Source organism: Amia ocellicauda, chromosome 17 (genome assembly GCF_036373705.1).
Source record: "Amia ocellicauda isolate fAmiCal2 chromosome 17, fAmiCal2.hap1, whole genome shotgun sequence".
In the NCBI taxonomy this organism is placed as follows: Eukaryota; Metazoa; Chordata; class Actinopteri; order Amiiformes; family Amiidae; genus Amia; species Amia ocellicauda.
Window position 1 is genome coordinate 11,834,416 of NC_089866.1, and position 203,527 is coordinate 12,037,942.

The window sequence follows — 203,527 nt, forward strand, 5'->3', positions numbered from 1 at the left end:
TCTGGCCTCCCAAAGAAATCTCCCTGTAGTATAATTGGTGAAATTAGCACTATGTTGAATAAAAGCACTATATAACAGGGGTTAACTGTTTGGCATTATAGTATCATTAGGGATGGAAAGCGCTATATTAATGCAATTTATTATTATTATTATTATTATTATTATTATTATTATTATTATTATTATTATTGTTGTTGTTGTTGTTGTTTTTATTATTATAAAATGCCACTGCTTGTTGTTCACACATGGTAAGAAAGAAATTCCCACTTCGGAGCAGTACTTTTGTCGTCTTTGCAGGGGGCTCCCTCCAAATGCTGAGCTTTCTCTCTTTTTTTCTATCATCATCTTGAGAAGACCCAAGCTCTGTCTCTGCAGCTCTCCCCAACTGTTTTAATGGACAACCAGCCCATCAATTAGCCAATTGCAAATCTCCCATGGTGTCACACTTTTCACCACTGCCCTCCTTCCCCCTGCCCCCTCCTAGAGTTCACACATTCTGCTTTTACACATCTACAACTTTTTCTTCTGTTCTGGTTGCACTGGTTTAGAAGGTGTCCCTTCTTATCCAGCAGACTAGAACTCAGAATCGCAGGCCCAGTGGACGAAAAGACCAATGCACCATAATGAACATCACACTCCATAGTCTACCTCATGAATAGAGCTGCCCCAATCTCTTCTATGAATAAGGACAAGATAGCATCCAATGCCGTTCATGGGGATCATATACAGTGCTTGTTTTTGAAGTTTTGAAAATGGATACTTCCCTGCCTCCCTCTAAAAAACGGCATGCATGATGTTACACCAGATCTGGCTCTAAAAGCCGAGGTGGCACAAAGGTCCAGAAATAAATGGCGCTGTGGATTTGGGAGTCTTATTATCTGTGTACAATGTCTGCGTTTTAGCCTGACTGAACTGAGACTCCAAATCGTGTGTTTTGATGGGAATGTTATTACTTCCTACCGCCCACTCGCACCCCCCAGACATATGCAGAAAAACTTGTGCAGCGGAGATACAACAATCACACACACACACACACACACACACACACACACACACGTGACACACTTGCACACAGCTGCAACCCCGTGCGTTTAGTCATTTTGCAAAAGATAGCCCAGAATTTGTTTCCCTGAGCTTTTCAGCAGTAGCTGGATTTTGTACCATCGCAGCCAACATCTGAAGCGTGATTGTTTTTGTCTTCTCAGCTGAGACCGAGGCACAGGTGGAATCAGAGCAGCTGGGGCTGTGGAATAAACTGTAATCTGTCTTCACCAAACGCAAGCTAAACAAACAACCAGAAAGAGACTAAAATAACACCCAAGACGCTCCCTGATAAACAACATTGTGGTGTGAGGGAAAAATTGCTTCCTGTAGAGGTTAGGGGGAGGCACGGCTGGTCTCAATATTTTCTCCCACCTTGATCCTGGAAAAGTACAGGGTCTTTGGGTTTTCAATGCTTCCAAAGTTAACTTCACAGAATAGTGGGTCTGAACTTAACCTTTCTATTAAAGTCCCAAGCTATCTTTAGCTATTGGAGTTGTATGCCAACAGTAGCTTTTAACAGCCTAATTGCGGTTAATATTTACCCACGTTAATATTTCACACTAATATTTACTCACATTAACCACGAGCATCATGTTTTGTTGTCCATACCTCTATGGTCAATATTTGAATTCCACATCAATAGAACAGTAAGTTGATATTGTATATAAATACAGTGTATATACTAAATAAATATTGTTGATCTGGGTACGTTAATGGCTTCCAGTCCTCGATCTGGAGAACTAAAGGTGCTGCTGTTTTCTCTCTGACAAGTATATTGATTGCATTAAACCCAGTATGGATGTAATGAGTCAAGATTAACTGGAGCTTACGCCTCTGATTTGAAGAACATGATACATCCTGAAGGGCCGAGCTCGCCAGGACCACGGCTGGAGAAATACAGAGATGGGATTAAGGGATATTTAGCTGGCTGGCTGTGGCTGTTCAAATTCTTCAGGTAGGTTAGGTTTAGTAATGAGTGTATGCCTGTGCAGAAACAAATCGCTTAGTTAATCTCCTTATGGCCTCCTCTCAGGCTTGTTGAAACTTTCTCATGTCTTGACTTTCTTAATATATTAATAACAGGACCAATATACGGGGGCCGAGAGTTTTCTGCCCCACTGCAGTTGCCACAGTACCTGCTGGCGGGGCGCTGTGCCATTCGCTGTCATCGGATGATTACCCATAGCATCTCATCGATAGCTCTCCCTCAGCACTGATGCATTACTGAGTCACTGTCTGTGGGAGATAATTTTCCCTTCAGATTAATTTCAGAAAAGCTCCCCATTATAAGCAGCGAAGCAGGATTAGTTATGGAAGAATTAAGTCACAGAGTTTTTGAAGTCATCCTTGACCCTGGCATACTGAAATAGCACTGTTCTCCTGGTTTTTTATGTGCATCTCCTCTGGTTTGGGTATTTATTTGCAAATTCGCATTCTGACAGCCCCAGGATTGTGGCGTGCAGGGGGCAGTGTGCTTTATTTTCTTTATTCAGAGGATGGGGACACCTACAAGGTGATCATCACTGTGTAGGGGTGTTGTGTAGGGGATGCCTATGTGTGCCTGTGGAGGAGGGGAGGACGGGAGAACTGCACTAGCCTGGTCACTTTTCTGGATAACAATGAAAGGGCACTTCATAACAGCCAGGGAAGTGGAATTCTCCTCCAGCGCGCTGCCAGGCTATGAGCTGTCTTGCCAAGAGAGCTGACGGAGAGTCTGAAAGATTTTGAGAGCTGTCAGCGTTGCTCTCAGAGGGCTGTCTCTGAGTTTTTAATAAGCTCGTAGTACTAGTAAGGGATCAACTCAGAAAACTCAGGGTTTTAACTCAGGAGGCAACCATAATTGGTGTCTACCTTAGCCCACAGAAGCACCAGTTTTTTTTTTAGACATGAAAGAGAATTGGTTACATCCAAGTCCACTGATTCTTTGCAGCTTGGCCAACGCTAAACTCCAGCCTTTCCCAAGACATTATATCATTTCAGACTTACAGTGTTCACAAGTAACATCTTCAAAACAGTACAAAGTATAGTACAAAGCACAATCGGTACAAAATACATTCCACACACATCCTTGTACAAATGACTGAGCAAGTGCAAATGTTATGGAGTTCAGTCCCTTGGATGTGCTAGGGGTGGGGGAGGCATGGGAACAGGAGAGGTTACAGTAAAATGATAGTGCTATAAATACATCAGTAATCAGGAGTATGAGAGAGTAGAGTTTAATTAAAAAAGTGTATAAGAACGAGAGTGCTGAGCAGCCCAGGAGATTTGGCTGCGATATTACAGGTACAGTCTGAATAGGAGGGTCTTGAGCTGACACTGGAAGTTGGTCAGGGACTGTGTGGTCCTGACTTAGGTGGGAAGGTCATTCCACCACTTAGGGGCGTGAGTGGAAAAGAAACGGGGCTCTGGAGGAGGGGGAGCAGGGGTACAGTGAGTCTTCTGGCACAGGAGGACCCGAGAGGTCTACAGGGAGTGTAAAGAGAGGTGAGAGTCTGGAGGCAACGTGGTGCAGTCTGGTCGAGGCACCCATGATCTTAAGGCTCGAAGCAAAGACCAAAAATCTGAAGTAACTGATCCAAATAAAATGATACGGTTGCCAGCGTTTAACCGTTTGCTCCCCTCAATAATGAATCCTCTGGCAAGTTTTTTTCCGCTTCATTGACATGTTAATGTCTCTCGTTTTAAGGGCAACTTTAAAACTCTGTCTTGACTATGGAGCCGTGCAAATCCATTGTCTTTCATATCATGCAGAGCTTATTCCTCTGACCTGACCTGTTTGTAGCACCTGTGGGTTTGGCTACAGCACATGCCAGGGTGAAGAGCTGCATGGCAAAAGTAGAGTGAATCGCCGGCTGACCCCTTCTCACTGCATTGCCTGTAACAAGGGATCATTTTCTGCTTTCCCAGAGCTTTCGGTTCACAACAGATAGTGACCTAGTTTTCTTCGCAGCAGTACCATTCCCTGACCGCCTTGGCTTTCTGTATTTCTCTCGCTCTCTCATGCCTTGCCTTCATTCAGCTGTTTTTCACCGACCGAAATTGGGAATCAACAAGCAATCTGTGTCATTTACACCAGCCTGATTTGGAATCCCTAATTGACTCCAGCTTAAAGAGCCCTAGCTGCACTCATATACTTCCCCAGAAGCCCCTCGGGGAAGGGTAGATCCTCTCAGAAGGTTATTTTTTCCTTGATATCCAGATTGATCGAGAACCTTACAGGCTATGTAAAACCAGTTTGACCACAAAACCAAGACACTTTGCCTTTCCGCCTCCTTTCCGATAAATAACTGAACTTGGTACCTGTTAGTTCCTTTCTCTTCCCTGAAGGTCATATGATTCATATTTGAAATAATCCCACCTGGCATAGGTTGCTTGTAGCCCCAAGCTCCTCACTCTCTAACCATTTGTTTGAACAGTAAACCGAGCAGTATTGCATAACAAAATCGATATTCACACCATCTTCATACTGATGTGAAGATTATGCACAGTTTGATTACTGGAAGCAAGTGAATGAGAGCTATATACAGTACTGTGCAAAAGTTTTAGGCAGTTTAGGCAGTGAAAATATGCTGTAAAGTAAGAATGCTTTCAAAAATAGACATGTTAATAGATTATATTTATCAATTAACTAAATGCAAAGTGAGTGAACAGCAGAGAAATCTAAATCAAATCCATATTTGGTGTGACCACCCTTTGCCTTCAAAACAGCATCGATTCTTCTAGGTACACTTGTACAAAGTCAGGGATTTTGTAGGCATATAGTCAGGTGTATGATTAAACAATTATACCAAACAGGTGCTAATGATCATCAATTCAATATGTAGGTTGAAACACAATAATTAACTGAAACAGAAACAGCTGTGTAGGAGGAATAAAACTGGGTGAGGAACAGCCAAACTCCGCTAACAAGGTGAGGTTGCTGAAGACAGTTTACTGTCAAAAGTCATACGCCATGGCAAGACTGAGCACAGCAACAAGACACAAGGTAGTTATACTGCATCAGCAAGGTCTCTCCCAAGCAGACATGTCAAGGCAGACAGGGGTTTCCAGATGTGCTGTCCAAGCTCTTTTGAAGAAGCACAAAGAAACGGGCAACATTGAGGACTGTAGACGCAGTGGTCGGCCAAGGAAACTTAGTGCAGCAAATGAAAGACACATCATGCTTACTTCCCTTCACAATTGAAAGATGTCCAGCAGTGCCATCAGCTCAGAATTGGCAGAAAACAGTGGGACCCTGATACACCCATCTACTGTCCAGAGAAGTCTGGTCAGAAGTGGCCTTCATGGAAGACTTGCGGCCAAAAAGCTATACCTCCGACGTGGAAACGAGGCCAAGCAACTCAACTATGCACAACAACACAGGAGTGCAGAAAATGTGGTTTGATGTAGAATTTTCTTCTGTTCACTCACTTTGCATTTAGTTCATTGATAAATATAATCTATTAACATGTCTATTTTTGAAAGCATTCTTCCTTTACAGCATTTTTTCACACCTGCCTAAAACTTTTGTACAGTACTGTATATAGCTCTCATTCAAAGCTGAGCGCCAGGAGATCATAAAGCAAACCAACAATACCTCATCTGAATATACAAAAGAGTGGTCAGTGTAATGTCAGTGTGAAACTGCTGGGTAGAGTGGAAAACGTATGTTTTCTGATGGGATCCGTCTTTGCAAGCAGCCACGGTCAGCTAACGAAATCACCGGCGTTGCAGTCAAAAGTTTACATGTCTTGTGTTGCTCAGCCCACCACATTTCCCTGGGCTGATTCAGTGCTCAGCAAACTCTGAAAAGATATCATTGAAACCAAAGTGGAGTGTAATGAACAATATGTATTCTCCTCTTAATGAATCACTGATTAACTGAGGGGTGAGAATCCTTCTTGATTACAACTGCAGGCAATGTGTGTGGCCCGGGGCTGCTGACATAGCGTCCTGGTTTCTGCAAGGCAGGAAAAGAGGTGGGGAGTAGCAAATGGAAAGGGGGAGAGCATGTGTGTTTGCAGTTTACACTTGCTACTCTTATGCCCCCCCAATCTTCCAGTCCCCCCTCTCTGTATCTAAGCTACAGTGTAAGCCATGTTCAGCACTCATAAATGAGAAAATTGTCCATGCGTTCTGTGAATTCCTTTTTTTTTTTTTTTCCACAGGGAGATTTCCATGGTAACCACAAGAATCCCTTCCAAGCTCTCAGCATCTTGTAATACCCATTGTAACTGTGGTGAACCGAAGAGGGGAAATGTGTCCCAGGTAGTCTTTTTTAGGTCACTGATGGCTAATTTTATTTATTAATTAATTGATTTACTTTTCCTTATTAAATTCTTGAAGCAGACCCTTGGATTAGGATCAAAGTCCAGTCTTGCCTGATCATAAATATGGTATTTTGGATGTGCACAGTTGCAGTCATACGTATTGGTTTATCTGAAATGGTCAGAGCAAAGTTTAATGCTTAATGAAGCTGTTTCTTATTGGTTGAATCAATTCAGCCAGCTCCAAAAATCGATCCCTGATCAAAAGGCATAATACAATTAACAATTTATGATTGATGTATTATGATGTCATTCATTGATGATTACATTAAACGAATCACTGATTAAGATTGTTTCAAGCGAATGCTGCGACTGCTTTCATAAAGGAATCTAAAGAGGCTGGCTTGCGGCCTCATGACCTGAAACTGTCCAAATCTCTTCACCTTCACCAATTGTCAACATGAGAATCCTGCACAGATCCCGAGGGATGTTACTGCCGAGTGTTTAACACAGTGGTGGACAGCATTGGGGGATCATGGAGATTTGGGACATTGTATCTGGCACTTTGAGTCTGCCATTCCCAATCCACCGAGCCGATCAATAATCAACACTGAGGTAAAAAGCCTGAAACAATGGCTTGATATTGTTCCAGCCAACTTTCGTAGAATTGGTCCAGATCATCTTTATCCACCAGGTCTGTTGCAAATACGAATCTACCATTACCACAGGATGTGTAGGGCCCTACTAGTCAAACCAGTACCATTATTTAAAAAAGCATGGGTACATCAATCAATAAACCCCCAAAAAATGAAAACAGAAAAGAAAAACAGCAAACCTTTTTAATTGTATGAATGTTGCTGCCATGAACGAGAATGAAAACCGCATATGCTTACTATGAATTCTCTGGATCGGATTAAAAATTAAAATATGTTGGCAATCCTTTCAACTCCACTGAGAGCAAACCGGCTTAGAAAAAAAAAACTGTATTAATGATGATTGCAATTGAAGGCCATACATTAAGGATGCCCATAAAAGGAAGGCAGTGAACTGTGTTTACGTGCTTGTTATTGATGCTGTTTGGTGATAATAACAGAACCAGCACACCAATAACAACAACAATAATAATAACACCAATCAATCCTCCTTAGGGCCCCTTTAAACCCAAGGTGCATCCTTAAGCAGTGATAATCGGGGATCTGCCTCCAATCCACCTTGGTTTCACTGCAGGTCCGGTTCAGAGATGAAGCTCCACTTCAATAGGGAATTGGATCAGGTCTGGGAGCATCGAACTCCAGCTGCTATGATTCCCACGTAAAGTGTTTGAACTGTGTTGCTGTTCCCCTTATGTTTACTTTTCTCTGTTCATACCCCCCCTTGCTGGGAACTACCCTTGGGATCCGGCATTTATTTTGGTAATGGTTTACTACACTGTTTATCTGCATCTGGGGTGGACACAGAGTGCTATACTTTGCTCCTGGCTGGCTCTCCTATTGATCGCCATTCGCTGCATGAATGATCCTGATGGGAGCTCCAAGCCCCCCATAGCTCTGACACATTAGACACTTTGACTTTTTTAAGACACTCATAAATCAGAAATACGTTAATACTGTTAAAGCTCTCAATGTGACTGCAAGCCTTTCTTAATAGCACATTTTAACTGCTAACAGCGACCTCAGTGACTATGGGATTACTGCCATTACTTTATAACTGGCACTGCGGAAATAAACAGTCCTGCATGTCAATCTGTAAATGGATTACATGTTTATGTAATGCACGCCATCAGAGTCAGATCATTTACACGGCTCCTGTAAAGATAAGCAATCCTGAAAACAGCTCCACCATTTCCTGAACAGTCTATAAACTATTAACATATATTGAGTATCAATCAGTAAAGTAAAATAATGAATGCAGTTATTAAGCACCTTTTATGTCACATTATTAGAATATGTCTGTTTTAATAAATAGCTACTTTATATATGCTCTGTAGAAGAGAATGAGTGTCACAACCTCAGCTGTGTTGACCAATTACATCTTATCTCTTGATTGTAATAAGATTAAATGTATTGAACAGAATTCTGGTCATGAATTTATAAAGACATAACTACATTTATATTATTATTATTATTATTATTATTATTATTATTATTATTATTATTATTATTATTATTATTATTAATTTATTAGAAGACGCTCTTATCCAATGCTTTTAAAGGTTGTAATTTCTAATTTATTAACAGTATATAGAGTGTTTATCTCATGTGTGTTACCTTAGTTTGAAATGTTTCCAGGAAGCAAGTTGCAGTTTAAAGGATGTCCTGATTTTATGTTGTGTAAGGGGAGTGAGGACAGTAATCAGCTATAAATGGAACAATCTGTAATTGACTGCAGTGAGTCCTGAACTACGGCTAAATGCAATACGACTGCATATAGTAGTGTTAATGCAATTCAAATCCCTTAATCTGTCTGTTTCTGTCCTGATTTTTGAAAACCCCCAGTAAATTAAAAAACAACAACAACATTTATCTTCTGTATGGGCTGGGAAACTCAGAGTTTACTCATGCCCTCGTCAATCAGCTATAATCTGTATTGTTTTCTCTAGGCTGAACTGGTTTTCAATAAACTCTGAAAACATACAATGGGAAAGGCAGTATGTTTTTATAGAATGTATGGATGGAACTAAGGGAATCATTGTGTACAAATTTTTCAGTTGAAGCCTGTGTATACTTTCCACTACAACTGGGTGTGCACCAAGTATATACCAGGATAACAAGTTTTCAAAGGGTTTTGTATCGGCAGGGATTATAATTAGGGATTTGAGTGCCTCTCTCTCTCTCTCTCTCTCTCTCTCTCTCTCTCTCTCTCTCTCTCTCTCTCTCTCTCTCTCTCTCTCTCTCTCTCTCTCTCTCTCTCCTCTGGCCCAACCAGTGTTCCCCACAGTCAGTTGGAAGCGTCTGGAGCAGCGGCCGGCTCCAGGCTGAACTCTTGTGCAAAGTACCCTGTATCCTCAGCTCCTTCTGACTCCCCCACAGCAAAACCATGAATCCTGGGCCAACTGTATTACACCCATCATTTCTAAAGAGATGAAATCCAACCTCTATAAATGGAGAGAGAAAATAATTGAATAAAGCAGTCCACCGCAAGATTTAATTTTTCTGTGCACCCTATTCCTGTTTTCTTTCTTTTTCAAAATGACCATATTTGTGCCGAAGAAATGGTGCATAATACACATAAAGAACGCACACCTTTGCTTCTTGAAGGCATTGCATCACAATCATTTCCCATAGCCACATACAGCAAAATGAGGATTCTATGGTAATCAGTGACTAGTCACATTTGAAAGCTGGGGAATCTCTTTCATCTGTTTACAACCATTTTTTTTGGTTCGTTTTGTTGAAGCAGAAACATCAGCCCTGCAGGAAATTAAATGCGAATGTGCAAAAATAGTCTCCGTGTTACTTGACATGGTCTTTCACTGTACGTCAGAGGAGAAGCAGGAGAGAATTTGCAAACATACTCCCATGCAGTTCACTTATGCAACAAATTGACTTTCAAGAGGGTTTCCATGGAATCCACATTCAAAAACAAAAGAAAATTAGAAAGGAAAGAAAAACAAATCCGATTCCTCGCACAGTGGTGATGTTAGCAGCTGGAGTGATACTGATTTAATTCAGTTAAAGATCGGTGGGGCCAATGATTCCGGGGGCAGGTAAAGTATTCTGGGAATATTGCCAGTGTTAAGTCAAAACAAGTTTATTTGGTTTTGTTTGAGCAAAGAGTTTAACAGCCTGTCACCTTAAACAGTCACAGGGGAGCCCTGGTCCTGGAGAGTCACAGACCTGTAGGTTTTCTATGTTTTTTTCTATGCACACCTTCTCCCAACCAGGAAACCATGCTTAATTGGTTTAATTTAGCACACAAATGGTTCAAGGCAGTATCTCAACTGGAACAAAAAGCACCGCAAAATCCGAGGTCCCCTCCCACTGACTTAAAAATAATATATGTGCACTGAAGGGTCCAACCCTGCTCGTGGACAGAAAGAAGGCTGCAGGTTATATAAGTCAATCAAGTAATAAAGGGCTTGGATAAAAGACCAATCAGAAGACACTTTGGTTATCCAGGACCAGGGCTGGACACCACTGGTACACTGGGTATGTTACTGGGTAGCCATTTAGCTTTGATGATGAATACAATGGAAATAGTGGTCTCCAACCCAAGTATCGGAGAGCTCCACGCATCAGTTTTAAGTCCATGACCAAAGATCACGATACTATTCCCTGATTAGGTCACTATTAATCACATATAAGAAACCAGTCAATCACAGAGCAGCATTTCCATTAATTCCTATACCTCTTATCTTGTGTATAAATGTCATCCTGTGCAGAGCATTATCGGTATTTAAAAATCAAATATGCCTAGTAATTCCTTCAACAAATTAGAGCAACTGTTTCAACTCTTCAGTTGCCAACAACATTTCAAGATGCTCATGGTGCAAGTTCCACAGGATGTACATTTCTTTCTAATCAACAGTTTCGATACATTTTAATGAGCATGAAAACAGAACATAGAACAGCTACTATAGGTCAAAAACAGCAAATCCGGGACCAAACCATATTTAGACGGGGAGAAGGGGGGGTTGATTATACAGTACTGTGCAAAAGTTTTAGGCAGGTGTGAAAAAATGCTGTAAAGTAAGAATTCTTACAAAAATAGACATGTTCATAGATTATATTTATCAATTAACTAAATGCAAAGTGAGTGAACAGAAGAAAAATCTACATCAAATCAATATTTGGTGTGACCACCCTTTGCCTTCAAAACAGCATCGATTCTTCTAGTTACACTTGCACACAGTTTTTGAAGGAACTTGGCAGGTAGGTTGGCCCAAACATCTTGGAGAACTAACCACAGTTCTTCTGTGGATTTAGGCAGCCTCAGTTGCTTCTCTCTCTTCATGTAATCCCAGACAGACTCAATGATGTTGAGATCAGGGCTCTGTGGGGGCCATACCATCACTTCCAGGACTCCTTGTTCTTCTTTACGCTGAAGATAGTTCTTAATGACTGTCACTGTATGTTTGGGGTCGTTGTCATGCTGCAGAATAAATTTGGGTCCAATCGGATGGTTTCCTGATGGTATTGCATATTGTATAATATCTGCCTGTACTTTCCAGCATTGAGGAGACCATTAATTCTGACCAAATCCCCAACTCCATTTGCAGAAATGCAGCCCCAAACTTGCAAGGAACCTCCACCATGCTTCACTGTTGCCTGCAGACACTCATTTGTGTACCGCTCTCCAGCCCTTCGGCGAACAAACTGCCTTCTGCTACAGCCAAATATTTCAAATTTTGACTCATCAGTCTAGAGCACCTGCTGCTATCTCCTGCAGTAGGTTTCCTTGGCCGACCACTGTGTCTACGGTCCTCAACGTTGCCCGTTTCTTTGTGCTTCTTCAAAAGAGCTTGGACAGCACATCTGGAAACCCCTGTCTGCCTTGACATGTCTGCCTGGGAGAGACCTTGCTGATGCAGTATAACTACCTTGTGTCTTGTTGCTGTGCTCAGTCTTGCCATGGTGTATGACTTTTGACAGTAAACTGTCTTCAGCAACCTCACCTTGTTAGCGGAGTTTGGCTGTTCCTCACCCAGTTTTATTCCTCCTACACAGCTGTTTCTGTTTCAGTTAATGATTGTGTTTCAACCTACATATTGAATTGATGATCATTAGCACCTGTTTGGTATAATTGTTTAATCATACATCTGACTATATGCCTACAAAATCCCTGACTTTGTGCAAGTGTATCTAGAAGAATCGATGCTGTTTTGAAGGCAAAGGGTGGTCACACCAAATATGGATTTGATTTAGATTTTTCTTCTGTTCACTCACTTTGCATTTAGTTAATTGATAAATATAATCTATAAACTTGTCTATTTTTGAAAGCATTCTTACTTTACAGCATTTTTCTCACCTGCCTAAAACTTTTGCACAGTACTGTATGTAACGAAAATAATTGTTTTTGTCTGACGTGTAATTTATAATATGTTTATAAGTTTGGATGAAGGGTGTCTCTTATTATACAAGAGATGTAATTTTACGCTGTTTGTGCAGCCAGTACTCTTCACACTCTTCGTCTGTGTCAGCACTACCTTTAATAGTTAAGCAATGTTAAACCAAGGGAGGCCTCACGTCATGAACAGAACATGCTGGCCCACAATTGGGTCTGAACATGTTTTGGATCCGAAAAGGCAGCACTCAAGACTGCTGTCATCAACTGACACTTACAGATTTTACCAACACGTCCACAGATCTGGCCAATAAATTCTCGGCAAGTAAAAGAAAAAAAGACCACAGTGCTCAAGGATAGGCTACCCACACAAGAAACACACTTAGTGGAGCACTTAGTGACGCTGAGTGACTCACCCCAGGTTTACAGGAATTCTACACAAATGTGCGATGGAAAATGGAAAGTGGAAAACCAAAGTGAGGGGGTGGGGAAGTGAATTAACTAACCTGCAGCCCCTTGCACACTCCACAGCGATGCAAGGGCCACTGCCTCCATGATTCCACTGCCTGAGTTAGTGGCTCTGTATCTCCCCTTGTGAGCTGGCTAGTGAAATCCTCTTGCCATCTCGCTCCGTTCGCAACTGTCTCACCCAAGCTTGGCTCTGGCAGGTCACTGGTAGGTGTGCAAATGAGACTAGTGGAGCTTGGGTGGGTGGAAGAAGTGTGTGCGAGGCTGGGGGGCAGGCACACCGACGGGGGCTTGGAGCTGGTGGGTACAGCAGCCTACAACAGCAGCTCCTATTGCTCTATGGGTTCCAGCTTGTGCTGCTGCTGTTTCTGCTGCCGCCGCTGCTGCTGCTGCAGCTCGAGAGGCAAACAGCAATTTCACATGCGATTTAGCTGAGAGAATAATGATGTGAAACAACACTAGCTTATCTCCGTGTGAAGAGGCAGTTTTGGCACATTTCTGCTCTCTGTGATTGGTGGTCTAGACTCTTGCAAGGGGCTCAGCTAGCTTGGATGACAGCGAGGTCTTCATTATACTATACATTCCTGAGGTTTGTAGAGATTGTTACAAGGGATGTTACAGCAGAACATCTAACCGAGAAAGAAATCGTCCTGAAAAAAGACTTCAGAGGAAAAAATGTATTTTCTGCAAAAATACTACAATAAGATTCTCACTGGAAGCCTGTCCAAAATTGGTCTGTCCCTCTGCTACTGTCTCTTGCGCAAGACAAAACTGGTCATTCTGCAAAATTGGGAAACTACAACCAATACATATTATTGACACATTGACCAGGCAATGTTTACCACAGCCTGTAACCCCTGCCTTATATATTTCAGTTCAGTATACTGGATTCTCCATTCCAGCTTTTGCGTATATTAACTGGCATGGATATACAGTTAGGTCCATAAATATTTGGACAGTGACACAATTGTCATCATTTTGGCTCTGTACGCCACCACAATGCATTTGAAAGGAAACAATCAAGATGTGTTTTAAGTGTAGACTTTCATCTTTAATTTGAGGGTAGTTACATCCAAATTGGGTGAACGGTGTAGGAATTACACCAATTTTATATGTGGTCCCCCCAATTTTAGGGGCATAAAAGTATTTGGACAAACTAACATAATCATGAATTCAATTGTGAGTTTCAATACTTGGTTACAAATCCTTTGCAGTCAATGACTACCTGCTTGTTCTTGGGGTGTTTTGCCTTCAGTTTTGCCTTAGAAATGAAAACAAACCAATCAGAGAGATAGCAAAATATTAGGTGTGGCCAAATCAACTATTTGGTACATTATTAAAAAGAAAGAGCTCAGGAACACCAAAAGGCCCTGAAGACCATGGAAAACAACTGTGGTGGATGACAGAATAATTATTTCCCCATTGAAGAAAAACCACTTCACAACAGTTGGCCAGATCAAGAACACCCTCCAGGAGGTAGACGTATCTGTGTCAAAGTCAACAATCAATAAAATCACCAGAGTAAATATAGAGGTTTACCACAAGATGTAACCAGGAAACAGGAAGACCACATTAAAGTTTGCCAAAAAACATCTAAAGAACCCTGTACAGTTCTGGAATCATCCTATGGACAGATGAGACAAAGATCAACTTGTACCAGAATGATGCAAAGAGAAGAGTATGGAGAAGGGAAGGGACTGAATTCTGAAGTGTCTAGGGTTATATTATCTGTTCAGATTCAGCCAAATTCTTCAAACCTCATTGGACGGCACTTCACAGTGCAGATGGACAATGACCCGAAGCATACTGCGAATGCACCCCAAGACATTTTTAAGGTGAAGAAGTGGAATGTTCTGCAATGGCCAGGTCAGTCACCTGACCTGAATCCAATTGTGCATGTATTTCACTTGCTGAAGGCAAACCTAAAGACAGCTGCAGTGCAAGCCTGACAGAGCATCACCAGGGAAGAAACCCAGCATCTGGTGATGTCTATGGGTTCCAGACTTCAGGCAGTCATTGACTGCAAATGATTTGCAACCAAGTATTGAAACTCACAATTGAATTCATGATTATGTTAGTTTGTCCAAATACTTTTGAGCCCCTAAAATTGGGGGGACAACATATCAAAATGGGTGTAATTTACACTTAAAGCACATCTTGATTGTTTCCTTTCAAATCCATTATGGTGGTCTACAGAGCCAAAATGATGACAATTGTGTCACTGTCCAAATATTTATTTGTAGAATTTTAAAAAAGGGCAGTGATGTTAAGACTGTACAATGCACTAGTTAGAGCTCATCTGGATACTGTGTGCAGTTCTGGGCTCCACACTTCAAGAAAGATATCGCTGCTCTAGAGGCAGTTCAGAGGAGAGCAACCAGACTTATTCCAGGTCTGAAGGGAAAGTCCTACTGAGAGACTGAGGAACTGAACCTTTTCACCCTGGAACAGAGGAGAGTATTAGTATACTCAAACTCATTTGTAAACTTTCTTATGTTCTTCTTCTTATTATTTATTTATTAGCAGACGCCCTTATCCAGGGCGACTTAGAAAATATAAGTGCAATACAAAGTGCAGAAATACAGTTACCAATATACACAATACAGTGCAATTCCAAGCATAATACATTTTACAAATTCCAGTTTACACAAGTGTATACAATATACAGTAAGGGAAAAAAGTATTTGATCCCCTGCTGATTTTGTACGTTTGCCCACTGACAAAGAAATGATCAGTCTATAATTTTAATGGTAGGTGTATTTTAACAGTGAGAGACAGAATAACAACAAAAAAATCCAGAAAAACGCATTTCAAAAAAGTTATAAATTGATTTGCATGTTAATGAGGGAAATAAGTATTTGATCCCCTATCAATCAGCAAGATTTCTGGCTCCCAGGTGTCTTTTATACAGGTAACGAGCTGAGAGTAGGAACACTCTCTTAAAGGGAGAGCTCCTAATCTCAGCTCGTTACCTGTATAAAAGACACCTGTCCACAGAAGCAATCAATCAATCAGATTCCAAACTCTCCACCATGGCCAAGACCAAAGAGCTGTCCAAGGATGTCAGGGACAAGATTGTAGACCTACACAAGGCTGGAATGGGCTACAAGACCATCGCCAAGCAGCTTGGTGAGAAGGTGACAGTTGGTGCGATTATTCACAAATGGAAGAAACACAAAATAACTGTCAGTCTCTCTCGGTCTGGGGCTCCATGCAAGATCTCACCTCGTGGAGTTTCAATGATCATGAGAATGGTGAGGAATCAGCCCAGAACTACACGGGAGGATCTTGTTAGGGATCTCAAGGCAGCTGGGACCATAGTCACCAAGAAAACAATTGGTAACACACTACGCCGTGAAGGACTGAAATCCTGCAGCGCCCGCAAGGTTCCCCGCTCAAGAAAGCACATGTACAGGCCCGTCTGAAGTTTGCCAATGAACATCTGAATGATTCAGAGGAGAACTGGGTGAAAGTGTTGTGGTCAGATGAGACCAAAATCGAGCTCTTTGGCATCAACTCAACTCGCCGTGTTTAGAGGAGGAGGAATGACCTCAAGAACACCATCCCCACCGTCAAACATGGAGGTGGAAACATTATGCTTTGGGGGTGTTTTTCTGCTAAGGGGACAGGACAACTGCACCGCATCAAAGGGACGATGGACGGGGCCATGTACCGTCAAATCTTGGGTGAGAACCTCCATCCCTCAGCCAGGGCATTGAAAATGGGTCGTGGATGGGTATTCCAGCATGACAATGACCCAAAACACACAGCCAAAGCAACAAAGGAGTGGCTCAAGAAGAAGCACATTAAGGTCCTGGAGTGGCCTAGCCAGTCTCCAGACCTTAATCCCATAGCACATCTGTGGAGGGAGCTGAAGGTTCGAGTTGCCAAACGTCAGCCTCGAAACCTTAATGACTTGGAGAGGATCTGCAAAGAGGAGTGGGACAAAATCCCTCCTGAGATGTGTGCAAACCTGGTGGCCAACTACAAGAAACGTCTGACCTCTGTGATTGCCAACAAGGGTTTTGCCACCAAGTACTAAGTCGAAGGGGTCAAATACTTATTTCCCTCATTAACATGCAAATCAATTCATAACTTTTTTGAAATGCGTTTTTCTGGATTTGTTTGTTGTTATTCTGTCTCTCACTGTTAAAATAGACCTACCATTAAAATTATAGACTGATCATGTCTTTGTCAGTGGGCAAACGTACAAAATCAGCAGGGGATCAAATACTTTTTTCCCTCACTGTATGAGGTCTTACATCCTGGATTGTAAAAGCTGATGTTAGTTCCCGGACAAGGGCCAAGGGAAAGGGAGCATAGGGGAAATCAAAATAACAATACGAGTACTAGTAACGCAAGGCAAGAAGTATGATAAAACATTGTAAAGTGCTATCTTACAGGAGAGTACTGAAGTACTGTCTGAAAAGATGTGTTTTGAGTAAGCGCCGAAAGGAGGTCAATGATTCTGCTGTTTTGACTTCAGTGGGACGGTCGTTCCACCACTTAGGGGCCAGGGATGAGAAGGAGCGGGCTCTGGAGGAAGGGAAGTGGAGAGGAGGCAGAGTTAGTCTTCTGGCACTGCAAGACCGTAGTGGATGTATGGGGAGATGAGGGTCTGCAGGTAACTTGGTGCAGTGTGGTCGAGACAGCGGTAGGTGAGTGTGTCGGTATCGGGAGCCAGTGGAGGGAGCGGAGCAGTGGATTAGCGTGTGCGAATCGGGGCAGAGAGACACCAGACGAGCCACAGAGTTCTGGATGAGCTGGAGCGGCAGGTAGTAGTTGCAGGCAGGCCGGCCAGGAGGGAATTGCAGTAGTCCAGGCGGGAAAGGACCAGTGACTGGATGAGCAGCTGAGTCGAGTAGTCAGTGAGAAAGGGACGGATTCGGTGTATGTTGTCAGGAAGAATCTGCAGGTGCGTGTCAGCGTGGTGATGTGCTGGGTGTAGGAGAGCGCAGGATCGACTCCTGTTCTTAGCGGAAGACGAGGGAGAGAGTGTCATAGATTCCAAGGGGATTGAGATGGAAAGATCAGCAGAAGGTGAAGAAGAGGGGGGAGAAAAGAGGAGATCCGATTTGGAGAGGTTGAGCTTGAGGTGGTGCGAGTGCATCCAGGCAGAGATAGCAGCCAAACAGGAAAAATGCGAGGGGGGATGAAAGGGTCAGAAGAGGGAAAAGGAGATGAGAGGGAGGAGATGAAGGGGAGTAGATCAGGAGCAGTCACTTGGAAGAGGCGAGTGGGGAGAGGGCCCAGATAGACCTAACTGTAATTTCAATCTGTTTTAAAAACCTGGAAAACCTGAAGGACGGAAGAGCACCAGTGGAAACTAGTTGAATATATCTATCACCTCTTAATTTTTGCTCAGATAAAGGGTGTTTCAGATTATGGAAGCCATGGAAATAACTTTTCGTCACAGTATGCTGGAAGAGTCAGGACCACAGGTGGGACAGCAGATCCGAATGTATGAAATCAGTGTCAGGCAACGATTACAGTAATCTTGACGGGCTCGGAAGAACTGTCCCGGGGGGTCGGGCTGTAATGTTTTTAAATGTCATGAAATTGACTGTGAACTGCGACTGCTCGGCTTGCCCTTCTCAATGAGGCCTCCCACTCAGTGAAGTCTCACTCCTGGTTGTGGAAGAAGTGTACAATAACAATGCCCTACGAGCTTATCGAACAAATGCTAGTTGAACCACAAAGACGAACCCGTGTTGAATCATCACATTGTTTTGAGATGCACTTAGTGTGCACCACAGTCAATCCCTTCTACTGTGTTTTGTTTTATTTTCTGCCCGAAACAAGCTAATGCACTGTCAGGGCTGTCATGCGAGGCCAATGTGGGTGCTTTTCTCCCAGCTGGCTCCAGAGAGAGATACAGAAAGGCAATCTTAATGATGTTATCAGTCTGGGATTTAACTTCTGTCAGTCTCACGTTTCCTGTTAATCCATAAAGAGCTCCTCTTCTAAGACATTCAATGCCGCCCCCAGTTCTGAAATTGTATTTATTTATTTGGTTTAAGTGAGCATTTTTCCAAAAGGCTGATTAATGTAATAAGTCCAGGTTTTTCGGTCAGTCTTGTTTTCTTTCAGACTTCTCTTTCCCTGATAGTAAATAAAGGTAATTCCCCTCGGGCGCGGTGCTGACTGAATGTGGCAATTGTGGTACATGTGATCTGCCTTTTACTCAGAATCCAAACCACCCCCAAGCACCTGACGCACACTGCCTTGATTGAGGGACGCAGGGAGTTAGGATGCTTTACCGCATCTTGAGGGAGTGATGTCTCCATATCAGACTCATGTACAGAGCCAGTCTTGTTAGTTACACATACACCTGAAACCAGCTGTTAAAAGTCTCACCTCACAGTGCAGGTTGAGCCCCATAGTCCAGACAGCACTGGTTCCAGTCTGGGGAAGCTGACTGTGAATGGTATTCTCCGAAGGGGGTGCGGGGGGGGGTGGGGCTTGGGTTTCCATTGCCTGCTGCAGCAACAGCCTCCCCTGCTGTTTGCACTGAGGAGATGCAGTGTGGGAGGAAGTGGGTTTCCAGGATGCGTGGAAGCTGTTTACATCTCTCTAGTAGAGGAGCGGCGAATCCAAAATGAGACGTATTAAAGACAAGAAATTTGATATTTCCAAATGTAGAACATAAAAAAACAACAATTATAAAAATCCTATTCAGTTCCAGATAAACAATGGTATCCAAAAATTTAAGAATTCATTTCCATGTCTGGATCCCTGGTTTAAATTTAAATCATATTTTCTGTACTTTACAATACTAATAATAATAAGGAGAAGGAGAAATACGAAGATTAAATGCTCAATTGACCAAAGGAGGATCAATGTAATATAGCTTCTGACACACTGGGTTTATTGCAATATCCAGGACATAATTCCTAATATTTCAATCAGGCCATTTGTAATATACAGAAGCTTTGATTAGATTGTGCTTTATCGTCAGAAATTAATGTTTCTCAAGATGGTCACAACCGAAGGCAATGAAGATGCCAGTGTTTTATACAGACGTCTAAAGGTAGGTGTGATTCACATTAGACAATGAAATTCATATGTACATTTTTATTAGATTACACTTTAATGTATATTTATAGCATACAATACTATACCCTATACTAATACCCTGACACAAAAGTGAGTAATTATACATAATTATAATAATAATAACAATGAATGTCAGTAAGCAGGGATGTCATAATTAAGTGGCAGTATAGAGAGAGACTAGGTTAATGTGGAAATATGTGAGTGTATATATATATATGTGTGTGTGCGTGTGTGTGTGTGTGTGTTAAAAACTGCAAAGTTGGAACTGACTGCTCCCTTCTACATATTGTGAGCATTTTGAGCGGTTTGATTTCAGCATAGTGAGAAAATTACAGAAAATCACAACAAACAGGAACTAGCATCGAAAAGGTGACAACATTGGCAGCCAAAGCATGTGATTATATTGTATCGTATTCCCAGTGAAAAAAAAAAAAACTGAGAACCGTCACAACCATCCCCTGCTTTTTGCACTAACTGTCTACAGTCCATCTCCACAGAGAACCACTCTTGCACTGAACCGAATTTCTACCCAACTGGCTTCCACACTCCCCCCTTCCTGTTTGGATTCATGACCTGCCTATTGGAAGCACCCCTATGCTCTCTTAGCTTATGTGCAGTTTTGGTTAAAAAATGAAAGTGCTGATAGCTTTGAAATTCAAGTAAATTGGTTGATATTGGCTGAGAAAAAAAAAACAATATTTTCCAGTGAATTACCATTAAGAATACATGCAAGTACACAACCATGAAAGAATAATAATAAAAAAGAAATAGTTTCTACTACCACAAACAATGAAAGGATAAAAAAATGACGTTTCTACTGCCACAAAGACAGAAATGAGGTGGTATGAATGATCCCATTATAAGTGCTGAACACAGTGCTGGAGAAGTGGAATGGTACATGGTTATAAATAAATTAGTAAACAGGATTGCACCATCTCTCATCACCTTCCTGCGCCTCCTCAAAGCCCACAGGTAAACCTGCAAACCTACCGTGCCTATACATGCTGCCTTCTGAATCACTCTTGTTTAGGGACACCTTGTCACTCTGCTTTTTGATTTCGTTTGCACTTCCTACAGTTGTTGAAATCCAATATTGGACTTTGTATCCTTCACAGAAGCACTTGAGTTATATAGTGTAATGTGATAGATACAGCATTGTATATCGGTCATATTTCCTTCCTGTTAGCCCTATATGTCACCCTGGATAAAAGTGTCTGTACATTAATAGAGAATAAGCTAGAACGATTGATATATAGACAGATGAACACAAAGATAAATAAAATACAATGAATTCATTAATAAAGACATGAGAACAACATTTTTTGGCATGTCGTTTCAGAAGTGCAATTCCATGTTCTGTATCAGAATGGGTATTGTACTATTTTTAGCCAGCTACATACCGCAGTTTGGAATTATTAAGAACAAACAGGAAGGCCGAAGGGTACAGGCAAAGGACACAGGAATTTTCACAAGTCAAACAAAGGCAGTTTATTGTTTGTACATCCAGGGTTACATAATCCTACCTTCAGCCAGATCATAATGTTGTTCGGAGAGACCATCTTCCACAAGCCATAAAATTAGTAATTTGTTTTTTAACTCGTCATTCTATTTTATGACAAAATTAAATAATTGCGCCCTACAACCTGTATGAAACCCTGATTAGCAAGTGTTCTTCTGAATTGTCCGTGTATTTTTTATTTATTTGAAGTTTTTTAGCAGAGTTTATCTTTCTGGTGCAAAACCAAACAGACACAGGAGGAAACAAACTGAGCAGTACTTTTTTTTGGAGTGGCATGTCTCTCTGTTGAAATGTAAAATAAAAATAAACAACGGGGGGGGGGGAATTAAATGAAAAAACCTTCTTCATCACAAGTATACCTGTAGCCTAGCAACCTGGAACTCTATCACTGTACTGCAGATGACAGAATGAGAAAAGATAGGTAGATAACTAGATAGTTAGATAGATGGATAGATAGATAGATAATTAAATAACAGGTACGTACATACATACACACATTCATCTAAAGAGATGAGAGATAAGAAAATGTGATTGATGCTTAAATACATTTTATTATTATACATATATACAAGCAGGTGAGAAATCTATACATACATGCTTACATTTTAAAAGATAATTAAGAGAAAGAGATGGAAAGAGAGATGGACAGATCTATGCAAAAGACTTGCATGAGCATATGATTGATTGATAGAGACACAGATGCACAGGTAGCTGCAGGAGCTAGCTAAAGACTGCAGTGTTACATAAGGGTCTTTTTTACATTTACATTAATATGCATCTTTGTGCAAAGAGAGGGAGGGCGGGACAGGCTGGTGGAGGACTGGACACCCACTACTAGGCTTTGATATCAACACCTTCACTTTCTCCCATCGGCCCATGGAAGGGGGAGAAAACCAGAGAACTTCACATGCCACAGGCTCTGTACAAAACTGTCACAGAGCATCAAGAAGATTCTTTCTAAAAGGTCCACTATGACTTACCCAAGCTTATCTTAATACATAAAATAAAAAGACCAGGATACAAAGTCATGCTTGTTAGTTTGATTTGTAAGGCATAAGCCTCCGTGTAGACCATTAACAGCCTCCAGAGATACATCCAATTGCCAAAATCACCCACATCCCCATCCATCTACAGGAATGCTGTTTCCATGCACTCTTCCCCCATCATCAGAATAATTGATCCAAACCTGTAAAATCACAGGAAACAGAACAATAAGGCCCCACTTTACTGAAACCATTCACTTGATCTGGTCAAGTATGAGTCTGGATGAAAACCACTGAGTCTGAGCAACCCTTCCCTTCATTAGCTACAGGGCTGTGTTCAGGACCAGGTGGGGGACACTGTTGTTGTACCCTTGAGCAAGGTACTTTGTCTAGCTTTGTAAAAACACAGCTGTATAAATGGGTAATTGTATGGAAAAATAATGTGATCTATTGTAAATTGCCTTGGATAAGGGTGTCTGCTAAGAAATCTTATAATCTAATTCAAAGTGGTTTTCTGTATAATTCTCAAAATGATACATGTGTAGTAGAAGCTATCCAGACCCTTCATTAGGGGCAATGCTATTCATTGATTCATTTAGAGTAATAGATGATAATTAAACTCTGTGTTTCTTGAGTGCTGATTCAACCTATTAAAAAAATGTGTTTTGTGCTTGAGAAATCACATTAATTTTAGAACCTTTCTATGCTACTCCAAAACTGCTTTTAAGCTAAACACAATCACACATTTATTTTTACTTATGTGTGACAATGATGTCAAGTGGATTTTTTTATGGAATATGCAGGTGTATACCTTCTTTCAATTGTTTGATATTTGAAAAGAGAACAACATGGGGTTAAGTTTTCTTTTTGCTTCTCCCCAAAACTGCCTCGGTATCTCCCCTCATCCCTTTGCAATTAAGTCTGCCACAGTAGTGTATTGAAAAAAACTTCAAGCAAAGTCATAATTATGAGTTCGAAAACATTAGGCGAGGTTGAGTGGCTAGAGAAAAGGGCTTATTGAGCTATCTACTTCTGTGTTTTAATCTGGTCCTTGAGGGATGCGGGTTATCATAACGATGCACTCAAATTAACCAATTTATAGAATGCCTTGGTTCAAGTGCAGGTGATGATTCAAAGAGCTATTAAACCCGTTGGGATTGTGGCCCCTCTAGACTGCCCTAGTCTCTGTAAGTTCCACTATTGCATCACTCTGCAGTCGGGGCATCAGTCCACCAGGTGTTTAGTGCATCTTTGGATTGTCAGCACCTTAGCTATTAAATCTTGTTATAGTGATGCAGTTAAGCCAATTACCAACCACGTTAAGCAGTATAGAGCTCAGATTAAATTAAATCCTCCAGTCTCTGTGGTCCTCCGGGTGCAGAGTTGTAATGAACAGGGACAGTGAGGTCTAGCTTTTCCCACAAGCCTGAGCTCATGGACAAAACACATATCATGCAGTACTATGCTTTAATGACTGCACAAAACGATAGCACGGTACCCTGCCCTACTCTCACACTGCTCCAGAGACAGGTCTTGCCCTCCTTAAGAGCTTTCCCTCTCTCTCTTATTAAAACCAAGATGCAACAGCTACAAAAACATTTTTTTGTGTTATTGATGGTGTGGAGGTGGAACATAGGGAGAGCATAAAAAATTCACCCTTAATCTATAGCATAATCTTCATGTTATAAATGATTATTGCACTGTATGGTTAGATACTATGGATAAAATTCAATAGGCACAATATTGCTTTGGGCAATAGGAGGCTGTTATGAATGGCTTAACAATCTAAGTGGGTGTATAAAGCTTTTCTTTTTTAAATATATATATATATATATATATATATATATATATATATATATATATATATATATATATATATATATATATATAGCTCTGGAAAAAAGTAAGAGACCACTTCAAATTCAGAAATCAATGTTAAGTGGTCTCTTAAATTTTTTCAGAGCTGTTTATATATATATATATATATATATATATATATATATATATATATGGATATGGGCCAGAGGCCATGTACAGCTAAACCATACATAACTTTAGAACTTAAATATATCGGTAGTGCACTAACATGCATCACAGAAAAACAACATTGGCAAGAAAAGAAAGTGGAGAAAACAAAGGAAATAAATCTTATTTGGAAACAACAGATACAGTAGATGCTACTTTTCAATTTCTGGGTCAGGTTGTTGGCGAGACATTCTCCTCAGCACAGTTACACTGCACTGAACTAGAGCAATGCATCGTTTGAACTGGCTTGAGAAAACAAAGCGTGCACTGTAGCAAAGGTCTTTTACATCTCAGATTATGATGATGTTGATAATTATTAATATTGTTGTTGTTATAATAATTATTATTAAGTAGCTAGGAATATGTGTTTTTCCAAGGCAACTTAAATGGTTAAAGGTCCACTGAGCAGTGTTAATATAAACAATCTATTTCCTTATTAACATGAGCTTTATGTGTTTCATTTCTAATACTTCTTATCTCTTAAGAATCTGTGTGTTAGCTGTGGGTACCTGGGGTAACTGTGTAAAGTGTGTGCATTTTAACAATAGAGATACTGTGAAAGTATACTTTGTAGTATCTTCCCTGAAGGCCGATACATAAGTCTTTGGCTTTAGTCTGTGTCAGATGTTGGTTATAACCTGTGTGAGTAGCATGCATTTTGGCGTATGCAGTATTGTTGCAGGCTGGAAAGAATGATGATAGTTGCTTGTCTGAGAAGCCCCCGTGTGTGCTGACCTTTGTCTTGTGATCCGGTGACCTGTGCTTACCTTCAGTACAAATGAACAGGTATCGCCTTGTTTAGAAAAGAAACCTACTGTGTTTGAATATTTTCACCCCTGTAACTGTTTAGATGATCCTGCAAATTGCTAAAGTGACTTAATATTAACATAATGGTCCCTCATTCACTGCTTTTGGGGATCACAAACATTGGTGAGAAAAGTTACATAATTCAGAGTTCAATACTTCAGACAACCCCCTATAGAAGTAGGTGGAAGAAATAGTGATTGAAGTAATGGAAGTATTTTGGTCTTAACCTGCTCGGCTGAGGGATCAGCAGGCTGGTTATCAGGATGGGGCTATTGGAGCCCCCCCAAGGACCAAGGAGTGTTGTTCGTGAGGGTGTATCTCATTGGTTGTGCTCGGAGCAGAGGACAGTGTGATTGTGGGTGGTCCTCCTCCCAACTTGAGTTTTAAACTCCATAAACATTAGAAAGAGAACAGCCACAAAGTTTCTAATTTCAGGTTCTAACAAACTCAAACTGCAGAACTAGAAACACTATTTGTAAACTGAAGATATCATTGTGAATTTTAATCTTCCACACACAGAACAAATACATATTTTTAATATCTGGTAGGAATGTGTGATCCTTACAATTCTCGTGCCAAAACGCCCCCCTTTTTTTGTATATTTGAAATACATGGGATATATTTAAAATATGTTTTAGTCTATAATCCATGTATCTATTTTATACATTGAAAAAATATTGTAGTAATTAACCTCACCATGTATTTTCAATTTTGGATATTTGAATATTTTTGAATTTGTTTATTTTCCTGTGAAATTTAGGATTTAAAATATGTTCCATATTTTTTGAAATATACAAACAAGGTGCCAATTGTTGCAAATGAACAATATAAGAATCAATAGACACATGAGGTTAGGTGGGTTTCTAAAATACTGTATATTCTTCCATTTACATGCCTCTTTACATTTTGTCTTCCTTCATTTGTATTTACTTATTGTTCTTTTTCACAATATTGACAGATGGCACACATTTTCAGCCGATAATCGAAAGCGTGTGATGCGGCAGTCTTTGGCTTTGCTGTTATTATGATTTGACCAAAAAAAAAATGTTCCCCTGTGATAAATGTCAAATGTCCAAAAAGAAGAGCAAGTATAACCACTCTTTAAAATGTTACTCATCACAACAAATTACAGACAAGCATGTGGTTATTTATTTATGCATTTAATTGAATTTCAGGAGGAATGAGACAAAACGAGGGCCCATGAGTACTCACACTGTCAAAGCCATCTGCTGCTGTTCGCACTGCAAGCCTTTCTACACTCAGTTTTAACACCATTCTGAGATTTGGATTCAGATGGAACAGCTCAAACACTCGGCAGTCGACACCTGTTGGTTCACAGGAGACCTTTCTGTGGGAGAAGGAGCTCCCCCAACAGCCTCCAACCCAACCCCACTCTGGGTGGCACTCGGCTAATTGTTAATCACTCTGTGGCAACTCCTGGCCAGAGCTGGCAATGGCATATAGGCTGGATTCAAGAGCAGCTCATCCAGTCTATAGAACACACACTGCCACCAGATGTGCCAGTCAAGTGCGCTGCATTTGGTTATTTTTAAGTGATTAGTATGTGCGTGTTGGCTTTTGTGGAATGATGTTGTTTATGAAGTGGTCTGCGGAACTCCATCCCAGCATTCAAGTGGTCCGCAAACAGACACATTTCAGAGCCACTACACTATACCACAGATCGGGGGGGTCCAATGCTATTCCCAGACAGCTCCAGTCTAACAGGTTCTGTAGGTCACCCTACTAAATCGTCAATTTACAAAGACTTTGAAACACGACATTAGGATCAACTAAACAAGTATTTTGATGGATTCTGTTCACTGACAAATATATGGAACCAACACCTGAATACCCCTCAGGCTGCAAGACCAGATTTCCCTTAACTGAACATGTAACGTAATTAATTAATCAATAAATAAATGTGGTCCAAGTCTTTAGAATTGTTCAGAGTGATCTAAAAAAAACAAAACTGGATGGGGCTCTCATGGACAAGGGCAGCACACCCCCACTATCGATTATTATTATTATTGGAGTGGTAAATGAATTCAGGGGAGAGGGGTCAGACCCTAATCCTTCACTCTGCACATAGCACTACTTTCCCAGCATTCATTGCTTCATATCCCTCCAGCCTCCCCAAGCACTGCCATCACAGCAAACTCCCTGCCTATTCCACAGTGTGTGTGTTTTCTTTGATGCTGTGTCCACAGGGCATCAGCCAGGCCTTTGTTACCTTAGCCAAGCTTGTCCAAGCCACATCTAAATACATTATCACACACCATCCATCAAAATCTTATTGAGGGTCCGTCAATGATCCTGAATTATCATTATTATTTATCTTTTGCCATCTGGATTTTGGGCTGTCCACAGTCTCACTGGCAGTCTACGTGTGTTGGTACTGCCAGCACGTTGAAAGGAACAGTTTTATAGTCATGGTGATCAAGGTGACTGCCAGAGGGTTATGCCATGCCAGTTTCGGAGAGGGGATATTCTCGGTTTTGCTTTCACTTTATTGGCACCCACAGTCTTATCCGATACCTGGGTAAACAGATAGAGAGGGATGGACAGGAGCCAGGAACTAGGGCAATCGATAGGTGTCTGACTGTTTGGAGGAAACACCTGGGACACCAGCCTGAAACACCATTACCATCCGGATCATCAACAGTCATTTGGTGCCATTGTTGTGTCTCTGTAATTACACACAAGACTGTCACAGTATAGGCAGTTAATTCTAACTCACTATTCAAGCAGTATTGACTCCTGTGTGCTACTTTTACTTTTAACTTTTACTTCTTAATGTTCTTTTCTTGCTTCCAGGGATGATTTTATGACTCACAAATCTACATTCGTTAAATGCTGTGCATCCACAGCCTTTAAAATTAAGCATATCTACATTTAACGCTGGAGATTACACAGACACACACTTTGAGGCTGGGACTGGGCAAGTATAAAACTGGTGAGGTCAAAATGCTTTTTTATTCCCCAAAATATTCCACCAGGGCCCCCCTGTGAAAGTATACTTTGTAGTATCTTCCCTGAAACATTTCAATCAGATATTTGAAGGAATCCTGACCAATTTGGGCCCCACAATTCTGCTGACATTTCTTCAGGTCTTTAGGGATCAGGCAGAATTTGTATCATATGTGTGTGTCTCTGTGTGTGTGTGTACGTAGCATAATTTGATCCATGTTTTTCTAATTAATTTCTAATACAGGACTTTTTTCCCAAAAAGCTTTGTCTAACACCAAATTGTGGAGATAATGATGTTGTTAAAAATTCTTTTTTTTTTTGACCAGGGAAAAGAATTGTTACATAGAAAATATTTCTCTTTAACCTTTGACTGGATTTCTTTGTTAGATATTCATGCCAGATACAAAGTTAATCCCTTATGAAGTCAAAACAGACAAAAATGTATATGCAGGTTTAAAATATAACGTTGTTTATTGCAAAATTAATATATGGTATATAAATCACAGCCCTTGGTTTCTGATGTCTACATTATCAGTATTTAAAATAATCTCTTCTGACATCTGAAAATGTAGTTATCTTTAAGAGACTGGTGGAAAATGGAAATTATGATAATGGTGTTTTGAGAACAGTGACTCTGATGACTTACAATTAGGAAGCCGACCATCGGGGCAAAAACTGAGCATGGTGTGGATTTAATGCTGCAGGCCTATTTGTAATCAGAATTGACGAACAATACAGATTTGATTCTACCTCACAACACAGACAACAACAAAATACATACAGCCTGTACTCTTATGATGGCTGAACTACCTGTGATATATGTGTGATTTAAAAATCACATTTTTAATAATCAAAACAGTAATTTGGTAAGCTAAAATATACTGACACTTACAAAAACAACCACAAACACCCTGGTCGGTTCATAAGGGCTTATACATTATTTGGAAAAATCATTGTAATGTTTTGAACAGTCCTGTTGTACTGATGATTTGAAATGAAACATATGAGCAGGACCTTTTAACCCCCTTTTCATATCTCATATCTTCATACCTTCGCGTTGAAGGTGCAGTCTCTGCTGTCTAGTCCTTGGAATCATTTCTTTTTTGGAATGGGTCGCTAATAAGGGTGGTCATTATGAAATGAAATCATGAAAACAACTGCTTGCTGGATGAATGTATCTATGCATGTTTACTCAGTCCCAGTCCCTGCCTACACATTCTATAGACTGACATGTCTGCGTTAGTGGAATTTTCCATCTATTTTCAAGTAAAAACGAAGAAGAAAAAGCCTTCTTCCACATCCATAGAAGACTTTCTCTGCAGGCTCGAGTAGAAGGGGAGGCGGGGTTTCATGAGACCACATGCTAGATGGTGTGGGATAGAGCAGCCGAGCGCACAGTCTGGCGCTCAGTGTGCCGGTGTGCGGTGCGTTGCGCAGAGGGAAGCGGAGGCTCGCCGTCCACAGCGCAGTGCTGTCACTACAGTGGAGCCGCACAGACGGGCGTAAAGACACGCAGCACAACCCAAACTTCTCCACCGCACACTTCCGCGTTCAAAATGGCTGACCCCGTGCAAGTGAGCAGCGACGGCGAAGCGAGCGAGATCCTCCCGCGGTTCGCCCGGCAAGGTGCCCTGCGGCAGAAGAATGTGCATGAGGTGAAGAACCACAAGTTCATCGCCCGCTTCTTCAAGCAGCCGACCTTCTGCAGCCACTGCACCGACTTCATCTGGTGAGCGCCCCGCCGCCGCGCAGGGCAAGACGGGCGCAGTGCGATGGGCACGGAGGCAAGGAAAGAGGGGTCGTGTAGCGCAGATGTCCGCAGATCTGCAGGATTCCACCGATCCCATTGGTGGAGCAGCGCACACCTGCGCAGAACTGCGGACACCTGCGCTACACGAACCAGAGCAGGCAATTTGGGCTGCGCTAGTAGTGCACAAACCACTTCTCAGGACTTGCTGTAAGAACCACTTGTGGAGACGAAATGGAATAGGAAATGATAGGATCGTTAAATGACAAGGGTGCAAAATATTGCATGGCATATTGTGATGATTGGGGTCAGTGTATCCCTAGAGGAGCTGCTGTAATGTAGCAATATAGGTACTGACTGGAAACACATTTGCAATAATCAGTGATGTTTTTGTTTCCAGTCAGATTCATATTTCGATAAAATCATATAAGCCAGTACAAAGACACACAATCAACTTTTTTTGTTTTCCTAGGGAAAGGGGAAAAGAAACACAAACGGACACGGGTGCCTTATTTTGCCGGCTAAAGTTGATACTGAATCCTAGGCACTTAGGTAGTTAATTTTGCATTCCGTATCACAATACAACCGCTGTTTAAGAACCTGTTAAATAAATCATGGACATTACACTGCTAGTTCTTTTTGTTTTTTGAAGGGCGACACGATTTGTGGTAGAGAACACATTAGACATTTGCATCATTTTTGGCGTCTCGTCGTTGCATTTGTTTGAGTTGTCAACTTAATAATATGAGTCTAAAAGCCCCATCTTAACCTCCTTCTAACAAGTGTGTTTCTCTTTCTTGCAGGGGATTCGGGAAACAGGGCTTCCAGTGTCAAGGTAGGCGAGAGCAGACCCTCTCCAGGCGCTTTGATCCTGTGCATCTCGGAATGCGCTCGTCGCGTTATTGAAGCGCAGCTGTCCACAGTCCTGCGCTGCTCCACCAATGGGATCGGGGGGATTCTGCAGATCTGCGCAGAACTGCGGACATCTGCGCTACAAGAACGCGACCTGTATTGCCGTGGCAGGTTAGCATTAGCGCGGGTGACGCGGCCCAGCAGTCGCACCATTATTTGTATGAGCGACATGTTCGCGCTTCAGTGATGGTATTTGGCATCGTGTGAATACTCGTAAATGAACCCGCTGTCGCTGCATGTTTGGGTGAACTGTGCGCTGCATTGCACACCTTGAGCCCGCTGTTGAAGGGACCGTGCATACCTACCCTGGGCGGTCCGATCTGAATTACATGACCGCTCAAGATGCCTGCAGAAAGCAGCGTTTACACTGCCTGTGATTTCTTCTTCTGCTTTTTTCAGCAATGGCAGGTCAATGTACCATGACCATGCGCTGATCCAATGGACTATGTAACACAATCAAACCCGGGCTGAATTGCTGGCTATTAATCTAGGAATGGATTGCTCTGTAATAAATGACCTTGTGCACCCCGCATGCGAAGGCAGTGTATGGATCTGAAAGAAAGAAATACGAATAATGATACTAATATTTGATCTTTTTTAAACGGTGAACACAGAGAAAGATGCATTTTTATTATGGGACTATGTTTGCCTATATATATATATTTGACAAGGTGGTTATGCATTGCCTTTAGTATTCGTTTTATTTTTTGCACCTGCTATCGAACGGATCTCACTGCATTAAGTGGATTTAAACACTTTGTGGTCACTATTGATTGTTGTTGCTATTTATTTTATTATGAATCTATTTATTTAGTCAAATCAGAATGCACTATCAGGAATGAACGTCCAGTTCTAGAAATCGACCATTAAAAAATGTAGTGTTCAAACAGGGACAACACAATGTTATATATATATATATATATATATATATATATATATATATATATATATATATATTAAACATCACACAACCTGTATTGTTACAATAAATCAGTTTATATATTAAGAAAATGCATTAGAAGTCATGTTAATAGACATAGCCTATTGTGTTGTGCCCACTGCATAGCTGTAACCCTTTATTTTTTATTATGCTTCACCTGCTTGGTATGTGACAACAAAATGTAAAATCCACACAAGCTGAGTATTTATTTATGTATATTTATTTAGGAGGAAGTTGCTGCAGGCCAGCTTATTTACAGATCGGTTGGTCTATTGTTTTGCACTTTTTTTTTTCTTGCACTTTGCATCTTTCAAAATTGTTCTACATCACAGTTTGAAAAGGAGCCAGGGCTTGTTCTTGCAGTCTGGGTGGTAGTGCAGGTTAAAACCTCAGAGCAAACCTTGTTTCTCTGACTGCATTCAGAAGAAAGCTGGTATGTGCTTCATTCTTATGATGGATAAAATAAATGTGATCAATTGCATGCATTTTTAAGTAGTGTACAGATACAGATCACAGGCAGACATGGCTGATGTGATGTGCCAACTGTGTTACACCATTGATGTATCCCCCTGTATAGTGAGGGGACAATTGCATTTTACATAACTAGTAAGACAAAAATAGGATTCCGATTCAGAGTTTAAAATGTAAAAGAGGAAAGACGTCTGTAGCCATTGTTGAGGGCCCTGTCAGTAGTTGCAAATCGATAATCATAAAGTTGGTTAGTTTGCTTCCTAAAGTTGAGCGATTGCAAGAGAGCGTGTTATAGTTTCAGACTCGATGGCAACACAGGAAATGCTTCTCTTTTTTGGCTTTATCAGCACCCCCCCCTCCACACACATGCACACACACACAAACAACCCCCCCCCTCCCCCCAATCCTCAACCCCTCCTCCACAACCTGTATTTTGTAATATATAAACAGCCAGGTGAGATTGAGAAATATCCAGCTTCCTTTTACTTATACCATCACTTCATACACAGGCTAGGGAAAAAAGAAGGGATGGTTAGCAATCTAATGTCCAGCCTTTTTCACATTTTTGATCTGACACCTATGACCAGTGACGTGAAGTCTACGGCTGTGTTGAAATTTAATCTGTAATGTCAGAGCAGTGGCTGAAGAAACCCACCCTTTTCCTGTTTGTGAAGCAGAATCAAGATTGATACAGACAGGGAGGTTTGTGGAAAGAAACTATCTTTTTTTCTTCACCAGATTTGGAAATAGATCAGAAAGGATGGTGGGGGTCAATTTAAGATGCTACAGAGTTTCTGCCTCCGCCCCTCCCACTCTCCCTCCCCCGATGTCTCAGTCACCCTCATGCTAAACTCCTGGTCCCTTTTTCTGTATTTTCGGCTCGAAGCAGCTACATTTGAATGTCACACTTTTAATTGTGCAATGCTTGTGTGGTGGCTTGGTTGTGGTTGAACCTTCTCCCTCTGAAGGACATTGACAAACAGCTCCCGACTTCAGCAGGCAGATAGGACAGTATTAATATGCAATAATGCCACCACTTTTAAAATAAATTAGCAAGGAAATAGGAGTGCAATAAACAGAATGGAATGTCGGAAACTAAATGTGAACCTTGGACATTCTGGGATTGCAAATTGGCTACTATGATGCATCAACAGTGCTGCACAATATATACATTGTCCTTATCACTTCAATATATTATACATTGTACTTGAAATCAACGAAGAGAGCCCATATCACTTATACTCCTCAGCTATTTGCAGTCTCTCAAGTTTGGTTTCATCCAAAGAGACAACTAAATTATTACCTCTTCCATTTAATTTAGCCATTAGCTTTCTTTCCATGTCCCACAGGAGAGTATGAGGCTGTGCTCTACCAAAGCATTTATTTTTTAGCTTATTATTAGAGCGTTTGTAAATAAAGCAGTGATCTCTGACTCGAATGTTCCTGCAGAGCTTCAGGGTCTTCAGATGTAGCGTTTGGAAGGACCATTTTGTGATGTGATCAAACTTAAATGTGAAATGCAGCCATTGGGAGATTAGGTCTTGTACCACTATGATCTTCTCTACACATGCAACCTGCATTTGCTTCATCCCAGTCTCAATGTCACTTTAAAGTCTTAATAACTTTGTCTCTCGGATGAGCCTTGGGTTGCTTGGCATTTGTCTATCTTCACCAAACTACCCTGTGCCAGGCTGAGCAGTTGGACTGCAATCAGGGTGAAGGGTCCTGGTTATATTGTTTCTGTTTCTCCCTCTTGTAATCTCATCTGTCTGACCTTCTGACATACTGGGGATCATTTTAATCTCAGTTTTTGCAGCAGTAATCTTATCCTTCTGTATAAGAAAGAAACAAAGCCAAACAAATCTGCCTAGGTTAGCTAGCGTTTTCCCTTGTTTATATGTTCCCAATCAGTTAATCAGGGGCACCTGCTTTTTAAAAACTATTTGAATTATTCCACCATACTTTCCAAACTCTCTACAACCCACACCAGTGCTCAATGTCACAGATTTTACCGGACTAGTAAACCTAAGGGAACTCTTGCTATTGTGAAAATTCATGACATACATCACAAGGTTTGCCTGCCATTTTGCATTTAACATCTATTTTTAATAATTTAAAACAATCTTCCTCTCTGAAACTGCTTGTGGTATACATCTGACATTGCACGAAAGTTGCCTTGTGGCTTACATTTAGTTATTAAAGAGAAGTCAACTGGTCACATATTTTGGCGTCCAGGTTTCTTTATTCTGGAAAAAAAACCAAAAAAACATTTAAACGCAGAGTTCCCCGGTACTGTAAAGCCCACTTTGCTTAAGTTTGTTCCTCGGGAAAATTGTGGTCTTTAGGACCTTGTGAAAATTTGGTAGCCACAGCCATTCTGGCTTTAGGCCCCCCCCTTGTGTGAGAGAGCCAAAATGGCTGCCACAACTGGGATTCCCCAAGGTTCTAAGACCTTGTTTCCACACCATTTTTATTTTTTGCTTTAATGTGTATGATGCAAAGTAATACACTTCTGAAACCACACAATTTGCACACATTGCTATATATGTGTACAACACTATGTCATGCTTGCTAGGCCACTCACGATTACTGCTTGCAGCTGCATTTTTTTTAATCTTATTTCTTCAGTTTCCTTAAAAGTATTTCTCAACCCAGGTTTAGTTGATCCTGATCATGTTGTTTTTTTTTTAAACATGAACTTATCTGTATTTAGTTAAAATGTTGAAACCTTTTATTTTCTATGTAGTGTCGAGCAGTACTGGTTGTTTGACATGGTCTATTCCACCATGCTGGGTGAGAGAGCTCCTGAATAGACTGTTGTCTACAGATTTGAACAGGAGTCTGCAGTCACTTGCTGAAGAGTTCACATTAACCAATGCACTTGTAGAGCCTGCAAATGTTTTGCACTTGGCTGCTGATTCACTTTTTCATTTTAAATATTAGGACACTCTTGTCATTTCACTCTTTGCTCTGTTCCTTTGCACTTCATTATTTTGAATTCAGTGTATCCTTAGTGCACTTAGTGTGGCGTAGCGTTAGTAAATAAAGTATTGAATATTGATTTATACTGGACTCTTTTACGTTACCTTGGATATAGAACTTGTTTGATCGAAAAAACTTGGTTTGTGTTTGGGAAAACGCTGCCTTAAAGGAACAAACGTCAACCTCAAAATAGATGGAGGAAGTCCAGGTTTCCTGTTTTGTGTTCGAAGAGCCAGAATCCTAGCGACCTGCTGAGGACAGTGGGTTGGCCCTCTGATGGACTCGAATGTGAGATGTTAGAGTGTCTGCGATTAGCGAACTGCACATAGGAAAGGAAGATCATTGTGAGACTGTATTCTCCTTACCAGAAAATTGCCCCCTTTAAAACTTTTGTTTCCCAAATTAGTTATGTTAAAATGTTATATGTTAAAATGAAATTACAGGCCATGTGTTGATCTCATAGTTATTCAGCACAAGAATTTACATCATTGGTTCCAGCTGACCTGTGGACAGTATTGCAAAAGACCTTCTCGCATCACTAATTGCCCCAGAATTTCATTTGGATTTGAATACCTAGTTGATGCATCAGCAGTCTGCTCCAATGCAGTAGAGATGTCCATAAATCTACACTCTTTCAGGATTGTCACCGTGGCATCTGGTTTGTTTGCAGTATTTCAAGTTCCAGTGATCCACATTCATTCTCCGAGTGTTTAATGGTCTTCTGATAGATTCTAGAAGTACATTCATCCAGGCGGACCTTCAACAGATGTCGAAGCTTGGTTTTGCTGAAATGAAGAAATGCCAGGCCAGCAGGAGGTTCACTTTTTCAGTTCATCATTTTCTAATTTTTACTCAATTCTTTTTTTGCTGTTGTTCAAAGTATGTGGAAAGTCCCGTTGGGTGCGTTGTTAACTTCTGAAATCAAATGGAATAATTTAAAAGTGGAAGGAGGAAGGTTTGTTTTATAGAGGACTTTTTTGTTGTCTGTTATTGTTGTTGCTAAATTTCACTGTCAAATTCAGAACATCGAAAGTGAAAGGAACAGGATCTGGCCCTTGGCAGAACATGCATTGTAAGCCTGTTTCTGGCTCACTGGCTTGTTTTAGGAGGTCTTCCCTTGATCACTAACTCTAAAACCTAAAGGATGTTCAGACTTAAGCTTGTGGGTTATTAAATCGAAATGGTCCACTTATCCTTGTCAGGGAGCACGAAGCAGTTTATATACTCCAGGTTGCCATTTATACTAATTGCAGGAGTGGATTGAGTGTCTAATACTGTGGACGTGGCAACTACTGCCTGATTGACCAGATCCAAGGTAATGTCCCATTAGCTCTTGGGTCTAGCCATGGTAGATCTGTGAAGCTCTCCTCAAACTAAAATGTTCGAGTTAAAAATGAATTGTGAATTTGAACTTACTATTCTGACTGCAGTTGATTTATATAAAGCTTTTGGTCCTAAAAACTGCCCACCGCCACACTTATAATGTTCCAGATGAGTTTTTAAAGCACAGTCTGTAAAGTCTCAAATGGAGAGGATGTCAATTTAAGTCTGTGTACTACGTACTGCTTCTCTGTTGTCAAACCATCTGTGTGGAAACCAAGTAGGGGGTAAAATTGCTCTTAATAACATGGATTAATGGCACTGAGCTCCAATGGGAAAATTTTTTGCAAGTTACCAGCAGTACCTTCTTGGGTCGGTATGTTGAAGATATTGTTGTGGTCACGTATGCGAATTTGAGTCTGGTTGTGGTCTGCAAGCGAGCCCACAAGGACAATGACTGCTTCTCAGTGGCTGTCATTTCTGTCTGTCTGTGTGCTCAGCGTGATCGTTTTCTTTTGTGCAGGCATTGACAGGAGAGTTGACTGTGACTATCGAGCTTTTTGCACATACATGCACCACACCAGCTGCAATCTAGTAGGTTTCCTTTACACTGCACTTGGATTGTCTTCTGTTTTCAAAGACAGTCGCAGAAGTGTCTGCAAAATGGCAATCTAACCGTGTGTCCCTTGGGGACCCCTGCACCTGACAGAGCCACCCTGTTTGCTGTAAATATAGCAACAGAGGGTTTGATCACATGTAAAGCCTATGCGACCCCCACCAACACACTGAACTGAAACTGCTGCAGGTGAACAGCAGTTAGTATGCATGATTGTGTGTAAACGGTAAACATTAAACAACTCTGGAAATCCCCAGCATTAATCTCAACCCCCCACCTCACCCCACCACTATCGCTTCCAGCACCCCCTCCACCTTCCGCTCTCGTAATTCTCAGCCCCCAGAGTTCAAACTTCCTGTTTAACTCCTTCCCATTGCTCCCGTTCAACATTATTAATAATATTATTAATAATAATTAGAAGAACAATCTCAGATCCATTCACCTTTATTAAAGCACTACTGATCAGCATTTCACAAAATTAACATCGGCACTAACATCTCCATTTTGTTTCTTTGTATTTAAGTGAAGATCAGTTTCTTGATCACATTCTGGAGCTGTACTTTAATGATTTAAGAATTCTATAGTGTCCAATGTCTCTCTGAAACCATGCCCTGTTCATTTGCTTCAAGTTGTCTTATGTCAGGAGTCCATGTGACGTCAATCATTGACAATTCGACTCCACAGTTGCAAACCCTGGGTATTTGATCCTCTTTGTGGCCAAGGACAGTCATGGCTCTTTGTGCTGTCCTCGCGGCTAGCCAATTAGAAGTAAAGCTTCATGTTGCCTTGACAATGACATACGGCTTCCAGCTTTGCATGTCTTGACAAATACTTGACAGCTGATGTGACCAGACTTGTTTTAAATGCTGTATTTATTTATATAATCATTAATTCATTATTCATTTCAGCAATGTGGCGTAACGGTTAGGGCTCTGGACTCTGAAGTGGAGGGTTAGTGGGTTCAATCCCAGGTGGGGGACACTGCTGTTATACCCTTGCACAAAATACTTTCCCTAAATTGCTACAGTAAATATAATTGTGATATATTGTAACAATTTTAAGTTGCCCTGGATAAGGGCGTCTGCTAAAAAATATAATAATTTCAAGGCTTGCATATCATCTCAATAATACACCAAATTTTAAAGTTGTTAGCTAACATGCATGATCATACTTAATGCAAACGTAGTGGCAAAAAATGCTTAATTGATCATAACTATTGCTCGTCCTGGGTATGGCATCTTGGCACTGCATATGTGGATAAGTGTTGTTAATGGATATGAAGAATATTCATTTTGCAGGATGTGAGCAGGAGCAATACTAGCTTGGTGGTATCTGAAATCGCTTTGTAAAAGTGATACTGAAACTCAAATGGATAAAATCTTCATGGTCAAAGAGCATGTTCCAAGGTTTGGTTTATGAACTTGTAAAACTAGTAACCAAGGCAAGAAATGACTCCTGTTCTGGAAACGATCCCACACAGGTGTGTGTTCTGAGCCCTGAGTAATGACACGGGTGTCAGGCTTATGTATATGTTGGTTCCATCCAGTTTATTTTTCTTTCTTTTGTACTCTTATAAGGTGATTGCTCCTATCATTTTAATAGATGCATATTTGTTTTTTCAATGCTTTCATTGCACTTGTTCCTGAATTATAAGTAATTAATTATTTGATTGTTTATTTTCTCTAGATAGGTAGCATTGTTCAGTTTATAATTAACGAGATTATTCTAGTTTTACAATCTGAATAGGTAGTGGTTTGGTATGTTTCTGTTTAATGCAAAATTCCTGTTTTTATTTGAACTTGAATACTAATAGAGGAATCGAGTAGTTAGTGACAATCTTGATTGTGTTGTGAAATGCTGCTCTGTAGTTACATATTTACATACAGGTATTTATAGACCATGACTGAGAGCGAGTGGGAGGTCCATGCATACGTATTGCATTTGTTTGCCTGCATGACAAAGGCCATTTGTACAGGCTTGCTTACTTTTTCTTGCGCTCACCTACAGATAGCCATTTGCCCTTGGCAACCAGTTATTTATTGTGTGATCATGGCCCTTGACCAAAATCAAACATCATCTCCCTTTTATGTAAATCCTTTCCAAATCAAGAAGAACCGCAGTTTAGTTGAAGTAAGGAAAGTTGTCTTTGAACTAGAAACATGCCACTAAGAGGTGCAATAAGTTGAATATATTGATGTGGTCTATATATATATATATATATATATATATATACACACACACATGCAAGTTTTTCTCCTAGGGATACTGTAATTAGTGGTCAGATAAGTCACTTATTCTGTATGAGCTCTATTTCCCTCCTGCTCAATTACTTAGCTCCCAGGGATTTGTGTCATTATGACTGGTGTAATGTACCAGGTTTAGTCACAAGTCCACCTTGGAACATTGGGGTATCAGCCTGAGAGACTTAATTGGCCTCCAAAAACAAAATTGAACTGCTTATGTTAAGAGATGGGGCATAACATAAACACCTCCACATTACTGACTAATTACGCTGTTGATTTCCCTTTTGTCTCACAAGGAAAGCAAGAACGAGAGAGCGCTGTTGCTTTAGCCCTGCAAGTCTTCACACACGGGCTATTTTTAGCGTCCTAATTACTGAGCAAACTTTCGGGATCGCTAATGATCTGATTAGAAAACCTCAAACCTAATCAGATTTCCTTTCCTTGGTGTGATTGGCACAGCACAGAGCTGGGTGGATTTGCAAGACGAAGACCTCCACGTCTCCCATGAGAATTTGAAAGAAAAAGCAGTAATCTGATCTAATCATTTTGAAACTGGTAACACTCTTGTCAGTGTTTCCACAAGATTCGATGCAGCCAAACACCATCCGGTATCCAGCGTTGCAAGAAAGATGAGTGTCTGAAGTGCAGTCAAGTCGGAAGCCCGTATCTAAACAGTGATCCAAAAATTGCTTTGCCATCTTATGTCCCAATGGCACATGTGTACTGGCAATTAATGGTTTCTAGTTTTCCAAAGTTGAGAAATTAAGCATAGGGTTAACATACAGTTTGAATAAGCAAGTTTTTAGGAGATATTGGATGGTGGTCAGAGTTGGAACAGTCCTGATATGCTATGGTATGGTATGTTATTTTGCACAGGTCTTCACTTGTAAAGTTGTTCCAGCACAATCCCCCCCAGCTCACCCCACACTTCCTGTTACTGTATGAGACTTGTTATCTGAACTGATGAAAAATGCTCCCTTCATTGAGCAGTTCTGTACACAGGGACACAGGGAGGCCCAGCAAGATCTGTCTCCTCAGGACATTCCACCACCAGGGCTCCATTGAACTCTGGACAGAAAAACAAGAAAAATAAAAGCATTCTATGATCATACATGTTCTTACATGCTGTGCCGGAGGGAAGAGCAAAACTGAAACTTGTCTGTACAGGAATCTGAGTGTGACCTGCAGCCCCTAATCCAGATTCCTTGATGGTTGTTGTTGACAATATACAGTGAGGGAAAAAAGTATTTGATCCTCTGCTGATTTTGTACGTTTGCCCACTGACAAAGAAATGATCAGTCTATAATTTTAATGGTGGGTGTATTTTAACAGTGAGACACAGAATAACAACAAAACAATCCAGAAAAACGCATTTCAAAAAAGTTATCAATTGATTTGCATGTTAATGAGGGAAATAAGTATTTGACCCCTTCGACTTAGTACTTGGTGGCAAAACCCTTGTTGGCAATCACAGACGTTTCTTGTAGTTGGCCACCAGGTTTGCACACATCTCAGGAGGGATTTTGTCCCACTCCTCTTTGCAGATCCTCTCCAAGTCATTAAGGTTTCGAGGCTGACGTTTGGCAACTCGAACCTTCAGCTCCCTCCACAGATTTTCTATGGGATTAAGGTCTGGAGACTGGCTAGGCCACTCCAGGACCTTAATGTGCTTCTTCTTGAGCCACTCCTTTGTTGCCTTGGCTGTGTGTTTTGGGTCATTGTCATGCTGGAATACCCATCCACGACCCATTTTCAATGCCCTGGCTAAGGGATGGAGGTTCTCACCCAAGATTTGACGGTACATGGCCCCGTCCATCATCCCTTTGATGCGGTGCAGTTGTCCTGTCCCCTTAGCAGAAAAACACCCCCAAAGCATAATGTTTCCACCTCCATGTTTGACGGTGGGGATGGTGTTCTTGGGGTCATTCCTCCTCCTCCAAACACGGCGAGTTGAGGTGATGCCAAAGAGCTCGATTTTGGTCTCACCTGACCACAACACTTTCACCCAGTTCTCCTCTGAATCATTCAGATGTTCATTGGCAAACTTCAGACGGGCCTGTACATGTGCTTTTTTGAGCTGGGGGACCTTGCGGGCGCTGCAGGATTTCAGTCCTTCACGGCGTAGTGTGTTACCAATTGTTTTCTTGGTGACTATGGTCCCAGCTGCCTTGAGATCATTAACAAGATCCTCCCGTGTAGTTCTGGGCTGATTCCTCACCGTGATCATTGAAACTCCACGAGGTGAGATCTTGCATGGAGCCCCAGACTGAGGGAGACTGACAGTTATTTTGTGTTTCTTCCATTTGCGAATAATCGCACCAACTGTTGTCACCTTCTCACCAAGCTGCTTGGCGATGGTCTTGTAGCCCATTCCAGCCTTGTGTAGATCTACAATCTTGTCCCTGACATCCTTGGACAGCTCTTTGGTCTTGGCCATGGTGGAGAGTTTGGAATCTGATTGATTGATTGCTTCTGTGGACACGTGTCTTTTATACAGGTAACGAGCAGAGATTAGGAGCTCTCCCTTTAAGAGAGTGCTCCTACTCTCAGCTCGTTACCTGTATAAAAGACACCTGGGAGCCAGAAATCTTGCTGATTGATAGGGGATCAAATACTTATTTCCCTCATTAACATGCAAATCAATGTATAACTTTTTTGAAATGCGCTTTTCTGGATTTGTTTGTTGTTATTCTGTCTCTCACTGTTAAAATACACCTACCATTAAAATTATAGACTGATCATTTCTTTGTCAGTGGGCAAACGTACAAAATCAGCAGGGGATCAAATACTTTTTTCTCCTCACTGTACAGTACAAGCCTGGCAATCCAATCAGCTTGGGGCATCTAGAAATAGTTCATATGCAGGAGTATTGAGGCAGAGTGAGAGCTTGGCAAAAATTAACGTGTATAGGTGTGTACTAAGTGCTCCAAATGCTTAATTTCTCACAGCATATGCATTAACACGTTCCACACTTTCTAATTATTCCATATTTTTATTGTATCTTGTGATTTTATTTGAAAAGAGCACATTACTTTTCGCAGGTTCGCAGCTTTGAATCTGTAAAACTATACAACTCTGTTTTTAGTAAAGCAGTGCAGAGTAACGCCTGTACAGTAATGGGTCATTTTCCTGGCAAGCCGGCACAGAGAGCTCTGTAGGTATTTTGGCCACTTTTCCAAGAAACACTCTATACAATTGGCAATGGATGCTTTAGCTAAGGATGTTTTTAATTTTCACACACTGAACCTCAGTTTGTATAATCATAATAATACGAAAAATCTATTCTGTATTTGAAGTTACTTCGTGCATTAAGGACAGCGAAGAATGCAGTTGTGGTATGGAAGGCCCCATGTGTGTGTCTTCAGGGTGTCCTTTTTTTTTAGATTCACTGACTGTGTGGAATTGGTGCACATAATGTGAAGAACACAAATACATATTTATTTTTATCCTGCAAGGCTAACTGAGTGATTAGCATAGTACACCAAATGCTTTGCACATAGCAACCTTTCATTGTTCTATGTTCAGTCTCTCAAATTAATTATATATAAATATAAATGCACTGGCCACCAAATAATAATTTCCCTGAAACTGAAGCTGAAGTCCTTCACTGTCACTCTCAAGTGGTAGGCATCTGGAAATGTGGGGGACTTTTATTCAATAAATCATCCATCTATTGCTTCTTAATTTTCATTCTGCTTCACAGTGAGCTTAATGTCTCTTAAGGATATTGGGTAAATGATCATACTTTTTGCATAGATTAAAATTGAGCTTTTCTATGTTTTGTGAAAAGTGGTGCATTCTCCAGTCTTTCATTTTGACCTGTTCCGGGAGGGGCTGGTAAAAATATTAATAAAGAATTACTCATGGGACATGGATAGAGGACGTGGCATTATTGTAATTATTATAATTATTAATTAGCTGTCTGACTTCAGTATAATCAATTTACAATACAACGTTCACCCCATTTGCAGGGTCTCCAAGCTTTATACACCAAAAAGCATTGTTATTAATAGTCGAGAACTTGAGAAGGTGTTGGTGAGATTATTTTAATAGTTTGCAACTCCTCAGTTTCAGAACCATTGCCTTAGACACCCATAAAAGCTCCCCCCCAATTCATAAGGACTTACAGTCTGGACAGGCCATGTTCTGGACATGCTGCCCTGCAGGGAGAGCGCCACGGCTGTCAGCAGGAGAGATGAGAGCGCAGCCAGGGAGGGATGAGGGCACTGTCACAGCCGCCACTCTGAGTAAAGGCAGCTGTCTCCTCGCGCTCCCATCACAGTCCCACAGCCCAGTGCCTCCGAAGCACACTGCACAGACATGACTGGACAGCTAATACTGCACGGCCTGTATCTGCAGGCCACAAGCAGTGCGGAGGGGGGGCAAGACAATAAATCAATCGGAGTAGGGGAGCTGTCAAAAGTGTGGCCGATCAGCTTTCTAATACTGAAAAATTAAATCGCCTCCTAATACTGATTTATAGAGAGAATAAATAACTATGCCAATTCCACAAACCATGGTATTGATAGTCACTGTTTCCATTACTAAAACCGATACACTTACACACATTGTAATACTAGCCACTATATCACAACAGCATGTGGTAACTTCCTCTCAGCAGCTTGTGGTCAAGGCCCAGCATATGCAGACATTCTCCACTGCAGCTTGTAGGTCCTCCATATCCAGACCCTGTGCTTTTTCTCCCTTTTTCTTGGGTTTTTTCATTTCTCGAATGTGTCTTCCTCCAGCCTGGGCTCTCTAGCCACTGTAGCCACCATCCTGTTTCCCCCACAGCAGGCTAGAGGCAGATTAGATTCTGTGTCATATTCTAAATCTCTTCTAATTACAGTACAATACAATAAAAATAGAAAAGACAACCCTTCACCACCAGAAATAAACCCTAATCCTTAGCCGAGAGATTGGTTTTGAGGCAGTGCTCTTTCCTGCTACATGGTGGTTTGATAGAATCAAATCCATGTGTGCACAGCAGCTATAATAATATCCAGGCGTTTCATTGGCTGATACATTTTTCCCCAAATGGACCTGAATACTAGCTGCCCGTTTAACCCCAGTGGGGTTTTAACTTAAATTATCTGGGTGAAAGTGGGTCCAGCAGCAGTATCCCCACCTGGGATTTCAACGTGTGTCCCTCCCACTCTTATGTCTTGGGGGGCCCTGACCAACACAGCACAGTACCAGCGGATAGCCTGTGCCAGAGCGGTGAAGAGAGGCACTGATCCTGATAGCACACTGCTGTTCTTTTGCCTTTCTCCCTCTGCGCTGGGGCCCGGCTTGCTTGACAGAGAAATACAGTGGGATCCGCGTGGGATCTGTTTTCATTCCAACAAATGGTGTGAATCAGAGAGGCTTGTGAGCCAGCAGGGAGACAGGCAGTCTTCGGGTCTGGCGGGAATGGCAACCAATTTGACTATTGCTCTTCGTCTCGGTGGAAGCAATCCACTGATCATCGCGAATCAAAACAAAAGGACAGGTTCAGGAGTACCGTTGCAGACCTTCGTGGATAAACGCCGCCTTCTCCCTCTCACGTGTGTGACGACACAGATCCCAATTGGGGAGGGGTCCGCGGGTTCTGTCAGGGCTGCAGCAGGAAAGAGGGAAGGAGGGGGTAGAAGATTACGAGCCAGTCCGAGAGAAGGCCTGTCAGTCAAGACTTTGTTTGAGTTCCTCCTTCTCTGCCCCTGTTTTCCCCTTCCTTTCCTCAAGTGTTCGATTACTACATTCAAGAACTGTTTAGATTGAACAGTAAGATTTCTGTGCTGTGCATATCCACCACTTCGAGCTTAGGTTTGCCTCTTCCCCCACGGGGCCTGTTGGAGCAGGTATCTTCAGTTTTTCCTTTCGCAGGTAAAGCTAGTCTTGTCTCTGTTCAGCACTGGAATGTGCCGATATACCAAGCACTGGTTCCTGTGAAGAAGGGACTGCAGTAAGCCCCGTGGTCCTTCATACATTATATTGCCTCTGTGTTCAAAATTTCATTGCAATATTCAGTGCATCTTGTATCTATTGCAGCCTGATACCATTTGATGGTCCATCACATGGGTGGCGCTAGACCGTATTTAGGAGGGCTTCAGCCCCCCTGTATTTTCTCTCAGCCCCCCTCAAAATAATATGATTATGAAGTAACGGCACGGTCAAACAGTCTGCCAAAGCACTGTCCCCCCCCCCAGTTCTGTCCAAATGGATCTCTTACAGGGATTTAAAGGGGCCTGTTAATTGTCCAGTATTTCACTCCATTTATTGTCTTTAAATGAATTCTAATCATGTCACTGCATACCCAGTTGATAATGGTCTTTCTATTTGTTTAAACTCCTTTTAAGATATGCAGTGTAAAAATCCTGGAGAGGGTGTAAGCAATGGGGGGGAGGGGGGAGCAGACCAATAGAACAAGAATAGCAAGTTGGAGGTGACGCTGTGCTTCTGTACAGAGGGAAGCTCCTGCCACTGTACAAGATATCACTTCAATATCAAGCAGTTTTGCATATCTTATTCTATGTTAATGTGAGGAGGTTTTGGTTGCTTAGGTGTATGAATTTCATTTAAATCATTATTATTTAACTCCATGTGACAAGTGCTGATAGCCCAGAAGCCAGCAGTGCTTGTGCCTGTGGCCTGAGGGACTTGTTCCCCTCGTCAATGTTTTGCCAAGCTGTGTTGTCAGAGCACACGGCTCTTACCCACACTCCTCCCTTCTGGTACTCGGCTGACGTCAAACTTGCCTTTTTTAAATCTCTATCTGCTCTCAGATCAGTGTGCGAAACGCTCAAAATCAAGGCAGTTTTTCTTCCTGTAAAGGGGGCTGTTTCACAGAATGTCTTGTGGTCGTTCCCCATCCTCGAAAGATCAAGATACATGAAGATGGGGGCAAAATAAAATAGATTTTTACTTTCCTATATGGATGCACGTATACAAGAGGGTGGGGGGGGAAGCAAATGTGCTTACCCAGACTGATCAAAAGGCTTCTGACATAATTCTATGGTGTTATTATGCAGGGTGGGGGTAAAACAATCTCTAGTCCAGCCTGATGTACAGATTTTAAACCCTTGATTTTGAATGTACTATTGCTCTTGATTACCCCCCAGGCCCAGTTTGGAAGCGCTTACAATCATCTTCTAGACCTACTTTCCCTGTCCTACTAAGTACTAAATACCTACTTGGGCACACAGTCTTGCATGAATGACTGGCGAAATGGGACCGAAGGAAGTTTTGGTCCTCCTTTACCTGCTAGATTGGCTCTCTTTGAGTTAATGCAGGTTTTAGTACCTAAAGCAGAGAGGACTGGATGACGGAACAGGTCTTATGTAACCTGAACATGAACGTATAGAATTGATATCTGTGTGCTCTGAAGCACGGCTCCCGTAGCCCTGTGAAGCAGCAAGCAAAGGGTGCTTTTGAAATGGTGGGTTCTTTTGAAAAGTCTATAAATAGATGCTTCTGTTCCAAACGGCAGTAATAGAGGGTGGGGAGGTGGGGGGGTTGTCGATGTGGGGAGGGTGGGCTGTGTGGGTGTCAAACTGTGCAGCAGGTCTCCCGTTAGAAAGGTGGAAAATCTTTTTTTTTTTTTGAGAGCAAGAGAGATTTTTCTATTTTTATAAATTATACAGTGTAGCCCTTATGTAACAGAACTTGTATTGATCAAAAGGGAAAATTCCTCTGGTGACAATTGGCAAGTACAGCACTGATTTGAACACAAAAAGAAGGTTTTTAAAATAAAATCAGTTTGAAATCTATCTGTACATGTTTACAGCATGGAGAATTAACTCAACACTGATTAGGTCAAGACCCATCCCTGTAACAGTGTAGGCCATTTTAAACCATTCCTGTTGATTAACATCCTAATTAATATGCAGACGAGTCAAGTGGGCCACAGGGGACTGGAGTTTGGGTAAGGGTGTCGACTGAGGACATGGCTCTTCCTTTTTGCACCTACTCGGTGGTTTGAAGTTTTGATTTCAGCCAGGCCTTAAGATATTTAACATTTTGGCCTCTCTTCAAAGCTTAGACATTTTTTGTTCTTTAGCCAAGTTTTCATAAACTGTTCTGAACCTATGCAGGGGAGGGTTGTCAAGGTATTCACTTGCTCTCACATTGTTTTCCTCTCTTGTAAATTGAATATTTTTGCGTAGTAAATCATCTAGTAAATACGACACCTGCTAAAAATGACACGTTTTTATTTTTGATAGTCACACCAGTCTGTTGAAAAGAAACCCTCTCATTAATAGTTGTATTACACTCTTAGAGGGAATATTCATATTGACTACAGACTATAGTCTCTACCTTGCCCTCCATGTCTCATTACAGTTGAAGGTCTGTACTTACATTCCCGTCTGCGTGTTACATTTACTTTTGTTTTGCTGTTTGTTTATTAATGTTTTGTTAATTCAGATGATGTAATTTACTGTTGTATTAAAGAAAGGTTTGTTTAGCCTCAGTGAGCTGCAGTTCTTTCGCCTGAATGCTGTACTGTGCTCTTTAGACAACTGCCTCCCACTGAATGCTTCTAGTCACTTTATACCTAAAGTACCCTGTTTTATATCTAAAGTACCCTGTGTTTATTGGACATAAGCCTGTAGCTTTAATCTTCTCTTGGGCTTGACTCCAGAGGCTGATGGATCAGTGGAACGATCATCACTTTGTGAAACTCAAACAATGGAGTCATAGGCCCTTGCCACACTCTGCACCACGGTTTAATCGCAGACGGGGCAAGACTGCAGTTTGCAAAGAGAGCAGTGCGATGGGGGATTTCATTTCATGGTTAGTCAATGTACATCAGCGTGTACAGTACAGCGCCTCCTTCTCCTGGACCCGGCGTAATCCTCTGGAGTTAAGCTTGAGATCTGCAGAGGCCGGTCCCTGTTTGAGCTGCTAATGTTTAATTTCATGCTCTGCTCATGCAGATGAAAGTGTCTGTACCAGGAGATAGAGGAGCAGGGTTTTGCCACTGTTCGGGGGATTGCATGCCCGCCGGTTTTAGCACGTAAAGCAGGGTGGACTGGATGACAGAACAGGTCTTATGTAATAGGTTTTTTTTTTTTTTAATCAATCTGACTTTGTCTCTATCATGACTTGCAAACCGTAGTTTCATCTTATTTATCAGCATTTCCCTGAGGTGGGGCGGGGGGGGTAATCAAAGCAATTCTGAGACTGGTGCATGGTGCATGACTATCAATTAGAAAAAGAAACAATTAAGGTAAAACAACTTGTAAAACCATTAAGCTGGCTCTTGTGTTTTTGCTGATTGTGTTAATAAACATCTTTGTACGCCTGTGTTTCCTTGTTTAATTCTACAAATGAAAAGAAGGAGCTTCAGACCGTATGCTTATTGGGAGCACAAAGAGCCTTCCCAAAACTCCCTAGACACCAATCAAGCCATCTTAATTTTTTAAACGATAAGCACGGATTGCTTCGTTTTCTTCCACATTTTGAATGTGTAACGGAAATCATAATTCCATTCATGGCTGAAACAAATTCCCAGGTCCCCTATTTAGATGAGTGCTTTAGTCAATTAACCAATCCTGAAAGAATGACAGAGGACATTAATTCCAGATTCCTGCTGTCTGTCACACAAATTACACTTCACCTGAACTAGCATGGCCTTTTACAATGATGAAGGTAGAAATCCAAACTATTTTAAAATAAGCTTTGTTTCCCTTTGCTGATTATCAATACAGATCTCTCTGAAAATATTAATTTACTGTCTGTATGTAATGCACTTGGTGGGGAGTGACACCATAAAACACATCGTTTCAGGTTACATCTTAGGAGTGAAGTATTGAGTAAGAACATGTGCTATTTCAGGGTCTCCAATGTACAAGGATACAATATTGATTTTGTTTGTTCTGGTTGTTATTCAGTAGCTATTTGTTTACTAATAGTCTATTTATTTCAGATCTTTGGCCTTTGAGAAAGTAAGATTCCCTATATATTCCTTTTTCAGGACTTTCATATAATCCTCCCATATTGAAGACTGGGGACCCCATTTTCCTATTTGGGCACACTGTTCTTCTAATTTATTGACTATAGAGGAACCGGTTTTCCCAGGAGAGGCTGTGTAAAAAGCTAGATTTGTTTTTTCTTCCTGTAAGTGTTCCTTATAGCACAAAGTACCTTAATGCATGCATATCGATAAATGAGTTAAAGGATCAGCTGCTATATGTAATACTTGAAATTATTCAATACTTAAGGTTTTATACAACTGGCCACAGGGAGATTTGGCTGAGAGGTGGCCTTGCTTTGACCCAATGCTGCATGTTTTGCTGAAGGATACTTCTCCAATGAAATAGCACAATCATATTTTTAATTAGGTTTGCATTTTTTTACTTTTGCTATTTGTATCCACGGCTTGGAGAACTTAGAGATAGTGGCCAGAGCAGATGTTGTGAGTGGAATGTGGTTAAGTGGCTGTGCTGACTCATTTCCACAAGTCAGGCAGATGCCAGCCAAATTTCTCTCTATCAGAACTGTGGTCATATAGACCGGTTATGTTTTTCTTTTCTTTTTTTAAACTTCCACATTAAGGAAGACAGAAACAAAAAGAAGTAAAAATAAATACATTTAATAATAATAATTAAAACAAATAAATCCTTAAATAAACCTGAAAGGAAATGTGCTATAAAAATGCAAATGCCAGTAATGATGGTGAATTTCCTTGTCATAGTGTGATTAAAAACTCATTGAAACGATAACGGATCTAAACTGGGTGCTGTCAGTTCCTACTTCCAGTTTCCAAGGTTACTGGACACGTGGCATTCTTCAACTCACTGGACCGTATTCATAACACGTGCATGGCCAATTTAAGTTTACACCTGTCTTTCCCCCCCCCCCAGTTACACACCGTACTTTATAAGATGGAAGGCTTCGGAGACATCTTATGCTAATTTGACACCAGAGGCATTTTGTACATTCCTATTTGGAATCGGAATGTTTATATTGATTAATTTGAACATTTATGTATCTGAATTTCAGAACTCGACGGACAAGGAATAAGATTTCCTTTTGTAACTGTTGCTGCGCTGTGGATTGCAGTCATGCAATACAACTTTAGTGCCAAAGATGGCACATTGAAGGAAGACTGGCCTTTGCATGAGATATCCGGATGGTCGGTGTGAGTTCAAGAGCTCGAGGTCAGAGGCGGTGATGTAATCTTGCCAGCCAGGTGGTTTCTCTGGACTTTGGATGTTTATATTTGTGTAACATTTTGTAACATTTGAAAACTGAGCTTCCAGATTCCAGAGAATGAACCGGGGAACATGGCAATGTAGCGGATACATTACTGATGATTGGAAAAGTGGCCATAACACCTGTAAATATCAGGTCTCCACACAGTTCATTGGCCCCCCAGGCTGTTGTAACATGAAAGCTGCACATTGTAATAATGGGAATTGTGGTAAGGAAGCGAGCTGCTGGAAATCTCTGCCTCCGAGGCAATCCGGCCCCGCAATGGGTGATGGCTGAGCGAGCATCACGGAACATATTTCACCTCTGCATCCCGGAGGAGAAGAGTTATTCTGCCGGCAATTGGTTGTGACAGCAGTGATCAGTCGCTGTCAGCAGACCACTAATGGCCGCTGTAAGGACATTTCATTTCCCTATGTGTCCAATATTGCATTCGGGCCTTATTGCATCAGGATTTTTTGACGGGCACCTAATTGATGCGCCTCATACGGACCCAACCTCTCGCGAAACCAAAATCTAAAGCGACGTCCTTGATTTTTGTCCTTAACCTGTCACAAGCTCACCGAAATCTTATTTACATATATCAGGACAGCTTTTGGAGGGTGGGAGGGAGACCGATTAATTGTGCGTCCACGTAGCGATGGTCATATTTGCTTCACAAGGAACATTTGGGACAGTTTTGGACAACTGCTCCCCATTCCCCCTCTGCGACTTGACTGACGAATGCAATGTGTCCAGGTGCCTCCAGCTGTGCGTTATTTGATCGCAATGAAATGATAAGCCATTAGGAAGGTGCATTGCATCAACAAAGGCAGAAGACATCACTGACCTGCAAGGTGCCAGTGTCAAAATGAGAGATCAGGTTGGAGGGAGTGGGTTTGCCTCACAAAACTCTTCCCTTGTTTTCCTTGGTACACGGGCAAGATTTATTGTGAGTGCAGTGTAATTTCAGGCAGCTCTGGCTCTGTAGTATGAGCAAAGGTCAGCCACAGCTCCCTTTTCAGTCCCCCGCCCACCTTGCTGCTGGACAGAATATTAGATTTTGAAATGGTCATAAGCAGGCAGAGAACCTTCTCTCTGTTCTAATGAGACTTGCAGAATTACCTCATTAGTGGTTATTAACAAAACATAAACAACATCAACTGATGGGTTGGTTGATTCCATTAGTCTTCATAGCCTTTCAGGATATGAACTTCAATCTTGAGTCATTATTGGGTGTCTGAGGATCGGCGCTGGACTGTGGCATGCTATTCACCTGGTTCTGGGAGCTTTACTGGTTTAATGCAAAGGTTTGCCTTTGGGAGGGGAGGAAAACACCCCAAAATAAATCCAGAATCCAAGGAGGACTTTCCTGCTTACTGAAGCCTAACATTACTGTAGATGTGGAGAGCATTGCGTGGCCGGGGTCTGCTGACACTTCCCCCTGCACGTGTCAGGAGAGGAAGGTGACATCCAGGATCTTTTCAAACTTCCTCTGACATATGAGCCAGGTCCTCACTCCTGTGTGTGAAAACGCATTATTCTGCAACGGGGACGATCGGATTGATGCCTGCTGATTTTTTTTTTTTTTCTTTTCTGAATGGACCCTTGCCACCACATGCTCTGCAAATGGCCTGAATTTGTGTCTGAAGATGGTAACCAGGGCTGAGTCTTTGCATACAGGGATTTCTTTTTGGAACTGAATACCACCTTAACTCCTTTAAAATCCTATGTCAACATGTGCAAAATTTTTGCAGGCTTTTAATTTGCAGTTATAATGGACCCTCTTTGGGTTGAGTTGCTTTGCACAGTGCTCTGAGGTGGTGAAGCACTTAAGAAATCTATATTACATTGAATCACAGCATCGCCTTGTGTAGAGCTAAAGAATTAGAGAGCGCTACATTGCTGGCACAGTCAGCCCATGCACATTGAGACTGAGGGTTTTCCTCTGGCCGCTGGGCTGCTCGTGGCTTTGTCCTTGTACTCTGAGGATGAAAAAGCTCTGTTTGGTTTAAGTGATCTTGCACCCTTTAATGAGAGTTGAAGGGAGTGGGTGGCAATATGTTGCATTGCATTTCATTTTCAGGTGGCCTTTCTTTGGTGCACTGAAGTGGATTTCTCCACAGCGCCGTGGTCTACCGGATGTGGACTTTTGTGGACAGAAGGTGCGAGCATTCTTGTGCTGCCAAGATTTCCTGTGAGGAGAATTTGAACTCTCTCGCGGGTTTGCATTTCTTTATTGTCTTTTCTAAGCTTGTCTATTTGGCAGGCGTCTTGGGAAAGTTAATAGTGGCATAAAAAAATGTTTTATAAGGTGTTATAAAATGTTCATCCCGGAGAATAGTATGCAGGTGTTAGAGTGTTGTAAAAAAGGAATCAAATTGTGTGATTGCAGTTTTCTGGACAAGCAGGTCCAATGACGGACACCTTGGAGTTCAGAGCAACATTGACATAACAGGGGGAGCTCCAATCCACAATAACACACACAGCTCCAGCATGAGACTAATGGTCTGACTGGTTTTTATTCTACTATGAGATTTAACCCAAACTTGTCACCAATGGTAGAATGTGACAGCAGATTTGTTTTTGCCACAGTGGCCTCTTCCTTCCATCTAATGGAAACCAACCATATATTAGTGTATACACATAGTATATACATTTTGATTTGATCCAAGCCTGATTCACACAATCTTGCCGCAGGTCTGTCGTTTTTACCCTAAGATTTCTCTGGTCAGACCTCTGTATGACTCGACCGCTGTGCTGCTCGCTTGCTCTTTTGTCTTGATCAGCTGAATGACCGAGTGTTAACTGCCGTGGGTTGTAAATCTGACTCTCCCATTGACATTGTTGTTGCTTTTGTGATGCACCAACTGCCCTCCTCATTTTTATTTTACAGCTAACTTGCTTGTCACTGTAGTTAACCATGGTTGGCTTTGGTCACCGAGTAAAACCTATTTGATCGGCAACATAAGATCTGTGTGATTTGGAGCAGGTGGAGAGCTAGTTCTGGACTACGGTGGGGTGAGGATGAGCGTGAGGGTGGAGGTGGGGCATAGAGTGTGTGCCAGTCATGAACTCGCAGCAGTTTTGTCTGCAAGCTCTAGCTCTGTGATAAAATGTGTGTGAGAGAACGTTTGGATTGCTATTTAACATATTCATGGGGTGTAAACCATAAACACATAAACACACAAGCTCAAGACTGCTTTGGGTCCTACAAAAACATGTTTTGGTTCATGCATTCAGCTGGAGTGGGAGGGTCTGTTCATTTAATTATAGCATGCATCACCTGCAGGGGACAATAGTGGTGCTCCATAAATAAGCAAGAAGACCATTTTCTTTGTGTATGAATTTGCTTCCAGCAGTAATAGAGTTATAAGTGTGGATGTATAACTACATTTAATTTAGGGCTCCCATTCGTCAGGGAAGTAAATTTGATTGTATACCTGTTTCAGATTTTGCATTTGGAAGACATCTACATAAGTCAATATTAGGTGTTACTATGCTCTCCTATGATCATTACAGCTTTTCATTTTTTTTTTTTTAGTTTTTTACAAAATTACATAGTTCAGTCTGTTGCATTTTATTTTTTATTTTTATTAAAGTCTTCCCTGCTAAGATACCTGTTCATGCCAGTTGTTGAATTGTTGCAGCAAATATGCACAAAACAAGATGCATGCAGTTCTAATTAATTTTAGATACGATTGCATCAGTACAATTCTTAGAATAGCATGACCTTTGACATGGGTAAATTCAGCCTGCTTTGCAAAGGAACACTTTTCCGTTGGCTTGTCTTTGGAACACACTGTCAGCAGGAGGGTTGTGGGGCTCTATGTTCAAGAATGGCTTTGGAATATAAGTGTTCCTCTTTGAAATACAAATCGGCCTCCTGCCCCTTCTTGATACTACTACTAGATAAATATCGGCCTGTTATTTTTGAAATCGTTTCGGTCTCCGAAATGTGACATCTACAGTCACACAGCATGTTCTTGATTTTGTATTAATTTAACCTCATCCATTCAAATGGCAAGTAGAGTGCTGTATTTCATTGGAGCATCTGGTCAAGAAATGGGGGGGTTGGGGTGGACATTAATAATGAATTCCAAATTACTTTTTCTAATATTCTGACGATGCTCCATGGTTGGTTGATAGACCACATTTTCTAAGATGTGCCAAGGGTTATTATTGTGAGTACTCTTAGGTGGAAAGAAAAGCTGCTGGAGAGCTTTTATAAAATAATTTATTCATATTAACCTCCTCTGTATGTGTCTGAGGGTCTTGACGATTGCTTTTAGATCTACAGTTTGATATACTAGGTTAAAGCCACAGTCAAGCTTGGTGCCACATGGAAACTTGTGGTAAGTGATAGAGCAACCCACAATTCAGTGTAACAGTTATTTTAGTTGTGGTTCCACTGAATTGAAAATGCTGACCTCTGGTACATTAATGAGTTTCTGTCCCCAGTGATAAAAAAATAAAAAAATAACAAGCAGAGAAAAAAACTAAAAAGCTGACCTGACTCAAATAATGGAAGGTCAGATGCCCCTGTAACCAAAACCATTGCTTCAGTGCAAGATCAATTTCATTTTCCGATGGATTTGGCCTGGAAATGGAAGGGGGTTGAGGCTTAGAATTTTACAGGAAAATCATCACATTGAAATACATTTTGAATCTGCAAAAAAATCTCTGTTCTATGTTACATGCATCCTTATCTTTACACTTAGATTGAAGAACCCGAACAGAAGGGCTATAGCATTGAAGGGGAATGCATGCAGCCATTCACAACCAATGTTTCTAGTTTTCCCGTGATCAAATCAAAAATTCTCTGATTTAAAAAAAATAATATATATAATCTGAGATTAAAATACAATGTTAAAATTAAGTTTCGCTTACTAGTATACAAAAACATAAGATATTGATTTCATGTTCAAAATACATTTTTCAGCATTGATTATAATTTGAAAAAAAGATTCTCAGTCAAACCAAACATTCTGTTTTTCTGTAGTAAACGGATTTCTAAGAACCTTGTTCATAACACTGCTGAGCTCACAGGTGCCCAGTATGTCACAGTTATATGTTACGTGACAAACTGGGACCAACGTCTAGCCCACCTAGCAGTATAAGAGCTCAGCCAACTGTATGCCACCCAATGTCGCAGTGTCATTTGGCCATTGATGCCTGAACTGTTCTGAACTGACCCATGTAAATGGTTAATGTTTGCATGACGTGGTGTCATAGTGTGGTCCATCCTTTAACAGAGTCTCAAGTTTCACTCTCCTCCCAGAGACAGGGGAGCTGCCAATGATGACGCTGCCACAATGGATTTTTGGTTCCCAGTAGAGTCTGGGCTCTGTTCACACCTACAGTACAGACGTGCAAATGGAGGCATGTCTCTTGTACGAGGCTTAGCTTGCATGGTTTGTGTTAAATGCATGTTTTTGTAGATCTTGCTTTTATCCCAATAAATGAAAATGACTATGACCACCAGATCATGTTTAGGTCAGAACAAAACTTCTAACTCAATTGAAACTTTAAAAATGTTACAACTGAGTAATGTTACAACTGAGTGCAGGTTAGCATTAGGTAGAAGCAGGAATATAGTCAAACAAAAAGCTGCCACCACATTCTGTTATTGTTAATTGCAAATTTGCAAATCCGTTTGAAGTTCACCCAGCACAATATTGAAGCCAAAAAAAATATCTTGCAAAAAGCCAGCATGGGAGACCATCAGATCTTGGATAACATTATCCTAAAGTTCTTTTTTGGATTCAAAGGTCATTGGCACTTTGGGGTCAATGATTGATAAAGGTGGTCCAATAAGTCACCCTGTTTAACTAAACTCCTCCTGTAGGTTCATTGATTCCTCACTGAGGCTCAGACAGCTTTGACAGGAGGCAGGGGCACTCTTGCTATTCACGAGGCGTCGGAAGCGAGGAAAATAATAAAGGGATGTGAAATCGATTTGAATTGAAACTGCCGGCGTATGTGCTAAACCATTTTAATAACCCTAATTCAAAAACACCGTGGGGATCTCGCGGACAATTTCGTCTGGCAGACTCGCGTTGGAGAGGGTCGGTGAGGTTAAAAGTCTCCCCAGGCGAAAGTCAGATTTGAGTTTTTAATTTAAATAAAGATGCTTAAGAAATCCGTAACCCTTTAGAGAGAGATCCGAGCACGTTGTGGGGAGATGTGGGGTGTGAAAGGAGCTGTGGTTTGTAATGATGTGGTTATGTTGGGCATGTTATGGAAGATTTTGGAATTGGGGAAGATGCATTTTCTTGGTCTCTGCTACTCCAGGAAGTGTCAGAAATCTCTTTTACCAAAGTGCTATTTCAGGTACCCTTGCCATTTCCTGAACTCAACGAGAGCTTTAACAAGATGCCTTCCAGCTCCATTAAGTAATTAATTACTTTGTATGACAGGATAACATTAATTTGTTCGTGGAATTTTAGCATATTCCAAAGCAGTAAGTCCCACAGGTATATGTTTCTGCGAAAAGTACAATAAAGGCTATGCCAAACATTTGATCAATCATTGTAACTGCACAGTTATGGTAAAGTGCCAAGAAAACTTGTTGGACAAATTGAATTGTATTGGAGATGTATATTCATAGCCTCTGGAGAGGTATGGTTAGTTATTGAGCTGCTGATATACATGATGGAGTTGGGTGTATGTGTATAAATGTGCCTTTTTGTCAATTTTCTTTTATGCCATCTTTTTGCCACAGTCTCAGACTCTGTCCCCCTTCACTGGACAGATCAGGTCCCTGGGTGTTATCCTGCTATGCAGCCCAGCATAGCCCCCCACCCCATGCATGGGATTGCGGCTGTCCGTCAGGATCAAAGCAGTAGTGAATTGCGTTTTAATGGAATGGGTTCCATCAATACGAACACGGTGCAGCTGCACTGTCAATGAAACAAACGCAAGGTCCCCCCCTTCCCCACCAAGCCAAGCTATCAAGCTAATTGAATCCAGCTTCAGAAATCAATAGCCTTATTTATAATACCTTGAAGACTTTATTGCTCTGTATGGATACTGCAGCCATTCGGTATCATTTTCATCTGCTGCAACTGAAGACTCCCTTAAGGACATCTGACAAGAGCCAGGTACAAAAAACAAAAAAACGGCTGAAATACTTCTGCAGTGTAGAGGGAATTTCTCAAAATTTGTTATCGGCGCGAGGAGAGCCATTTTGTTTTTGTTCATTTTACCGTGTGGCAGGAAAGTCTACCCCATTTTTTTTTTTTCCTTGTTCAAACATTTAATCTGGGGTTTCTCTTTTCTGAAGCCTGCCGTTGATTTTGGGAGATGCAGAAAGGGCAGAAACACTGCTGCAGTGCTCTTGAACTAACTTTAACTCATGAGGGTTCCAAGCCAGTTGCTAGGCAACATGACATAGACCCATGGGCCTGCAGAGTTGCAGCGTTTCCCAGTGTGCACCACAGGCTGAGGCTGCCCTGGTCCGCGTTCAGCCACTGCTGATAGCCTTCTCGGGGGTATCTTTCCCTTGCATGGCTGAGAACATCGCAATGCCCCCTCACACAGGCTGCACCTCCAGGTTGTACTCGACTGACACAGTGACTCTTTCTCTAGATCGGAGTATCCATGTTTTCCCACAGGGGAAAGACTAGGGAAAGCTGAGGATGAAATGTATTAAAAGGTAGGCTATTCAGCTGATCTTTTGCGTTTGGTGGGCAGTAGCTGTTCAAGGTCCTCATAAGTTTTCTTTGTGAAAGATCTTCGTGAATCCGCTCTTGCAAAACAGGAATGGGTGTCTTTTATACTCCAGTCCTGCTAGCGTGCTCTCTTAAGAACTCTGAATTGTAGAAATTAAGATTTTTATGCTTGGAAGGAAAAGGATGAGAAATGGACCCCTACCAAGGGTCTAAAGTAGGTCTTGCCCAGTCCTCCTTTACATGAGATGTACACGACAGACGCCTGTCTCAGAGTTGGAAATGGTGAAGATAAACGTGTTCTCTTCATTGTTCCCACTTCCCAGGGAGGGGAATCTTCACAACTATTTAGTGTTCACAAGGCATTTAGAAAGGAAATTGTGGAAACCCAGTAGGCGATGATATTGAAGGCAGGTTAAAGGAAGGAAGTTGTAAGATGGTGACCTAGCTTTTATCTGCATGACTGTAGAGCTTCCGATAGCTTGGTTTGCAACAAGCAGCTGCTTCTCTCAGACTCCTCGTCAGTGGGGGATGAGGTACAGATTGGGCTTTCATACAGTGAAGGGCTTCCAATGGTGACCTCTACTTTCCACTGACACCTTTTTCCTAGTTTAAGAAAACATTGTCTCTGGACAGTACTGATAAAGTTGAGACCTTTGCAAGCTCCTACAGTATTCTGCTCAGTCTCTGCTTGACTGAGTCAAGGTTTTTAACCCATTCCATTTGCTCATTTCAGGTTTTGCATTTTGCATATTTTCATTTTGATCAACAGAGATTAGGGTATAGATGCTGGCAAGAGCTCTTTTTCTTTTCTCCACCCCTTTCAAATCTGTAGCACTATCCTCGTTGGCCCGGCAGTGTGGAGGCGGGAGGGTTAAAAATGCCACAACAGGGCTGAAGGAGACAATGTCTTATACCCAGGCTCCTGCATGATCCTGTTGTCCTGGTAACTATCAGACAAGCTTGGTAGGAGAGCTGGTTACCGTAAATGAGATCTCGGCATGTCCTGATAAGTACCAGACAGACCTGGCATTCGTGGAAGCAACCCCCGCCCCCCACACACCTTAGAGCTAGCACAGCAAAATCCAGCTGCCACAAATCTAAAGACACAAATCCTCCCGGCGACGTGGTATTGACAATTGTGTGTTGTCCTGCAACACAGCAGGAGATGGGTTCAGGTGAGGATCAGCGTATTTCAGCGTTTCATTCCTCCCATCACACTTAGCTAGAAAATTGGCCTGGTCAGGGTCACGCCACTGCTCTCATGCACTCTCTTTAAAAGTGCGAGGGAATGATCCTTGATCTTCTTGACAGCTACTGAAGCTGCGGTGACTAATTAAAGACTGCACAGAATAATTAAAAGGGCGCTGCTACACTCTGTGTCCCCGTCTGTGTGTTTGTCTTGATCAACTCTTTTTTTAGCCCCTGTGAAATTGTTCCAAGTATGCACTGGTTCCCATGCACACCTCTGGGCCTGGAGATTTGCATTCCACCCAAAGTCCTCATTACCTTTCAAGTAATATAGACAAAATATGCGTTAACCAAAAAATCAAACCTCTTTGTTTTTATTAATTTTGCAGAGAAACAAAATGACCTGCATGGTTAACTGAAATTGCAAGTGAATTGCTTTTGATCATGAGTGGACAGTGTGAATCGGTGCTGTACTGGTGATAACAGATTGCAAAGCAAAGAGATGGATGGTGTTTCTGAAAAATGAGCTGTCAGGAGAATATTATGGTATTGGTTTCCTCATTTGTTCAGAAATCTGATTAGAAGATTAGGGTTCTTTTCGCTTCTCAAAAGTGGTCTCGGCAATGTGCTGTTCCAGTCAGCCAAAAAGACATCCGGTCGGAAGACGCCTTCTAGTCCTAGACCAGTCCAAGAGGTGCAGTGTTGGCAAAATGAACAAACACACAGTGAGACTCTCCTTCAGACATTAATTAAATTGTTGAAACTCTTTGTTACTCCGACTGACTGGGTCATTAATGACACTCAATAAGATCAAAAGCAGTGAAGGGCAGTTTCATATTAAGTATAGCACAGGATGGCTTTAAAAGTAGTCCAAAAATCCATAAGAAACTCCCTTGGCAGACAAATGTTTTGCCTTCTGTGTTCTTCAGGCAAAACATTTCCCCGCCAGAATTGAGGACATTAGTGTTTGAAGTGACAGAAGGCTTTTGAGTCTTGCTGTGTTGCAAAGAATTAAACCCTTTGCTTTCCATTGACAACAGGACCAATTTGCTGCATCCAAGACATGCTAGTTATGGGAGTTATGGGCCTGTTTTTAAGCAGCTCCCGCTGAGCAATTCTGCGCCAACTGTACAGGAGCCGATCAACTGCAGATGTTCCCCATCTCTGTTCCTCATTGTAAACCATTGACGTAACATGGTAAACCTGCACATTTTCATATCTGCAAGGTGTTTACTTCAGAAATCATAGTTGAAACTAAACATTTTTTTAGTTCAGTAAAGACATGCTTTTTGTAACAGATGACACTGGTTTGAAATATTAGAAAGTTTGCTTTATTTGAACACAGACTTTTTGATAGTCGTTTTATACTAGTCGTTTTGCCAAAATGTAAATTGTTTAAAAATGTGGAAGGAGCTTCTTTTTTTTCCAATTTGTTGAGCTACAGTTATTTGTGTTTTTTTCTTTTTGGAATGAAATTGCTTCTCGTGGCACATCAACTTTTATTATTAGCAGAATACAATCTTATCTCCTAAAACCTTAACAAGGAAAATACATTTAAGGTGACTGTAAATGGAGGATAGCAACATTAAAATGAGAGACGGGAGGAGAGAGAGATTGAGAGAGACGGGCGGAGAGAGACAGGTAGAGAGAGAGAGATGATCAGAGAAAGAGAAAGGGAGGGGGAAGGAAAGCTAAGCAGTTGTTAGCACAGTTCAACCGGGTGCTAGTTTCCTCTGCGCTGTGTGCGTAGGCCCAGAGTGGCCTGCCTTAGCTGGAGACCCTGAAGAGACTCTTGTGGTGGCTGTGGGTGGTGGGGGGAAATGGGGGGGGGGGGGGGGGGGCTCGACCCCGAGGGGGTGGCAATAGCAGAAGAAAAGCTCTTCACAGGGAGATGAGAGCCATCCATAAAAGGAACGGGAGGGGAGCAGAGCTGAGGGCTGGGTGGCAGCGGGCAATGTTAAGTGTCTGTGCTGTACCGGCAGCAGTGATGGATGTTTTTCCTTTTTATTTTTTCAATATTTTTTGCCCTTCTTCATTCAGGCTGATTAGTAATCAGATCAAATGATGGTAGTCATGCAAATGAGGGTGCTTGATTGCTTCTGATTACCAGAGTGCTCCAGAGTTTTGGAGTGGCAAGTTGGTAATGTACCGAACTTGTTCTGCGGACATTATTAATTTATTCATTTCTCTTTGTCTCTTTTATTTGTTCTTGGAAAGAGCACAAATTATGCGTCCATGTCCATTTCCTTGTGTGATCGTGTGTGTGTGTGTGTGTAAGGTTGTGAATATTGTATGGGTGTAGTCAAGGAACTATTGCCCCAGTAGTTTAATCAGTAGCAGCCTGACCCACTGACTGATACTGCAGCCGACACAGTGGATGCCGCACCCCCCTCGCATCCTCTCTGAACAGTAAATTCCTCAGGATCTCCCCGTTGTGACTTAAGCTGCCCAGAAACTTAAGCTCGTTGTGTTGAGGCTGGATCTCTGAGAACCAGAACGGAGGGAACGTTTAAGAGCACAATGCTGTACATTGGGATCAGGGAGCTTCTGCCATCCCAGAACATTGTCCCCTTTCGAGGAGAGAGTTTGCAAGTCTAGTCCCCCCATGGCGGGGAAAATGTAGAGAAGAGCAGGAGGTGGTTTGTCCTCAGGGCCTCGGTGCTTGGATCTTTAAACCCAGGGGCCACGGCTATAGACTGCAAGCCTTTGTAATGGACTGTGTGACTCACTGACCCCTTCCATACGTCTCGCTGTGAGAGTCCAGACCTCACTGGGAGAGCGGGGTATATTTATATCCTCCGCGTAGGCAGCGTGTTGGCTTATATAACTTCATTTTTAAGGGGATTTGACGGGATAATGAAACCTATTGGGCTTTCATGAGGAAATCAAATTTGGGCTTTAAAATGATCAGCCTCCCCTTTGCCTTGTATATGGAAATGTTGTTAACTCTCGTGTTTTTTAAATGCAACTTTTAGTGAATTTCTCATCATGGTAGAAAATAACCTCCTTTGAAGGATGCTTCCTGATAGGGGTTGAGAAAGTTTCAGAGCTTAGGAGTTTTCACGACCCTCAAACCAAATGCTTGTTCTACTTTTGCCCTGGAATCGCAGCAGCCTCCGTTTTCCGTAAAGTGATAAAGAAATATTTTATCTTCCTAATCAGACCCTATTCTTTTCCAATGCGATGCTCTGTTGGTTCTTAGGCTGTGACAATGTTATCAAATACTTTAGTAAAAGTCTCTTCAGATAAGGCTTAAAGTAGATTGCCAGGAAATGCACAGAGGAAGAAAGTCAGGCACTGTGTCATTTTAAATAGTTCCCAGTGTCTCTGCTTCTCATTAGCATTTTAAAGACCTACAGCCCATTGCATAAAGCACTTTAAGTACTGAATATCTTAAGTATCATAGACACCCTTTTCCTGAACTAGCTAAATTGACTTTAGTGGGCTAAGAGTTTTTTGTAAATCCCTTCAATTTAAGAAACACTTTAGTGGAAGACTAAGGTGTGAATTTACCTAAGGTGCTATTTGTAACAAGCAGGAATTAAGACCAGTGTCCTATCATATCACCAGTAGCTGGATGTACAGCAAGTGACAACTTAATGCTTAACAAGTGATGCACAACCTTGTACATCAAGGAGCAGATTGTATATGTGTAACTACAGCTTCCTTACAATTGGACAGATCCTGTTCCTCTTCAAGGTTTACTGTATCTGTTCATCAACAGACAGATTTAGCACACAGAGCAAAGGTGAATGAGACGGGCTGGAGACTGGGCGTTACCTGAAGGCATAAAACCAAAATTGGCCGTATTTTATGGAGAGGTAAAAAAAAAAATTGTTTCTGGTGTTTAAAACTTTGGGATGTTAACCAACCACACATTGTTTTTACCTCCCACACTTTGTTCTCGGCGTGCAGTGACAGGAGAAAATTATGCTGGAGTCTTTTTTTTGGGGTGGGGGTGTGGGGGGGGAGCACACCAAGTGACAGTTCCAGGGATCTAAGCTGGGGAGACAACCGTGGGTGTCTGTTCTGTTTCTCCAAGGGTTTTCACCCTTGTGATGCTGTTGTGTTCCTGTTATGCAATGAGGCTTCTCTGCTCAATGGAGGCATTGTGTTTTGAGAACAATGGAAACCCCTCCTGCACATGCGAAGGGAAAGACTTGATGTGACGCTAATTAGTCGTCCCTTGAGTAGGTATGGGTAATTCATATGGCTTCCTATTCCAATACATGTGGTCCCCTATTTGGGGTCATAGGGCCATGCTCTAAATTAATGAAAATGTAAAATGCAAAAGGGATATATGTAGGAGAACAGACGCCATAATAGTGAATCATTATGACTGTTTTTAATTACGAATATTGGGTGAATCGAATGCAAATTGTTAACTCTGTAGTTGGTGGTCAACATTGAACAGTAGAAAATCATCAACGGATTTTATTGCTTTACAGTCCAACGCAAGACTAAATAAATAAGTGGGGCTAAAGACAACAACAAAAAAATGTTTCTTTGCAAAACTAAAACCATAATTTTAATATTTAACTATATATGTTTTTATTTATGATATTGTGGTTAAATAATAATTAGTATAAACCACATCAAAAAGTCTAATTAAGGCAGGTGGTGCTACAACCATTAGTGTTTTTTGTTGGATTTACAGATTAAGAATATTAATACATCAACATGTTGGGGCAAGAAACAGTTCCCCAGCCTGTTGACTGTAACTTAACCCTGACGCTTAAAATGCTCTGTTTCCGAAATTGCAAAATACACAGATTTGCTTTAGTCTGTTCAACAGCCTTTTTGAAACTACATCCTCCTCAATAGTAACTCTAGCGAAATGCATGGCTCACTGACAATGAGTCATTGCCAAATTGGGGTACCATTTCATTTTGTGAAACGCAGATGTTTCTTCAACCTACATTTAGAATTTAAAAATATCTGCAGCCTTTGTTCAGACTTTAGCCGTGTGTTTGTTTGTTAGCTTACAGAAGAAACATCCATCTATTCCATGTTGAATACAGAGGGGCATCTGAGCCATGCGAGGCTCAATCCCAGAACTCTTTGAGCTGAGCACACACCGCTTACCCACAATGCCCCACCTTAACCTTGAGAAAACTCAGGACCATTGTTATTATTCCACGTTTGAATGGCACCTTGCCTCAGGACAGCCCCATTTTCCATTCATGACTACACGGGTCTCTTTTGTCACACTCTTGTCATCGGGACCTGTTGTCTCCAGGACCATTTCCAATACTGAACCTCACGAAGCCTACAGAATGGAAGAAAAAGTTCTTCAAGGAACTCCTGGTGAAATCTACATCTACATGATCTTTCTCATAAATGGACTCCTATCTTTTAACCGGAATAATTGATTGCCATACTTCGTATCTTGATCCAATTTTTCCTTGATACATTTTTCTGTCTTCAGCTGAAACGGAAATTATAATACAAATTGTTTGTAATAAATGAAACTAATACATAATTTGCAGATTGGTTAAAGAAATGTGTTGATATCTCCTTTAGTTTAGGGGCAATAACAGTGACTTCTCAGACACCCTGTATATTCCGACCTATATTTAGACTCTGCGACTCAGTGTGTGAAGTACCAATAATTGTGGCCTTTCTCCATTTCCTACAGCAGGTAATGGTTACTCAAGATGCATCCAATGCAGCCCCCTGTGTCTTGCTGAAGCATAGCTGATTGCAATTACATATGGAAATAACTTCCTTTGTAGATTTATTTTCTTGGGGCGGGCTTGCGGATAGAGTGTGGCATAGCAGCGTAAAAAAAGCCATTACCATTCAAGAAATATTTGGATAATAATTGCTACAGTTATTCTAAGCGCTGCTCAAATACTCGGGGGCGGTCCATACTTAGTGTATCAGACTCGCTTTCTAAAGTGCCCCTCATCTCTGATTGGGGGCGGGGAAAGAAAAACAACCAGTAACAAGTTGATCGCTTTGGCAACAGATATGACTGCGTGGTGTGGGGTCGCTGTTTTAGCCTATTCAATACATTTGTCCTGTATTTGAAATTATACTCTATTGTTGGAATAGTTTTTTTGTATGTATTTATTGCCATAGTCTTCTTTAATCAACTGCACTATCCCAACCCTACACATATCCTTGCAGGACCCTGAGAAGAAAATACATTTTTTTTTTGATAGGGAGATTGCTTGCCTTGGTTTGATTAGATTACTTACTTAGACAATACCGAAAGGCAGGGCCCGGTGACATCCCACTATGGCAGACATGGTAACGTACATGAAAACTGCTTAAATGCGTACATCTGTATTCAGTGGGTCTTGAGACTTTGACACTGTGCTTTTAATGATGTATTATTTAACATACTCCTTCAATAGATATAAGTGGGAATGGTGCTCTTTTCCTTTAAACTAAATGAGTTGGCAAGAGACCTCACAGATGACATTGCCAGCTCCTAAGCAAAACGGTTGTACTGTTATTTCCAAGTCCCAGTCTCAGTGTGCCACTCCATTTGTAAAATGAATCGGTTGAATAATAATAGTAATAATACTGTGGTATATAAGTCACTAGCCTTCGCTGTGACTACAAAAGTGCATTCAAGCTATCGTTGTCACAGAACTGCAGTTTTACATCCATGTGACTGAACTCAAATCCTGTAAACTGTCATAAGTCAAGTTTGGAGTTATAGCAATATTCTCAGTTTCAGGAGTAAGTGTCAGTTTCTGGAGCCAGTAAACTCTTCTGGGATATAATTAACAGATGTTTTTCATTAGAAAAATAGAGGGGGGGGAGACCAGTGCTTACATCTGTTATGTAATACAGTTCTTAGTGGGAGTCTGTTCTCCTACTTATATTTTTTTGCCTAAGGTGATGCTCCTGAGCCCCACAAGAGTTTTGTTTTACCACAACACTCGGAGTGGACCTGTTAGTGTATTTATCTGCGATTAAAAAAAAAAGCCAACCTCAGCACTATCAGTTAAACATGGCACTGGTTTATCGTAATGGACATTACACGGGTGATATCAGTCTTATGTTTCAGTAGAGGTTTCTATGTGATTTTAGTATTTGCTGTTAGAAAGGTTTTTATTTTGTTTTGCTTTGGGGTGGGGGACTCTAGTGCTGTCCTTGATCTGAAATTTGCAGATGGAATGCAGCATGATGTTATCTGTACAGTTTAGATATGGTATAGATCTATTTTTTCAAGTACCAAGTGCTTACAAATTGCTAAATTGCTAGGCTGACCAGTTTTTTTATTTTTATGAAGGTTATCTGCATTTTGCAGGTGAATTAAGTCAGCCACCTTCAACCTTTTAATGTGCTTATAATCAAAAGTTTCACATGAAGTGCTATGTAAATGTCAAATATACTTCCCCCCAAAGCATTTTGCTCCTGATCTTTCCAAAGAACATTTTTGCAAAATTGCAGGGTACAGCTATGGTAAAAGAAGATGTAGTTGTTGTAGAACATTTTGTTCCCTTACACCACCCTTATAGTTGTCTTTCTGGATTTGGTGTGCAGATCGAAGAGGTGCGGTGAGTTTGGCCCTGGAGCACGAATCTTTGAGCTACTGAACCTTTGAAACCATAAAGCCTGTCAACCTGCGTAATTTGTCCTATTACAGATTTGGTCCAAAACACTTTGTTACACATTTTTCAGCATTGATAAGAAATATCAGCAGTCTGACTCTGGGGAAAGGGGCCATTTAGGTGAACAGCTAATCTTTGGATCACCTTAGTGTCAGTTGAAAGATGCTGATGGTGTTCACAGAGGTTTTTACATCACAGAGTTTTTTACAAAAGAAAAAACAGATAACATGAAACAGGTTAACAACCAGTTCCAGTCAAACCCTAAGAGAGATCAGGATAAATGAGGAGGAGGTACTAAAGGGACTAGCAGAATTAAAAACAAACAAATCACCTGGGCCAGATGGTATATTTACAACAGTACTTGAGGGAAAATGAGGGAAATGATTTATAGGCCGCAAAGTAAAATATTCCAAATGACACAGAACAGGGGATGTGCCAACTGACTGGAAGACAGCAAATGTCAAATCCACAAGAAAGGGAATAAAACCAAGCCAGGAAATTAGAATTTTCTGAACATGCAACTGCAGCTGCAGATCATGTGAAAGCATATGATATGATATACTTAGATTTTCAAAAAGCTTTTGATAAGGTTCCACACCAAAGACTGATCCTCAAATTGGAAGCTGTAGACATTCAGGGTAATGTAAGTAGATGGATTATGAACTGGTTGATGTATAGGAAACAGGGTGTCAATTAGAGAAGTTGCTTCCTAATTGTTCCACATTAGTTCCACAGGGATCAGTACTAGGGCCTTTGCTTTTTCTAATCTATATTAATGATCTGGACCCTGGGATAGTTAGCAAACTTGTCAAATTTGCAGATGATCCTAAAATAGGTGGCTCGGCAGATACAATCTCTGCAGCACAGGTTATTCAAAGGGACTTATATATTATTCAGTTGTGGGCCGACACCTGGCAGATGAAATTCAATGTGGACAAGTGAAAGGTATTACATGCAGGTAACAAAAATGTCCACTATAATTACACTATGGGAGGAATAGAACTAGATGAAGTAACGCATGAGAAAGACCTAGGAGTCTATGTGGACTCCTCACTTTCTCCATCCAAACAATGTGGGGAAGCAATAAAAAAGGCAAACAAAATGCTAGGGTATATTGTCAGAAGTGTAGAATTGAGAACAAGGGCAGTAATGTTCAGACTGTACAATGCACTAGTTAGAGCTCATCTGGATACTGTGGACAGTTCTGGGCTCCACACTTCAAGAAAGATATCGCTGCTCTAGAGGCAGTTCAGAGGAGAGCAACCAGACTTATTCCAGGTCTGAAGGGAATGTCCTACTGAGAGACTGAGGGAACTGAACCTTTTCACCCTGGAACAGAGGAGACTACGTGGGGACTTGATCCAAGTCTTCAAAATCATGAAAGGCTTCGACCACATCAGACCAGAGGAGCTTTTCCAGATCAGCAGGGACACAAATGGAAATTGGGCTTCAAGGCCCAACAGGAGAAAACAGGAGACACTTCTTCACACAGAGAGGCATCACAATCTGAACAAACTCCCCAGCATTGAGGTTGAAGCTGAAAATTTGGGAACATTTAAAAATAGACTGGATAGGATCCTTGGATCACTTAGTTATTAACGGACACCAAATGAGCACGATGGGGCGAATGGCCTCCTCTCGTTTGTAAACTTTCTTATGTTCTTATGTTATAGCAAGAAGTCTCAACTGACAAATTATCTTTAGATAATTTTTCTTTGTGGTTGTATTGATTATTTTGCTTTTTTAGAAATATTAGACTGGAATGTACCTTGTTTGCCCTGTTATTAATATCTTGATAGGTTAATCTGCATAAATTCACTTTGATGCTTACGTTTTATAGAAAATGTATTTATTAAGAAGGTAAATGGAGAAAATGCAATGAGGATATTGCATTGATGATGATGAGTATTGATGATAGTTTGCCATAAAAAGCGAGACAATTGTCTATCTAATACTCCAGTTTTGCCTTGAGACACGAAGCATGTAAATAAAATGAAAGTAAAACACTACTTGTCCTTACAGCTCAGAGGCCAGAAACTGCTAGGTTTGTGTGAATGCCATTTTTCCCTATGTCTTTGACAAGTACGCATAAATGTACTACCTGCGTGGCTTACTGGTGTTCAGCTACATAGATTTAGAGGTATGCAGGCAGGCAGGGTTCAATGATTCAAGGACTTGGTGGCCAAATTTCCAGCATGGTCTTGGTGGAGAACATGGAAGTTTTAGTCCAATTCTTCTTGAGATGCTCCAGAGGTTTGTTTCCTTGGATGTTTCTACTCCAAGATTTTCTACTTCGCTCCTTGTATTTCCACTCGTTCAAGATGATTTTTAGACGTTTCACATGCATAGTTTCTGACCTCTATTGAGGTTAGAGGGCTGGTACTATGGGAAACCCACTACCATCTGTGCTTAACCAGGGGTATACATCATACAATTTATATAAGTTATAAATTGTTTTGCGTGAATAAAAATGCAATGAATATATGGACCATATATTTTGGTTGTATTAATTCTTTCACTTGTCTACTATAAATAAATAGGATGACATCCTCACAGTGGGCCCCAGCAGGAATAGAATAGTACAGTCCTGCACATTCATTATAGTCGCTTTCCTCTGTGCTCTTGAGTGTCTATGGCTACTTGCTGTACTGGGAAGGCCTGGTGTTCTGGAATAGGTGTGTTGATGACTCGACAAAGAGGAGAAGAGGGGTATGGCATTGACTGAAGGGCAACCAGTAAGACTTCCCCCTCTATTACTGCCTGGTTCATGTATAGCTTTTTCAAGCTGCTAGCTCTTCTCCATTCTGTGTGTTTACTATTATTTGAAATTCATAGGAGTCTTTATGCAAATTCATTGAAAACAAGGTAACTCGCTGCAAATGGTTTGCTTATATGAGAAACGACAATTTGTTTTACTTGATGACTGAAGCTACGTGACTTGAAGATCATGATGATTTATTATTATTTTTGTTATCATCATCATCGTCATCTCCGGTTGCCCATTATCGCCTCCTGTCTGGCAACCCAATCATCTTCTGGCTTAAATTGTTTTAGTCAAGATCATCTTCTTTAGGTCATTTTTGACAGTGGTTAAGGGCAATCACTCACTAAAAGAACATAATTTAGTTTTGTGGTAGTCTTTTGTTTCAGCTTTTTTTGTTGTTTTTTGAAGGAGCCAACAAGCAATGCAAATAATATGGCGATGTTTATTTGTATTTGGCTCAAGCCCAAGGTGAAAGTGGTGGTGATGTAGTGAGCCCTCTGCAGTTCTCTCCCGCTCTGTACACCACAAGCTGTAAAAAAAAACAATGAACCGCACGCCGTTACACAGTAGGTATGAAGCAGAGTTCAGGGTCAAGTGGGTTAAGTATTTCATAATGCTACAGGCTGCAATCTATTGAGCCAGATTTCAGCAATATGAATATACATGGCTGCTTTGTCAGACCTGCAGGAGATGGGCGATTGGAAGTGTGGGCTCCATTGCTCTCCCTCAGTGTTGCAGTTGGAGGGTTGTTACTATGAGTATCCCAAGGGAAACCCAACTACCATCTGTGCTTAAACAAGGCGAGTGCAGCAATACATACTCCAACCTGTCTTTTTGTATAGTAAAACAGGGCTTGTCACCATTGTAACTGTGTTTGGATGAAAATTGACACGTGGGGGAATTTTAAATAAAAGTCTGTGTCCATTTGGAGAGGTGTGTGTTGTGTGTGGCGGTACCTCTTTCTCAGGCTGGTCCACCACGGCAGTCCTTAATGAGCAGGATGTGGACACGGGTTAGGATGACTTTTCATCCCCTGTGGCTTCAGTGATTTCTTGCCTTTTACTTCTGTGCTTCATGCATCTGTAGAGATATTGCTGCTTCCTGTTGCAGGCTATTGCAGGGTGCAGTCCTGTCCGACAACTGTACTCTACTGCACTGCACTGTAATCCACTTCCCTGTGCTTTGATGCACTGTACCATGTAACCTGTTGTACTACGCTGCACAAAACTGTACTGTATTTGAATATACAATATTGTTCTCCATTTTGCTGCACTGCAGAAGACTGCAATTCATAAGTAGTTTACTACACTGTATTATATACTCTTATACTGTCCTGCACTGAAATCTACAGTTTTATATAATTTTGTCTTATACTGCATTGCTTTATGGGGCACGACACCTTACTGTGCTGTAATCTTCCACACCATACTGAAATAGGCTGTGAGAATAACCCGTTTCCCCGACCTCCTTGTTTCGTCCTTGTCCTTCACCTTGATGAGGCGGAGCTGTCAGCAGCACGAAAAGAGATCTGGCCGGCTAGTGTTAAGGACCGGGTCCTGCTGAATGGGCTCAGAGAATGGGCCCTTGTGACACCTTCAATGAGAGTCGCCGTGGTGCCAGCTGCCACCCAGGTTGCCTTTCAGTCTCACAAAGGCGGCTGGCCGTTGCCTGTCAGCACTATTGACTCTCTCAGAAAGCCCCCTGCCGCACTGTCCCCTCTCCTGGAAACAGTAGCCCATTAGGCTCTCTCCCCCCCACACCACTGCAGGGGAGGCATTTAATACAAACAATAACAACAACAATAAAAATGACTTCAATAAAGATAACGTATCTCCCTTTGCTCACCATTGCCCCTTCTCCTGTTGATCTAGGAGATTGTGTCTTTATAGATATAAAACACAATTCACAATCCATCATTTCCAGGTGGTAATTCAGAATACAGCTTCTCAATCCATTTCCTGGCAACAGTCCTCCTTCCCGTGTTCTGCTCTGGAAGATTTAAAAGCATTAAAACAATTAACAGGAAAAACATGATGGACTCTGTACTGCTTTCAGGGATTCACTCCCCATACTTCAAGCCTGTGTTTAGGAAACCATTGTCCGTGACCAAAAGCTTGTGCCTGGCTCTTCCAAAACAGGAACTGATGTCAAATCAAGGCTTCATAGGAAGTTTAATGATTTATTCTTTGATCCTGGAAAATAAGGAGCTTGCCAACCTTAACCGAGGGTGGGGCAGACATTTGAAAATGTTGGTGTCTGAACTCTTTGCGTCTGAATCACTGATGAATTGGAATGAGACTTCTGTAGCCTTAAAGAGTGGATGTTGAGGCTGTAAATGCTTCAGGCCTGTACCATAACACCATTTGGAAACCATTGTGACATAGTGATAAAGCATAGATGGGTATAATAAACCATGATACAAACCAAGCTAAGTACATCTACATTCTCTGCTATAAAGTCTGTTTTTATGTAAATATTATATATATTACAGATAATTACAAATATTAATGAACTGATAATCTTTATCCTTTTTTTCCCTCTCTTCCTTCTCTCATTGCCACCTCCCTCTTCCTATAGTTACTGTTATTGTTATTGCCATTTATTTCCTAGAAGACATTCTCTTATGGTTACCAGAAAACACAATTTCAATAAGTGCATACATTCATACAATATGAAAAATAAGCCCAGTGTAAGTTCCTACTGGAGTCTAAAAAGTATATTTGTAAACTTCAACAGTAATTGCTTAATTGGATCTTTTAAATTGTATTGTTGTATTGTGACAATCAGTATTGTCAGCTGTTAAATGATTTGAGATTGGATTTCAGCTAAGGATTGAATTAACAGAGAGCTCAGTTGGAAGCAAAAACATAAGAGACCGGGCCTAATCCAAGACCAGGTCTGAGACCATGAACTGCTATGGGGACAAATCCTCCAGCAAGGTGTCTTCAGCAAGGAAATGTATAACCCTTGTCAACTTCAGGGAGCCACAGAGTCATGTAAAACTGGCTAAACTTGCAAAGGACAACCCATCCCCCAAAATCAGTACTGAAATCCAGTAGTTTGAAACTAAATCCTTCCTGTGACTGCCTTCTGCCCCCCCCCCCAAGTAGAAATAAAAAAATGTTTTAGCTCATCAGACAATTTTAATAATTATAAACAACTGGATAAAGAACATTATCTAAGACTCTTGAATATTCCAACTTTTGGTAAGCTAAACGATGTGTCAGGGCAGGTAGCACACCTGTGAATTCACAATGTCACCCAAAGCTTATGTGGTCACTGAAAAATGACTTCAAATTCACTCAGTCCTAAACTCCCAGCTCCACTGATGTCATGTCTTCAAACATTCTCTGGTGACCCTGCTGGGGTCCGCATCTGTCTCTGGAACACAACTTCCTCTCGCTCTCTTTAATTATCTCATTACAGCTTCGTCAAGGGCTTTATTTTTAATCCCCAGCGCCACGGGGCCCAGGCACTAGGAGCGAAGTGAAATCTGTAAATCCATTCAAACAGGCTCCCGTGGCAGGGAGGCATTCGACAGGGAACATTTGGGTGTCGGGGAATGTAAGGAACCCGGAGAGAATCGGATGCAAGGAGGGTAGGTGGGTGGGAGGGTGTTGAGGGATGGGGGGCACAAAGCTCCAGGGATCCCCTAATTTTTACAAGAGAAAGCTAATTGGTTTTTGTTTTCAATTAACACAATCCTTTGAGGGAGGAAATTTATGTTCGCTAAGGCCTTCATAAGTAAATGCGTTTCTGGAACTGGAGACTAAATGTACAGATTGGAGAATAAATCGAGCGAGATAGAGAAGGATGCACCTCTCTGAACATAATGTAGGGAGGTGCTAAGGTTGGGGACCAATCTTTGCCATTTGTGACAGAAAGAAAAAATAAAAATAAAAATCGAAAGCATATGTTCCAAAACACATTCAATACTAAAGGTCATCAAAAACATTAATGGAAACAGATAATGTTTCTCTCCCTCCCTTCTTCCTCTCATAACCACCTCCCTCTTCCTATAGTTATGGTTTCTATTTATTAAAAGACACAAACTTAAACTCTTAGTTCCCTCCAAACATCCACATTTCACGAAACATAATGCATATTTCAAGAAGTGCATCAATTCAGGCAATACTGTTTAAGTCCTAATTAAAGCGAAATAGAATCAAGCAGAAAATACAGTGCAGTAGTTCTATCGGGCATAATATATCCCTTCATTCTGTAACCCCCCTGTCCATCATCTTATACCTCAATCCTTCAACTATTCTCTTGCGCTCTCTCTCTCTTTCTGCTACCTGCTGATTCCCATTAAACCTTCAGCGCCGACAGATTGCTGTAAAGAGCAGCATTAATATATAACGGGCTGTTGACTGGCTGCTGTTGGGGTGTGGTAGGATTTCTTTCACACTCAAGGGCTAGGTGCTGTAAATGGGGCAGTGGGGGGTGTCCTGCAGGTTTGTATTGTGCTGTTATGGTGCATTCAGTCTGACAAAATCCACCCTGCCATCAAAGTTAAGCCTAAGGAGAGCCCTTCAATTTATTTGAAACGAGTGGCATCAGAATTGTCAAGTTCTAGAGGGCCAAATATGGTGGTAGTTTGTCTTCTTTCATTCTATTACATCCCTGTGGGATAAACAAGGATCCCGTTCTCAATTTCAGAACTGTCTGCCTTTTCTTTTGTAGATGTATTCATTTTGAACCCTCACTCGGTTGATCTGGCCTGTAGTGATGACAGCGCCTACCCAGTCACCGTTTTTCCCCATCATGCAGTTTAATTGTGGTAGCTGGAGCAGCCTGTGTATGTTGAGATGTCTTGCACTGGCAAAACAGTGGGCCGGAAAGGCTACGGTTTCTTACATATCTGGCCAGGCTTGTTTCTGTTCCTGCATAATCCCTTTAAGGGCATTCCAGTTAGAATCAGTTATAGGTGTGTGTTTTTTTTTCTCCCCAAGTGGTGACGGGTAGTTTCTCCTAGCTCCAGGCAAGGGGAACTCCAGCAGGCATGGGCTTGCCTGCAAATAAGGCTTTCCTCTCTTAACTGAGCATCTCCTTCTTTAATCAGGGTGTCTGCTTTAAGAGTTCCCAGTGTCTTATCCAGGGCACAATAAGCTTGCGGCTGCGATAATTCCCTGCTCGTTCTCCCACGTGACGAGACTTCTTGTGACTTTGGGGTCTAGTATTTGGTTGGAATTTTTATTCTTTGTAGCCACTGTTGGCACAACCCACTATGGAATATAAGATCATCATCACTGTTTTGTTCTTCAATGTAGTTTCTGTATTCTGTTTTTTGTTCTATATTATGTAACTTTAACAATGTTTTAGCAGTCTTTGTGGAATGGGAGTTGCAATGAATGAAGACTGAGCAGCCATCAGCAATAAGAAATTAATAAATGGTTATGTAAACCTAACTTAAAAGAAGCAAGTGGTTCTGAGATGTAATCTGTTTTAAAGTGAAATTAATTTTGTTTGAACTTTGATTTTGTGATTTGTTTTTATTATTTTATTTCTTTCATTTCCGGAGTCCAGGTGTCTTATTTTATGCATTCCGTGTGTCAAAATGAATTCCATGTGAAGATGTACATAGCCCTGCATTTACATAATCAACCAATCCACTTGAGTCTGTTGACTGTAGCCTGAAAAATGAAAATGACAGTGCAAATGTTTTTGATCAGGCTTCTTTTTCTTTTTTCTTGTTCTGCAAGTGAATAGCTTGGCCCTCTTCCTTTCGAAGGAAGTGTTTTGAAACTGCTGCCGCTCTCTGGTTTTGTCAACATAATCAAAAGTGCTCAATGTAATTGCTGCTGTTACTATCTTAATTTCATTTGTGTGAGCGTGGGCGTACAGTGGCTAGGGGTGTGAGTGCCATTGCAAGTTTGCTAACGAGCATCTGTCTCAACAGCATGTCTACTATCTGAGTATGTGTGTGTCAGTAGTGTGCGCCTGCAGTATGAGAGTACTGTATCTGTTCATACCATTTGTCATGACACAGAGTTTACAGGTCTCTGTGTGTGAACAATTCCTTCTGTACCATGCGTGTTGGTCAGGGATGTACAGTGCCAGTGTGTCGGTATGGTGTCTGCAGTGTACAGTATGCGCAGTCTGGGGGCGTTGGTGTGATATGCGGTCATGAATCTTACACTTGTCTGTGCGTGAACAGAGTTCTGTATGCGTGTCCCCTCCGTGTGTAGCTGCAGTGTGTGGTATCAGTGATCGGTTTCAGTAATTTGCATCTGCGCTATGCACTTTGTCTGCCTTGTTGGCATCTCTGCAAGTGCCGTGCCTCTACAGTCTCTGGCCGGTTAAATCGCCGTGGAGGAGCACAGACAGCAGCTACTGACGGGCTGCATCTCTGCGCTTCTGTAGCTTGGTGGCAGCTGTCCAAGGCACTCTGTGGGCTTCGCCGATGAATTCACACAGGAAGTTTTGGAGGGCTGTGTACTGTGGTTGTCGTCTTTCTCTCTCAGCTCGGTATCTATGTCGATCAGCCGTCCTTTTGGGCTCTGACTCGACATGGAGGAGATTCAAACACAAATAATGCAATGTTAACGAGCCTTCTGACTTCACCATTCTCATCAAGACCGGCGAAAAAGAAATGTCGCCTACCAGTTACTTTTTGCACGTCTTGGGTTTTAATCAGAAATGCTTTGAAAGCTGAACCTTAATTTCCTTAATGAGCACAAGATTGCATTACAACTAGGTTATAATAGCATGCTCATACTTCATATGCAATCACAATTAATTTCTACAGGAAGTGATGTGTTTCTGTATACATAATTAGATTGGAATTACAAACGGTATTACCAGCATCATCTTTGTCAGAAAATCTCACAGAATAATTCATTACAGTTAGGGGAAGGGGGAATCCAAGGGATAACTAGCTATAATGACACATACACGAATGCAAATTGACAACCTGATGAAAATAATAAAATCATTCATAAATAAAATAATCAAAACACACAAAGGAAGCAGTGGAGCTCATTCACATCCTGGAATTGTTGATGTTTTGGTGCCACATATGGTTGCCAAAGTCAGTCTGTGGTTTTGGTGGTTTCTAGATAATAGGTCAAAGTCATTAAACCCCCCACTTTCTCTTGTTGCATTTTTGTCACCCACTCACTTAATCGTTACCTCCCCTCGGATGATCCTCCCCACCTGTGAAGCGATGGCAAGTGGGCATCCTGTCAATATCATCTGGAGAGAGTGTGATTTCTCGGGCTACGGAGGAGAGCGTGTGAATGAGGAGTCCTGTTTGTGTGCGCTGAGAGAGTCTAATGGGAACGCATCCATCAGCCATCTTGACAGGCTGCATAAAGCTAATGGCACTTTCTTCTTCTCTCTGCCAAAGCACTTAACACAATAAATATCAACATGAATGCATTAATACAATCAGTCAGGCCTCTTCTAGGAGCTTCTTTCCTCTTACACTGCTAATCTCCATGGATCTTCATACTAATTTTCGGTTACTGGTTGAGAACTTTGGTCAGCATCCATTTTCTTTCCCATGTTTAGGAACTTCAGAAGATATGAACCCAGGCCTGCTAAACATCCACATTGTGGGTGTAATTCAGATGTTGCTTGAGGTAATTCTGTTTGTAAAATGATAGTAGTTGTTTACATTGTGATTTTATATAGGGCATGCCATAGTTCTCTGCTTTGCATAAGGATTCACTGACTAGATATGCAGATCTCTTTACTTTGATGCACTGGATGTGTTTGTTAATTACAGATGCGTGATTGGAATGTAATGTGTAATTGCTGTGATGTGAGCCAAAGCCAGTGTGCCTCTTACTCAAGAAACTGCTGAGTATATACAGGCAACGATTGATCCGATACTGCCCTCTCTGTCTCTCCATCTCCTCTGTCTCTCTTTCTCTGACTTTCCATGATTTGTCTGTTTTACTGTATTGCTTTCCCACTCTCATCTCCCCGGATGAGAGGTTGGGATTGATTTGATTTATAGCAACTAAATGGAGTGAGATGGACATCATGGTTTCCTCTAATTTGTGACCTTCCCTTATCCTCTGCTCTCTCATGACCCCTCTTGTGCTCCTCCTTTCCCCCCCTCTCTGTCTCTTTCACTCACTCGCTCTCTCTCCCTCTCCTCTCCACTCTTCGTAATCAAATTCAAAAGTGCTGTCATGGGCAGGACGTGATTAGTTGTTTTTGCCAAAGCACTCGAATATTAAATGACAGCTGGAACGCACTAAATGACGGGCACAGTAAACACAGGTAAATAGCCCCCATTCAATCTCCCATTATCCCCCCCCCCCCACCTGCTTCCTGTCTCATCCCATCCCACGTCATATTTTCCTGACAGTTGTCCCCTATGCAGAGTATATACATGTCTCAGCCTGTGGGAGGCAAATTTTCTCGTCTCTATTTTACCGTACCTTCTGTTTTCTGGACGTGCAGGAATGTGCAGTATGGATGGCAGCACATGGGGCTTACATGGGACTTTACCTCAACCCCCCCACCCCCTCTTGAGAGAGCATGCCTGTGTGTGTTTGTGCTTGCCATCCATCGTAACGGAGCCTCAACGCTTGCAGCACTGACCCCGCCCCCGGGACGACAGCGTTACAAGTGCATTCGCTCCAGACGACGGAAAACGAAGAAACCAAGCTAAAAACCTTGAAGACTGATGGTGTGTGCTACAAGAGAGCGCGGGATTCACTTAGATTTCTCCTATCAATGGCATGCCAGCAGTAGTTCCTTGTTTATTTATTGTTTCTTTTCATTAGCGAGAACTCCACGGCAGCATTATCTCTTTCCCTTTGTTTTTTCCATTGCAGTCTTTGCTGTGTAGTTCCCTTGTTTTGGATCCACGCAATCTTAAAAATAGACGAGAGAAGAGAGAACAGAGAAAAGAGGCTGTTTGCAAGCTTAGCTCCCTCCCTGCTTCCCTTTCTAGACAGTGTCAGTAAGTGCAGGGAACACTCTCAAAGGCGACCGAGCTGTCACTGTACCTCTGACTGCTGGGGTCTGCAGTGCTGTGCTGTATTGCTTCTGCAGGGCCAGGTTTTAATGTGGCTTTCTGAACCGACTGCTCTGCCTAGAGCTACATTGAAGGGGTATTTGAAAATGTGCATCCAGTGCAAAAGGCAGAGGGTATTTCCAAGTAGTAGTGTTGTTGTTGATGATACTTATAAATGTAGGAGAGTAATTATATAATACTCATATACTAGTGAATTAACTGAACACATCCAAGAGAACTCCATCTCATATGAAAAATTCCAGGGAACTTGACTATACTGCAGGTTAAAAGCCACAAAACTCTGAACGAATTATTACCAAGAGATTTAAACCTTTCTAGGCCAAGACCACACTAATGCTTGGGTACTATAAACAAATTGATACATTTTGCTCGGCTCCTCTGCATCTTCTGATTGAAAGTTAGCGATTTCTCAGGAAGAGAGAAAATACATGTATTATTTAATACCTGCAGCGGCGTCCAAAAACAAAAATCAGTGCCCTAAATCTATGTTTTCAACTAGTATGTAAAATGGATATATGATGTTTGTGTGTGTGTGTATATAATATACACACATACATACTTATGTAAGAGTCTTGGGGGCTGTCTCTTCCTTCCTCTTCGATTTTGCATAACGAATCCAGAAATGGGCTTTTGTGTGTTACTATGGAAACCGGAAGCTGGAGGGGCTGTGGAGGGAGGTGAAGGGATGGGAGGGGGGGGGTTGCAGTGGCATTTCACAAGTTCAAAAGGAAAATCAATTGGTGGCAGAGATGAAGATGAGACGGCTTACTATAGCTTGTGCGGTTGGACCACTGCTGAACCGTCGTCTCGGGCACATCCCTGGTGCCTGATCCGCACAGCCCCAACAGAGCTACAATAAACATTTTTTTTGTATGAACACTCTCATTTCACTGTAACCATCTTTTTTTATACACTCTGAGCACTGTTACATCAGCACTAGTTTTTCCATGTGCATTATTTTCACTGTAGTTGTCAACCGAAATGAGAGAATTCAGTCAATAATATTTCTTAAATTGGCCCGTTTTGAACACGCTGAGAAGCTATCGTTGACCGAGTATTGACCATAAACATTTCTTGGAGACTTGGAGTCCATGAATTTGTCACTAAATTTGGAAAATGTGCATTAGTAAACGCCGTGAAACCTGATTGCAGCAAGAGAGGTGTGGCCTACTCATAAACCAGACTGGGCTGTTATCTGAGTGAGTTCAGTGTCTGGCATTTGTAATAATTGTGTTCTGGGTTGTGAACTGCATTGCAAGGACCTTGCAGATTTTGCTCACTGTGCATGTCAGTGACTCCAACCTGCAAGAACTTCACAGAGCCTGCTTTTAATTTGGATTAATTTATTTTAGTTTTAGTCTTTGAAAATCAGCAATAGAAAAAGGAAAAAGTATCGATTCTCTTTTCGTTCCTTATTGTCTACTGGAGGTAAGGGGTATTGGCATGGCATCGGTTTCGTGTGAGTGCAGGAGAGAGTGAGTTGAGAGATTTGCTAAATTTCTGTGACCGCAGTTAATAGAGTAAGTGGCCCGAGTGCTTGGGGAATATTGACATGGAGCCAGGGAGAGGGTGCTCTGGTAATGAAAGAAGCTGAGAGGCTGCTGATGAATCCTGGGCCAAGGTCGGCCCCTTGTCTAAAGGTGGGGGATAGGAAATATGGTTAATAATAGGGTGCGTCTGCCTAGAGGGATTTTCCCAATGTTTAGACCTAGGGTGACATTCTTAGATCTCCTAGGTCAGAGATCTGAAAGTACAGGTTTGGTCTGTCCTTCGCAAGCAATGATCAGCACAGTGCCTGGCTGTGTGCTTCGAACGGCACTGTTGAGATCGCCAGAGCAGTTCAGAAATGACTTCTCTCTGCAACCCAGGCAAGTGCAGAGCCACACTAATATATATATATATATATATATATATATATATATATATATATATATATATATATATATATATAATTCTTTGGCATTCTCTCCTCCCTGCAAAATGTTACTCTTAGCATTTCCAGTCATTTGATTTTTTTGTGTTGGTTTCTTTTATCCCCCCCACCCCCCACCCCCATCTGTCTCTTATCAGTGTTTAAAGGGCATATTGCTCTGTGAAGAGGAAAAGGCACAGCTGGAAGGCAAAACAGCAGGACTTCATATTAAATATGTGTGTGTCTGTGGGGGGGTAGTTGGCTATGTGGGAGATGCACCTATTGAAGGCTTACAGTACTAGAAACAAACTGTGGCAACCTTTCACGACTGCTTCCTAATGCATTTAACCCATTGGCTGGGGTCCAGCAAATATCATCAGCACACCTTTGTATCTTCTCTCTAGGTTAGCATCCTAAAGGGCGTACGAGTACCAAAGAAAAATAAAACTTCATCTGCTCTGAGTTTGCTGGCAAACCAGGGTTGCCCTTCCAAAGTTCCTTAACCTCTGTATCCTCTAGTCTGGGCTCAGACGCACAGCAGAAGGAATAGTCTGATCGCTCTATCTTTCTGACAGTTCTGGAGTGCAAGCAATCCCTCTATAGATCTTTTTTGGGGGGAATAAATATATATATTAAAAAGACAAACTGCAGACGGCAGACCCTTTATTCTATTTCTGACAGTTAGTAGATGCACAACCACCCTATTGCATCATGGGTACTCTGTCACATCGGTTCTGTCAATGTCAGACACAAACTCTTTTTTTGGAAAAGAAAAAAAAAAAGAAAATACATCAGCCTCTTTTATTATTATTATTATTATTATTATTATTATTATTATTCCCCTTTACAGAGTACTAGAGTAGGCTATGAATTTTAGCAAGAACTCTGCTCGTTTTTGAAGCTTTCCAATTTCATAGCTTGCACGCTCTATTGACCTAGAGCTAATTGTATTCTGGGATAGGAATAATACCAGCCACAATAATAATAATGATATCAACCCACACACTGTCACACCCTCTGCAACAGACCCACAAAGACCTGAACTTACTACTCAACCCTTGTGCTGCAACACAAAATGATAAATCTTTCAGTACAGTGTAGCAACCCTGCTGTTTATAAATGCAATACACATTCTCCTAGTAAAGGACTTGCATGCTTCTCATGTAATAATTCTGTTGCACTTCATTATAAAGTTTTAGTCTGAATGGATTTGTTTGCTCTCAAGTGGTATAAATGACACCACACCCTGCCAAGAGCAATAATCTTAAGCCCCATTCACACTGAAATGCCTGAAAATTGCCGCCAATATTTGCCGGCAATGGCCGGTTCAGTTTGGACTACCAAGAACTAGTCAGGAGGGAAAGGCAAACGATATGTCAATCTAAGTGTGTATTTGCGCTATGAGCAGTTCATCAGGCTGTATGTTTGTGTTTTTTTATTGGTATATTACATCTGCCATATGTGTGACACTTGTTAGCATTACATACGTCAACCTGTTGGTTCATCAATAACACTCAGGATTGCTGCCACTATATTATTTTCAACCTCTGCCATTTCTAACGACCTGATCCATTTCTAGTTATGGTCACAAGTTCTTGGTCAAAGGTGGCTTAACCTTTTAACCTTAAAATGCATCCCTATTCTGATTGGTTACGGCAGTTAGCTGACGAACTGCGTCCACACGCAAGGACTTGACACTGAATTTGCCGGCAATCATTTTCCTGCTCCATTCACACAGACCATGCCGGCAACAAAATGCTTGGTTTTAATCTCCTTTCTTTGATCTCCAAACTGTTTTACAGGGGTTCCCTGGGGTATTCCCACTCCGTATTGCCTGATGCAACTGTGGCATTAATAGAAGTTGTGCATGAGGATGAGCCTGCACTGTGTTAGTTAGAACTGTATTCACACATTCTCCTTCTTAACTTAATTTAGACCCCAAAGGCAAAGTGAGAGCCACACCTCACCCCACTACACACTTCTGAGTCATGGACTGCCAGACTCTCCCTCTCTTTTGCGAAGCAGTCCCACATTAATATAAAATACTCCCTACTGTATCTCTCTGTAGGTCTTCCGATTGTCATTCTGACCAAGCTCTCATCTACACAGATGCAGCCAATTTTGACTTAACTTGTCAAGATTAACATGCTCATTAGCCACAGAGCGAAGACTACTATAGAGCTTGAAGGATGGGTGCTTTACAGGACCAGGGTTGATGCCTACTGAGTAAGGATTAGTAGACAAGAGTCGGATCAGCATTCAGAGAGCAGCAACTAGGGGGTGGTTGAGTGTTACTCGACGTCTGTTGTACTGCAGAAACAAATGTGGTCTGGAAAAACACTCTTTGTAACTCATTTTGAACAGATTTATTATTCCTCCCTTTCTTGGGAAGATCCAAGGTTATGCAGATTCATTCGCAGGCCCATTAAGACTGACTAGAGGAATTAGAAGCTTCCTTTTTCACATTTCAAATAACTTTCTTTCCAATTAACCTCATTCAGCAGTTTTTCCTCGGCTCCAGTTGGCATCCGTTGTCTTTCCACTTCTGCTGAAGCCCGAGTCATCCTTCACTCCACAGCTTCTGACACGTCCCTTTGTGTCCTCAAGTCAATGGTTTCAAAGACGTTTTTGTGAGATGAACAATAGACTCCCATTGAAGGGCTCCAGTTGATTGTCTTTCCTGTCTTCTTATTTATTTTTTCAGTAATTCATGTTCTTTTCTGTTTGTTTGTTTTGTATATAATGAAGTGATGCGAGACATTGTTTCCCCAGTGCACAGTGTGCGTAATCTGCCGGTCCCCAGTTTTTTTAACAGGCTCTGAGTGTTTAGGCAGACTTGGCTGGAGAGCACAGTAAACATTGTAATTGTAGCGTGCACTCACAGTATCACTTCCATTTGCTTTGTCGATGGTGATGTAATTGGCCTATTTTTAATGGCTGCGTAACTTTACCCCAGGTATTAAGTAGTCTTCCCTTCTCTGCAACTGCGCTGGGCCTTGTGCCATGAAGCACTACAAAAAAGTTTGGGAGCCCCCCCAGAAATAACCTAAAGACAGACAGGATGAGATTGTGTGGTTCTTCACTGGATTACTCATCTTTCTGTGCTTGAACTGTTCCTCATGCACTGAATGGTGGTAAATGAACAGAAGCACTGAGTAACAGCACACAAAAGTGAAGTGTTGACTGCTCTGTTCGCTAAGCTAATTATGTGCACAAATAAAGCAAGCTAAATCAGTCCTTAGCAAGTTGTCACCACACAGTACTCCTCACACTGAATTATTCACATGCTTTATTTTAGTATCCTATATAAAGATGCTCGAAAGTAAAGTTTTATACCCAGTGTAGTGCGGCACCATCTTGGACAAGAAGAGAACGACTTGTATACTTCATGGAAACAATATTGTACGTTTTTTCTCTTCTTCATATATGGCGTTAGTTATTTTTTATGGGTATAATCTGGAGAATAGACTGTACAAACCAGCAAATACAATAAGTGGAATAAACATTTTGACTTATAAATTGTAATTAATTGTAGAGTTTGAAGGTAGCTTGCCTCCGGACTGGAGCAGCCAGCATCTGTGGGAGAGCTGTGCTGAACTATTGGGGTTTTACAGTTAGTTGTAATAATTGCACAGGTCAAACTTATACATGAGCAAACAAGTGCACAGATTCGTTATTTCTTGTAATGGATGCCCTTAAATAATTTGCTTACAGTACCTTTCCACATGATTCTTTCTGGGCACAAGGTCATATACAACTGGTTTGTGATTTCAAGGCACATGAAGCATATATTGTAAAAGACTTATTGTGGACAAGAAAACTGTAATGTAAATCAACTCTTCTTTTCTACAGAAGTGTAACAAACCCCCACCCAAAACCCTCATCCCCCACCCCCCAAGATTGTGACTTTCTCCCCAATAAATATGCTGCCATAAGGTTTGGAATACTCTGTTTGCATGGCACTGTTTGCCAGGCAGTTACACTCACTGATAAAGCCCTAGTGTAATTGATACTGAATTTCACCATCAGGCCTCAGAGTGATAGCAGAACAGAGACTTGACTTCTGAGCTGGTAATACAGGGTCCTGCCGGGGCCTTCCCTCCTGTGTTTTGTCCCAGCCCTGTGTTCCTGAAGGCCCCAACAGCGCTCCACTGAAGCCCGCGAGGTGTTAACCGCATTCATATTTAATGGCCCCCATTAATAATGAATGGTGAAATCTGCCTCCCGCGAGCGCAGTCTGGTTGCAATGCGAGTCTTTCTCCAATAGTGACCTTTTAAACGACGCCGGTTTCAATCTGACGGTGGCCCAGGTTTACCCCGAGACCGATGCGCAAAGCAACCCAGGGACAACCTCTTCTGTATTCATGATAAGCAGATGCCAACATAGACTCTGCAATTATACCTCCCACCGCGGCACCACTTAAGACCGAGACTCAGCGTGAGGTCTCCTAAAGAAACGCTCAGGAAGGTTTAGAAACTCGCTTTACAGTAACCCTTTCGTATTTTTCTTTTCTTTCTTATTTCTTCTTGACTAACCTCAAATCTCTGGACTCCAGAGTTGCGCCATCAGTGTAAAAATAGACCTTGACTGGCTGAACTACCCAGGAGCACACAACCAGACAGTTTCATGTGAGGAATTGAACTTCCTTCATTCCTTCCTTCCTTCTCAGTTTGTTTCTCAAGGTAAAAAGGGATGATAAATCAGTGTCCACTTAAACTCCCAGCAAGTGATCTGTACTTCAAAAGACCACAGACCCCTCAAAGCAGACACTCCCTGTGCTCCGGGAACCAACAAGTGATCTGGCCATCGGTCACAGTATCCACACATGTGAGCCGTGTGCTCAGCAGTTTCGCCAGCGAGGAATCGGCGTGATATTGAAAAAAGCCTGTTAACAGCCCACAGGCATGTTTCATGTAACCACTTCTGAAGGAGACTGTCCACTTTCTGACATTTTGTGTTTTTTTTTTTCTTTTCTTTTCTTTTATCATTACTAATGAAATCTCTGCTCTGATTCCTGGGAAGCTCCAGGCAGCTTCTCCCGTTGTGTCTCCCAAACTCGATGTTGCCAAGCAAGGGCTTTGGCTTAGCCTGCAGTAGAATTAATGTCCAGGCTACGCATTAATTAAACCATTTAAACACAAGCTCTATTTGATAGGCTCATTGAAAGTTTTCAACTAACATATTACATTAAAACAGGCAGTTGCTGATGCAGTGCTAACATTTGCGCTGTATCTTTTGAAAGTGCTGTACTTTGCTCTCTATTTTCCCCTGTGTTTTTTTTTATTTTTTTATCAGATAATATACTTAACCATCAAGATCAAGTACCTATTGCTTATCTTGTTCCTTTGGGTTATGGTGACTTACAGTAAACGGCTCTTCTACTCTTTCTTTTTTCTGATTTCAAAGAACCAGCAGTTAATTTCCCAGCCCATAAACTGCTGTCTGGTTCCAGATTTTCATATGTCTCTCATTTTGATGGGTTCCAGTTGAAAGGGAAATGAACACTCCATTAAACCGACCATAGTATATAATTCTCTGAAGGAAAAAGGTGTATTTCAACCATTTAATTCGTTTTGTAGAAAAACACGGTTGACAGTACTTTGGAATAAAACATTTGATGACTCGCAAATGTTTGTATTAAATGAAGGCCTAACTAAAAATACCACTTCTAAATGTTTCCTGTATATAATACACTAAGTTATTCTATTTATAGGCATATCTCCCTTGTCACTATAGACACTTGATTATGATGTCCTAATCATTGACAGAGGAGATTTACAGACGATTATTACCGAGCAAGCCAGTCCAATCTGCACAATAACAAATTATTTCATTCCTACATGTTCCCAGCATTTACTTGAACCTAGGTTACTTTGGCCATTGGCTGTGTGATCATTTCCCTGTACACTAGTTGGAAATGAGTGGGCTGTAAAAGCCTGTTACTGTGAGCAGCATACTTAATTCTTGAATGGATTTCTCCCTGATGAAAACGAGAATGCAGATTTTGATGAAGCAGTGTGCTTTGGGCCGAGCTGGCGGTGAGGAGAGGCTTCACGAGGCCTGGAGAGGGGGAGTCTGTGGATTGATGGGTGATGGAAAAAACTAAAAAAAAACTTGCACATCAAATCAAGTGTAGCAGGGTGGGGGTCTTCCTCTGGAGTCTAGCAAAGCATGCTCATACCTATTGGTCAAATACAAGTTGCGGTCTTCGGAAAACTGAATTCTGAGAAAAAGTAGGTGACTACCTCCTTCTCAGCCAACCGACGTTAGAAAAGCTGGGAACAAGCCTCCATTTTATTTATTCATTTATTCACCTTCTGTTAAATGATTCTGAGCTACTGTGGCTGGTTTGGAGTCTATAAAACTAGCTCGTTGTGGTCTCTGCAGATGTTAGGAGGGTCCTGATAAGCATGTGCAGCAAGCCCAGGCAGAAACAGTAGAAATTCCTCTGTGTTTGACCTCGGGCTGGCAGGCTAGTAATGGATACCTGTCAGCTCTACTCTGCTGATGAGATGCAGGGATCTTCTAGCAGCTCTTCAAATTCCCTCCACCTCAGAGCCCAGCGAGTGCAGGCCAATGCTATGCTTTAATACATATTGCAAAATAAACCCTTAGGTGGACATCTCTGAGACTAGTGAAAGAATACACTGGGATTCGGAGTCATAATGTTTACAGATTGACTGCAACTGAAGATTAGAACACACAGAAATCTTGGGAATACAACAACAACAAAAAATCTATTGGAATAAACTATTTTGAATCAAATTATAGATTTCTAGCTACCATTTTGCTGCCAACCATTTTATTTGTGTAATTTTTCAACGAGGTTAACTCGTGCCTTTGGGGTAGGATTTCCGTATGATTTCCAGATGTTTGACTCTCAGTATCTACCCAGCACCCCTCTGCTACTGTGTGGAAATGTGGGGGAAGAATGTAGTGATTTTCTTTGTGGGAAGAACTAAATTTTAGGCCTTATAATCATGAATTTGGGGATTTAAAAAAAATTACAAAGCAAGAAGGATCAATGCAATTAGAGATTTAATACACAGGGTATTTGCTAAGACTTATGATAATGTGCCGGGAAATTTTCATATTCATTTGAGGAACTATACGGTAGATCATATCAACCTATTTGTGGAAGCTCTTGGTAAAGGATTAACTTTTTATTATCAAGGTGACTGTAAGATTGTAGAGGTATGTAGAAAAAACAGATAGCTGCTCAATCCAGACACCTGAAGAGGAGATAAATGTGCTTTCAGTTTAGAAAATGAATTGCCTTGTATTGTGCTATCAGTCCATGACCTCCAATAACCTCCCCTCTCCCCAACAACACTCCCCCTTCCATACCCCCACATTTTGATTCTGGCTCATCCCTTGAGAAGTGTGGGTAGATTGGATTCTATGATACATACCAGCACAAACCAAGAAACGAGTCTTTCCTATTTCCCCACTTGTTCCCAGGTGACTCTACAATGAAATTGAAGAAATAAAATAAATACAAACTTAAAAAGACATTATAGCTACCAAATCCAAGCCCTGATTAGATATATAGATTGATAGCTAGATATATACATTGATTTGTAGATAGATTGATTGATTTATATTGTGGTTGCCGTACTGGGGTTTCACGGCACCGCACTCTATAGATTGATAGATAGGTAAATTGATGTGGGGGAGGAATGTTTGTTGCCCACAGTATAGATAAACTGCAGTCCTGCTCGAAACACTGTGTGTACCAGGAAGCTGCTGCCGCTGTGTGCCTTAGTGTCCATTGTTTTGTGTAGGTGGCAGTGCGTGGGCGTAGCTTTTGTACCTGTCGGCTAGGCCGCAAGGGTTGCATCTACTTTGATTCAGCCAGGAAGCAATGCATACACACACCTCTGCAGGTTGGGTAAGATCATCAAATCTGCATCCAGGACTTTGTTTTTTCTTTCTGTCTTAGAGCTTAAATACTGTGACCAATCAATGCCTTGTATTCAGCCATTTTTATCCCCCAGCTTTAGGGATTTGAGTTGCTAAGAAAGAAGCATACAGCTGCGTTGAGTCTGCCCTCCTCTTGTTTAGTACATAGTTGTTTCTCTATCTGTCTAAACAACTCTTTAATATGTTCACTTTTAATTATACAGAGACACCCAGGGGAATACAACTGTACCAAACGCTCTGCACTGTTAGTTCTGCATGGGCCCACCTGCTTAAAATCCACACATTCAGGTCCTCTGACTTAGACCAGGCTCCAAAAGCAGCCCTTTGGTACAGTATTGCTAATCATGATATTCTTTGGTACACCATGCCAGTTGCAAACCCTTTTAAGAGCAAAGGTTTCAATCAAGGGTAATCTGTGGCAGGCAGTCCTGAACACCCTTTCCTAAACGGGTAAACTGTTTTGGAGTCGGCGATTGCACATTCCCGCCGGTGTGACAAAGAACAGATCCCAGCCGATTCCATTGTGGGCCACTTCAGCAGTGATTTTGTTTTTTTAATCACTCTTCAATCCTTCAATAAGAATTTAAATAAGCATTTGAGACCATCAGAGTGTATCCTTCATCCTTCTATCGCTTTTTACTACTGTTGTAGTTGTGGTTGTTTTGTTTTGTTCCTAATTTCATGTTCTGTTCTGTCAGGGTGGAAGAGGACAGTTGGGTATTGTTTTGCTGTATGCCCGCAATGGCTTTGCATAATGTGTGGTGTGTAGGATTTGTTTTCTTTTTGGGTAGTGCAGCTGGACTGTTTGAAGCTCTTGTATCATACCCCAGCGTGCTGCACTGCAGTGGGGGAGGGGGTGTTTAAAAATTGTGCTGCTTAAAACCACATTCTTTAATTTCAATATATAACTTCCGTATCTCATTGTTCGGTTTGTGTTTTGCCAAAACCATTTGTTCCCATGTTTTCAGACTGTGTGTGTGTGTGTGTGTGTGTGTGCGCGTGTGTGCGCGTGTGTGCGCGTGTGTGCGCGTGTGTGCGCGTGTGTGCGCGTGTGTGCGCGTGTGTGCGCTCATGTGCGCTCATGTGCTCGTGGCATTCATAGATGAATAGGTTCAAGTGCAGTAAGATCACAATCATATGAACTATGTGATAATTGGTTCTAGTATGCCATCAACAGTTGCAGTTAAATCCAGAGGCCCTTCTCTCTCTCTGGGCTGGAGAACCCTGCTATAGCGCAGGGAGGGAGAGCACCAATCCATCCGGTTTTATAGCCCATATTTAAATTATCGGTGGATCAATATAATGTTGTCTACCTAAGCAAAGTAATTGTGATGTAGAGATCTAGAATGAAACCAGGAACTTGCCGGTCCAATGCTAGTTTGCTCCTTTCCTAAATTAAAAAATGAAAATAAATTTAAAAAATGTTTAACTTCTGCAAATATTGAAGCTGAAAGGTGAGATCTTAAACCTGCTCGATTGTAGCTTCCAGGACCAGGACAGACGTGCTTTTATGAAAGAAAAGATAACTTTTTTTGCATGCAAAGGATAGATCTGGAGAAAACCGAAAGCTGTAAACAGAAGAGATCATGTAATAGCTAGCCCTGATTTAGAGAAGTACATAAATAACATGAAATCTTTTTGTTAGGGTGCAGGAGATGAAGAAAATACAGTTCAGTCACATCGCAATGGTGGGATGATTGGTGGATATCTTTCTTCTTTCATTATGATCAATATATATTATCTTCAGTTGTTTTTCTTTTGTTTTTTTTCTTTGTGCGTTTGAACAATTGTTAATGTAGGCCGTAAGCAGCGCATATATAACTATTTACAAAGCCTGCAACTCGTACGTAAAATCGGATCCGTAAACGATAATAACAGAGGAAAAAAGCCACTTCTTATACAGTCCTAATAATGTTAGCTAGGGCAGTGGGGACATTTGTTTGTGGAAGAACTCCATTAATCAATTAACTTTTTATTCTCTTGTCGTTGTTTTATTTTCTCCGCCTGCTAAAGCTGTACGATGGCCAACCTGCTGCTGGTCCCCAAACGGGTGGGCAGTGAGCTGTCTAATTCTCTGCCAGTGATTTACTGACCTCTATCTCTCTCTCTCTCTCCCTCCTCTCCTTGCAGTCTGCTGCTTCGTGGTGCACAAACGCTGCCATGAGTTCGTCACCTTCTCCTGTCCCGGCGCTGATAAGGGCCCCGCCTCGGATGTAAGTGAAGCCCGTTCTCCCATCCGCTGGCGTGTCTGCGACCAGTTTTTTTTGTTTTTTTGTCTTTTAATTTATTAGTGTACGTCCTGTCTACTGCCACTGCTTGTCAAGTGTGTCTGGGTGTGTCTAGGTGGGTGTGTTTGTATCTGTGTGTGTGTGTGTGTGTCTGGCTGGGTGCCCCTAGTCATTTTCAAGTGTATGAGACCTAGGAGAGAGAAACATCGCATCTGAAGCTGACTAAATTTACATTGCTGTGGGATCGCCTCTAACTCCTCTTCTGAGTCTGTACCACCCAGCTACATGGAGCTGTCTTTCCAAACCCTGATTCTACCAAAACCTTGTGACTCCCACCCTCCCTTCATCTGAGCACTTAACCTTGAGGAGGCTGTGTGCTCCAGAGGGTAATGACAAGGACTTATCGTAAAGGATCTGCCACTGAATCAGTGTGGGACCCTGAGCGAGTTACTTAACCTGCCGTTGTTGTTCATTGTGTAAAAAAAAAAAAAAGATTCTGTCAGAGACTCTGCCGCAGCAGTTCCTAGTTTACCCTCCCACCTAGTCTCTGTGCAGCCTTTTGCATAAAGCATCTGCTACATGACAAATTATTCTTGTTATCATTCTTATGAATTATTTAAGATAACGGAGGCCTTAATAGAACCGTTTTGTTCTTAATCCATTTCCCCATTGTAGGTGGAGATGCCAAGAAATGATGCAACAGGCACTCTAGTCACTCTGTCCTCAATTTGTTTAATTGCTTGTTCTGCGATCACTCTCTTAAAAACTCATTATGTAAACCAATGTGTGGTGTTTGACGGGTGTCGGAATCCCGTAATTGGAATGCTTTGTTTTGCATGGGCCCAACCGCTTCCAACTAATAATTATATTAAATAATTGACCTAAGTGAGGGGAGTTCAGAAGCCCAGCTTGGGTGCCAATTTCTGAAGCTCATCCATCTTTTCAGTGGCTTAAAAACATGAAACTGTTTAAGCAGTCAAATAGTTCAAATAAAGGGAAACTCAAATTTATCTTCAGTAAAGTAACGAAATTAAAGTCCTCAATTTTACCCTGGTCCCACTTGCAAAGTGCATCAGTCCTTACTGTTCAGCTGCATTAATGACAGATTAAATTGTGATCTGTACAGGGGATCAGGGATGGGCAGTGGATTAGGGATGTTTTCCTAGGCGTCATCTGCTTTTCTTTTTCTTGACTTTGGGCCTGTCCATTATTGACATCAACAAAGTCAAATGTACCTGATCTGTTTGCAGCCATTAGAGGAAGGATTGCTTTAAATCCTCTAGCCCATTTGGTCTAGGTATATTTATTTACAAAATGAACTTTAACAAAAGCACATTTCTCACCCTCCCTCCCTCCCAGTCTCTTTCCACATCCCTGTGAATCTTGACTTTCATCCAAGCCTAAAATGTATCTGCCCCCACTCTGCAAACCAGCAAAGCCTATGTCTGGCTGCCACTTTTTCCAGGGGCACCAAATGCCAACCCTTGCCAGGGAGAGAACACATCGCTGCTTCACCTTTCCACACATGGTGTGCCTCTCTAAACAAAATGTTTTTCATTGTCTTTATATGGCTTTGTTTTAAAATGTCATCGCCCTTTAAATAGCTGCCACTTCTAATGTCATCTTCTCCTCCTCTCATGGTTGTGTGTGGGGATAACATGGGAGCTGGGGGGGAGCTGTGCAAATCTGATAAGAATGATCGATTTTTTTTTTTTTTTTTTTTCTCATATCTCCCAGTGGTGTTTATACATATAATCTCAAGTTTATTATTTTTATCGGCATTATCATCAGTCCTGATATCATTCCTTTAACTGAACTCTCTCTCCGGGGCGACTGACATTCACACAGGCATCACAGTGTGATATTGTGATTTGACAGAAAGCATCTAATAATGCAGTGGGATGTGCAACGATCTGAAAATACTGCACACGATAAGCCAGCCACGGCAAAAACTACTTGGATTGCAATGCAGTGTGTAGTAGAATGTGGAAAAAAAAAAGAGTGCAGATAGACATCCTGTTTAGTTTGTACACTATTGACTGAATTTGTGCAGTTTCCACGATGCACCCAACAGTAGAGTAGTCATGTTAGTCAGAAATGAGCATCCTTTGCACTCCCAACTTATCTTAGGAGACTGACACTAACCTTTTGTTGGGTCATTTCTCCACCTCTTGACTCCTCCCTTGAGGCAGGCTAAGTACATTGACACCAAAACCAATCCCACATTTTCTATTACCCGGAAAGTCCCAGTGTGGCTGCAGGAGGTGATTATGTGTAATCAGTTCTAGCTAATAGAATTGGGCTCCTCTGGGGCTAGAGTCTCTTGTCAGGAAACCCGGCTCGCAGATAATGGAAAGCCATTCCCCTTGCTCGCTCGCTCTCTCTCTCTCTCTCTCTCTCTCTCTCTCTCTCTCTCTCTCTCTCTCTCTCTCTCTGCCTGTGTGTCTGTCTCTCTTGTCTCTCTCTCGTCTCTCTCCTTGTCTCTCTCTTTCTGTCAAGGCGTGGGACCACAATTTTAGATGGCCTTCTTTTCCCAGCAGTCAGGTGCAGAGTTTCTTCTGCCCTTTGCATGGTAGCCTTGTCAGTCTGGTCATAAATCCCTGGCAGCTTCCCCTCTCGCTGATGTGTGAGGCAGTTCAAATATGACCCTGGGTTCCAGCCCCATGCTGACCTTTGACTGCGGCCCGACCTGCGACGGAGTGCCACTAATTTGGCCCCTCCCACTTTAGGCCGTAGAAAGGTGGTACGCTACGGAGCCCCACGATTGGCCAACACGCTGCATCTATGAGGTGCATCCAAGCACTATCCCAACCCCCCCCCACCGACTCCAGTCAAGGTCTGCTGAAGGGCTTTCTCATCCACTCTAATGAAGGAGGGAGGCCTCTCCTGCAGATGCTCAAGCTATCTATCCGGGAGAAAATGAGTGGATTGCGTCCACTGGAGAGAGAGGTCTGCCAGGCTGCCGTAACGAGAGGGGGGTGGGGGTGCGGATTAGGGGGAGTGAATCACCATCTGAATGTAATTGTGGAGAGGTATAGTCCCCTAGTCCTGTACTGCTAGGGACCCGACTCTCAGCCCTGATGTCTTTAAAACAAATTCCCCAGTTTATCACAAATTATTTGGAATTGTAATGGTTTGTATTTTTGACATAAAATAGCAGAGTAACATGAATAATTTGCAGTTAATTCTGATTTAATGTTCCAGATCATCTATTTTAAATGCAGATTCGCTGACCCTGACTGAAATGGGAAATTTGCAATATATACAAAGTTCTTTAGTTTGTCCTCACTGTGGTCTGGGTGAATTGCACTCTCCAGGGGCTGAGGGATAGGGAGAGATGTGGAATAGGAGCTATGAGATATGAAATGGTGGAGATAGGGGTGGGTGGGTGGGGGGCTTGAATGCGAAGAGAAGAGAAACAAACTTAGGGACGTCCAGCATAGTGCTCAGAGTGCATTAGGTTTATGAAGTGGCCACTTTCACAAGCAATGTCCTTTTAGTCTCAGTGACTCCGCCCCCGTCTCCCCTGACCTGCTATTGCTCTGTCAGGGCACGCCAATTACAAAAAAACAGACGATGCCTCACGTCTATTTGCTAGGCCCATATGACCTCAGTCCAGGATTAAGCAGTCTTATCTCTCTCCTCCTGAGTCATTCGAATTTTTTGCATTGAATAGCATTGAAGTAGGCTGTCTTGCTTAATTAACTCCCCCCCTCTTGCTTATAATTGTTTGGCACCTTGTTCAGTGGTGTTATAGTAGTGAATTTCTGAGGCTGATATGGCAACTTTCAAATTGGACAAGTTGGCAACACTGAGGATGAGAGCGAGAGAGAGAAAAGACAGTGGGGAGGCAGAAGCAAGCCACTCTTTTGTAGATTCAAGGTGGCACATTTTCCTGCTGCGTCGAAGCCTTTAATGAAGATAATGAATGATCCCCTCCTACTTATTTTTGTTTGTTCTTCGTCACTCTTCCTAAAAATTACCCTCCGTTTTGGGCACATGCAAAACCCTAGGGGCACTGAACATGCACGCACACACACACACACACACACACACACACACACACACACACGCATGCCATCATGTCCCACCTCCTTTTTCCTTTACAAATAAGCATACATGCTTATGTGGATAATTATACAGTAATCAATTTTATCAGCAGTGCAGTGGGCCCACTCAAAATTGCAGCAAGCCTGTGTGTGGATGTTTGGATTCACTAGTGTGGATTATGCCTCATAATCCAATTAGCTGGGTGTGTTGCGCTCTCTGCCCTTGTGGTTTGGACGGCTCTTTGTGTGAGCTTGATATCGTGGGACATCCGTCACTGCAGAAGGGTTAAGGTTTCATTAGTGGTTTTAGTTTGGTAAGGATGCCTTAGATATGCAGAAGAGGAAGTTGGCAGCACGCAGGAAGTACTATAAAAATAGACAATGAAAATTACCATACCGACCAGTGAAACTGTGTCCTTTTACTAATCAATGAGCCTGTATCTATCTACCAGGACTTATAATACAGCATTACAGCTCCAGCTTTCAGCCTACAGATGTGATGTCTCAGTGAAGTTTCACAAAAGAGGCAATTAGGGTTTGGTATGAAAAATGGGTCCAGGTCTCAATGTATAAATAAATACGAATCCATGTAAGGAGTTATCTTATCAACATCAAGTTTGTACTTGAGGCACACAACACACCACACCACTTCTGATTATATAACATACATATGGGGATGAAACAAACAATATAAACCTTATAAAAAAACAAAGCAGTGCCAGCACATAAACATACACACGCACACGCAGACACGTATACAGACACGCACTCACACGCACAAACACACACTATCACAAAAAGCTGCCAGGCTTTCTCTGACGGTGTGCAGTCCATGAAACCGCAGGTTAAATATTGCCTCACCATGTTCGGGTTGTTAAGTGATCTGCGCTGACTGGGCTAATCCCAGCCTCACAGTGGCACAGAGAGAGGGGCTGGCAAAAACCGAAGTATCACAAAGCTGGGAGGCCTTGCATGCATATTTTACTGTCCATCTGCACTGTGCTACATTGGCAGAGAAGAACAGGACCGTGTTCCTTCCTCATACTTCTGCAGATTTTAATATTTTTCCATTTCATTTCACAGTGGACCATAAAGTGTATATGATGGCATACACTGATCTTTCTTTTGACTAACCCGGCTGTAGTGTTCGTCAGATTATTTTTGTATTATTATTTTTGAATTTGCCTAATTCAATCTGAGGGACTCTTTCTAATCACCTATAAATAATTTGGACCCCCATTGAGGATGCAGTTTTTAATAAGAGCCTAATCCACAGTGATCACTCCAGTTTAATTAAGGCTGCAGCTGAGGACACCGTGATTAGATTGTCCTTGTGTAAGTGGCTGGTTGTCTAATGAAAAGACAATGGCAGAGCATTCCGAGCAAAACCACCGGTATAAATATAGCTGGCTTTTTTAAAAGACAGCGTAGTTCTCATCATTGTTTTCAAAGGGAATGATTTTAGCAGCTATTATAGAATTGGGTTAATTAAAAAGCCGCAGTGGGATTTTTTGAGAGGCACAATCCTTTGAACTCAGCTGTGATTTGTCTTAACGAAGCCTACATTCATTCTGCTGGAGCACAAGGTTCCCCCAACATGTATCTTTAAAACTAAATTCAAAGAATAAATACATCAACTAAAACATAAATTTAAATGCGTTTTTAAAAGCGATGAAAATGTATTCATGTACCAGGTTTTTGCACCATGCAGTGCCGTTTCCTGTTTAGATGGATGGGTTGGATACATTTGTCTGCCTGCTTGCGCTAGCAGGGCTTTGGTTCTGGTTATCTTTATTATGTGCCTCATGCTGCTTTAATTGGGATTCATGGCACTGCTCTTCTTTGCTCCACTTAATCTCTGTTCCTCAGTTCCCTGCATGCCACATTTTCACCGCTAACAGACACAGTGAGAGTGAGAGGGGCGCAAAGAGAGTGAGAGAGCGAGAGAGAGGGGCACAGAGTGAGAGACGCAGACAGGGTTGCACAGAGACCTTTTTAAAAGAGCCGAAGCAGCACTGTATTTCTGCAAACAGGTAAAGCTTGGTGGCTCGGGCTCACTGCCCTAGTTTTTGTGCCGATATTTGAATAGTTTGCTGCTCATGCCAAACCACCAAAGAGTAACTGGAGTAGCAACAGTAATGTATTTCCTTGAAATCCAAATCAGGAGGAAGTTAGCTTTATTGAGCCACAGGCGTCTCAATGTGGCATAATGTGATGATGCAGGAAATGCACTTTTACAGTTTCTACTCAAGCTAGAAATATTGTTGCATAATGCCCAGGCAACATCTCGCTCCTGTGGAATGGCTGATGTGTATAGTGCACAGCTACTGTCATATAATAGAGGAACGATAACTTCTTATACAGCCAGATTGGAGATGTTAAGGGTTAAAGGTCCTGTGGCCACTTGTCTAATAAGCTGTAAATATGATAGCTCGCCCATCTAGCGTCTTCCAATATTCATGATTCTGTGTTCACGCACATTGCGACTCTCGTTTGCGCATGATTCATGAAGACACAGATGGCTTTTTCTCAACTGCATTGCTTCCACCTTGCTGGAGATCTGCACATAAATATGCACTGACCTCCCAGGTACCAACTCAGACAGGCCACTGGTAGATGTAGTACACAGGCACTCTTATTGCTGCAGGGTTGTGCAGTGTTTTGATGAAATCTACATTTTATGTGAGCTGTCCACGTAATTACACAGTTAGGCTTTCCGTAATCATGCAATCTGAATCCCTCTCACTGTACATTTGTGGGCAGTTAGGAGGCTCCGAGTTAATTGTGTTATTTAAAGACAGTTTGTTCCTCAGATCCTGATTTGATTTTTGATTTATTATTGTTAATTGTTGTTGCTACTGTAGCTGCATTTGGAACGAGCATTGCTTGTGGGATCCTCTGCCCTACAGTGCTTATTAAATATTCTCTCTCGTCTCTCTCTCTCTCGCGTCTCTCTCTCTCTCTCTCTCCCGCTCGCTCCCGCTCACTCCCTTGACGCCCACTCATCCTGTAGCTGACATTATCAATAGTGTGACTGCCCGAGGATTCCACATTGTACACACACAGCCTACACACTCCTTGTCACTGGCAACACAGTCAACATTGTAGATGTGTGGCATCTATAATAGGGGAAAGAAAGTATATAGTGGGAAGCTGCCTTTTGTTAGGGTATTATGTGTGTGTAGATATAGATAAACATATAGATATAGATTTCTTTTATGTATTTTGTTTTTAGCTTTCTTGCTGCAGTACAATATTTGCTCCACTTTTTGAAACCTTAAACAAGCTGCAGCTCCAGAATCTGTTTTTAATATAGTTTTTATTGTTCGATTTGTGTAAGTTTATCAATATATTCTGGATGTTTTATATAATTTATTTGCAGTATATTTTCTGTTTTCATATGTATGTGTGTATATATATATCTATATATATCTATATATATCTATATATATATATATCTATATATATCTATATCGATTCAAAAATGTCAGATTGGATAAATAGACTAGATATATAGATGGATACACTTGTGGAGACAAGGCAAAATTCAACAGACAGCTTTTCACAATATATTAAATACATTTAATAGAGTGTAGGCCAACCTTGACCTTAATGTCTTTTGCAATTCTTTTGATCGATAACGGGAGCAATCCTGTGCCATCCCTCCCCCTGGTGCAATCTTGGGTGCAGTACGAGACGTGTTTCTCTGCCATTTCTTTACGATTTATCGTCCAGTTCATCCCAGAGGTGTTCTGTGGGATTGAGTTCAGCTGACATTGAAATGTTTTTAATGCTATTCAAGTTAACCCATTGTGTTACAGCTCTCATTTTGGTGTGTTAACCTGATGGTAGATGTGTTAGGCCCTTACTGTGCAAACCCATCAATGCAGCCAGAATATCCCAATAGAGATGTGCAGTGATTTTTGCATTTCATGAAACCCAACCTCCGTGTAGCATAAAGTCCCTGGTACAATCCATTCCCTGCTTGTCCCATTACTTTTGGCAATGTATTGTGGACAGACGGATAGATGTGTCCAGTTTCTATGGTTGTATTGTGCTCTGCATGTAAGTGCATTGTCTGAGTGATATTGCTCAGCTCCCAGAACGTTCCAGTGACATAGCTCAGAAAATTGCTGCTGTCAAACTGAAGGCATACAGTGCTACTCTCTCTGGGAGCTGTACGCCCCCCCCCTCTGTGCAGAGAGGACCAGGTAGCTGTGTGGAATAATAATGGGCGGCTGTGGTCTTTCCAGGGAATCCCTGGCACGGGGGTTAGTGCTGCCAAGAACTGTCACGGGGAGAGTGAGTGAGTGTGTGTGGGGGTTTTTGATTTTCTCCCTTGGAATACAAAGGAGATGCATGTTACTGATGAACAGGGGAAAACTTTCTGAAAGCTAAGGATCAGCTTCCACTCTGACCCCTTCCAGTGCATTCTGGTAGAACGTGTATCTGTTGTTACTGTCAGGGCATATTTACTTCTTTCCTGTTTCTGACTATTATAATGAATTATGGGTAGTGCAAACAACTTGTAGAGACTGAGAGGTGTGTAGTGCAATAGTTGGTGCAGCGCAGGAGGTTAAGTTACTTTCTTATAGACTCAAGTCACAGTGGTTATAGACTTGCTTGGGTCCAGCTGCAGGGCACAGTCCTGTGGGGAGGTTGAATCTAATAAAGATTCCCTCTCTGTGTGACTGAATAACTTCTTTTCGCTTCTTTCAGCAGCAGCACGGGGCGGTCATTCGCTTGTGATTCTGCAATCATACTCATAATTTCTAGTGTTGCCGTTTTAATAGCAATAATTAGATTTCTTTTTTTGGAGAAAAAACCCCCCAAAACAACCAAAAAACACAAATACCATTTACGGTGATTTACGACTCCTGCTAAATCAGTCTCTTCCCCAGCACAGAGCAGTGCCGTGCTTATTTAAAGGCTTATTGCTCCCGCCGCGCCAGAAACGTCCTTTTGGCTAGAGGATGTGCTTATTTGGTTGTCAGAAGTTATTAAGTGGATGGTGAGAAGGGAATTAAGGGCTGGGAGATTTTAGGCATGACAACATTGCAGTGTTAGTGAGGGGGAAAAGCTGCCCGCTGTTGTCTCCAGAGCGCCAGCATACATTTAGTGTGCCAGTCTCAAGCCTGCTTTATGGGCTTTCTCGGAGAGCTGCAGAGAAATGGCGGGAGCGCGTTAAATGAGCGAATTGCCTTGCCCTGGCAGCCCCATGGTTCATGTGGGGTTTAGCTCAGAGCGAAGTAGCTGTGCTTCAATCGGCGGGTCAATTATAAGGATTGTTTACAAAAAGGAAAACGGCAATAACCATTGTTTCTCTCGCTCTTTCTTTTGCTTTACCCCCTTTGAATTTTTCTGAAATGGAGTTGGCAGACGTGAGAGATTTACATCAAAGATTTTGTTTTGTTTGGTTGGCTTTTCATGATTCCTTTGCAGTTGGCAGGTCTGGGAAATTATTATTAATCATGTTAATAATCCTGATGTTTTGTGTTGCTGCTGCTGTTGTGATTGAGCATTATTCCTAGTGGCTACAAACATGATCAGTGCTGGTTGGCTGGGGACGTGTTTCCTTCTCAAGTGAAAATGTTCTGATCAGAAAGGGGGGTGGACTATAGAGAAATTAAAGGAATCAATAAATGATAATGCTTAATTTTTCATACATTTAAGGAAATTAAGTCATGCTGTGGGATCTCTGCTCTGCTTTGAATACTGCCACCCCTCCCATCAAGACTAGATTATCTTCCTGCTTTTTGCTTTTTGCCCTCCTTCCACTCATTCAAAGTCCTTGCCTCTTATTCTCCCTGGCTCGTTTCTCTCGTGCCACCCTTCTGTTTCACTGGCTGCCCGTTTGCTGACCATGATAAGTTCAAGACCCTGGTCCTTACCCACTGCTCTTCACCACCCTGTTCATTGCTACCTATTTTCTCGTCTCCCTCTATATCTCCTCTCACACTCTCTGTCCCTCCTCCTCTGATGTCAAGCTTTCCCTCAGGTGTCGGACCACCCTGACTCTCTCTCCCCTCTCTTGCACCACAGTGATAGAATGACCCTCCTATGAGCATTAGAGTCTTACCACCTTCCAGCACCTCCTTAAGACGCTAAAATATCTGTTTACATTACACTCATAGACCCATCTGACCTTCTCTTCTGCCTTAATGTTGTTTACTATAATGCACTGTATGTTTCTTTGTATAGATTACTGATGTTTCCATTTGTAATGCTAGCATTCGTAAATCCACAGAAGTCTGCTAAGTGACTTTATAATTATCTTTCGTAAGGACTCGGAAAGAGATCCCCCACTTTATTTATTTCAACCCCCCCTAACTTCAGTGACCAGAAGATGATCTTATTCATTTATGACTAAATGCCAAGTCTTTTAGTGCTGTGTTTGGATTTTGAAGTGGGTCATCCCGATTTCTCCCCAGTTAAATATCTTGCCAAAATAAGGAGTATGTAATTCAGTGATTTGGCCTTGGGGATAATTTTTGATATTTTTTTTGCAGAAGTGTGCAGACAGTGACGAGTCATTAACCATGGGTGTATTGGGGTCACTGATTTTTGTCGGCGAGCGTCTCAGTGTAACTAGAATTGAGGAGGGGGGAGTCTATCAGAATTAAACTTCCTACTTCCCTCTAATGTCTGTTCAGTTGCTTTTCTCAAGTGTGTCGTTATGATACAGGTTTGCCGAGCGTTAAATCGGAGGTCAGTGCGCTGTGCTATAAACAGCTCTGTTATGCAAATGCCGAGGTGTGCGCCAGCTGTGCAGCGGAGTGGGGAGAGCGGGCCGTCCATTCCTCACCGGCCTGGCTGCTGTCTCATTAGAGGCTCTCCGATGCAGTTTTAATCACTCCAAGCTGCGCGCCACTGGCATATATAGACCATAATCTGCATGCATGTATATCGCTCTGTACAGCTGGCCCTCTCTCTCACGCCCACCCCAGCGTTTCGCCAGCTTCCCTGAATCGTATTTACACCAGCCTATGGTTGTCTCTCTCTACCAGCCCATTGATTCTGCCAACCTGACATGCTGCCAATTTCTATGCCAGTGTAATGGGGAGGATTGTATCTATATCCATATCTACATATCTATCTATAGATCTTTGAAAATAGGCAGACCTGCCAACGTCTTTTTTTTTTTAATTAGTGAAATTCTGTTTCATGCAGAATCACTGCAGTAGAAAATGGGTCTGTGCAGAGACCTCCAGGGCAGATTACTGGAAAGCATGGCTCCTGCAGGTCAGTTTGCTTGATAGTATCTATAATTATTCAGCCAGTGTATTCCCCTGCACCTGCTTCAATTAAGAATCTTGGGAAAGTGCACAGAACATCGCATAACACAAGGAAATTACCCAGAGTTCCCTTTGCTCTGGAAAGGATGCCGATGCCACATGGTGCTGGAAATGCAGCTGCAGACTACATAGAAGTGACTCTTTAGGATCTTCTAATGATGCATTCTGATTCTCAACAATCTCGTTTATGCCATTCGCTTCCATGGTCGTTCATATGGTATATTCCTAGCTAACCAATGAATGTTGTGGCAACATTGCCATAAAGTGAACACAAAAACAATATGGTGTTGTGGCAACATAAATCTGTAGACCAACAGAGGATGTTGTCAAAACATTAGAAAATAACATTTTAAAATGGCCTGTATGTAACTACATTCCAGTGGAAAAATCGGTGCAAATGACAAAAGACAGAATTTTAAAAGTGTAATTTTATTTTCATATTTTTTGTAATAATTAAAACCAAATATAGTTAATTTCTGCACACAGAATAATTCAGTTGTGCTTCATATTTAAGTTCCAGAGAGGCACCAAAGGCATGTGCCAACAACACTGCTGAGCAACAACCAGAAAACAAGCCACACCGCTTCTCATTTGTCAAAAGCAAAATGCAAACCAAACTGCAGCCTTGTGTAATGTTCCTAGAATTAAATGTGTTCGCTGGGATGAGTCTTCTGCAGGGTAGCTGCTGGTTGATCAGCAGTGAACCACATTCCAGTTTTAAGCATACAGTGTTTAGACTCACCTGCCAGAGATCAATACAAACAACAGTGCGAATTTGTAAGATTGGCACTTACAGGGGAGGAGAGATTCACCTGCATTGGTTGCTTTTCTGTGCTCAGTTCAGTGACAGCATACCCTACAGGAGCCATGCGACTCAGACCTACCACTTGCACGAACTGCTTCCCTGGTTTGCCACAGTGCTGTGACCTATAAAAAATACAATAGTCTTTGAGGAAAGTCCACAACAAACAAGCAAGCCGAGCTGTGGCTTCAGCCCTCCAAGGCTCCCTGGCCTGTCAGTCCTCATTGTGGCCCAGATCGCTGCAGCCTTCCTGGGGGCTGGCGATAATGACATGGGAGGGAATGAGGAGCGACTGCTTGCTTTAGCTTGAGAATATCAGTATGAGTGCAATAAAACAGACTGGTTTACAGCTCTTACAAAAGAGAGGGAGGGGGGAGAGAGACACATTTGTAGTCTTTATCTTACTCCCAAATGCCGATGCGGGAAAAGGGGGGACTTCGCACATTGTTATCTAAGGCAGATTACCCAGTCTCCCTCTTGCCCCTCCTTCTGTGTCTCTGTGTGTTCACTGCAGTTGCGGTGCCTCTGAGGGAGTAGCGGCTATATTAAGTTATATTAAGTTTCCCTTTGGTGCTGGCAGCACTGTGTGTTGTGACAAGCGTGCCGTCTTTCGTGGACAGATGTTGGATGGTGGCAGAATGCCTCTGAGTGCATTAAAGGGAGGAGCTGGCTTTGTATTACTTCCCCTGACTACTTCAGCTGCCCGCAATCTACAGATCTCTTATGTAAAAATCAACCAGATCAATTCAGTCTCCAGTGAGCTAGAGTATATAAGAAACTGATCACTTTTCCTATAATATATATAGAAATTAATCTTAAGCCCCTTCAAATGGTTTGTGGATGGCTTTGCCTTTTTTCATTTTGCGTTGCATTGGTTAAATAATATTTGTTCTCATAAGTGATTCAATAACACACTAGTTTGGGGTGCACGGATGGCAGCTTAGACATATTTAATAACGAGACGATAAACATAAAATATCAGTTAACATTTGTTTCATTACAATGGGTGTATATGACAAAACAATTATTCTTTTGTTATTTAGAGAATTTCAATTAATCTTTACTGGAGGCCAGTAACAGGCAGGTTGTTAATAGGATAATGTATTGCCATGTATGATGTTTGTTTTATCATTGTTATTAAAAACATTTCCTTTTCCTGGAACATTTCCAATTCAGGTGACTGAATTGTTTAATCCAAAAAGTCATTAAACACAGCAATCTCCTTTTCTCCTTGTCAATATTTTCGATGGCGTACTAAGGTGAATGTCCATCAATCAATCAATCCATTTGTATAACACCCTTCGCAGGGTGGCCTCAGAGCGCTTTACAGATTGATAAACACAAAAATAAATAAACCATGAACAATTTATACAATAAACCATTAGGCAAATAACTGTACAATCTGTGATAAACGCAGGCACCATACATTTTGAGCATGGTGTAATGATAGGAAAACTGGAATATGCCCCATAGCTTTGCAGATTTACTGTGCCACATTCACATGCACAGCGACTTGCTATTGCCAGGAGTAGTCAGCATCAGTATAATAGGAACAGCTAAAGACTTCAGTGTCCTTTTCAAAGTGTTGTTTGTTTGTGCGTGTGCGCATGCGCATGCGGTTTCCCTAGATGCATAATTGATTTATGGCATGTTTACTTGAAAGGCAAGTGTTGCTTAAAGATATTTTTTTAATATAACCCCCAAACAACAATAACAGATATTAATTATTCAAGAGCATTTTAGGAGCCAGGAGGGTAGGCAATTTTATATATGATCCACACAAGGACACAAAATGATCTCTTCATTTGCATTTATTAAAGTCCTCCCCTCTCCCTATCGCATTGAGACTGAGTGACTCACTCAGGAGCAAGCTGAGTTGAGAGATGCATTACTAAAGTTATTGAAAGCTTGTCTTTTTTTTCTTGTCTCTTCTAAGGTTTTATTTTCCTTTTCTCCATTTGTTCCATCTGTGTAAATGAGTTCTAGTGAATCCATTACATTTAGTCTCAAGGACTTCTATAAATAACATATAGGTTTGTTTTTAGGTGTTGCTTTGCCATTTTCTTGTAGACTGGAGTATAGATGTTCTGTGTTGAATGTTCTAATTGAAAAAAGCACATTATTTTAAAACATGTTGCTCTCTGCTGTTAACATTTTACATATTCTTTTATTTATTTCAGCCCAAAAAAATGTTTCTTTTTGTTACAATTTATCAAGGGAATGTATACATCTGGAGGCCATTGTACATCTACATAAACCGTTGACTTTACACATATTGACACCTTTAATTTTAAGCTTTTTTATTTTGATCAATATTGTGTATTCAGCTATAACAATTGTATTTATTTATTACCAGACACCCTTATCCAGCCTTATCCTTTGAAACAGGGCTGTTCATGAATGTTGGAAATCACAGACCGCACATATGTGTGAAGTATGTCGGGACATTTAAAAGTGTTCAGTGCGTGATCAGTGTGATCAGTCTGTGCTGACAGCCTATGGAGCCGGCTCTGTCCCCCTGCTGAGTGCCCTTGCACTCTCCCTGCTGCACTGTCCACTCTCTCTCGCTCTCTCTTGAAATAGAGCAAAGAGAAGAGAAGATCACGCTGGTTTTAATTTGTTTAGTATTGCTGCCCCCTCCCTTCTTTGCCAGTCCCCATCTCTGCCCCCACTACCGTAGATTCACACCTTGAGCCCAGAGGCTGAGCTGTCTAAAGTGCCACTATAATAGGGAACAAACTGCAGTTCCCCCGATTTAATTCATACTACACTACTTCCTCTTGCTTCATTAATTCAGTGGGAAGTTTGTACACATCTCTACTGTATTTGGGGGACTTATGACCTTTAAAAGCCTTCCATGTCATTCTATCAGCATGTAGTGTGCATGTGCCCACTTCAAGCCAGAATTAATTCTTTAATTCCTCTACAGCTGACCTTTTACAGTACGCTGCCACCCCGCCCCACAATATTCTTCCTTATGGACACCACCTACTACTGTACTGTCCTTGTGGTACTCCTAAACCACCACCCTGCCCAGCTGACACCATCACCTGCCCGTCTTTAACCATCCCTCTCCCTGCCTCAGTGACGTGTCAGTGCGCCTCATCTTGGCGATGTTGCCAAGGCTTTGCGCAGCAATAAATAACTGTGCACCCTGTTCCAGCTGTAGACCCAGCCAGGCCCGCCTCTCCGTTCCTTTCAATCAAGGGGATTGTCTATGTCTGGGGCCCATTCTTCTGCCTGTATTGTGTCTGCCGAAAGCTAACAGGAGCAACGTGCAAAAGATAAATAAATATATATATATATTTCATTTCAGATTGGCCTTTGTTTTCAGCATAGCAACAGCAGCTGTTCCAAACTGTGTTTTCTTGACAGAGTGTTTAAAAACAAAGTACCAACACAAAGACCAAACAAGGCCCAACAACCCATTCACAGCACCTGGATACTAGTGTTGCACAGTCATCCTTCCCCACTTCTTCCATCGCTCTGCTTTGCTAACCTATAAAGGTATCAGTTGTGCAGCATTACCACTCGCCGCTCATTGTGGACGATCGGATCACAAGCCTCTCTTCCTTCAGATCTTGGCTCAAATACCTGCACTTTCTTGTTTTCCTCTCTGGCCCCAAAGTGTTGGAGAGAACTGTCTGTGGACCCAGTGTCTTACCACCTTCCAGCATCTCCTTAAAACACATCAATTGAAATTACACCTGTAGCCCCTTTTCCTCTGCCCTTCTGCATTCATGGCTTTTACTGCAATGTATAGATTCTCCATGTGAATCCATCTACAATAACATTTCTCCATCACCCCAGTGCCAGAGTCCTGTCGCTGATTCCGATGTCATACAGAAATGTTTTTTTATGCTTAGCCCTGCGTTGCAATGTCCCACCTGCTCGGTCTTCCCCATATCACATTATTCCATTCCTGAAGTATGTTTTTCTGGAATGGGATTGGCGAGGTGACGCACATTTTTCAAATGCGATGCCCGCTACCAGAATCTGTATTGCATAACCAGCACTAATCGGTACGGACTAAAGCGCTTCAGCAGCTCGAGAGAGGAAGGAATCCATTGCATGACTTTTCTGCATTGTTGCTAACCACAGGCAAAAGTGTTCGTAATTAAAATCATAAATTTCACTCGGTTGTTTAATTGGAACAACTTGACGACACATACATAGGGAAATTAATGCATAAACTCTGAGTTTACTGAGTTTACTCTACTGAATCGGCCGGTCATTTTCTGTATCTGTACTGAACTGTTAGTCCCTGTTAGTCCTCAGGAGACTGCTGTCCTAATTGTTAGCTAGTGCCCAGAGTTTCTCCAACAGTCTCCCTCAGGTGGGTACACACCTATACCAATCCAGACTAGGGGGATGTTTTTCTTCGGTTTCCTGTAGATCATTCTAATCAGACCGATCTGTATTATAATTGCAAAACCCTCTGTGTTGTGGTGGTGGCATGGGGTGCTGCACAAACAAGGAACAGGATGTTAGAGAGCCTTATACAAAGAGCCAGCAGACACCAATGTTATTGCATCCCCTTATACTCCATTAATTAAACACATATCACAGCGTGCGCCACTTCTAAAGCGCTGATGCCAAAGCTGCTAGAGGATGGTGCTACAGGAAGTTGTGCCCCTACACTGTACCGAGACTTTCTGAACCCATCCTAGCGAGGACAGCACCCACTGAGGCAGGTTCAGAAAGTCTCACCTTCAGTCTAAAACCCTGTGTGTGTGCAATCTGAGGGCCTTTGCGCAGGAGTGACCTGGTTGTGTTTTCTCTTTGTCTCCGCAGGACCCCCGCAGCAAGCACAAGTTCAAGGTGCACACGTACTCCAGCCCGACCTTCTGCGACCACTGCGGCTCGCTACTCTACGGCCTCCTCCACCAGGGGATGAAGTGTGACCGTACGTATGAACTTTTCCTCTGCGGCACACCCAGGGCTCTGTATCTGCAGCTGGCTGTGCCACGTGCCTTCCCCTGCAGTGTGTCTGTCAATTTTTCTAACCCTGTGAACAAATCCCTTTCTGTCTGTCTGTCTGTCTGTCTGCTGGTCTACACATCTGTTTCTCTGCCTGTGTGCATTTTCTGTCCAGAGTCCAGAAAGCACTCCAGAACGCAAACTCTTTTTAAAATGCATCGTCCGCAGCAGTATCAGTTCTGTGTTCCAGTTATAACTAGCCTAGAATCAGGTTCTTCATTTTTAATTGAGTCTGCTATTACAATCATATCATTAAAATGCATACACTAGTACAGTTAGATTTCTGGGAATTTGAAAGCTTGGGAAAAAAACATGACTTCAAAAACAGCTCACCCATTTCAAGAATCTGTTGTCCTTGTCTTACAGTGACATCTAATGACCAATACATGGTACTAAATCTCTAGATTGTGTTAGTCGTCTTATGAGACTGTAGCAGAAATGGCAGCAACGGCCAATGCTAAGCTGCAGAACAAGATGAAACAATCCAACCACAAATACATCTTTAACACTAATAAGGAAATAAGAGTAGTTAGTATATAACATGTTTGAATAAAATATGAATCAGTAGACCTTTAACGACTCCTGTGCTCATTTAGACACACAAACTCAATTTGAACTTGAGCATCAAACTGGCTTGAAGGTTTATTTACAGGAGCATGTTGAAATTCTGGTAACACTTTTAAAATAGGTCACCCAAATAACAGTGTATTAACATAGTAGGTACTCATTAACTACATGTTAGTTACTCATAAGAAGTGTAATTAAGCATTTGTGAATGTACTTAATGTTTACTATCTTAATAAACTATAATTTGGGAGATCTATTGTAAAGTTTTCCCGAAATTCTTAGTCAAATGTTTTCTGGGAGGGGGCTCTGGAGTGAAACTGACTGAGGGAATTATTGTGGCACCGCTTGATCGTCACTGAGATGGAGGACATTTAAAGAAGCCGTTTCACCCACCGAAAGATGGAGATAGGGAGGGGATTTTTCACATTGCCAAGTTTCAAGAATCTTTTTTTTTTCTTGTAATTGTACACGAAACACATTTGAATTCAAAAAGGAACTTTGATTTGATCACCGATATACTGTTTTCTTAATACGCCTGGACAATGAATGTATAAACCCCCCACATCAATCCGTTTGGGACTCCTAGTGAACTGAATCGACACAAATTGAATCAGTGTTTCCCCCACTCCCCTCTCACCTCCCAGTCACACAGTCACTGGCAGAGTTGAGCTGTAATCTGACCCAGCTTTGTTATGGCTGCAAGTTACCTGGATGGAATTTCCCTCAAAGTTTGTCTCGGCTCAAAGTGTCCATATGAGGTCATGGATCACATCGCTCGTCTCTTACCCCCCCCCCCCACTCGCTCTCGGACACCTGGATTCTATTACTCGGTGCAAGGAGAGATGTGTGTGTATGTGTCTGTGTGGGCACACGAGGGTGCCATGAAGACACACACTGCCATTACCCACAATGAAGGCAGGTGAAGAGTGAATGCCGTAGGTGCATGGAGAGCCCGGCAGAGAATTATTTCCCTGCCTCAGACTATCCTTCGGCTTCCTTTCTCTGTTCTCCCTTGTATTTGTTTTTATGCTCTTGAAACCTTAACTGGAGTCCCCCTGTAGTTCTCTATAAGTGTCCGGGCATAGACCTCGCAAAGAACCTCCCCAATCAACAGTCTCCATATCATTTCCTTTTATTTTCATTTCAACAAGATCCAGGATCCAAGACGACTGGGGTGCTGTGTCGGTGTATGGAGTGTGCGTGTTTCAGTGTGTATCAGGGTGCATTGTCTGTGTTTGAGTTTGTGTATTAGTGTGCATCTGTGTTTTAATGTGTAGATCAACATCCGTATCTATCTGTGTCTGTATCAGTGTGTCTCTCTCTCTTGGGGGGAGTCCAAAAATTCAACTCATCCGCCAATAAAAAAAATCCCAAGAGTTATATATGTTGGTTGCTGGTGAGGTAATGGAAACCACCACTGGCTACGTAGTAGTGAGATTTTGTGATGGCTGGTGGGTCACACGTTTGATTTCCTCTGAGCCTCTTTCTGTTTAGTGTGAATGTCTGTCAAAGTCTGCACTACCTTTTCAATTATGTACAATATGTATATATTTTAATTTAAGTACAGGAAGATGTGGAATCATTGGGTCAAAAACAGTTTAAGCCATGTGCAGCTGACTTATATAGCCCCGAATCTTCCTGAATGGCATGGCACCGGGCTCGCAGTGTTGGTTGGTCAATTTTTCAGTTCAACACCATCAAAAACAGAGCTGCTGGAATCGGGGGATATTATGTTTATGAACTTGACATTGAAGTCCTTCCTTAGTGTTGTCTATGTGGGTTCGAGAGTGAGTGAGTGTATGTGTGCATGAGTTTGCGTGCCAGTGTGCCTGTGTGTGACAGTGTATGTGAGCTGCACTGGGAGTGAGCTGCTCTGGGCTGTGCCGACCCTCCTGTCACATGTCTCCCCTCAGACTGCATGATGAACATCCACAAGCGCTGCGTGGCCAACGTGCCCAGCCTCTGCGGGACGGACCACACGGAGCGGCGGGGGAGGATCCACATCAACGCCGAGATCAAGAACAACGTCCTGACTGTGTCCAGTAAGTGTCATAAACACCTCTCCTATTACAGGAAATTCACTCCTTCATTATCAATAACCGCTTCTTCCAGGACAGGGTCGCAGTGAGCCAGAGCTGAACCCGGCAGGCACAGGGCACAAGGCAGGGTAGCACACACCCACACACACACACACACACCGCTTTCACATGACTATAGAGCAGTGCAGAGTAACCAATCAACCTAAGCAACGTGTCTCTGGGATGTGGGAGGGAAGCGGAGCGCCCAGAGAAAACCCACACAGACACACGGGGAGAACATGCAAATTCCACACAGGCCAGAACTGAACTTATAAACAGGAGACGTGTGTTAATAGAGGTAGATGTTTGTGAAATTCCCTTTCTGATAGAACTTAGTTGGTAACTTTAGAATTCCCAATTTTGTCTATAGGCATCACTTATAATGACAGTGCCTTGTAGGGGGGGGATCTCTTGGAAAGACTAATCTAAAGGAAATTCAGCACCTTTCCATTCAATTCTCCATTAATAATTGACTTCAGGACGCTGCCATTTTGAATTTTGACTCCATGGTTGACAGTGTTCTTGTTGAGCAGTTTACACTCTGAGAACACCACATTGGCTCAAAGGTTCCTGATATTCATGTAGTTAAAATATCATGTGTGCCAAGTGATAGTGGTGAGGGAAAAGAAAGGTTTAAATTAAATAATATATTAAATTCGGAATGAAGCAAATGCCTTGTGTTTATTAATTCTGATATTGGACTGTTGTTTAGCTCTGGCCCTCATGACAGCATACAGTTTAACAATGATCTTCAGCATTTCAGACATTTACTAAGGGTTTGATGCCACCTGTGAATGATTCAGATTTGTACAAAAACTGTTGACCAGTCTCTGTGCTACATTGTGCTTTGGTGGCTTATTTCTCCACCAACACAATGAAGAGAGATTGCGAGGGCTTTGCCTGCCACCTAGTGGGAGTTCGGAAACTGTTTATCAGATGCAGGAGACATTCAGGGAAAATCAATGCAAGGATAGAAAGCGTTTAGTGCTCATTTGGAACACTTTAAAACGTCCACATTTAAATCATGTTGATTGTACAGTCAATAAAACCACACAACCACACAAGCACAATCAAGTAATCACCAAGTTCTTACCAACCTTGTCATGTGAAGGCACTGAATAGTTGGCAATCCCAGGGGCTGTACCAACCAATTTTTGAATGTTCCGGTATTTCATGCATCTTAAAATCTATTACAAAAAAACTTCTTACCTCAGTGGTAGTAGGAAACTACTAATATCCTTGCTCTCTGTCTAAATCAGAGAGGACACATTGTCTTCTGACCTTTGTTCCAACCTAGATCCCAGTAACTGAAAAGGTCTGATGAGTTGATTAACTGGATTAATGAAATAATTCTCTAGAGGTTACAAAGTAGTACAATGCGTGTACATTGAATCAAACCTTGAGTCGAGAACTCCTGGTTAGCTGGGTGTGAGATCGCTGGACTGAAGGACCTGAATATTCTGTATACCGTTCCACCCACTAGATGGCACCAGCAGTCCACTTCTCTAACCAATCCCGCCCCCCCCCCCCCCCCAAACACACACACACACACACACACACACACACACAGGATATGAAAGCAAGTGCCACACAAACAGCACATCTCTCATTTTAAACAAGCCTGCCTTTTTTATTTTACATTTTATTATTGTTTTTTTTTTTAACATGAGAATTGATGGCGTATGAGGTGAAAGTGGTGTTTCATAAAACATTTTGCCATCCTGTATTGCTTAGACTAACTAAACTGAAATTACATTACTTTCCGGAATGAGATGCATGAAAGATGAGTATAATTAAGAAGAAGGAAATACAATAACAAAGAAAGAGAAGGATCTGCAATCTGGAAAATGTGACACAATGCTCTGAGGCCTGCAGTGTTTCGAGACGGCCTCTGGGGGCAGTGTGACAAAGCCAGGAGATGCCCTGGCCTGAGTGAACATTTCCCGCAGCACTCAAAGCTTAATATCCACATGCGGCCTTGGTGATTTGGGATCAATATAAACGCTCCTGGCCCTGTCAAGTCAGTGCGGCCATGATTAAGGCTCTATCTCCTCGCGCTGTGGACTTATGCGGCCTGTCTCTTGTCAGACCAGTTGCCCATGAACGATTGTCACATGCATCTCTTATTGACTCCAAACAATAACATCCACCAAGATTTATTCCTAAGCATCAGCATCCTAGGTGAATGGTGAGACTGGGTGCTTTTCTATTGATCTGATTTTGAAGTTTTAACATGTTTGCAGCAACAATCTACTACAGTTTGGACCCTTAAAGAGCTCAATGGTGTTACAATCAGGAGACCTCTCCAACTGTCTATTTTCAGATCTACCTCTGCTAGGCCCAAGCCCCCCCTCACCCCCCATCCCCCAGCTAATTATGTCTGTATTAGCCAGTACCCCTCCCTCCCTCCACCACTGCTGCCTCCCCAGTGTTGACTGGACCCCTGTGTAGGAATAAAGCCGGAAAGAACATTACGAGATCAATAGCACAACGATTGACCCACATCCTGTCTGGAAAAGTGCAATAAACAGCTGTCATTAGCGAGCTATTAGATTGTCCTGCACACTGCTTTGGAAAGTGCCAACATCCTGCCCCAACGCACCCCCTCCCCCCCGCCACCGAGCCCCTGAATTTCATGGTCATGGAGCGCGAGACCCGGTCAGATGAAGACCGTCAAGAGCTGATTTAGAATAGGGGTGGATAGTGAAACACCTGTACTGAAGATCCAGAGGTTGTATTGCTGATCGTCCTTTCCCCTAAATCCTAATGTATGTAGCAGGATGACATTTAATTCAACTTGTGTTCTGGTCCCCTCTACTTGTCTTGTAGTCATAGTTCTTGGGCTTGGTGTGGTTCTTGGATTCATAAGCAGCTATTTCTCAAGAGCCTTATTTAACTCTTTATTGGATAAGCTAGTTTAGACCTCTACATTTAACTAGACCCGACTGTCGCACTAAACAGTCACTCTCCGCAAACTGCTCTCCTTGTAGAGCGAAATCTTCAAATGTTTGTCCGTATGCACAGCAAGACAACGAGGCATGTATTAATTTGAGGTAGTTAGTGAGGCTTTCAGTGTTTCTGAAATAGGAGATTAAGTTTTATATTTTGTATGGCCAAGATTGAACACATCATTAATTTTGGATAGGGTGTATAATACTTTATCTGGGAGCTCAATAATGATGTTTTGAGCTGAATAATTCGAGTTTATTTTCCACTCTATCAGCCGGCTCTCAGCTGTTTAAACGCCTGTTTGGTGCCATTTATTGTTCAGAATGTCATATGGCTTTTTAATTGGGCCAACAAATGAAGTTGAGCAGAAAGCTTTAAGACTCACTATTCCCTCAATCCCCTGCCCCCCCCACCATCTTATCATTTTGCCGGAAATCATTGTAGAAGTGAGTGAAATGTGACTGTTTCATTAGCTCACATTCTGCACAGTGTGAAATACCTTTTGGAGGTGTGCAGCTTTCTTAACATGCTGCCGTTTTCTGTATTGTCTCAGGGTTGATGTCAATGAGAGGAAGGGATTAAACTGTCAAGATACAATAACTGTTGTAGTTTTGTTTTTGTAACCATTTTGGAGAATGTCCATGACTTGGTTGAACTAACTTACTTACTAACTTACTTGTTGGTATGAGGGCAAAGAATGAATCACTTGAAATTGCTCAGCACTAGGTTTGGGCGATATACTAGTATCAGAGCTCTGGTGTATCACAGGGAATGAACCTTTTGCAGCCGCACTCTGATAAAAAATAAACATAAGTGTCCAAAAGGAAGGTAAAAAATGTGTTGACATTGGTATGAAATTATTTAAATTTTGTATTAAAAACTAATATTTTAAATAGAACTTCTCATTAAAAAATTCAGTTAAACCAGTCACCTCTCAACTTCTTCAATAGCTTTGACAAACCCAACCCAATGAGCTGGTATGGATCTTCAAACTGCAACTACATTTGTTTCTCAACTAGAAGGAGGTGGTAGTGATGGTGTCTCTGAGTTAAAGTTTGAAGAGCAAATCTTTAGTGGTGTAGGTTATTTTTAAAACTGGTTTAGACCACAGTACCACCATTTCTAAACTGGCCATACCATCACTTCCAGGAATCCTTGTTCTTCTTTACAGTGAAGATAGTTCTTAATGATTTTGCTGTATGTTTGGGGTCGTTGTTATGCTGCAGAATAAATTTGGGGCCAATCAGATGCCTCCCTGATGGTACTGCATGATGGATAAGTATCTGCCTGTACTTCTCAGAATTGAGGAGACCATTCATTCTGACCAAATCCCCCACTCCATTTGCAGACATGCAGCCCCAAACTTGCAAGGAACCTCCACCATGATTCACTGTTGCCTATAGACACTCATTTGTGTACCGCTCTCCAGCCCTTCGGCGAATAAACTGTCCAGAGCACCTGCTGCCATTTTTCTGCACCCCAGTTCCTGTGTTTTCTTGCACAGTTGAGTTGCTTGGCGCCACGTCACAGGTATGGCTTGTTGGCCGCAAGTCTTCCATGAATGCCACTTCTGACCAGACTTCTCCAGAAAGTAGATGGGTGTTCCAGGGTCCCACTGCCAATTCTGAGCTGATGGCACTGCTGGACATCTTTCGATTGCGAAGGGAAGTAAGCATGATGTGTCTTTCATCTGCTGCAGTAAGTTTCCTTGGCCATTTCTTTATGCTTCTTCAAAAGAGCTTGTTTATATACACACACATGCACAAAGTGTGTTTTTAAATTATTAAGACATTTCATTGTATCACTGGTATTTCATACCCCTGAAATTGTTATCCCTTCAAATACTTAAAAAATAGTTTTTATAAGGAGAGAGGTCTTCTCTGAGAGGCACATTGCAAGTCAATACAGATGACAAGAAAAACCCTAACGTTTACAGGTAAATACATCTGGTCTCCAATCAAACTGGATTCATATCTTTTGTATAAGCCAGCGGTTTATATATAGTTCTTCCTTCCTGAAATTTGGTCTGCCAACATGCATCTAAATCAATGTACGAAACTATAAACGGCTCTTCCAAGAACAAACGCCCTGTTAAGCTGTCTATAGCTGCTTCTGCACAGGCTACAACTAGGCTATTATGAATGGGAGCCAACGCTGCAAAGGTCAGGACTCTGATTGGCTGTCACATCTCCCCTTTGGTGGCCCCTCCCCCTGCCCTTTCCATTGAGCTCAGCACAAGTACTAGTGACTCGTTTATATTGTATATTGATCGCAAAAGCACTGTTTGGATTGTATTAGGGCCCCAGAGGGGAAATGTAGCATTTAGACTTTTAATCAGTTAGGGGAAATTTATGACGGGGGGCCTCTCTGATATTGATTCTGATCTCCATCCCTGCAAGCTGGTTATACAGAGGAGGGCAGAGTAGGTGACCATAAGGAAAGCCAATATAGACACTGTGTGGGACCTGAGTTCAAAGTGGAGCAGTTTTTATTCCATCTTTTCTGTTGCTTTTCATGCGTGTGTGTGTGAGAGAGAGAGAGAGAGAGAGAGAAAGAGAGAGAAGGTTTTCTGTATTTCCTTCAAGATTATGCAGTCGGCCGCCAGCCCCGTTAGACATCCGTCAATAAACTGTGGATGTATGGCCTTGAGCACTGCTGTAAATTGGCGAACACACAAAAAAGCCAGTTCTCCAAAATGAAAAGTGTCAGTCTGTGCTTTCACCTGCCCTCCCACAGCAAATGTCTCTGGAAGAATGATTTAGTTTTTTTTTTTCACAGAAAAGGACACGGTTGACATGCCAGTCCAGTTACCGCATGTGTTTTAATCCCACTGTAAATGACAGATAGGGTTTTAGAAAAGGAGCAGTGGGCGCCTACATACACACACAGCAGGCAGCCAAGTTGAAACAAAGGTCAAAGTGTGCCCACATGCAGCACACTTCCAGAATATATTTTCAGTAAGTCTTGACATGACAGGATATATGGTGTTTGTTGGAATGCTGTTAGACATTTTTAGGCGGCGTTTAACTGCTGGACATGTAAGTGGAATTCACAGTTTTCCCTCTCACAGTTATTTCTATTATTTTAGTTTTCCTTCGTGACGGTGAGGTATGGTAGTGTAGGTCTGTAACACCAACAGGTTGTGTTCCAGTCTTTCCATTAAAAAAAATAATTAAAAAATGAACCCTGCTAATAAAAGCTGCATCTAAAACATGTATCCTTCAATCTCAGTTTCTTATATGAGATTTAATTTGCTTTTCTGGCCGTATTGAGATGGCAGACTGTGAAAGTGAGGGCAGGACTGTGCGCACAGTGTAATATGTGGCCATGTGAAATATGGACCTGGTGTGTGTCTGATGGCATATATTTTATGCTCTGTAATTCAATTTTCTTAACCTCTCAGTGAGTAATGGAAGAGGCTCCTTCTGTATGCAGGACCTGCTCGATCTCTCCCGATTTGCCACATAACCTATCAGAGAGCAGGCATTCTTTAATCCGTCACCCTGTCCTTTATCATTTAATGTCACCTCCTGGCAGCGCGGATCTGCTGAGTGTACAGCAAGATGAATGGAAGCGTTTCTCGCTGTTCGGGTGTGCAAGTCCTATCACTTCAACCTAATGAATACTTGAATACTAGAATAGAAATTGAATTGCTGCTCCTTTTTTTTTTGACAAAAAAATGGGGAGTAAATATGGTGTAGCTTATGTACAACATGTTGTCAAAAGCAATTATTCCACTTCAACCTCTGCATACTGGCTTCAGTCCCCACCTGCTACCAGCTGTGAGACAGTGCGGGCACCAGTGGGTTTGGGAACTTGGCAGCAACTTTTGTTTCCGTTGAATGAAATGTCAGATGTTCTCTCAAGTTTTCAAGTCCTAACTGCAGGCACTAATGCAAGTTCCTACAGAATCCCCACTTTTGAGCATATAGTTGTATAGATATAGATAACGAAATGGGCAAATATAGATTTAGAGATTCCCCATTTAGAGAAATCTTGTCCACAAACTGCACAAAGTCCCCTGTTAAAAAAGAAAATAAATGAACTAGGAATAAAAGCCATTTCACTCTGTGTAGTGTGGAACCATATTGTACTCGGCACCTCAGACTGCTATGGCTCAGGCACAAGGCTGCACCAGGAGTAACGGGAACCAGCATGTGGATTTAAATAGCCCACCTAGCCTGGGATTCAGCTTCTAACAAGATGTTCAAACATACATTGCTTCTGCAGCTGAGGAATGCACCCCCATCAGCTGTGAAGGACTCTGCATGTATAGACAGATGTGTGGCAGGCCTCTCTGGCCAGCAGGGGTCTCTCTTATACCCTGTATCGCCATTCTGGAGCAGCCTTCAGGTGCAGATACCTCATCAGGCTGGCTATGGTACCCCAGTCAACCTCTCAGTTTCTAAAGATATTTGCATCCAATGGGCAATCCGCTTACACGCACTACTGTCCTAATTGAAGGGAGTCACGTGAGCTCACTTTTGTTCATGCTCAAGAAACCAGGAGAAGGTCCATCTCCACGCACTTGGATTTGTGCAGCAGCTATGGAGGTCATGCTTACTGCTTTGCTGTCCCACATTTGGTTGCTGCAAGGTGCACCGCTTCCACAGTATGCATCTGAAGAGGCCCACTAACGCCATCAGCATCCTGTATTGAGCAGCAGAGTCGCTATTTTTTTAACAGAGAAGAAGTTATACATATTTGTTTGTAGTCTTAAAAATGTGACATCTGGAATATATTGCGTTAGATACTTAGTTGTAGCCTTCCAAATAAAATCCAATCAATTGTGCATAGATTGGGAACCCAAATGGAGACAACCAATTAAATGTATGAATGCAGAGCAGATATGTAAGCTGTGCTGGGGAGCTCAGAGCGCCTTAGCTAGCTACCGGAGTAAATAGCTGCTCACTCATTCACCCCACATATCTCTGGAGCCACACAAACACACTGAGCCAAAAGACAAGGCAAATCCTGAAACTCAGGGGCTGGTTTATGTGATTAATTGCATGTATTATCAAATGCAAATAGTTGTTGTATTGGTCAGGTGCTGTGAACGGGGGGGGGGGGGGCTTGGGAGGAGGGGGGGGTGATGGAATCAAATCCTATTACAAGAATAATGATTTTAACAATTGCTCAGTACGATAGCCTTCTCAGCCCCCCCGAAACAATTGAGCTTTCCAGGATTAAACTGCTGTGTATCTGCGGCTGCAATTTCCGGCAGAGATAGCCATCTGTGTCCAGGCTGTTGGCAAAGGCACAGCAGCCCACTGGGAGGACTCCAGTTGCAACAGACTGGAAAAGTGGCCGGCCGCAAACCTTTTAAAATCTCGGGGGGGGCATCCCTGCCTGAATGCCCGACAGGCAGGCGGTCATTTAAGATCAGTCAAGGAACCAGAAGAGGTTATTGATCAGATGGTTAGCTTTCACTTACGGGCCAGATCTAGGACCGGGTCTGGTGGTGTCTGTGCTAGTGATGTCTCCCTCTCACACTCTTCTCTCATCGCAGTCAGTGAGGCCAAGAACCTGGTTCCCATGGACCCCAACGGCCTGTCTGACCCCTATGTCAAGCTCAAGCTCATCCCCGACCCCAAGAGTGAGAGTAAACAGAAGACCAAGACCATCAAGTGCTCCCTCAACCCCGAGTGGAATGAGACCTTTGTGTTGTGAGTCCACACAGGCCTGCTTGCCTCTTGACCAGTTGAATCCTCCTACCTGTCTGTCTGCCCACTTCACTCTGTGTGTCTGTCTGTCTGTCTGCCTGCCTGTAAAAGTACCGCTATTGAGTTACTTGCAGTATGGAACACTGCCATATTAAAATTGGATCAAAAATATATATACAAAAAGTCAAATTTTGCCCACAGTATATCCTATTTCAGACCTGTCACCTAAGTATCTTGCTCATGTACAGTACTGTCTTATATGTGTTTTTGTGCATGGTGTTTTTTTTTTATTTTGATGATGTGTGTTGTGAAATACACAAGCACGCCTGCAGTGAAGTGAACGGTGAATTAGCCTTCTGGCAGAGTTGCTGTATGGGTGACGTCTTTCCTATTCTCATCCTGGGCAGCAACCTGAAGGAAACTGACAAGGACCGCAGGCTATCTGTGGAGATCTGGGACTGGGACCTCACCAGCCGGAATGACTTCATGGGATCGCTGTCCTTTGGGATCTCTGAGCTGCAGAAACTCGGAGTGGATGGCTGGTAAGAGGATTGTTATTGTATTAATAAAAATCAGACATTACAGGGAATTATATTAAGGTATAAATGAAAATTGGAATGTTCTGGAGCTGAGAGGTATAGGAAGGCATGAGGGCACTGTGGGTAAAGACAGGATTGAACCTGGGGCATGCAGACACTTGAGAGAAGGCATGTGGGGCAGCAGTGGGTAAGGACAAGGGTCTGCCATTGAATGCAGGCAACAATAGGATGCCTGGGGCAGCAAATGGAGCCATAGCATGAGAGAAGCAAGGCAGATAAGAAAGGGGGGCATGCATCTGAAAACAACCACCAAGTCTGAAAATAGCACAAGCATTTCAGTTAAGGATTCGATGCAGAGCTCAATTGGAATGAAAACCAGCAGACACAGGGGGCCCTCCAGGAACAGGCTTGGGTCCCAATTTGCTCTACACCCTAGAAACGTAGACCTCGAGACTTCCCCCACTTTTCATGCGCCTACCGCTTTTGTACTCAATTAAGCCCAGGAATCCATATTCATAAAAAACATTCCCATCTTGCGAATCCTGCACCTGTTAACTTCCTAATAAGAAAAAGGACCCAATTAAGTTGTAAAGTGTCATGTAAATCTCGGCGACGAGTCCCTGAAGGCACAGGGAAAACGCAAAAATGCTTTTCTGAGGAGAATGTTGTTGTTGTTTTTTCTGCCATAAACTTAATGTGGTGGAAAATGTTGTATTACTAAAGCCCATAATGTTTTCATAAGCACAAAAGAACCCACATCACGCACTGAAAGTCTCCTTGACTACTGTAGCGCACAAGCAAAAGGAGACTGTATTCCTAGATAGTTCCTGACATTTGCCTCCTGAGCTGGTGATTGGAGGAGCCTGGAGATCCTTTTGAGTGTCCTTGGGCACACTCATTTTTAGACTCAGTTAGACTAGAGACCTGCTTTCTTTTTCTTTATTCTTCACTCCAGAGTGAGGACATTCAAATGTCCGGTAGAATTAGCCAGATGCATTTGAAAGGTGGTGCTATAGTGGTTTGGGGTATCTCCATTTGTTTCTCATCTGTCCCTGCCCTCAGCCCAGCACAGGATAGATCAAGCAAACACACACAAGTCCTCAGAAACCTCCACTGTCAAGCCAATTTTTGTCCTACAAACAGCAGAGCTAAGTTTGCCGAGGGAGTACTGATGGACTCTCAACACTGAGCTCGCAACTGCCCATTCAGCAACAGGGGTCACTGTTGCACAGTAAACCAAAGAAATGGAAGCCGTCCTTAACTTTTAACAAACAAAATTATTGTTCTCAGGTCGCACTAAAGTTGAAATACCTAAAAAAAACTCCAAGTCTAGTGTCATAGAGCTTTCAAAGGACGTCTTTCTCGTGTACGCACAGCCTTCCTAGCCTGAGCCGTGCACACACGGGACACTTCTCAGTTTGAAGGGCTTATTTGCATACGTTTGCTTTGGTGTTTTATTACTCAGTCAGCTGAACTCTGGTCAGTTAGCTGACAACCTCTCACTGATTGCAACCACAGAGCTGAAATATCCAGCCGATTCTTTATGGGATGAGCTGCACCAAGATGACATTTTTATAAAGTGAACGAAGGGATATTGTTGGTGCATTGTGATAAGTTATGAATACGGCGCCACTATTGCTAAGGACGGCCTTCCGCCAGGGACTGTGTTTGACACTCTGGAAACGTGTGTTGCCAGTGAATGTACTTTGAGAGAGACACTTGTGTCTGCCCTGTACTTAAGGCTCTGGAGAGGTTGTGCAACATGCAATTTTTTTTTTTTTTTGCACTGTGTTTTGTCCCCCACAAGGCTCTTAAGAGCTCGCCACAGAGCCATTGCTGATGCTCGTTTGTATGGTTTAATCTGCACAGACACACATCTAGTAAGGGCCCTATCTGTCACTAAATGACTCAACCTACATCGCAGACTGGCTCATCTACACCAGCCTCTTCTCTTCCTGAATGATTTATCATCGCCAGTTGTTTGCCTTTACCTTTAAAAGTCTTTCTTCTGTGGAACAACACTGTGCAAAGCGCTGTGCCTCCAGCCTCTACTTCATCAAATAATCATCCTGAAAGCGTTTTTCTCTCTCTCTCTATCTCTCTCTCTCTCTCCGCTCTGTTCCTTTCATTCCATCTTACATTTCGAATAATGCTATCACCGTGTATGCAATAGCCGCTGCACACAAGCCAGATGAGGATAAGCAAATTGATGAAAAAGACAAGAAGCACTAATTATTGAAAAAAAGAAAAAGTCCCAGAGTGGCCCAGTTGTCCTTGAATGAAGATTCAGACGCACGCGTGCACACACACACACACACACACACACGCACACGCACACGCACAACACACACACACACACACACACACACACACACACACACACACACAAAAGATGTTCCTTGAATACAAAGGGCTGTTGCCAGTTTCCACCACCTGCTTTTAGTACTGGAGGCTGGGGACTAATTCGATGGTGGGGGGGAGTGGGGGGCTGTGGTAGCTGTAATCTGCTCTCTGGTGTGGGAGAGGTTCATTGCTGGAGCACAGAGGGTGTTCAGGAAAAACTGCCTGACTGTACATTAGGCCTGCTGTCGAGTATTGACTGCAGAACGAATGGAAAGCTGGCAGTTTGTGCTTCGAGCAAAAGGGACACCTACTTCACTTGCTATGGAGGGAAGAGTGCTGATCATTTGGGAAAGCACGAATCTGTAATATATTTCTCCGTTGACTGCCAAAAAAAATCCAGAGTGGGCGGACTTTATAGGTGTCAGGGCTGTAATATCCCTATATTCTTGTTCTTGTCATCTAAACCCATTTGCTATGAAGTGAGTGGGCCGCACGTTCTTCAAAGCTAGGTTTCCAGTTTTATTTTGTGAAAGCATCCTCCAGTGGTTAAATTAGGCATGCATCCCCTTCGATTTGCTCAAGGACATAATATAGAAAATATATACATACATGGAAGGCCCCTCTTACCTCCTTGTAAAATCATAAATCCCATTTGTCCTTACCTAAGAAAAATAAACTCCTAATTGGGACTGGCTTTGATCTGAACACCTGTAAATATCACTGAGGCAGTAACAAGCAACACTGCCTAGAGCTTTATGTCTCACTGTGTTTTATATAAATACTAAAAGCAATTCAGACCACATGCTTTCTAGCTTAAGGGGCACCTTGGGGGGCATAACCCCAGATCCATTAGCTCATCTCTAATGCGCCAAACAATAATTATTTTTGCTGACACAGTACTGTATATCTGGATACAGACAAGGTGCAGATTTTCTCCCTAATGCACAGTCTTTCTATTCTCGTTTTAATTATATTTTTTTCCCCATTGAGTTTTTATTTTTTTGTCTGATCTCGATTTTATTTTTTAATTAAAAAAATAGACCTTTTTAGCTGTGAATCTTATCATTTCGAGGCTGTTCCGTTCAACTCCATTTTTTTTATTATTATGATTTTATTTTTTCCGCTGACAGCTCCAAGTTGCAGGCTTCAATAAGAAGTGAGTGTTTGAACGGAAAGCGAGGAAGTGGCACAGAACGCTCTGCTAATTTGCTCCAGCAGGAGCCAAGATCTTGTCGGCAAACACTACAAAAGCAACACCTCCCCCCCACCATAAAACAATTGTAAAAGCACAGTTGAAAGAAAAAGCTGGTGTGAGATGCAGTATAATACAGGAATCGTCTCAGAGCTAGGTCGTAAATCTGAGCCCGGGCTGTTGATGAGTGGAGGTATGGAGATTGCGTCCTTGCTGTATCAGCAATGCTCTCAGATGAATGAAACTCCCCAGCACAGACAAGGATAAAACCTGGTCCTTGAACACTTCTAAAACGTCAGGATTCTTTCTTTAGTTTTTAAACCCTGACATCTACAAAGTTTCAGACAAGTCTAATAAAGTCGTATTGATTGGTGGAGCCCAAAACTCCCCAACAGATGATCACGGCTGACCATTGGAGTGCTTTAAAAGTAAAGCAGTGGAGATTAGTAGATGAATGATTAGGTAATGGCCCAATGAAAACATCTCTCCGGTGTTAGTATACTGGTAGTAGCGGCTAATAACACTTGCCGAGTCCAAATTGGCAGGGTAGGGGGAAAAAAATTTAATGCAGCTCAGGGTTCTATAAATCACCTTCCAATTAGAAAAGAAAATGAAAGGGCAGTTCAACATAACTCATATGAAACCTTGAGACACAAAAAAAAGCTAGATAGCTGACATAAGAGCTTCTAGAGGCAAGACTCCGAGATCCTTAACATCTAAAGACCCAGGATCTGAAGTCTGAGTTACCCAATAATAAGAGCATTAACCATGATTTCCACTCCACACCAACAGCCTTGCACCCTGCTACCCAATTAGCTCCTCTCTGTCTCTATCGATCTCACAATTACTGTCACTGCCATGGCAATCAATTGAAATGCAAGAGGAGAGGTGAGCGTCCAAGTAGTTACTGTGTCTAATAGGTATTAGATGGAGTTATGACTGTGAATATCGAGCCACTCTTTTGCTGTAATTTGAGTCTGAAGGTTTTAATTGTCCCAAATGATGTATGGGGATGTTTTTTTTGGGTGTTTCTAAAATGTCATCTAAAATTGTGAAAGAGTTGTCCAGGAAGGAAGATTTAAACCAGAGTCAAAAACAAAAGATAGACATGTGTAAAGAAATAGTGTTTGGGTGAAATGTAAAATAGTGTACTGCTTCACGGAGGCCTGTGGGCTAAACCGCAGGGTGTTTTTAGGTATGGATTAATCCCATGATGCTGATTAACCCTGTGTCATAGAGAGGAGGTGGCAGAAATCGATGGTCACCTCCAAACCTGATATTCCTCCTGATGTGTGTGGAGAGAGGAAGGGATGATGATCGCTACTATCAGCCCTTATTTGCTCTTTGTACAATAAAACTTAAAATTATGACAGGGCTTTTGAAGCTGTCCACACTGTGACGATGCACCTGGCTGTCCCGAAGTGCCAGTCCAAGCACTTTCCTGTGGCTCACCTGCTTCCGGTCGAGCGCGAGGCCAGCCGCAGCAATCCCCCAGAGTCCTCCACTTCCCCTCTGCACTCAGTAATGCCTTGGGTTCTGACAGGCAATGCTACAGTAACTATCCCATCGCATCCCACTGTCGCCAGCAAACTGGGCCTCTGGGTATAGGATAAATAAATAACAACCAGTGGTGGTTCTTGACCATTTCTGCTGGGGGGGCCTGGCTGGGGCCAGTTGTAATATTAGGGGGGATTCATTTCTTTGGGGGGGGTCGGTGCTGACAGTGTTTTTTCCGTGGTGCTAGTGGGGGTGGATGCTGACGGTATTTTGTCCGCAGTGATAGTTAGGGGGGCCATGTGGGGCAAGCTTGCTGTCACTTGGGCAATACCCCCCTTCCCCCAAACCGCCCCTGATAACAACCTACACTGGTTTAATATAAGCGTAGGGACACGAGACAAATACAACAAGACAGCTGGTCGCAATGTCTTTATTTGGGCTTTCGTCTAAGCTTAATGACTGCTGCAATGCTTTTGATAGCTGGCTGGAGGAAAACTGTGCCCTTCCTCCCCGCAGTCTTGGTTTCTTGTACATTCAGAGTAGCTGGGTCCCTTCAAAACTCTTAGGGCTAAACCAGATCAAATCATGTACAGAGTCATAGAGCTTTTCAAGTTCTCTTGTATTCAAGATGGTCGACAGGGAGAGATCCAAATCAAGTGGTGCTAGTGTTTGAAATGTATTTAACTTCATAACTTAGTGAGGGCTTACGAAAACATGCACCAAGTCAAAATGGTGAGGATTTGTTACATGGTATGGTGGCCATATTTGATTTTCCATGTGTTATTGAGGTTATTATAAGCTCTTCTGCTCCAGAACCTTTTTATTTTTTTCTTTATAGATGTGTAACGTGGTATATGGTGTCTGCTGATAGATAACTCTGTGTCTTATAGTGTCTCCTTCTGAGATTCCGAGTTGTTAAGGAGACCTGTATGCAGTCTATGTATGTGTGAGTGCGTGTCTCATTGCTAACCCCTGCTTCTCCCCCAGGTTCAAGTTGCTGAGTCAGGAGGAGGGCGAATACTTCAACGTCCCAGTCCCCCCTGAGGGAGAGGAAGGCAATGAGGAGCTGAGGCAGAAGTTTGAGGTGCGTAAGGTCTTTTCCAGCACATGGGTTATAGAAGATGAAGCCAACACTCATATTTTGTTGCCAGTAGCTTATTCATCCCAAGATCTCATCCAGCAGTTTCTTGATTGATCTTGGGTATCAACAGCAATGAAACATCTGGGTACCTTATTCCAGACATCCACCCCCATTGTGTAAAGAAGTGACGCTTGCTTTCCATTTTAAAAGCACTTGCTCTTAATTCGCTGTGTGAGAGCATAGCATTTCTATGAATAACCGAAGCACAACATTATATGGTCGCCATTTCGGTCTGTGTGTATCTGTGTGTAAAGAGCAGTTCATAAAAGGGAATCATTTTGTGTAATCACTGTCTTAAGCGATGGCAGTTAGAACAGCCATTTTGGTCATGCCGGCTTATTTTTACTGGCCATTTGTTAGTTAAACAGCGGGGACTTCAAACGTGCAGTGTTCATGGGTATTTCCGTCCCTCTCTCGTCTTCTCCTCTTCTGTGCTTGCTTCAGTGTAGAAACGCCGAGGTGCCGGCGCCGAATGCCTGTGGCTTGCATTTCCATTTCTGTTATCCCTCTGTAAGAATGAATCTCTCTTATGATAATACTTGGTTTCATTCCCCATAAATACAGGTGCTCCTTTTTACATTTACATCGGAGAAGAATGGTCCTCCAGTCCAAATGCCTCTCCTTTGAATATTATAATTCATTTTACATCGCCGCCGTGTTTGCTGAAGAATAATAGCAGCAATCTCACCGTAAGCTATCATGGCCTAGTTATGGAGGGAATGAAAAGCCTGCTCCACAACATAAACAAATTCAGTCTAGCATGAAAGTCAAAGAAAGGCATTAAGCACTAGGAATAATAATCACAAAATCAGCTGGAGTGTTTGTGCTGAGAGTCCCATCGAGAGCAGGCAGCCAGGGCTGTTTTCTAGGATTGGGTGAGGTGTCTTATTAGTAATCCAAGGCTGTTCCCGGTAATAAATCTTTCCAACCATTTAACCCTCTAAGATTGTTTTTATTTATTGAGTTCTTCAAATGTGTAATCGACTGTGTAGCTGTACATGAGTGGAGGGTTGGAAATGATATTCACTGCCCCCCTTATTCAAATTCATTAATGCATTCAGATGACTTCTGACAGTAAAGTGAATTTCCATATACACTTTTTAAAATGAGATACATGACGAGATATCTAACATTTGCTCCAAGTTTGAAAAGCATTCCCTTCGATTAGGTCTCTAAAGTTAAACTTGTGACCTGTCACTCTCCCAAATAATATATATATTTTTTAATGGACATCTGATGTCTGATCAAGCATTTAATAATCCCTGTTTATTGGACACATTAAGGTAATAAAAAAGGAAAAGCACCTGTTCGAGTTTTCAACTAGTCAGTGTTGTCATTTAATTCCTGTAGTAAAAAGAAAGATGTGTTGAGAGTGAATCTAGTTTCTTGTTGTTCTTAAATTATTTATTGAAGACTGGACATTTACAGATCACTAGTTGATTTCTTTAACGAGTGTGTTGCTCCGAGACCGCTGATGGCAGTTGAAAGAGCGTGCTTTTAATGCAAAAAAAATATGAATACATTTATGTTTCTCGTTAGCTTATGCAATAAATTGAGAAACTGACGTGGATTAAAAACGCAAATTAAATCTTTAAAGCAGGACGTGAGAGCATAAATACATCTTGAAAGGAAAGCCAACATAACAGACGGTTCAAAAAGGAATACAAATTGGTCAGCAGCCACAAATAGGACATCTATCTACTGACCAAGAATGCACCACCCCTGCAGGAGACGGCCTGCTGAAATCTACATGAGAGCTTGATCTATAAGATGCATTCTAGATTGTGCATATTTGACCTTTTAAATGTGTAGCACAGAGTGGATGCTATTTAAAATGACATTTTAGTATCCTTCAATACTGTGTGGAAATGTCTTCTGAACAATAGAGAATTATCAAGTTTCTCTGTTATACATAAATAAAAGATCATGCTTTAAGCTAGATCAGTTTTACTCATTAGTCAAACACGCATGTTGTGATCAGAATCTGAGGCCTTAAAAATCTGACCACTTTTTTCGCTTTGACTCCAACACAACCAGGTTGAAGGTCATGATCGAGGCTGAATTCAGAATGTGTTGGCGTTTGACATTCGATTTATTATTTTGGGTGCGGTGCGGCGACTGCGCCTAACCATTTGTTCCTGGATCTGCCGCATTCCGTATCTACTGATAGCGAGAAACATCTAAAATCATGCTTACGCAAACACAATTTTCCCCAGTGAAGTTTCATTAGGATGTGGAGAGCGTGCCCTCGCTGGTGTCTCTGCATCTCCTCGTTAGCAGAGCCCTGATCCAGCACCACCCAGCCTCCTCCCTTTCTCGCAGATTCTGTCACGTAGAATCGCAGACTTCAACTCGAGCAGGACTTGGCTGTGTTGTTAAGATATTAACAATGCTAATGGGCCTGTTCTGACCTCCCCTAGGGCTACCTTTTTCTTTTTTTTTTTTTTCCCCCTCCTTTCTTTTTTTGCCGATGTCACTCAGTTCCTCCACAGCCCTATCCATTATTTAGACTTTCTGATCTTCAAGCTGAATAGCAAAAGATTTACTGCAATTAATTTTTAACCAGAACTCAGCTGGCTTTTTGGCATGAGTGACAGATGGCAGGACCCCTTTCAGAGCACCTCTCCCAGGAAAGAGTCTACAGAGGTGCAGTGGTCGCTGGAGGTCACATTGCTGTAGGACAAAATGGAGGTCATTCTGCCCAGAGGGATCCTGGGTCTGATTAACACCGGGGCAACTTAGCGTTAAGAGGGAGTCGGACGGTAGTAGCATCAAGAGAAACTGAATTTTGACAGGTTCCAATGAGTCATTATGTTTTTAAACATCTTCAACCACCTGTTACCTTTTTTGGATGGCATTAGACACTTTAAAGATCAACTTGAGACCTTTTTTCCATGGTGGAGGAATATGCAATGCAAAGTAAATGCAATGATTGTATTTAATTTGCATTGTTCTCTGATGTGGGAAAAAGCACTGCAGGTGTTCAGGAAATCAACCAGGTAGCTGTCAAGATATCCAGATATTTTCTGTGCTTAGGAAATGAGTCAATAATGAATGCAAAAGCATGCATTTATAATCGTCAAAGTAACAGGTACACGTTAAACTAATTCCTAATTTATGTTAACAACATATAGGTACACAATTACATTGTTTGAAATAATTAACCTCTATGTAGAGCTCATCAAAATCTCCATCTCATAAACAAAATAGGGTTCGGTAATGAGGGTTGGGGAAAGGGGTTGGTGTGTTACTGTAGCACCTCCCAATTGCACTACAGTACCCACCCTCACATCCGTGCCATCCTGAAACCGCTGGGCCTCCAAGGGCAGGTGGAATGTCACTACTTTTGGAAGGAGTGGAGCTGGAGGAATCGATGTGCATTAATAGCACTTGACCCCAGCCTGTCGCTCTGTGAGGAATCAATAGGATGGGCCTGTTCCAAGGAGCCAGACCTTTCCTGTCCCCTGGCGTCTGCATTAGTGGCATGCACCGGCCGGTCTGGCGCACTGTGCTGTCTGTGTCCTGCTGGTGGCGGGAGCCCTGGCCAGATTGGCAAGCTGCACTTGGGAGCTCTTCGATCCCTGTGCCGTTCACTGCTGTGTGCTGGGCTCAACCATATGCATTTTTGCCATTTGCTCAACCATTTTAATATGAAGCCAAAACTAGTAAGCCAGAGAAAGTCGACTGATCCACAAAGACTGGTTATTCCCCCTCATTGATTCCCCGTTTGCCACCCATGATCCCCCTCATCCCTTAGTCCTTGTGGAATGCAGGGAACTTAGGAGAGTTATCCCAAAGAGTGTGCAACATCCCTTGCCACATCCACTGGAACACTTATGGGGAGAATGGAAAGTGCAGCTTAACATTTGGGCAACTGGCCACTGATCTAGAAAAGATACCAATATCAAGGAGGAACCATACATGAATCCTGCCTGCATCGCTCCACCACCGCTGGACCTTTGCTAGGGACAAACTTTCGAAGTTAAATATTAATAAATAATTAAATATGCAATCCCCTGTCAGAGCCTCCAAGTGTGTGCACAGGAGCAGAGCACCGAGAGTTCTGCGTTAGTGCCGGCTGTACAGTGCTTTTGTCAAGCTAGCATCCGCCTAATTGGCAAGAAAAAACAGATATGAGGAGTATCTCCCCAAAGCACGTGGCCTGGAAGGAGTCTGTTATTTTATTTTATTTTATTTTAATAAATGTGTTTATTTATAGTAAGATAAAGGGATCTTTTATGTATTTTATTTTTATCACCCTGCTTTCTGCTTCACTCATTTGTTCACTGGCTCAAGAGCTTTCATGTTTGCCACTTCAGCCGCCGGGGTTGGGGGGGATAATTGGTCTAATTGAACGTTTGGGAGGTATATTTGTGCTGTTTTGTAAAGTAATTTAAAAAATGGTATTATTAGTACTTTGCCCATGTGTTACATTACACGGACAGTGTGTTTAGTGCAGTAAAGTTTCAGTCTCTCAGATGTAGGCCCTTTCATAACATTGCCTGTGGAAAGCCAGTTACATTACATTACATTATTTGTCATTTAGCTGACGCCCTTATCCAGAGCGACTTACATTTGTACCCATTTATACAGCTGGGCATGTTACTGGAGCAATCTAAGTGAAGTACCTTGCTCAAGGGTACAACAGCACTGCCCCACCCAGGATTTGAACCCACAACTCTAACCACTACTCCACAGTGCTGCCTATCCAGTTGGATCCTAACGTATACCTGGCTAATCCTATAACATTTTGCCAACATTGTTTTAATCTGATTAATCTATTAAACCACTTACCAGAGAGATTATATTCACAAGTTACCAGTTGTAGCATGGAAATTGCATTTTGAGTTATAGGGAAAACAAATGAACAGAATATCACAGTTTTTCACCTCCTGTTGACAACTTGTTTTTTCACTTACTTGGTTTGCAAGCCTCTATCATACAATGGCCAAAATAACCAATAATGCTTCTGGTTTGGATGTAAATGTCTAAGGCAGTCTGTGGAGTTTTAGGAGCTTAAATCTACAGCTGTCAATCTTTCTGGTCTCTGTTAAGAATAATGGTTAGTTTGTTTCTGTTATTAACAAAACAATACCAAATAGAAGCAGTGCTTAAGTTTTTGCGGCTCAGGGAATGCCAATTATATTCCTGTCTCATAATACCATACACGTGAGTAACACCATTTAATGATGTAAGAGGACAAGCTGTAAAAGGAGGTTCCTCTTTTTTTCTCCACACATGTAAGACTGGAGCATACGAATATAACTTGGTTAAAGGGTTTTGGCAGTAATGAACTCATTATAATACACAAGATTAATAAGACATTGAGCATACCCAGAGACAGGACAGGCCAATTCCCCGCCGACTACATCCACTGCATCCGCCTCTTCTGCAATGAACTCTTTAGCACTTCCCTGGAGTCCTGTTCTGTTCTTCTGCACTCTCACTGTTGCGTTTGCAGGATCTCCATCCATAACCTTTAGGCTTTTCGCGGCACCCCCAGTCAGCGCTCGGACACGCTTGTAAAAGCCTGCTGTCAAAAGCATTTTCTAGTTTCTCATTCCCTTGAGTTACAATCCCGGAAGAAAGTTAAAGTTTCTCATAAGCATCTGAGCATGATTAAAGCAATGCACTCAGCTCGGCGGAAATCTTTTGAGATGACCGTTTGTCTGCTTTTAAAAATACCACCCCCGTCCTTTATATAAAAAAAAAGAAAGACATGATTTTACAGTACAGTATTTTACATGCAGTGAGAGGCATTTCAGAAAAGAGATGGCATGCCAAAAGAACAAAATACAGAAAGCTGTTATCACATAACACACCTTGAGAAGGAGCCAAAAATAAATAAAAATGACAAAATCGTTACTGAATGTTTCTCTTAGGGGATGCAAGGTTGAAAAGATGTGTGGTGGGGGGCTGCAAAGAACAGAGATCAATGTATTTTTGAGTTTGCCTTCTCTACAGCCATTTAATTTCACTCATATGATGGTATTCCCCTGTGCCTGGGCCCTTACACTGCCTACTTCTCATGTGCGCCAGGCTGGTCCCACCGTTGACCTTGAGTAAGGACGATGTAAGCTGAAAAGGAGAGCAGAAAAAGAGAGGGAGAGATAGAGAGGGAGGGAGGGGGCTGATCGAAAACCAGAGGAAAACAAAACCATACATTTAAATAAATAAAGCAGCAACTTAGCACCAGCGAGGGGCTCAAGATTACTGGAGATCACTTTCTACAGAGGAGGGAGCTGCATACAACATTCAGATCTGAACTGTAGGAACCGGGTTAATGGAATTCCATGCAAGGCTGAGCACCGGCGTCTGCCTCGCAATATGGCTTGTTTCAGAAAATTAAAACTGAACGCATTCCAAGATCTTGGCGAGAGCCCACGCGAAGAGAGGAAAAAACAAAAACGCGAGCTGGCGGTTAATGAGAGGAGGGGTGGGGGTTGTTGGGAGGTCGAAGATCCATTGTCACCCTGGGAATTAAGTCTTGGGTGGGGGGGCTTGATTGTGCTGCTGCCACTGTGCTGTGAAATTAATTGATTAATCAAAATAAGGTAGAACAGCATTTTTTATTTTTTATTTTTGTGGAGGGGGGATTCTTCTTCTCCCCGTTCTCCTGCCAGCCATGCTACAGAATGAAGATTAATACGGACTCGGCACAGGCTTGGCTGCTGTCTCTGTGCGTCTGCCAGGCCGGCTCCTCAGACACGTTCCAGCAATTAAACTGCCTCCTACTGAGGGTGTGAAACTGTGTGTTAGCAGTTTAAAATAGACCATTATTATAGGTACTGTATTCTTGCCCTGTTGACCTGTGCTCTAGGTAACCGGTCACACTGACTCTGCATTAAGTGGCTGAACAGGACTGAAACTGTGGGTGGCGGCATCAACATTCAATGACCAATGCTGTATTAATTTACATCTTTATACGATTGTTAATATAATGGCTGTCCAGATCCACCTCTCCCTCACTCTCTCTTGCTCTATCCACTGATCAGAAAGAAGTTTAATGGGATTGTGGGACACCTTCCCCTTCCACAGTAAACCACTGACTGCACACACAAACCCCCCATCTCTCCCTTTGATTTCCCGCACTTGAAGATAACCTAATCTCTCTCCCTGTGTTCCCCCCCCCAGAGAGCCAAGATCGGTCCCGGCACGAAGAATGCAGACAGCTCCTCCTCCAATGCCATCTCCAAATTCGACAACAACGGGAACAGGGACCGCATGAAGCTGTCGGACTTCAACTTCCTTATGGTTCTGGGCAAGGGCAGCTTCGGCAAGGTGACAGCCCCTCTCCCCCACCCCCTCCCCAGCACAGACTTCATTTTTGTATAGCGTCCAAACCAGAACAAAGTCCTGAGGCCAAGCCTACAATACTGCACAGCACACCCTTCATTAAGAGCCGTACCTAGTGAATCTGAGGTAGATCGCTGTGCACGGCAGACAGCCCCATCTGCTCACTGTTACCTCAGGTAGATTTCATTTAAAAGGGTACAGATCGTTTTAACCGTTCTCTAACTGTCTGCAATGGTGCGTGCGCTCATACCTATGCGTAACGGTTAAGGGCACCAGTTCCATTAAAAGCAAACTGAGAAGGAAAACAATCCGGCAATGTACCAGTTTGTACAGACAGGGTCCGTGCTCGCGCCGTGTCCATGGAAACGGGCGTTTAAAATAATATCGATATGTTGATGCAAACTGGCGGACCTTCGTTAGGCTCCTTAATTGGAGTCCCGCTTGACACGGTTGCCTTGGAAACAGATAAAACAATTCAGTGTTTTTTGTTTTTTTTCTTGCTTTTTTTTTTTCCCCTTCTTCTTCTCATCTCTACAAGGCCTGGTGAATTTAAAAAATCCAAGCAAATTTGCTTCCCAGAGCAGATCTGGTGTCCACATGGGATGTATAGTGCTCACAATGACTTCACAATCCAATTGAGATATGATATATGATGAGATGTAAATATATATTAAATGCTTTATCAATGAATATGCCTTTGCAAATGCTTTTTTGACATTTATTTGGCATTTTAATTAGAGTTTGTAATGTCTGAAGTTTCCAGCCGCGCCATTAAACCCACATAAACTCTGACACTCTGCGTGCTGCTCAGTCAATAACCCTGTCCCAGAATGCATGGCAGGAGCAACGGTTTATATGGATTTCATTGTTGAAGCATTAGCAACGGCCTTGTTAGTGTGAAGTTGCAGCTAATAAAGCAGAATGTGTCAGAGAAGTCTTTTATGAGGCAGAGTGTTATAAATATGGTAATGAGAACTTGTTAAAATAGCCCCATTCAGTTCTTAATTTTCATTACGCCAATGGCAAAGTGTTTTAGGTTTTAGGTTTTTTTGTGTGTCTGGTTTTGCTTTGTTTCTACCCTCCATTTTCACTTGCATATTTCTTCCACTCTTTTTATTTATTTGCTCAGGTTTTCACTCTCTTAGAGGAACAGATGGGATTTTCATGAATCGTACACACTCTACATGCAAAGCGCGAGTCCTCTTCTCTTTTTCCTGCATTTAAACGAACCAATTGGCCTTCTGTAAAAGACATAAGACGTTTTTGACTCTGAAGTGAAGTAAAACAAGGTCTAATGAAGGCAAATATGCTTCATTTAAACCTATTAATACTGTCAAATGTGCTTCTAGAAGCAAACATTTTGAAGAGGGAATAACCTTGACTCAAGCCACTGACCTAACTTACTGCTCAAATACTGTTATAGATCCCATATAAATATTTGGGCTTAGTCTTAAATCCAAGCTGTTTTCCCTTAACTAAACAGATTAAAGCTAAAAAAATATAATTATAATTAATATCTGTGGTGATGTGTTGGGTTGAGGGGCAGGGAGCCTGTGTTCTTTTTAGGATTTTGTACCTACACTAGAGAAAAAAGACATTAAAATAACAGACAGGTTAGTGCCAAAGCCCTCCAACATGCATCTAGCTTATTTTCCCTTTGGCTCTCAGGGCACTATTTAAAGAACCATCCACATGGTATTGTATTCACCTAGGGATCTTCAGTTATGATGTCCTATAATGCTGAGCCTTCCTGGCCTATGGAGGGAATCCACAAGTAAAAGTGGTTCCCTCATGGGACACTTTCAGTCCTTTCATCCTGATGTTGTTGGTTTGAATGTGACTGAGCCAGGAAGTCTGCAATGCAATCGCCTGCAATTTGTCACGGCTGGGAGTTGCGGTTGGCCAGGGTTTGATCCACTTGCCACGCCTCAGTAACCCTAGGCAAGTGTGTAATCAGATCCTGTTTAGACCTGAACCGCTATCTCCTGCAAACCTCAAACAGCCTGATCCAGCAAAGCAACAAAAACTACAAGCCAAAAAAACTGGTTCCTTATTCTGGAGACTTAAATACCCCTTCCAAGTCTAGTGCTGTGGTTTCACCTGAATGGACTCCTATACACTACGAAACCTGTTACTCTTAGACTTATGATATTGGAAGGCAAGAGGCAGAGCCTGGGGATGTGGGCCACGGTGCCATGTCTCACAGTTGGTGTGCATATTCACAGCATCTCTCCCTAACCTCCCCGAGGTAACAACTGCCCATTCTGAGGTCCATTCTGGGGAGAAATAAAGGGAAATTGCTCCTGTAAAACACATACCAAGTTAATTGTGCGCATGTGCATTTGTGACTTCACCATAGCTGTGTTGACCCACCATTGCAGAAGGAGAAGTGAGTGTGAGATGCCAAAGATTTTTACACTGACAATTGAAGATCTCTTGCCTTGTGTCAAGTTGACCGTATTTCAAGCATTCCGCTCTGCCGTGGTAAAAGCGCGGCGTATAAATAATGTACGCATGTTGAAAGCGAGCCTCCACGCCTCTCTCAGTTTAATATTGCACACCATGAAATTGCCTCTCTCCTGTTTTGGCGGAGACATGAGGTGGGGGTTGGGCGACGTGTGGCGACAGATGTGTTCACAGATTTGATGAGAGCGGAATATGCTTTTGAATTGGCTTGGCTGCTATCTGCCAATCTCTCACTCCTTCCGTCTCTCTCTCTCTCTCTCTCTCTCTCTCTCTCTCTCTCTCTCTCTCTCTCTCTCCCTTTACCTGCCAGCTGGCTGTTTGATTGAGTGAACACAGTCAAAATTCACCATATCATCACTCACACTTACCCCCGCCAGCTCACAACCCAGTCTGACACTCAAATCTGTGGAGTGTCTTGACAGCCAGAAAAATCACTTTTTTTTTTTTCCTTTTAATTTGATCTTTTTTTTCCTCTCTTTCTCTCTCTCTCTCTCCCATATACAATACAGTATAGATGTCATCTTTTTTGAATTTGTCAGCATGTCATGTTAAATTTGTACTGCTGGGGCCTGACAATGAGACACTTTGTATCAATAAATCACTGATATTTTCCTGGAAGTGATTAATCTATAGTTAAAAGCCCCACAAATGTTTTATTAGGTAAAAAAATTCTATGTATTACCGATACAAGGAAGAAGCTTAGACGTAAGCTGTTAATGTGGTAAAAGCAGTACATCGAGTAAATACAATGCTCTCGTCATGCAGATGGCCATGCAGTTCATAAACTGTGCTCCATCAGTCTTGCTTTGCAGTGTTTTTGTTTTAATACACTTTATGAGCAGAGCATGTTGTTACCTTCTCGCTGTGATTTGAGAAGTGAGAATTATTTTTTCCAATGTATGTTTTTTTTTTATCTGTTTAAGTATTCTTTCATTGTGAAATCAACTAATTTCTTCTTTATCTTGCATTTCCATTTTTGGAACTGGCAGTTGTAAATCGACTCGGCTAGTCGATGTGACCCTGGTGCTAGCGGGAGAGAACACAAACTTCTTCACACTGTCCGCTTATTTACTCTGAAAGTCTGCAAGCAGCAGGGCTAGAGTATGTCAGGGAGGGCTGGTGCAGTTCACAGGCGCCCTGGTAAGACACATGGGGGCGCTGTTGTGTGACATGCAGAGGAAACCCTGTCGGGATTAAAGCCGAAAGCTTCCCACCATTTGGGGAATCCAGATCACAGTTGGCTATGGAACTGCGAATTCTGGGCTGTAGGGCTCAGCCTGCATTCTTCACAGGGGCTTTTGCAGCACTAGCACTCTATCAGTGGCAAAATCCAAAAAATCAAGCCCTACTCAAGAAGCCCAGAGCACTCTGCAGAGGCCTTTCCCATCACTAGACCAGGGGAGCAGCTGGGCAGGAGGACAGACACAGGAATTTATCACAGCATGATAGGTTTATTAACCCGTGTTGCACTCAGGCGTTCGGATTCAGAGCCAGCAGTTGACAGTCTCTTATTAGCAGCTCTCATTTGCACTGATTTGGAAAGGAGCTTGGGTTGTAAAGCCTCCTCAGAATTGTATCAGAACGACTACACTATATACCAAACACCCAAATCACAAAGGTAAAACAAAAAGCAAAACACTCCCAGAATTACTACACTGTTGCAAAAACATTTTTGATGTGCCCGATCTGCCTTGTTAGTATTTGTAAGATAGGATTTTAACTCCAGTATTATTTTGCAGGATTGTGTTGATTTGGTTTCTTTTTAGCTAGGCTGCTCCATCGCTTCGTATGGCAACGTCAACAGGATTTACAGCCTGGCTACACAGACCGGCACTTTTTGTTTTAGCTTGTTTTTCCTGTGTCTGTATGAATTTGTAGCATCTCTGTGTGTTGAGGGGGAGGGCGTCTGTGTGTGGGGAGAGTTGGTGATGGTGATTGTGGGGTGGGGGGGGCACATGTCTGCGGCAGCCGGTACTGAAAGTTCGAGAGCTTTTATGGGTCACCTATGACTCATGTCTGCAGAGTCCTGCCTCAGGCTAAGAACGACCTTTTGGTCTCTGTGTTTGTTCTATTCCAGTAAGTAGATTTCCGATCTGAAAAGATGATCTGTCTGGTTTAACCTTTTCACCTCCTCGCTTCCTGGCTGTTTCCCACCTGTCCACACATATCCCCACCCCATTGGAATCAGTGTCATGAGAAACACACACGCACACACCCACACACGCACAGTGGTCCCCAGGATCTTTATTTATGCTGTCAACTTGGCTGGTTTTCAGAAGGTCGGCAGCTCTCGCACTCACCTCTCTGGTGAAGATACTCGGTGCCTTACATCCCCGTTGACACAAACAAACCCTCATCTCCTGTTTTCCTGTTATCCTTAATCTTTGTCTCAATTTCTTTCTTTCTGGCTTCCTTGCCTTGTGTCCCCTCTTTCTAACCCTTCCATTTCTGTTCCCTCTGCTCAACTACTTACTCTCTCTCATTGGATTTTGTTTAACCTCCTCTCACTCTCTTACTCCTCCCATTCTCTACCATCTGTAAACTCCTCCCTCTCCCTCCCTCTTTCCATCTCCATCTCTCTCTCTCTCTCTCTCTGCCTCCTGGGCCTACTCTCCCAGCTTCAAATTGAAATTTTAACACAGCCTTATTGGCATGACAAAACAAATTGTTCTACCAAAGCACAGAAAATTACAACTATCAACAAAACCCATTAACAGCACTGCAGCTGCCCCCCCCTTCCCCACATTCATTTCCCGATTCTAAATCCGGTCTCTTGCTTGTTTGCCTCTCTCTCTCTCTCTCTCTCTCTCTCTCTCTCTCTCTCTCTCTCTCTCTCTCTCTCTCTCTCTCTCTCTCTCTCTCTCTGCGTGTGCCCAGGTCATGTTGGCAGAGCGGAAGGGAACAGATGAGCTGTATGCCATCAAGATCCTGAAGAAGGACGTGGTGATCCAGGACGACGATGTGGAGTGCACCATGGTGGAGAAGAGGGTCCTGGCACTGTCTGGAAAACCTCCCTTCCTCACGCAGCTCCACTCATGCTTCCAGACCATGGTAAATGACCCCAACCCAAATCATAATGTGAAAGTTTTTTCCTCAGACTTCAAAACGGCCTCAATCATGACCTCAGTGCTAAATGCACTTTCCACAAAAATACTCTGACACCACGGTATTTTGTTTCATGGGTTAACGACATTATAGAAAAATTCACCATCTTTCTAAAAACAAACAAATTCAGAACTGTCAGTGAAAACCGGCGGTGTCATTTGAACCATTGTGCCAGATTGCTTACAAGCTTCTCCATCCCCTCTCGAAAAAGAGAAATAAAAGGCAATGAAACATAGGAGCAGGGTCCTAGTTGTACTCTGAATTAAATAATGTCTTCACCAAGTGTTCAGAGAATCCTGACATGTTTCATCAATCCTGTAGAGGTGTGGGTCAGGTCCTGGCTTTGTCCTCATCAGTGTCTTGGGGATACGAAAGGAGAATTTGATTGGCTGGCTCGCTGCTAGTTTTCTTGCAGTACGTCTTTTCTGTCCTTGATCTGACGCACGCTTTCTTGACCTTCTCTTGAGGAACTCATCAGACCTAATGCTTGAATTTACCACATGTCCCAGGTAACCTTGTAGGTGCTGTAGCTGAAATAATAACTCCTTTACCATTCGGTCGTGGGCACATCACGCAAAAGGGGGTATAAATGAAGAGGCCTTTGTAAACTTCAAATGCAAACTTTTTATTTTTGTAATCAGATAAACTCCCCTGCTTGTTTCCACATGCTTTACTAAAGGGTGTGCAGGTTAAATCCTATAGTCCAGATAGCACTGATCCCAGTCCTGCCAGTGTTACAGCTGACTGAGGCTTGGATTCCTCAAAGGTGAAGTTTAAAGCTACAAACATTGAGTGATTCCAAATAGTTAATAATATATATATTCTAAATTGGATAGAATATACCCAGGTCCTAAATCAGACTTAATGACCAGATTCTGTAGATCTTTGTTTTCATTCTCGGTCATTAAATCAATACAGCTGTGTGAGTGACTGCAAAGCACAGCTCTTTCCCGATAGCGCCGAGAATGACAGCTCACACAGAGTTAATCCCCTCCCCACCCCCCCGTGTTAAAGTTTAATCGGAAACAATGTGCAGATGTAGTGAACTGAACGCATTTAGTTCTATTTCGCTGCTTTATTCCAGGCTAGTTGATTCGACAAACTGCTTTACATGCCAGTGGCCATAAATACCTAATGCAGTAAAAACTACAGTGGGGCAGTAGACGCGTCTTTGGAATTCATGTGACGGGAGTGCAGCGTCGGGTGTCTTGGACACCCCTGCAGATTTGCGGGGGTCCGCTTTGCAGATCACACAGTAGGAAGCAGGGCACATGCAGATACAAAAAAACATTAAAAACCCAATGTCTTTATGGTGCAACTCCAAATGGAGTGTGCACGACCCCAGGGTCCACTGTATTCGTGAAGAACATCAAGCCACCTGGGGGTGTCGGCCTTCCTCACCCCAACACCTCCAGTGGACGCCCATTCGCTGCAGTGCTTCAGAAGTGCAGTGTTTCCCCTGGACACAGTCCCCCCGACAGAGCAACACAACCACCACACAAACTGTAAACACTCATGAAATTGTGAAGTCACTCTCTATCCTAACTTGCATCAGGTAATCAGATAATGGTACTTGGGCAAAATGGAGAAAACAGAGATTATCCAACACGGTCTAGCTTTCAGAAGCTTCATCACAACCCAGCTGCTGTAAAACACGGGTTACTTGTGTCCAGAATCCGACTTTTAATTAAGCCTGACGTTTGACTTTCTCTAAAATGTAATACAAAATAATTACACTGTGCATCGTAAAAACTTCAGAGGGTTTCCGAGTTAGTTGCTTTACACTATTGAATGGTAAATGGGGATGAGTACACAGTGTGTACTCAATGGAAAAAATATTCTCAGATTTGTTTAATATAATAAATATTGATCGTATGTATTTATTTATGACAGCTTTCAACTGCCAATCCATAGAAATCCATAGACTGGCAGTCTAAGGTTTACCCACCCTGGCTTAACATGGTTTAATCAACCAGAAACTTTAGTTTTCCCTGAGCTGTTGAATCACTGTTCTACAGTCTGTAAAGCGAAATCATTGAAAAGTATAGTGTCATGACCAAAATGTTTATTAAACTATGAATCACAGAATAACATCTTCAGCACAGACTGCTTGTGGGTCAGACCACTCTCGCAACTGACCGCCACTTAGAGGCAACACAGCAACAGTTTCTGATACACTGCTGCTAACAAGTGCCTACCACATATATACAGAAAAATAAAAGACTTGACAGTAATACTTCAGAAAATGCAATTAAAACACTTAAATGATCACAGTATACATCATGTTGCAATTGCCAGTATATTTTTCAGCCAATTTCTGACCCTCTCTCCCTGGGGGGGGTGACAAGCCACCAGTCACGGGGGGGGTGGGGGTAGGAGATTGAATGTCATTGGGTAGGGGGGCTTGATAGCTTTACATTAGCCAACAAACATCATGTACACAGTTCATTAATGTTGGAGCACACTGGTCAATTTACATTAGGGATTGCTTCAAAAGACCACAAAATTACCCAGCTTAATCACCGTTAAAAAATGACCTTGAGCAAATAAAAGCCTTGAGTGGCTAAAGCTTAAGTAATTAGCCTATCCATCTTTTCCTGATCTCTGCCTCGTACGGAGAGAGTGGTTAGGGGAGGTGTAGCAGACCCTGGATGTTTTTGGTACTCGTCTAAGCCAGATGCACTGTGCTGACAGGGAACACAGCAGCCCAGGCACGCAGACAGAGAGAGGCAAAGCTACAGGATAGCATCCCATCTGTGGTCACTCCAGCATCTCCCAGCTTGTGTTGTGTTTCTGTGTTGGGTTTCACGACCTTTTGCACATGTAAAACAGAAGCGTCATCCCATCCACACTCACACACAACTAAATTCTCTGGCTCTGGAATAGTCTGACCTGTTCCCTATGGATGCCATTAAGTGCGATCATTTGATTTCTCTGCCAAAGCGTTTGAAGGCAAAAGAAACAAAATATATTCTGATTACTGACATCAGCCGCGCCGTTTCCTTCCTTGATTGCCGCCTCCTCCACAGCCCTTGACCCTAATGAGTCGGTGGGTGTAATCAGTCACTATCAGAGGCAGTGGCGTCATTGCTGTTCACCGGCACACCTGACCCACCCACGCCCTGTGTCTGTGTGCTTCTCCGCAGGACCGCCTTTACTTTGTCATGGAGTACATCAATGGAGGAGACCTCATGTACCAGATCCAGCAGGTCGGCAAGTTCAAGGAGCCCCACGCTGTGTGAGTATACTGCGGTCTGTGATCGTCATTGTGGGGATGGGAAGATCAGAAGTAGAAATAAGTACAGTAGGGAATTCTAACCAGTCAACTGCAGCACATTGGTTAAAGTTGCTTAATAGAAATTTGGCCATTGACCTACTGCACGCTATCTTGGGCATATTACATAACCTTGTTTGAAATGTGGTTGAATTCGAAAACTGAAGTTCAGTTGCAAGTGACTGTAGTTAAAGGTTGCTAATGCATAATCTGCAATCTCTGTAGGTGATTCTGAGTAAAGGTTCCAGTGAATGAGGCCTGGATTGAACCCTACAAATTACAAACCCAGTACATGATAACATCCTTTTATTTATGTTTGTTTTATTTGCTAGAATGTTTTTAATATTTACGCAATGATAACCCACCATCCACATAATAATTGGCAATCAGTGGGTGGATCGAAGTCTTGAATTCCACTAGTCCTAATTATTACTAATGAATGCCCAGGCCGAAATAAGTCTCGGTGAAAAGACAACGAGCTTTGTCTTTTAAATTAATTCAAATTGTCTTCAATAGTGGTGCCATTAAAAATCCATAAAAATATAATTTCTTTCAGCTTGCATCTGATGCCCTGGGAATGCAAAATTGCTCTGAGTTGTCAGTTTGCTCCATTTCCTAAAGCTTCTTAGAATTTGCCCCCCCACACACACGTTACACTGCATAAAGTTAGCACTTGCTTTTGGTATAAAGATCAGCTTCTTCTGTGAAGTCTGGCGGCTGGCCTCTGACTGTCAGTGCTCTAGTTCGGGGGCCCTGAGCCTGCTGGCAGGCCCCAGTTAGGCATACATGTCAAGTGCTGTGATGCACATCGCCATGCTCAGGATGTGGAGACCAGTGTATCCTGTTGATCATATCAGCAGAGCTGTCGCAGTGCGCCCCTGCCCCCCCCACCCCTCCACTCCCACTCACCTCCATCCTCCCACAAACTGACATCCCTGGCCTTTCCATTTGGTCCTAACTGGAATCATTTACCCTACGCTGTCTTTTTAGGTTTTTTTAAATTCCGGCACAAGCTGACTTTCCTCACCTTGTATATCATGCGTTTTTGCCAGCCTGTCTTTCTTTTTGGTTTGTTTCTCAGAACCGTAACTAATTGCGCAATTAACAACTTGCCTAATTTAAAGGCTGAGCTCAGCTATTTGTCATGCTTATTTCAGAAATGAACAGATAAGTGAAATAAAGATGTACAGCATGCCTTCTGCCAGTGCTTTAGAGACTTAGAGGTAGTATTGTGCAAGAGCAGAAGTGTATTCTCTCTCTCTCTCTCTCTCTCTCTCTCTCTGCGTCTCTGCTCCGGCTCCTTCCTCATCTGCCGGACTAAGACTGGTGTCGAGGGGTGGGGGGTTGCTTGTAGTGGCTATCTGCACAGAGAGCACAACTGGGCAGGGGAGACTTACTGTGTTTGTGAGTGGGAGTATGGGGGTTGTGATGGCTAGTCTATTATTGTCTTTTCTCTGCCCCGAGAGACACTTGACAATGAGGTATTCTTCTGCTTAGTGTTCATCCCTTCCCTCCCGTTATCTCATCCTCTTCGCTGTGTTGATCTTGCCGATCTTTTTGCATGTCAAAATCGCCGGGTGCGGATTCAATCGATAGTGCGGCAAAGTGCAGACCCTGAAGAAGTAAAATGCAGGCTTACACAGCGCACCGCGTTGGACATGACTGTGTTGCTTTAAGACTTGAATTAACGTTTCTCCGTCAGGGTTCACATCTCGATGAGCTCCAGTGAAGTCTGATGCAATCCCTTTTAAGATGGCAGCTTGCATTTCTGCAGGGGGCGTGTCTGTCTGATGTCACCCGCAGCTGCCTTTCTCCAAAATTGAGATGGCAAAGGAAGTGCCAGCTGTAGAGTGGGAGCCCCAGCCTTTCAGCCCAATCCCTGCAAAGACTGCAAGCTTAGATCTTGAAAGCTGTTTCACAGGATTTATAACGACATGACCATACAAATTACAGCCACCTCATGTAAACTGTTGAAGCACGACTCAGATAATTTATAAAGCTATAATTTGGAGAAACCGGTTATTTGCATTTGAAGCACTCTGCCACCCGTACTAAAAGGGTTTTTTGAGTGATTTGTTATGATTTTTTTCTTTTTTTTTTTTTTTCTTCCCAACCATTTTGTTAATTATGCCGCAGTTGGTATACAGCAATGAACACTACAGAATCTGAGCATGCTGCTGGCACATACACAGGCCTTAGAGAAAGCATAAGAGATCAGTGAGATGTTAAGCTTCCTATACCAAAAAATGTTAATTATTCCATGGTGGTTTGTTCCATTACTCCCTCATTCCTGGAGGCTTCCCCTTAGGCCTTTCAAAGGTATTCCCTAACATAAAAATTAAAATAACGGCTTCTCTCTATACTGCACATAAGCTGGCGGAAGACTTTATCACTGGCAATCCTCCTAAAAAAAGCGACTGAAGTGCACACATGCAGAAATTTCAACTTTTTTTTTTTTTTTCTTTTGAATTAAATATTTTTTTCAACCTCTCCCAAGACTCTGACTGCGTGTTTTGTGGCTGATTAGGATGTGAGTCCCAGCTTTTCTCTTCTTTTTAGCACCCCACCTCCTTCCCCAATAAAGCAGTGCAGTGGAGCGTGGGGGCAGGGGGACGGTGGGAGGGAGGCGGTGGGTGAATTGTGTTGCGCCGAGCTTGGCACTGAGGATGCGACCCGGCTGGTGTTCACGGGGAGCGCTTGGTGTGGCGTGACCAGCCCTCATCCATGACCCCATTTCTTTGTGGAGATCAGGGACCTGTAGTTCAAGGAGAGAGCATTGGAAGATATTGTTCCTGTTGCAAAGAGAGTATATGGACCTTCTTCTTGTCAAACCAATAAAGGATCTGCATAAAGTTTTGAGAAGTGCTTTCTGTCCATGTGTGTGTGTGAGACTGACCTACTGACTGTGCACGTTGTTGAAGATTGCTATGCTTGTCTTGCAGGTTCTACGCAGCAGAGATCGCCATCGGGCTGTTCTTTCTGCACACGAAGGGAATCATTTATCGGTGAGTCTGTCTCGTACAGCCGGCTTTTTGTGCTTTTGTAAGAGGAGATGTGGATCATAGAGAGAACCATAGGGAGCCCGACAATTACAGAAGGTCAGAGAGAGTCAATCAGCTGGACCACTTCCCTTGCTTCTGCCGCATGCCCTCTACCTCCGACCCCCTACCGCCACCCCGGGTGACATGTGACGGTGACATCAAAAGATGTACACCCATTAGTAGAAACTTCCTGTGGGTTTTCCTGCTTTTCCAGAATGTGGTAAACATTATTTTTTAGAAAAGACTTAAACAAAAAATAAACAAATAAGATCAATAATATAAATTGTATTGTGTGTAATGTATTATTATTATTGCTATCATTATTGGCATCATTACTATAATTGTCATTTTTATCGTTATTGGTAGTATGAACAGTAGTAACAGTAGGTCTATTATCAATTATAAAGATATGCATTGTAATAGAGACCGACAAGGGAGCACACTGCACTCTCCTCCCCTGGACCCCAATCCCCACGCCTCGAGTACCGTCGCTCCCCTTCCCCACTGTACGTCTTAGAGATGGCTGCTAGCAGAGGCGGGGCTGTGGGTGACAGTGACATCACCGCGTGTTGGTAGTGGTTTTGCACTGAGCGCGCTCTTCCTCAGCTCTCAACCTGATTGCTGACCAGAGCGGGCTTGTGACAGGAGAGCCGTTTTCCTTTGTGAAGAGAGGATGGGGGAATGAGAGAGGATAGGGATTGAAGCAGTGTTCCTCCCTTCCACACGGTCTCTTGCTATGTTTCTCTGTCTCTTGAACTCTCTCTCATTCTCCCTGACTTTCTCTCTGTGGGAAAGGGAACATGTTTACCCTTTAAATATATAAATGATCTATATAAGTAGCTCTTCTACTGATTTTTTTTTTGTCTTTTCTTATTTTTTGTGACTGAGGGTGCAGGAAGACCATTGTAGTGTGAAGATGCCTGGGCCAGATCCTGAAACAGACCCTGCTCCAATTACCCACAGCCTCCGATTTCATAACAATTCGCCACGCGGCACGCTTGTCATCTCCTTTAAGCGCCTTGATAAGTTCAAAGCCAAACCCATTTAAAACGGCGGCTGATAATATTTTCTCACTGAGTGTTTTCCGCCACAGGGACCTCAAGCTGGATAATGTGATGCTCGACTCGGAAGGACACATCAAAATCGCTGACTTTGGCATGTGCAAGGAGAACATGTGGGATGGGGCGACCACAAAGACTTTCTGTGGCACGCCTGATTACATTGCTCCCGAGGTGAGAAACGTGTAACTGCTCTCTTGTTAACAGCGTGCGTGCGTGAGTACGTGTGTGCGTGTCTGCATGTGCTTGATCTGGAGATGTTAAGTGCTACGAGTGTGCAAATGCCCCTACCCCCACAGCATTAACATTTTAAAGGGCTATCCAGAGGTCTGATGGAGAAGGGGTTTGATCAATATGATTGTGTAACTGCTGTAGGAGTTGATTTAATACACCCGTCCCATGGGCCTCTTATGGTCCTAACAAAGGGTTATCATGGTAACTATGTTTACTTTGCTTTCTTGCCTCCTACAACTAATGATGATAGTTTAATGATCATTGCGGTTTATATATTCAAATTTTTGAGGAGATAATTGGATCCTCTCATGGTCTTATATTGACAGACAGTACCTTCCCTACAGTCAGACTTATTTAGAGTACACCTGTAGATCACTCTGATCTTCAGTTTACATGAATGTATAATAATTTACATTAATTATTAATAATAATAATAATAATAATAATAATAATATATTTGAATCCTTATGCCGAGAGGTCCAGTTAGATATAAACCATTAAGAAATCAAATAACATGCAAAGCATATGCTGGGATCCCAAAGCCAGAGAATCCCTCTCCTGACAGATCCAGGAAAGAAAGGCGAGCTTCGATATGAGCCAGAAGTATTCAGCAGAGTCTGTCATTAAAGGTGTTATTAATGGTAGTGCTTTCAACAGCCGCAGGGGCTACAGATGCCGGGAGACCGGCGCTCTATTGTTTAGAGTGGTGAAGGATAAAGCCGTGTGAATATTCAAAAGAGTCAGGGATGTGCTTTGAAAAGAAAAGAACCTCAAAAAAGAAACGCAACCCTTTCAAGACGTTTGTGTGTATGTATATATGGTTGTGTATGTATATTGTGTGTTCAGTGTGTGTGTATGTATGTATGTATGTATGTATATTGTGTGTACAGTCTGTGTACGTATGTATATTGTGGGTGTGTGTACAGTATGTGTGTATGTATATTGTGTGTGTGTGTATTATGTGTACAGTGTGTGTGTATGTAAATGTATGTATATTGTGTGTACAGTGTGCATGTATATTGTGTGTACAGTGTGTGTGTATATTGTGTGTACAGTGTGTGTGTATATTGTGTGTACAGTGTGTGTGTATGTATGTATATTGTGTGTACAGTGTGCGTGTGTATGTATATTGTGTGTGTATGTATGTATATTGTGTGTACAGTGTGCGTGTATGTATATTGTGTGTGTGTATGTATGTATATTGTGTGTACAGTGTGTGTGTGTATGTATGTATATTGTGTGTACAGTGTGCGTGTGTATGTATATTGTGTGTGTGTGTGTATGTATGTATATTGTGTGTACAGTGTGCGTGTGTATGTATATTGTGTGTACAGTGTGCGTGTGTATGTATATTGTGTGTGTGTATGTATGTATATTGTGTGTACAGTGTGCGTGTGTGTGTGCACACGCACTGGGGACATCCATTACAGAGCTGTGCAGTGTGAGCTGTGAGCTGGAACTGCTCTCCTGGTGATGTCTGATTGTCTGACACGGGGAAGGGAGGCTGGAGCTGCAGAAGGAGCAGTGTAATTAAGTTGATAAGATATCACACGTTTTCTTTGACAGAACAACAGATGGTGTTGCCGGAGGTCTAGTAGCACCAGAGTGGGAAATCGGAGAGAGAGCTGCATAGTAAATGCGTATAGAGAGAGAATATATATACAGTGTGTGTTCTGCCCCTCAAACATGATATCTGGGAATGGAGGAAACAAAGAAATTAAAAAAAGACTTATGGAACTGAAGACATAATTAATATATATGTAATTATTATTATATATTATATATATTATATATATATATATATATATATATATATATATATATATATATATATATATATATATATATATAATATAATATAATTTTTTTTTTTTTTTTTTTTTTTTTTTTTTTTGGTAGTTAAGCTAATTCACACCCTTCATTTGAAATCGCTCTTAGTTGATGTATTCATATTGTTCAAGCTATAACTATATAAATTCAGCTTCTTGAATCACTGTCCCAGTCCAGACAGATTTTTGGCGGGGTGGGACTGCCCTGTCGATTGCTAAGTTGTCATCCAAAATCTACACTGCCTCGGTTCAGTCAACTGGACTCTTTACAGCTGTCTTTATGGGCTCAATCAGTGTTCTACAAACCCTGAAAAGACCTATTTAACTTCACTGAGATATGCATATGAGAGCTGAGCATCCTATCCTCAGCACTGCAGTCCTGAGAGGTCCCATTACGATCGCTCCCGTCCATTTGGGAAGAAAAACCCCCCAAAAAAACAGTTTAGCTGCATCCGGGGCAATGTCCTTCAAATCCAGTCCTCAAGGGCCAGAGCATTCCTACGATTCGTTCCAGCTGAGTTCTCAATTAGTTAATTGAACTAATTATTCACTTAACTGAACCAATTCCCTTTAACCCCTTTCTTAGGTCTAATGCAGGAGACTCCTTCGGGGCTGCAGTTCTTCTGCCTTTTGTTCCAGCCCAGCTCCCAGCCACTTAATTGGCTGATTAACTAACATTTAGTTAAACATTAACTTAACATTGAATAGCACTCACAACACTGCAAATTATTTTAGAGAGAGTGGCACCTGGATTTGATGTATATATGGATGTATGTATATGTATTTGTGTGTATGTGTATACATATAAGTAGAGACTATAAAAGGAGCTCAACTGTGATTCCAAGCACACTCTTCTACACTGTTTAACAATCCCAGACACAGGTCACCTAACCAGGCTTGGTGGTGTTTCTGTTTAACAATGATTAAGATGCAGACAAAACGTCCTAGGCGCTATTATAATTAAACAGTCATAAATACTCGTCTTTTTATTCCCCAGAGCTCAAAAGGGAACTTGATAAATATGATTCAGCAACCAGCTTTGTCTGCGTGTCTTGTTTTCCAGATAATTGCTTACCAGCCGTATGGCAAGTCTGTAGATTGGTGGGCCTTCGGGGTGCTGCTGTACGAGATGCTGGCCGGGCAGGTGAGGATGGATATGATTTTCCACTGCTTCTTTGTGAAAGCTCTGTGTTTTTGAAATGAATAAATACATTAATAAATACCATTTGATGAATACATCAAAAATATATTGTAAACACTCCTGAGCTAAACAATTGTGAATTGAGTCCTGTAGGGAGTCTGACATTCGCTCATTAACTGGAAATCCTAAAACAAAATACGTCTGTATACTGAGGATAAACAGTGGTCCCAAACTTGTATTCATTTCACAAAAAGCCACCTGTTTATTATTATGAGTAAAAGACCAGTTTGGAGTGAGCAAAGACTCCAAAGCAAATTCTTGCCGTTGATGTGGACTCTCTGTACAGACGGCTTCAAAGCCTTCCTAAGCTGCCCCTAGGAAGTTCCCACTATTCCTTAAAGAGAAGCTGATCTGAGACGGAGTGGCTGCATCCGGAGGTTATTCAGCTGCTGCCATTGTGACGTCTCATTGAGACACAGGGACACAAGGAGCCTGATTTTTCAAACTAAGGGATTTACTAATAAGTAGGGCCAGTACATACAGTGAGGGAAAAAGTATTTGATCCCCTGCTGATTTTGTACGTTTGCCCACTGACAAAGAAATGATCAGTCTATAATTTTAATGGTAGGTGTATTTTAACATTGAGAGACAGAATGACAACAAAACAATCAAGAAAAACACATTTCAAAAAAGTTATACATTGATTTGCATGTTAATGAGGGAAATAAGTATTTGATCCCCTATCAATCAGCAAGATTTCTGGCTCCCAGTTGTCTTTTATACAGGTAACGAGCTGAGATTAGGAGCACTCTCTTAAAGGGAGAGCTCCTAATCTCAGCTCGTTACCTGTATAAAAGACACCTGTCCACAGAAGCAATCAATCAATCAGATTCCAAACTCTCCACCATGGCCAATACCAAAGAGCTGTCCAAGGATGTCAGGGACAAGATTGTAGACCTACACAAGGCTGGAATGGGCTACAAGACCATCGCCAAGCAGCTTGTGAAAAGGTGACAACAGTTGGTGCGATTATTCGCAATTGGAAGAAACACAAAATAACTGTCAGTCTCCCTCGGTCTGGGGCTCCATGCAAGATCTCACCTCGTGGAGTTTCAATGATCATGAGAACGGTGAGGAATCAGCCCAGAACTACACGGGAGGATCTTGTTAATGATCTCAAGGCAGCTGGGACCATAGTCACCAAGAAAACAATTGGTAACACACTACGCCGTGAAGGACTGAAATCCTGCAGCGCCCGCAAGGCCCCCCTGCTCAAGAAAGCACATGTACAGGCCCGCCTGAAGTTTGCCAATGAACATCTGAATGATTCAGAGGAGAACTGGGTAAGAGTGTTGTGGTCAGATGAGACCAAAATCGAGCTCTTTGGAATCAACTCAACTCGCTGTGTTTGGAGGAGGAGGAATGAACCCAAGAACACCATCCCCACCGTCAAACATGGAGGTGGAAACATTATGCTTTGGGGGTGTTTTTCTGCTAAGGGGACAGGACAACTGCACCGCATCAAAGGGACGATGGACGGGGCCATGTACCGTCAAATCTTGGGTGAGAACCTCCTTCCCTCAGCCAGGGCATTGAAAATGGGTCGTGGATGGGTATTCCAGCATGACAATGACCCAAAACACACAGCCAAGGCAACAAAGGAGTGGCTCAAGAAGAAGCACATTAAGGTCCTGGAGTGGCCTAGCCAGTCTCCAGACCTTAATCCCATAGAAAATCTGTGGAGGGAGCTGAAGGTTCGAGTTGCCAAACGTCAGCCTCGAAACCTTCATGACTTGGAGAGGATCTGCAAAGAGGAGTGGGACAAAATCCCTCCTGAGATGTGTGCAAACCTGGTGGCCAACTACAAGAAACGTCTGACCTCTGTGATCGCCAACAAGGGTTTTGCCACCAAGTACTAAGTCGAAGGGGTCAAATACTTATTTCCCTCATTAACATGCAAATCAGTTTATAACTTTTTTGAAATGCGCTTTTCTGGATTTGTTTGTTGTTATTCTGTCTCTCACTGTTAAAATACACCTACCATTAAAATTATAGACTGATCATTTTTTTGTCAGTGGGCAAACATGCAAAATCAGCAGGGGATCAAATACTTTTTTCCCTCACTGTATGTGTACTTGTAGTTACTTCCATACTTACAGCTTTTATACTCACGCAAAATAGTAAATTATCGTTTTAAAATCATGCAAAACATTGCCAAATAAGTGTAAATGGAAGGACCGCACCACGCTGCTGGTAAAGTTCCCTCTGGTTCTTGGAACAGGTCTGTGCTTGTGTGTGAGAGCTGTGCCGTGTTTTCTCCACAGCCCCCCTTCGACGGAGAGGATGAGGACGAGCTCTTCCAGTCCATCATGGAGCACCACGTGTCCTACCCCAAAGCCATGACCAAGGAGGCAGTGGCCATCTGCAAAGGGGTAGGTACCACAGACCCGGGCGACTGTCTTCTGCAGCTTGAGAGCTTTTAAATCGAGTTCAAAGACTCACTTTTAAAAGAGGCATTTTCTTCATTTGTTCCTTGTTGTTTTTACTTCTTTCTGTATATGTACTGGTCATTGTGGTGTTGTTTTTTTTACTTGGAAAGCACTTAGATTAGATTGTTTGTCAACTTAGCACTTCCCAAGAATACACAGAAGCCTGACCCTGCTCTGCAGTTTTAATAAGCTTTTCTTCTATAAACATGTAAGGCAAGACTTGCACCCCAGCACCAAAAAACAGCCCCTGCCCACTCCATTCAAGCACACAGACACACATATGCAATGTTCATCTGGTATTTATTTTTTATATTATTCCTGACATACCTACAAGTCACTTGAATCTCTTGCAGCCGACGACTGTTTGGGATTACTTTCCAATTGTGATGTGTGGCTCTCCCGTTCATCAGTGGCTGTCGTTTCCGTGGGAGTCTGCTGACTAGAGCGCAGTCCTCAAACTGCAGGGGCACACGCAGCTTTGCAATATCACAAGAAGACTTTATTCAAAATGCCATATAAGAGCAATGCATTTCTTATCAGGCCCTGGCACGCTTAATAAGGCTCTTTAATCTTGACTGCTGGACTTGCTCTGCTTTTTCTTCCTATTTTACAAGGAAAAGGAATGAGCAGTTGAGTAGATGAGTAAAACTTTTTTTTTTTAAATCCCCAAGTTTTTTTTTCCTTTTCTGTTAAATACGAAGAAGAAGAAGTGTCTGTTCATTTTACAGAAGAACTATAAAATAATTGGCAGGCTTCTCGACTGCCATCCCGGAACTGCTTGGCGTTATTGCGGTTTTCGAGCTTCATTAATTAATATGCACATCAGTGCAGTTTTTATTTATGTTTTTATTTACTTACTTCATTATTTATTTAAATTGCATTTATTCCCCTCTTCCTTTGGTAACACTTAAGCAAAGACCAATGAAGTGTCAGTTGTTATTGTCAGCAGGCTGAGATTGAGCAGGTGTGTTCATTCGTGTTGTTGCCTTTTCTTCTGAACACATCTTTGCTGCAAACGCCTTTGGAAACATATCTGTGTCGACTTGTAAATAACTGGAATAACACATCTATATCTATGTGTGCCTGATCTCTCAGTTTTTTCTCAGTCTCTTCTGTAGAGTTGTTCCCTCACTACTCAAAGGCAATTCTTCTGTTAATATCTGCAGGATCAACATAAAATTCCTGCTAATTCTGTTTTCGTGTTTTGTTTTCATCCCCTGCGTTTGATTTGGTTATGTTTTGTGTTGTTGTTTTTTCTCTGTGGTACTTGGAGGTCCACAGCAATGCAGCAGAACAATGCAGGCTGTGAGAATCTGACTACCATACAAACATTGGGATATCCAAAGGAGCCCAGTGCAGTACTGGTGTAAATACTGGGAAGCGCTCTAGGATAAGACATTAACAAACTACACCTTTGATTAGTATCACTACTAGAAGCAGGGTGCTAATCCCTAAGTTCGCTTCTGTGTCTCTAAGAGCCATTAGTATATTCCTCTTGTGGCTTTTTAGTTTTATTGTTGATTGTCCAAAAAAAGGCGTTCTATTGGAGATGACCCTGGCCATCCCGGTCAATTGCAAGCTGCCCCTTGCAGAATCCCAAGTCACAGTCGTCTGTGACACAGTACAGGTTGGGACCAGTGCTGCCTCCAGGTAGAAGTGATTACTCGTTTTTCGCCACGGAAGCCCCTGGTTTGAAGTTCCTATTCATACCCAGTTTTCTTTATTATTTCCATGATGACTTCTAGGACAAAGAAACTTTCTTGGAGGAAGTAAAACAAAAATAGTCTTAGTCACCTACAGAATGCAGAATAGAAAAAAGAAATGGGAATCATATCGAGGGTCTCCAGAGGGACTTGTATTCTAATAGATTCATGCTAATGTAAGCATTAAATAATGAATCAACTGACTTGCGCTGGGAATTTTAATGCATTTTTTTTTCCTTCCCTGACTACCTTGATGAGAATGCAGTGTTGTAATGTATAAATTATAGCAGGAAAAATTAGGCTCCTATTCAGCCTTGTCATTTTTCTAGCCCTCTCCTGCAGTTGTAGTACCCACCGTTCTCGATTCAGGCAGCCGGTTCACAGTCCAAGTGTTTATCACTGCTGCCGCAGTTGCACCGACACTGAACTTGTGGTGCAAAAGAAAAGAAAATAAATGTCTTCTCCCTGCAACTTTACACAAACCCCTTCAAGCTGTCTTCAACTATTGCTGTCATGGGTACCTGGGTGTTCATTTTAAGGTGTATGTTCTGTCGTTTACTGGTATTTTTAGGATGCCCCCCCTCTATTCTGATTAAGAACTAAACTTAAACTATATTAAGATAAGGGAGTCCCCCTATGCTGGGAAAGGATTGAGCATTTAGCAGATTGCTTCTTTGTGAAGGGCACTGTTGCCATCAGTATTGTTTTTTAAGTCTGGGACAGGAAAAGACAAACTGTACTGCCAGGAGGAATTACACTGTATTCTTTAGACCTCCTGTCACAAGCATTGAAATATAGCTGTCTGAACATCACTGCACTCCAGTGTGATGTGGGTGGCAGTGTGGAGTAGCTTGGGTCTATTTGGGCTCGATTTGTAACTGGGGGGTCATAGATTGAAGTCCCAGGTGCATTTCTCAAGAAACACATTGCAAATTGGAATCTATGCAAGTCACTGTGGATAAATACACCAGCCCAGTAAATTAAAAGAATAATGTGTCTCCATGTTTTTGGTGATGTTCTGTAATGTACATGAGTTAGGGCCCCAGGGGTGAAGTGTACCCAGACACTGGCACATACGCACATAATGACTAAGAGATCAGATCAGAAGGCCAGGGGAAGCCTTGCTGAGAGAACGCAGTGGTTGCCTCTGACGCCTACTCGCCTTAATAACAGCACTATGTGAAGGAACTAGCTTGCAGCTGGATCTTCCCTTCACGCAACAGCAAGATAAAGTGCACGTTGGCAAGGCAAATAAATAAACAGACCAACAAAAGCCCACCACTTCACTGCATTGCAAACCCGCTGCCCCTTGCAGTGAGAGTACCCATGAGGCTGTGCGCACAGCCACACACAGGGAAATGAATCATTCATGACAGCACTCTCGTCTGCCTCTTGCATGTCAGCCCGTCTGTTTCATTAACTCTTTGTGCCACCACACTCTACCCGATTCCACAGTGCATCAGTGATCTTGAGGTTTAACGGTGCTAGCACCCTGGCAACCAAAACTCCTGTAACAAAAGATAGCTGTGCCCGATAGAATTGAGAGGGTGTAGGCCCAACCGTGGCCTTCATGTCTGCTGCTAACGTTTTGATGGACGGTGGGAAGAACACGGTGGCATTCCTCCTCGCAACCGTGTTTCTGTTGCAGAGCAAGAAGTTGCATCCAATCCAGTGCATACCAGGGGTGTTCGATGGGATGGATGTTAGGACATAGAGCAGGGCCATGGAAAGTTTGACATTTTTGAAGTCACTGTGTCAACACTTCTAGCTTTGATTTGTGTTGTGTTACCCTGCTGTTCACCTTGGAAGTATACTGTTGTCCGAAATATGACAGGGTGTGTATTGATGTTCACGTGGGCTATCACCAAAGCCAAGAACCCTAAATCAAACTCTGATGATACAAAGCATTTGAAAGTGTTCCCTGGCTCCAACCTCCACACAGCAACTCCATTACCAGCAGTAGTGTTAGTAGGACATTTAACGTCCTTGTAATAATTTGACATTCATCACAAAATCTGCAATGTACTCTAGTAGGACACTTTGTTCTTCTTTTCATTAATTTCATTGATTTTCATCACCCACGGTTTGAGCCAAAACACGTCAAGTTTAAGGCAATCCAAGTTGCTTTCGCCTTGAGTGCCGCAACCGTGAGGAGAACACCAAAGCTGCCAGTGAATTTCTCTGTAGTTGTATGCTGAATGCCATGTTAAAATCAGGACACATTCCACCTAGATCTGTGTTTTGTTTTCGGGTTTTTTGATCATCAATGTGTGTGAACCACAGACTGCTGCTTATTTTCAAATGGGACCCATGTCTGTGTGGGAGAGCATGGTGGGCCAATGTCCTTGCCCGGTGTCAAGTGTGTGCGTGGCTGGACTCCCAGACTGGCCAGGGCTGTGTGGAGGCCGGGGCGAGTGAGCCCTGGGCTGGCTGATCAATATGCCTGTCAGAGGAGAGCGGCCGTATGGAGCCTGTTTGTGCCTCAGCCACAGGCAGGCAGAATGCTGATGTGAGATAAGGCAGAATGGTTGATTGAGACAATTAAAAAAACGTTAGTGGACGGTGGATGTGTGGACTACTAAGCTGAGGTGGAGGGTGGAGGAGGGATGCCAGAGAGGCTATTTTGAATAGGCCGAAGACACCCAAATGCAAAAGGGAGAATTTTGTGAACAACCTACAGTAAACATGGACTCCGTTTTACCTTTCAAGACCGATTTCATTTAAGAGTCATTTTTTTAATAGGATTTATGTTTAGATGGATATAAATAAATAAACAAATAATTAAAAGACCCGCTCGTGGTTTGAAGAGGAAATGGAGTTGAAGGAAATGGAGGTTTAATACCATGGTATGCCAGAGTCCTTAAAGAATCAATAATTTAGGGTCTTTTTGAATACAAATGAGCATTTTAATCAATAGTGGCACAGGGAGCCTAGGGGGAGTTGCAGAAAGACGAAAGCTGTTTTGTGGCACTTTGTGTTTGAACATTTTAATCTCAGCCGGAGTGCGGGGAAGGCTCAGGGGAGCTGCTGAAGCCAGGGCGGCCGTGGCATTATAGAGGAAGATTGTTACAATTTTCTCCAGATTGCTAGGTGCACCCAAACGTGCGATTACAAAGTGAGCCTTGAAATCACTTTCATGGCGGGAGGCAGGCTGTTAACTGCTGTGAGTGTCACTGTCTCGTGCTGAGCGGGGAGACACAAATTAAGGAATTAATACCAGTGTAACACAACAAACAACAACAAAGAAGAAGAAATAATAAATAGGTCACAATCAAGGAAAGGGGAGGCCGCCCCCCCACTTTGAAGCCTTGAAACCATTACAGTGTAGCTGCATTTTTTTACATTAAACACAATTCTCAATGAAAGCAATGATGTCTTGGGTGCATTCAAATAAACCAGAGCTTGTGGGTAGAGTGATTCCAGAGGTTTCATTGGCTCATAGCGCTGGCTTCCAGAGGGGGTTGTGCTTCGGAGGGTTGACTGGCTACAGGGGTGGAGAGAGAGAATGGGTCTGGAGCCAACTTTCATTCTAATCGCATCTGTGTCATCGGCAGTTCAAGTGGTTATTTTGTAATTGTGATATTTGTGCATCATCAATTTCTCTAATACACCTGCTCACATTCCTAGCTTCCAACACAAAAGCGTGATCTTATCACAGGTGACTGGCCTACCTAATCCACACTTTTGTCCTGGGTCTTTCAAAATTAAGGCCCAGGCTTCCCGGTAGAGGCAATGCCAGTTGTTGTGTCCTGCAGCCTGTGCCAGCTTTTATTTCCCTGTGCATGCATATCATCTGAGGCAACATATTGGGCCACTAAAGTGTGGTTACTTTGGAGTTCGCAGTTCTTAAGGCTTGTCACAGTTGGTCAGCGTCAGTGCAGAATCAATGACATTCTTTGGAAATGAGACGTTGACATGAAAGCTGGGTCAGATTTGCTTTGTTCCTCATTGTCCGCAGTCCAGACCACTCCTCCCTGCATCTCAAATTCACACACACACACCTAATCTTCATGACTAAAGAAAATTCAACCATATTTGAAATGAAAAGCTCATAGGCTTGTGACTAAAAGACCTACACTGCTCTACAGCTCTGCATGAAACCTGTTGTCATCTTTGCAGCTGATGACCAAACACCCTGGGAAACGTCTTGGTTGTGGGCCAGAGGGAGAGCGTGACATCAAGGAGCATGCCTTCTTCCGCTACATGGACTGGGAGAAGCTGGAGAACAAGGAGGTGCAGCCACCTTTCAAACCCAAAGCAGTAAGTACCCTGCTTCCAAGTCAGGCCCGCCGCTTGCCCCTCTCACCCTGCCCTTCACAGACGCTGCCCCGAGCCGCTGTGTGGGCAAGGGGAGCTCTCCTGCTAAGGATGAAGATCAACAGGGCTCATACGGGGGGTGGGGGAGGGACCTTCCCCTTTTTACTGTGTGTGATTTAGAGACCCAGGACCTTTCTCTGGGCTTATTCACCTCCTTGTCCTTCAGTGTTTAACTGGTGCTGATAAAGATCAATGAAGCAATTAAAGACTTGGGAGGAATGCGAATCTATCCGTCTCCCTGTTTGTTGCCTCTTCTTTCTCTCTGCACAATCACCACTGTGCAGTTAATGGGTAAACATGTTCATTTACTTAGTAATCTTTATGTGCTTGTTTGTCATTTTGTTTTGTTTTTCTGAAGTCTGAATTATGTTCCAGGGTCTCTAATAAGGAGTTGATGAAATATCAATAGATTTTTGTTTCTGCTGTTCAGTTTGTCTCAGGGAGTCTGCTACAGCATTAGGGCTCAGTATACTGATCCTGGCTGGGCTGTTTTTAGTAAAGGTATGACTTGGTGTGGTACAGTTGAGTGGTTAAATGACTCCTGTGAAATCCCACAGCAAACACTAGCCTGTATGGGTTGTTAAGGAGTGTGGCAGGGCTGACTGTCTTTTGCATGGCATGTCTTGACTCAGAAGCTTTATACACAGGGCACACAATCCTGTGACGAGGATATGAACTGGAAGTGAACAGGTGCATCATTTGCATTGTCATTCAAAATATCACAGTAGTTGTAATGGACCCCCGAAGAGGTGATGCACTCTCAATGTTATCTGCAAATTGCCTTTGGGAAGTGCACACACAGCCCTTTCCTCCCTGGCTGTTTTTATTGCACTATTAAACTGAACTAATGTCACTCCCAAATCTGGCCAGAGCTTCGGTATACCTGCTGGGACTTGGACAGAAGGAATACAGTCCCACCCAGCAAACCGAAGCCCATGAAACAGATCATGAAGGAATGACATGAAATAAAGTCCTGACTGTGAGGGAAAAAGAACGACAGGTGATCTTACCTGCAGTTAGAAGTCAAAATTGTGACCCACCCACTGCAAAGCCCAACCCCACTACTTTACAGTGGGTTCCCATTGGCAGAAGAGAGAAGCTGCCACTGAGGAGCAGGTTTGTAATGTGTGAGAACCAGGGAATTTAAGTTGGGGTTTAATTTAAATCAGCGTTTCAGTGGAGATGCTCAGTTAATAAGGATGCCAGCTCTGGATGTTGAACACTTGGTGAGTGAGAGGAGTCAGCGTGTCATGGGTCTGAAGTAACGCTCTAACCCTGTCACCTTTCATCATCTTTATCTTCCAACAGAGGCAGCTGCCTATTAATTTTCCCCCAGATTTAATAATAATCGGCCTAATTTGATTGCAGTGGCCTGCAGGCTACAAAAAAAAAAAAAGGAAATTACATACTGTCTTAATGACAGCGTGGTGTGGGAGTTTGCTGCTCCGTAGCTTTGATGACAGGGCTAAATAGAGTAAATATACTGTGCCTTTGCTGATGCGGGGTAACATAAAGTTGCCAAAAATAGGAGGGGTTCAGAGCGTTTGTGTTAATGCTTTATGAGTGCCTCTCGGTCCTTGGTGTCCTCCTGATCTCCAAGTAGGTTCGCTGTCAGTATGCGCATTCCGATGCTCCTGTGTTTTCTCGTGCATGTTCCCAGCGAGATTTGCTTAGTGCATCCGCATTATAAGTCTCTACGTAGTCCATGAACAAAGAAGAAAAAAAAGTGTTAAGCTGCAATTAAGCTTTAATACTAAACGCATCCTTGTTAAAATCAGAAATTCGCTCGCAGTTCATCGTTCACCCCTAGCCTTTCCTTATTAAGAAAATGCTTACACTGCTAGTTAAAAATAAGGTCTTTACTCGGCTCCTTAAGTTGCTTAACTGACAAAGCCCTCGATGTGTTGTTTGGACCCTGCGGTGCGAGGACTGGCTGGTTTGAATCTGGGCCGAGGTTCCTCAAGAAGGGCTGCATACAATTGGGTTGAAATGGGCCTGGGTTACATTGACTCATCAGATGGTCAGAACAGTTTATCAAATTGTTGTTTCGTGGATTTTCTTTTAGAAAACACTATTCACACATATGACAAATGTGTATTTTGCATAGAATTACAGATTAAATAATTCAATTTAACAAATCAGTCTCCTCAAATTAGCTATTCTCAAACAGAGGTTAAAGTTATAATACCACAGCCGCTGCTGAGGAGTGGCCCTGTGTTATTAATAAAAGCCGCGCTCGCTTCCTCCTGTTCTTAATTAGCGGTGTGGTATGTCAGAGGCGAGCGGGTAGCAGTGGGGGTGGCACCAGGGCAGGCTCCTGCTGTGACAGTAATGCCACTGCGCTGAACAACTGCCTCCCACTGCCCCTCTCCCAGGACCAGCGGGGGCAAGGCTTTCTCAGCATGCCACGCCACTCGTTTGTAAGCCATTAATACCTGCGGCGGTCTGTGGTTCACACCTCACGCCACGGAAATCACTCTTTTTATGTAATCCATGTTTCTCGCATTATAGGAGCTACATTTTCCATTTATTTCGTTTATGGACACATTTATCTCTGAGGTCCATTGATTGGCCGCAAAGAAGCACTGAGGTTTTGACTGAAGTCTTAATTGGCAATCCCAATTTCACTGTCAAAACCTCAATTTATTCACTTGTAATGGCGCAAAAGAAAGGAAATACTTTATAACAGCCTTGTGAAATGTATGTATGTATGTATTTATTTATATATATAGATTTGTAACCGCCGAGATGGAAAATCCCAGAAACGTAAACAGGTGGCCTGCGCGGATTTGTTTTCCCAGCCCCCAAAAAAATCCTTGAAGGTTTGTCTGGGTGGGGGGTGCTTTAAAGCCAGGCTATTAAACAATACCGGATGACTGTTGCCGATAACCTAGGGCAGAGCAGATAAAGTGGATTATGCCATTATATAGGAGAGATGGAGGGCCTATCTGGGAAGCCATCGAGAGTCAAGCGCCAAGATTAGCGGAGCCACTTTCAAATAATGAAAGACGCAATTTTCTCTGTGGTCTTTATTTTTTATTCCCTGCGACTCCAAGATAAGGAGCCGCAGTGGAAGATCAGCCTTGATTAAGTCCCCTAAGGTACGCCGGGGATAAAGGCAGCCAGAGGTTACAGCTGTTAGCTGTCAGTGCTACAAAATGTGAGGGCTGCTCCTTTTACCTTTCGTGGCCTCACGCAGGCAGCTCCCAGAACCCTTTGTGGTGCATTAAAGGAGCAGCACGGACTGCAGCCCTCTCTCCTAATGGCTATATTAGAAGTAGAGAAAAGGGAGCTCTCAGTGTCATTGTGGCGTAAGTTAAGTATTCCCTCTTATATTTGTTTGTATTGTGACCACGTGTCAATTGCGCACATTTATACAGTGGTTAAGAACCCTCAAACCAATACCAAGAATCTATTCTAGTTTTGGGTGTAGTGCAGAGGCAGCTAGTGACACTCCCACAGAAAGCAGTGTGAAAACAGGATGATGTTTTTGTGTTTGAGGGTTTTAAGTTTTACTACAGCAAGGGCTCTGTGTTTCTCAATGTGCCTTTATATTTATTAATGCTGGCTGGAAAGTAAGAGAGCCCCATTCACCAGGGCCTCCTGTCTTGTATACAAGGCAGCTAGAGAGAGTCCAGAGGACAGAGAGAGCGATCAGAGCAAGGGAGACAGGAGGGGAGGAGAGAGTAAATAACAGCTACGAGAGGCAGACAGCTCCCAGCTTTTTAGCATATAAAACTGCTCATTATATTCTTGCCTGAGGTGTGAACCTGCAGAGCTGTAAGTTCTCAGTTGTTACCTGACAACAAAGTGAGCGTTGCACTCCCGTAAGACTTGGGTCTGAAAAAGCTTTTGAGGGAGGTACCCCCTCTTCTTAAAAGACACAACTCTGATCTGTTAAATACATCATCAAAGAAAGGCTTGCAGGGGGGGCAGGAAGGGAATTAAAGTGTGCCGTTAGAAAGTGAATGGACGATACTTAGCATATTTGGCTGTCTCCTGTATGACTCTAATAGCCTGCTGCCCAGCACCGTAGCAGCCCCCAGTGAGGCTAATCGGACCTGACAGCTATATCTGGGAGGACCCTGCAAAGCCTCAATTTCAGGCTTTGATGGAATGCAAGGCACGCTGCTTATGGCTTCCCAGCCCCCTCTACCCCACAGATCCCCCCGCTAATGCAGGGCGTCTTTCACACCATTACTGCCGCGCCGCAGCGACCAGCACGACGAAAAGCCTGATCCGCCGAGTTCAGTAATCTCTCTTCAGCCCACTGCAAGAGGCAGGGAACCACTGCTGAAAAGAAAACTGTTGCTTAACAACATGATATTAGCTGGACGAAGGGCTGCCCTGACAAACAAGAATCAATCCGTTTCAAAAGGCTTTTTTACAAGGTGTGAATTTAATTGAAATGACCGGGTCCAAACTCCCATCTGTAATTTTAATGCATTGTCTTTTGTGTGCTTCATTCCACTCCCTGCCATCTGCCGACAGAGAGAAATTATTTTGTAACTAAAATATTAAACACTAAGACAATGCGATGATGTATTTAGAAATGACAACATCATCAGGATTATGACATATTTACAAAGGTTCCTGTTTCCATCCTGATGTTTTCTGTGTGATTTCTGACATCACACAAAAGCGCTGCACATAGCCGCCCCCCCCCCCCCCCCCACTCATTAGTGCCTCCAGGAAAAATCATGACAAAATATGACATATGATCGTGCAACATGCCGACTCTTGTTAGAGAATCCCTCGTTTTACTTATTTCCTGCCTGTACGGAAAACCTAATCAAACAGCGCCATATTTGAGCACAACCGCAGACAAATACGAGATTTTGCATTTCAAAAACACGCCAAATAGGAAGAGACAGGCAACATGGCATGGCAGCGCTAGATAAACACGCAGAGCCTTGGGGTGCACTGCCGTGACAGTCTTTTTTTTGGGGGTGGGGGGTTGGGGGTGACTTAAGCCTGTATTGGTTGACAAGAAGCCAAGTGATGAAGGTTTGTTGTTTTTTTTGTTGGAAATTCCAGCCATTGATTAGAGTGAAAATTTGAAGTCGAACTGAAGGGAAAATATATATTTTTTAAATAGCTGGTGATCCACAGAGGAATTTGTTTTTAATTTATGGTTGTTTGAATGGGAAGGAGGTGAAGGTGTTTATGGGTGTTGATGGTGCAGGGTGCTGAGGTTGTTTGTATCCGTGTCGATGCAGCTGACGAGCTGAGCCCTCTGTCTGTCACACTGGAGCGCTTGGTAGCAGCCGCCTCTCCCATCACTCACCTCCCAGCCTCCCAGCTCCATAAGGCAGAGAGACAAAAGGACAGGTTTAATAAGATATCTTATCTGCCTGTGGTGTCGAAGGATGCCTGGTATTCTGTTTCCACAATGTAAAAGCTCTTTTGGCCACTTTAACAAGAAATATTAAGTATCATTTGTAACATATCTCTGTGCTAGAAGACCATGACTCACTGAATTTAAATGTGCAGGCTTTTTCTTTATTGATCATCCAGATTTGCCTGCATTTAACCCTGTAGTCTGTCTCTTTCTTTATTTGTCTTTTATTCTTATTGTTAATATTATTTGGCTTGTTTGGGAATCTCCGTTCATGCTTAGGCCTTTGCATATTCATAAATCATGCATAACTGGATTGCAGCATATACATCTTAAATATTAGACAGCACAGAAATCAATGATCTTAGTTAATGTTTTTTGGCAGAATGTCCCATAAGACCTTAGAGTAGGTAAAGTTCTGTTTAGAGAGGGCAGTGATAGCTTTATACACCCTGTACTGCAGTTAAATAGGGAACGTTTCTCAGTAAAGGTTTATTTAAGCACATCGTCTTTTGACATTCAAAGGGATGGGGGACAAGTGTCACCCCTCCACCCCACCACAAAAAAAGAATTACGTTTTTGGAGATATTGTCCTGAAAGGTGGCGTTGAGGAGTTTCAGATAGAATATAACCCCCTTGGCATTAGCAGTGCGTATTTTTCAGCATGTCTTTTAAAGGTGAAATTTGATGTCAGTTGTGGGCTTGAATGGCTGTCTACCCTGTTGGGTAGAGAAAGCACAGTCTGATCGCATACATTTCATGTGCGAAACACGATGCCGAATCCTTGTTTGCCATTGTGACATCAGACGAAATGTCAGGGCTTTGTATGAATACAGATTCTGTGTATCACCTCATGTCTTTGTTTCCCCTCTCTCTCTCTCCCAGTTCTTTTGTAATGCGTTTGATATTGGAGGTCTTTTCAAAAGACAGAGAAGAAACCTATTTAAAAAAGTAATTAGGCTCTGAATATGGAACAGCTTTTGGCAATAAATAGAATAATTTCTAGAGATGCATCTTTACATACGAAGACAAAACACTGCTAAGATCCCTCCAGTTTTTGCCCAGATCATCACAGGAGGGGTAAGTCTGAAAGGTGGATTCATGCTCCCCAAGCCATTCTTCAGCAAGCCATCTTCCCTGGACCTTCCTGCAATCACTTCTCCAACACAGTAGCCCAGGTCTCCTTGGTCCAGAAGGGGCTGAGGTGTTTTGTGTAAGCATATAGGGGACATAAAAGCCAAATAATATGCAAGAGCAAGAACATTTTGTTTGTTTTAATCTTTGCCACAGCCTTTTTTTTTAATTATTATTCAACATACAGACTGTACCTCCTGCTTGAAATGATGTATTTAGTGGCTGCTTCTCTGCTCCATCACTACAATTAGACAACAGCACATAGCTCCTTAAACCTTAAAGGGTTACAACTGCAATGCAATGGGACTATTTAAAAAAAATATTATTATGATTATATATTTTTTCCTAGTTCTGTTACAGAGTAAATGAATCACATTAAACACAATAATTATATAGAGAGCTGTTTTTTAAATGCTATCCTTTCACAACACCGAATACAAAGTACCTGGCATACACCTCTCCCCAGCGCCCAGAGCGCTTGATCATCGGGACGGGACAGGTCTCTATGGGAAGATGCTTGCAAACTGGCCAACGCAGGGCAGTCGCAAACTCCCCCAAGGTCATCGCCGTAGCGCCCCCCAGGCCAGGGGTATATCTGGCCTGCACACTCGGCCATCCCCGGCCCTTCACTCTTTTGGTTCCTGTTGTCTGCCTGGCTTCGGACACTCCAAGCATCAAAGATCAGTGTTTTTCCAACAGTCATACTGAATAACAGGTCTCTATAGTCCTGGTCCTGGAGAGCTTTCAGGGCTTCTGGCTTATATTACAAAACAGCTCTCAGCGGTTATCAGCCTCAGTTTACAATGAGCTTTGGTTGCTGGTTGCTGAAAAGGCCTGACAATTCTCCAACAATCCAGAATGCTCCTGACTAGAGCCCCAATCCAGTAGATTATGAAATCCAGTAAAAAGATATTAAATAACCAAATACCTGGGAGAGTGATTTTGACAATTAAGTCCAGTAATGTAAGCAATGAATTAAAAGCATGGATCAATAAAAAACAAATAACTGCTAAAACCAAAAACCTCTTTTGATCTCCAGGAACAGGGCTCGACTAATGGGTGCTAACTGACTGATATTGACTGAGCTTTAAAGCACAGACACAAGATCACTATAATGTCCTGTTAAATGTCCCTTATTGGGATTTCCCATCCGAATGCACTCTTTACTGAATCAATGTGGTGAGGCTCGGAGTGTGGAGGCCCAGCAATACCAGAGTGAAAGAGTTAACGGCTGAGGATGTTATGATATGATTTTGAATTTATGCTTTGGTTTTATGGTTTCACATCTCATGACGTTGTGCAGAAGCAACAAAATAAAATGCCATACATCTTCTCTCTGCATACCGAGCTATCTGCAATGGTCAATTGTGGATACAGTTGTCATTATGTAGAATGGGGGTGCAGCACTTCCATACTGAGGATGGGAGATCTGGGGCACCCCCAAGGGTTCCATTGAATTTGATTGATTTTTTTTATTTTCCTGATTTTTCATTCTTGCTTTGGTTACCTGTTTATTCTCAATTGTGTTTCCAGTTTGTTTTTGGTTTCTTTTATTTTCCGTTACCACCTCCACCCACCACATGCTTTTTTTCTTGTTCTTTCTTCCCCTCCTGCAGTGTGGCCGGGACGCCGAAAACTTTGACCGCTTTTTCACGCGCCATCCTCCAGTGTTAACCCCACCCGACCAGGAGGTCATCATGAACCTCGACCAAACCGAGTTCGAGGGCTTTTCCTATGTTAACTCTGCTTATGATAATGTGGAGGAGAAGAGTTAAGGATGTACAGAACATAATAAGCTTGGGCTCCTAGAATGGCATATATCTATATCTGTCTGTCTGTTTATATACATATATATACATATATATACACATACACACACACATACATATACATATACATACATACAGGGCCTTCCCTATTCAAATGAGCAGCCTTGACAAGAAGATAATACTTCTGAGATAAATAACCCAGCATAAAACGGAGGATGACCTAACATGCCCAACATCTCCAACTTGGCGATGGCAGGGCCTGCTATAGAAAATCAATGTTTCTAAAATGTTTGAGGATGTTCATTTGAATATGGCAGGGCTATGTGTTTGTGTGAATATACATACATACATACATACATGTGACAACTACTGGAATTTGAATTTAATTATGAATATACCTTTGTATTTTATATTTTATGGGGGGTGAGGTTGGGATCATTTTCCCATGGAGTTTGGGACCAATATTCAATTTCTGATTGACATTCCATGGCATAGCGGATGTTCTTCTGAAATGTCGGCTCGCCGATTCCCGAGTGATGTCTTCTACACTGATCAGAACAATCTGGGATATCCTTTTTATTTAATTTAATTTTTTCTTATTTTTTTTTGTCCTTTTTAATCATCATTTCATCAACGCACCCCACGCAACCCTCATGCTGCAATCTCTCCATGCTTCCATATGAAATGCATACTGAATAGACTCATATTTCTCTGGTTTTCCCATCCCTCCAACTAGGCTTCCAATACTGCAATTATTGGCCTAAATCCCATGATACAGCCATTGATTTCTGTGGCTGACTGAATGACTCAGCGATTTCCTCCTCCATAGATTCTCTGACCTTGACCCAGATCTGAGATGAAGCCAATTATTTATGTTTTATTTTTTGTGATTTGTTTATTTCTTTAATTTGTCCCTCTGATCGAAGAGCTTGTTCCAGGGAACGACGCATCAAACCTGAAAGGGAAAAAAAATAACAAAAACACACACAAAAAAATCCCCTAATTTATTCTGCATGAGCTTCTGTTTTTCCTCTGCAAGTTTAAACAATATAGTTAGTAGGATAGCTAGGATAAAATACAATATATTACTACTGATCATTTATAAAAAATATAAGAATATATATAAATATATATATATATAATAATGATAGTGATGACAATAATCAACTGTTTGCTATTTTCAAGCATGGAAAAGAAAAAAAGAAAAAAAAGTTGTTTACAGGATTATTTAATCCCGCATTTTCTGTTTTGTCTACATTAGTGCAATCGGCGTGTTTCTCTGTGAGAGTGCTCCAGTTCTTTTGCCTGTAAATAGTATCTCTGTAGACCATGTCCCCTCTGTAGTCCAATAATCACTAACACGGGCTCTGGGATTCTCTTCTCAAACATCAATCACACAACTGACAGGTATATTTTGCAACGTGCATTGTCCCGTTCCAATTTTACCTTGCCATTCATTTATCAAAAAAGTATTGTGTTAAAGTCCAGCTGTACAGCCGCTGATGAGAGATGGAGTCCCAGAGCTGGGGGGTTAGTGGTATATACTGACCCCACTCGGGGCAGCTCTTTCTCCATTAATCTCAGACACGAATGGGCGGGCAGACAGAAACGTACTTGGGGAGTGTCAGCCCCAACATCCCTGGATTGACATATCATTGTAAACTCTATGAAAACGGAAAACTAAAACAAGCAAACACAAGCCATTGTGCATATTCACCTACACGCACCCCCACACAAACGGCAAAATGGCATTCTCTTTGTGACATGAGACAGACTACACCCTCCGACAATCAAAGCCCTTTCAGATTCCCCCTCTTGTCCAGATAAGCATAAGCGATCGGTGACCGGGGGCTCCCAGCTGGCTGCAGACTGGAAAGAAAACAGACAAGTGATCGGAGACTCGTCTGCGCTGTTACACTGCCAATATTGAACAGCAGCAGAGTCTGTGGTAGGTCAAAAAAAGATCCCAGGGCATTATATGATGTAGGTTCTCACCTGCAACTGTTGGGCCAACAGCGATCGGACAGTAATCTGCCTACTGAGGTCTGCTTGCAAGTGCATTCTCAGGACCCTGTACTTTTCCGCACTTGCAAAATCCAGTGAGATGTTCTGCTCAGTAAACTCATTGTCTGCCTCCCCCCTACAGATCGCCACCCAGCCTCCAACCGGCACACACCAGCCCTTTCGCAGGATCATTAAACAGTGCAATACCTATTTAAACCAATTTATATTTAATTTGGTTGCCTTTCACTGTGTCTTGAATACAATCTGCTGGTTTGAAGGGGTGAAGCAACAGATCACTGCAAAATGGGTTACATGTGTACGGTTTGAAATGCTGGCCTTGTAGGATTAAAGGAAAGAGACATGGGTGGGGGGGAGGTGCTTGACTACTGGTGTAATGCAGGGAGCGTGTAAGTGCTGTCTCCTTCCCCGAAATACCATTTTGTTTGTGTGTAATGGAAGCTAATCTGAGGCTGACGGGGCAGACCGCTTGGGTGCTGTGGCCCTGTAGGTTTCATTGAACACACGGAATTCCTTTCAGTTGGAATTTGAAGCCATGCAAGAAAGAAACAAGGAAAATAAAAATTGGTAATTATAACTGAAATGAACTACTCGGTGCAAATAGTTTGCAATTGCATTTACTTACATCTCTAAAGTCCAAGTTAGGTGCTAATCTTGTTCAAAGGCGGTCTGATACAACTGCAACTTTTACTCACTAAAACCACTTATGTCTCTTATCTGTACTCTTGACATTCCAGGGGAAGTGGTAACCCTTATTAAGAGAGATTTAAAAAAAAAGGCCTGTTATTTTTAAATATTAAGTTTTTTTTTTTTTTTGCTAGACTAATATTATGAATATGATTTATCCATATGATTCCAATTAATATGATTGTTTCTGATTTCTGCCAAAACTGGTGAGTAGTTTATTACAGGGCTTTCATATTTTTGTATGCATCTCAGATTTAAATAATTTTATATATATAATTATAATTATATATAATTATAATTATACATATATTTGCAGTAAAAAAAAAAAAAATATATATATATATATATATAAAATAAAAAGTGTCAAATTATGTTCAGTGAATTTCTTGCATACAAAGTGGTCAGATTTTATGTGAACCTTACAGTATTGTAAAAAAAAAAAAAAAAAAATTAAACATGTTTATATATTATTTTGTGTCTTTTCTAAACTGATGATGCAATCTGGGTTTTTGCATGAACTAACGACTGTGATTGAAATATTTGGCCTTTTCGTGCTTTAATGATTCCCTGCTGTTGTGTGTGCTTTGTACACTTTTCACTCCAATGCTGTTTCTGTGCCAAAGTATTTTCCAGAAAAAAATAAAAAAGGAAAACAAAATTCAATAAACTTTAAGATGAAGAGGTATGTCGACATTTCCTTCTGAAGCGGTTTTCTCCCAGTGCAGACCTTACCGATCCCCTCCTGTAAGGAAGTGAATACATTGATAGTGGTTGTTGAATTGTCTGTGTTACTCACTACTCACTAAAGCCACAGAGTTTGTTCAGACAGGGAGAGAGAGTGTGATCAGGGGCCATATTGAAAAATGCACAGAGAGAAAGAGAGAGAGATCTGCAGGTGCAGAGACGTCAGAAAACGGTCTTGTTTCAGTCTAATAGAATATTTAAATGACATGTTCAGTTGTGTATTGCAGGGGTTGGAAAACAAGCCACCCCAAATATTCACAACAGGCCTACATCAAGCCAAGACTGGATATGTGTTGTCTGTTGACCATAGTTTATTTTAAGCCCATACTTGTGCCTAGTGCATATCTGTACTAGAGTCTGCAACTAGGGAAGCTGGCAATGAATCGAGCAGCTCTGCAACAGGAGCCCCAATGCCAGTGTGGCAATGCCAGTGTTTATATGCATAATTGTGGTTATTAATATGAACGTGCCTGTGGTTATTACGCATGCGGCCCCTTTTCCCTTCTAAATGATCTTTATAAAACTTTGCTGTTCCTCCTTATCTCTGGGGCCTCGCTCTGTGCTGAGGTGCCGTCTCCCCTCCTCCGCTCCCGCACATGAATGTTAATTAATTCTGAATGTCACAGCCTCAAATTAAAATCAGCCGGTTAGCATGAGTGTCTGCGGCTTATCTTCTGAAAACAGGTCACTGTTTGACACTGCCATCCCGCGCTCCCTCCCCGTGCGCCGGCGCTGACATTCGGCTGAGCTCTAATCCCCACTTTTCCTGAAAAGCCGGAGCCTTAACAGAGAGAAGAAATTAAAGAATCAGGGTTATAATTAAACTGCGGTTAGATTAGCGTCGATTCAGCAGAACGCGCTTGTCTTTGACTGTCTCCCACCCCCTTCCCAAAATACTGCTTCCAGTAATATCACTGCCTGGCATCTAATAAGCATCGATGGCCAAGGATCCAAATAATTTCCCAGTAATGACTGGTTGTGTGTGGATGTATGTGTATCTGTGCGTATAATAGGATATGTAAGTGTGTGTGCATTTGCCCCCTCATTCCTAAAACTTAAGGTAGAGACGCCATTTTCTTTTTTGTTTGTTTGCTCATTTCCTAACTAGGATCGTTATTAGGACTAAAACACAATTGTGCATTTCTCTTGTCCGTTATGTTGCAATGCTAAAACAACATGGCTGGTACTGCACTTTTTCAGTGCAGAAGTATTTCTTGGACAGTGTAGAACTGCCAGCAGGTAACTGCATGCAGTGCAACCTCAGCATCACAGTTAGGTTTAAAAAGTAAGTTGTTCTCTCCATCTGCATCTATATCTTCTCCTCTTTTCATTTTCTTCCTCTGTTTTCCCCCTCTCACACACAAGCTAAATCCTTTTCCTTAAAATGTCTAGTTTGTTTGCTGGATACATTGGAAACCCATTTGTCTCTTCTTTCATCTTTCACACCTGTCAGAACCCATCCATCAAGGAGCCACCATCACCTCTCTAGTCCGTTAGCGTGATTTAGAAAGGATGTAAACAACAAGAGTTAATAATATGCACTAAATAAAAATAGAAAGAATACAGTATAGCTGAATTTTTTTTTTTTTTTACAGAGAATTTAAAATTATAATTATGATCAGTTTCTTTCTGATCATGAAAACCTGGAATTAGGTATCCAGATGATATGATGCCACATTCACTATGATATATATATATACATACACACACACATACATAGATACATGCTATGTATATAATCTGTGCTCAACTGATGAGTAATCCTCACCATTTTCGCTCCAGAAAATCCGCCATTTTCATTAAGTGTACAGAATCAGACCCTGCTTTTGTCATTCCGGTTTATCTATCGCTCTCTGTTAATCTGCGATTTCCAAATTCCCGTGTCGGCAATTCACACAGTCATTACAATAGGGCTGGGAGCTTATTTCAGGGCCACTAACTCAGCAGTAAAATAAAGAAATCGCTGTCAGTTGAAAATAGCTCGGGCCCATCATTGTCCAGGGGATTTTAATCGTGCAGTCGAAGAAGGGATCGCAGAGGGCACACTAACCTCTCCACTCCTCTATTGTCACCTATCCCAAAGGCAATTATTCGGTCCTTAATAATGAATCAAGCCCTTAGCCAGTCGTGAAGGTTACTTGACTTTACTGCTGTACAGATTCATCCGACCGCAAGTGGCAACAGGCTTGAGAACGGGCCCTGGGGAGATATGAATAAAGACCACTGGCAAAGCGTGACATGGAGCTGTATAGATGGACAGCATGTCCAAATCCTGTCTACTGCTTATGAACGCTGCTTTACTGAAACTGAACAGTGGATTTGATTGATCAGTTTATCTAAACAGATTTCATAAACCTAGCCTACTCTGCCTTCCACAGTGTGAGTAATAAAATAATAATAGAAATCTATAAAATAAAAACATACCGATTTCATTTAAAAAAAAATGGACGATGACGGCGTTTTCAGTGATGACAGTTCTGCATTCCTGTTTACATGAGAGGTTTACCACCACATTCATCATAATATATGTGAGAGCATAGTTTCCCACAACTATGTGTCCCAGTCAGTGAATGGATATAGCAAAAAATACAAAAACACGACGGTCTCTATTCCCAAAGGATTCAATATTATTCTTATACTCCTTATACTTAAGGAAGTGCTCAAATTTGCTGAAAAAAGTTTCAATAAAGAACCTGGTAGCGTTTCACACTCGCACACATGCTGAGAGCGAGTCTTCACCTAATCATTATATGGAGGAAGTAGCCTTTCATCTCACTTAAATCTTGACTGGTTTTGCTACAGGTGTTGAAAGTTATCTGGTCCTTATCTGGCACCCATGTTTATTTTTCTTGCCCAAAGTGTAATGATTTTTCAGATATTTGTTTCCTTCACAAAATCTGAATTACAGTGAGGGAAAAAAGTATTTGATCCCCTGCTGATGTTGTACGTTTGCCCACTGACAAAGACATGATCAGTCTATAATTTTAATGGTAGGTGTATTTTAACAGTGAGAGACAGAATAACAACAAACAAATCCAGAAAAACGCATTTCAAAAAAGTTATACATTGATTTGCATATTAATGAGGGAAATAAGTATTTGACCCCTTCGACTTAGTACTTGGTGGCAAAACCCGTGTTGCCGATCACAGAGGTCAGACGTTTCTTGTAGTTGGCCACAAGGTTTGCACACATCTCAGGAGGGATTTTGTCCCACTCCTCTTTGCAGATCCTCTCCAAGTCATTAATGTTTCGAGGCTGACGTTTGGCAACTCGAACCTTCAGCTCCCTCCACAGATTTTCTATGGGATTAAGGTCTGGAGACTGGCTAGGCCACTCCAGGACCTTAATGTGCTTCTTCTTGAGCCACTCCTTTGTTGCCTTGGCTGTGTGTTTTGGGTCATTGTCATGCTGGAATACCCATCCACGACCCATTTTCAATGCCCTGGCTGAGGGAAGGAGGTTCTCACCCAAGATTTGACGGTACATGGTCCCGTCCATCGTCCCTTTGATGCGGTGCAGTTGTCCTGTCCCCTTAGCAGAAAAACACCCCCAAAGCATAATGTTTCCACCTCCATGTTTGACGGTGGGGATGGTGTTCTTGGGGTCATTCCTCCTCCTCCAAACACGGCGAGTTGAGTTGATGCCAAAGAGCTCGATTTTGGTCTCATCTGACCACAACACTTTCACCCAGTTCTCCTCTGAATCATTCAGATGTTCACTGGCAAACTTCAGACGGGCCTGTACATGTGCTTTCTTGAGCAGGGGGGACCTTGTGGGCGCTGCAGGATTTCAGTCCTTCACGGCGTAGTGTGTTACCAATTGTTTTCTTGGTGACTATGGTCCCAGCTGCCTTGAGATCATTAACAAGATCCTCCCATGTAGTTCTGGGCTGATTCCTCACCGTTCTCATGATCATTGAAACTCCACGAGGTGAGATCTTGCATGGAGCCCCAGACCGAGGGAGACTGACAGTTATTTTGTGTTTCTTCCATTTGTGAATAATCGCACCAACTGTTGTCACCTTCTCACCAAGCTGCTTGGCGATGGTCTTGTAGCCCATTCCAGCCTTGTGTAGGTCTACAATCTTGTCCCTGACATCCTTGGACAGCTCTTTGGTCTTGGCCATGGTGGAGAGTTTGGAATCTGATTGATTGATTGCTTCTGTGGACAGGTGTCTTTTATACAGGTAACGAGCTGAGATGAGGAGCACTCCCTTTAAGAGACTGCTCCTAATCTCAGCTCGTTACCTGTATAAAAGACACCTGGGAGCCAGAAATCTTGCTGATTGATAGGGGATCAAATACTTATTTCCCTCATTAACAAGCAAATCAATTGATAACTTTTTTGAAATGTGTTTTTCTGGATTTTTTTGTTGTTATTCTGTCTCTCACTGTTAAAATACACCTACCATTAAAATTATAGACTGATCATTTCTTTGTCAGTGGGCAAACGTACAAAATCAGCAGGGGATCAAATACTTTTTTCCCCCACTGTATGTATGCTTGATGCGTAATGATTAATAATAGCATCACTACCTGAAGGTTTAAAGTTGCATGTAACTGCTGCCAATAAGAAGTTCTGGAAATGATACATTCTCCTTCCTCTTGAAAAGCAGAAGCCAGAGCATGTTCACTTGATTGAAATTTACTTTTAAAAACCAGTTGCTGTCAATCATCCTTCGTTGAGGTTTTCAGACTCTCCTTCTCCCACAGCTTGTTGTATCTGGATTCATGTTGGAAGCTGCGTTAGTCACTGAAACCCACTTCCCTCTCTTCCTTTAACATCCCCATTTGTCAGTGCCTATTATTCCCCCTGTAGTGATGCTGTACTAATTATATCTAGCATTTCATCTGAATGTGCTTTAAGAACGCTGTTGCTGTCAGTGCCGTCACACCCAGCAGCTGTGTGTTAAGGCCTCAGGGGACCCGGGTTCCCCCTGAGCAGAGGCTGCCCAGGTCCCTGCGCTGGGAGGGGGGCTGTGTAGAGCCGAGCCCGGGGCTGTGCCGGCCTACAGGGGAAGAGGAGCAGAAGGTAGGAAGTGTGCTGTTATCCCGGCTTCTCTGTCTCCCCCAGCGCTGTGCTGCTGTGCACAGTACTGGGGGTTCCTGTCTGCGACTCTTCTCTGTGAATTTTCTCTGTTGGTCGTGTTGTACATGTAGGCCCGTGTTCTTGCTGCTGTGTGGGGTTTGTGTTTCCTCTGTCCGCTTTGTCAATATGACTGTTCTGTCTCGTTTTCCTGGAGACGTTGTTTAAATACAGGCTAATCCAGGTCCACTTCTGTTGTATTGTGTGGGTGCAGGGTATATATCTTGTTATTGTTTAGGAAGTCTTGTATGAGAGCTTATCAGGAATAGCGGAGTAAAAAATGTTTATTCCTGAAATAGGTGCTGGCAGTGATGCATCTCTAGTCATTCTAATTAATATTCACTAAGGTAATATAGAAGATTCCAATGGCTATTTGAAGAAATAAGTCTGACTTAACCATTACCATTTTGTAGATTTTCTGTGGATGGTGAGATTTTTTTTCAGTTCTGACCAATCAATTTTGACCTGTTTTTAGCTTCCCCATAATAGAATCCCAAAATGTACTCTGATCAATTTCAGCCTATACTCTATCTGTCTGTCTGTCTGTCCCTCTTCGCTGTCTATGTGGGCCTGCATGTCTGTCCCTCTTCTAGCACTGAAAACCAACAGGCTGTACTCTTTATTCCACCCCAGCCAATCTCTTTGTTTTTCCAGAAACATCAGGCTGCATAGTTTTGATTGGGTCCCAATAATACCTATTACTAAGTTCTGTGCAAGAACCAGCTTACTCAAACCAATAACCAAATAAAATTCAAACAAACGACACTAAAGACATCCTCTATGCTTTTTCATGTTAGCACAACATCAAATATCTCTGGGAATAGAAAAAGTGATATAACAAGTTTTTTTTAAGTTTTGTTTTGTTTTTCTGCTTCTCTTTATCTTAGCGCTGACCATTTCCAATTTGTAGCTATTGACAATCGTACATAATCTCTAAATTGTAGACCACCAGCTTTGCCCCTGCACAGATATATTGATCATCGATCTTAAACATAGCTAACAGGCCAATCCACCATTGGGTATCCAGATCCAACCACGGTATAAGGCAATGACCATCCATTAAATGCACAGACCTGCACTTTTCGCCCAGCAGGACACGCAGCTGAAAGTGCAGCTCTGCCTTCTGCGTGAGTGTGCGTGGCACATGCTAGACAGGCATGGGCACACACACTCATGAAAGTAAGCTCATGTGATTTCCCACCCCCAGCTTATTGGCAATCCTGGCTGACATTTTCAGCTCTGCTATACACACCTCCTGGCTATACACTAATGCTAGTATTTCCCCACCCCACCCCCCATCTCAGCACTTTTCCCTTTCTGTGGGTGGGTTTCCATTGCCAAGAAGTACATTCACAAACCCTCGCCTGGGAGAACCCGCTCATCCCCCTCATCCTCCCATCTCACCATCTCCCCCATCTTTTCAAAAGCCTGCTTGTGTCCCTCTGCTGATTTTGCTGCTCCTGGGCACATAGGCACATAGGGCAGCATATCAGAGCAACAGAGATTCTTGGAATGAGAACGGGCCCGTGGGCCCAACAGACTGGCTGTCCCCTTCAGTCAGTTTCTCTCTCTCTCCCTCCTCTGCTCACACTGATGCACAGAGAGAATCCATAAGCACACACACACACACACACACACACACACACACAGCAAGCTCGCTCACAGTCACCAAGGAGTAGGGCTCTATCCCCAGGTCTCTGTTCGCATTAGACACACTCAATTTGATCTTTGTAGCATTGTGTGGGGCTCCAGCAGAGACAATTAGAGAAGACATAGGTGCACCCGGGCTATACCAGTGAAGTATTTTTGCCCTGCTCACTGTTGAGTTGGTGGTGGTGTTTAATAAGACTGGCGAAGGAAGGCTAGAGAGGAGGTTGGCGGAGAAGAATGTTTGGAATTATGTCCCTCAAACTGGTATTTCTTCAGTCATCGAAGTCTGCAGGAAAATTAATTAATTAATTAAGCAAAAAAGTGAGAGAATCGGACGATGTATTATAGTCACTGTCCATTTGGAAAGAAAATGTGCAAAGCCACTAAACTAGAACTAAACTTCCCAGATTTGATAGTTAATAGCTTTTAGCTGCAACTTAGAAGCATATAACCCAAAGCACTACGTGGACAAATATATGGTAAACAGAGCTGTTCAGCATCAGGGTGTAGGCCATTTGCCAGTCCAATGTTGTGAGAGATCTAGGTTTGGACTTGGGATAATGACATGTTTTCCACACTTTCCTCCTTGAACCATAGGCAGAAAGGGCTCCATTGTGGCTCAGTACCCAACTCAGAACTATTAAAACAACAACAAAAACACTCAGTTGAATCCACAAACATCTTCCACTTTGCTACTGACCAGGAAGAATTAGTTAGCAAAACATATTGTAAGTTTACTACTTCTTCATATTCTTCATCTTCTTCAACAAAAGCCTTTGGCAGGGATTTCAGCTGGGAACTGGCTTCTCCAGCTTTGCAGTTCAATGCTGTTACCTGTACGTTTTTTCTTCCATGATTGCATTTTTGAATACCCTCATCTTCCCCTCCGCTCATATCACAGCCGTTGTTATTTAAATAGGACCTCTCGCACACAAATTTTCCAGTTAGATTCATATAAACGTCAAAATATATGACAGCAGCCATCTGAACGGACAGGGCTTGACTCACGCAACCTCTGCCTGTGCTCATTGGAGCAGGAAATATATTGTAAAAAGTTATAATTATAAATGCCTTTGCAGGGTTATTTTCAGATTTTCCCCTTGTAGGCTGCCTTCAACTTCTTCCTGAAAGCACAGTCTACAGAGCTACAGTAACAAAATATATTTTGTTATTCAGATTGTCGAATGGCTTGACTAAACCTATACAGTTAAACATACATTCAATCAAACTGTTACAATAGTAAATAAAGGGATTATTTCAAATTTGTTAAGGACGCGAAGGATAGGGCAAGTTATAATCTCAAGCAGTAAGCTAATAGGCTTTATAGCGCTCTCTGACACATCAAGATCTTAAGAGCTGGAAGATGTTGTTAAACTAGAGCTGTTCAGCCAGTAACCAGTTGAATGTGATAGTTCAGGACTCAAGGGGTGGAATATACACGTAAAGACACCGCCTGTTCCAGGCCCAGAGCTGTACATCCCTGATCGAAAAATCAGATCCTATTATTGGTATTATTGTCTTCTTCTTCTTCTTCTTCTCCAAAACAGAAAAGCAAGAAGGACACAGTCAACTTCGACAAAGAGTTCACAAAGATGCCCATCGACCTGACGCCCACAGACAAGCTGTTCATCATGAACCTGGACCAGAACGAGTTTGCCGGCTTCTCCTACACCAACCCAGAGTTCATCATCCAGGTGTAGGGCTGCTCCCGCCCTTCCCATGAACCGAGGTGCAAGATCCCCAGTGGGGGAGCCCTAGATTAGCATGTCTGTATACCGGGATGGCTATGACATCACTGGGCCGCTGTCGGTTCCACTGCAGCGGCAACGTATCGTCTCTTCTCAGGACACGGGATCAGTGAGCTGGGAGCCTGTGCCAGGACGGGAGCCAGGGCTCGGCGCTCTCCACCCCGGCTCCTCCATTCCTGCTCTGGGCAGCCCCTGGGCTCCACACCTGCATCCCCAGAACACAGAACGCTCCCCACCACCTGACCTCACTGAAGCAGGAGAGGCCCGTGCAGTGATGTCATAGCCACCTCGTATATAAATGAATCACTGTTGCTCTTTTTTTTTTGTTTTCTCTCTCCTTTGCTTCTTTCTTTCCATTTATTTTGCTTTCTCTCCTCTCTTTCTTTCTCTCCCATTTTCAATCTTTCTCTCGTTCTCCCTTCATACTAATTGATTATTTTCTTTTTGTGTTTTGTCGCCCTCATTCTTTCTTCCTCCCCATTCATTCATTCTCTCCTCTTTCGGAAATTCTGATGCTTCCTTTATGAACCTAAACTGGATCAAGTCATGCTGGCTGTTCACCCAGAAGATAGAACAGACCCAGAGAGCGCAAAACAAAGCAAACCTTTGAGCATGACTAACTCCGAATGAGCCGTTTAAAAACATATTTATTGATTGATTGATTTGTTTTGTTCTTTCTTTTTCTTCTGTTGGTTGATATCCTGTGGACTGTATCTTGAACTGACATTTTATTTCATTGGGTCAATGTGAAAGTAGAGTACTATCTTATTAAATTATTGCAGCCACACTGCGTTACAAATACAAAGTACTATCAGATCCTGTTGGTCTATCTTGCTGGTTACAACACGTGTACAGACCCCTATTCTGAGATGTCTGAGTTGTTTGCAAGACTTTGGTGCCATTCAGTGTGTTTATATGAGCATGAGAATTCCAGTATTGCTTGGCAAACCATCATTTGGAATATCAGTATTCATGTAAATGGTGTTTTCCTAAACATATCCCTGAATTTAAAGGTGGGGTTTGGGGTCTGTCCAAGCAAAGTACATAATCTACACAGACTTTGACACAAACTCTGTCTAAAAATCCCATAATAACTATTTACAATTTAATATCAGTAATAACCAGAACATTATTAAAACTCTTTTTTAGTATATTGATTCCTGGAGACGAGGGTCTGGGATAGGATTAAGGTTAGGTTACACACTATACCTATCCCTATTCTCCAACCCTTTCTCTTATGCAATATGTAAAGTGATATATATGAATGTGGGGATTGTGTCTTTTATATCAGACTTTGATCAAGTACATTTTTTGGAAAACATTATCTCATATCGACAAACAGAATGAGATGCAGGCTGTGTGTACCCGTCCTGGGTTACTTCCACTTCTCCAGTGTCGTTTCAGGCAAGTGTTTTCTTTTCATGCCCTGTTGAGAACTTAACAGGTACATCTATGAGTCCTTATTAAAGGAACAAACCTATTTTTAAATATATAGTAGATGATGTATGATCCGGCTTCTCATATACTAGAAAATAGTCCCTGTTTTGTATATTTAAAATTCTTGACATATATTGTGATTATATGATAATCTGTAATCCATCCATACATTTGTTTTACATAATGAAAGTATATGGTCGCAATTAACATCTCTATACATTTCGACACAACAAAATATATGGATTACAGTCTAAAATCTATTTAAAATGTGTCAGGACATTGTATTTTACATGTACAAAAAAATGCTCCACTTCTGGTGTGTGACATATATACAGATCATACATCATTATGTGGGAGGATTCTTGTCTTCTCTGTGTTGGGCCTCCCATAGCCCAGTGCAAGCAGAAGTAAAATGTATACATCACAAAGTGAATTATCAGTGTGGCATTAGACTAGGGGCCGGATTAACACAAAACTTTGACCCACCCACTAATAGAAAACTACAGAACTGTACTCGGTTGCAACTGCATTTTTAGTAAGATGCCACTTTCTTCTAATCATAAATGTAACTGCTATGATGTACAGCTTTGTAGTTTGCTATTAGCGGGTGGGTCACAGTTTTGATTTAATCCGGCCCTAGATTGTTTTAGTTGACGCTGTCAGGTGTTGGTCTGAGCTAAGACAACGAGCACAAGTTCTCAGCTCTCTGAAAGGGAATTCTCTTTTAATTTTTTTATTTAGACTTAATGATGCAAAAAAAATAATATATAAATACATTAAAAAAAAGAAAAAAAAAGTTAAGTGACTATCCTAGTGAAGTGCTGCAGTCATTCTATGCATGCCTGTTCCGTTTCAACTCAAATGTGAAATGTTAGTCCATGAATATATTACCGCCAACATTGGTTAAATCGTTGGCTTTTTTGTATATCTATATACATATATATTTATTTATATATATAAAAAAATATCTAGAAGTCTTCCAGTTAGGGTATTTATTAATATGAATTGTTAAAAAAAGGAAATTCACATGGCAGTGTAACATGCTCATACACAAGCGATATTTCATCTTTTATTCAATAAGGGTTCGACTGGCTATTCTTTCTCTGTACAGCTCAGTCAATCCTCTAGTGTAATGGGTCATCTTTGGCAGAGAATTGCGCTGTCTGCCTGTGCTGTAACTGCAGTTCAATTCACTGCGTACCACAGCTGTTTATGAAGACAGAGACTGACCTGCAATTCCCCACAGACTTGACTGTGTCATTGGCAGCTATAGGCAGTCTATGGTGTTTTTTTTCTTCAGGAAGCTGAGTATTTGAAGTTTGCATGAAGAAATAATAATAAAAAAAGAACTTTGCAAGGGGCATGGACATTACATGGGCACTGTATTGCACTAGCAGTTCAAGGAATGGCTAAAATAGGTTTAGCTGTGATAAAAGATAACAAAGATATAATACTTCTCTGTGTCCCTAAATTATTTTTCCATATTTGTGAAAACACTTTTCCTTTGAGTTATTAATGTCTTATGTTATGCAATAATAACATCAAATTTGAATACATACACTAAATTGCCAGTTAACATTAACAAGACATATTCACACGATTCCATTAGAATCGCAACATTAGAACCGATATTGGACTTGTCCAGACATCACAAATTGAAAGGTATTTCAGTGTGTGTGGTCTGCTTGTGTGTGCCCATGTTGTTAATACAAGTGCAGCAAATATATTAATTCCATCAGTTGGGGGCAAGGTCTTTTCGTGTCGCTAAATATTGGACATATTTAGGGATGGTACGGGGTCACTGGGAGTGAAAAATACCACGTCATGTTATGTGTCTTTTCATTTGAATTTTTGTTCGTACCGCTGTTTCTTTTCTTTAAAGCAAGACACAAATCCACTTGTGTTCTTCATTTTTAATTGCTTCTTTCCCTTCTTTCTTTTAATTTTTTTTTTTAATTGCACAAAAAATCGGGAAGAGAAAGGCGTTTGATTGCTCTGAAACCCCATCCTTTGCCAAGCACGGCCTGATAATTATCTTGCCAACTTGTGAGCCTTGTTTTTCAGCCTGACTGGTATTTGAAGTAAAACAGCATACTGTATATTTGCATAACTTTTTTGTAGGGGAGGGGGTGTCAGTTTGTGCTGCAGCCTCTTTACATTACACTGGGAAGTGCAGTAAGGCTGTTATCCAGACCTTTTCAAGTTACACCAAGAAACCACAGAGTGCAGAATACTTAACCAAACATGACACAGCCACTATCAGAGCCCTGCAATGAAAAACAGATGCATTGCCCATATGAAAAAGATGCATATACAAACAATGTTTAGCACTACGACAAAACAGATAGAACAATTTGACTGAATTACAATTTGAAAATACAATTAAATTGATTTTGGGGAAGCTTTAGATGAGGGTACACAAATTGCATACGTTTTACATACTTTTTACATACTTATTAACAGGTTCTCAATGGTCTGTACTAATAAAGTCTGCTATGAACACCCCCAGCTGACACTTTGTGATCTGGCAATGCTGTGTGAGGTTTGGTTGTATTTAGCTTTTGATAAATATCATGTTAGAAAAATGTTGCAGAAGTCTATTACCCCAGCGCACACAGTATTGATTATGTTGTGTGATTGTTGCACATTCATTTTAGCATTATTTTGTATGCATATATATCAGGGTTTTTTTTCATTTAATTTAAAATCAATCTTTCATTCTCTATTTTAATATTTGTGAATATTGTTTCTCTGGAATTAAGTTGTCTTAATTTATTTTTGGAATGTTATTTAACTATGTATTGACAGTATCCCCCAAGTCTACAAAATTGTACGGACACAAAGTTATGTTCTTCTAAATTCACTTTATTACAATGTTGCCACAACATCATGTTTTTCTAAGTTCATTTTATTACAATGTTGCCACAATGTTTTTTGATTAGCTGGGACAACTTATATTGTTCTCATATATAAACCCTTTGTAAGGTAATAAATCAATGTTAATAGCAATGTTATTACATATTTACAAACTACAATTTCTGTACTTTAAATATAGGTCTTACCTAGTCTTACGTATATATAAATAAATATATATTTTATATATATGAGCACTTGCCAGCTTGTGCTGCATAGGTATTTAAATATACATTTGTATTTTTAATTGTTTACAACATGTCAATATACATTTCTGGCCATTTGGTACTAATGCACTATATTATGATATACACTGTACTTTTAAGATGTTACTTTATATTTATTTTTAAATGGCTAGTGTAGTGTTTTTTTTCACAGTTACTAATTCTTTACTATATTTTCCACTTCAAAGTGAATAAATCTGGCAAATGAAGTGTTTAGTACCAAAAATTTGGAAAATAATACAGCAAGGAGTAGAAATGAGTATTTTTGGAATAGTCAAATGTAATATTGCACCTTGTAATTAAAATATCTACATTAGTCCAAAGTGTGATGGGGTTGGGGGGGGATTGTGCTAATTGACTGTAGTAAAATTCAACCTGAGAACTGAAATAATTACTATGCAAGTTTGTGTACCCGATTTGGGTTGGGGGGGGCATCTTGGAAAACCAAACAATTGAAAGAAAGAATAAGAAAAAAGTTGCTGTTGTGAGCAAGGATTGTTGCAGCAAAGCAAAGTTGCATATTTATTTTATGATAGAAGAATAATGTCGCATGTTCTGTTGTTAATATTACACATATTTATCATTTGCCAAACTCTGTGCTGTCTGTCTTTTTGTTCTGAACCCCGAGTGCCACGGGAGGGTAAGTGCTGGGGCAGGGATGGATGGGAGTATTAAGAATGAGAGTGTAATTGCACCTCAGAAAGGAACTTAAGTCAAAGGCAGTCCAGGGAAATTGCCACACTGTAGTCTGTGCCTGGCAGGTAGCTATAAAGCTTGCTAGCTAGTTTCATGGGCACATCTTATCCATGGCCTTTTGAAATTGTGAGCTGCCCCCCCCCAGCACAACCATCACCAAGACCAATACCAGGGCACACAGCTGCTCTCATCTGTCATCATGCTCACTGGCAGCCATTTGAAAATAACATTTGAAAATAATAAGTTAATCTGACGGGATCATTTTATATATATTCTTTAAAAGGCACAGCCGTTGGGATGGATTTTCTATAGAGCCTTTCATAAAAACCAACGTCTTTTGTCTCTTTTCAAAATCACACCGTTCGGGCCTGTCGGAAATATGTGCGATATAGTGCCCTTGAATAGCAAACCGTTGGAACTACAAATGATTAGATGTTTGTGCACAGATGGAGATGGGCAGATTAGGTGATTCAGGAACCGAATACATAGGCATTGGAAATACTAGCAGATGTCCTCTATTTAGAGAGCGCTTTTCTAGAATTGAGATAAGGCTTTGTGCTTATCTTGAGCAGAACAGTGCCATGCGGTTCTCAAGCCCTGGCAGGCGGCATGCTCTAAGGATATTGTGTGCATTGTACGTGACAGCCCACTTACTAATAGCACTTTGGCGTGTATTATTGGGTTTTAATAATTACTGATTAAATATCCCAAGGGGGTTGATTGGAATCATGTTAAATCATTAGCCTCTCTCCCTCCCTGTCTCTCTCCACCTCTTTTACCATCAACATAACAAAATATATGTAATAATAATGCATGATAAAAATCCCAGTTTGGGGATTATGTTTTGTAGCTTGTGCAGACATTCAAATACAGCCCAAGTGGTGTCCCACATCCTGCTGGAGAACAAAGCAGGACATTCACATAGAGTCAGGGCGTGGGCCTCTATTCATCATCCCCGGCAATATGAAATATCAGATCGGAGCTCTGGGAGAACAGGATAATGCGATGTACTGTGTGTCTGGGCTGCTAATCCCTGTCAATAAGTGAAGCTGCTCAGGAGAATGGATGTACCAGTTATGACTCCCCGTGAAAACTGAACTGCGCGGAAGGGCAAAGCCAGCAGGCCGCTCTTGATTTGGCCTTTTTTTTCTCCCAGCCGCACACACCTGAGCTAAGGAACCATACAGGACACGCTGAGGGGAGGCAGCTCCACATGCAGGGGGCAGCGACTGAACACTGTCCTCTCCTGCTCTCTTACTATCTCACGCCCACAACGCAGGTCCACACCACCCCTCAGCACATATCAGTACCCAAGCAGACATTACCAGCAGGACATCAGAGGGACTGGTTTGAGCTGGGGACCCTATTACGCAGCCATATGTGCCCCAGCACTCCCGTCACATATCGAGTATTCTTACACCGATACAGAAGGAGAATTTGTTCCCAACAAAGACTAATTGTGCACAGCTTACCTTACACTGCCACACAAAGCACGAGGGCAGACTCCCAGGCCTTGGCAGACATGTGGCAATATCAAGCTATGAGGAGCTTTTTCCCCGGTTTAATATCAAGAATTCCTACTCCTCATGTGACATGAACAAAAGCTTGAGTTTATCACCAATCATCGACACCCAATATCCCACACATAACTGAATACAAAGCCAAATTGTTCGTTTTAGGTGATAAAGTGTGTGATCACAATTAGGAGCATGTATATCTGTAAGTCTTTCCACTTTTTAATTTGATTGCATTGCATTGCAGTGGATACTGAAGTTGAAATGTCTTTGTGCTGCTGATGTATTTCGGGTCTAGCAGTGTGGAGATTTAAAGTTGCTGAGTGTGTGTGTGTGTGTGTGTGTGTATGTACAGATTGGGAATGACATTGACAGGGGTGAATTCCAACCTTGCCTGTGGTAGTGGAGTGATTTGAGGTGAGAGTAAACACACACACATACAAATCTTTTCATCGGCTGTGATGCCATTCTCTCACTGTCTGATCATTTTCCAGATCAGATCGCTTCGAATCTAGCCTTGCAGGGGTACTGGTTCACTGAACTCTTCCACTGACCACAAAAGGTCACCTGTGATCAACTGTCTTGACAATTCAAACACTTCCTGGCATTATTTTGTTTCAGGTGCACATCTCATTCCAATTCTGACTTTTCCAAAGCATTCCGGATGTCAGTGGGATTTTTTGTTTTCTCTGGGCAGTGTACGTGAACTGATCCAAATCATCCCCTGCAAAATGTAATAATGATAATAATGAAAGATGACAAGACACACACACACACAAATACACAGATACACACACATGCAGGTGCCTCCTTTTTCACATTCGAGTAGAGATCAAGCCACTGGTTCCTCCAAGGGTAATTAAGAAATTTGCTCCTGTCAAATGGGTTATGCACCACAGGAGGATGTCCCTGCTTTTTGCAATGCAAGTGGACGATACAACTTTAATTTTCTCGCAATGGTTGTCTGATCAATTAGGAAATTAGTTTTTTCCCAGGACAGACCACAAGTCTGTGGCCCGAGAGACAATATTTAAAGCCCCCCATCCATTTATTATTAAAGGTTTGCGAGAGCGCGCCTCCAATTCACCAGCTCTTTACAGCGATTCCTTCAGATCACTTAAGCTGTTATTTAGTGGTAAACCATAACATCTCCATAAGGGCTGAACTCCTTGTAAGAGAAACCTGAGATATATGTATTAGTAGGTGAATCATTGGACACGTATAATTGTTTAGATTATCATGATTTTGTGTGTATTGTAGCGTGTCAAGGGGTACGCCCTCGCCTGGTACCGTATGTGACTAGTCTTGTTGGGGACTAGTTCCTCTTGTATAGTGGCGTAGGAATACGCCGTATGCAACAGGAGTGCCAGGACACTGTGCATGTGATTGTGGGAGGTTCCCTGCTAAATTGAGTCCCTATCATGCTTATGCTTTGTGTTGAGATTGGTTAATTGGGTTTGATCATGTAGGGTGAACGAGCCGGGATAGGTGTACTACCGGTAGGGGGTTTGGACCTGCCGGTGGTCACGCATAGTCGGGGGATATATAGTGTGTAATTGGTGGGGTTTACGTGAGAGAGGCACCCTGTATGGAGTGGAGCTGTCCTGAGTATACCCTGAATAAAACCCGCTTTGTTTTGCACCACATGGTGGTAGTGTTATTTGTACGCCCGCAAACGTTACAGTATTTATTATCCCTGGAATGCTTAAAGTTTGATTACAAACCAGTAAAACACAGAAGGGCTGTAGAGGCCTGAAATGCTGAACATTTTGCTAAAAACAAGCCACATGTTTAGTGTTTTGCAGCACAAGTTTTGACATTTTACAGAAATCATCATCTCTGAAACGACTTACGTTGTAGATCTGAAACGTGCAAATTGTTTAGTCGTCTTCTTTTTATTGTTATTATTATGATGATGATGATGATGATTATTTTAGTAGCAGTATTATTTAATTTATAAGAGCTCCCTTCCTAGAAAAAACTGTATGGATTCCAGTTGTCTGAACATAATTTAGACGCGGGATGTGTACATTTTGGATTGGCATGGTTTCGAATGAATGGTCTGAATACCTTCAGCTACAGCTGTGGTTCTTAAATATTTCACTGTATATTTCCATATATATCCATATTTCCTGTATGTTTCTACACTACATTTCCAACATTCTTGTTCAATCTATGGACCATCAACACCAGCAGCTCATCCTGCTCTGACCACTGGTGCTGTCTGAGTAACATAATCCTCTTCACACTATCGGAGTGAGAGCAGGAGGAGGCTGTCCCTACAAGGTTATGGATAGCCAGAGACCTGCTGGCTTCTCAGTCTGTCTCCTGTGTGTCTGTCGCTGCTCAGTCCTCTGCCAGCCACCAGCTCGGGCGGCTATTAATTATTTGCACTGCTCTGCTGAACTGATGTATAAAAAATGCATCAGCAACTAACTGAACTGTCAGTCAGTCATTTGGAGGATATCAGGAGTGAGTGCCGAGGAGCCAACCAGGAGGGGGGGTATGTATTAAAACCTCCCCTTTCCCTTGGATCCCATGAACTAAGTGTGACAATTCACAGATGCTGAGAATTAAAAGCAACAGCTATTGATTATGAGTCTGATATGGTGATAAGCCACACCTAGTAAAGAAAGCAGACAAGTACTGTTAATCACCACCTAAATTCAATTTTTAAACAGCCTTTTGCAAACCTATTAAAGAGATTAATACTAAAAGGTACAGAGGGCTGCTGGGATCTATTCATTTGCAGGGTGGCATTCAGTATCAGTGACTGGATTCTAACATTTTATAACAATTAAACAAAGACTGAGCGCCTTCATCCAAGTCAGATTTCACCTTTTCAATCCCTCAGTCCTCCTGTCCAGTGAGATAACGCTTTGGTATTTTGCCCCTCTGATGTCACCATCTATGTTAGCAATTGTGTTCATTTTATTTCTATTATAGATAGATATATAGACCACAAATATAAAAATACCATAAATATAAACTGGCATTATACTCTGTATATCTGACACAATAAAATAAAAAATAATAATTTGTGCATCATGTATAAACATTGCTGGCCTTTTTTTATATATTGCATGTGGATTAGCATTCTAGATGAGTTTGATGAGTATCAATTATAAATTATAATAACTAGCAATATGCATCCACCATTTCCACGCTTTCCAGTTCAATGGAGAGAGATTTAACAGTCACAAAATATATTTATTTTTTTAATCATAGAAAAACTGTCTTCCTCCAGTCCATACAATTATTAATCTCATCACAGGTATATCTAAAAGTTTGTAAACATTGTCAAGAAAACATATAATGGCACCTTCAGGTCCTCTCCCTACCTCGTGGGCAAACTCAGCTAGTGAACCCATCAGATGTGTGGCTTCTTGTAAAAGATGTCTTTAACATGAGCTTTAAAATCTAACCATGAAAGTATATTACTATGAGTACTGAGCAATTTTGCATTAGCTTCTCTTCCTAACATCAGAACTCTTCACTGAAATGGCTACAATATCATGAGCAAAACCCCTTTCCATGTAAACGGCACCATCAGTTGCAGTCAGTCTGCGACAGATCAGGCAGCCAGCATTAAGGAATTCTAAATTTAATTCCACTCCTTTTCAGCTGGCTATTTTTCCTAGTGTAGGGTGTGGACACTAATGGTACGTGGGTCTACACCATCTTTTTCTTTTATTGGCCCCCAGATGTATGTTACCTTCCTCAGACTGCATATAAACACCGACCCTGTGGACTCATGCTTTACCGTTCTGCCAAAGAAGGTGTCCGGCTCAATGCGGCTGGAGATATGGGCTTTAATGCAGCTTTAATTGCATTTGGATTATATTGGATAACAAAAATTGAGCCTGCCGTACCTGCTTAGACCAGCGCAAATCACTGCCATGCGGTCTGCCTTAGCTAGGCTTTCATTGTGAGCTGTAAAGGAAAAGGAAACCCCAATTAATTGAAATAAGTGTTCACTTCAGCTAATGAGCCTCCCAATACATTTTCTTACAATAAGGCCAGTGCTATTTTACACACACACACTTGGAGAATTAAAAGCAACAGCAGAGTGATGGTTACACTATGTAACACAATTTTTGTTCCTGGGTAGTAAGTGTCATTTCCTAATTCCTAGTTTTTCGAGATTTACGATTATATTGTACTGTACTATACTGATTATACAGTATAATCGTGAATCTCGAAAAACTACTCACTTCTAAATCTTTTGTAGTCATTTTTGTATTACTTTAGTATAAATACATGTTAATTTGGATTCATATGTTTTTTCTGACTTCATGTGAACGAAAAGACACACATTTGCCCATTTTCTCACTGGAAATACTTACATTTCAAAATATCACTGTCCTGGTCATAAAAGCAAAGTTTATGGGGAATAATAGCCATTTTCTATACTTTTGTGGCATAAACAACTAGGAAATGACACTTACTACTCGGGAACAAAAACAAAAATTGTTAGAAGGTGTAATCAGTGTGCAGATCAGCGTACAAATGTGAACCTCTTAATAGCACTGCGACAAAACTGGACCGGGCTTCGGTTTTCAAAACTGACCACACACACACACACAAAAAAAAATAGATTTTTTTTGTAATTTAGTAATTCTCACAACATCCCCTCCATACATCCACACCCACAACCACACACATACCTCAACACACGCAAGTGGATTTATTTATGCGTTTTCTTTAATTGTGATAAGTGCATTGCTCATTTTGGCTTATGCAGGCAAAACAATTTAAAAAGCAATCTCCTCTTCTAATGACAACAAGGACAAGATCCAGTAGCCCAGCTAATGAAATCCAGGGAGTTATTGCTCCTGCTTAGCAACCACGAGCACAGGGCTGAGCAGCTGGGGGCTGAGAGGGTGTGAGATGTGGTGATGGAGAAGCTGGGGGGTGGTACAGTGTTCCGGGGAACTGGAGGGTGAAGAGCTACCAGATGTTGTGCTGAAAGGCTTGGGCAATGGTTGGGTGTCATGTGGGGATGAGTAAGTGCAGGTCTGTGGATAGTTTACTGAGGGGCTCTGGGGCAGAGCACTGAGTGGTGGACAATGAAGAGGAGAGGGTTGGGTTTCCTGAACTCCACACTGCCCTGACACACTGGACTGCCATCTGCTCTTCATCACACCTCATCACCACCGCATGTCACCAAAAGAACAGGGCCAGACTACCTGGGCTCTTCCAGTCCATGCCATGATGGGACATTTGAGTCAACTAATGCTATAATTACTTTGTTGGCCCTTGTTTATTAAACTACTTGTTTAATAAAATTACTCTGTTGCTGTTATTTGCATAATTCCATGTAAGGAATACAAAGAAAAAGCTCTGCATGGAGACTGGGCTGTGTAATATATTTGGCCAGATCAAAGCTTCCTGAGACTCCATGGTGGTGATTTCTGGAATCAAACAAACGTGTGTTTTATCTATCCATTTGGCAGTCTATATAACAACTTCACACTGTTCTACACGAGTGCGTCACTATTGATAAAGAGAGTACCATGAGGAAAGCACTGAAGCAAACCAGCAAAGAGCAGAACAACCACAGTGTGAACAGAACGTGATTCAGCAGCCATGCAGACAGAAGGCTTGCTGAGACTACAAGTACTGTCTGAGTAGAAGGGTGGATTGAAGTTATATATATATATATATATTTGTACTATCTTTTTGTACTTTTTAGTCTTTTTCAAGCTTTTATGTTTATTTTAATTTTTTCCCCTTGACTCTGTGCTTCGGACCAGAAAGTCAAGCATGGTACATTTAACACTGTTATTGTTTTGTTTTTTAATTGTGCTCAGTGATTGGAGCGGCAGTCCTTGATGAGAGCATTAATGAGTGATTCTAAACGGAACACCTATTCCTCAGGGTTTCTGGAAATAATTAATAGGATAAATTAGAAGGAAATATATATATATATATATATATATATATATATATATATATATGTTATATAATATTTGGATTATGTAATGGTTTATTGTGAGGGTTGGGCCAATGGCAGGTTAATAGGTTTGTTTATGTCAATTAAAAGGCACATCCAGGGGTGTAATTGGATTATTGTTTTGTTATCAATGGGGGATGAATCCTCAGAAAGGAGTCTTCTGGTAATTTCCCAGCTCAGCCCCTCAATGCAATGGCTGTTACCTGCTTCTACCTTTTCTGCATCCTCTCATTCTTTCCTGCTTTACTGTTACCCATTTAGGCTGCCCAGTTGCCCAGTTGCCCCTTCCAGCAGTAACCTGATATTCCCTATATAGGCTCCCATCCATGTCCAACTCCTGATATGTGCAAAGATCAGCCTTCAAGGTGGTTGAAAAGCTGGTGTTTGCCTAGAACTGTATTTAGTTTAGTATATTAACCGGTGGTCAATGCTGGTCCTGGAGGGTCACAGTCCTGCAGATGTTGTAGGCCTCCCTACCTATCCACCTTCTCACAATATGGATACAATGACCACCTGGTGCAGTTTAGCAAATCAATGGTTCAATTAAGTCACTGATAGATGAGCTGGAACAAAAACCAGCAGACAGTGGTCCCTACAGGAGCAAGGCTTTCCACCACTGCTAAAGTGTGCAACTGCTCTGCTGAATGGAAACCAACATGTTCACGGGAGTGCAATGGACCCCTCACTTCCAAAGGTACCAGGATGTGAGCAATAAAAGGTACAGTCTCAGACAGAGCACTGAAAGCTGCTGCCGCCACACACAAGGATGGGGAGTACTGTATTTAGCTGAAGCCCTGCCATTTTCTCGAGAGGGATTAGACCAGTAGTGCAGTGCTTTGCATTCTCTTCAAGACATCCTTTTTTCTCCCCGCTTCAGACTAGCAGGATACTCTGCAGAACAGCACCAGTAAAGCCACTGCCGAGGGCTTGGAAAACAGAAAAGCTAAGCCAGCAGAGGTGTGTGTACTGGAGCTGGTGGCTCTAGAACTTTACTGAACTTTTTTCTCTTTCTTTCCTTTTTTCTTACCAGATAAAGCCCTGGAGCTGATAAGAGAGCAGGGCGGCAAAGTTAGTGCACTGTTTTCTGTCAGCAAATAATACAAAGCCCACCCCCCAAAAAGTCCTTGCTAAAATAGGCACTCTCTCTCTCTCTCTCTCTCTCTCTCTCACACACACTTTTTCTTTCTTTCTCTCTCCCTTTATGCTAATACAACTGCTAGAGTTACCTGTGCAAGGGCAAAAGTGCTCTGCTTGCTTGCCTCTGAAGTAATTTCTATGCTAATAAGACTCTCAATAAGATAAGGCAGTTGGTGAAGGGGTTGCTATTCTGACGCGTGCTGTGTGCAAGGTAGGGCTGCCAGAATTCGGAACAGATTTTTTTTTTGGCTTTGTGCCCTTTTTATTTAAGTATTAATTGATTTATTTGGAAACCCTCGCAAGGAATTTCTGACCCATCCTCTGTTCATTTGAAATTACAGATATGATGCAATAATGATGGTGATTCTTCTTATTATTCATTCATTCATTCATTCATTCATTCATTCACTCAGGCATTCATTTATTTATTATCAATAACCACCAGTACAGGGTCACAATGACTCAGAGCCTAACCCAGCGGGTACAGGGCACAAGGCAGGTTACCATCCCTGGAGGGGATGCAAGTCCATCGCAGGGCAGTACATACAGTCATATACCTACAGACCACCTTTACATGACACACACCCAGGGCAATTTAGAGTAGCCAATCAACCTAAGCAGCACGTCTTTGGGATGTGGGGGAAAACCAGAGCACCTAGAGAAAACCAACACAGACACAGGAGAGAACAGGTCCACTCCACACAGACGGACACCCAAGGTTGGAATCGAAAGGGGGTCCTAGGAGCTGTCAGGTAGCAGCACTAACCACTGTACCACTGTGCTGCCCACTGTTATTATTATTATTATGGAAAATAATAATACAAATCTCTGTCTCTTGAGTTGGTGAGCTGTGAGGTCTTGTGGATTTCATTCCAAAGTAGGTCTCCATTACCTAATAGAAGGAATTATTGGCTTCATTGCATTGGCTTTATGTGATCTACAGCGACTGACTGAAGACGCCATTAAAACCTGAAGGATTGGTGTTCTCCAGGTTCATTTGCTAGAGAAGCTCTAATATGGGAACGTGAAAAAAGTCCATTCAGTCATTCAGCCCCTGTTCATTAGCCTGCTGGCAGCTGATTGATCTGAGGGCTCTGTCTAGCTGCTTTCTTGAAAGTGTCTCGAGAGAATCAGTTTGAACAGCCTGCTGAAGAGCAAACCCAGTGCCATTTTGTCAATAAAAGCATGGTGTGGCTACATAGGAAACAGAGGGAATTAGCCACTACCAGAGTACACACAGACACAGACTGGAACTAAAACGCTCTCTAGTACAAACGCATTAAGCACACCAGTGCAGATCATCTGGACATGTATTACATTGTGACATTAGAGAGAAGAACACAAATTGAAACACACATATATTTGCATAACTAGGCTTATTATTAGTGTATATTTTTAAATGCCAATTCCTCATAAAGAGTAGTAGTTGAACCAGAGAGCTGGTTTTGAATTTAGATGGGGGGTGGGGCAAGACACTGCTGTACAACCCCATAGATATATCTCTTATGTTGTGACACTCCTGTGTTCCACAAAGTCAGAAACATTGAATTAACAAACCAGTCTAGTTTGATTAATTGGAGAATATTAGTTAGTGAATTAACCTATTTTAAATGAACGGTGAAAAGCTATTATTTTTGTCTGTGACTCTACACACACACATACATGCTTAGGTATACATATGCTAAATATATATTCCTTAATTCATTCAGCTAGTAATGTCTGCATCTGTGCTTGATGCAGTAGCCTAGTATCTAACTCTACCCTGTATACAGGCTTAATTTATGTCTACATTCAGTTTTCGTCAATCTCATGTTTGTGGCCTTGTAGACCTGCTACAGTGAGTGTGTTCAGGCAGTCATTCTCATTTAACTGTATTTGGGTGGTAAGGCCATGAGTCATTCTGCACCTATGTTATAGAATAAACTTCCTTTTGAATACGTAATGCCGACTCACTAAATTTCTTAAAAATGCATCCGTACATCAAGGTCTCTTTGTCACCTGGGATGACCTGTTTTATAGACTTTTGTGTAGCTGTCAGTTTGATAGGTATGGTTTTATTGTTGTTGTGTATGTTTGCATTATTATTAAATGGTTTTGAAGTTGTTTATTGGGCATATTAATTAGAAAAGCTTGTATTTTGTATTTCAATATTTGTAGTGCATTGGAATGCTTTGATTTGCTTTTGATTAATTGATTGAAGTCACTGTTCAGTCCCCAATCAGTCACAGTTTTCCTAAACAGGGATATTTTCCTGTATGGTTCAGTGTTCGGTGTCGACATAGCTGTTCTTAACAGAATATTTTAAATTCAGCTTCAGGAAAAGTACAACAAAAACAACTGGAGTAACTGGGAGGCTCTCCTCTGGCTCTATAGGTATCTGGTAATTAGCAATTGCTTAAGACTTGGAAGTAATCTGAAATGTCACCAAGGGAGGAAATAATTAGTCGAAATACAGTAAGTTATTGAGAGCTGGCCTGGAATGAAAAGCACAAAACCCTGAAGCTTTTTAAGTCCTGGTCAGCAGCAACACAGGCTTTCCATGAGCCTCAGAATAATAATAATAATAATAATAATAATAATAATAATAATAATAATAATAATAATAAAATGATTTATTGCGCTTATTTTTTAAAAATATTATTAATGTACCTCAGCGAAATAAATAATAGTTATTATGATGATTTTATTTCCCCAGGCCATCAAGAGCACGACACGTCACGTACTGTACGGTTAACCAATCACAGGCCGCCGTGTCTGGGAGGAAGGCGTGCTTCAGCGAAGGCTGTTGAATAAGGTAAACATTTTGAGTTATTTCGATTAAAATAAAGACAAAAAAAAGTTTACGTCGTAAACGTCGTTGTTTTAAGTAAACTCTTGTTAGTTTAAGACTATTATATGCAATCTTATTGGCCTGTGACGGGTAGAAGTAAACGCGTACTTGGTGCTCTGTCAACCACGTGATGCTGGTGTACTCAATAGTCAATACTGGTTACTAAGAGTATAAAAGATTAATATTCATTTTATAAACGTATCTGTCTTTGATTTTAGGACTTAGGTACACATGGTGGGATTCAAATAGCGTGCGCAACGGGTTTTGTCCTATTTTGTGAAATAAAAATGATAACAATAAGTGGCGCCTATGTTTGGGTCGGGCGGCGGTAGACCCTGTTTAGTCTGTTTTCTCTAAAACGCCCCTGGTTTGGGTTAAAAGTTCAAAGCATATATATTCAGTCGAAAGCAATACTTACACTTTCCAGCAAGTTTTCTCTAATACAGGTGTTTTGTCCATTGTAAAGGATGGCAACGACGTTATTGTCCTTATGAAGTCTGAATTGTGACATTCGTGAGCATTGTTCTGTGTTGTTATACGGTAACCCACGGTATTTAAAGAGACAGTTATTAAATAATACCAAGAACTTGAAGTAGAAGCTTCTGTTCACTTTAAGCATTGTTTTTTTCATTATTGCATTCCTGCACCACAGGCTATTAAAATACTCATACGAGGTGTCCCGATATATTTAGAAGTGTGCCATTTTTAATTGTATGACTAACCCATCCATAGCCACCCAAACAATAACAATCATTAGATTATAACAGGAGTTAGAGAGCATTGGGCCAAACTAATCACACCGTTATTTTCCAAAAATCTTTATAGTCTATCATGACTTAATGTTTGATCATTTAGTGTGTCAGAGTAGGGTGAAATGTTTAAAAACATGTTCAGACTAATTAAAATCATAGTGGACTAATGTCAAGCAGCAGAATTAGGCCTAGTATAATTCTGGTCACATTATAAACAGACTGTTAGACCAGGGCTGCGTCCCAAATCCCACACTTGTTCCCTTCCCTTGCGGGGCGGACGTACTACGGTGGCCATCTTTAGTTATATGGGAAAAAAGTCCACTGCAGTCCACTGGCCCTGCCATGCCAGTCTTAGCACAGATATAATACAGGATTTTATTTTGAAATTGCAATGGTTGAAATGGCACTGGATTGAGTAGTGGTGATGTTAAAATGACCTACAGGCTTTGATCCCCCTGTACCAAGGATCTGCTGGTGAACCCCAGTTCAGTAGGTTTTATAGGTTATCCTGTAATTATACATTGATAAAGAATTGGAAACATTTCAGTCTGATCAGTGTGTTTGGCAACAAACATATACCAGTTTATCCCTCAGGAGCCAAAGTTAATTGAACAAGTGACAGTACACAGTGGCCTGTGGGAGTTTGTGTTTCCTTCCCTCAGTCATTGGAAGGCTTTTAGCCAGCTGTGGATTAGCAGTGGTTGAAGGGGGGAGGATCTGTGTGCATCTATATGGCTGAAGGGATTGTCCCATGTTTTGCCTCCGTTTAAATCTTGGAGTATTAAGGGAGTGCAGGGCTCACCCTAACACTCTCACTCTGCCAGCAAATTATACATGAGCTCCCCTCTCATCGCTTCAGTCTGTGTAGGAAAGAAGGCCGTCGTCTTCTGTCCTGCAATTTCCTTTCATTTCATGTATGCTCAGCCTAGACATCCAGTGGGAACATACAGTTGATTAACAAGAGAGGCAGCTGATACTGAACAGTGTGTGATTGTGACGATTCCAGTGTGACCAGCCAACATGAGAGGTTTCAGTCCTGCAAGTTAGTCATCCGTTACTTTTGCCACTGCACAGTGTTTTAGTGCGGTAATAGTTTCAGCGATTGGTATTCCAGAGCTGCCGCTTATACATCCAAGAGACATAGGGATATGAATAAAACATACAAGAGGGGTGAAAAAGGCAGGAATTTATCTGTTTACCAAGCAGTCTAAACTGGAGTGAAATTGGGTGACCCAGCCTCTGACCCTGTAGATGTGTTAGTCAAGTCATTTTCAGCCTTTTATTCTTAAAAATTGTGATAAAGCCCATATATATATTTGTTTTTGTTTTGTTCTCCATTTGAAAAACTGTTAACCATGTATGAAGCCTTTTTCCCAGGTCTTTTTTCCTGACACAACAGCTAAAGATTTATTTTGTTTTGTTTTTGTGTGCTTGTTTATTTGGTGGTTTTTAGTAGTACGGCTGCCAAAATATATGGAATTTCAATGAGGTAAAGCTGAACCTTTATCAGTAGGCGGGAAAATGGTGTTAAAGCATTAAAATCGCTTTCAACTGAGGGCCCCAGTTGGAATTCACCACAGGGCATTAAAAGGTTGAAGAATAATAGAAAATAGAATACTGAATTAAACTGTACCAAAAAGAAAGGCTTTGTTTTATTCATATATTTGAGGTAGTACTTATATTATATATTTGTGTCTTTCTGTATATTAACAGGTGCTAATGATGTGCTGAACATAGCTAACCTTATCAGAGTTGGTCTATATTTCCCCATCAAACTACAACTCCCAAAGGGTTTAGCAGAAACCAGGCCCCTTGTTCTTTTCCTTCTTATCTATTAAATTCCCCACCTGTTTTTTGCTGGTGTATCACTTCACTATGTTTTCTCATCACAATATCACAGTCATTTTTCTGCAGGGTTAAGGTCAAGAGATTAAGGTGCATCAATTTTCAAACCCCTGTCTGTTTTTGTGTAGATCGTCCTGTGTTCGAATGCAGATTTAGTCCGACTAGCTTATTAACATATTGAGAAATATACCCTTCACCTACTTGATTATGATCTAGTGGGATGCTGAAGAACATAAATTATTCCTTGCCTTTGCCCAATCTGTCTTTTCATGTGCAATACAACTCTCTTTTTAGTCCCCTGTATAGTCACCTGTATAGAATCACAATCTGCATGATGCAGTGCCCATCTTAAGATGTTTTCTGTAGCCATACTAAAGTTTTCATGTTGTAGATTTTCCCATAATAATTTCTCCCTCAAAGGTGTGTCTTCACTGATATGGAACAGATCTACAGTGTATTTCAAGTGGGGGGAGAAAATTTACAAGCAGTTTTGATTAATAATCCGTCTGTCTTCAAATTATAGAATTATTTCTCCCTCAGACAATATTTTATATAGCCAGATGTTTATTTAATGTATTTGTTGATTGGGGTCTGTACTGCAGTAGTAAAACATGGAGTTTTCCTGACCATTTTCTTCACAGTCATTGTACAGTGAGGGAAAAAAGTATTTGATCCCCTGCTGATTTTGTACGTTTGCCCACTGACAAATAAATTATCAGTCTATAATTTTAATGGTAGGTGTATTTCAACAGTGAGAGACAGAATAACAACAAAACAATCCAGAAAAACGCATTTCAAAAAAGTTATAAATTGATTTGCATGTTAATGAGGGAAATAAGTATTTGATCCCCTATCAATCAGCAAGATTTCTGGATCCCAGGTGTCTTTTATACAGGTAAGTAGCTGAGATTAGGAGCACTCTTTTAAAGGGAGTGCTCCTAATCTCAGCTCGTTACCTGTATAAAAGACCCCTGTCCACAGAAGCAATCAATCAATCAGATTGCAAACTCTCTACCATGGCCAAGACCAAAGAGCTGTCCAAGGATGTCAGGGACAAGATTGTAGACCTACACAAGGCTGGAATGGGCTACAAGACCATCGCCAAGCAGCTTGGTGAGAAGGTGACAACAGTTGGTGCGATTATTCGCAAATGGAAGAAACACAAAATAACTATCAGTCCCCCTCGGTCTGGGGCTCCATGCAAGATCTCACCTCGTGGAGTTTCAATGATTTTTGGGGGTGTTTTTCTGCTAAGGGGACAGGACAACTGCACCGAATCAAAGGGACGATGGACGGGGCCATGTACCGTCAAATCTTGGGTGAGAACCTCCTTCCCTCAGCCAGGGCATTGAAAATGGGTCGTGGATGGGTATTCCAGCATGACAATGACCCAAAACACACAGCCAAAGCAACAAAGGAGTGGCTCAAGAAGAAGCACATTAAGGTCCTGGAGTGGCCTAGCCAGTCTCCAGACCTTAATCCCATAGAAAATCTGTGGAGGGAGCTGAAGGTTCGAGTTGCCAAACGTCGGCCTCGAAACCTTAATGACTTGGAGAGGATCTGCAAAGAGGAGTGGGACAAAATCCCTCCTGAGATGTGTGCAAACCTGGTGGCCAACTACAAGAAACGTCTGACCTCTGTGATCGCCAACAAGGGTTTTGCCACCAAGTACTAAGTCGAAGGGGCCAAATACTTATTTCCCTCATTAACATGCAAATCAATGTATAACTTTTTTTGAAATGCTTTTTTCTGGATTTTTTTGTTGTTATTCTGTCTCTCACTGTTAAAATACACCTACCATTAAAATTATAGACTGATCATTTCTTTGTCAGTGGGCAAACGTACAAAATCAGCAGGGGATCAAATACTTTTTTCCCCCACTGTATGTTTAATGGGAATATTTGATATTAAGGTAAAAGTATCAAATAAACATATATCTGTTTTTATTTCCTTTTTAATGTATAATGGTTGCAGGCTATGTATACACTACAGAAATTGACTAATGTAATGTATATTATGTATTTCAAAATGTATATTAGTGAAATTTTAGTTATTAAGTCAGGCTTATGGTTAGGATTTGAGGTAGAATCAGGATAATTGTTTTGTCATTATACACATGAAAATAAATCTCTGCTAAGAATCTGATTATTTATCTTGAAACATACAACAATTACAAATGTCCAAAGTGCGAATAACTTACCTTTCTTTTGAGACAACCTCAATTTCTGAGAAATGCTTGTACTCGCAACTCCCTGACCTCTCTAACCCCACGACCTCCACCTTCAATGCCCCCCACGACCCCCCGCCCCAGCTCTCCCTTTGTTTAATTGTATTGAAGATGTTCCGTTTGCCTCATCAATAGCAACCAAGGTAAAAAGTGATCAGAATTTGCTCGGGAGAAGAGACGAAAAAGACAGGGATAAGAAATGAGCTTTCCTCCCCAGTCCCATCACTCCATCCATCAAAGACACTGCAAGGAGCTCAGCCTCATTAATGCTCTAAACATTGACCAAGAGCGGTGCATTACAGTGACTGACCTTCAAAGGGAGCTCCCTGGGGCCATCTTTCATCTCTTTCATTTGCATCACAATCTATCTGCCTCATTATTCTTTATCCACCTCCCTTTCAAACAATTTTAAGGGAATCAATCAAATTTGAGGAGCCTTTGGAAGAACAGGAAGAAGGAGAGGGAAGAAGAAGGAGGAGAAAGAAACAAAAAAATCTTACAAAAGAGCTTAAGTAATACGGCGATATAAGATTAAGACAGTGATTGTATTTCAAATGTCATGCAGTATTTATAGATTGCATGCATGCACGGTTTCATTTAATATTGCTTCATTGCCATCTTGGAGATATGGGAGGGTGCATTTATCCCTTAGTCATTGCGGCGCTGTGTTGCAATTGAAGTACATGCTGGAGAGACAGTGGATGGCGTCTCATTATGTTTTGTGATACCTTGGAAGGTTGGAAAGAGCCCCAGAGGCTTTCGTAGTCATATCAGTCAGACTGCTATCTTTTGCCCAAGTGGTGATAAGTGCCGTATGCCCAGGAAACCCAAAACCAATACATTGTCGGTGACCTCATCTTGGTCTTCATTTTAAATAGGTGTGTGAAAGGAAGGCATTGGACCAAGTGTGTCTATTCTCCAGTTTGGTTTTCCAGATGCACCCCCCCAGTTCTTTAGTCTGGGTTTGTTGTGCAGTCAATCAGAGACATGACTGATTAAGCAACTTTATTTTCCAATGGCGTGTTGTTCAACTATTTCAAACGCACCACACCTAAGGCAGAAATACAGGCTGTATTTGTATCCAGAGGTGCTACAAAACAGTTGGAATCCCAGGAGGAAAACAAAGGTGTATGACTAATAATGCTCATTTGTGCATTGAAATATTTTATAGGAAAATCATCAGCGTGATCATAATAAGACAGCATAATATTGCCTAAACTGGATAATGATACAGAACTGATAAACCAGTAGAATCTTGTCACAATTTAAATATGTGCCGCCTTTCTCCCCCCCCATCTCTCTCCCTCTGTCTCTCTCTCACAGTAATTTAAATTCCTTCTCTTCCTTAACAATTAAGCCATCGCAGGGCATTGATGAGCCCCTTGGTGGCTTCTGTATAGATTGTCTGGCAACCCAACACATGCCACTGTGTGTCTTCTGTCACACCGCAAACGGACGTGTTTTTCTTCTGTATTAGAATGACAGGTTTGCAGTGTGTGAAATCTACGCAGAACATCCTGGCAGTGCCTGGCAGCTACTAGCTCACTGGGCTATATTATAATGTTGAAAATGCCACACTAAGTCAGCGAGAGTGGGCAATGAATTCTACATTAATTGTTTTCCTGACGACCTAAGGGTACTTTACTATTGGCATTTTCTAGTCCAGCAATCCATGAAAATTGAAAGGCCTGATTTGTCTTTAAAAAACAGAAATAATCCCCTGCTCTCTTCTAATTCAGTACTGTCAGTTTCCTCCCTAAGCAGGATAAATAATATTAAATGACAAGGTTAAGAGTATAATAATAATGGTAGTAGTAATAATAACAATATTAACAATGATAATGACAGTGAATATGAGATGTTGACACTAATTTGCACTTTTTGGTATTTGGTTATATTTGGAGAATTAGCTTGTAACTTCCACTGTAGACATTTTACTTTTCAAATGACAACTACATGATTTGCAAGAAAAGCGCAATAGAAGTATTTTGCATTCTTCTAATCTGAGATTTAACAGTTTGCTCTCATCTCCGGTGAAACAATGGCTTTTCAGCGACAGTTACTTTGGACCACAGGGGCAGAATGATTAAACTTTCAATGCCTTTGAAACAAATTGCCTTGTTTTAGCAGAGCAATGATATTTCATGTGTCACATACTCAGTCTAGCTTTCAAATCTGGCCTTTTACAGACTACCTCTTTGAATGATCTTAATTTCTACTGTTTTTGTTTATGCACATTCTGCCTTTAAAGAGATATGTTGACATTCATTTCATTCTAGGCTCTTTTCATTCACCAGCAGTGCATATTGTGTTTTTTTCTTTATTTTTTTAAGCAAATTGTTTGAGGAGAATAAAATGGCAGCGGCAGCATTCAAAGAAGGGACTCACAGGCACCAAATAAAAATGTCTTCCTAGACATTGAGGTGAGATTGTTCAGAACAGAGAGGGTTATAAACATGTTTGCTGATTAGTTTGTTCATTTCCAGAGACTATTCTTTAGTTACCTTTCGAACAATGAACAAGATAAAATCCTAATTTTATATAACAGTGTGTTCACTTTAACACTCTTGAAAAGCAAAATGAGCTGATGCACATTAAAAGCAAGCACTGTAGTCAAACCATCAAAACACACACTTGGTAGATCTTGTGATCTTGTTCTTTCCCTGCAGCGAAATTAAATAAATGTGTCTTATTTATTATGCCTCACATTCTCAACCGAGCATCTAAATTAAAAGACATTATTATTCCCCTCTTAACATAGTCTTCAGTGCTGACGTGCATTTCATTTAAGCACTAAACACATTACAGGGAAGGTGGGATGGTGACTGAGTCATAAGGTATCAGTCTCCTGGTGATTTTGAGGCAGTGGGGATTTCTTGAGCATGTGGATGGTTCTTCACACTTTGTCACAGTTGCTGACGGTGGACACGTATAATCTATTTCTCATCACATAAATGCATTATATTTCCTGACGAGAACCATTGAATGACTTATCCTGCCCTTTTTAATTCTTCTTATGTCCAAAATGTGCTGTTTTGGAGCATCAGATAGACACCCAGTTAAACCAGCCAATGAATAAGAGATTGGAGTACAGAGCAGGGAAATGGCTTGAGGAGGCTGGCAAATGCTAGCTTCCCCAAATGGGATGTTCAGAACATAGCTGGCTGTGCTCATTCAGCTGTTCTCCAGTAAACATATTTTGCCTGATGCATGTTACTTCAAAAGTGGAGTTTCAGGTTTCAAGTCTTTGTTTTTAGAAATGTACAGTATCCTCCAAATTTATTCAGATGCCTTAGTGGATTCTAACTAAAAGCTTGTTTAAATTTTTTTTTACAGATGTACACTGCAGTGTTTTTCTTTACGCATTCATTAAAAAGGTAAAGCTTGTATGTCCTTCAATGTTTTATGCATCTGTAGTATGTCTGTCAAAAATAGTTAAATATACAGTATTTACACAATCTGTATTTTTTGCGATTCCACTTTGGCTTTGATAACATGGAGGAGGTGATTCCTGTGGCCTTTCAATGTGGCTGATCATCTTCTCAGTACAGGTATCTGACCACTCCTCCATGCAGACCCTATGAACCTCCTCCGGGTTCGGCAGCTTTGTTCAGTCCACAGCACCAATTTTCTGCTGGATTGATGTCTAGAGTCCACAATGGCCCATCAAGAAATTTAATTCTGTTCTCCCTTTACCATTTGCTCATAGACTTGGTCTGCTTCTGATCGTTATTATGATGGAAAATCCATTTGCAACCAATCTTGTTCTTTTTGACAGTGGTGGCCTGGTTTCTTTCTAATATATCCTGGTATTTTTCCGAATCCTTCCCATACTTCATTCTAATGAGTGCCAGTAATGGAGAATATACACTAGCCCCAAAGCTAAACGCATCCACCTCTGTGCTTCACAGTGAGGATGATATTCTCCTGGACTTCATTTTTTGGGACCCAATATACCACTGGTCTAAATGTATAAAAAGGGAAGCTTGATTGT

The 203,527-nt window shown here is 41.9% G+C and overlaps 1 protein-coding gene across 1 annotated transcript; it reads left to right on the forward strand.

Moving 5' to 3' along the window:
* The first annotated feature begins 29,500 nt into the window (after positions 1-29,500).
* Positions 29,501-169,453, forward strand: LOC136713189 (protein kinase C beta type). Its single transcript, XM_066690223.1, has 17 exons — positions 29,501-29,847; positions 30,669-30,700; positions 90,679-90,761; positions 107,717-107,828; positions 110,383-110,511; positions 119,006-119,162; positions 119,567-119,701; positions 125,718-125,814; positions 133,006-133,152; positions 138,511-138,684; positions 141,885-141,976; positions 144,955-145,017; positions 146,147-146,285; positions 149,238-149,318; positions 151,640-151,747; positions 157,627-157,767; positions 165,913-169,453. The coding sequence occupies exons 1-17, from the start codon at positions 29,675-29,677 to the stop codon at positions 166,069-166,071; spliced, it is 2,022 nt and encodes a 673-aa protein (XP_066546320.1). The 5' UTR covers positions 29,501-29,674; the 3' UTR covers positions 166,072-169,453.
* The last annotated feature ends 34,074 nt before the right edge of the window (positions 169,454-203,527 follow it).

What these genes read in the sequence shown, in the direction of transcription:
- LOC136713189 (XM_066690223.1), top strand. Translation starts at nt 29,675, where the DNA reads ATGGCTGACCCCGTGCAAGTGAGCAGCGACGGCGAAGCGAGCGAGATC. An exon ending in CAACGTCCTGACTGTGTCCA is followed by an intron (nt 110,512 to 119,005) that starts GTAAGTGTCATA and finishes CTCTCATCGCAG; the next exon opens with TCAGTGAGGCCAAGAACCTG. An exon ending in AGCTGAGGCAGAAGTTTGAG is followed by an intron (nt 125,815 to 133,005) that starts GTGCGTAAGGTC and finishes TCCCCCCCCCAG; the next exon opens with AGAGCCAAGATCGGTCCCGG.